Raw genomic sequence first — 276,512 nt, 5'->3', positions numbered from 1 at the left:
TTCTGCTTCAAGTGATATTTACATTTTCTTATATTTACTAAAACCGAGTTGCGTAAGGATACATATTTTGTTAATAACATTTCACATCCTTCTGTTCATTCTGTTCCTGATTTCCACTTTGCACCAGTAGAGAATAACTTGCCATTGCAAATACACAAATGACATCTAGCGGCCATTTAAACAAACTTCAGACCCTTAGTGGAGCCATGCACTGATGAGGCTTCAGGGGGTTTTCTTGTTCAACCCTATGGCATGCAGTTCCTTTCCAATATCCCTGATTGTAGTCAACAGGCATTTGTTTGGACACCTGCAATGACAAAGTATTCAATACTTCTGTATTCTAACTTTTTCATTCAGTCCTAGCAATTTCCTCCACAGTAAGCTTAATCATACTCTCCAGTAACTTGTACCATCACTCCTAATTAGATTCAGTGCTTCTACATGAGATGCATCCAATCTCTCTCCTTCTGGAATATGAAGATAGTTCTTCTGGCTCCTGAGACTAGAAAGGGAAAAAAAAAAGAAAGAGGAAGAAAATTCGGTTATTTGAGAACATGTCAGAGACATAAAAGGTAGACCAGGCATTCCATAATTTTATTCATGAGAAGAAAACAGAACAGATGAAAGACAGAAAATAATTAAGGAGGAGAAAAACATTTTGCTGAACAGAAATTTTACATATTTTATTCGTAAAAGGTTTATCAATCACCAGGTAAGATTTATGGCTAATGATTTACCTATGTACAGTCGATCCAAGGATAAGTTGTGATTTTCATATATGCCAAAATAATTCTATAGACTTTTCCACAGAAGAAAAGCATATTTCCCAAAAAAGAACAAGAATCTGGCTGCCATTGGCCTCCTGCTCTGCCACCCTAAATGTAGATGCCAGTGCAAAAAGAGTTTCAGAGTTCTGGGGAAAGGGGCCGTGAGTCTCAAATTCTGCATGCCCTGACCAGTAAACAAATATGAGAGTTAAAAAGACATTGTTGGCACATGCAAACACAGATAGCACATATCCCTATAATCTCTTTCTCAAAAAGAAATTTTATTTATAAAGTTCACACAAGAAACAGTTACAAATAAATAATAGAAGGAATGCCACAGATACGTAAGACACAGTGGAGAATGATCAAATGTAAGACAAATAAAGTTGAATAAACGATTGATACCAGATGTGCCAAGACAAATATATGAAGGAATGGTGAGGAAATGCATCGTGGTAAACAGTAACAATAAAGCAATGCTGTGACTCCAGTTACAATTCTAGAGGTCTTTATTATAGAAATGAAGAAAGATAAGTGTAGTTACAACCCATTGTAGGTCTCATCTTATGAATAACGTGGTGGGAAGGAGAATCTTATGGGTATAATTCGTTGCATTGATACCGAAATAACAAAAGTCTTAGTATACTCATTGAAATTTTGAGAGAAAATACCAGTAGACTAGTATAGGATAAAGACTTTTCATAAGAATTAGAGGATGATGAATGAACAAAGGGAGTTGATCAGGTGCACCTGGGTGACCCAGTGAATTAAGCATCCCACTCTTGATTTTACCCCAGGTTATGAACTTCAGATGGTGAGATCCAGCTCTGAATGGAGCTCTACAATCAGCAGGGAGTCTCCTTAAGATTCTCCCTCTCTCTGCTCCTCCATCCTCTCTCTCTTTCTCTCTCTCTTTCTCTCCCTCTCTCTCAAATAAATATATATATTTAAAAAACACAAGTTAATCAGATTAAAAATCATTACTGAACCTGAGTAGATTTAAATAATTGTGTATTAAATCCATGATACACATTATCCAGGTTCTTAAAGAGCTTCAAGTTTTCTAACTTCAGAAAAATTAGGAGATATATTGCAAACATTTTTGTAATAGATTCAAAAAGAAAAAGTGATACTACAAATATGGAGAAGTTACTTGATAAGTTAACATTGATTTCTGACATTTTTAAAGTAGCAGACTTGGAGGCAGGGCAAGATGGTGGAGGCCTACAGGTCCTCAACTCACCTGACCCCACCAACTTAGCTAGATAACTTTCAAACCATCCTGAACACCTACGAATTTGACTTGGGGTTTAAAGAGAGAAAAGATGAAACACTACAGAGAGAATGGTTTTCAGTTCTAACAAGAATCACCTAGGGTGAAATTTACTTAGGCTGTGATTGATATTCTTTACTCAGTCCACTCATAGAGCTACTCTGGACTGAACAAAATGACTAGAAGGAAGGAATTCACCACAATACCAAAAGAAAGAATTAGGGTAACCCGGGTGGCTCAGCGGTTTAGCACCTGCCTTCAGCCCAGGGCCTGATCCTGCAGACCTGGGATCGAGCCCATGTTGGGCTCCCTGCATAGAGCCTACTTCTCCCTCTGCCTGTGTCTCAGCCACTTTCTCTCTCTCTCTCTGTCTCTCATGAGTAAACAAAATCTTTTTTAAAAAAAGAAAGAAAGAATCAGAAACTGTACTCTTTGCCACAGAGTTACATAATTTGGATTACAATTCGAAGTCAGAAAGCCAATTCAGAAGCACAATTATAAAGCTACTGGTGGCTCTGGAAAAAAGCATAAGGATTCAAGACTTCATGACTGCAGAATTTAGATCTAATCAGGCCAAAATTAAAAATCAGTTAAATGAGATGCAATCCAAACTGGAGGTCCTAATGACAAAGGTTAATGAGGTGGAAGAAAGAGTGAGTGACATAGAAGACAAGTTGATGGCAAGGAAGGAAACTGGGGAAAAAAGAGAAAGACAATTAAAAGACCACGAGGAAAGGTTAAGGGAAATAAATCATAGCCTCAGAAGGAAAAATCTACATATAATTGGTGTTCCAGAGAGCGCTGAGAGGGACAGAGGGCCAGAAAGTATATTTGACCAAATCATAGCTGAGAACTTCCCTAATTTGGGGAGGGAAACAGGCATTCAGATCCAGGAGATAGAAATGTCCGCCCCAAAATCAATAAATACCATTCAACACCTGGACATTTAATAGTGAAACTTGCAAATTCCAAAGATAAAGAGAAAATCCTTAAAAGAGCGAGACAAGAGATCCCTAACTTATATGGGGAGAAATATTAGAGTAACAGCAGACCTCTCCACAGAGATTCAGGGTACTAAATGAGAAGAACATGCAGCCGAGAATACTATATCCAGCATGGCTCTCATTCAGAACAGGAGAGCTAAAGAGCTTCCAAGATAGGCAGACACTGAAAGAATATGTGACCACCAAACCAGCTCTGCAAGAAACATTAAGAGGGACCCTGTAAAAGAAGGAAGAAGCCCAAAGAAATAATGCACAAAACAGGGACTGAATAGGTATTATGATGACACTAAATTCATATCTTTCAATACTAAAGATGCAGGGTTTCGGACTGGATAAAAAAGCAAGACCCATCTATTTGCTATCTACAAGAGACTCATTTTAGACCTAAGGACACCTCCAGCCTGAAAATGAAAGGTTGGAGAACCATTGACCATTCAAATGGTCCTCAAAAGAAAACTGCGGTAGCAACCCTCATATCAGATAAATTAAAATTTATTCCAAAGACTGTAGTAAGAGATGAAGAGGGACACTATGTCATACTTAAAGGGTCTATCCAACAAGAAGACCTAGCAATCATGAATATTTATCCCCCTAATGTGGGAGCTACCAAGTACATCAATCAATTAATAACTAAAGACATACTTAGATAATAATACACTAATAGTAGGAGATTTCAACACGGCTCTTTCTGCAAATAACAGATCTTCTAAGCACAACATTATCAAAGAAACAAGAGCTTTAAATGGTACACTGGACCAGATGGATTTCACAGATATATACAGAACTTTGAATCTGAACGCAACTGAATACACATTCTTCTCAAGTTTACATGGAACTTTCTCCAGAAAGACCACATACTGGGTCAAAAATCAGGTCTCAACCAATACCAAAAGACTGGGATTGTCCCCTGCATATTTTCAGACCACAATTCTTTGAAACTAGAACTCAATTACAAGAAGAAATTTGGAAAAAACTCAAAACACGTGAATGTTAAAGAGCATCCTGCTCTAAGATGAATGGGTCAACCAGAAAATTAGAGAAGAATTAAAAAGATTCATGGAAAGTAATGAAAATGAAGATACAACCATTCAAAATCTTTGGGATACAGCAAAAGCAGTCCTAAGAGGGAAATATATCACAATACCAGCATCCCTCAAAAAATCGGAAAAAAATCAAATACACAAGCTCACCTCGCACCTAAAGGAACTGGAGAAAGAACAGGAAATAAAACCTACACCAGGCAGAAGAAGAGAGTTAATAAATCGAGCAGAACTCAATGAAATAAAGACCAGAAGAACTGTAGAACAGATCAACAAAACCAAGAGTTGGCTCTTTGAAAGAATTAATAAGATAGATAAACCATTAGCCAGCTTTGTTAAAAAGAAGAAAAAGATTCCAATTAATAAAATCATGAATACAAAAGGAGAGATCACAACCAATACTAAGGAAATACAAACTATATTAAAAACATATTATGAGCAGCTATACACCAATAAATTAGGCAATCTAGAAGAAATGGACGCATTTCTGGAAAACCACAAATTACCAAATTGGAACAGGAAGAAATAGAACACCTGAACAGGCCAATAACCAGGGAGGAAATTGAAGCAGTCATCAAAAACATCCCAAGACACAAAAGTCCAAGGCAGATGGTTTCCCAGGGGAATTCTATCAAACGTTTAAAGAAGAAACCATACCTATTCTACCAAAGCTGTTCGGAAAGATAGAAAGGGATGGAATACTTCCAAACTCATTTTATGAGGCCAGCATCACCTTAATTCCAAAACCAGTCAAAGACCCCACCAAAAAGGAGAATTATAGACCAATATCCCTGATGAACACAGATACAAAATTTTTCAGCAAGGTACTAGACAATAGGATCCAACAGTACAGTAAGAAGATTATTCACCATGACCAGGTGAGAATTATCCCCGGGATGCAAGGTTGGTTCAACACTCGTAAAACAATCAACATGATAGATCACATCAACAAGAGAAAGAACAAGAACCATATGATCATCTCAATAGACACAGAGAAAGCATGTGACAAAATACAGCATCCGTTCATGATCAAAATTCTTCAGAGTGTAGAGATAGAGGGAACATTCCTCAGCATCTTAGAAGCCATCTACGAAAAGCCCACAGCAAATATCATTCCTAATGGGGAAACCGAGAACCTTTGCCCTAAGATCGGGAACACGACAGGGATTCTCTAACTACTGCTATTCAACATAGTACAAGAAGTCGTAGCCTCAGCAATCAGACAACAAAAAGAAATAAAAGGCATTCAAATTGGCAAAGAAGAAGTCAAGCTCTCCCTCTTCACAGATGACATGATACTGTACATAGAAAATCCAAAAGACTCCACACCAAGATTGCGAGAACTCATACAGGAATTCGGCCATGTGGCAGGATACAAAATCAATGCCCAGAAATCAGTGGCATTTCTATACACTAACAATGAGACTGAAGAAAGTGAAATTAAGGAGTCAATCTCATTTACAACTGCACCCAAAAGCATAAGATAAGATACCTAGGAATAAACCTAACTAAAGAGGTAAGGGATCTATACCCTAAAAACTACAGAACACTTCTAAAGAAATTGAGGAAGACACAAAGAGATGGAAAAACATTCCATGATCATGAATTGGAAGAATTAATATTGTGAAAATGTCTATGCTACCCAGGGCAATTTACACATTCAGTGCTATCCCTATCAAAATACCATGGACTTTCATCTGAGAGTTGGAACAAATCATCTTAAGATTTGTGTGGAATCAGAAAAGACCCCAAAGAGCCAGGGGAATAATGAAAAAGAAAACCAGAGCCGGGGGCATCACAATGCCGGATCTCAAGTTGCACTGCAAAGCTGTGAACAAGCCAGTGTGGCACTGGCATAAAAACAGACATATAAATCAATGGTACAGAATAGAGAACCCAGAAATGGGCCCTCAACTGTATGGTCAAGTAATCTTCGACAAAGCAGGAAAGACTATCCACTGGAAAAAGGACAGTCTCTTCAATAAATGGTGCTGGGATAATAGGACAGCCACGTGCAGAAGAATGAAACTAGACCATTCTCTTACACCATACACAAAGATACACTCAAAATGGATGAAAGACCTAAATGTGAGACAAGAATCCATCAAAATCCTAGAGGAGAACACAGGCCACACCCTTTTTAAACTTGGCCACAGCAACTTCTTACAAGATACATCTATGAAGGCAAGAGACACAAAAGCAAAAATGAATTATTGGACGTAATCAAGATAAAAGGTTCTGCACAGCACAAGAAACAGTCAACAAAACCAAAGACAACCTACAGAATGGGAGAATTTGCAAATGACATATCAGATAAATGGCTAGTATCCAAGATCTATAAAGATTTATTAAACTCAACAGCAAAGAAACAAACAATCCAATCATGAAATGTTCAAATGACATGAACAGAAATTTCACCAAAGAAGACATACACATGGCCAACAAACACATGAGGAAATGCTCCACATCACTTGCCATCAGGAAAATACAAATCAAAACCACAATGAGATACCATCTCACACCAGTCAGAATGGTGAAAATTAACAAGACAGGAAACAACAAACATGGAGAGGATGTGGAAAAAGGGGAACCCTCTTGCTCTGTTGGTGGGAATGTGAACTTGGACAGCAACTCTGGAAAACTGTATGGAGGTACCTCAAAGAGTTAAAAATACAGCTGCCCTACGACCCAACAATTGCAATGCTGGGCATTTACCCCAAAGATACAGATGCAGTGAAAGGCCAAGACACCTGCGCTAAATGTTAATAGCAGCAATGTCCACAATAGCCAAACTGTGGAAGGAGAATCAGTGTCCACTGAAAGAAGAATGGATAAAGAAGATGTGGTCTATATGTACAATGGAATATTACTCAACCTTAGAAATGATGAATACCCACCATTTGCTTCAATGTGGATTGAACTGGAAGGTATTATGCAGAGTGAAGTAAGTCAATTGGAGAAGGACAAACATTATATGGTTTCATTAATTTGGGGAATATAAAAAAAGTGAAAGGGATGATAGGGAAAAGGAGAGAAAATACGTGGGAAATATCAAAGAGGGTGACAAAATATAAGAGACTACTAACTCTGGGAAATGAACAAGCGGTAGTGGAAGGGGAGGTGGGCAGGCGGATGGGGTGACTGGGTGATGTGGACTGAGGGGGGCACTTGACGGGATAAGGACTGCGTAAATATGTTGGAAAATCGAACTCCAATAAAAAATATACAAAAATAATAAAGAGGCAGACGTAAATAGAGGAAGCCATCATTGACTTGCAATAAACTATCAGAACATCAGCAAGCAGCTTGCCTACAACTTGGATTAGGACACCCGCTTACAATGTCTATGACATCTGCAGAGTCCAGATAATAATTGAGATCAGGAAGATAAAGAAAATAAATATTGAGATGAAGAAAAAGAAGAAAACTATTCACAAATGTTGTTTGACTAGAAAAAGTTTTAATCGAATGCCAAAACTACAAGAAGTAGTAAGAAAGTACACTAGAGTGATTTTATATAATTCACAGCAGTCACAAAACACTTTACACGGCCTGGGGAAAATATATAAAGAACTATAAGAGACCTATATGAATATTACCCACTTATAATGATCATACAGCAACAGGAGAAATAATAAGATATGTTCAATTTGAAGAAGGAAAAGCCCTGAAAGTAAGCCTCAGGACATTTAACTACCCTCCACCCAAGTACCCTCATTCAAAGCCTTTCTTCCCTCTTGCCAATAGGTTGGCATGAGCCATGCTCCATCCACTTTCCCATCCTTAGAGCAGGCCCATTCTGTTACTAGGGAAGGAAGGTCCAAGCTCAGAGCTTGGAGGCAAACATGAGAGCTCCCTGGCCTAAAGGTCTCAGAAGCAAAGAAAACCAGCCTTCAACTCAGCCCGTGTTTTTGCGGTATCCAAATTGTCTAGAACAGACCACTGTCCAAAGGAGGCTTTCAGGGCTCTGCGTATGTGTTGATCATTTTCCACCTCATTACAACTAGTGACCATTTACCTCAAGTTAGGATGATCCCTAAAATCTTCAAGATATTACAGTATCCATTGAAAGCTTTTACTAGCACGACCAAATCAACATCACAGATGATCACAACAAGTCAAGAATGTAATCACCCAAACATGTTGAATCAGAACATTTCAGATGCTGGACTGAGGGAAAGGACCAGGTGTGATGCAGGAGCTGACTGCCTCTTCCAACAGGTAATCTTCTTGGACCCCAGACAACTGCTGCCAGGAAGAAATGTAGGAGTGGGGAGGGGATGAAGAATAGCTGTCCCAGCTCCAGGTTTACTGCTTACCTCTGGTGCTTGTGGAGTTGAGCTGACTGTCCTCCCCAAATTCTTTAATCGTATCAAGATAAGTATTACGAGGGCCAAACAAAACTTGTTCCATAGATAGATGTGGCTAGAGATGGCCAGATTTCTAGAAAAGAACAAGGCCAGCAACCTTTTGACCTCAGTAGAGCTACTTCTTGCTAGACACGTCTCCAAAGGCAAGGGAAACAAAGGCAAAAATGAACTACTAGGACTTCATCAAGATAAAAAGCTTTTGCAGAGCAAAGGAAACAGTAAACAAAACCAAAAGACAACCTGCCACTGGGGGGAGATGATGTTTGTCAATGTCTTATCAGAAAATGGGCTAGTATCTAAGGTCTACAAAGAATTTACCAAACTCAACACCCAAAAAACAAACAATCCAGTCAAGAAACGAGTAGAAGACAGGAACAGATATTTCTCCAAAGCAGACATACAAATGGCCAATGGACACATGAGAAAATGCTCCACATCACTCGGCATCTGGCAAATAGAGATCAAAACCCTAATGAGATACCCCCTCACTGCAGTCAGAATGGCTAAATTAACAATTCAGGAAACAACAGAGGTTGGCGAGATGCAGAGCAAACGGAACTATCTCATTTTGGCCAGAAGACAAACTGGTGCTGCTACTTTGGAAAACAATATGGAGTTTCCTCAGAAAGTTAAAACTAGGGCTACTCTATGACCCAGCAAATGCACTACTAGGGATTTACCTCAAAGAATCAAGTGTAGCAATCCAAAGGAGCAACTATACCCGCTGTTCATAGCAACAATATCCACAATAGCCAAACTATGGAAACAGCACAGATGTCCAAAAACAAATAATAGATAAAGAGTGTGGTATGTATATACAGTGGAATACTACTTGGCCATCGAAAAATGAAATCTTACCATTTTCAGCAATGCGGATGGGACTAGAGGATATCATACTAATCAAAATAAGTTAATCAGAGAAAGACAAGTATCATATGATCTCACTTACAGGTGGAATTTAAGAAACAAGACAGAGGATCATAGGGGAAGAGAAGAAAAAATGAAACAGGACAAAATCAGAGAGGGAGACAAACCATAAGAGACTCTTAATCATAGAAAACAAACTGAGGGTCGGTGCAGGGGAGAGAGGTGTGGAGACGGGGTACCTGGGTGATGGACATTAAGGAGGGCATGTGATATAATGAACACAGGGTGTTATAAAAGACTGATGGATCACTGACCTCTACTTTTGAAACCAATAATACATTCATTATATGTTAGTTAATTGAATTTGAATAAACCAATCTGGAAAAGATAGTCTCTTCAATAAATGGTGTGGAGAAAGCTGGAGAGCTATATGCAAAAGAATGAAATTGGACTAATTTTTATATCATACACAAAAGTGAAATAAAAATGGATTAAAGATTGAAAGGAAAGACTCGACCATAAAACTCCTAAAAGAAAACATAGGCAACAAATTCTTGCACATTGGCCTCAACAACGTTTTTCTGGATATGACATTCTGCACCTCACAATGGTCAGAATGCCTACATTAAAAAAGACAAGAAACAACATATACTGGTGAGGAAGTAGAGAAAATGTTAAATTAATGGTTACAAAGTGTCCCAGTGACAGGCACATGGGAGGGCCTTAATGAACATAGTCAATTCTGCTGCTGCTGTAGTTAGATATTTCTCCTGTCTCCCCGTTCTGGATGTCTAGGACTCACACGGGACAATGTATTTTGTCTCTGAATGGAGCACTGGCTGGTCTGGGACCAAAGGGAAAGCTCAGAAGACAGTGGCATCTGCTGTATGCTCTTCTCCAGTTGACCTTCTCCCAGTTGACTGTGTCCCAGTTGTTACCTTTAATTGGAGGCCCCAGGTATGCTTAAGGCCTGTACCCTATGCACGTTTGACATTCCAAACTTTAGATTGCTTCTGGGACTAACAGAGTCCCTGTAAGAGATCACAGCTGCTGCTTGGGGAATCCTTTCGCTGCTGGGGAAAAGGTACCCTTGGGATCGCTGGGCTTCAGATCAGGATGACAGGTCCTGTCCAGGAAGAGTCTGTAGCTGAGGCACCTAGTCAGCCTGCACAGCTAGGAGGAAGGATGCGAAGGAAACAGCTGCAGAGGCTAAAGTTCCCACAAGGATGTCAGCAGAGAAGAAGAAAGAGGATCTCAGGGGCAAAGGAAGTCCAGCAGGGGAGTGTCCAGGGTCTTTCTGTGGCATCCGGGGCCTGGCCCAGGGCACAGTGAGAAGCTGAGAATTGTGTCCGGTATCAGAAGACCCAGAGAAGTGGCTGCAAGCAGGATTCAGGTAGGGAGCTCTGGGCTGTGGTGGGGACAGGGATGGTGGCCATGACTTCTGAAGAGCATTTTCCAAAGATAGACTTGCCTCCTCACCCTGCCTCTGCTCCAAGAACCTTCCAGCTGCAACTGACCGTGAGCAGCTTGCTGGAGCAGAGAGGAACAGCTAAGGTAAACCCAAGCAGTCCCTCATGCTCTACAGAGCTCACTAGTGACCAAGCCCCTGCCCTGACACTGCTGTTCCATCCTCCCTGGGAGGAGCCCAGACCCTTGGGAGGAAAGCAGCCTGATTTCTTGCTGAGATTTCCCAGAAGACTGAGCCTTGCTCAGGGTCAGAGGGTGAGCAGACAGCAAGTTGGGACCTATCATTGTCTGTGACTCCCAGTCTGTGGCTAGTTCTATTTCCCTCACTTTCTTCCTACCCCTCTTTCATGGGGGAAACAGTCCAAGACTCCCAATAGATGCCTGAAACCACAGAGAATCCTGAACTCTGTGTATCCTGTTTCTTCCTATACATACATACCTAGGATCAAGTTTAATTTCTAAATCTGACACAGTGAGAGATCAACAACCAATATATAGATGAGTTATGACAATATACTGTAATGACAGTTATGTGCATGTGACTCCCTAAGTATCTTATTGTACTGCACCCTCCCTTCTTCTTTGAAGAAACAAGATGAGAAAATGGCCACACGATGAGCTGAAGTGAGGTGAATGACCTAGGCATCGTGATATAGCTGAGCCTGCTATTGACCTTGTGACCATATGTCAGAAAGGCCATCTTCGGCTGCAAACCACAGTTGGAGGTGTTGGCAGGGCAGGAACCGAACCTTTGCCAAGCAAAATGCTTCTTTTTTTTTTAAGATTTTATTTATTTACTCATGAAAGACACAGAGAGGCAGAGACATAGACAGAGAGAGAAGCAGGCTCCTCCCCATCAGGGAGCCTGATGTGGGACTCGATCCTTGAACTGGGTACTCACCCTGAGCCAAAGGCATACACCCAACCGCTGAGCTACCCAGGCATCCCAAGCAAAATGCTTCTAATGAGAAATTACTATACTGAGAATCTCCCCCCTGAACACAAAGTAATTTTTGCCCATTGTATTAGATAATTTGATAATATTGGGGTGTCTGGGTGGCTCAGTCAAGACCATCTAATTTGAGTATAAGAGTGTGTACACAAGTATTCTTCCTCCTTTATTGTAGTGTAACGGTATACAATTATAAACATAACTTAAAGTCTAATATTTCATTATATGAAATGGCATCGTCAGCCATTTATTAGTAGGTATTTTGTTTCCCATATTCATTCATAAATATGGCTGTGATGAATGCCTTTATTGAGAGATACTGGCCTTCAGCTCTCATTGATCCTTTGGAATTTCTTCCCAAAGCTGGAGTTCCTGAGTTCCGTGGGCCTTTCATGTATTCTGTTTCCTATGCAAACTGCTCCAGAGAGGCTGTACATGTGCATGGGGCTCTGGACCACCTTGTGTTCCCACCCTCTTCTCAGCTGCCTGCTAGCTCCAGAGATCAGTAGTGACCAGCCCACAAGCAAGGCTCTGTCCCTGGGACAAGCTGAGGTGTCATACCTGTAGGATGCAGCCACAAAGGTAAAGACTTCCCTTCCTTTCCTGGCTCTCACAGGCTGACACATGGCCACCTGGGGCTGTAGGTGTCAGAGCTCTTTGTTCTCTTCCATCCTGAATCTCCTCCAAAGCCTGGCACAGCATAATTTCCTGCTGGGCATGTCTTGAGGGGAAACCAAGTACTCAGAGCTCTCCTTCACAGACACACACACACACACACACACACACGGGCGTGCCACACATCGAAAAGAGTGGGCTGTCTCCTTCATCAAAGTCTGCTCCCTGCCTGGTGAGGACAGTGCTGGACAGCTCACGACAGAGTTTGGAGGCCCTGGGAAGCACCTGTTCAGCCCATTCACGATGCACAGGGGCAAACTGAGGCCTAGGACTGGCTCAAGCTACACAGATATCCATGTCACAGACAGGGGCAGGCCCCACAGCCCTGGGCTCAGTGTGCAAGATCTTCCTAGCCATCCAGTTCATTCCAATTGAACCAGCTTTCATTCAGCATGGCAGGCATGAAGGACTTCCATGGCAGCAGCTCTCACATGGGTCAAATCTTGTGCATCGCTCATGTCCACAGCACATTGTCCATGGGAATCAGCTTCTGTGTACACAGTTCTGTCTGAAAGAGTGGACAGGATGGCCTCTCTCACAGAAGCCACCGTCCCTGGTCTCCAACCACAGCATATCCTAGTCACTCTTGAATCCTGCTTGTGGCATTGACTTTTCCTTTTCTGGGGCTGGGAGAGCCACTGGGAGGAATGGGAGACAGGCTGGGGCAGAATTTCATGGTGAAGCACCCAGAATGGGCCTGCACTGAGCACTCGGAGCACCCTCATGTGCTGAATGAGGAATGGGGCAAGGTCCTAGGCTTGCATGTAAAACACAATGAAACCCATGGTTGCATAATGGGGGCAACCCTTCCTCATTTAGATCGGTGCTCCTCTGCCGGGCACGATTGGTACCTCCTTCTCCTCCCAGAAACATTTGGCAATGTTTGGAGACATTTCTAGTTGTTACATCTCAAGGAGCAGGTGCTACTGGCAACAGGAGGGCAGAGGTCAGAGATGGTGCTAAACATCCTATGATGCACAGGACAGCCCACACGGCAAAGAATTCCCCAGCCCCAAATGTCACTAGTGCCGAGGCTGACAAAGTCTAGGTTCAGGGCATGAGCTACTCTGCCTGAGAATATATCTGACATAAAGTCCTACCATGACTGAAGCAAGAGCGTGTGGACAATGAGACAGATCAGAGAATACACAGGGCTGAATTGGAGAGACAGACTCTCTTAAATATCTGTGTAGCTATTTGGTGGAAAGAACCCAGGTTTGGCGCCTGGGATCCAGCCCCAGCTCTGTCACTCAAACTTAAGAACCGAATCCCTGGCTCCTCTGAGCTTTGGTTACTTTTACCCATAAAACTTGAATGATAACATCTTCTCTGTGGAGCTTTGCAAAGAAGTGGCGCAGATTAGATGGTCATTAATATTAACCACTTAACTTCTACTCTCCACCCACTCACACACACACACACACACGCACACGTGCACCCACACTCACAGCACGCAGGCACACACACCACCTCAATTAATTTTTTTTATTGGAGTTCAATTTTCCAACATATAGAATAACACCCAGTGCTCATCCCATCAAGTGCCCCCCTCAGTGCCTGTCACCCAGTCACCCCCACACCCCGCCCACCTCCCCTTCCACCACCCCTTGTTCGTTTCCCAGAGTTAGGAGTCTCTCATGTTCTGTCTCCCTCTCTGATATTTCCCACTCATTTTCCCTCCTTTCCCCTTTATTCCCTTTCACTATCTTTTATATTCATACACCACCCCCATTAAGAAAGAGCTATAGACATATTACAAGTGGGGTTTCTGAATACAGAGTCTGGGCAACTGTAGCTGAGAGACGGGAAATCCTCTACACAAAAGCATACAAGTCTTCCTGTAAGCTAGCTGCTTGCATGAAACACCACAATGGAGGCAGAGTCAGACATTACCCAAGAATAAAGTATAAACATGAGGGGACAAAGGAAAACATTCCTTAGTCACCGTTAGTTTAGAATTTCACCAATAGTCTAATGAGGTGGGATTAGAAGTGAATGCCATATATCCTGCTATGTGATAACTGTCGCCAGCGTGGTCATTAAGAATGGAGTTAACTGGTCAGTAAGCTCATGGCTCTCATCCCATAGTGTGGGTCACTCGCCCGGGTTACTGCTTCCGTGGACTTCATAAAGCTCTTCCCCATGAGGGCACATCCCCACATATTGCCATTAAGGTGTATTAAAACAGGCAGATCTCAGTACTGACAATGGTCACGTCTGTGTTGCGGAGGGTGGGCAGAGTCAAGAAGTCATCCTCATGTGGCTGAACGTTTACCTCGGCTTTATCCTGGCTGGATTTAGATGTACACTTTTAAACAAGTTCCTTCCAAATGGAATCGATGTTAAAAAGGCTCGAAACCTTGGTAGTTGTAAGAATTGGATCAGCTTGGGGATTCTCGTACCCGAGAATATAGGAAAGCTGAGATTACATGAAATATCTATGCATGTATATCAAAAAGAAGTAATTTATAGAATTTTCTAATGCTCACCATAAAGCAGAGGAAAAGTCCCTTCTGAATGGGGATTAGCTGGGATCAAATCCCATATCAGGCTCCCGATGCATGGAGCCTGCTTCTCCCTCTGCCTGTGTCTCTGTGCCTCTCTCTCTCTCTCTGTGACTATCATAAATAAATAAAAATTAAAAAAAAATTTAAAAAAAAAAAGGGATCCCTGGGTGGCGCAGCGGTTTGGCGCCTGCCTTTGGCCCAGGGCGCGATCCTGGAGACCTGGGATCAAATCCCATATCAGGCTCCCGATGCATGGAGCCTGCTTCTCCCTCTGCCTGTGTCTCTGTGCCTCTCTCTCTCTCTCTGTGACTATCATAAATAAATAAAAATTAAAAAAAAATTTGAATGGGGATTAGCTCTGCTGAACTCAGGTCCTCTGTATATTACCACTTTACTCAAACTTGGGCAGATCACTTCCCCCTCTGGGCCTCAGTTGCTTTTACAGGCAATGAGAGAAAAACTCCCTCGCAAACAGCTGCGTACAATATTGCTAAACTCTGTTCCAGCCTGGACCTTCTCTCATCTGAGGGGTAAGTACACCTACCTATTATCTCTTTTATCTCTTATACGCGTACGCTCTCCTACTACGTAGCTGGGACTTGACGGCTTACTAGATGCCTGAGACGCTTCACAAGAAAGCCTCAAATGCTGCTTTTGTGCTTTGGTGAAGACAGAAGGGGGAACACATGGAAAAAGCCAACTGGTCCTCCCCTGTGGCGGGGTTCATTCTCCTGGGACTCTCAGACCACCCAAGGTTGGAGAAAATGTTTTTTGTGCTCATCCTCCTGATGTACCTGGTGATCCTGCTGGGCAACGGGGTCCTCATCCTGGTGACCATCCTTGACTCCCGCCTGCACACACCCATGTACTTCTTCCTGGGGAACCTCTCCTTCCTGGACATCTGCTACACAACCTCCTCAGTCCCTCTAGTCCTGGATGGCTTCCTGACCCCCAGGAAAACCATCTCCTTCTCAGCCTGTGCTGTGCAGATGTTTCTCTCTTTTACCATGGGAGCCACAGAGTGTGTGCTTCTGGGCATGATGGCATTTGATCGCTATGTGGCCATCTGTAACCCGCTGAGGTACCCTGTGGTCATGAGCAAGGCTGCCTATGTGCCCATGGCTGTCAGCTCCTGGGCTATTGGTGGTACTGCTTCTGTGGTACACACATCCTTGACAATTCAGTTGCCTTTCTGTGGAAACAATGTCATCAATCACCTTGCCTGTGAGATCCTGGCTGTCCTGAGATTGGCCTGTGTTGACATCTCCATCAATGTCATCAGCATGCGGGTGGCCAATGTGATCTTGCTGGGGGTCCCAGTTCTGTTCATCTCTATCTCTTATGTGTTCATCATTGCTACCATCCTGAGGATCCCCTCAGCTGAGGGGAGGAGAAAGGCTTTCTCCACCTGCTCTGCCCACTTCACTGTGGTGGTCATCTTCTACGGGACCTTATTTTTCATGTATAGAAAGCCCAAATCTAAGGATTCCCTGGGACAAAACAAAGAGGACCTTTCAGATAAGCTCATTCCCCTTTTCTACGGAGTAGTGACGCCCATGCTCAACCCCATCATCTACAGCCTCAGGAACAAGGACGTGAAGTCTGCTGTGAGGAACCTGATGTCTCAGAAGTGCTTCACCAGGTGATGTAGAAGGGCTCCACTGTGGTTCTCACCCTATGGGACAGAGGACTTTTGAGCATTACAGCTGCCATTCAAAAGACAAGTCAAGTTACCCACTATGGTCGCTTGCCCTTCAGTCCATTTTCAGGGAATGATTAACTTCTCAGATGTATCTTCTGAGTTTTAGCCATTTTTCTGAGAGTTTCAACACATGCCAGACATTGAAGCTCTAATTGCATATACAAAGACACTCTGAACACATATTAAACCGAGCAGACTGGAACCATTAGAGTGAGTCGAATGACCTGTACTGTGTCTAAGCAACACAGTTGGAGGAGAGAGGGCTCTCCCAGCATGTTGCCATTCCTCTTGGATTCCCCAGGAGAGTCAGGGCAACAAGGAGGAAGTGAGAATTTTCATTTTGGACCTTTTTTTTTATGATACTCAAATTGCCTGAATTTCTAAGAAGAGACAAAGACAAGTTCTCCACATAGAGAGCTTTTGGGTGGGAACAATCTATTCTGATTTACTGAATTTCTTTTTAGGTATGAGAACATTGAAGCTATTTTTTCTCAAGGTACCTCATATCATGAAACACTGCTAATTAATCAAATGTAAGAAGGAGTATAGAGTTTGAATTTGCTATTCATCACATACAGCAATTCCCAGTAGAATGCTAGTATTCAGTTCGATTTTCACCCATATTCTGAATAAAAGAAAGATGGTATAGATACGACAGATGGAGAGACAGACAGCAGCTAAATATATTTGAAGACCTTGGGTTGGGGGAGCTAACATTTGACACCTTTCTTTGTTCCAGGACTTTGACACGTTTCTTTGTACCAGGACTTATCTAGTGTTCAGTATGCTACAGTACACTGTGAATGTCCAAGACACGTAAACTCTGTAGCATTTTCTGAGCATCCATAGCTCAGCAGGATAAAAGTTGGAAAGCATTTTCATACCTATGACCTTGGGAGGGTTGTTTAAACTCTCCCAGTCTATTTCTTCATACTTTAACACCTAACCCCTAGATTTCGCATGAATTCGATAGGAAATTATAGATAAGTGCCTTGTAAATGTTAAGCACAATGGAACTAGAAGATAGTAGTAGTTGTTGTATCTTGAATGCTGCACAGTCCTGTGTGCCGTGTGGATAAGAACAAGACATGGTCCCTAGCTAGACGATACACACCCAAGATGAATGAGGATTTCAAAGATGGTAGCAGTTAAAAAGCAACATTTTGACAGCAACTTCGAGGAAATTCTTTGAATATGGCAGACTTATTTAAAAAGAGAATTTAGAAAGTTGATCCAATTTTGAGACTAGACGTTGGCAGTGGGAAGTTTCTGCTTCAAATGATATTTACATTTTCTTATACTTACTAAAACCGAGTTGCGTAAGGATACATATTTTGTTAATAACATTTCATATCCTTCTGTTCATTCTGTTCCTGATTTCCACTTGCACCAGTAGAGAATAATCTTGCCATTGCAAATACACAAATGACATCTAGCGGCCATTTAAGCAAACTTCAGACCCTTAATGGAGCCATGCCCTGAAGAGGCTTCAGGGGGTTTTCTTGTTCAACCCTATGGCATGCAGTTCCTTTCCAATGTCCCTGATTGTAGTCAACAGGCATGTGTTTGGAACCTCCAATGACAAAGAATTCAGTACTTCTAGATTCTAACTTTTTCATTCAGCCCTAGCAATTTCCTCTTCAGTATGCTTAACTATACCCTCTTAGCTTCTACCTTCACTCTTAGTGAAGAGTGGGCTTAGTGTCTTTACATGAGATGCACCCAATCTCTTTCCTTCTAATATATGAAGATAGTTCTTCTGGTTCTTCTAGTCCCCTGAATCCCCTCAAGCACAAACAGCCCCACTCCTTCCTCCTGTGCCAAAAATCACCCAACTTTATCCAACTGTCAGGTGCAGAACTGTTTCTAGAGCATCATCAACAATGGCAAGAATTCATGATAATTCTGAAAACACTTGGGAACAATAATGATGCTGCTAACTCTATTTCCCCAGAATAACTGAGATCAGACTGGTATAGAGAATCACTCTTGAACAAGCTCAACTTTTTGATATGCTGTCCTCTGCTCCCTTGCTTTTCCTCCTAGTAAAGGCAGCCGTATCATTTTATATTATGGATGACATGATCCTAATATAATTGTTAAAATAAAAATCACATAAATGGCTAATTCTACTCTTGCTCTCCCATTTCACATTCTTTGTATTTGAAATTCAGCCACCTGTCCCCTTGCCCATGCTTTCAAAAAAAACAAGATGCATCAACAGGAACAAGACGACAGAATCTGAGGAACACTGTTCTTGGACTCAGGTCATCAGTCTTTCTAAAAAATTAATTGCTATCGTACCATATGATATAGGAATCCATTTTCCAAATGACAATAATCAGACTGCATAAAATTTGAAAGATTACTGGTCTCTACCACAATAACATTTATTTCATGGTGATAGCTGGACCCTAGCTAGTGGTTGACTAGAAGCCCAGGAATGATTAGGAGAGTGATTTGATCGCTTTGGGGGGGAATTGATTACTTTGAGGGGATGTATTAGTTTCTAGAGGCTTAATGAGGTTAAGGGCTGATGATGCTTGAGGAAAGGAAGGTCGTAGAAAATGTCTGGATCAATGGTGATTGTATTTTTGAGGTTGAATGATTTGATGAGATAAGAATTTTGATAAGATTTATAATTCCTGCTTCAAAATCAAAATAAAAGGAAAGGTTTCAACTATAAGTTTGATCATCTTGAGAAGTAACCTTTCTGGTTTGCTAAATATTAAAACTTTAAAGTCCAAATGAGCTATGCTTAGTTATTTAAATAAATGAAAATATTCAATTCTCTCTCCTGCCTTTCCTTGTGTATTGTACATCAGTGTCAGTACTCACTCCATTTGAGGCTCATCTGGCCTCTTAAAAAGCTAGCCGCAAATAGCTCTCAATAGCACCTCTGGGCAGACACCAAAAAAGTAAATCCAATCCTAAGTAAAATGTAGTGGCTCGCCAATGTTTTTAACGGTTAGGAATTATAGGAATTTAGCCATAGAATTTGAAAATAAATTGAAGTCTCTATTTAGCCATTTTTTGTTTTTAGTACAGACCAAGATCCCGTTCATTGCAAAATGTTTTCATAGGCATGAATGCTTGTGTTTGATCCAGGAATAATAAATGATTGACTGCTACCCAGCAGCAGGGTGGGGGGGGATTCCTGGCACTTTTATTTTTTTAAGCAAAGGAAAAAACAACTGAGCAGAAATGTGTTCTTTCAACAGCTTTTTGTGGAAACATAGATTAAAGAGACTTGTTTTTTAAAAATTCCTTATTGCAATAATTACAAATATGGCTACATGAAGCTAGTGGGAATACCACTTAAATCAATATAAGTTATCTGACCTAGATGTTGCCTTTAGGGGCATCAGCAAACAAGACATCTTCAGTTCATTAAATTTTTTATCTTAATGAGTTCTGAGTTCAAATATTTTCTTTTTAAATATAAATATTTGAAAAAAATAAATATAAATATTTGCTTTTGCTAAAGCTAATTTGAAACTCTTGAGCATTGACTTGCGTATGCACAGAAAAGCTCAGTTTTGTTGGAAAAAGCTAGGAAATCCACTGTTGGAATTTTAAAAGCAGCTAATGTGTTGTAAATCATTATATCTCATGGTGCAAATTTTTACAATATAGAATAATGTTTGACACTATTTTTTTTTTTGTTTGACACTATTTTAAACAAAACCTGATGCTAGGCATCAAAAAAGAAAAGTTTGTCTCGTTTAAGAAGTGTTCCAAACGGGCAATTCTCAAACTTTTTGTCCTGAAGATTAGCATTACTTAAAAGATGGATAATATCTCACATTGATGAGAATAGAGGGAAATACTCTTATATTCCATTGATGTGAATGTAAAGTAGGTCAATTTTTTTTAAATATAATGCTGCAAGTGGGCACCTGGCTGGCTCAGTTAATAGAGCATGCAACTCTTGATTTCTGGGTTGTGAGTTCAAGCCCCACACTAGGGTGTAGAGATTACTTAAAATATAATGCTATAATAATAGGTAGACATACAGAACAAGGACATTGAATAAAGAAAAGAAAATTCAACCATTTTACAAGAAAGAAAACTAAGCAGCCTAGAAGTCCAAAGCCCTGTTTCACAAGTGGTGTCCCCATGCATCTACTGTGGGGATGCCAGGTTTAGCAAATCAATATACAGAATGCCCAATTCAACTCAAATTTCAGATAAAGAATAAATACTTTCATAAATAAATACATAAAAATACATATATTTAAAATGTATATATTTTATAAGTATATATACTTATACTAGAAAAAGCTTTCATTGGTTATCTGAAATTGAAATTTTACTTAGTGTTTTATCTGGCAGGCCTAGTTTATTATAAAATAATAAGAACAAGAGAGGAAAGTTTTACCTTGCTGCTAAAAATCCTGTCCCAAGTCTCTTCTTTTATGATACCCCTTCCCTCAGGGAATGATTATTGCCAATATTCTGTCATAGGAATTGCTCAGCTAGTTTATTTTATCCTTATCCTTGGGTCTGTCTTACAGTGTCCTGCAATATTCTTCTTTCATTTTGCCTTTCTTTTCCATGCCTCAGTCTTTTCAATTTCATTTGCAGTTAACAGTTCCAAGTATATTCAAGAGTCCATTCTCTTACCTACCTCAAAACTAAAGACTGTTACATTTCCCTAGGGAAGGATGTGAGAGATCAAATCCCGAACAGAGAGCACAAGTGACAAGTTAAATCTTTGGGGTGCTCAGCTGCAAAAGAAGGATTGTTTCACTACCCTTGGTGTTTTTAGAAGTAAGCAAACAGCTCAGAATAGATGAGCAAAGACAAAATTCTTTCAAGAACATGGAGTTTACCTGGAGCCTGATTAGTTGAAATCCCATTTATCTTGATTTACAACCACTCCCACCCTGACCATTATCCAGAACTTTGGGGGCTTAAAATGGGCTGTTACAAATATAAGAAAATAGGATCAAATCAAATATTGAAAATTATATAGAAATTTGGACTATGACTTGATATTTGATGATACTATTTAGGGTATGGTTATGGTACTGTGGCTACAGTTTTAATGAGTCTTTATCTTTGAAGTACATTCCGGAATATTTTCAGGTTAAATGATATTTCTGGAATTAGCTGCTGAGGGTAGGAGGTGGAGTGTGTGGAAGTATAGATGAAACAAAATAAGTTTGTTGAAGGTGGATAATAGGTACCTGGGAGCACACTATTCTCTATGCTCTTGTGTATGTTTGAAATCTGCCATAATCAGAATTTTTAAGTAAAAATCATCATACCCATTCACTGTAATATTATTCAGCCTTAAAAGGGAAGAAAATGCTGGCAAATGCTACATGAATGAACCCTGAAGACATTATGCTAAATGAAACAAACTGGTCGCAACAAAACAAAACAAACAAGCAAAAAACCAAATACTATAAGATTCCACTTATATGAGGTACCTAGAGTATTAATATTCAGAGACAGAAACCAGAACAGTGGATGCCAGGGTCTGGGGGAAGGGGATAGGGAGTTCATGTTTAACTGGTATAGAGTTTTCATTTGGGAAGATGAAAAGAGTTCTGGGGTGGTGATGGTTGCACTATGTGAATGTACTTAATGCTATTGAACTATACACTTTAAAATGGCAAATGTTATGTATACTTTATGACAATTAAAATGATACCAGTTTAGTTTTATAAGTAAAAAGTGCTACTTTCATAATGCATAACACAAATAAAAATGGGAAATGGCAATAAAATCTGACCACAGGGGATTAGAAACTAACTTTTCGTTCTTGAAAAATAAACACACATCCTTTTTGAGATGAGGGGGGAAAAAATCTACCTCTTAGTCTCCCCAGATGGCAAAATTAAGCTTCCTTTTAAATATATTTTGTCTTTGAATTTATAAAATAAAGAGAAATAGTAATAAATAAATAAAAATTATCCTAGGAAAATAAGCAAGCATTGCCATGAGACAGTGTTTACCCAAATGATTAAGTATGACAATTTCTACAAGCCCATGTGTCCTCACGCTCCCTAAGAACCAGATCACAGAAGTCAGTTGAGAGCCATGACGTATTGCTGAGATCTCTATATTGGCCATCTTCCCCAGCATACCCCTGCTGCTTTTCCATATTCATCTTCCTTCCTAGGGGATACTACCTTTCATTCTAGTCTGTTTGGTCCAATTCTGGGAGCTTTTCCACACCAAACAAAAGCAGAAAGCAGATAAAGTGACAAAGCAGCAACTCTGACACAATTCTAAGAAAATCCCACCACATGGCTCAAGGTGGCAAGTTTGTTCTCAAAATTAAACATCTCATGCTTGCGTTCTCTGTTTTTAATTTTCTACTGCCCTGAAAGATAACTGACAATACTCAGTTACCTCTAAAATGTCATATTCCCTGGAAATAATTGAATTCTTGCAGTGTTCCCTATGCACCCATTCCACCACCCATATCTCTAACCCAAAGCATGTGCCATGGGCTTGGGCTGAAGACTTTATGGATCCTCTGATCTGGGGCCTCACAGGATACTGACCCTCTAGGGAATTCATTCTCATATAGTGACTTGGCCATGCAGTGAGTCAACCACTTCTACATCCATATACCTAAGGCAAACAGACTGAGCAACAAGCAACATGGCAGTGAATGCAGCAAGGAAGATCCTGTCTCCATACAGCTAAAGCCAATAAGAGAAGATGGACATTGAATGAACAATTATAAGAGTGATGAATGCCATGATGAAGCATAGAACACCTTAGCTACCTGACCTAACCTGCAATGGCAACAGTCAGGAAGACTTCTCTAGCAAGGACTGGATGAGGGGATTGAAGTTCCAGCTCATCTTGGAAAAGAACCTTCCAAAGGGATGCCATAACTCAGAAGGTATCCAAACAGAGGATGAAGCTGAGTGAGGATGCTGGGCAGAGCAGCCCCTGCCCTAGATGGGCTGGAAACAGGTAAATAAGCACAGTCATAAAAAGCACAGGCTTTGGAGACAAACAGCCCAGGGTTCCATTTTCAGCTTTAGCACTTAATAACCACAGAGATGTAGGTAAGTTGCTTGACTTCTAAATTATGGACAATTTAAAATATATACAAAGTAGAATCATTCAGTGAACCGCCATGTCCTACTCATCATGCAACTTTAACAATGGCCAACCTATGACCAGTCTTCTTTCATTTATATCCTTACCCAACTTCTCTGACTCCATTATTATTTTTGAGGCAAATCCCAGACACTGTTATCATTACGCCTATTTTAAAAAAATACAGTGTATCTCTCAAAGGTAATGATATTTTAAACATAATGGTGCAATACCATACTGTGTGTAAAATTTTATCAGTAATTTCTTAATAGAGTCAAATATCTACTCATTTCCAAAATTGGAATTTCCAATTGTCTCCTAATGTCCTAATCATTTCTTTTCTTTTTCTCTTACAGTTTCTTTGAATAGGGATCTAAATAATCTTCACACTGTGCTTTGCTCATTTAAGTCTCAATTTCCTCATCTAACTGTGATCCCCTTATTACAGCCTGAATTTCAGAAAGGCAAGGCAGCAAAGATCATAACTGAACCAAAGCAGCCATCTGAGGATTAGTCAAGTAGTTATTACTCAGGATCTACACAGGTCTTTTCCCTGGATTCAAGTTACCTGTTGCCATATCCACAGTGTCCACTATAGAGGAGGAATCAGGAATGGGTCCTCTGACCCATTCAGGCTGCCTCTCCTCTGTGCCACAAAGGTAATGATGACTTTTGTTCTCAAGCCTCGCTGCTGCCCAGGTAGATGCCCTAATCTCAGCTTGCCTGGAAGCCTCTTACCTCAAGACTTCGTCCCCCTTTACCAACCCTCAAGCTCTGTGGTCCTTTAACCTCCCTGCTCCCTCCCATTGGAGCCTTCCCTTGTCCCCTGCATCTGGCCCTGGTTATTGAACTGTGTGCCACCTTGTTTTCTCTTGGCTGGAGCCAGAGACTATTTGAAATGTATCAACGTGAAGGAGATGAAGGGGAAAAGCCCTGAAGTACAGCCTCAAGGTCAAGCACCCATGAGACATTCAGGCTTTTACTACGGCCCAGGTTGTCTCTTAGTATATCACGTATACATTATTATGCCACCAACGTCATGGTCTCTTCCTATGCTTCAATTTGCATTACAAAAGGTAGACTCCTATCACCCAGCTTAGTGTGAGTCTCACTCATGCCAAAAGGAGAGTTGGGTAGGTGATGGGCTCTACAAAAGGGGTAAGCCACATAAAAATTCTGGGAAATTTTTATGGGAAAAATTCTGCCACATAAAATTAGAGTTAGGTAGAATGTGCACAATAAATATTCATTGGGTACAACAGATGAACAAAATTCGTAAAAGGCACCAATCACAGTACCTGCCACATTGTGAATTTTCGATAAATATAATCATAAAATAAGTATTATTATTAGGTGATCAATGAGGTCTCTCTCATCTTGCCACCAAAGTCGTAAGGCATGAATAAGTCAGGATGGGCTCACACCCAGTGCACACTGGAAGACCCACTTCCTTGGGGCCAGGCCAGGGGGCTCAGAGGAGTTATTGCTAGGCCTATGGATTTTCCTTCTCCTTTGTTATCTTCTCCCACTAACTCTGCACTGGTGGGGAAAGTAGGACATTATCCCTAGAGCCGTGGTGTAGCCACTTCACATTTCAAACTTTGAATTACTTCTGGAATGGCATAATTGCTAAATCTTCACATCAACTCCAAAAGGGAGACAGGCTGGGTTCCTAGACACATTTTACAGGTAAGAAACTTAAAGCTCAAACTAAAAATAACTTTTTCCCTGATTAAAGGGTGAGCCAGGACTCTGGACCCAAATCCTTATCTTCTGATTCCCAGACTGATGTTAGTTCTTTCCATTTTCCCATTTCTTTTACATTGTTTTCAATCCCAATGATGTGGTTTTTTTTTTTTTTCAGAGTGCAAATTAACACATGTCCATTGTAGGAGGTTTGGACAAAATTAAAATAGTCTAAGAAGAAATTTCATCCCCTATGGCTAACCACTCTAAAAAGTTTGAAGTAATTTCCCTCTGTCAGTCATTTTTCTACAAAAATACTTTTATATTTGAGATTATATTGTATGTGCACATTTATACCTTATGATCCACCTAATTTTATATCATAACCATCCCCACCATGCTACTAAAAACCCTTTGTTGACATCCTTTAACGTGAACAATTTTCCATCTTATGAATATGCCACAGTTATTGACAATGCCATTTATTGATGGACAATTATTTTTCCAATATTTTTCTTGCAATTAGGGATGAGATTAACATCTTTGTTGAGAAAACTTGATCTCCTTCTTTGATTATTTCCTTAGGACTAAGTCCCTGAAGAGGATTGCTGGTTTGTCTGGACCATGAGGCTCTCACTAGCAGCTCAAGGAAAGCTCTCTCAAGTTGACACAGAAGCAAAGTAACTTCTAACTTATTTAAGTAAATTTAATAGAAAACTGTAATCTTTAATATTTCAAAATATGCTTTGTATGTTTTAAAACATATTGGTCTCATGTCTGACAGCTTTGGTAGATATAGAATTTACTAAATATTCCATTTGAAATGCAGCAAAGCTCTTATGAGATCATGCCAAATTTCTAAGTACCATTAGAGTAAGTTAAACAGACCCTGTTGTATCTAAGCTTCCCAGAGGTCCACAAGAATGGATATCATAACTTTGCCAGCCCCAGCCCATCATCCAAAGTCCAGACTTGAATAACTACCTGCTTATTTGACATCTGTACTTGGATGTATAATAAATCCTCAAACCAAATAAGTCAAAAATAGAACTCTCCGTTTCTCAGTGTCCTTCTTCCAATTTGTTCCTTCCCCATTTTTCCCATCTAAGTAAATGGGGGCACCACCACCTGTCTAGCTACTCAGGCCAAGAACCTAGGGATCATCCTCATTTAATCATTCCTTCACCCTCTACATCCAACGCCTCAGGGAGTTCTGTTTGCCATCTTCAAAATATATTGAAATCGAGCCCATTCAGCTGATGCACATACTTCCCTGCAAGCCTTTTTTTCATGTTTCAGAGCAGGTTTCTTCCCCACTCCAAACCCTCCAATGGTGGCCTGTTGCACTTGGGAATAAAATCCAATTTCCACACAATCTGTGTCCTGTCCACATTTTCAGCCTCCACTCCAGCCTCCCCTCACCCTTCCAAGCCCCTTTCTCACTATCAAACTTCCAGTTCCTTTTTGCTACGAGACTCATCCTGTGCTTCATCCACACCATCACACTGTACTGCCCTTCACATTACTCAAGTCTCTGCATAAAGGGCACTTTTCTACATGCCTAAGATGGATGCCCTCCCATCCCCCTACACCTTTATTCTTCCCCACAGCCCTCATTACCACCTGACAAGCAATCTCAAATTTTGTTTGTTTACTGACTACCTCCCCAATGGAATGTCTACTCCATGGGGGAAGGGACTTCATCTGTTGTGTGTATTGCTAACACATAGTATCCAGAACAGGGCACAGTATACTAATTAACATGCCCAAATAAATATTTTTTGGATAAATGAATGAGGTAGAATGTTTTCTCCATGAAGAATGAACATTAGACTCACTTAAGTTTATTACAAAGAAGGAAAAAGAAAAGGTCATTCCCTGCAACTTGAGCTACCATTGAGAGGGAGTAAACTGTAAGAGCACCATAAAGTGCAAACCACTAGACAAACAGATTATTATCATTATGTTAATGTGACATCATACTGTAAGCTCTGTGCTCTGTAAAAATGGACATGACATACTGTCACACGAGTAAGGACACCAGTTGGTTGAGATGCTCACAAAAAGCTCTTGGCTGAAAGAAAGTTTGTTGTAAGTACACTAAATTTCTGAGAATACCGGAGAATTAGAGCATTTAGGAAAGTAATCGTTTCAATTTTAAGAATAGAACCTGGAAAATTAGTTTTGTTTTCAAACCCTAATAAAAAAAATTAGTGTTTATCCCAAAGCATTTATGTGTGGAAAAAGTGAATACTTTATCAATGAAGGCTAATCTACTTTAAAGCAACTGGATCACATTTCTGATATCTCTATTTGCGCCATGAAATTATCCAGCCGCTGGAAGTAGACAAGAGCGTCATCTAGTGGCCATGCGTATGAACTACGGCTCCTTGAATGGTCAAGTCAGAGACAACCTTATTATCTATCCTAGGGTCCATCTTGCCAGCGGTTACCAGATTTCCCAGACATATAAATTTTTGTTTTGTCTTTTTATGGAGACTTATAAGGAGTTGTCAAGATTTGATTCTGTTGACGCAGGATGTTAAGCAATAACAAATACCATCTGCTATCTAACAATAAAAACCATTTTAACACCCCTCAAAATAGAAAAAACATAATCTCAGAATAAAGGAAATGTACTTCAAGTTGCAAATACTTGACCTTATTTTTAAAAAAATGCACCATGCAATCTTCTCTTTCCTCAGTAGGAAAATGAGACCTGGAAAGATTCATGGGCAGGTACCAATGTGAGACCGATATTTGGGAACTCTGCTCAGCTGATGAATCTGTCTGTAATAGCCTTGCTTAAATCCCCTCCATGGAGGGGAGGCCCTCCCCTTGGGGGACATGAATTTCCCTGTAACTTAGGGCAGAATTGGCAGCCTCCACCCAAGCATCCTGGTTTGGGCCTGGGAATCTCCAGGAAGACACCTAAACCCTTCTTTATTTTGATGTGTAAAAGCAGCTCTCAGATCCAATAATCTCTTTCCTGATCTGAGCTCCCTAGTTCTTCAGCCTGTACTTATACTACTAGCCAGAGACAATAAAGTACATTCTACGCCTTCCAGGGTTCTGATTGTTAAAAGTTAAGATCATAGACATTTGTGAGACAGATCCTGTGAAGAATCAGAAGACTGAAAACTTCTTTTCCCAGACTAACCAGCTCAGAAGAGTTATAGAAGTTTACTTAGGTATCAACCTTCTTGATAAACTCCAGCAAGCACCCAGGAAGCCATGGTCTCTTATATTACAAATTAAATCATCCATACCTTTAGGTAAAGGATGTCCTCCCAGACAGCCCCCTAGTCTCTGAATAATGCTGAGGTCTTTCATGGATCACCCGCCATTACTGACCTTTCTTAGTTTCATGCTAGTGGGTGGTGCTTTCAATAGGAAAAAAATGGGTGAGTGCTGTTTCATCTGTTTCAGCTGCGGGTGATAGAAAACTCATTTTCAAAAAAGAAAAAAGAAAGAAAAAGAAAACTCATTCTCGGCAGCAATTTAGATAAGATGGTTTATATCCCTTTGGTGTACGAGCCTAGAAGTAGGTGAGGCATGGTGCCCCCACAATATCGGAAACCTAGGCTCCTACTACCTTGCTGTTCCATTCCAAGGTCAGTTTATGGTCCAGCGTGACTCTTGTAGCTCCAGCCATGACAGCCACATTATGGCCAGATGGAAAGCAGAAAGGCAAAGTGGAGTACTCTCTACTTCAGGACATTCCCCAGAAGTTGCATACCACTTCCGTTGGTCATTCCTTGATCCAACGGAGGCTGTGTTGTTGTTGTCACTTTTCTAATAATAAGGAGGAAGGGAGAAATTGAAATTGGGGAGACAACTAGCTATGTTGACAACTAGCTTGTGCCACATGTATGCAAGATCAGACACAAGGCCAAATGATTACTGATGCAACCCTGGTGGTCACCCTACAAAGGGTCAGCCTAGATTTTCCAGAGGGAAAATCACTAAACTTGACACCAAATTGTATAGGAAGCCACAATTAAAATCCCCTAAAATAAGATCAATGACCAGTAGGCAAAATTGGAACCCACAAGAAGTGCATCCAGTGAAATCATGATCAAGCAAGTGGGTTTTTTAACTCATCTTCTCAATTAGTGTTCTCATGCAAGAATTCTTTCCTGGTATTTCTCAGAAATGTTATGTTTTTCCAAAGCTAATTAAACTAAGTTGAGAAATCTAGAAACTTGAGGAAAGTTTTCTCCCATAAGAATTGAAATTTAACAATCCAGTGGGGGGATAGGCAAACTAGGTGAAGGGGATTTTTTTTTTTTTTGGTATATTTTTTTACTGGAGTTTGATTTGCCAACATATAGTATAACACCCAGTGCTCATCCCATCAAGTGCCCTCCTCAGTGCCCATTGCCCAGTGGTGAAGGGGGTTAAGAGCACAAACTTCCAGTTATAAAACAAGTCATGGGGATGAAAAGTACAGCATAGGGAATATAGTCAATAATATTAAATAACTGTGTGGTAACAGATGGTGACTACATTTATCATGGTGAACATGTTGTAATGTAGATAATTGTGGAATCACTATGTTGTGTACCTAAAACTAATATAAAAATGTCAACTATACTTCAACTTTTAAAAAATGATTTACTTTATCAATTCAGGAACTGATTGTTGTATTATTTACTCTGAAAAAATAAAATTAAAAAAAATTTAGGATAGAAAAAAAAAAAACCAAACTAAAGCAGCCAAACAAAAACAATCTCAACGACCAACATAGAGATGTCTCTAGTTCAGAGGAATCCACTGATGTCAAATCCAAAGCAAACACAGAGAACGCTGAAGCAGGCAATGGAAAATTAAGGCAGATAATTCCTGGGTGGAATCCCATCAGGCTCGTCTGCAGCTGTTCCTCTATTAGAAGCAGTCGTGCGCTGGAGCTGGCTCACACAGGCTCCAGAGAGCCACTTGTGTGCATCTCTTTCCAACATAAGTGATGTTACGTTGGGAGCTTGAAATCAACCATGGTGGGAATATTTATACCTCCCCCCAGAAGCTGGGAAATGCTAGCTTTTCTTTTTTCCCCCAGAGAGTTTACCAGCACACACTGGTTTCAAGTGTGTGTTTGTGGATTGGCCTGCTTCTAACAGCAAGTCATTTTTACCAATAAAATAAATATTAGTAATTTTATACACATAGGATACTTATATAAGTCCTATGAATGGTTTTAGAAAAAATGACAAATTTTGAGGCAAAATAAGTCCTTCTATTGGCAATTTCAATAAGTGATTTTGTGTTGTGTTATTAACTTTCCTAGTGGGTCTGAATGTGAATATTATTTGAAAACTTCCCAATAATGATTGCCAGCATTTCTAGGTGTTCAAGTATTCACTACAGGCTACAGTTCTTTGTTAATATTCAACAAAAGAGATGCAAAAAGAGTACGATGTGATTGTTTTTGTAGAACACTCCAACATGAAATCAGAAACTGCTCGAAAATCTAAACTGGCAAGAGCAATATTGAATTCAACAGCAAAATCAAGACTAAGGCAAGCAGACAATATTGTTTGTCATTTAAAAAGGAAATGAGGGGCACCTGGGTGATGCAGTCAGTTAAGCGGCCGACTCTTGATTTCAGCTCAGGTCATGAACTCAGGGTCATGGGATGGAGCCCCAGCTCGGGGCAAAGAATCTGCTTTGGTTTCTCTCTCCCTCTGCCTCTGCCCCTCCCTCCTGTGTGTGCTTGAGCTTGCTCTCTCTCTCTCTCTTTCTCTCTCAAGTAAATAAATAAATCTTTAAAAAAAAAAAAAAAGGAAATAACTTCTCTAAAGCAACACGTACCCTAATGCCCAACTTGAAGTTGTTTGGGACACTGTCAATTCAACCAATGTTAGTACCAAATGAAGGAAAGTTTTCTACATCTGGAATGCTTGTTGCAAAGCAAATATGGAAACTATCAGATGGACTAAGTCATGCTTTGTGTTTTTAAAGTTCATTTTATAAATCACAACTTTTAAATACCAAATTCTTGCAGTGTTCTCTGTCCATTTTTAAGTGATTTTATTTGGCACCTATTTTGTGGTCTCTTCCTTTTATCATTTTCTTAATCCAGAGTCTGCCTCAGGTAGAGGCCAGTTTTACATGTTATTGAAATAATCTTGTCACAGTATGTTGGTTCATGAGGATAATAATAATATAAATATATTAATAATATAAATAATATAAAACAGTATTATTTTCTGAAAAATTCTGAAATTTTCAATATTATACTATCAGAAAATTATTCAGAGGTGCCTGGGTGGCTAAGCAGTTAAGTGTCTGCCTTTGGCTCAGGTCATGATCCCAGGGTCCTGGGATCCATTCCTGCATCAGGCTCCCTGCAGCAAGCCTGCTTCTCCCTCTGACTCTCTCTCTCTGTCTCTCTGTCTCTCTTTCATTAATAGATAAATAAAATCTTTTAAAAAAATTATTTACTGCTTATTACTATGGCCTCTCATTTAAGAGCATGTAGATAAATATTATGAAAAATGTGGAATGATTTGCAATATCAGGAATCTTGAGAACGGCTGGAAAGTCCAATTAGTCATTCCTGGCTATTGATATTACTATCAGTTGGAGATTTGGAAACATTACTCTGGATCACTGATTTTCAAACTTTTTAAAGCAGCCCACCTTTACTATCAAACAAAGTTCAGCTTGGAAACAGAAGATACAGAAGATGTAAAAGGAAGCTCTGACTGAAGGAGACAGGATTTGAAGATGGAATTCTGTCCCCAACACTGCAACCAAAGTGCTGAGTGAGTTGGGGCCCCTCACTCAAGTGTCTCCGCTTGGTTTCCTCACTTGCAAATTGCAACTGATGCTCTACTGGGCCGCGGGCTGTTGTGGGAGGCAGCAGAGATGACGCTCAGAAGACCTTTGCAAACCTGGGACACCTTTTTGAGAGTTAGGGGCCGGACAGATAATGGATGTCCACACACCTGATACAACCGCTGGAATGTGAGCCCTACAGGGAGAGCGAAGACTGGAACCCCAGACTCCACCCATCCTGGCCACTTTTCTAGACTTTCTGTGAGGGCCTGTCCCTTTTAAGAACTGGAGCTTCGAGATGTAAACAAGACCTTGGATTTAAAGTGGAATCCTTTTTTTTTTTTAAGATTTTATTTATTTATTCATGAGAGACACTGAGAGAGAGAGAGTGAGAGAGAGAGGCAGAGACACAGGCAGAGGGAGAAGCAGGCTTCACTCAGGGAGCCCAATGTGGGACTCGATCCCAAGACTCCAGGATCATGACCTGAGCTGAAGGCAGAGGCTCAGCCACTGAGCCACCCAAGCGTCTCTAACGTGGAATTCTTCTACACCTAGTTGGAATAAGGCAGCAAGACGCAGAAAATCGTATTTCTCACATGAAAGTGATAGATTACGAGAAGAGGAGTGTGAATTGTGTGGAAGTTGTGGGTTCACCGAAATAGAAGGCAGAAAGTTGGGTTTCAGTCTGGAACTGCAATAAAATGTAGAGGAACATGTCAGTTCCCCTCTCCGAACTACAAATCTTCAGAACTGCTACCTCTGTAAAAGGCCAGGAGGGCTCGGATGACCCCACATTTCCATGAGGATTCATGCTGCCCCACTCCCTGGCTGAACTCAGAAACAGAAACAGAAATCAATTTTGTTCATCTGTGTCCAGAATGTTCTTGCTAAGTGGAGCTCTGGCATTCCTCAGCCCAGAGAGCTCTTTTTTGCAAATAATAGCTATTTTCTGAACAGTAGCAATAAAGTTTGCTTTTCTTAACCTTTTCCACCATCTTTAAAAAAATATTATTACATGTACTAAAAAGCAACACATGCTTGTTAAAATAAATTCAAACAATGCAGAAGTACACAAAGTCAAAAGTAAGTTTCCTCCTCCCCGCAAGCCTTTCCCCCAGTGGTAATCATATCCTTCCAGACTTTCCAGTAATTTAGGAGTTTTTTGGTTTTGCTTTTGTTTTCTTAGGGAGTAGGGGTGTTTATTTGCTCCCCACCCCCACCCCCTTTCATGGGACCGTTCTGTAACTTGCTGTTTTTTCCCTATTAATAGTGAGCAGTTTCCAAGTCGTTACATTTTTGCAGTGGCTATTATTCCATTTTGTAGATGTGCCATAATAATTCCAACAGGGACACTTAAATATTTCCCTATTGATGGATACTTTGATCTTTACAATGTTTTCACCATCAAAAATAATCCTCTAAAAAACAGTAATACTGTAAGAACAGCTCTGGACATGCAAGTTTGCATACATACGTGGGTATTTCCATGTATTGAGATGGCTGGAAATGCACAGTGCCCAACACCTACACAGAGACTGACAACCCACATGGTTACTCTTACCCTATTCACAGCAGCATCTGAAAAGTGCGATTTCTATCTCCATGTCCTTATCTATAGGGTATTCCTAGCCCTGATCTTAACAGCCTCCTTTAGTTCTTCATATGCCACCTAACTCTGGTTCTTGGCAGCCGGACTAGGATTAACTAGAGGAGCAAATTCAAGCCTAAATCTTGGTGGCACCAATAATGGTTAAGCCAAGGATACTTTGCTGCTGTAATCACAAACTTAGTGGCTTAAAACAACGTGTGCATTATAACAAATTTGTTTTGCAGATAACAAATGCATTGTCTTACAGTTCTGGAGGTCAGAGTCCAAACTAGGACTCAGTGGGCTTGAGTTAAGGGATAGGCAGGGCTGGGTTCCTATCTCCAGGCTCTCGTGGAGAATCTATTTCCTTGCTTTTTCCTTTCCAGCTTCTAGAGGCTGCCAGCGTTCCTTGGCCGGTGGGCCCTTCTCTCTCCAAGTCTTTCTTAAATCACTCTGAGCTCTCTTGCTTCCCTCTTCCACACTTAAGGACCCTTTTGATTGTGTTGGGCCCACCTGGATGATCCAGGATAACCTTACTTGGGGGCCATTTGGTTTTCAACCATGATTCCACCTGCAAGAGTAATTCCCCTTTGGGTGTAATATGCTATATTCACAGGTTCTGGGGATTAGGATGAGGACATCTTTGGGACACCATTATTATGCCTAGCAGAGACCCCAAGAGCCTAAAGTCAAGAACACAGCCCACATAGGAGACTTCTAAGGACTTTTGATGTATGTCTGAGAAAGAACCCTCTGGGGGCAAGGCTGACAGTGGTGGGGTAAGGACAAGGAGGTCAGTCAGAGGATATCACAGCAGTAAAGCCAGGGCAAAGACAGTCCAGGGCCAGGACAGCAACAGTGGAGCTTTGATCACATACGGATTTCCCTAGATCTCTGACTTTGAAGAAAGAAGGGGTCTTTGCCACACACACTCCTCATGAGCAGCCCATGGAGCCTCACCCTGATAAACATCTGTCGAGAACTGAACATCTGTGTTAACACACCTCAGCCCTGAGCCAGCCCACCACAGCCTCCCTGAGGCTTCGCACCTGCAGAGGCACCGGATTCCATCTGTTTTGTCTAGAGGATGTCTGAGAGCAGGAAGATCCTCTAAACCCAGCTGTCAGGAGGAGCTCACGCCCCTGCCCTGCTCTTCCTCTGCATTCTTGGCCCTGCAACCAGGGAGGTGTTTCTCTCCAGGACAGGCTGGATTCTGGAGTCAGTAGGCCATAAAATAACATGTTTTCCGGAAAAGTACCTTCCTTAAAGGAAACCACTTGTTCCAAGGAGTAGAAAAGGGCCATTGTGCCTTGCCAGGTCCCCACTCTCCGTAGGACATGACACAAAGCTTCTGTCCAGGGAAACCCAGGGCAAATCAGATCCCCAGGTGCTCCAGCCTTCCCTCCATTCTGAAGATATGAAATGGGACTGCTGAGAGTTGGCTTCCAGCCTTAGGGACCTTGGGGGTTCCTGCCACCGCAGGCCTCGCTGTAAGGTGCAGGTGCCTCCCAGCAGGCAGCTCAGTTCCTCAGCTACGTGTAGAGGTGATGGGGGGGCTGCGAGCACCGATAGGAAGAAAGGGAGCACGGAGCTCCGTGCAGAGAAGTCCATTACACAGGACCTGGTAACAGCAGAAGGAACAGAGAGAACACTGGATTTGGAAACTCGGTTCAAGCGAGGCTCTGCCCCAGATTTCTTGGCTCCCTGCCGCCACCCGATAAACACTCCTGGCCTTGCTGGCTTTCTGGTGTCAGCATGTCCCTGTTCTGGAGCTGCCACTGCCTCCCCCCGGAGTCAGAGGCCCTTCCTGCTGGTGGGTCTTACACTGGGCAGAAGAGCAGGGGCACTCGGGCCACCCCACACCACACCGCACACGCTGCACACACCTCATGCATGTACACACTCATGCCACACACGTCACACACATACCCCACCATCACACCACACATCCCACTCTCACACCACATATCCCGCACATCCCCTTGCACCCACACACTCCACACACGTAAGAAAAGTAGGTTCACCCCTTCTCTGGGTCATCATTCCAGACTCTCCTTAATGCCAGCTACCCCATACTCATCTCTGAGCAGCTGCTCCTGCTCTGCTGAGGAAGCAGACCATCTGGCATGCCACGCTCCTCTCCCCACACCCCGTGAGTGGCAAACACGCAGCATTTATCTGCATCCCGAACATCCTTCCCAGCAGCATTGCTGTACCCACATGCCACCATCCAGGCCTGACCGCTCTGACCCTAATCTGGAGCTCCGATCCTCAGGCCCATCCTGGGAACCCCTCTGTGGGTCTCTTCCTTGCTGGGCTACTGTTAGTGTCTCCTTCTCTAGTCCTTGCTCAACCCGTGCTCAACCTCCCTCCCATTCCTAGAAACTATAATCAACTCTCCCTCGGTGGGCTGCCACTCCAGTCAAAATACAGTGCGCTTCTTCCCTTCAAATTATCTTCAACTGCAGCCTCCCCTTCCTCCATCCCCACTGATTCAACTGCCCCGGCACACACACACACTCCCTGCACACCACCGTAGGGCCACTGCCTTCACTCTGAAAGTGAAGTTTCAGTTTCACGCTGAAACTATTCTCACCAAGGCCATTGTCAACCCTCATGTTGCAAAATTCAAGGTCTGCTCCGTGCTCACTGTCAATAGCTCACCTGATGCTTCCAACCAGCTGACTCATTCCCCCTGAGAATTATTCTCATCCTTGCAGGGTTGCCAGATAAAATACAGGACACCAGGTAAAATAGATTCTCAGACAACAAGCAATGTTCTGGTGTAAATATATCCCAAATATTGCATGGGATATACTTATACTAAACGCTATTTTTTTTTTTTTGGTTTATGTGAAATTAAAATAACCAGATGGCCTGCATTTTTATGTGCTAAATCTGGCATCCCTCCTCCCTGCTTCTCTGCCGCATGTGCTCCCCACCCTCTTGTCCCTCCTTGAGCTGCTCCTCCTCAGCCCCCTCTTCCTGTCAGCCTGCTCCAGGGTTCTGGCCTTGCCTACCTTCCCTTCTCAAACTCCCTGATCTCTGGGGCAGCTTCTCCCACACCCTCGAGCCCTCTCCACTCAAGACTGGCCCTGTCCAGAGTCTCCCAAGACCTTCCCTCTAGCTCCTCTGTAATAATAGCAGATTGCAATGCTGGGGTGTGTGTGTATGTGTGTGTGTGTGTGTGTGTGGTGTGTGCTTAGAAAGACTATACCTGCCCAGCCCGACAAGCAAGGCTGCCCCCTTGTTGCCTTCATCATCTATGACCCAGAAACATGCAGACCAGATGTGGCAAGAAGTGCTTCCCTCCGGAGCTGGCTGTTGTCCAGCCTCATCTCCTCCCCCTGAACTGCCTACTCCCTGCCCCCACATGTCCTCTGAATCACCACTCATGCTACTCCCTCAGGAACACCCTCTCCCAAACTCCTCCTGTTGAAAGTGCCCTGTTTTCTTTATGTCTTGCTCAAGGGCCACCTCCTCCCAGGCTCCTTGGGTCTTTCAGCTCTCCCTCGCCTGAGCACCTGAGTGTGTTTTCTGCAGCCTTGTTCAGGTCACTAAATTGGGAGTTCACCAAGTGCTGGGACCATGTCTGATTGACTCCCACATTCCCTGGGCAGAGCCTGGTACACAGTCGGCGCTCAGCCAGTGTGTGTTGAGCAGTGGAGTGAATAAGTAAATAAGAGAACAAGTGACAGAATGAATGAACAAATGCATGAGTAGGGAAGGAAGGAAAACTTAGTGAGTAGAAGGAGTAGATGGATGGATGGATGAGTGGGTGAATGGGTGGGTGGATAGATGGATGGATGGATGGGTGGGTGGATGGATGGGTAGATAAGTGGATAGATTAGCAAGTGAATAAATGAGGAAACCTCAGGGCTTGCCAGACTGCCCAGAGCCTGCAGAGTGAGGTCAGGGTCCCCACCATCTCTTTGTTTTCAGAGTCATGTGATTCCAGTCTGCAGACCCTCCTTCCACTGACCCAAGGAGGTTGTGACCATGCAGCACAGGGACAGAGCTCTGGGCCTGGCATCCTGGTATTTGCGTCTGGCTGAAAGACACCTGACCTAGAACAGAACTGAGTTTTCTCCCGGTCCCAGTCCTTACACTGCTGTCTCTGCCCATCTGGAGCCTCCATGCCAAGTATTTCTTTGTGTTTAGACATGCTCACCCACCTCTGATGTCTGGGCACCTCTGAGAACAGGCCCCTACTGACTTCTGAGAAAAAAAGTGGTGTACCCAGGACCCCTTCAAGGAAGGACTTCAGGAGTAGCCTCAGCTGCAGAGCTGCTTTATATGAGGTCAAAACTTGAGGGACAGGGAATGGGGGTGGCCAGCACCGAGAGACTAAGCAAAGGTAGGAGGTATTAAGGGCCCAAATCATAATTTGAACGTTCTCTCCATCTAATCCTGCTTTCTCCTTCCCCTCACAGGTGTTGATCCTTATAAACATCTTGCATCCCAAACTTTGTCTCAGTGTTCGTTTGGAGAGAACACAACCTGCAGTTCCCTTTATTCAGTCCCCAGGTCCTCCCTGCAGCCAACTTCCCTTCCCCACACATCTCTGAAGGCCCTGTTTAGGGGGCTTTCAGGTCCAGAGTGACCAATGACATGCTCCCAGGAACTCCTCCCTGTTCCTGGGCGGTGCCTCTCCTCAGGCTCCCCTTCTCCACTCCTCGCCAGCCTGACACTCTCCCTACATCTTCCCGCTTTGCACCTCTGCAGCCCCAGGCCTCTCTCTGAGAGTCTTCCCTGTGGCCAAGACAGCCTGGGGGATCCCCTTAGAGCCCAGGCCCCCATGAGGGTCAGTTTTACCACCCTCGGTAGGCAGGTCCTAGGAGACCCATCCATTCAGGGCTGAAGGGAGACATGTGAGCCAGGAGACCCAGGAGTTCATACCCTTCAAACCAGATTCTAAATGCGGCACAGCATTTATTTCCTGGTACAGAGAAAACAGATTTTCTATTAATAAAAAATGAGCATCTCTTTATTTGTGATGAAAACAAGAGCTTTGCTACATGCTGTCAATGTAACATAACATTTTAACTTATTTGGAATTATCTTTCAGTTCATGGTATTTTCATCATTCCTAAGTGACGCAAGTTACTCACAGTCTCTAAGAACAGAAGTGACCTATAAGAATATAGTAATAAAGTCTCATTCCAAATGTGTTTCAAAGTCTTCTTTCTGGCTTTCCTGTTCATCAAATGGCTTGTACTTTCTGTGACTCTTTTTTTTTCTTCTCTTCTGTTTCCTTTTGCAGTTTTCAAGCCTGATTCTTGAGAGACCTATATAAGGATATGCATTTTCAATTATAAAATAAATCACTCGTTCCCAAGGAAGCAGCCCTTTGGTTTCAGAATTGTAGGGCTGATTTCAGGCAACTGGTGGGGTTCAGGTCTCAGGGTTGGGTTCTGTGCCACGTGAGCTTGCAAGTGACCAAACGACTCAATGAGAGGGGCAGATAAAAACGTAAAAATGTCCACTTGAGGGCGATGTTTCCTCTGGTGGCAACAGAACCAGCTTCACGGGCATGCTGGGGTGCGGGGGCGGGGGGGGGGGGGGACCTGATGAACTTAGCACCCTGTTCACAATAAGTTCCAGTGATATCTGTCTCCGTGTAAATCAGCAGAGAGGGCCCCGGTGCAATCCGTCACTGCCCAGTCACTCACTCTTCACACCTCTCCTAAGCCCCAGCCTGTGGATAGGATCCAGCTGAACTCTCAGGGGTGGGGGCTGCATTCCATCAGGTCCCACCACCGCGGATCTCCCAGGCTGGAGGGCCCAGCAAGCCGGGATGGGACGGGCAGGACAGGGAGTTTGCTGAATACAGGCAGGGAAGGCCAGGGACGCCAGACGGAGGTGCAGGACACCAGGGAAGGCTTGCTGGGGGGTGCGTGAGTCTGACCCACCAGCAGAACAAATCTGGGGGACCGTGAGGCCTCACATGAAGGTCCAGAAGTCCCGGGCACCCGTCGTCGGCTGGGCATGGTGACCCGGCCCTGTGAAGAGAGAAGCCTCCTGGCGAAAGGTGGCCACCGTGAAGCTGTGGCCAGGGCCCCCCTGAGGATCCTGGGCCCTCGAGTCACAGCTGAAGCAGCAGAGGAGGCAGGTGATGGCTACGGTGACCACAAGCAGCACTGCCACCACTCCAATCACGGCTGTTTCCATGGCCCCACGTGGCAGCTGACCTGCTGAGCAACCGGGGCGTGTCTTAGAGCTTTAGGCCCCCCATCCAAAACAGGGGGCTCTGGCCGGCACTCTGCTCTTCCAGCCGCTGTCCTCGTGGTCTCCTAGGCAGATGCTGGTCTGAGGCCCTGGGTCGAGGCCCCGGGGGCCCGTCGCGCACTCCGCATTGCACCAGTCAGGCCTCAGTGGGTCCTGTTACTGTTTTCTAGGCCTCCGGCCATGATCCCAAGAGCCGTGGTCAACTCCACCGGCAGCTTTTTGGAAGAAGAGCCGTCCTGAGAGATGGGAGCTCAAGATTCCCTGGACTCGGAGGGGCTGAGAAAGAGGGAGCAGAAGACTTGGCTCAGAGGGAACCTTGCCAACCCGGCCCTCCGGTGACGCCTACCGATTTCAAGGGTTTGTCTGCTCAGACAAAAGACAAAATACTCCCCCTCGTGGGGATCCAGGATGCGCCTGGGCTCCTCCCCTGGAAGAACCTTGGGCCAGTCCTTGAATCAGCGTAGCTGCTGCCACCGGGGCTCCAGCCGCGTGCAGGAGGCAGGAACGCAGGTGGGGAGGAGGCCACGCTGCTCTGGGCGAGGTCCGGGTGGGGGCACTGCGGGGTCACCTCTAGGGCCGTGGGGCCTCAGCAGGCGCTGTGGTCCCTTTCACTTGGCCTCCTTTTCTACGTGGGACGGAGGGTGCCGTTTAGATAGGACAGGGCACGCTCCCGCCAGGATCTGAGCCCCCTCAACCACTTACTCTGGGGCTCCTTTGCCCTGTGGCTCCTGTCTGAAGAAGCCCTCTTCTGCATGGCCTCCCCGCGGCCCCCCTGGCCGCCTGCATCCTCACACCTGCTGCCCACACTCAGGTGCTGTGAAAACTTACCCTGGGCTTCCCCGAGTGACAGCGCTGGCTGTACGCGGCACCGTGGCCTCCTAATGTGGGGGCCACGCCAGGGGCCAGGCCATGGACACTCATCCCTGGGTGCTGCAGCCTTTGTCCTGCTTGAGACAAGGCTCCGAGATGTCTGAGTAGCTGGGAGCACTTCCTGAATTCCTTCCACCAATTGTAGTGTGGGCCAGGACCCGCACAGCTGCCTGCCCCTTGGTGATTGCACGTACCCCACCCCCCACACACACACCCACGAGTCCCAGCACTGAGCAGTCGGGTTCGCCACTTACCCGTTCTGGGTGAGGGGTGAGCCAGGCCAGGCCGCCTGAGTAAGTCTGCCAGAAGGGCTGCATCCTCTCACTCCATCACAGCTCTCCCACAGCTAACCCCCCGAGACCACCCCACTTGCAGAAGGGAGGCTTTACCCAAACTGCGAGGAATGGAGTAGTGCAAAACAATGCTTCCAGATACCAGACACAGCCGGGCATTATCTCATAGAATGGCTCCAGCAACCCTGTGAAGTGATCTTGTCTCCATTTTACAGACAAAATGCATGTAGTCAAAAGCTCAATGACCTGCCTGTAGCCTACTGCTAGTAGTAGTGAAAGTAGTAGTAGTAGTAGTAGTAGTAGTAGTAGTAGTGAAAACAAGAGCACCAAAGGGCTGAAGGGGGGTACGGGGCTCCCCTCCTTTCCCTCCTAGCTCAATACTCTTCCCAGCGGCAACAGGGCCACGGAGCAATCACCTTCTCTGCACTTTTACTGATTAGAGTGCAAAGGCCCAGAGAGGGCAAAGGGCCAGCCCAAGGTCACACAGCCTGGGTCCTTCGCAAGTTCTCCAAGGCCCCAGTGAATTTTCTTTAGTACTAGTTTTAGGAAGCTGCCTAACCGCAGAATGAGAGAGCAACTACTTGAACTAAAATGAAGCCTGTCAAATTCTCCCTCTTCCTTTTTCCAGCATGAGCTCAGGGCTCTTCCTCTGTGTGAGCAGCCCTGGGCAAGCTGAGCCCATAGCAGGAAGCTGGACACCTCAAATTATTGGTATTAACGGGAGCAACCAGAGCAGAGAGAAGGAAACATGATGAGCCAGTCTGTGGTGTGTAGTTTCAGATTGAATTACCAAGATCAACTAGCCAATTCAGGAGGTAGAAGGCACCAGAGGAGTCAGGTTTCAAGCCGAGTTATTTGCTTTTTGACTTCTGGTTTGCCTGTTCTTTGTGGATGCATATAGTTGGAGGCCACCTATTGTAAATGTGTGTTTTTCAGCATCTTTAAACTGGAATAAAGGGCAATGGCTCGGCCTCTTATCTTCTGCCTTGTATAGGTTTCCTTACCTGATTCTGAGATTTGAGGGCCCTTCTTGACTCATCAGTAAAATAGGCCTCTGGTCCATTCTCACAATAGGCATTCAATATTTGAATGGAGGCTGTGTGGCACAATGAGAGAGACCTGGTGATAGCATGAGGATAGGCCCAGTCTGCTGTGAAGGCTCCTCCGGGTTTCAGGTCACACTGGCAGTCTGTACTGTGGGATGACCAGCAGGGCCTCTCAAGCCCAGAGCAAAAGGAGCCATCTTTGCTAAAGTGCATGAAGTGCAGGTCCCTTTAGTGCTCTGCTCGTTCAGGATCCTCGCCCTCAACCACCCCCACAACAGCTCTGTCCTGTGCTAAGTGGCAGTAGTATTATCAGGCAAGTTGAAAAGATCAAGACAGCCATAAATGCTTTCCCACAGCTCAGAGATGTCTGTACTAAGGGTTTTTTTTTTTTCTGGGTATCTTCTCTTCTTCTTGTGACTATTGTCATCCTATGATGTACAGCCCCTGCCCATGAACCTCAGATGCCATGGGACTCCCCAAGATAGTTATCACTTAGATACCTATGTGTCTTCCCACATCCACTGTCATCAACTGATCAGAAAAAGACTACATCCTATGCTTTCCCTTACCTTAGCAAGGGCAAAGATGATGGCAAACATCCTAGAGCAGAGAGCTAGAGCTCTCCCAGAGACTCCAGGCCATGCTTAGGAAAGACAGGCCATCTCAGTCTGACATGGAGCTCTGCAGAGATGAGGGAGAGGGGATGTTCCAAGCCGGCAGGCCACACACATCCATCTATTAAATATTTCCCACTTTTCAACCCCCCCCCCCCCCAATACCGGGGATGGATGGGAACCCAAGCCCCCTGAGCAAGGCCCCAGGAGCTCAGAGGCCTAATCCTCTTGAGGCCCTACTGCTATACTTGGCATCCCTCAAGCCCCAAACGTCTGGCAGCGGTTATTCCAATCATATTTGCTTTTCCAGAGAGCATGAGGTTGGACAATTTTTCCTGAGCATCTGTTGTGAGGGCTGGTTCTGTGCTGAGGGCAAGGAGCCCTCGAAGGTTCTCAGATCTATGAGGGCAGAGGCCATGAACCCTGCCAGAAATCTCTGGGGAAGGACACCATGTAATCGTGTTCCAACAGAAATGCAAAAATAAATACTAATAACACATTGGAAACCTATAGGAGGGAGCAACAAATTCTTCTTGAACAAAGACCCAGAGAGAGGAAGGTACAAGAGCAGTGTGGACAGGACAAAAGGAGCAGGGGGCAGGAACCAGATCAGGGGGGGACTTGAATTACCATCCAAGAGGCAGAGACTTCCCCCCAGGGTGATGGGGTGTGTGGGTAGATCCCTTAGGCCACAGGGCAGAGATGCTTCAAGAAGGGCAGGGCTGGAGGCGGGCAGGAATCCAGGCCGGGGCACGGGGCATGGGCTAGGGCAAACGTAGCAATGCAGGAGGTGCGGAGGATGTGAAGGGCACAGCAGAGATAAAATCAGCAATACATACTGACCCAGGGCCCAGCCCAGAAATCTAGTGTGGTTGTCAGGGTGAATTTGCCTCCCTCTCCCCCTCGCACCCCACAATAGTCTCAGAGAATCCACCGGGAAATAGAAAAGAAACAGGATGTTCTGTTCCAATGAGTCACCAGGCCCCTGACTTTCTGGCCTGCTCTCGAGCCCCTCCCCACCAGCTCTCCCGGCCCCAAGGCTCTCCTCCCTCCACTTCCCTCCCAAGCACCAGCTGAAAGCCTTAGAACAAGATTTCCTTCCTCCCTGTGGAATTCCGCCAACTATTCGTGGGCTATTTGGAACATGCCTCCAGGCTTTGGCAAGAAGGAGTCTCTGCTATCTATCCCATTTTAGGGAAGAGGAAACTGTGATCCCGGAGGAGGCAAGCACTCTCCCAAGGCCACCCCGCACCGCATCCTCCAGCCAGGCCTCTCCACCCTCTGCTATACACAGGTACCAGTGGACACAGGGAGCTGGAGACTCAAGGCTTCGCTAAGAACCCCCGGCCCAGTTACCAAGGAAATACTGAATTCAGCAGAGCCCACAGAGTGGGGCCTCTGCAGGTCCCAGAGCTCAGTCTGCCCTGGAGATGAGCTGGAAAGAACACTGGAGGTAGGGCCCTTGGGGACCAGCCTGAGGGGGTCTCACCCCTCTTCTCTCAGAGACCCTGGACTGTCCCACAGAAGCCCAGAGCCCCCTGCTACACAGAGAGCCCCCTCCAGGCAGGGCTGCGTGCAAACCCCAAATCCTCCCTCAGAGCTTAGGTCCTGAGCTCTCCTTCCCTAGTGCGCTGCTGGCGGCACCACAGGGCCCGCCCTGCCTCCCCTGCCTCCCCTGCCCGCCCCCCGCCCGCCGCAAGGCTGGCCCTCCAGCACCAGGCCAAAGGCACCAGGCGTCAGGCATTCACCTCTCAGAGAGGAAGGTCCCAGGGCAGTGCAGACACACACCTGGCTGCTCCCTCGCCCACCTGAGTTACAATCAAGAGCCTCTTCACAAAAGCTTCTTAGTGGTTTTTATTTTCTTGCATCAAGGCACAGGTGAACTGACCCTGCAGCCTCATACTGCCTTCTCCAAATTCGAGGGCACTGCTGGCCCCTTCTAGGTAGCCCCCTGGCCAGGGGCCTGCGTCAGTCAGGAGACAGCACTTCAGAGAGCACAGCCCATCTTCTGTGCATCGACGTGCACCGGGGTCCCCTGGGCGTTACAGGCCCAAGGCAGTGTCCGTCCCCGAAGGACCACCCCCACTCTCACCCCGTGACCCTCCAGTGTGCACAGGGCACCCCCCCGGATCCCCTCAGTTCTCTCCTCGTGGTACCCTGGGGCGTGGTCCGCAGAAGCCAAGCAGGACCAGGGCACAGTCCCCGGCGTTTACCACAGAGAGGCGCCCCTCTGCATGGGAGCATGGGGGTCCACATCCTGGTGATGGTAGGACAGGCGGTGGCTGCCATTCCCAGGTGTCAGCGGTGGCCTCGGTGGACGTGGAGGTGGGCGAGGTGGTGGGCATGGTGGTGGTGGAGGTGGCCTTGATGGTGGGCTTGGTGGTGGTGGAGGTGGTGGAGGTGGTGGTGGTGGAGGCCCGCATGGCGCATGCCAGACACGTGGCCAGGATGGTGGAAGTAGTGAAAGTGTCCCAGCTGGCCCCGGCGCGGGAAGAGCCAAGGCTGGGCCCACCGGACTCGGTTCCTCCTTGCAGCCGGTGGGTTCCTCTCCACGTCGGGGTCCTGCCGTCCGCGGCACAGGCAGGCGGCCAGCAGCAGCAGCAGCAGCACGGCCACAGCGGCGCCTATGACCAAGCCCACGAGGCCTAGCATCTGGGAGCTGGACGGTCCTTCCACTCGGCGGCTCCGTGCTGCTTCCTCCCCTCCGCAGCCTCTGCCCGGCCTCGCAGTCCCTGGACCTTGTCTCAGCTCCCGCGGGCTGGAGAGCAGCCAGGGAATGTGGGCGCAGCCTCTCTGGGCTGGAGCTGCCTGCCAAGCGCGAGGCCAGGCGACTGTTAACTCTGGGGAGGTCCACGGGGAGGCTGGGTGGGGACAGAGGAGCGGTCAGGCGGGCTGTGGAAGGAAGGGCCCCGAGTCTGGGGACAGAAGTCCAGCCGCCCCCATCTCTGCCACCTGGCCAGGTGACCAAGCCGGCCCCTTCCCCTCCCTGGCCTCAGCTCCCTCCACTCTTAGACATACCACATAGCGAGTAAGAATGTGGGTTCTAGAACAACACAATTTACTGGCCCTGTGGCTCGTGCACAGGTTACTTAACTGTGCTGTGCCTCCTTATGTCTAAAATGGCCAGTAAGAGTACCTTCCCTCAGACCTAGGGTTTTCTAAGGGTTCGAGAAGTTAAGATTTATCAAGGGCTTAAGCCAGCCCCTGACACATGGTTGCCGTCAATATTATTGCAGTGGAGTCTGGACGGGGGAGACCTCAGCATTTGAGAGTCTCTGGCTCCCTGTCCTGCCACCGGAATCCTCCGGGACAGGGACAGGCCCTGTAGAACGAATTGTCCTGGACCTCAGGAGCTCCGTGAGGGACCGCAGGCAGGTTTTCATGGTTAGGGAAGCCGCGCGCGGTCTCTAGGGCCGGTCCTGGCCGGTCTGGGTGTTAGCCTGTGCTGCTGGAGGCAGGAAGGAGGCTCTGAGCCCTGAGAGGCCAGACCCCGTCCCAGCCTCTCGGTTCCCGCTTCAACGGTCTGGACTGGCCATAAATGGCAGGCTTCTGGCCCCATCCCTGTGTTCTGCACAGCCGGAGTGACATGCCATTCCTTCCCGGTGAAGAACAGAGCGGGCAGGACTGAGCAGCCCCAGACTCCCTGCCCCTTGGTCCCGCATCCCCTCTGTTCACCCCAAACAAACCCTGTCCATCTGGCTCCCATGCCTCGGGCGCCCACCATCTCCCTGGGGAGCCCTTTCTGCCATGGGCTTGTCGAGCCATCCCCAAAACCCCTCTGCACATGCAGCTCTCCATCTCGCTCCACAAGACCACAGAGGCCCGGGGGCCCCCACAGTGAGGCCCTCACCCTTCCTACCCTTCCCTGGGGTGCGCTCATCATCCTGCTGTCCCCCGCCCCGCCCCGGGAGGAATGTTTTCAGCAGCCAGCCTCTGCGTGTCCTTAGGCAAGGCCGTCCCCTGACCCAGCCGGGTTCCTCCTCTGGAAAAGTGCCAGGGCAAGAGGTGACCTCTGGGGACTTCCTCTCTCAGACCTCAGTGAGACGAGCACTCTCAGGAGGCCTCAAACCCTTCGTGAAAACCTCCTCTGGATGAAAATGCCAAACATTCCCTTCAACCAAATTGCACTCAGGGGGCAGCAGCTCTAATGAATCCTGGGACTTACACCCTCCAAGGGAAAGCCACTTAAACTTTTAATGATGCTAGAGCGAGAACTCCCTCCTATGGCTTCTGGGGCCCTGAGAGCCCAGCTGCCTTCTCTCAGGGCCTGTTAAGGAGAGAAGTCTGCGGCAAAGAGGAGGAGGAAAGCAAACAGAACTTTCTCCTCCTTCTCTAAGGAGACTCCCACTCCACTGCAGCCCTGGGATGGGGGCAGGGACCTGCAAACTGCAGACATGCAGAGCTTCGGTCAGCGCAGAGGGCATCTTGGAATCACCCACACCCGGCCCTCACTGAGAGTTAGAGAAACTGAGGCCAGAGAAGAGAAAGAGCTTGCTTAGGGTTTCTCAGCTTTGTGGGCTACAGCGTGTAAGGAAGACAGCACTATTCCAGAGTGAGGGGGCATCCAGAGGGAGAGTCTGAGATCAGCTGGGGACCTTCCACAGAGATAACATGGAGAGGGATGGGCAGATGTGGCTGACTCTGAATCCTCCACCCCTCTCTCACACACACACACACACACACCTACACGAGACATTTGTTTTCTTGGGTGCAAGAGTCACTTCCCATCTGGACAGAAGACAGGATCCCAGAATGGGTATTTGATTTGATGCTTTAAGCACTTGGGGGAAGATATAATGGCCACAGTCCTCTGGGACTGCAGAAGTGTCTGAGACCTTCCTAGAGGCCTGACTGGACACCAGGGTTTGCAGGACTGATGCCTTTAGAGGAATGTGTCAGAAAAGCTGTTCCATAGCATTGTGATTATATTTCTCCCATAGGGTTTGGTCTTCTGCACACCCCACTGGCTGCCTTCCTAGCTGAAGGACTGGAGTTTCAGACCATGCAGCTAATAGGTCAGCCTTTTGGAGTTCCTATCATTTAGCTTCATGCTCGTATTTCCAGGGTGCACAGACTTATGCACACACTTACATACCTGTGCACCCCTGTAAATTGCCCTGTGGGTAAACTCACGCAACGAGAATTGCATGCACACATGCTCATCCACATATACATAAGTGCATACAAGTTCCATACAAGCTCACCAACTTGTGCTTGTACTAGATACAAGTGGTTCTTGGCTGTCCCAAGATGACAACCATTGTTTTCGGCAGTTGGTGGCACCACCTAGTGGTGAAACTGTAAAATTCAGTTTCGTATTCTGACCTGCCAAAAGTTAGTCTCCTGATCTTTGTTCGTGGATCATAATTTGAACCCACGCACTTAACTCCTCTCTGTTACAAATTCTGGTCCAGAAAATTTAGGGAATTTCTACGAGATATAGTACAAATTAAACCATACTGATAGATGCATTGACTAAGGAAGAGTGTCTCTGGGAGGTCGTGCAGGGTCCCCAGCAGAGATTCTCTAGGCCCTATGATAGACAACCAGGGCTAGGACTACGGGTGAGCTGGCCACAGGCAGGAAACAAGCTTAGCAGATTTAGGAACTGCACAAGTGTCAGCCCTTGGAGGAAAGGCCATGACTCAGCCCATCTTTTGTTTTGCACAGAAAAGGAAGGATAATGGCCGACAGGTTCCTAACCTGGGTTCTCATGCCAGTTAGAGAAGGGAGATAATCCTCTGCCTAACCTTGGGCTGCCTCAGTAAATACTGAAAATAAGTTGCCCAGAATAGCAGCAAACTTCTGTCCTCTTCTCAGGAGCTCTCCCTGCCCTAATTATGGCCAAGTAGACCACCTCCACCTCCCTCCCTCCTGCCGACTAAACCATAAACAACCAGATTTTCTTCTTCTTTCTCCATTGTCTGAAGCCAACATGCTTGAAAATAAGCTACATAATTTTTATAGAATCATTTCAGTTACAATTCCAAAATATAGATCTAGGTCCCCCCTTTAAAGTGAGCAAATAGAGAAAAGTTGCTAGACATATGAGAAAAGATATCGAGTATTGTACCTTATTACCAGGGTTACTAGAATCTAAAGAAAGGGATAAACAGTAAAATCCCCAAATTTATATATATTTTTTTAAAAAAAAAAATGTGCAGGGGAGCCCATGCATATTGCTCAGTTCAAGAGTAGGAGAAGATAACATGGGATGACCAGCTCAGGCATTGAGACAGAAATAAAAGGGATAACTTCTGCCTTCCTCTCCCTTGGTTGTATTCAGGCTCTCAATGAGTTGGAGGATGCTCCCCATGGTTGGGGAGGGAAATCTACTTTATAAGGGATCCAATGGTAATCTCACCTGGAAATACACTCACTTCTATGGAAATCCAAGGCTTCGGTGCAAAGCATGTAGACCTCAACTGTGTCTGTGGATGCACATGCCTCTCTGTACTTTGGGAGGATGGTTTCCTCTGTGAACTTAGCTTTCTTTTTTTTTTTTAAAGATTGTATTTATTTGTTCATGAGAAACACAGACAGAGGCAGAGACCTAGGCAGAGGGAGAAGCAGGTTCCCTGCGGACAGCCTGATGCGGGACTCAATCCAAGGACCCTGGAATCACACCCTGAGCCAAAGGCAGATGCTCAACCACTGAGTCACACAGGTGTCCCAAAATTTTATATCTATTTAAATAACACTCAAAAGTTAATTCATACATGAATTTGGGAAAATTATGCAAAACAGGAAATTTACTTTCAGATTAAAAATCATATCAGAAAAAGACCACTTTGAGAACCTATCTTATAAGTCTGGAGGGAAAAAAGAATAAAGAAAAGAGAGAGAGAGAGAGAGAGAATGCCCAGAAATTCAAATTGTTTGCATAATAAACATTTTAGAAGTAGAGAGCAGAGCCCATGGAGGAATAATCCTTAAAGAAATTAAGAAAATTTTCTGAGCTAGAGAATTGAGTCTTTTTTTTTTTTTTTTTTTTTTTTTTTTTTTTTAGAATTGAGTCTTTAGCTGAAAAGTCACACTGAGTACTGAGCAAACTATTTGGAGGACCAGGGCAGACCATCTTGGTACACCCAGGTGCAATTTTGACACTAAAAAGGCTACGTAAAAATATATAGAAAGGAACTCAAATGGTCCAGCTATATTGAAACAGTCTGGCAGTTTTTTACAAAACTAAACACATTCTATTACTTTACCCAGCAATCATACTTCTTGGTATTAACACAAAATAGTTTAAAAGTTATGTTCACACAAAACCTGCATGTAGACATTTACAGCAGCTTTATTCTTAATTGCCAAAACTTAGAAGCAACCAAGATGCCCTCCCATCGGTGAATGAATAAATAAACCAAAGCACATAAAGACGATGGAATATTACTCAGCACTAAGAAGAAATGAGCCAGCAAGCCACAAATAGACATGGAGGAATCTTAGATCCATTTTAGTAAGAGAAAAAATACAATGCAACCTGAAAAAGCTACATACTGTATGATTCCAAGTATATGACATTCTGGAAAAGGCAAGCTATGGAGACAAAAGGATCAGTGGTTGCCAGGGGCTACAATAAGACAAGCAAGAATAGGGGGACACAGAGGATTTTTAGGGCAGTGACACTATTTCCCAGGACACCATCATGTTGGATACATGTCATTATACATTTGTCAAAGCCCTTACAATGTACAACACCAAGAATTAACCCTAATGTAACTATGTACTTTGGTTGACTATTGATGTATTGATGGAGGTTCATTGATTATAACAAATGTACCAATGTGGTGCCAGATGTTGATAGTGGGGAAGGCTGCACATATCTGGGGACAGGAAGTATATGGGAGATCCCTGTCCATTCCACTCAATTTTGCTATGAACCTAAAACTGCTCTAAAAAAACAATAGTCTAGGGCAGCCCCAGTGGCGCAGCGGTTTAGTGCCACCTGCAGTCCAGGGTGTGATCCTGGAGACCCAGGATTGAGTCCCACATCAGGCTCCCTGCATGGAGCCTGCTTCTCCCTCTGCCTGTGTCTCTGCCCCCTCTCTCTGAATAAGTAAATAAAAATCTTTAAAAAAAAAAAAAAGATTAAAAAATAAATAAATAAAAATTTAAAAAAATAGTCTATTCTGGGGCACCTGGGTGGTTCAGTGGTTGAGCATCTGCCCTTGGCTCAGGTCGTGATCCTGCGGTCCGGATGAGTCCTGCATCAGTCTCCTCGCGGGGAGCCTCCTTCTCCCTCTGCCTATGTCTCTGCCTCTCCCTCTGTGTCTTTCATGAATAAGTAAATAAAATCTTTAAAAAAAAATAAAGAATAGTCTATTCTAAAAAAGCAAAAGGATTAGGAAATGATCCCATCAGCAACTGGAGCTGTTCAAATTGTCTCAAATAATAGAGAAAGATAGAAACTTTTCTTTATTTTTTAACTTATAATATTTACTTTCTAAAACTAACACAACCCTGACAACTATAGCATAAAAACACCACAGACAAATATCCAAGGGGACTGCTGCTTCTCCCCAGGAGGCTGGATGGTGTGCCACATGCAGGTAAACACAGTACATGTTCTTGAGCCTCCTTTCTCCTTATGCACAGTGAGGGAAAGACTGGTAACAGAAGGAATCTGTACAGTCTAAGTCACCTTCCTTTCTTGACTTTTCAAGTGTTTGTAACTTTCGGAAGCCACCATTAAGAGATAACTGTGACACTTAGAACTCCATTCATTGATTTAACTAATATCTATTTAACCAGGCCCCACATTTGGTGCTAAGGCTAGAGAGAAGAAAGACACACTCTTTGCCCTCCAGGAGCTTTTTTACCTTGGGTAGGAGACAGAAATAGAAATGATTACAATGTACCAGGTAAATTCTGGGACCTAAGTGTTCACCAGGCCCTAGCAAAGTGCAAAAGAGAAAGTCATTCGTTAGTAATAAATTTCTTTCCTTTTCTCGCCCAACCTACTATTTTAATAATTGCTAGAATAATGACCCTTTACAAATCAATCTCACTTACACTTCCTACAATCTATTATCCTCGTGTTGCACAGGAGACACACAGCTAGGAAGTGGCAGGGCCAGAATGGAGTCTGGGCCTGCCTGGCCCCAAAGCCTACCTCTCACAGTGCTAGACTGAGAGAGGGAAATGAATGAGACATGATGCCACCATCAGAAAGAGAAGCCATGTCTCTGAGAATCCACAGGTGAGGAAAAAGAGACTATGGAAGGAAATGGAAAGAAAGAGGGAAAAGTATTTCAAGACTTCTGCCCCAAAAATCTGATAAACTCCTGATTAGGCTTGTATAGAACAATGTTCAAAGAGATAACAGTTTCCTGAGTAGCTTTCCAACCTATCCTCCACCAAAATAAAAAGTCTTCTTAAAGTAGACAATAATCAAAAAATAAGATGGTCGGATAGATGAATTCATGTGTCATAATGAAAAAGAGCAAATGGTTAACAATGGTTGAAATTTGATTTTAAGTATATAGCTATTCACACTACAATTTTTCTAGGCTTTCACCATGTTTGAAAGATTTCACATACCAACCCCCCCTCCCCACACACACACGGTGTTGTAGGCAGGGGGAAGTAAGCAATAGTTGGGCAGGGGAGTAGGAGAACAGAGTTTTCTAGTGCTGTCCCACGAGGTAGCATTAGCCACATGGCAACTGAACACGTGCAGTATTGTTAATCTGAGTTGGGGGTTCTGTATATGTAATATAGACTCCAGATTTCAAAAACTTGTACACAATAGAATGGAAAATATCTCATTAATAATTTTTATCCTATTCACAGGTTGGAATGATAATTTTTTATATGTTGAATTAAATAAAATATATTATTTAAATTAATTTCACCTGCTTCATTTACTTTTTTTTTAAGATTTTATTTATTTATTCATGAGAGACACAGAGAGAGAGGCAGAGACACAGGCATTGAGAGAAATAGGGTCCATGCAGGGAGCCCGATGTGGGACTCAATCCTAGGACTCCAGGATCATGCCCTGGGAGTGAAGGCTGGTGCTCAACGGCTGAGCCACCCAGGCATCCCTTCTTTTACTTTTTTAAAGTGGCTACAGGGGTGCCTGGGTGGCTCAGTGGTTGAGCATCTGCCTTTGGTTCAGATCATGATCCTGGGGTCCTAGGATCGAGTCCCGCAGCAGGCTCCCCATAGGAAGCCTGCTTCTCCTTTTGCTTATGTCTCTCATGAATAAATAAATAAAATCTTTTTAAAAATAAATTAAATAAATAAAATGGCTACACATGTAACATACATGCACACCCTGTATAGCATTTCTACTGAACACTGTCACCTACTGCATCCAGTCAGCATGGATCCTATTACCTTGCTCATTCACACCTGCTCTGGACCAAGGCCTATGCCAGGGCAGGCAGAGATGAATCAAACACAGCCACAGCCTCAGAGAGCCAAAGGTCTAGGTCCTGAAGAGAAGCCAAGACAGACCTAAAAACACTATAGGATTTCAGTATCTGGGTAATCTCAGTGACTTCCTTGCTTGTAGGTGTTCATGTGGTGCCTTTTTGATTAGACTGAGGGCAGAACCTTTCTAGAGCAAATATAGAAATGTGGAGGTGGGGGCAGTGTTTTGGGGTCAGCACTTCACATGCAAAAACCAGGGAAGGTAAACATCCCAGATTGAGGACAGTCCCACATGAGGAAGAATTATCTTGTCCAAAACAGCAGTAATGTATCTGTTGAGAAACTCAGAAGAAGAAACACCTGTTTCTACCCTCTGGCTAAGGACTCAGGCCTATTCACCAACCCACACAGAGGAAGCACCATTATTACTATGCAGGCAAGGACAAGGATCTTCCTAGGGTCCTGAATCAACATAACCCAATTCCCCATCTCCTTAAAGGTAAGTGAACCCTGGGACAGTTAAGGACACCCAAGGGTTTGGCTCCCAGTGGGAAATCTGTCTGATTATGAAGACTGCCAAAGGCAGTGTTCAATTAGCCCAGGCTAATTAACCATGTGGGAGCCTGTACCCAGAGCTCAATAGCTCAGGGCACCACTCTCCAGCACCAGGTTCTAAAATGCCACAGGAACAGACCACTTCTGGAGGTGGTGCCAAGTGAAAATGAGTCATTCCTTTGGTCTGATCTCAGGGGCTGGAGCTATGGGAGATGAGGAGTGTCGATGGGTGTCCTACATAATCAGCTAAAGGACAAGTACCCACACTGCACGAATTTCCCAGAAGGCCTTAGTTGAACAACAGGTAAAGGTGTAAGGACCCTAGGAAAGGTGAGTATCACTGCTAGCTTGTGAAAGGATCAGAAACCCCTTCCTAGAACAAGATGCAGTGGTCCAGGCAAGAGGTGAGAAGTGTCTGCATCACAACAGGATCTGAGAGAAAAGCAGGTGGAACAGACTTAAAATATATTGTTGAGATGGAATTAGAGGATTTTCTGATGCATTCAATAAAGAGAATTATGGAGAAGTAGAAGCCAAGTATAGACCTAGGGATCTGGAATGAACAGCTGAATGATAGAATAGGCAGGAATACCTCTTGAGGAACTTGTCAGTGGAGGAGAGAAGAGAGATGAGGCAGCAGCTGCAAGAGAAAATTATGTCAAGGAAGGTTCTATTTTAAAGATGCGAGAAGACAGAGCCCTCTCTTCCCTGGGAATCCTCAAGGGAGATGGGTGACTCATGGAATGACATTCCTGTGGAGGATAGAGGGATTAGGGTCAGGAATAGGAGTGGAATGGGATACTTTGAGACTGACTCCCTGTCTCAGTGCCTGGTGTCATGAGCCTCCAGCCAACTAGATACTTGAAGTGACCCTCCTTGGGCCTCATTACTCTTCCTTCCCACTCACATTAAAACAAAACAAAACAAATTAAGCTATGTGCTATTTACTACAGAAGTCTAAAAAACAGATGATAGAAAAATTGAAAGCAAAAAGATAGAAAAGATACATCAAGCAAATACTAAGCAAAAGAAAGCTGGTATAATAATAGACAAAGTAAATTTTAGGGCAAAAAAATTTCTAGAGATAAAGAGGATCCATATATAAACATAAAAAATCATTGTTACCAATTATGACGTTTTATGTTCCTAATAGCATAGGAATATAAAACAAAATTTTCTAAAACCATAAGGAGAAATTGACAAATTCATAATCAAAAGATTCTAACACATATCTTTACATTATTTGTCAAGCAGACAAAACAATCAGTAAAAATTTAGATTTGAACAAAGTAACTGTGAAGCTTGATAAATGGATGTATATAAAAACACTGCCCCCAGCAGAGAAGATACATTCTTTTCAAGCACACAGATACTATTGATGAAAAATTGCCAGAGAGTAGGTCATAAAGCAAGTCTCAACAAATTTAAAGGATGGGTATCATACAGACCACATTCTCTGACTACAGTGAAGTTATATTAGAAATCAAGCTGAAATAAGCTTTAAAAATTTAAACATTTATCCAACAACCTCCATTTGTTTGGGAATTAAGAAATACACTTCTATGATAATTAAAAAGAATAATAGTAGAAATTACAAATTATTCAGAACAAGACAGAAATAGAAACAGTACATATCAAAATATGTGGAGTGAGGGGATCCCTGGGTGGCTCAGCAGTTTGGCGCCAGCCTTTGGCCCAGGGCCCAACCCTGGAGTCTGGAGATCGAGTCCCGCTTCGGGCTCCCGGCATGGAGTTGGCTTATCCCTCTGCCTGTGTCTCTGCCTCTCTCTCTCTCTCTCTCTCTCTGAATAAATAAATAAATAAATCTTTAAAAATAAAAATAAAATATGAGATTTAATGAGCTTAAAATTGAGAAAAAGAAAGCCAAGACTGGCAGAAGAAAGAAAATAATAAAGATTAGACTGGATATAAATCAAATAAGGGGGATCCCTGGGTGGCGCAGCGGTTTGGCGCCTGCCTTTGGCCCAGGGCGCGATCCTGGAGACCCGGGATCGAATCCCACGTCGGGCTCCCGGTGCATGGAGCCTGCTTCTCCCTCGGCCTATGTCTCTGCCTCTCTCACTCTCTCTCTATGACTATCATAAATAAATAAAAATTGAAAAAAAATAAAAAAATAAAAAAAAATCAAATAAGGAATCGAGAAACAATAGGAAAAAATTCAACAAAATCAAGAGTAGGTTTTTGAAAAAAATACAATTGACAAATGCTGAGCTAGACTAATAGAAAAAGGAGGACTCAAATAAATAGAATCAGAAATGAAAGAGGAGACACTACAACAAATGACAGAGAAATTAGAAAGAACATTAGAATTACTATGAACGATTACACACCAACAAACTGCATAATCCAGAAGAAATTGATAAATTCTTAGAAACCCACAATCTACCAAAACTGAATCAAGAAGAAATAAAACGAATCCCACGTCAGGCTCCCTGCATGGAGCCTGCTTCTCCCTCTGCCTGTGTCTGTGCCTCTCTCTCTCTCTGTGTCTCTCATGAATAAATAAATAAAAATCTTAAAAAAATAAAAATAAAAGAAGAAATAAAAAGCCTGAACAGACCGAAAACGAATAAAGAGATTGAATCAGTAACCAAAAATTTCCCACCAAAGAGAGTAGGACCAGATGGCTTCATGTGTGAATTCTACCAGAGAAGAATTTTTAAAAAACAGTCCTTCTTAAACTCTTCCAAAAAAAAAAAAAAAAAAAAAAAAAAAAACAGAACAAGAGGGAACACTCACAGACTCATTTTATGAGGCCTGCATCACTCTGATACCAAATCCAAATAAAGCCATCATGAGAAAACAAAACAAAACAAAACTGCAAGCCAATATCCTTGATGAACATGAATGCAAAAATCCTCAATAAAAAATCTAAAAAACTGAATTAAACAGCACATTAAAAAGGATTATATACTATAACAAGTCAGCTTTATTCCTGGAATGCAACGATGGTTCAACATACAAAAATCAATCAATGTAATATACCACATCAACAAAATGAAGGACAAAAAACACATGATCATCTCAACTGATACAGAAGAAGCATTTGACAAAATTCAAAACCCTTTCATTATAGAAACTCTCAACAAAATAGAAATTACTTCAACATAATAAAACTCATGTATGAAAACCCACAGCAAACATCATACTCAGAGGTGAAAGACTGAAAGCTTTTCCTCTAAGATCAGAAACAAGGTAAGGATCCCCCCCTTTCAGCATAGTACTGGAAATTCTAGCCAGAGCAACTAGGAAAGAAAAAGAAATAAAGACACCCTCATTGGGAAAAAAAAAAAAAAAAAAACAAAAACAAGGAAAACTATCCCTACTGGCAGATATAATCTTATATTTAGAAAATTCTAAAGACTCCACACACAAAAAAAGCTGTTAGCACTATAAATGAACTCAGCAACGTAGCAGGATACTACACACAAAAGTCAACACGCAAAAATCAGTTGCATTTCTATGCATTAACAATGAACATCTGAAAAACAAATCACAAAAACAAGTCCATTTACAATATCATCATAAAGAATTAAACACTTGGGAATTAAATTAACCAAGGAAGTGAAAGACTTGTACAATAAAAACTACAAAAATTGCTGAAAGAAATTCAAACAGACAAATAAATAGAAACACTTCCCATGTTCCTGGATTGGAAGACTTTATCAAAACTACACAAAGTGACCTACAGACTCAGTGCAATCCCCAAGAAAATCCCAATGACATGTTTCACAGAAATAGGAAAACTCACCCTAAAATCAATGGAATCTTAACGAATGGGAAGTAGCCAAAACAATCCTGAAAAAGAACAAAACTGGAAGATCACACCTCCTTTTTTTTTTAAAGATTTTATTTATTTATTCATGAGTGACACACACACACACACACACACACACACACACAGAGGCAGAGACACAGGCAGAGGGAGAAGCAGACTCCATGCAGGGAGCCTGCTGTGGGACTCAATCCCTGGTTTCCAGGATCACGCCCTGGGCGGAAGGCAGGCACTAAACCACTGAGCCACCCAGGGATCCTCAAGAACACACCTCCTGATTCCAAAAATCACTACAAAGTTACAGCAATCAAAACAGTGTGGCACTGGCAAAAGAGAGAGAGAGAGAGACCAATAGAATAAAATAGCCCAGAAATTAACCCCCACACATATGATCAGATGACTATTGACAAGGGTGCCAAGACCATTCAATGGGGAAAGGATAGTCTTTTCAACAAATGGCACTGGAAAAACTGGGGTATCTACATGAAAAGAATGAAGTTAAACCCTTACCTAAAACCATATACAAAAATTTAACTCAAAATGGATCAAAGACATAAATGTAAGACCTGAAACAATAAAACTCTTAGAAGAAAACATAGGACAAAAGTTTTATGGCACTGGATTGGGAATGATTTCTTAGACAGGACACCAAGGACACAGGTAACAAATAAACATTAGATAAACTGGACCCTACGAAAATTTTAAAACTTTGTGTGTCCAAAAAACACTATCTACAGAATATAAAGGCAGCCTACAAAATGGGAGGAAATATTTACAAATCATATATGTGATAAGGGAATAATATCCAGAATTTCTAAAGACCTTCTAAAACTCAACAACAAAAAAACAATTTAATTCAAAAATGGGCATAGGACTTGTACTGACATTTCTCCAAGATAATATATAATGGCCAATAAGCACATGAAAAGATGTTCAGTATCACAAATCATTAGGGAAATGTAAATTAGAACCACAATGAGATATCACCTCACGCTCATTACAATGGCTACTATTAAGGGGAAAAAAATGGAAATTAGCATGTGGAGAAATTGGAACCCTTGCATACTGTTAAACGAAATGTAAAACAATAGTACTGCCACTGTAGAAAATAGTGGAGACTGCTCAAAATTTTAGAGGTTCCTCAAAAAATTTTAAAAAAGAAATGCCATATCAGCTAGCAATTCCACTTTGGGTATATGCCCCAAAAAATTGAAAGCAGGGTTAACATAGCATAACAGCATTGTTCACAACTGCTAAAACATGGGCACAACCCAAGTTTCCATCAGCTGGTGAATGCATAAGCAAAATGTGGTATGTCCATACAATGGAATATTAATCAGTCTTTAAAAAGGAAGACATCTTGCAATGGCAACAACATGGATGAACCTTGCAGACATTATGCTAATTGAAATAAGCCAGTCACTAAAAGACAAATACCATAAATTCCACATAGTAGGCTCATCTTCTTATGATTTCCTATTACCTTGTCTGTGAATTCAGTTTCCATTTACTACCCCCAGGAATGATGACGGAGTGCCTGAAAGAGCTACTAAGAGGATGTCAGCTGGGCTTGGTGGCTCCCCATTCCTCCCGGGACTTCTCTGTGTGCCTCTGGTTCAAGCATCGATAATTACTGACTCAGAGGGCAAATATCTCCAATGCCCACTACCTGGACCTGCCTGCTTGCTGGCAAGTTACAAATTACAGTCCCTTACCAGTCATCCTGATGGTTGCCTCAGCCCCTTCCCCCTGCTCCTTGTAACTGTTGCCTGTGAGCTGAGAACCCCCAAACCACTGTCCTTATTGCAGTAATCCCTTCCTTACTTTGTTGGCTGCGGTTTCTTCTAACAATGCAATCTCATTTGGCTTATCGTTTTTTCAGCAATTCCTCAACATTTCTGGTCTGCCGGTGGCACTCTCTCTGATTTTTCAGTGCTGTTAAGAATTGATTTTCATTTAAACATGTACAAGTTCTATCTTCTACAACATTTTGGTAAGATATCCACACAAGGATTGGATCTCAAAACTTGGCTGGTGCCAAGGACTCAAGAGCCTACTTTCTGGACCAAAGATGAAACACAGTTTTCTGATTTATAAATTTATTGATATGAAAGGCCATCCAGATTCATAAAAGTAAAAGTATACTTGAGATTTTAGCCTCATTGAATATGACATAAAGATACTTATGAAGTTAGAGAAAGGACATATTAGTGAATATACTGCTGGATTCTGAGAATAGATCCTTTAACACAGATTTGGTCTCTTCCCTCAGGGTTTCCTAGCACTTAGAAGCTAGTAGAGGACACACAGGCACATAACTAGGGCACATAGATTTTATGTCCACCAGATTCCTTGCTCTGTCATCCTGCTGCCATAGTGATCTCCCAAGCTCATGCTTGGAATTCAGGGCTTCATAGTTGTTCCAACCACCTCCTCCCGCCTCCCCCAAAAGTCATCAAGAATGGCCTGATGTCCACCAGGTGGAGCCCAGGAGCTAGAGCCCATCAGCTCACAACAGCTCACCCCCAAATAAATCTTGCACCTATGACAAGAATAAAACATGAAGAGGAAGAAGGGTTTATCCCAGAAATACAAGGAGAATTTGACATTGGGGAAAATTATACGTCGATGGAAATCACTTCATGAATATATTAGAAGGAGAAGAGTTATACAATCAGGACACAGTAAAAGGTCTGGATTGATGGAGAGACAATGTACCTGAATGAGAAAACTTGATTTTACAATGATGTCAATTCTGCCCCCCAAATTAGTGGATGAATTAAAGGCATAATCCCATAAAAGGTTTCATGAAATTTGACAAGCTGACTGCAAAATTTTTCTGGAAAAAATATTGATAAATAAAAAAATATTGATATCTAGCAGATATCAATATACACTAGTAATCTACAGTAATTAAAGTAGTGTGGTATAAGGACCATAAGAGACAATAAAATTTATTTAAAACCTAACATCATGCCTAGAAAGAAATTCATAAATATATGAAAAATGAGTATTGATAAACAGTACTGCAACAAATATAATGCTAGAAAGTGAAAGTAATCTAGTTACAGAAAACACATTCCAGGTGGCCTGGTTGGGGGAGGGAGGAATGGACTACTCAGGGGGATGAGGAAATTTGGGGGATGACAGATAAATTCTCCACCTTGATTGCGCTGATGGTTTCGTGACTGTACACCTATGCTAAAATTCATCAAATGATATGATTTACATCTATGCAATTGTACATCACTTATGGTCAATAAGACTGCAAGAAGAAAACATGCTTAAAAGCCACACTTACCTATGATTACAAAATCAATCTTTCTGTGTGGATATGCACATGTAAATGACCAGAAAAGTATCTAGATAGAAATATATAAAACTAGAATACTAGCTACCTTCGGGGAGTCGGGGAAAGGGAGAATGAAAAGGGGGTGTGACTTTTATACCATATACTTCTGTATTCTTCATGTTTTTTTAAAAAAATGTTTTGATGTGTAATTTGTAAAAATACATAAAAAACTATTAAAATCACTTAAATTTTATTTTATTTTTTTTTAATCACTTAAATTTTAAAAGTTAAATAAAACTCCAACAACAATAACAATACCCAGTTCCAAGATAAAATGACCCTATTTGATAATGAAGTCCTCAAGCCCACAGAGGAATGGGCTCTGAGAACTGGAAGGAACTTCAAGGAGCAAGCATCAGGATGCCTGTTCTGAGAGTGAAGAAGAGGAGCCGGGTACAGTGAAAGGCACCCGGTCACAACCTGACCTGGGCAGACCTCCTTTGCACTGACTGGGGATGATGCTTTCAAGAACGGACACATCAGTGTCCCCAAGCAAACCCAGGACCCTGAGCCCGCCACTTCACCTCTCTAGAGAAGTTTTCCTGTCCATGCACTGAGGGTGTGCCAGAATGGTAGATACAGACTCAACTGCTCTGATATTCTGGAATTCTGTTTGTCTCTCTTCACCCAGTTTCCTCCCCATTACACTCTTTCCAGATTTTGCATTTTCTTGAGATCCCTATGAAAGTTGGCAGGACCTCTAACTCCTGGAAAACCTACCATTTGCATACTCACACGTTCATTAATTTTTAAGTTTATTCACCAAGAAGTGTTTATGCATTATTTAATTATTCACCCAGCCACTCATTTACTCATTCTGGAAATACACATGGGCTACGCTGACTGGGGACTGACCTATGAGTGTGGCTCCTGACCCTGAGTCACTTTCTCCAACTTTTTCATACTAATTAAGATTTCCAAATAGATGCTGTGTAATTGGGTCTTTGGGACATCATCCCTGAAGCACCCCAAAGTTTCTACGCTGGGCGCATTTCCCCTTCTCCCTCTAAATTGCCTCCGGGATTGCACAGTCCCTTGGCACATAGGGAGCTTTGAAAGGTGCCTACTCCTTTTGGCTTGTCTGCTCCCTGGGAAACCATTGGCCATGATGGAGCTGGGAGCTGCCCAGGTCAGGGAGACCCTGGCCACCCACAATAAGCTACTGAGGACCCTGTGCAGCCTTGAGCACATCAGCACTTCCTAATTCCACCAAACCTGACACCCTCTAGAGAACTCCCACTGAATTTTGAGTACTTTGCCTACATCCACCCAATTCTAAAAGCTCCACTTAATTCTATCAAGTTTCAAACACTTTCCTGAATTCTGCACAAATCAAGGCATGTCTTTTAGTTTGCAAAGCTGGGTCAGTGTGAAACCATGTGTCCTGCCCACCAAGGCTCCCGGTCTTTGAATTATCTTCCAGGAAAGAGGGGACATGGGTCTGAAGGAGCCTCAAGGTAAGTAAAAAAGTGGAGATGTCGGGCCAGGGGAAAGGGCCTTGGCTGGGAGTCAGGAGCGCGAAGGAATTACTGGAGCCTTGGCTTCCCCTCAAGTGTGTGATGATGCTGGGCAAGCCTCTTCTCCTCTCTGGTCTCAGTTTCCACATATAAAAAGGGGGTGGTCTCCATGAGAGGCAAGACTGCCTGCCTCTGCCAGGCTGTCCTCCAAGTTAGGAACAACTCATGTCTATCACCCAGCTGCTCACTCCCAATTTGCCTTAGCCTCCTGAAGTCACAGCAAGACAGGAAAAAGTTGGCTGTGGCCAGGCTAGGCGCTTCAACTTGGCCTTCCAAGGCTGGGTATGGTGGCACCCCGATGGGCTGGCAGGGTAGGCAATAGGCAAGGAGCAAGAGTGAGAAAGAGGTGAGAACCACCTCTCAGAAATACCAACACAGGGCCATGGTGCACTAAGGAGAAAGGGTTCAAGGCAGCCTGGGAGAAATGAGAAGGCTCCCTTGGGGAGGTGGCCTCTGGCCCGGTTTTTAGGTAGCATATGTCCAGGAGTGAGGCGAAGGCAGAAAGGACACTATGGGCTCTGCAGACAAAGCTTCCTAATCCTGCTTTGGAAACAAGAGTTCCACAGCCACTTCCATCCCATCATGGCCCCTCTTCCCACAGACCCCCCCCCCACCCTGCCAGCTGAAGGACAGACCACAGAAGAGTAGGGAGACCCAGCAACTCAGCACTCAAGCTAGAAAGCAGACAAGACATTGAGCTGGTTCTGTGACCATATCCCTACTCTGATGTTTCTTTCTCCTCCTGGTTCAGCCCAGACAAAGTCTGCTCCCCATCCCAAGGTCTGCTCCTTCTCCACTGACACCCTTAGGGTCCCTGCTTGGTCCTCTAAGCCCTGGCCACAAGTCTGGGGTGTGTGTGTGTGTGTGTGTGTGTGTGTGTGTGTGTGTGTACATGACTTTAGGGGATAGATTATAGTCTGTGGACCCACGCAAAGAGGAAGCCACAGCATGACTTAACTACCAGGGGTGCAGGAAAGCACAATGCCACCTCAAGGCCACACACAGCCCTGGGACAGTCTCACTATTGACACCCTGTTAAGCAGAGGTGCCCCTCCAGGAGCCCAGTCTCAGATTCCCCAGCTGAATCTTGGAGGGAGCTTGCAGATCACGCTTCCCTGACCCCACAATGTCTCTAGACACAGTCAAGCAGAGGCAAGACCTTCAATCTGAGGTCCCAAGGCTAGGACAGAGCTCTCCCTGCTGCAGGAGGGGCCCTTCATTCCTGTGTAGGGCCCTACTTGGTGTGAGAGGAAAGTCCACAGGGCCACTCAGCCTGCACCTTGCTAGATGATGTAGACCCAGCAACACCCAGATATTCTATATCAGGAAGGATTTTTGTGACCCTTAGCATGGCTTAACAGAAAGAGGGGGAAAGAAAAAGGAGGAAGAAAAATGCCCATGGGAAAAAGAGGCTTCTTATTTCTAGAGGTATGCAGACAGTAGCAGGATAAGGCTAGGCACAGAAATTGGAGAGGATTTCTGCCTAGGAATGGTTTGAATTTAGTGGCCTGGGAACACGTGTGTCCTCATTCATCCCCCTCATGCCTAGCATGGTGCCTGGTGTGTGGTTGGGACTCAATCTCTTCATTCTGGACTGGATAAACATGGGCCGAATAAGAGGGAACTATGTCATGCAAGGAAGGCACTCACAGGAACCAATGCTCATTCCTGACCCAGGCGTGGGCAGGGCAGCACATCCCATGGGTTTATTGACATCATGCCAGGTGCCTGAACACTAAGGAAAAGTTGACTTATGCTCATTATCTGGTGAGAAGATTGAGGGGAGAATGTCGGAAAAAGATGTTCACCCAGTGTGATAAAAGAACCACCAACATTCGGCACCTGATAAAAGCAAACTTCTGCTGTGAGCATGATGTAGGTTCACACAGCTGGGAGGACTGGATTCTAGACACACCTTGCCACAGACCCACAATGTGATCTCAGTTTCCTACCTGTATGGTGAGATCCAACAAGTTCATCTCTCAGGGAGCTGTCCATGCTGATGCCCTATGAACTCATGGGGTCCAAGCATCTCTGGCTCAGGCCCAAAGAAAATAGGAGTTGGGGGGCCAGGCCAACTAGCCCTTCGAATTTTAGCTTGAAAGCCCATGATGAAGGTCAATCCACACATAGTAGCTGATGAACAGGCCCTGTGGAGGGACAGGTAGATGAGCCTGCTGATAGGCTCAGAGTCCAGCAGTCCTTCCCATGAGAGGCACATGTCTGCTTCACACGTGGAGACCAGAGCTAAGCTGAAGGCACAACCAGACTTCTGCAGGCTGAGAAATAAAGAAGAGCATTCCCAACCATGGAAAGAGTGTAAAGCATCTCAGAGGCTTCCTAAAAGCCGGGAGGACCCCTAGGAACCATCTAGTCCAGGGATCCTCACAGTGGTACTGTGGCCAGCAGAAGCCACATCACCCAGACAAACATAGTCAGAAACTGAGGATAGAGCCCAGCAATCTGTGTTTTAACAAATTTTCCAGGTGATTCTGATACACATTAAGATTGGAAGACCTCCGGATTTTCCCCAAACTGTTAGTAGAACACTTATCTGCTGTAGGGGCACCTGGGTGACTCTTGGTTTCAGCTCAGGTCATGATCTCAGGGTCATGATCTCAAACCCTGAACTTTGCCAAGCGCTGCATCTGGCTACGCTCAACAGGGAGTCTGATAGAGATTCTCTCTCTCTCCACCGCCCCTTAGTCTCTCCTCCACTTGTGGACGCACACAACACACACACTCTCTCTCTCTCTCAAATAAATTTAAAAAAATTTTTTTTTGCTATAGATCAATGTAAAAAGACCATGGTTAAGTAACTTTGGGAATTACATGCCCTACACCACTTTGGAAAGTCACAAATCACACTGGCAGACAAGGCTCTGAGAAGTCTTGCAGTAAATGGCTTTATTTTCTATTAATTTAGTGTTGTCTCAAATTATTTTTTCAGATTGCCTACTAACATTTCTATTAACACTCTCTTAGGGAAATGTTGATCCAGATCAATGTTTACTTTTCACATGGATGAATTGCAGCCTAGAGGTGCACAGATTGCCCAAATTCAAGGGCAGAGTGTGTGTAACAGCTGAAAAAGGCCCCAGCAACATACCTCAACCCAAAAGAGGCTCTGTGGATTCTCCACCACCCCGCACTCTCTTCCCCTTTATCCCAGCTATATGTCTCCTGAGCACTGCAATATGGAGTTGGTCAATAGGACAGAGATCTTTGAGTTCTTTCTGAAAGGATTTTCTGGCTACCCAGCCCTGGAGCACCTGCTCTTCCCTCTGTGCTCAGCCATGTACCTGGTGACCCTGCTGGGGAACACAGCCATCGTGGCAGTGAGTGTCCTCGATGTCCACCTACACACGCCCATGTACTTCTTCCTGGGCAACCTCTCCATCCTGGACATCTGCTACACATCTACCTTTGTGCCTCTGATGCTGGTCCACCTCCTGTCAGCCCAGAAGACCATCTCTTTTGTTGGCTGTGCAATCCAGATGTGTCTGAGCCTAGCCACAGGCTCCACAGAGTGTCTACTTCTTGCCATCATGGCCTACGATCGCTACCTGGCCATTTGCCGGCCACTCAGGTATCCCGTGCTCATGAGCCACCGGCTCTGCTTGTTGCTGGCAGGAGCCGCCTGGGGACTCTGTCTTGTCAAGTCAGTGACTGAGACTGTCATTGCCATGAGGTTGCCTTTCTGTGGCCACCGCATGGTTAGTCACTTCACCTGTGAGATCCTGGCAGTGCTGAAGCTGGCATGCAGTGACACATCAGTCAGTGAAGTCTTCCTGCTGGTGGGTGCCATTCTGCTGCTGCCTATACCCCTGGCATTCATCTGCCTGTCCTACACACTTATCCTGGCCACCATCCTGAGAGTGCCCTCAGCAGCTGGGCGTCGCAAAGCCTTCTCCACCTGCTCAGCACACCTGGCTGTGGTGATGCTGTTCTACGGCACCGTCATATTCATGTACATGAAACCCAAGAGCAAGGAGGCCCACATCTCTGATGAGGTCTTCACAGTCCTCTATGCTGTGGTCACACCTATGCTGAACCCTGTCATCTACAGCTTGAGGAACAAGGAGGTAAAGGAGGCTGCCAGGAAAGTATGGTGTAGGAGTTGGACGTCCAAGTGAGGGAGGTCTGGACTCTTCAGGTTAGTAGGTGAGGGCTTCGTATGTCTATGGTGAGGACAGGTAGGGCACAGGGCTGAGTCTGGAATCTTCACCCCAGTGAGGTGGCACCAAGTCCCCCTGACGCTGCCACAGAATTGCTCACAAAGCACCGCTTGGCTCCTTCCCTGGCATCGCCCTGGTCAGCTCTCAGCCTCACTGCCTGAAACTTTACACCAGCTCTTGCCTGGCCTCAAGACTGCACTCTTAGTAGTCCTTCTGCTCTATCCTCCCTGGGGCATCCAGAGGGACCTTTTTTGAAAACCACTTCCTCTCCTGACTAAAGCCCCCAAATGGCTCCCCCTGCTCTCAGGACAAAGTATAAGCTCCTCAGTGGGGGCATTCGAGGCCCTCACAAGCTGGCCCTGCTGGTCCTGACTAACCCCCAGGCAGAGTTCTTCCTGCTTTATTTTCAGTGTTACTATAAGAGCAGGGAGGTTCAGAATCTACTCTGTCCCAAGGTCCAGACCTACCCAACCCTAGGCCCCCCATAGGTTTTGCAAATAAATACATGAACACATCAGTAGAGGGCGGATAGGAGCAGAGCCTGGGGTCTTCCCTGAATCTGAGCAGAGCTGAGACAGGGTTCAAAGATGACAGGTATGGCCTGGTGCCCCGGGAGGTGACAGGAGAGGCAGTGATGAAGCCCAGAGTCCATGATTTCCAGAGTAGTCCAGCCATCAAAGTACCAACCACCCTGAGCAGCCCGGGGCCTATGTTCCCAATGTCTGTCTTGAGCAGCAACAGCAGCTGTTGCCATACCTTCCAGCCCAGCATCCAGGCCTCACCTGGCTCTGGGGAGACTTGCTCTACCCTTCCTTACCTCATCACAGGGATCCTGCCAGAGCTGCCCCTGCCTCGTGCTCAGCCTCTTCCCAGCTTTCCTTTCTGACAACTCAGTGAGCACATGGTGGAAATGGATGCAGATTCAGATATCTCCATTCCTTGCCCACCCCCACCCCCACCTCAGTGGCACCAACTATATGATGCGGAAGCTGGCCTGGGCCTCCAAGAAGCAGTCCAGCTCTCCTGCCCCCTGCTAGAGGGAAGCACAGTCTTTGCTAGAACCCTAGTTCCCCTCTAGTCCCTCTTTCTGCTTCACATGTTGGTTGGAAGAGGCACAGAGGAGAGAAACACAGCCTTCTGCCTGAAGCCCCACATTCTCTGACCACGCCAGAATGAAGGCTGCCCGCCAACAGGTCCAGCTCTGATGCCATGGGAGGAGTTTGGATGTTATCTTGTGGGCACCGGGGTTTACAATCACATTTTAGACAGATCACTGATTAGATACCATTTTTCACCCATGAAATTGGTGAAGAATTTTTCTAATACCTTATCGGTAATGAAGGTGCAGTGAAGAAGTGATGTCATACGCTGCGGGTGGGGATGGGAATAAGTTAATACACATTTCCTGAAAAGTCAGTTGACAGTATGAATCAAAAGACTTAAAAATTGCTACACTCTATGACTTAACACATCTACTTCTAAGAATTAGTCTAATATGATCAGTAGAGGCACAAAGATTTACAAATAAGAATACATATAAGGACATTAATCATCATATTGTTTATAGTAACAAAAAGTTGTAAGAATCTTAACATCCAATCATAGAAGAATGTCCAAATAAATATTGGTGGTGTCCAATAATAGAATGTGATATAGCCTTCAAAAAAATCTTATTTTTTGAAGAATATTTATTTATTTTTTAAAATTTTTATTTTATTTTATTTTATCTTTTAATAATAAATTTATTTTTTATTGGTGTTCAATTTGCCAACATACAGAATAACACCCAGTACTCATCCCGTCAAGTGCCCCCCTCAGTGCCCGTCATCCATTCACCCCCACCCCTCGCCCTCCTCCCCTTCCACCACCCCTAGTTCGTTTCCCAGAGTCAGGAGAGTCTTTAGGTTCTGTCTCCCTTTCTGATATTTCCTACCCATTTCTTCTCCCTTACTTTCTATTATTTATTTTCCTTTATTTATATTATTATTATATTCCCCAAATGAATGAGAACATATTTTATTTATTTATTCATAGAGACACAGAAAGAGAGAGACAGAGACACAGACAGAGGGAGAAGCAGGCTCCATGCAGGGAGCCCAACATGGGACTCCATCCCGGGTCCCCAGGATCACACCCTGGGCTGCAGGCGGCGCTAAACTGCTGCGCCACCGGGGCTGCCCTGAAGAATATTTAATATGAGAAATGCTCGCAATGTAATTATAGTAGGAAAAAGCAGAATTCATAACTTTGCACTCAGATGATCCCAATGTTATTTTTTAAAGTATTTTCGTTATGGATTTGTGAATTAGCATAAATGCAAAAAATCCTGGGAAACTATGACAAAATATTAAGAGCTGTTTCCACCAGGTGGTGGGATTAAATAGGATTGCTAGTTAGAGCCGATCATTTTCTTATTTAACTAATTCCAATATTTATAACATGAATGTGACTTTGAACTTAAAAATAAAGTGATGCATTTTTAAGAAACAGAAGATCAGGGGATCCCTGGGTGGCTCAGTGGTTTAGTGCCTGCCTTTGGCCCAGGGCATGATCCTGGAGTCCCGGGATCGAGTCCCACATCAGGCTACCTGCAGAGCCTGCTTCTCCCTCCTCCTGTGTCTCTGCCCCTCTCTCTCTCTCTATGTCTATCATAAATAAATAAATAAATCTTTTTTTAAAAAAAGAAATAAACGGAAGATCACCTGGCTCCAGAATAGAGCACTAATGAGAAGGCCTCCAGCCTGGGGGGTGGTGGGGGGAGATTGGTAGCAGGAAGTAAGGGAGCTGTTGCTGTCACCCAGGCTCTCACAGTGGGGATAGGAGTAAGTCAGGGGCAGCCTGACCAGGTAGGGAACCACACAGGGTGAGGGCAGCTGAGAAATACTTGGGATATACAGATGACTGCAGAGCTGGGAGACAGAGACAGAGGCCTGTGGGTTGCAGGCTGGGTTTCTGGCTTATTTGGGTGGACAGGGCTGCAGCCCCCTAAGACAGAGATGGAGACGATGAGAGACGCAGGGGGATGGTGTTGAGTTCCAGGCATCCACGGGTGGTGGCAAGAGGGTACTGTTCTATGAGCATGGAGAAAACAAGTAGGAACAGTCTTTGGATGGGAAGGAAACCTGTAGAGACCTATGTACTGGACTGAACCCCTGATTTAATGTCCCTCACAAGTGCATGAGGCCTCTCCTTTGAGCAACGGACTCTCCGAAACTTTCATGAGTCCCAATCCTCACAACATTCCGGAATGAAGACACCCTATGGCAGGGGGCCACACACTCCAATCCTCGGATCCAAGGGGCAAGATGGCAATGAGACCCGATCAGATTCCATCCGGTGTCTGTCCTGTGCCCACTTCACCGCAGCCAGGCCCTCCTGGGGAAGCACAAGAGTCCTGGGGTCTCCAAGCCCCACAGCTGCCAAACCCACCAACTTGTGTAGTTTGAACTTTAAATTGGGCAGGGACTGCAAGGCTCCCCAGGGCATGGAGCAGAGAGCTATGTGGCAGGGGACCAGGAAGCTGGTCCTCGAAGCTTTGGCCCTGGCTCATCCCAGCACAGTATGTTTGCTGGTAATGAGCTCAGCACTTGTCTGCTCTGCTCTCCCAAGCCCTGGGTCAGCCCACCTGGCAGCCTGCTCCAGCTACCTGCATGTGCTAAAGCCATGGGGCTATAGGTATGATGAGGTAAGGACAATCCATATAGCATGAGGACCATTCTCATGAAATCTTTTTTAAACATATGAATAAACCAGAATATTTGCTTGTGAAAAAGGACATGATACTTGCAATAGTGGCTACCACTTACTGATTACTTACCATGTGCCAGCCTCTGTGCTAAGAGCTCTGCATACCTCATCTCACTGGATCTTCAAGATCATCCCACAAGGAAACACTATACTCATCTCCACTTTACAGGTAAGGGAGGCAAGGCTGAGAAAACTGCTAGCAAGTGGCAGGTCTGGGACCTGAGCCCTGGTGGGTCTGACTCCAAAGCCTGCACTCACCTGCTCTGCCATCCAGCGAGGAAGTGGTCAAGCAGGAATCCTAGATCCAGGCATGTCAGGGAAATTGTAACAGAAGCTTCGGTCCTTTTATGTCCATCACCTTTATTTTTAAATAATTTGTGAAGCCTAAAATAAAATATTAAATGGTTCAAACTAGATTTGCCAGCCAGTGAAATTGATATAATATTTACCTTGCAAAGTAACCCTGGGTCTGTCAGACCTCAGGGTTGGAAGTTGCTAGATAGAATGAGGAAATGTTTCAGAGGTTACAGGGTACTAGGGGTCACCTAACTGAGTAGTTCCATTCACAGGAGAAATTTAACCAAGTTCATACAGCAGAATCAGAACAGAGGCAACAGAATCAAAGCTGGATCCCTCACCCCTGTCCCAGGGCTCTCAGTCCTGGTTCATGGCACCACACTGCTTCTCAGGAAGTCTAAATTGGGGTGTGGAATTCGACAATTATTCTCAGAGACACCTGGTTTGCAATCTCTCCATGGATCTGATTTTCCAGGACATGACAAAGTGTGAGACCTTGACAGATAGATGCAAGAGTGGTTTTCTGAGTGTATTGTGAAACAATACCATACCTAAATATTCAGCAAATTTCAGGCTGTCCTCCTCGTGGCATGTGGTAGGATTATACAGAGCCAATGGAGTGTGGGCAGGTGTGACACATGTCCCTTCTGGGGCAGAGCATGTAACTGCTAATGTGAATGCCTACTGTGTTCTTCCCCAGCCAGAACAACTGGCAATGTCTGAATGGTGGAGCCTCCATCAGCCAGGGTCTCTGAGGAGGACAACATGGAACAGAGCCCCCTGGAAAGCTATAAAGGACATGGAGCATGAGAAAGAAATAAACCTTTGTCATGGTAAGCCATTTAGATTATGCGTGTTACCGCAGCAAAACCTAGCTCATCTTAACTGATACACCCAGGTAATGGCAGCTGCTCCCTGATGCCCCATCCTGTACCCATGGTGCAGAGTCAAAGCTGTCTGTGAGCTGGATGCATGGTATCTTCTAGACACAGACTTATTTCAGGACATAAACCTGTGGCTCCATGAGCTGGTTCTAATTTCCATAAATGTGTTATGACCAGACTCTTAAATTGTGAGAAGACCCACAATGGAGGCTCCACCATTCAGGCTACTCTCTGATGTAGCTCTTCAGAAACAGCAGCTGCCAAGGCAGGGAGAAGACTGGCACGCCCAACACTCTTAGCTGCATCCTCTGTTGCTGTATGTGTGCTGGTGGAGGAGATGATCTCAAGGTGAGACATCTGGGACCAGGATTTGGGGCAGCGGAATAGCACCAGATCTCAAATGGTGATCACCAGCAGCTCTCCTGGGTGCAGGCCCTGGAGGGCAGCAGTGGTGGATTGGATGTGACCCTTTGATTAAGATAGCTCACAGTCTATGGAGAGAGAGACCACACGCTACAATGCAAGGCAGAATGCAATTAGCCTGAGCTTAAAGCCGTGAGCATCACATCGTATTGTTGGCATAGTCAGCTCTCTGAAGGCATCTGAGCAGGCTGTGCAGAGGAGGGATGTGAGAGCCAAGCCTCGAAGGATGAGTGGAAGAGAAAAGCCACTCCAGGCTGAGGAAAGAGCATGAGAAGAGGGACGAGATAAGAGAGTGTGGACATTTGTTCATCAATGGGGAGTAGTCTAGTGAGGTTGGAGCAGGTGTGTATGAAGGGATGTAAGGGAGGTGAGGCAAGTGGGCAAGCCAGAGCCTGTTCTCAAAAGCCCTTAAATACCCCTGCCTTTCCCACTTGGTCTTTTTGTTAGAGATAAGGGCAAAGAAGAGAAATGTGAAGAAAGGTGGTTTCCCACCTTTTATCCACACAGACACATGCAACTATGTCAGGTGTCAGAATTTGAGGCTAACAAAGGTCATTTTGTAATAACACACTCAAAGAGACCAAACCCTTATACTTGCATCTGAAATGCTGTGGACAGAATCCAGACACGTGAAGTCATAACCTAGAAAAAGTTGCTTCCTTTTAACTTCTTCTTTACAGATTTCAAGTTCCACTTTGTCTTTACATCCCAGATTCTCTTTGAGGTTTCTAAAGCCCAGAGAGAGGAAGGGATGTTTCCAAGGGCACCTAGCATGAGGGAATGAGTGTAAACTCTGTTAGAGCAGAAGCCACATCTGCTTCTGCTGTATTCCCATCTCCTAGCACAGGACCTGGCACATAACTATTTGTGCTCCAAAACTATTTGTTTCATGAGTGAATGAATGAGCCATCATCACACTAAGGTGATTCTTTATCTTTTTGCCAAACCTCAGCAAGAGAAATCTTAACCTTAATTGTTCATGTGGATGAAATTTAAGGTCAAGTGCTGATCCAGATGAATCCGCTGCCCTATAGCTCCAGAAACCCCCTTAACAATCACCCTGATTTAGGCTGGAGGAGGGGAAAGTGGAACAGGCTCTGGCGATAAAAGGGGTCATGACAGAAGCTTGAACTCTTCTTGGGAGGTGGCAAGCACAGATCCAGCAGGAGCCCTGTGGCTGAAGAGAAAATCTTTGATCAGGATCCTCAGACAACATGTAGTGCTGGGCGGCTCACTAGAACCTTTGTGGGTATGTCTCATCAGAGCTACACACCACTTCCATTTTTCAAAAAGACACTGAGTCTCAGAGAAGCCCCATGGCTTAGTCAATGTCACTCAGCTAATTAGTGCTGACGCTGGGGTGCAAAGCTGGTTTTTTTTTTTTTAATCATGCATGTTGAATGACTGTTCTTGGCCGCACTCATGTGGGAGGCGTAGGAAGGAGACAGGGTCCTGCTCTCAGGTGTAGTGGAGGAGACAGGTGCACAATACACCGTAGAAGAACACAGAGGGTCAGCCAAGGGCTAAGGGAGTACAAGAAGGAAGCAAGTAACCCCTCACAGAGCAGGAGAGAGAGAAGAGACAGAGATGGAAGTATGCTCTGAGGGACAGGAGGAAGCCCCCACTGGGGGAGGGAGTGAGGACATGCCTCTTAAAAAAGGAAATTCTTGAGGCACTTGGGGGGCTCAGTCAGTTAGGCTGCTAACTTTTGATTTCAGCTCACATCATGATCTCAGGGTCCCAGGATCGAGCCCCATGTTGGGCTCTGCACTCAGCAGGGGAGTCTGCCTCAGGATTCCTTCACTCCTTCTGCCCCTCCCCTTGCTCTCTCTCTCTCTCTCTCTCTCTCAAATAATCTTTAAAAAAATAAAATGGAACTTCTTGGGCAAGATGTAGCCCTAGGAAAAGACAAGGTGTGTTCAGCAGAGGGGGAGCCTGCCAGCCCCTACAAATACTAGATGCATTGAGGACGAGTGAGGGGAAAAATCCGATCCTGAGGGACAGACAAGGGCTCCAGTGCTGTCACAGGACACTGGCCTCTCAGTCGGCCCAGGAAGGAGGAGGTGACTGTATCCTCTGTATGTTAAATTTCATACTCAGCTCCTGTTTCTGCTTTAGACCAGGGACTACATGGGCCATAAGATAGCCTGCCTGCCTAACAAGACAGCTGTGCCTTGGGGACATGAGGGGTCCCTCCTATGAATACCTGACACTGGCATTTCCCCAGGAGGCAGGGAGACCAGCTCAGAAGAGCAATGAAAGCCACCTGGGAGAAAAGTGTGCCTCCCCCTCCTTTAGAACTAGTCCCTGACTGACATGGCCCTGACAGATTAGAACCTGGTTTTCCCTCCTCCTGTAACATCATTGCCAGTATCATTTATCCCACAAGGCAATATGGAGACCAAGAATGGAGCCACTTGGCTGGCATGACCAGGGATAAATCATGTGACCAGTGGCTCTATTGGAATATATACATCCTTGTATGTTCTTTTAAAAATTAATAGATGAGGGGGGCACCTGGGTGGCTCGGTCGGTTAAGCATCTAACTCTTGATTTCAGCTCAGGTCATGAACTCAGAGTCCTGGGGTCCAGCTATACACACACACACACACACACACACACACACACACTGCCTGGTTGGGCTCCCCACTCAGCAGGAAATCTTGTCTACCTCTCCCTCTGCCCCTCCCCCTGCTTGTGCTGTCTCTCTAAAATAATTTTTTATTTCTTTTTTTTTTTTTTGAGAAGATGAATTGCTTTTATTTTTTTTATTTTTTTATTTTTATTTTTTATGAAAGAAAGAGAGAGAGAGAAAGAGAGAGAGAGAGGCAGAGACACAGGCAGAGGGAGAAGCAGGCTTCATGCAGGGAGCCTGACGTGGGACTGGATCCCGGAACTCCAGGATCACACCCTGGGCTGAAGGCAAGCGCTAAACCGCTGAGCCACCAGGGCTGCCCTAAAATAATTTTTTAATCCTAAAAAACAATCAACGGATGAGAGAAGGGGAAAAAAAATCAACGGATGGCCTATCATTCCTTAAAGAGAAATGACTGCACATCAGGCTTACACATCCTGCGGAGTGTGACTGTCTGATCCTTAATGCCCAAAGGAACCATCAAGTAAGTATCACCCATACTTACCCACGGGCCTTCAGACCTCACATCGCCTCATTCAGGGAAGAAGGGGCAGCCTTATGATAGGTGTGGTATGGTATGTTTCTGTCCATTTATTTTTCTTACTGCTGTACCCCTAGCACCTAAACAAGACCTAGCACAGAATAAGTATTCAAAGCATATTCAGCAAATGAATGAATCTAAAATACCAAGTGCAAAATTCAGCCATATGGAGTCATAACCTAGAAAAGATACTTCCTTTAACAGCCAAAAACTCTTTAGATTACAGAGGAGTATGCCAAACATGAATCCTACTCTCTTGTCTCCCCTGCCCCCACCATGGGGAGAACAATGAAGAGCCTAGGGGGCTAGAATGTGCCTTGAGTCCTTAAGTTACAGCAGAGCTGCAGAGCTGAGAGGGCCAGCTTGCAGGCCTGAAGTCCAACCCTCTCATTATACAGATGGTGAAACTAAACCACCGAGGCAGGGATGACATGCCCCCGGTCAGGCTGCTTGGCTTCCAAGCCAGTGAGAGCTTCCTCTGACACCTGTGTGGTCCGGACAGGACTGAGGGAGAATGAGATGGCAAACCAGACGGCTGTGACCGAATACATCTTGCTGGGGCTTCAGGAGCACCATAAGCTCGAGATGGTCCTGTTTGTGCTCTGCCTGGGCATCTACTCTGTGAATGTGCTGGGGAACTCCCTCCTCATAGTGCTGAACATGTTGGACCCCCGTTTGCACAGCCCCATGTACTTCTTCCTCAGCAACCTCTCCCTGATGGACATCTGTGGCACATCCTCCTTTGTGCCTCTCATGGTGGTCAACTTCCTGAAAACCCAGAGGACCATCTCCTTCCCTGGCTGTGCCCTGCAGATGTACCTGACCCTGGCTCTGGGCACCACGGAGTGCCTGCTTCTGGCAGTGATGGCATACGACCGTTATGTGGCCATCTGCCAGCCACTTAGGTACCCAGAGATCATGCGTAGGCAGACGTGTGTGCAGATGGTGGTGCTGAGCTGGGGGATGGGCTTTGCCAATTCACTGCTGCAGTCCTTTCTTACCTGGAATGTCTCCTTCTGTGGCCACAATATCATCAACCACTTCTTCTGCGAGATCTTGGCAGTGCTGAAACTGGCCTGCGGGGACATCTCTCTCAATGCACTGCTAATAATGGTGGCCACAGTTATCCTGACACTGGCCCCACTTCTGCTCATCTTCCTGTCCTACATTTTCATCCTCGCTACCATCCTTAGGGTGCCCTCAGCTGCAGGCCGGTGCAAAGCCTTCTCCACCTGCTCTGCCCACATCATAGTGGTGGTAGTTTTCTATGGGACCATCTCCTTCATGTACTTCAAGCCCAAGGCCAAGGACCCTGACCTGGATAAGATTATTGCATTGTTCTATGGGGTTGTGACACCCTCACTGAACCCCATCATCTACAGCCTGAGGAACGCAGAAGTGAAAGCTGCTGCTATAGCCCTGCTGTGGGGAGACCTGCTCTCCAGGAAGATGTCCCATCTTCCCTGTTGCTCTTCAACTCTATCATGCATGGCAGGCTAGGTCCATCATGGTAATGACTTTGAATTGCAGTAGCTAAAACCACAAGGGTTTATTTCTCACTCTTGATGCAGATCCATTTGCTGTTGACTGGGTGGTTGGGGTCTTTCTGAGACATTGTCTTCATCCCTCTGGGCCTCTGAACCATTGCTAGTCACCATGACAAAGCCTGAACTGGCTCTCTGAGCTTCACTTCCACCTCCACTTCATCAGCCAATGCAAGCATTTGCCACAGCTAACATCGAGGGGCAGGTGAAGCACACTCATCATGTGTCCAGAAGGAACAGGAAGACTGAGAAATGTGTGAATAGTCTAATGGCTGCCATGTTATCCTACAGTCAACCCAAGAGCCACTGGAGATTTGCCTTCCTGACCATCATTGCCCCACACGTCCAGTCAGTCATAAAGTCCTAGAGAATCCACCGCCTAAGAGCTCTTAAATGGGTCCTCTCCTTTCTACTAATATGCCTCCTCAAGAAGCCTTCACTATCTCTCTCCCTCAGATACTGCAACAGCTGTTTTCACCAAGCTTTCTTCCTGCAAACCCCCTTCAAAATCCACCCTCTCTGCTCACTGAAACACCAAGCTGAAAAAAACCCAAAAAACAAAACCCCAATCAGATCGTTCCACTCTCCTGCTTAACTCCCTCCAATGGCTCATTTCCCATGAGATAAAAAACAGACCCCACCTCTCCATCCAACCTCATCCTAGCTGCTTATCTCAGCCCCACTCCACTCCCACACATTGTTCGAACTCAGACTCCCCAAACTATTCCCAGTTCCCCAGCAAATAACCAGTCTTTCCTGCCTTTGTGTTTCCCCCTTGCTCTTCCCTCTCCTGTCCAGCCACTTCTTGACCTTTACCTAACAGGTACTGGACACTTATCACAGACCAGGCTAGGCATTATACTGTGTTCTAAGTGTGTTACTGACTGGGGACCACTTGGAATGACAGGAATCTCGGTGGAGGAATACAATATGGACACTGGTAACCAAAGAGAACCCTCTCCCAATACCTTGGCATTGTGGAAACTCATTCAATTCTTACTCAAATCTGCCCCCCTCTTCAAGAAAACCCCTTCTGAGTGGGGTCTGTCCTACTCTCCATCCCTCTTCAGTGCCTTCTGTACTCTGACTCTGTCCTGAATCCCAGCGATTTGGGTTAATGCATCCTAGTGACCTGATGTTCCACATCATAACATGGTTATGTTTCTGATACTGGAACAGACATGAAGCCCACTCCTCTTGGCTCACCATTCTGCTGGCCACATCACTCTGCTCAGTGCCCCAAGGAAGAGACAGAATTACAGAAAGCAGAGGACAAAGGGATTTTTTTCCCTGGCTTTTGACCTTCAAAAACCTAGGCTCTAAAGTCTTAACAGGAGAGGCTGAGGGCATAGACAAAAGATTTGGGAGAAAATCTAAGTAAAAAGGAGGTTTCCCCACCTCCAGATTAATAAAAGCTAGGGAAAAGGAAGAGAGAGGAGGGGATGTAGTGAGAGCACTGGCACAGAAGGGTCCCAAAAGAAAGAGGCCCAGAGCCCCATTCCCTTGTCCAAACCCCTGGACAGGTTTGCAGGATCTGAAAGATGCAGCAATTCATGCCTTATTGGTCAAGTAAAATCCCGAGTGGACCCTCAGAATTGAAATGGCTTCAAGGTATATGTGGGCAGCTCAGGCCTCACAGGTCTGTGTGTGGCACAGAAGTCGGGGAGAGCAGTAGCACTGCAAAGCATTATGCAGATGGGAACAAGAAAGCACTCGGGACTGGGCAGAATGACGGAACTCTCAGGGGATAGTGTAGTGTGGACCTCGGTAACCAGAAAACAGTCTCTCAACATCTTCCCATTATATAAGATCTCGAGACTCAGCTGTGACCCTTGTGGAAGAGAAGAAATCCCAAATTGACGAAGGATCTCTCTCAGGCAAAATGGGGGCTCAAAATAGAAGTTACGTTCTTGTGATATTTCTTGTACATTTGTGACTTGTACCTGCTAGTCCAATTTCCTGAGACCTCAGCTTCCTTTCCTGTTGGGTGTGGGCACAAGGGAGGTTGTCTTGCTAATTTAAATCATCTCAGCACACACACACACACACACAAACACACACACATTCCCTACTCCCAGCAGCTGCAGGCCTGCCATGATGGGGCAAAAGCCTCAGGCAGAAGTTCCAGCAGCTCATTCCAGCTGGGCTCCCACCACCCCTGCTGATTTCCTCAGACCCTCTTTCCCTCTCCTCCCCACATCCTTAGCCCCAGGAAAAAAGGCAGCAGAGATCCAGCAAATACTTCATTGGAGACACGCCAGACTCCACCTGCATCAACTGAGAATACCAGTCACTCCTGCCCCAGCCCCATCAGTCCTGTAATCCCCCTCCCAGCATAGCATGGCACAGCATGGCCAAGACGCTGCCTTGGGAAGGAGCCTGAGGCCAGAGTTGCTGAGCTGCTGGGAAGATCAACTGGAGACTCAGTTTCCCCAAGGTAGACTCCATTTCCTCGGGAATGATGCCATGTCCTGAGAGGGCTTTGTCTCCCTCAGAAGGAATCCAGGTCCTTATGAGGGCTCCATATCCCTAGGAAGGACTCCACACCCCTATGAGGGACTCCTTGGTCCTGAGGGGCTCTTGGGGCCTGCACGGGCTCCAGTCCTTAAGAAGGATCCATGGATGCAGGAAGACTCCAGGCCTTCAGGAAGCACGCCAAGTCCGTAGAAGAGCTCCTTGTCTTTAAGAAACACTCCATGTTCTCAAGAAATACAACCTGTCTCTTATCCCTGGGTAGGTTCCACATTCCCAGAAAGGGCTCTCTGCCCCTAAGAAGGGTTCATGTTCCCCAAGGGCCAGGCCCAAAGTCCCTCTCAGCTGGCACAGATGCTGCTGACAGTGGCCCCTCCTGGGCCCACAAGGCCCAGCTCCTCCTGCTCATTGATGCACAGCTGGTAACCACAGCCCCGGGCCCGGGCTCCAGATGGGACCCGGTGGTCAGTCTTAGCTCGTGGGGGCAGCAAGAAGCCCACACTGCCAGCAATGAGCATATGCCAAATGCTGTGAATGTAGAAGTAGTTGTCTCGAGTCTCCACAAATGCATAGAGTAGGACAGCACTGCCTGCAATAAGGCTGCCTGGACACAGGTAGAAAAGCCAGCGGCGCCACGTGGGTGGGTAGCAGTGCCGGCGGCGGACGCTGCGTACTGTCTGGGGGAAGAAGAGAAGTGGGACTCAGGAATACAAGGCCTTGGAACCCAAGCCAGAACTAGTCATTCTCAGGCTTCCCCAGAGCCCTGGCTCAGATCTAAAGGCACCTGCCAAGACTGGTGTGGGTACCACGAATAGCACAATGATGATGACAGAGTCCAAGCCCATCTTAAATTGGGGACCAGATACTCAGGACCCTGTACCCAAGTCTTGCTGGGCCACCCCCCTCCCCAAACCCTCCCAACCTTACCCAGGCTGTGGCCAAGATCCCCAGGGCGAAGAGACTGGGTCCAAGCAGGTTCCAGAGTCCATGCCGGTCAAGCTGTAGAGCCATAGACAGCAGCATAGCCCCCAGCAAATACAGCACCTGGAGAAAGAGGACTCCAGGGGCTGGGCCGGGTTGGCAAGAGGTACTTGGCAATGCCCCCAGGGAGAGATTGGGAGTGAATTTCTTTTTTTTTTTTTTTTTTTTGGTGGGAGTGAATTTCAAGTTGGCCCTACAGTTGACCCCCAGGGCCCACTCTGGACTGACCTGCTTAAACACAGGCTGTAAACGAGCCATGGCAATGACAGTGACCCACACGGACATTAAGGAGCCCAGGAAATCACAGAACTGCAGCACATCGTAGTCCATGATGCAGAAAACCACAATGCCTGGCTGGTCACAAGCATGGTAAAACTGGAAGAAGAAATGACAAGCGTTGAGAGAACTTAGGGCAATGGCCCAGGTCCATGAAACTGGAGACAGAGGCCACGAGGGTGGTGTGCTGCTGTCAGAAAAGCAGAGGTTAGAAGTCACAGACTGAGCAGAATCCAGAAATGCCTGACTCCCTGCTCCTGAGAAGAATGTGGTAGGGAGGCCTAGTCTGCCTCACAAACCATACGTAGCTGCCAGCCCTGACCCTGTCCTCACCCTCCTAATCTCCTCCCACACACATCATAGTGGCATGCTCATTCCCCCCATCACTTGACACTGCCCCCTCTTCATGTCTGGAAGAATAGATTGTTACAGTGATGGAAGAAAAAAATTAAAATGCTATAATGGGAAGGAAAAGGTCTTTGACCTATATAAACTTGACAAAAATCTACTAATTGGAGCTGATCTTGAGACATACTAGCAGATTTTATGGGATCAAAAAAGTTTCCTAAGATCCTGTCCCCTGCTAGGTTACCCTAGGTCCTCTGGGAGCCATGGCTCTGAGGGCATCTCTTGATAGCACAAACCAGCTGATGTAGTTGCCAGGGTTGGACTGGAGTCATCGGGCTGAACTGATGCTGGGGCAAGAAAGCTAAGTGTTGGACCACCCAAAGGTGGCTTGGGAAGTGGCTTGATCCCTGACAGAAAGGATCCTTTAGGTACTTTCAACCTAGATCAATTTCTTCATCATTCTATTGAAAGGCAACCCTAAGTCACAAGGGCTCAGGAGTCTAAAAGAGAGGTGGCCTTACAGACCTCAGTGAAACAGGCAACCCGGACCTCCTGGGGCATATCCTTGGCTGTGGGTGGAAAGCAGGGCGATCTAACCCACTGCTGAGGAAACAGGTCACTGAGCAATATCACAGGTCATTTACTTCTGGCAGCCGCATTCTCTGTAACTTTGGGGAAGAATAGAAATGGAAGTACCGGATCTGGTCTCCTGTTTGGCTGCATTAGAGTTGAGAATGAGACAGTGGAGGTGAGGTCAGGAAAGGAGTTCAGGAAAAAGAAGCATCCTATCCTGAACTCAAATCACAAACCATGACACCCCAACCTTAATCAAACAGCATCCCCCTTAGAAGCAAGCAGGTGGGAAACTGAACCAAGTCTGTTGTGAAATGTAGCAGAATCCAGGCCCAGAGCAGAGCTGCCAACCACACAGTGGGAAAACAGACTCAAACGTTCTCTAGAGACAAAGGATGAGAATGAAATTGCTACGTTTCTTTGGAACTTGTTGAAGTTTACATCCAGTCATTCAAATTACAAAATTTGTAACTTTGATAAAGGGGAAAAGGTGAACAATGTAAGAACAGGGAGAAGCTAGGAGTTTAGAAAAAGAAAAAAATTAAAAAGAAAACAGGGATATTAATTGGCATTGGGAAACCTTGGGTTTGATTGCGTCAAATTTTCAAGTCTTAGTCTGGGTACCTCCCTGTATCTTCTGTCTTTCCCTTTGCTTTGGAGGTAAAGAATGCTGTCCCTTCAGAAAAGGGCTGCTTTGGAATGATCATGCTTTAAGTACTGCAAGCTTTTGAAATGGTTTGTAAGTTTAGCAACATGGCTCTGTCTTACATATTATTTTTTTTTTTTGTCTTACATATTATTAAATTGAGAGCGTGAGCTCTTATTGGGAAATCTGAGAGACTTTTCATGGGAGTCTGCATCTGCATTAGAATTAGTATCTGAACACACCTAAAAGATTGATTTTTTTTTCAATTCCTTCTTTCTCTTGTATGTGCTGATTAATTGGGAGTTAATTTAGTTTCTAAGCAAATCGATATTTTGGTCTTTTGCTATTTTAGCTATTGGGTATTGATTATTCTCTACCTCTAAGACCAAATGTAAGTACCATGCTACTAAATTATTATTCAATACTATTTTCTGATTTGGATTTTATTCTAAAACATTAATTTTACATTTCAGTCTTCACCAAGCTTGCTCCATCTGCCTGAGTTTCAAGTATATAAAAGGAAATGCCCAAACATTTCTGGAAGAGGGACTTGTAATAAATTCTTCCATCTCAGATAAGACAAGATATATACCTGAAGAAAAGCAAAGCTAAATCACCTAATATTGAAGACACATATAAGGGAATAATTAATTGAAGGCTGATTTTTCTCCTAGGAATTTCTCTGCAATGAAAAAGGAGTAGTGGCTAATGGAGAGACTGTCTCCAGAGTAGAGTGGTTTGAGGAAAAATCATCACATGAGTATTCGATGACTGATTATTCTCCAAGCATACTAAAAAGTCAGAGAGACTTTTAAGGTAGTAGAAAACCTACAGGAGTTAAATTAAAATTGCAGTGTGAAGTGAACAAGATGATGCACCTTTCACCAATCCTGATCTATGATTACTGCTGAATGTCTAAAAACAACATTGGTAAAGTCCATCACTGACCCCTTGATGGGGCACAATTCACTAGGGAAGCCAACTCACAACCTGCGTCAGCTTACTTCACTGAAACTCCTCAACCTTGAGAAGACAGCATCTTGTCATCATATATTCTGGATATATATTTGTTCCCTCTACCTGCAGTGTTTCCACTTGCCTTATTATTCATGGAGCAGAATCCACAGTTCATTGCCATGGTGCCCCACTTATTACCATCTTTAACCAGGAGATACAATTTATAGTAAACAAAGTGAATCATTCATCACTATAGAATTCACTGGTATAAATGTATTATCTATCACCCAGGATCAACCAGCTGAACAAAACACTAGAATGGCCTACTAAAGGCTTAGTTATGGTATCGCCTGGGAGACTCTATTGTGTAAGTCTGGAATACTGTCCTAAATGTTTGGTGCAGTTTGTGCTCAGTAAGCTTTAGTCATCTTATACTTTATGCCATGTATGTTCATGAGAGAATATCCCTACACTAATAAACTTTCCTCAAGGAAGGAAGGAAGGAAGGAAGGAAGGAAGGAAGGAAGGAGACTTGCAGTATTGATCCACTTGCAGGATTCTTGATTCACTGAAATTACAGGCTAATTTTCACATTTTCATATATATATAATTTTCCTTTGTCAACGGCAATAAAAAAAAAGTCACGGAAATAACACGGAAAGATTGAGAAATTTAAGAAAAGAAATTTAGACTACAAACTGGCTTCTGTTAATATAATTCTCATCTAATTTGACACCCCCTTCAGCGTTGGACATTTGTGAGGAAATTTTTGAAAATTAACCTAAATTTTTTTCTGTGAGATTTTACATTTTTTATAACATAACTATATAGTTCATCTAATGCTTCAAAATGGAGTATCCAGGCACTACAGAACTGGAAATGCAAATACATTCACTCCATGCAGTGACTGGAATATTTGCACTTAGGATATAATGGAACTTACTGCTATTCTTTTATTTTCTGCCTCCTTTTCCTCTTGGAAAAAGTCATGGGATTTTGCCAAGGGCCACTAAGAATTACTTTCAAGGTATGAGGAACAGAAGAGGTATGATAAGGCAGGCTTGTAACCAAGATGTCCACAATCAGCAAGGAAGGCCCTAGGGGCCTCAGGTCAGCTCTTAGGGGAACAGATTAGAAGAATTCAACTAGCACTGGGAAAGATTCACAGCTTGAACTGCATGGGTTAGAGCTGTACAACTGCAATGTTTGCTGTATTTCCCTCGATGACTTCTTGTATTTGTTATACAATATAGCTCAATGATTGCATGTAGGAAATCTAGAGTCAGGCTGAGTGAGAATTCTGCTTCTACCACTCATGTTACACCTCAAGGTACTTAAATTGTCCTCATCTGCATAAAGGGATGATGATGATATAAGTACCTATCTATTACTCTAGTGGTACTGTGAGGACTTGATTAGCAGTGTTGACACACCAGATGTTATGCTGTTTCCATTATCTGAATTGGTCTGGCTATACACAAAATCAAGTGCTGGATCTGTGACCTGTTTTTCTGTTAACATACCTTACATATTATATAACATATGTTGCATTTTAAATATTTTACACATTTACACTTTATACTCTTGAAGAACAAACCTACCCCCATGCCCTGGATAGGAATCAATGTCCTACTCCCAGGTGTAGACTCTCCTGGCTTTGAAGACAGGGAAGAAGACAATCCTGTATGTCCTGGTACTGTTATCTGCAATATAACCAGTGGGTCCTTAAAAGTAGACTGTTGAGGAATGAAATAAGTCTAAACTAAATAAAGAATGGGTAAGGAAAAGTAATGGGGAACCTGCCCAGGAAAACTGGATGACCAGCAGCTGTACATTTTGGCCCATATGGGAAAAGAAGAGGAGTTAGAGCAAGACTTCAGGCAACACAGTAGAGTCAGTATCTTTTCCTTGATCTTTTGCATATTATCCTATTTTTTTCTTTTTTAAATAAGCCCCACACCCAACATGGGCTTGAACTCACAAGCCCGAGATTGGGGGTCACCTGCTATACTGACTGAGCCAGCCAGGCACTCTGCTCATTATCCTATTTAAGAAAGTGGAAGCTCTGTATGTGATGTCAGTCACTGCAGGCTCCCCTGGTGTTCCAATGGGGGGAAAAGGTCTTTTCTTTCAAGGACAATTTGCCATTGTATCCAGAATATAAGGAGTCATCTAGTTCTAAACACTCTGGAGCCAACACCGGGATGCTTGAGCAAAGTACAGGAGAATGAACACACTCTCCCCACACCTTCCAGGCTCCTGATACACTAGCTACTGTTACTGATTGTGAATCCAATTAGATCTGCATGCAGCCAAGAGTGGGCTGGTGGAACAGCTGTTGCTAGAGGATTTGGTGAGCAACAGTATAAAGGGCATCTGGCAGTTAAAAAGAGAGAGAGAGAGAATGAGAAACAGTGTCTACTATAAAAATAGAATGAGGCACTGTCAGAGAAGGTCTAAAAAGGGGGGCAGCCAAGCAAAATTGGGAGTGTGCTCTTCTCACCCAGCTGAAGAGGAGAAGGTCTCTCTACACAGCATAGTTATAGCCTCCTCTTCCTCACCTGTGCATGCTCATCCTTGAGGACCCTACAACATGCCCCTCAGTTTCAGAACATTCACCCCCTACCTTTCTGCTAAATGATAAGTAGGGCTTTTGTAATTTGGACATATGTCTGATCTATTAATGCTGAACAAAAGGGAAGCACATATTGGTTTCTGTGATATTCTTGTCACCAAGACATGAGGAAAGTCTGAATCCATCTGAGATTTTTGCAGTGCTCACAGAAAGGCACTGTATGTCACAAGATGCCAAGAGCCCAAAGATGAGCTGAAAAGATCCCTAGATAAAATATCTCAGGGGGAAAGTCTACATGGAGGCTAAATCTCATTAACAGACTCACTTCTCTACGTTTTCCTTATACTGTTTATGATGCTTTCTGGTAAGATGAACTTTTCTGATTATTGAGGAGTGCAAAAACACAGACAGGGGACTGTGGACATTCTGTAATGGGAGGGGAAGGATTTAAAACTATTAAATCTTCATCAAAACATGTTCCTTTGAACTGGAATTTTATATCACACTGCCACTTCCCATGACGTCTCAGGACATACCTGAGTCTACATAATTTCTTAGGATCCCAAGAGCCAGAATGTTCTATAAATTACCCAGTTATAGAGATCCTCTGTCTTCAAAAAGTTCCCATGAGAAATCAAGGAGGCCATGGTGACTGAATGGGGAGTACCTTTTCACACCATAAGAAAGAACAAGCTAAAGATATAGAAGTGTCCAGTGAAATGAAGACCATGAGCACAGTATAGCTAGCCCTCGTATCATGAGAGATGAAAGTGAAGACTCCATATAGAGACATGGGAGAAAGTGCAGATCTCTTGTCACCATACAGAAGAGAAAAGGTGAAGCTGCAGACACCATTCCATACTGTAGAACAGCCAAGTGTATTATGGTAAAGGTCCCCATGGACAGCTGGAGACCACACACTATTTCTAATGGCTGTTGGTTATTTCAAGTTACAAAAAGCCTTGTTCATTTATCCTGATGTGCCTTGCAAAAATTACCATATCCTAGTGCACCATGCCGCAACACTGCTGTGGAAGACACCATGAAGAGGAGACATCCTCATATAATGAAGGTGTAGACATCCCCAAACCCATGGAAAACACGGTGGAAATGCAGACCCTCACCCATCACCATGAATAAAGATTCAATGAAGACAGAGATGCACCACATACCGTGGAGAAGAACATGGTGAAGGTGTAGACAGCAGCTTCCAGCACATATCGGCTCCGAATGGCCAGGACCACGGGTGGTAAAAACATGAGATTGCTCAAGCAGAGCAGTAACGTGGACAGCAGCTGGAATCCGTAGGTGAGTGCATCTGCACTGTCGGTGCAGCCCCAGCCCCTCCACCCTGCGAGTGGGGAGGGCACAAGGTGGAAGAGGGCCCAAGGCAGCCACAGGTTCCCCACTCCTGCTGGTGGCCTCGTGCCAGGCCCTACACCACGGCCAGTGAAGGGTGGTCTCACCCTGGCTCCGCCCTCCCAGTCTCTCCAAACCCATCCTCAATTCAAAGAGCCACCGCCCATCCAGGCCGCCCCCTCCAACCCTTAAAGCCCACCTGGCTCCTCGCCTGCCCAGCCCGCTCACCGGCCTTGCACTCGCAGGCAGCGTACAGGTAGTTGTGCGTGCGCAGCAGCTTGCACTGGCCGTAGGGCCCGCAGTCGTCCACGCAAGGGGACAGGAAAGTGCGCAGCCGCACCTCTGCCGTGGCGTTCCGGCACCGCACGTACCTGCGCATACACCGGGCTGTCAGCTGGGCTCAGGCCCTATATGTGTGTCCCGGTCCGCCCTGCACCACCGCGCCCCACCCCCCATCCCGCTCACCGAGGCCCCACCCCACACAGGGAGCGCAGGGTCAGGAACCAGGTCCCAGTCTGTGGGAAAGGGATTCGCAGCCTGGCCACTCTGGAAGTGGCACTGACGGAGAGGAGGAAGCCAGCCAGGGACTCTTAGGGGAGAAGGGAGAAGAGGGGTTATCAGTGAGAGAGGGGAGGATCAGTGTGGGGTCAAGACCTAAAGAACCTTCACCCACCTGACCCCACTTCCCCAGCCCATCCTTCCTCCATATCATCCCCCAATACCCCCAGCCCCAGGCTGCTTCCCCCATTCCTCACCCCCACCTTTAGAACAGGTCACCGCTGCATCTCCCAGGCTCAAGGGCACCTCGTGAGTCAGGCATCCAAACACTGTCACATTTTCCTGGAGCAGGGAGCTCTGGGGAGGGCAGGTATGAAGATGAGGCTGTCACACCCTCCAGGCCCTGGCACCACCCCCACCAGGGGCCCCCCAGACTTCTACACCGGTTAACCCCTCTCCAGAAACCTGGGCTCCTCTGGGAGCTCACCGGATATCCCATTCCTGCAAATACTCTCTACTCCAAAGCACACTTTTCTCTCTCTCCCTCTTTCTCTTTCTCTCTTTCTCCCTCTCTCATCTCCATTCTTAGAAAAACTGGAGAACACCAGATCCTCCACAGCAGAGATATTTCAAAGACTGATGAGAAGGCAAGGCCCAGTTCTAAATGTTGTCTTTGAGCAGAATTGTTTAAACTCTGTCCAGACAAGAGAACACCTTGTTTCAGCCCAATCTAGCTTACTGGAAGGAGTGGCAGGGGGGCTGTTGCTGGATGTAGAAACTAGTTGTGAACAAAGAAAACTAAGGTTTTCAATCATTTTCACTTGGGTCTGAAGGCAGGAGGAGTGTAAAGACATGTACTCTTCCTCAGGTGAAATGATCCTAGGTATTAAAGGTAACAGAATGCCTGGGGGGTTAATGTAGCAACCTGTCTGGGATTTAAAGAAACCAGATATCCACAGAAGTAAATGTAAGGCGTGTCTACAAGAATAAAAGTAATGGAATGCTATAAGCTCACCTCATTCAAGGAGTTAAGGTAGCTTATTAAATGTGTATGATAGAATAAAATAAATGCATGAGGGAAATTTAAAAGTCAAAATAGAAAAATAAAGTCCTTCCCTAGATATATGTGAGGCATATATTTGATGCTGACTTCCAAGCAACCAAAGCAAAAAAGGAAACATAATGAGTTACCAGATTTTATCTTATGAGTCCATAAGATAAATTTAATTAGAGTCTCAGGAAAAGAACAGCATCTAAAGGGGTGGGTTCTCTGGAAAATTCTCATCAAAGCAGCTCTGTGTTCTGTCATGCATCCTGTCCTTAACCACAGAGTGAATTTCATACAACTTGCTTATAACTTCCCTCAATGCAAACCTGGGTAATATACCAAAGCATTATTCCATAAAAGTCATTCTAGTGGGAAGCCAAAGGAAAAAAATGTCCTCCAGGTATGCAGTTCTCTGATCCAAATGTTCAGACCTTGATTCCAAGAGAAAAAATCAAAATACAGACAACAAAAAGAAATAAGAGGTATTCAAATTGGTAAAGAAGAAGTCAAACTCTCCCTCTTCGCAGAAGACATGATACTGTACATAGAAAACCCAAAGACTCCACCCCAGATTACTAGAACTCATACAGCAATTCGGCCATGTGGCAGGATACAAAAAGCCCAGAAATCAGTGGCATTTCTATACACTAACAATGAGACTGAAGAAAGAGAAATTAAGGAGTCAATCTTATTTACAATTCCACCCAAAAGTATAAGATATGTAGGAATAAACCTAACCAAAGAGGTAAAGGATCTATGCCCTAAAAACTACAGAACACTTCTGAAAGAAATTGAGGAAGACACAAAGAGATGGAAAAACATTGCATGCTCATGGATTGGAAGAATTAATATTGTGAAAATGTCTATGCTACCCAGGGCAATTTACATGTTCAATGCAATCCCTATCAAAATACCATGGACTTTCTTCAGAGAGTTGGAACAAATCATCTTAAGATTTGTGTGGAATCAGAAAAGACCCCAAATAGCCAGGGGAATATTGAAAAAGAAAACCAGAGCCGGGGGCATCACAATGCTGGATTTCAAGTTGTACTACAAAGCTGTGATCATCAAGACAGTGTGGTACTGGCACAAAAACAGACACATAGATCAATGGAACAGAATAAAGAATCCAGAAATAGGCCTTCAACTCTATGGTCAACTAATCTTTGACAAAGCAGGAAAGACTATCCACTGGAAAAAGGACAGTCTCTTCAATAAATGGTGCTGGGAAAATTGGACAGCCACGTGCAGAAGAATGAAACTAGACCATTCTCTTACACCATACACAAAGATACACTCAAAAGGGATGAAAGATCTAAATGTCAGACAAGAATCCATCAAAATCCTAGAGGAGAACACAGGCAACACCCTTTTGAACTTGTCCACAGCAACTTCTTGCAAGATACATCTATGAAGGCAAGGGAAACAAAAGCAAAAATGAATTATTGGACGTAATCAAGATAAAAAGCTTCTGCACAGCACAAGAAACAGTCAACAAAACTAAAAGACAACCTACAGAATGTGAGAAGATATTTGCAAATGACATATCAGATAAAGGGCTAGTACCCAAGATCTATAAAGAACTTATTAAACTCAACAGCAAAGAAACAAATCAGCCAATCCAATCATGAAATGGGCAAAAGACATGAACAAAAATTTCACCAAAGAAGACATACACATAGCCAACAAGGACATGAGAAAATGCTCTGCATCACTGGCCATCAGGGAAATACAAATCAAAACCACAATGAGATACCACCTCACACCAGTGAGAATGGGGAAAATTAACAAGACAGGAAACAACAAATGTTGGAGAGGATGTGGAAAAAGGGGAACCCTCCTGCACTGTTGGTGGGAATGTGAACTGGGATAGCCCCTCTGGAAAACTGTGTGGAGGTTCCTCAAAGAGTTAAAAATAGAGCTACCCTACGACCCAGCAATTGCACTGGTGGGGATTTACCGCAAAGATACAGATGCAGTGAAAAGCCAAGACACCTGCACCCCAATGTTTATAGCAGCAATGTCCACAATAGCCAAACTGTGGAAGGAGCCTCGGTGTCTATTGAAAGATGAATGGATAAAAAAATAAAAAAAAAGAATGGATAAAGAAGATGTGGTCTATATATACAATGAAATATTACTCAGCCATTAGAAATGACGAATACCCACCATTTGCTTCAATGTGGATGGAATTGGAGGGTATTATGCTGAGCAAAGTAGGTCAATCGGAGAAGACAAACATTATATGGTCTCATTCATACAGGGAATATAAAAAATAGTGAAAGGGATTATAGGGGAAAGGAGAGAAAATGAGTGGGAAATATCAGAGAGGGAGACAGAACATGAGAGACTCCTAATTCGGGGATCCCTGGGTGGCTCAGCGGTTTGGCGCCTGCCTTTGGCCCGGGGTGCAATCCTGGAGTCCCGGGATCGAGTCCCACGTCGGGCTCCTGGCATGGAGCCTGCTTCTCCCTCTCCCTGTGTCTCTGCCTCTCTCTCTCTCTCTCTCTGTCTATCATAAATAAATAAATAAATCTAAAAAAAAAAAAAAAAAGAGAGAGAGAGACTCCTAACTCTGGGAAACGAACAAGGGATTGTGGAAGGGGAGGAGAGTGGGGGGATGGGGTGACTGGGTGATAGGCACTGAGGGGGGCACTTGACGGGATGAGCACCGGGTGTTATACTATATGTTGGCAAATCGAACTCCAATAAAAAAAAAAAAAAAAGTGTTTTCACTACTTTGTCCTGGGGGGAAAAAAATCAAAATACTCAGAGGGAAAAATCAGAGTAGATGAACCAATATGTTTTTCAGAATAAATATAGTGGGCTGTTTGGGGTATATAACAAATGTCATGGCATGCAAATGGGTATAATATAAGCAAATAAATTTAGAGAGGGACAAGGTGAAAGGTTACAGGGGGGTTGGGCCTCTACTCTTAAGATACTGAGGAAAAACAAGTATGGGTGGTACTGGTCTCTGAAACAGGCTCTTTAGTTACAATGTCAAATCAAGACCTCACTGACAGCCCAAAGGCAATAAGAGCCACAGAGAATTTAATTGTGAAAATAAGAAATGTTTTTGTGTTTAAGAATCTGCTCTGTCCTGACCAGCAGGAAGACTTGAAAAGTTCTGAGCCGTAAGTCCTCTAAAAGACCACATCTAACCACAAACCTGGTCTCAGGATGGCTGATAGGAAAATGGGCCTGCCCCCCAGAACTGGGGAATAGTAGAGTTAAAAGAATTGCTGGCTGGGGTAACAGTACATAAATTACTGGATCAATGCCAGCCCAAGACAGTCACTAATGGTTCTGCCCTAAGCCCACTGTTAATTAATGCTAAAAATAATTACTAAGAGTTACAGAAGGCTGGCTTTTCAAGTGTGTGAATTACATAAAGCAAGGAAGACTCAAAGCCCGAACTAGTATTAGGCAGTGGCTCAAAGATGGACTTAAATTCTTTCATTCAAATTAAACAGCTCACTGCAAAAATGTGAGGTGGGAATTGGCAGCATTTCACATGAACCAGGCTCAGGGCACAAAAACCTATGTGTCCCTTAGTTACAAGTAGATCAACACAGAGACTAATGCAAAAAGAAAAAAAAAAAAAAAAAAAACGAAAAGACACACAGTTTTAGGTCTTCGATTTTCCAAAGCTTTTACATGTGATCCTATTATTTTTATAATAAAAAAGTAAATGCATACCAACTGGTTTGAAGAAAAAGAAAAAAGGAAGACCCAGAAATCTTAGTTCACCACAGCCCCAGATGATCCCGTGGGGTGATGTGGCAGCTCAAAGGGGGAACTTGACCTCAGGCTGCAGAAACACTGACTGCCACCCTGATCAGACCCCCTTATATCACTTATCTCAGAGCCACTATGACCAGAGGAGAGGGCAGAGGATGGGGGGAGGTCTAATATGCTGAAGTTGTTCAGCTTGGGGGAGATGAGGGGCATCTGCAGGGCTGTCAAACAGGATAGGAATGTAACAACCGTACCACACCAATATGAGATGTAAAATAAGAGGGAGAACTGTGCAGCAGAAGAGGGAATATGGGAACTCCTTGTATTTTCTGTCCAATTTCTCTGTAAGCTTAAAATTGCTCTGAAAAATCAAGTCTATTAACTTAAAAAAAGAGAAGGACAGAGATAGATTTACTGGATGTAGCTTCTGGGGCAAAACAAAGATTGGTGGGTAGAAATTATGGAGGCAGATTTTCATGGACTGTCAGGACTGCCTTTAGCAATCAGAGCTGTCTAAATATGGACTCTATGACCTCAAGAGGGAGTGAACTCCCTATCACAGGAGATATGCAAGAACATGGACACTTGCCATAGAGGCCCTTAAGAGGTAGAAGGTTAGCCTATAAAATGGATAACTGAGCCCACTCTGAGTTGGATTGGCTAACCTAGTAGCATAGAGAGCAAAACTCAGGGGAATGTTTGTTGATCAGACTTGGGCTGAGACATTGTCCCTAATCACAAAGTGGGCCAAAAGCGACCCAGATGTGCTTCCAGAAGGAGGTAAGAACCCGCACACCCCTGACATCTTCTCCTTCAAGTTCCCCTCCAGAGCAACCTCCCCACTTTCCACCAAGAGTACCACATTGAGCTGGAGCTCCAAGCTGAGGACACCTCCGCTGTCCAGCACTGGTAGCAGCCTCAGGGCAAACACTGCAGGGCGTTCAGGCGGTAGGGCCACACTGGGGCCAAAGAAGATGTAGAAGTGGACGGAGAAGGTGTCCAGCTCATTGCGCAGTGTTGGGCGCACTGGCCAGCAGTGCTCTGGTGGGGATGTGGCCCCAGGCCCCTCCGCAGAGGCCCCCAGGGATGGCGGCTCTGGGGGCAGTGGCTGGTTGCCCAGGGACTGGGGCATGTTCATGGCAGCTCCAGGGACGAGGACACGGGACAGGCTGGGCTGTGGGCACTCTGTGGGCAGAGGAAATCAGTGCTGGGGCCTGCCACTCTCACAAATCCTGCAGCCTCACCACAAACCAGATCTGAGCCAGACAGGAATGAGCAAAGGGTAGGGAGTGATGAGAACTAGAATCCAATGTCCTTGGAAGTATGGGGCATCCAGGGTCACAGGATAGGGCCCAAGGGACTCCTAGAGGTCACAGCCAATAGGATGTCAGGGAGTCAAGGTCATCTCTCCCTCCCCAAAGGCAGTGAAGACACTGCTGAAACAGATGATGGGCCCTCCCACTGATCTGCATGGGCTTTGGCAAGGATAGCGTCCTGGCACCTGGGAAACTGAAAGAGAAATTAAATCAAGGATAGTAAGGTGGTCCCTTAGTTAGCCCCAGTCAGGTGCAAAAAATTATCTAAAGGCCTTCCAATGAATCAAAACTTCAGGTGGAAGGGCTTTAGGGTGTGTGAAGGAGCCTGGATGGGGTTGGGGAGATTATAGGGACGTGGCAAAGGGTCAATGAACACAACCACCATGACTGCCTCTTCTCAGCCACAGAAGTTGACCCAGGCTGAGTGGCCAAGGTGGATGTGGGCCTTCTGACCTTGCAACCGCACACACAGCTGGAAGCGGATGGTCCTGCCAGGACCCCGGGATGGTATCTCCACACGCACGTAGACCCAGTGCCCCCAGGGGGGCAGTGCCAGCTCCAGCTGGCATACTGAGGCACCTCCACAGGACACAGAGCTTGAGTTGTGCAGAGGTGGGGCCTTGGGACGTAGGCGCAATGTCAGTGGGCAGGCCAACACCCCACGGCTCCCCACACATACCAGCTGTGCTGAAACCCTGTAAGTAAAGCTGGGCACAAAGACCCTGGGCAGAGGGAAGGTGGGGGTAAAAAAAAGACAGGTGAGAGGGTGAGAAGGACCCCAGAATAAGGAAAATACATTTGTGTCCCCCAGAAGGACAGGGGAGACAGGCAATCAGGATGCCTTTCTGCTTCCTTCCCTCTGTGCTAGGAGGGAGGTAGGCTGGGGTCCAAACCACCCTGGAGGCTCTGGGGGCTCCAGCAGCCCAAGTTGGCCAGCAGGAAAGTAGGAACAGGTAGATAGGCAGAGAAGCCAAAAGAACCCTGTTCCCTGTTTGAGGCCAGGGAAGGAAGAGGGCAAGAGTCAGATTTGGGGAAGTATTCAACTTACTTGTACAGCGCTGAGCGATTGTGAGCGGAGAGAGTTTGCTCTGAGGGACGGCCAGGCACCAGCACAGCAACATCCAGCAAACGGCGGACAATCAGCTGCGGCTGAAGAAGGTACTGACACTCATCCTGGAGACCCTAAGACAAAAGCAGGAGTGGTGGGAGGGGAGAGACAGCAAGGGTGCTACTGAAGCAAGGAAAACAGAATCTGCTGAAGGATGGGGGACAAAGCTCCTCTGGCCTCTTGCTTCCAGGGCTAGAACTGAGGTCTTTCTAAGCTCTGGGTCCCTCCTGCCTATTCTCCACCTCTGTCTTTCCTAGGTGCGTGGAATCTGCTATGATCCACAGCACTGGCTAAGGTCTGGGGACTCACACCCAGGCCTTCCTAACTATCAGGCCTATGCCTCCTCTATGCTAATCCCTAGTCCTGAGCACTTCCTAACAACCCCTCAAGGTCATTTCAAACCACCCCATTTCCACTCTGGCTCTCTTTTGGGGTTAGAAAGTTCCTTGAGGCCGCTAGTCCAAACCCACCCAGCCCACTAATCTGAATCTCTAAATTCCTTTATTCCCTACTGAGCCCTCCCAAGGGACTCTGCTTGTCCAGCCTCTGCTTTAACACCACGGGGAAAGGCCACTCTACCTCCTAGGCAATCTCCAGAGCGTAAGCAACTTGAAAATGGAAACCTTGTCTTATGCTATTTTTGCTCCCCCCGACATGGAGCCTAATGTAAAGTGCATAGATGAATATCTGCTGAATAAATGGGTGAACAAATGAATCAACACAGGTACGGGTAGCTCTGATGTTTATGAAGCCAAAGCCTGTTCTCTGTCTCCCCTCCCATTGCTCTGCCACAGGGGACCCACAAATACATCTGCTCCTTCTGAATCAGGCTGGGTTTCTTCCATTACTGGACACAACAGCCACATCTAAGCTGCTCTTCTGGATGAGGTCCCTGACCCTTGTTGACTCAGTTCACACCACCCCAGCACGTACGGCCTCCCTACTCTTCGGCAGGCAGAAGAGTCCCTTCGTTCTGGTCCCTCCTCTGCAGCATCTGCAGCTACCTAAGCCTTCCGGACCCAGCAGGTCAGAGGAGGACAGGGCTCCTGGTGAGGCTTCTCTGTTCTTCTGGACAAATGGCCTTATGCCGGCCCAAGAAACTGGAGGCCACTTGTTTACATATGTGGTTATTCTGACCGAGACAAACCTCTAAACTTCATCCTGACAAAAGTTCCGGGCTCTGACATCCCACTGAGCTCCATACCATGGAACAAGCCAGCCAAGGCACTGACTTCCAGTAAAGCTTCCTGAGGCTGGAAGGAGGCCTTGATGATGCCAGGCCAGAAGACCTCACTACCCCCTGCCTGGAATCCTTCTGTGCCCTTTTGCATCACTGCATCCCAATGCCTAGCACACCAACTGGCAAATACCAGGTGCTAAAAAATGTCTGTTGAGTTAAAGAAGGGTGTCAAAAAGAGGATCCTTTCAGAGAGCTCAACATACCTAGTTGCTCAGAGACCTCCATCTCTGATACCCAAAGCAGATGTCCTTCTTTGGTGTCAAACCCTAAGGACCAGAAATACTAACACAAGTCATCTCATCAATCCCACTTCCTGAGGCAAGAATCACCACTACAATAACCTTGCAGCGAGCAAGCCCCTAAGGTGGGAGCTCACATGCAGGAAGTGGCCCATTTCCTTGCTGGATGGACAATCCAGGGGAAAGAAACACTTTACTTCACATCTTTTGTGCTGTTAGCTGAACTGAAGAAGGATCAGTGGACATGACCTCAATGGTTAAAATGTGCTCCTTCCTCAAACTATAATGTTCATATCTAATGCTTCTCCCTTTTGCAGGTTCAATCAGTAGATAGCAGGGAAAGTGCAGAGATGCAGCAGCCTTCACCCTGTGATAGGATCAGAGAAAGGGCGCTGGAGGCCAGGTCTGCAGGAGCTGCCAAGGCATAAGCCAAGTGAGAGAGTCCAAATTGAGCCAACATCAGCAGTCATGTAAGGAACAGGGCCAAAGCAAGGACACTTGAGAAACCAGGACGGTCAATATAAGAAGTAGAATGGGAACCAGTCTGAAAGGAGCTGGGGACAATGGCCTTTGACTGGACCCTAGACTGTCCTAGTATGCCTGGGCTGAGTTTCCTAAGGAAGGCCTTAGCAGCGTGGCCAGTGCCAGACTCTGGATAGGGCTTTTGGACTAAGATGCCCAAAGACACTTGCCTTTCCCTGTAGGAATATCCCAGTACCCAGCACAGCCCCTGGCCCGCAGTCAGTCAGCACCAATCAACACAGAAGAGTGCTGGACAGACTGTAGGGGGCAAGAGTGGGAGCAGAGAGATGACTGGGAGGTTACTGTGGCAGTCCAGGAGAAAGCTCATGGAAGGTGTGCTCAGAATGGGAAGAGAGAAGCAGATACATTCAGAGCACACTTTAGTTTAGAAGTAGAGATAACAAGACTTTATGGACTAGTTCTAGAGAAATAAAGGGAAAAGAAGAATTAAGTATGACACCTAAATTTGGTGCTTGAGCAAATGGTGAATGACAGTGCCATCGACTGAGAAGACTAGAGAGAAGAGGCTTGGGCTGGGAGAAGTAAGTGGGAATCAAAGAGATTTTCACTTTTGGCTTTGCTTTGATTTATACACACTAAGTTTGAGACATTTCTTGGACATCCAATCAGAGACACCAAGTAAACAGTTAAATATAAAGTGTGAGATTCAAAGAAATTAGGACTCACAGAATACACTTGGAAGGCATAATCTAGAGGTGGTATTCAAAACTAGAGACACCTAGCAAGAGAATGGAGAAGTAAAAAAGGAACTGTCTCAGGACCAAGCACTGGGGTCCCACAATATGCATCAAGCAGAGACACTAAGAAAGGAGACAGAGGAGTAAGTGGGGGGCAGAAGGAATATCAGGACAGTTCCATAAAGTCACAAAGGCCATGAGGAGAAAGTGTTTCAAGAAGGAAAGAATAATAGAAGGAACTAGTTAACAGCTAGTTACTACTTAACTCTGGAGAGGGGAAATGGGGACTGGAAGGAGTGAGGGGAAGAAGACTTACTTTTCACTGTATGCCTTTTGTACCTTTCGAATGTTGTGCCAGGTGCATATATTACCTATTCGAAACACAAATATAGTAATTTAGAAGGAGAAGGAAGAGCAGAATGAGCACTGTTAGTAGAGTTTAATATCTTCAAGTTGAGATACAGAGCAACCCTTGGTCTAGTTTGTGGATTCAGTCAAATCCTTTCTTCTCTACAATCTGCTTCGTTGCTTTCCTTATTCTTGTTTTCATTATTTTACCTGCTTTTGTTTACTTTCAGATTTTGGAGCTGGCAAGAGGAAGCATATGCTCCAGACATTTGGAAAACTTTCCCCTAATGAGCCATGTGGTGCCAGATGTTACCTATAATCCAAAGGCCAGTCCCTCAGGGCAGACTGGGCACCACAGAATGAATACATGCTCCAAGACAGAGAAGCCAAGATGATGGAGGGCAGTGGGCAGGAAAGAAGAGGTTGACAGGAAAAGGGGAGAAATGAAAGGAGAAGTGAGATCAGTTTGGGACACTATGAATTTGAGAAGATGGCAGAACAATAAAAATTGACAATGCCCCCCCACTATGGCTCTGTGCTGGGTGCTAGGAATACAGTAGTGAATGGCAGACATAGAAGTTCACAGACATATGGGGCCAGAGCTCAGGAGAGTGGCCTGGACCAGATAAGTCACTTTCCTTTTACAGCTTTTTAAGGGTCCCAATCACTCTCAGGATAAATTTCAAACTTCTAGGTCTTTCATAATCTGGCCTCTGCTCACTCCTTCCACTCCTTTACCCAGTCCAACAAACATTCCACACTGAACAGCTTCAGTTCTCCCTTCTACACATTAGCCCATGCTACTCCCACCACCTGGAATGCATTTCCTTGCTTTTTTTTTAAGATTTTATTTATTTATTCATGAGAGACACACACAGAGACAGAGAGAGAAAGAGAGAGAGAGAGAGAGAGGCAGAGACATAGGCAGAGGGAGAAGCAGGCTCCATGCAGGGAGCCCAACGTGGGACTCAATCCTGGGACTCTAGGATCACACCCTGGGCTGAAGGTAGGCACTAAACCACTGAGCCACCCAGGGATCCCCCTTTTCCTTGCTTTTTCAACATCAGGCCTCACTTCCTGTTTCTTAAAACCACCTCTACCATACTACCACGCTGAGTTAGCCATCTCTCCTCTGTTCTCTTAAAACATCTCCTGTATCTCACTAATATATATCTTATTTATCTGTATCCCTCACACCCAATCCAAGGTCTGGGACAAAGCAGGTGCCCAAGGACTAAGGTCTAAAGAGAAGTCTGAGCTCATCCCCAAAGCTGAGAGGGCCCTAGAAACAGTGCTGCCTTCTATGGTTGGGACTGTTCAATACCCACTTAAGGCCAAGCCTCACAGGAAGTCATACCAATACAATGGTATGAGGAGAAAGCAAGTCAATATGGAAGCCTAGAGGAATGCTCTGGACATCACCCATAGGCTGGAGTCTAGGGAATTAACCAGAGAACTTAAGAATCCTTAAAGGCCCATTTAAGATTCCAAAAGATAATCAAACTCTTAGAGGAACCATAAGGATGATCCTTGCCCATTCCTCACCGCCCAGCCTCTAGAAGAGGCCTTAACTAAACACCTACATGTCTCATGGTATCCAGGTCTGCTGTCATTCGCAGGCAAGGTATAACTGTGTCCCCTGGTTTCTAATATTGCCATACCTCAGGAGTTCTGCCAGCTAGCCCTTCAACTTGCAGTTCCAAGTCCCCAGACTCCACTTGCTACATCTAGATGTAAATGGCTATGTCAAAGCTTGTTCTGATCTCTCCTAACCAGGCTTTGCCTCCTATAATCTCAATCCAGGCCTAGGGCCCCCAGTTCCTCCTGCTCATCCAGAAAGGTTTTTGGATAACTAGAGCAGGGCTTCAGAAGGATGTTCTCTGTCAGTTCTCACAAAAAGAATCAAGGATCAATGTTACAAAGAGGAATGGGCTCTTTGGGATTTGATCAAAGACCTAAGGCATTCCTTGGAATAGAATAATCCTTAGTTCTGTAAGAGTCAAGATCTACCTAGAACCCAGAGCATTTCTGGGTGAGTTCCCAACATGCTGTCATCCACAGAGCTCCCAGACCTTGACAGGAAGTCCTCTGGTACAGCCCTCTCAGGAAAAACAGGCCTATTACTGAGGCCTCAAGATGCAACCTCAGCCATAGTTCCCATTTCTGACAATAGCAGTGTCAGTGCACTTGTGCCTGTACAATTTTCAACTCATTCCAAAGCATCATAATACCTCCTCTGAACACTGAGCTATATAGTAGGAGGAAGAGAGGCAAGTCTGGTACCAGTTACAGAGCTGCTGTCCTCAAGGAATTCAGCTTAGAGAGAGAAATCTGAGTCAAATTTTCACTTGACTAGAAATTTCTGTCCCTTTCAATTCTCAGTGGTCAAGTCCCACCAGCTTTCATGTTCTTCAGCATCCTGTTCTTTAAATCCTTGCCCTGTGTATGCTCAATCCTTCACCCTTACCATTGGCCCCACACACATGGCCATCCCACTCTGCCAACAGTCAGCTCATCATACCCTCCCTTCCTGCCAGTGGACAAGAGTGAGACAACTATAGATCCTCTCACTACAATGAAGAAATCTGGCCTGTATCTGGAAGGGCAGGAAAACTTTGTGGAATTTCTTACCCTTCCAAACCAGAATGGAGAAGCATCCTTTGAACTTCAGACTTTAAAAACTTCTATTCTATTAACTCAGTGCCGACATTTGGAGAAAAAGGAAGCAAGAGTTGGGATGGACACCAGCTGCCCAAGGCATCCTTTTGGAGGAAATAGAAAGGGCTTCTCTGCCCCCAAGTGTTCTCCTATGGTCTTCCAGAGGGAGTTAGGGAGCTGAAATCATGGTGGAAAAGGAATATTTTCTCCCATATGGATCAACAACTGGGCTGGAGGCTATGAGAGCCTATACGGCTATTATCGATCAAGATGTAGAATAAGACCAGTTCTGGGTTTGTGCAGCAGCATATGACCAGTCCCTAGATGGCTTCTGATCACCTTGAATAACCCTTGCACTTTCTAATAGGGACACTACTCCACAGAGCCAGGGCCTGTGACCGATTCCAGACCTGGCACTTTCCCTTCAGCTTACCTGGACCCACTATGTCCATCTAGGGCTCTACAGATCATGACCTTGGGCCCAAGGTGAACTGCTGGCCTCTAGCTACGCCCCACCCTAGCCACCCTTATGCTGTTGCCCGCCCTGGCACAAAGCTGGTCTTCTAGGTAGCCTGTGGGGGAATTCAGCAGACACAGAGAAGCAGTTTGGCCCCTCCTACCCTGGGCAGCATCAACCCACCTTGACAGAGATGTGGCCATGGGCTTGGGGAAGGTGAGCAGCCAAGAACCAGTCCCCAGGTAAGGGGCTGCTGACGTTAAAGATGCCTGAGGTGCGGTTGGGCAGTGTCCAGCTGAGGGTCAGTGAGAAAACCCCAGGCACAGCCGTGTCCCCTGGGAAGTGTGTGTGCAGGGGATTGATGACAGGGGGTGCCCCGGACCGGAAATACCTGGGGGACCAGAATGAGGAGAGGAAGGCAACAGGCAATGGGATGGGAGATGGGAAATGGGGAAAAGAAAGAACTGTCACTCATCGCCAATAACACAGTCCATTCCCTATATCGATACATACAGCAAAGTGGTTCCACGTCAAGGAGTCAGGACATAGAGTAAAAGGTCAGCTCAGGCTCTCACACAGTCAAACAGTAGTCAGGAGACAAAGGTCTTGTTACTCACTCAGTCACACACTTCAGTCTGGACACAGGAGAGAGGTCAAGGCCAGGAGGTCAGTTTAGATACTCATAGAGTCATACTCTCTGCAAAGTGCTCTGGGGTCGGAGGGGGTGGTCAGGATGTTAACATGGACACTCACACAGTCACACTCTGGTCTGGGCAGTGGTCCCCAAAGGTGCCCCCCTGCTCCTTGAAGATGATGAGGTTCCAAACAGCCAGGAATGTGTCCTCGGGAACATGGAAGTGGAAGAGCTCAGTGCTGGCAAAGGAGCGGAAGGGACTCAGCTTGCGGGGTGAGCACGTGGAGTAGTCAGTCAGGAAGAGGCCTCCTGGGGAGCAGGCAAGAGAGAAAGGAGCAGGGTAGGACACAGGGCATTTCCGTTAAGCAGCAGGAACACCAGTCTTCCTCACCAATAGTAGCAACTCAACAAATATTCTCCTCTGAGCCAGGAGCTAACTCTCATGCTGCCCTAGCCATCATCTGCTTCACTCCTTATAATGACCTTGGGAAAAATGACCTGTTTTTACAGATATGGAAACTGAGGCTCAAACCTAGACCAAGCTGAGGATTCAAACCTAGCTCTATCTACATCCCAAAGAAGGACACTTTATATGACCTCACTGTCCCTCACTGGGGAGCCATTGTTCTCTTAGCAAGCTTCACAAAACAGAGGTGTGAATGGTGTGTGTTGTGAGAGGAAGAGGGGGAACATGGGCTCCTTGGCAACTGAGCAGGCTAGAACTCCACCTGTGGAGCTTGGGAGTCAGTAATGAACTGTGTAGCTTCCTTGTTTATTTTCTTCCCCTTTCTGTTCCCCTGTGGTCCCAGGAGCAGTAAAAACCTCAGAAGCTTCACAAAAGCTGTCTGTGTACTGGCTCAGGGCAGGGGGGAGGAGGGGGAAAGTGTGGTAAGGATGCAAGGGGCCTGCTTGGGTGGCAGAGGCAAGAACAGGAGCTGGTAGGCCACCATGAGAACTCCCAGGAGAGGAGGGGAGTCATCAGTCCCTCTAGGATTCAGAATGAACACCAGAGGGCGTTTCCCCAGAAGAAAGCCCAGCGAGGCACTCAATTGGTGACCCAGTGGAATCTCAAACCACTTGGAAGTATTTACACTTGGGGTTAGGGGGACTGGTCATCTCTAACTGAAGTGCCAAGATACAAGATACCCGATCATTGTTGTTTGGGGCAGAGCCAAGGTAAACAAAAAAGTCGGGTGTCAGCAGTTCTCAGGCAAATGCATGGGCACTCGGACTGCTGTGACAGGGGAAATTACCCAGTAGTTCAGCTGCATAGAAGAGTGTCCCTGATGAAAGCAAAGTTCCAGAGAATCTGGCTGCTCTGGAGACTTAAAATCAGCCCTAGAGAAGCACAGAAGGATGCTCCCAGGACAGATGAGGAGGTTAGGAACTCCAGCAGCTTCGGGACAGAGCAGGGAATAGAGGGGAGACCCTAGAGGGGAGCTTACAGCAAAATAGGAAATACCCACAGGGCTTACCTAGTCTGACCATCTCCCTTCCAGAAATGGGAGCTATAACTCCAAGATGAGGTATTTGAAATTACAGAGAAAGAGGCATCTGGGAAAGGGAGGCTGCTGAAGGAAGAAACAGAGGTAAGGAAGGCGTCACGGAAATTCAAGGTCACCCTGCAAGGAGCTGCCCTAAATATGTAGAGACCACTGGCCCTAGACTGGCCTCTGCACATCTTCAAAGGCCATGGTTACACCCAAGGACTAGTCAATCCAGTTCAGACCACATGATCAGTCTCAACTGTCAGCAAGGAAGACCTGCCACCTTGCAAGCTGAGCAATGATAACAGGAAGGCAGCAAGCCAAGAGCTGAATAGCCTGGCTACTATTGTTTACACAAAAGTGGAGCTCTCCAGCACCATCTGCTGGGGTTAGGGGAGGGCTTCTCTCCAAAGCTGGTACCAGGGATGGGTCATCAGATGGGCCACTGCTATCATTAGGAAGAAATGTTGGCCAGGCCCCCTAACCTGGCCAGTTAACCAGTGCAGACCCTCAGAAAACTGGTGGTGAAAAGCAGCTAATAACTTTTGGGAAACAATGGATAAGTATAAAGTAAAAAGTACAAGTACAAAATACCTTGTGACTCAAAGGAACGTGGCATGGCCTGGAGCATTGGGAAAATGGTTAAGGCACACGAAAAGTGGCCAGGACTACAAAGATAACAGAAGGGGCTGGTGGGAAGAGGGAGTGAGCAGCAACTGGACATGGTGGGAGGAACCTAGAAGTTCTGAGGGCAGATGCTTGAGAAAAGTGTCCATAGCCCCATTCTCTCCAAGCTTTGCTCTGGCATTTCACCATGGCCTGCAGAGCTGTGTCCCAGAGGAAGCATGAGTAAAGCTCTACTCAAGCTCAGAGGTACCTGTCCTGGATGCTCCATACTTCCAAATGAAGCTAGGGCAATTCTCTATCACCATCTGAAACACACACACACACACACACACACATACACACACGGACACATGCAAATACACATATAAGCAAAGGCTGGCCCTGCTAGGGATAGCATTAGGTAGAACAAAAGGTCACTTCCTGGAATGGCAAGGCACACCTAGACTATGCAACTATAGTCAGTTGAGCCCAAGGAAAAGAACCAAGGATTGGAGTAGGACCAGAAGACCCAGGAGGTACCTTCCATTCCTGAAATGAGATGGAAGCCAACAATAAGCATGTATTAAGACTATGCTATGTACTATGATGGGCTATGATGGTCCTGTGACACTGCCAGCCTCTCCTCAGGTGACACCTGTCACCACCACTAGGTCAAAGAGCACCCCTACAGGCCAGGCCACAGTTGCCAAGGCAGTAATTATTAACAAAACAATAGCCTTTTGGAGGGCCTATTCAGAGCTCTTTTCCAACTTCATTACAATTCTTGCCAAAGCACCTGAACCTGCTTCTGGACAATCACCGTTTAATCTACATCTTTCTACAATTCTGTGGCTGTCACCCTCTTCTCCTAGGCACCCCATGCTTGCTTAATGAGCTAAAGCACAAAGAAGCCAAGGTGGCAGGGATAGAAGCTATGAATTGGGCTCAACAGTATGGATTCTCCTTCACCTAAACTGAAAACCTGGCCTGGCTACTACCTCCACTGAGTGCCTAATTTGCCAGCAGCAGTAGGCAACATTGAGCCCCTCTATAGTTCCTTCCTTCAAAGAGTCAGGCTAGGGGCACATGGATTACTTCTATATGTTGTGGAGAGCACCAAACACTGCCTTCAACAAAGAAATCCATTTGGAAGGTGATACTTCAGTGACCTGTCTATAGGAGGAGCAAGGAGAGCTAAAGAGGAACATGTGTGGGCCACAACATGTACTCTCCCCCTCACAATAACATCGGCACTCAGAGGACACAAAGGCTCACATGAACACCACAGAAGATACTAACACACAAGCATGTATGCACAGTACACATGACCAGCTTTCGCAGACCCCTCTGGTACACAAACACATTAAGTGCCCAGATGCCAGGGAACATACACATAGAGCTTGAATATTTCTGCAGGGGCATGACCTTTGGCAGGTATTGATCTCCTCAAGCCTGTACACTGAACTACACCCCCAAAGCTCACTGAAACCCAACTCCCACCCCAGCTGCTCTGCCACTAATGCCAAAGACTCTCTTAGGCACATCTCCATCCTATCTAGAGTGCCACCCACCAGAGGGGGCTGGGGCTGACGCTGTGAAGACCACAGTCATCTCCTTAAAATGGGGCCAACTTTATGGCATATCTCCTACAGTGAGCCCCCCGCCTGCTGCTCCCACATTCCACCCATTAAGAAGTTGGACTCACCCCCCTCTACGAATCACTTCCTCCCTGGCTGGTGGTCCTAGGCTGACAACTGGCAAATGAGGAAGAGTTTGTGGATTAAGCCCCCTTGTGGGCAGACAGGGGAGACGACAGGTTGTGCTTAAGTCTCTCAACTGGCTCTATTTTCCTGCTAGGTATTATGTTGCAGTGAAGAAAAAAACAAAAAAACACTAATATGAGATAGGAATTAGGAAACTTTTTCTGGCCCCAGTACCACCATTTACAAGCTGTATGACCTTGGGAAAACTGCCCTCCAACTGAGCCTCAGTTTCCCCATCTATAAAGTGGCCTCTGTATTTCAAGACTGCTCTAAAAGTGACAGGAATTATTCCTAAGCAAATCAAACTTATCTAGATTCATTAGAAGAAGAAAACTCATTATAATGGCAACTAACCCATGTTCATATGTTTACTACATGTGGTTCTCAAAACTGTTTCCTTAACCCTGTTTTAATGCATGCTCAATATCTCAAAGTTTAGGCCAGATCTTCCCACACTGGACTAGAGGCTCTTTGGTGTAGGGTCACATCTCCCCCATCAAACTTCCCGTGCAGAAGAAGTTTCCAAGTTTTCTTCCTTGGAAAAGCAATAGTCAAAGCAGAGTCAGATTGACACCAGGAAAGAAAACCTTGGCATCCTGGGGACTATCAGGCACGTGCTGAGCCTCAAGCCCAAAACTTCCTCTCTCCTGACCCTCCCAACTTCTCTCAGTTGTGTGAGATGAGACCTCTCTCCTCCCTTTTTCTCCCCACTTCTTCCCCAGTGATGCAGTTGCCCAGGTCCCACCTCTCCTGAATCCCTCCAGTCCATCCCTCCCTGCCAGAACCCCATATCCCTGCTTCAGTGCTTCCTGCTTCTGCACTCACCAGCCCCCGGACCAAGGACAGAGAACAGCAACAGCAGCAATAAGGCTGGAGGCAGCTGGAGCCCAGACCTGAGTCGAGGCTGGGAGAGGGGCAGGGTATGAGAGAGAGGGGTAGGTAGTGGGAGAGACTTGGGTAAACACAGAGATGAGGGCAAAGGATGAGATAATGGGCACCGGGGCTTAAACAAGGGCAGGGAATGGGATGGAAGGAGGGGCTGTAACGGGGACTGGGGCAAGGGCAGGGTTTGGGCCCCGGGTTTAAGCAAACACTGGGCATGGGGCTGGGACAGGGGTTGGACTGGGATTTGTGAAAGGAGGTGGAACAAGGGCAGAGGAGGGGTCCGGGGCCAGGGCAGGCACGGGGACTGGGACAGGAGGGGGGGCCTGGGTTGGGACCTGGATCTGGGCATTCGCTGGGACCCAGGTCCGGGCTGGGGCCGATTTGGGAAGCGGGGCGAGGGCGGGGCTGGGGTCCAAGGGCTGGATGAGGATAGGACGAGAGGCCGGGACAAGGGCTGGGCCATGGCCCGGGGCGGGGGCGGGGCCGGACAGGCCAGCGCGGGGCGCGCGCAGAGCTGACCCACGGCTCCGCTCCCCACCCCCAGGGGGTGGCTTTCGGTGTCCTCGTGGGCCCGGGGCCGGGGTCAGGCCGGCTGAGGCCGGGCCGGGGACCTGGGTAGGAGTTCAGGCCTGGGCGACTCCGGGCTGCGCTGGACCGGCGATAACCAGGCCCCGCGGCGGCGGCCTCTGTCTGACGTTAGTATGACGCTCCGCCCCTCTATCAGTTCGATTGGTTCTTGTCGGTAAAGCCCACCCCCTGCCCCATCCTATTGGTCTTCAACCTGATTCTGCGGGCCTCCGAGGACAGACTCCGCCCCAGCCCCAGCTCCTCGACCCCCTGCCTTTCTCACCCCGACCTCGGAGCCGCGATGCCAACCTCCGGTCCTCACTGCTCCCCCACTGATCGAGCCACACACATCTCATAGGAACCCTACAGGGACCCTCACAAACCCAGACACCTACGGTTGTCCCCACAGATGTCAACAGACTACCCAAACACTCTCACAGAGGTCCCGCAAACCCCTTTAGAAGAAGTGAGCCCTCTAGGCTCGTCCCCTCTGGATCCAATGCAGCCTCCTCTGCAGACCAGTGCTGTTGCCACGGAGATTTCTGGGCGTTCCGGTTGCCCTGGTGACGGATCCCTCCTCTCCCGGCCTGGGTTCCAGAGGTTTCGGTCAAGATCCTCCCTCATCTGCCGGGCCTGGAACCCCTCATCCCTCTCCCTCCCACCCTTCGCCAGATCTGGCCAGAGTTCCTTTGCGAATTCCTACAGGTGTCCAACTTCCCTGCCCAAGTGGTAGACTGAAAGGCAAGACCTCTCACTACATGCAAGGCGGGCCTCATCCAAGAGCCTTCCATCCCTCACTTAACATTTCTTCTTCCCACCTTCAGACGAGATCCTGACCTAAGGACTTGTAACAGCCAAGCCAAAGCCCAGAGGTATGTGGTTTCTCCAATTGCTGCTCCTCCAAACTCTCATCCCATTCCCCTCCCAACACTTTCTGTCCCTTCCCACCTCAGTCCAACCCTCTGCATTCTCTAATTTTCACCCTTACACTCCCCCTCCTCCACTTTTCTCTGCCCAGTTCCTTCTGCCTCTTTTCCTCCTTCCTCTCCTCCCATCCTCTGGTTCTCCACCCTCAAGTACCTTTTTCCTCTTGCTGAATGTCTGGTCAGATTCCTATCATCCTACCTATTTCTCTACTTCTTGTCCCAAACTTCCCCCTTTGGAAAGACTCTAATGAATGTTAAGTGATGTGTTTTGTATCTCTGGAGCATGGGGGGAAAGTAGGGAGCATGGAAAGTTAAGGCTGGAATCCTTAGGCAGTGTTGCAAAGAATGATAGGCCTTGAATGTCAAGGCCAAGAAATTCAGACTTAATCCTTAGGTGAAGACAACAGAGTGTTTTTAAGCAAAGGAATGCCATTGTTAGGTTTGCATTTTTAGAAAGATCTCCATTGGGTCATTAAGGAGGACTGACTTCTTTTGGACATCCTTATAAGACAAATTGGTCACACCCCACTCCACAGCATCCTGAGCTTACCCCAGTACAACACCAACTCATCTGTATTATATCATTTTGGTTAATCTGGTCTTCTCCCCAGATTCTTTCAGCTGAATCCAATGCTTAGCACAGTGCCTGGGTAAAAGTATAAGATTGGGTTCTTTATAAAAGTGTAAGTTACCAAAAAAAAAAAAAGTATAAGTTACATAAATCAATGAAAGTGGCTGAGTGGATTAATATGCTGAAGGAGGCAAAGGGGCGAAGTCACTACATAATCCAGGTAGAAAATGATGAGAACTTGAACAAAATTGGAGGGAAAAGAAAGGAGAGAATTGATTTCAGGAATATTTAGAAATAGAAAACACAGTCCTTGGTGCCTATTTGAAGATGAGGTTTGAAGAAAAAGGGTAAGACTAAAATAATTCCCAGAGTTCAGCTTTGATGCCCTGTTGGGACATCAAGTTAGCAATGTCCAGCAAGTAGTTGGGTATGAGTGTGAGTTACGGGGATTCAAAGAGGTCTGAGCTGGAAATACGGATTTAGGAATCATCCACATACCAGCTGGAAATAACTGAAGGCTTGAACATGAGTGACTCATCAAGGGAGGGTGTATGTTGCTCCTAGACAAAACCAGACTGCAGTCAGGGCCCTGCCTAATGCATTGTGGCATTATCCTACACTCTTAGGAGCAAACCTTCACTTTGGCTTGGCATCCTAGTCTCTAGAACTCTACTGCCTGACCTCCATGGTCCTAAGGCCCAGGACCCTGCTCTTAGACTAGCCAAGTTGCTATGTTCAGCTCCCTCCTGGGTCATGGTCCTCTGCTACCATCTACTGATGGGATTCTGACTGCTTCAGCCTTTTGATTTTTAAGCTCCAGCTCCACAATACATAGCCACATGTCACATGGGGTCTAGGCACACAGATGAACCTCCTGGCACCATACCTTGACCCAAAGTTCATCTTGCTTTCCCTTACATCTCAGGTGCACTGAAAACCTTATCCTAATTCCATAACCCCCAGTGAACTCTAACTTGCAGACCCTCCACTTCCAACCTAATGAAGCCTATACCCTGTTCTACCACTAGATGGAAGCAGACAAGGTCACAGAAGAGCCTCATACCACCATGGATGCAGAAGAGCACCCCTCTTCAAAGGACCCCTCTGCTGAGGACTTACAGGATCTCCCCAACCCTGAAACACCTTTGGAGCTTTCCATCTCTGAGACCGCTTTAGAGCCCCTTACCTCTGAAACCCCTTTGGAGACTTCCATCCCTGAGACTCCCTTAGAGACCCACACCTCTGAATCTCATATGGCACCATCCACTTCCCAGGCCCCTTTAGAGACCCACACCTCTGAAACTCCTTTGGAACCTTCCATCTCTGAGACCCCCTTAGAGCCTGACAACTCTGACTCTCATATGGCACCATCCACTTCTCTGGCCCATTTAGAGACCCATACCTCTGAAACCCCTTTGAAGACTTCCATCTCTGAGACCCCCTTAGAGCCTGACAGCTCTGAATCTCATGTGGTACCATCTACTTCACAAGCCCCTTTAGAGACCCACACCTCTAAACCCCTTTTGGAGCCTTTCATCCCTGAGACCTCTGTAGGATACTCTGAGATCCCTTTGGAAACCCCCATCCCCGAGGCCCTGTTGGACACACACATCTTTAAGGTCCCAAAGAAACACCTTTCTTTGCATACCTCATCACAAGACCATGTCCCTTTATCTTCCCCTGATACTCTGAAGGAAGACCTCTCTGAGTATTCTTCCAGTGAGGCCTCGTGGACAAGGAGGGCCATCCAAATCTCTGAGATCCTTCAAAAGCACTCCCTTTCAAGCCCTTCAGATCCAGTCCACCTGGATACATCTGCAAAGGAAAAGGAAGAGGAAGGAGAGGACATGGAGCAGGTGGATGCCACTGACAGCACCGCACACACCGCTCAGCCTGGATACCAGCTGGGCAAGAAGAAGGGGAAGAAAGGAGTTAGCCGTAATTGCACCTGCACTTTTCCCCATTCTCATCACTGTTTTATACCTGCCCCCAGGAGGAGGGGATTGGGTTACTCTTTAACCTGGCCCCTTCTCTTAGTTTTAGGGCCTCTCACTTCCTCTTGGTTACTCAGCTTCTCCCTTCCCAGATTATACAGTCCACCCAGTGGTCCCTGCTAAGCAGGTAGAGCTGGTAGAAGTGGCTAAGGCAATGCACAGAGACAAGTTTTGTGCTCAGGTGAATCATCTTTTCCAATGGGACAAGAATGCAGCCCTGAATGCCATCCAGACAGGTGAGCCCAGAAAGCCCTTCAGAGGCCAGTAACAGGCCCCTGGTCATCCTCCAATCCAACTGATCAGAGAACCTGCCCCGATCAATGGATAGCTGCCCCTTGTGGAAATGGCAATGCTAACTGCCTGAAATCTAGGAGGGGAGCAGCCAAGTGGGCCAAGGGGGATGGCATTGGTGCAGAAAAAAAGTGAGGATGTTCATATAAAGCCCAGGTAGGGACAGGCAGCTAAGCTAAAGTTGTTTAAAAAAAAAAAGAAGGGCCATAGGCCAGCCCCACATCTAAGGCTCTGAGAGCCTGTACCAAACCAACCTCAGGCAGAGATGGCCCAGAACCCTGGATGGTCCAGGAAGCTTGTGGCTCTAACATGGCAAAAAAGTTCCAGCTTAGTCCTTTTGGTGGAATGCCATTAAAAGGCTGTCACCCTGCGTGCCAGACCCATTATCACCTGAGTACGCAAAAGCTGTGAGTCTCTTCACCAAAGAAGAGTCAGACCTTCAAGCCCTATTCATTCCAAGTATCTGCCCAAAATCAGTAGTCTTGACAGCCCCATTAGTGGCATGCTATGCTTATCTATGCCTGCATATAAAGTACGTGCAGACGTTCTATGTAAACACATGCCCTCCAGTGTGTGAGCATGTACCTGTGTTGCCGAACTTCATGTCTGTAGAGAATACCTTCAGAGAGAAGGCCACCCTGACCTGCTCTGTAGATTCTGTGGCTTCTAGACTGAATTCAACAGACATCACTGCATTTATTTTTGTCTTTCATACTTCCTTTCCCTTTATAATAGGAAGAGAGCTATATTGAAACTAGATGGGCCTAAGATATAAAGACAACCAGGCAATCCTATGTCTCTCTTTCTCCTCCATGCAATTTACTTTCCTCTTCTCATTCTCACCCAGGACCCTTCCCCCTCTATCCCTGGCCAAGAGAATCACAATGATCTCATTTCTTTCTCAGTCTCAATTCAAGCATTGAAATGGTTTTGTTTGCTTATTTTAACATCTACTGTCACTCTTATTCTTCTTGCAAATGTGGGGTCATTCAGTCTCTTATTCTCCTTCTCAGAACCTCCTGCCTACTCCCCATTCTTCAAAGCCACTGCATTTTTTCACATGGAACTTTTTCATTTTCCTGTTTAAACAGGCAGTTTTGTGTAGTAATTTAAGTGTTATTCAATCCTGAAAAAAAGCATCTAGGGTTCCCTCCTAATATTGGGGATCTTAAGTCTTTAGTGAATCAGTAGGTGTGCTGTGTAGAGAAAGATCAAGTGTAAGTTTTTCTTTTATTTATTCAGCATTTATTGAGCACCAATTTTGTGCCAGTCATTTAGCTAGATGTGGAGCCAGTGGCTGGTGGCATGTCAAAAATAAAATCCCTCAAATAATTTGTACACTAATGAAAGAGACCAATAAGTAAAAGGATAATTATAATTCATTCTAATAATTGGTATAATTGAGGTGAGCCTAGAGTACTGCATGGCCAGAAAAAAAGGGGCATCCAATCTTGGGAGCTCAGGGAAGAAGCCTTAGAAGGGATGATTTACCAAAGGTGGCCAGGTAAAAAGTGGGATAAGGTGGGACATGACAGGGCAAGGCATCAGTAGGAAACTACAAGAAATGCTGGAAAGAGCTCAGCTTTGGAAGGGCAGAATTGTACAGCTATTTCTGTGCAAAGTTAAAGAGTTGGGATTATAGGGATGCCTAGGTGGCTCAGTCCATTAAGCATCTACCCTTGGCTCAGGTCATGATCCCAGGGTGCTGGGATTAAGTCCTGTATAGAATTCCTTGCTCAATGGGGAGCCTGCTTCTCCCTCTGCCTGCTGCTCCCCCTTGCTTGTGCTCTCTCTTGCTCTGACAAATAAAATCTTTTTTTAAAAAAATTAAAATAAAATAAAAATTTAAAAATTTTATAAGAGTTGAGATTATATCCTAAGGGCAGCTGAGAGCTACTAAAAAATTTTAAATGGGATAATAACATGAACAAATTTGTGTTTTTGAAAGACTACTTTGGCAGTAGCATAGACTGGAGAAAGACAAGACCGGACACAGGAAGACTACATTGGGCACTGGTAATAATAATGCAGATAAGAAAGAAAAAAAAATTTTTTTTAAATAATGCAGATGAGAAGTAGATGGGTAGAGGTGAAGAGAAATAGAACATTCAAGAACATTAAGAAAGTAAAACTGACCTTTGAATCTTTGGATGTATAGGATATGAAAGAAGGACATGTTTGAAATGACATCTATGTCATTAGAGACTGATTGGATGATGATGCCATTAATGAATGCCTAAAATAGAGTAGATGCATAATAAGTATGTGTTGGGTGAACAGAGTACAAAGGATGAGGGCCAGGTTTGGAAGGAATAATTAATTGGCTATACCACATTTGAAGTGCTTGTGGAACATACAAGTGAAAGAGTCTGGAGACAGCTGGTTGTAGAGGTCCGAAGCTCAGGAGAGAGGTCTGGACTGGAGACATCTTTCATGTAAAGATAGCTGTATGTTTGTTGTATGGAGATGTTCTAAGCAAAAAGAGATGTTATCATGCAAGTGTGATTTATGTGACCATGGAATTGAGTGTGTTGTACCCTGTCTGGTATTTTCAGAGTAAGCATCTGTGCCATAGACACCTTTGTCACAAGTAGTACACTGCAAAATTAACTGACCATAAGACAATTAGCCATAAAAGATAAATAACTAGTTGACAGTTTGGTTGGTTTGACAGTTTGTTAGTTTCATCAACTGGTTGACAGTTTAGTTTCAGTTCTCCGTTGACACAGTACTCCTATTTTTATATTATATAAATCTTAGTCTTTCTAAGTGTCTATACAGTGACACAAAGCTTTGAACCCACACAACTTCCTAGACAACTTTGGAAGGTCTATCAATGGACATGTGACAATATGCCAAGAACAAACAGCAGTGTAGAAGGCTTTCACAACACAATACAAAGCTCAGTTGCAAATATGTATCCTAGTATTTGGAAACTGATACCTCTTTTATTGAAGGAAGAAATTTTAGCAAAAAAAGAAAGTATCATGCCAAACAAGGGGATGAATCAACAAGCAAAAAACAAACCTACACACACATAAAAACATATAATACTATGAATGAAAGACTTTGAAGACAAGTGCTTAGGTATAATCCACAAAATAAAATCAGTTATCTGCACAGTATTGCCATGAATCTATTCTATGCATTTTAAACTCATTTTAAATAAAAATATTTTGCATTTTGCAATAAAAATAAAGCCATTTTTAATTTTGATTTCACTTTTCCATGTTTAATTATGTCCTTTTTAATGAATGACCCTTTTATTTTTCATAATTTTATCTTTTGTGGCAAAATTGCTGATGGCCAATTCATCATGCAGTTAAAATGTTTGCAGTGAAAATGCTTGGCGCAAAGATTCTTAAGGTGAAACTACCTAGAAGTACCTTGTACAGAGTCCAAATGGTATCCCAGATAATGTTTCCTCCCCCTGCCAGTCCTTGTCCACTTATAATAGGAAGAGTGTTTGGAATCAGAGCAGAGAGGAGGGTCTCACTCTGGATTACATGGCCTGATGTCAACTGTCCCACTTTAAGAGCACTGACACATCTAATGAAGTCTGAGGTGTAGTTGCCAGTCTCTGTTTAAACTCTAGTCTTCTTCTGAGAACTGGGCACTGTCTCCTATACCAGACCAGTGCTTGGACTTGACCCTTCCAGGCCCTCAGGCAGGACCTTGATCTATGGGCACTGACCCTTGTTCACCTCCACACCTCATCTGCTCATTCTGTCCTGCTGCTCTGGGCAGAGTTCGGAATTCCTCTAGTGGAATCCTGGCCCCTAGTCACCTCCATTGTGACTCTGCCTGTACCCTGCCCTTTAAACCAAGCCTTACTGGTGTAATGGGGCTCTGGCAGAACAGGCTGTCGGTATCCAGACAGAAGTAGCAAAGCCAAAAGCCACATCTGGACAGACTTTAGGCCCTGAAAGACCATGGGTAAGGCAAGAAAACCTAGACTGACAATTAGGCACAGAATTGTGAATTGTGGCCCTGGCCAGAGTCAAAGAGCAGAGGACGCTAACTCTTTCCCATCCTCCTTATGGAACTTCAGGGCTATGCCGAATACTGGGTCTCTCTTCCCTCCTGAAGGAATCTGCTCATTCATTTAGTCAATCAAGGAGTCTGTGCTTTCTGAGCACCTATTTTTGAGCCAGGCCTATGCTAGGACTAGAGATGGTGAAAAAACAGACCTTTCCTTGGAGGAACTTACAGTCTAAGAGGAATACAGGAGAAAAGTCCATTATAATGCATTGTACTGTGATAGAAATAGCATGAAGAGTCAGAGAAAAAAGAGAAGGGGCCCCCAGACAGACAGAGGAAGTCAGGGACAACTTTTTGGTGGAGGTGACACTTCATTATGGCCTTTAAATGGGAACGGGTCCTGGGCAGCCTGGGTGGCTCAGCGGTTTAGCGCTGCCTTTGGCCCAGGGTGTGATCCTGGAGACCTGGGATTGAGTCCCATGTCAGGCTCCCTGCACGGAGCCTGCTTCTCCCTCTGCCTGTGTCTCTGCCTCTCTCTGTGTGTGTCTCTCATGAATAAATAAATAAAATCTTTAAAAAAAACAAAAACAAACATAGTTATGAAATAAATGTAAAAAAAAAAATCTTTAAAAAAAAAAAAGTAAATGGGAACAGGTCCTACAGCTGAAGGTTCTAACTCATGAGGACTCATCCAGGATTCTTGCCTAGAAGTTGGAGTACTCTCAGGTCTCAAGAAGGGTGAGAAAATCTGAGTGGGATGTGCTCTCTGGTTCTCCTCCCATATTTGCATGCCTCCACCCTTGCCTTGTAGTGAAGCCAGTTTCAGATCCCACTGCTGAAACCAGACTCTCAAGGATTGTGGCATTTTGCGGGTGCCTGCTCTGAGGGATACTTCTTTGCCTCACAAGCTTCTATTTGTCTTTACCATTCATGACTTCTCGCCTACTTCTTTCTCCTTATTCTTAGAGAACCATAGGCAGCTCTTCTCAAGTTCATAGATAGCATTAATTCAGTAACACCAGGAACACAGAAAGGAAATATGAAGGTGGTCCCAGAGCTGCCCAACTCCTCCTCCTCTTCTGGTTCCTTCAACAACCATGCTTCTTAGGTGCTAGTCCTCACCATCTTTTCTGCACCTGGCCAATCATCTTTCCTTCTCTCACTTTAGACACTTCAAAGAAACAAAGTTGGGCTCTAATGAGGGAAGGGGAGATGAGAATCTTCAGTTACAGACAACTTGGAAAGATTCTCATTCATCTTCAAACAAAATTTCTTTTTTTTCTTAAAGATTTTATTTATTCATGAAAGACAGAGAGAGAGAGAGAGAGAGAGAGGCAGAGACACAGGCAGAGGGAGAAGCAGGCTCCATGCAAGGACCCTGAGGTGGGTGGGACTCGATCCCGGTCTCCAGGATCAGGCCCTGGGCTGCAGGCGGCGCTAAACCGCTGAGCTACCCGGGCTGCCCTTCAAACAAAATTTCATTTATAATCTTGAAGACTGTCTTTAGTTATTCATGACAGGCTAACAGAAATGGAGTGGATCCTGGGGTGGGAAAGAAACTACAACACTTGTGGAACACTGACAAAACCTGGCAGGAAAAAGTCTAATGGGGTGGGGATAAAGACTCATGGTGGAGGTGAATACACCTAGGGAGAGAGGTGGGAGTACCTTGGGAGGGAGGCTTAGGCTATTTTTCCTTGTCACTTTTCTTTATAACTCAATCCCTCTTCACTCAGGTCTCTACATCGGCTGGCGCTGTCCCCATTATATATGGGACTGTTTCCGGATTGGAGATGAGTCCAAATGCTTTTGTGGACACTTGTTGAGAGAACACCAGATCATCTCAGGTAGGGAGAACTGACCAGCTCCTGTCAATGGGGAGTAATAACTAACTCTGGTCATGTGTTGAGATTATGAGAGAGGATGTGTGTGTTGGTATGGGGGAGGGGGTTGGCACAGGAAGGCCAGGCCTTTTAGGTAGCCAGTCTAATCCTACCATCCATCCACATTCCCATAGACATATCCGTGCCCTGCAATGTAGGCCAGTGCCGCTGCCTCATGTTCTGCTTTATCCCTTCTCGCCCAGAGGAGGTGGGTGAGTTCTGGCTCAAAAGACGAGCTACCTTTGACCCCAAGGCCTGGAGGGCCCAATGTCGTTGCAAACACAGTCATGAAGACCACGCAGCTACGGGGTCCCATCCCTGCAGGATAAAAGGTAATTTCTAGGGTGAGGGAACTAGAGTGGTGGGCATGAGTAGGACACAAATAGTTTGGGGATAAGGATAGGGGGACTGGTAGAAGGAACTTCTCAGGTTTGAGGCTGGTAAAGAAGAGGTGAGAATGGAGTCAGCCCATGGGGAAGCCCCAATTCCCTGTATTTGTCTTGGCTTCACCCCTTGCCCTAGGTTGTTGCTGTAACTGCTTTGAGTCTAATTTCCTCTGTGCGGCCTGTGACCGGCGCTGGGAGGAACATGAGACTTTCTTTGAGACTGAGGAGACCCGGCGACGAGGAGGAAGGCCTCATGGTGAGTGGGCAACCTGGAACAGGGGACCATTCCAGGGTCATATCCATAAGACAGGGCAGGAAGGTGCTTCCACCTTCAACCATCCCATCCAGCACTACCTCACCCTCTCACCCACTGCATCCCATACTTGCACTGGTTTCTACCCCCAGGAGCAGATTACGTGCCTTTTGCAGAGATGCCTACCCTCCAAGAAGCCATCGTCAGCAACTCTGACTCTGAGGCTCTACAAAATCAGGGGCCCTCTGGCCGTCCTGGCTCCCACCCCAGACCCCCTGGGTTTCCTGGCCCACATAGCCTCTGGCCTGGCCCTATGTCTGGCCCCCATACCTGACTCTTTTACCTCTGCTTTTCCCTCCTCCAGGGACAGACACTGTCAACACTTGGCGCAGGCCTCTATGAGCCTGGCTCAAATCAGCAATAAAAGGGAAGGAACTGGAATCTGGCCTGGTTCTCTATACGGCAGATAGAGCCCTGCCCAGGGATAGACACTCTAGGAATTTAGAATTGGCACCTGATGGGGACAAGAGAGAGCACTACACAGGAGAGAGGTTAGATCAAGCCACCTGCCTCCACCAAACCCACTTTCAAGCTGCTAGCTCTGGCATCAGAAGGACAGAATGACTTCGAGGAAGCCAAGGAGGGAGGGGGTTTCCAGAAGGATAGAGTGAACACTGGTGTTAGATGCAGTTGGGGACTCCAGTAATAAAGACTGAAAAGTACCCATTGGATTTTATAATTAGAAGGCCTTTGGGCACTTTAGATAATGCAGTTTCAGTGGTGCAATGGGGGCAGAAATCAAACAGCAATAAGTTTCAAAGTTTCTTTAGGAAGTGTGGATGAAAAGAGCAAGAGAGAAGTCAGACAACAACCAGAGGGAGATGTGACGTCAAGGAAGCATTTTTTAGGAGGGGAGAAAGGGGGAGGGGCCAGTAGAGAAAAAGATCTCAAAGGATGCAGGAAAGAGAGAGAAAGAGATGCCTAGTGACACAAGTCCCAGAGATGGAGGGAGAGAATGAGGTCAGGGCAGAGGTGAAGGGATTTGCTCTGGACAGGAGAAACACCACTTCCTAAGACTAAGAGAAAGGAAGGAAGAAAGAAAATGATGGGTCTTCACTGAGCTGCAGGAAGCAGGATCTTGTGAAAGTTTCCCTGTGAAGTAGGAGACAAGGTCAGTTCCTGGTCGGGAAGGAGAGGGGTAAGAGTGGGGAGTAGGAGACAGGAAGAGAGAGGTGAAGGTTTGGGAAGGCTAATGTGGGGAATCACAGAAAAATCTGATCAGTGGGTAGTTGAGGACGGCTGGAAGCAGGAACCTAGTTAAAGAGGAAGATAAACACATAGTTAGATTGATAGTTGGTGAGGAGGGGCATCAGGGAGGATGATCAGGAAAATAAAGCAAAAAGAAGGCTTGAGGATGTGGAGAGAGCTGACCATATAAATGGAAAGAAAGGAAAGCCAGGAAGCAACTGACAGATTGAAAAAAGGAACAAAGGAATAGAAGTCTTAATGAGGTCCAGTAGCCCATATCGTAGTGGGGATCAAAGTACAGGAGACAGTGGTCAGAACCTACAGGGAGCTGCGGCTCTAAGATGAGAGCAGCTGCCAGGGATCACAAGGACTTGGGAGTAAAGAACTGTGGGCAAGGGGCCAAAATCACTGAATGTGGTCAAAATCAGTGGATCACAGATTATTTTTTCTGAGTAGGAGATTCCAGCACTAGTGTGCCTGTGATCCTAGGAAAGTCATTTTGCCTCTCTGGGTCTGTTTCTGGCTCTATAAAAGAAGAATCTCTGTGCTACCTGCCCTCCCTGAGAACCCCAAAAATAACCAGTTTCAAAGTGTTTTGTAGTTGCCTACCCTGCCTGGTTGGTTTTCTACTTCTTCACAGATCCCAGCTCCTCTTACCTCTTGAGCTTCTCCAGAGCAGCTCTAGGGGCTCCTGCTGTCTCAGAGGCACCATGAGAACTGCATACAATTCTAGAGCACATAGAAAAGGCCAATCTGGGAATCCCTGGGTGGCTCAGCAGTTTGGCGCCTGCCTTGGCACCTGCCTTTGTCCCAGGGCATGATCCTGGAGTCCTAGGATCGAGTCCCACCTCGGGCTCCCTGCATGGAGCCTGCTTCTCCCTCTGCCTGTGTCTCTGCCTCTCTCTCTCTCTCTCTCTCTCTCTCTCTGGGTTTCTCATGAATAAATAAGTAAAATCTTTAAAAAAAAAAAAAAAAAGGCCAATCTACATTCTCCTCATTTGGGACGCTATCTATACTTTCACAGGAAGGGATACAATCTGGATGGCTAGAACTCCTAGGGCAAATCACAGGAGTCTGCCCTGTGAGGAAATATCTGCCCTTTGGAGGAAAAAGGCACTTTCTAATAATAATATGGCTGTACCAAAGATCGTTACTATCTCTGGAAGTAAAGAGTTCTTTCTGACTAGTGATATGCAATCAGCGCCATAATGACTATTCACTAAAAATAATTCTAGTTAACAATAAAGGAATGGTTACTGTGATAAACTCATTCAAATCAATAATATGCAAACACTATAAAGTCTACATAGACTATGTAATAATACAGAAAATTGTAAGGGGCAGAATAGGAATATATATGCAATACGTATGTCCTATTATGAAAGGAAATGAGACACGAAACGTTATTCATTCCACAATCTTTGAGCACATATATGTCAAGGCAGTGTGCTGAAACAACAAACCCTAATGATAGATACAATGGGGGCATTTGCCCTAAGTTTTAAATGTCAGTCTAAAACTGTGTGAGTACATTAGTATTTTGTGACCCCTGCTCTTTCTGTCAAAAATATATAATCCGATGGAATACCTGGGTGGCTCAGTGGTTGGGCATCTGCCTCAGCTCAGGGCGTGATCCTGGGGTCCTGGGATCGAGTCCCGCATGGGGCTCCCTGCAGGGAGCCTGCTTCTCTCTGCTTGTCTCTCTGCCTCTGTGTGTGCCTCTCATGAATAAATAAATAAAATCTTAAATACATGTATCAATTTATTAAGTATAAATATATACTTATATATAAATTATATATTATGTATTAAGTATATCATCATCATATATGTATATATATATGTACATAATTAAAATCCGGCAAAACAAAATATACTCCAGACCTAACCATGACGCATTTCCCTTGTCCTTCAAACCCGACTAACTGAAAATGCCAGGCACAAGGCTAACCTGCACACATCAATTCTGATTAGGAAAGAACACTGGATCCTATTCCTTGGTTTATTAGTCGTGGGGCAAAGACAAGACACTCCCGCCACCCCCCCCCCGCCCCTCGTTAAAAAAAAGGGGGGGTGGGAACGCCCTGAAAACAAACTGCAGATCTTCCATCTTGGAGTAGGTACGCGAGAACGTAAAGGAATGGGTGCCGTTCGATGAGTAAATTAAAAATCTCTGAACTGCTCAAAGAGCTGAAATGCCCTTGTAGGGAAGAAGCTGGGTGGGCACCTTCCCCACCCGTGAGGGGCAGGACCCCGTCCCGGCCACCCGCCTGGCGTCGCCCCGCCGCTTCTGCCGGGCCTCCCGGGCCTCGGCGCCCAGGGGCGGCGGCGGCTCCCGGGGCCAGCGGAGCGCCCGCAGCACTCGCCCTCCTCCCGGCCAGTGCGGGGAGAGGGTCTGCGACCTTCGGTCTCCTAGTCCTACCAATGGAGAGAGCCACTCTCCGGGCGAGACGACCTGGGGGGGGGGGGGGCAATGGCGGAGGAACTTTCACTCTGACGAAAAGTCGAAGCTAACGGCGTGGAAAACTCGCCCTCCGGCCGGCAGAAGCCAATGGGACGAAAAGATTCGGCCTCCAGGTGGTGGCGGCGGAGCCCGCGGAGCGAACGGCGCCACCCTCTGGGCCGAAGGGCGGCAAGCGGGGAGCGCGGCCAATGGGACGACGGGGCTCGCTCGCGGCCGCCCGCGGAGCCAATGTCTGCCGCTCGCCGCCTCGGCGGCGGCGCCCCACGTCGGTCCGGCGTGCGGGCCCGGGTAGAGGTTCGGCGGCTGAGGGCAAGATGGCGGCGGCCCTGGCGGTGGCCGCCGGGCTGCGCGTGGCGCGCAGGGTGGTGGCGGTGGCGGGGCCGCGGGGGGCACAGGTGAGAAGCGGCCGTGGACGCGCCGAGGGCGTCCCGCGGGCTCGGTCGGCGTCCCCGGAGGGGGGGTCGGCGTTCCTCCCCCAGACGCCGGCGCGCGCCCTCGCGAGGACGGGGCCCGAGCGCGGGGCCGCGAGCGCCGCGCCTCCAGCCGCGCAAGCTGCGGGGCTGTGGCGTGAGGTCGGGCTGGTGGGCGGCGGCGGCCACGGCCTGTGCGGGCTCGGCGCCGAGGTCGCCACAGGGCCAGGCCTTGGCTGCAGCCTTCTAAGCCTACCTGAAGCTCACCCAGCCTCCTCAGCGCCCCCTGCAGGAAGTGAGGGTTGTGAGGTTTGTCTTCTCCGAGCCAGAGACTGGCCCCCGGCAGGCTCCCAGCCTTCTGAGCGTTTTGTTTTTTTAAAGATTTTGTTTCTTTATTCATGAGAGACACAGAGAGAGAGAGAGAGCGAGGCAGAGACTCAGGCAGAGGGAGAAGCAGGCTCCATGCAGGGAGCCCGATGTGGGACTCCATCCTGGGCCGAAGGCAGGCGCCAAACCGCTGAGCCATCCAGGGATCCCCATTGAGTGTTAACCTCTCATCTTCCCCCACTTGCCAGAGAGAGGACTCAAGTTCATCCCAACTCTCTCTCCCACAGCGCGACAGTACGTCAGCCTTCTCTGAGCCCCTGGAAAACTAGCGCTGGGGTTACGGAGTTCACTTAATTCTTCCCTTCACTGACTAAAGGGACTGGAGTTAAAATCCACAGTAAGAGGTCAGATGTGACACCTAGATGTGCTTGTGTCCAACAGGGCAATTGTATGAAAACCTGAATAAAACGGCTAACATAGGGACAGGTGGGTGGCACAGTGGTTGAGTGTCTGCCTTCTGCTCAGGTCGTGATCCTGGGGTCCTGGGATCCAGTCCTGCATTGGACTCCCTGCAGGGAGCCTGCTTCTCCCTCTGCCTGTGTCTCTGCCTCTCTCTCCATGTGTCTCTTATGAATAAATAGATGAACTCTTAAAAAAAAAAAAAAGGCTAACATAGCTTAAAGATCAGACAAGGAATGAGTGGATAGTAAGGTGTGAGTAAATGGAAAGAGCTCCAGTCATCTTAAAAGATGATGCAAACCACTCCCTTTTATATTTGAAGCAAAGAGGAGGGATTTATCTAAGGTAATTCGGTGGTAAAAGAATTGGGACCTAAGTTTGCAGTTCTCATCCTATGGCCTTTACCTTGAACAGTCACTAAGTTTACTAGACACATTAGGAGCAGGAATCAATGGCGCTGTCAAACCCTGCATTGTAATACAGCCTTTAACTGACCCGACTCTTTGCTGCTGAGACTCTGAAATGGAAATTTTCCTTTGTATGGGAACCACTAAGCAGTTCTTAGAAGGATGAAGTTAATGACTAACAGAGCCCAGCCTCTGCCAGCCGCAACTTACTATTATATGGAAGACATATTCTTGGCTTCCTCCCTTGAGTATGTCTGACCCACCTTCAGGTCCGAGCAGCTGGGTCTGTGACTGACGGAAGCGAAGTGACCAAGGCCCAGCAGGCAGCTCCTAGGGGAGCAGCCCCAACTATCTTCTCCCGGATCCTGGATCGAAGCCTCCCAGCTGACATTCTCTATGAGGACCAGCAGGTGGGGTGCCCTGAGGCCCTGTCCCCTTAGGAATGTCTCAACTGCCATCAGCCTGTTGAAGTAACATAGTGGCCTCTGGCCTGTCACTGCTTCCAGTGTCTCGTATTCCGTGATGTGGCCCCTCAGGCTCCTGTGCACTTCCTGGTCATTCCTAAGAAGCCCATTCCTCGGATTAGCCAGGCTGAAGAAGAAGACCAGCAGGTGGGAAGAGCAGGGCCAAGGTTTGGCTTGTGGGGGTGGGGAGCCCTGGACACAGAGGTTTTGCTCCCTGTGAAGGAAGCCACCTGTCTACCTCCCCTTTCCCTGTAGCTTCTAGGACACCTTCTCCTTGTGGCCAAAAAGACAGCAAAGGCTGAAGGCCTAGGAGATGGATACCGACTTGGTGAGTGACTTTTGGCCTTGAGCTATAAATTCTCATACCTGTCCCTCAATGTAATCTTTAATCTTTGACCTTTTCCATGATCCTGACCCTCTAACCTGAAGCTCTTATTTCAGTGATCAACGATGGAAAGATGGGCGCACAGTCTGTGTATCATCTGCATATTCACGTACTTGGGGGCCGACAGCTCCAGTGGCCTCCAGGTTGAACCGACCAACTGACCTCGATCCCCAGAACTTGATGCTTGGAATGTGGGGGGAAAGGGACCCTATGATGCTAATAAACTTGCTCTCCCTTGATTTTGGATCACTGTCTTAAATATATAATAATTATATATAATATGCATGTTATAGATAATTAAATATATAAAGATTTATACCACAAATAGGAAAGAAAACTGATTAAAGATCATGATCTGAGGGCACCTGGGTGGCTCAGTTGGTTAAGTGTCTGGCTTCAGCTCAGATCCTGGGATCAAGCCTCAGCAGGGACCCTGTTTCTCCCCCTCCCTCTGCCTGCCACTCTGCCTACCTGTATGCCCACAGGCTCTCTTTCTGTCAAATAAATCTTTTTTAAAAAATTAAAAAGTTAATGACCCCTCTTGACTATGGTCTGAATGAGAGACATTAATGAGGCCCATCCTATAGTTAAAGAAGCATTTGCCTATAGATCTGTGAGTCTTCATGACTAATGGTCTACCTGGGTCAAGCTAGAAAAGTAACACAAGCAATAAGCCTGTGTGAGTTGAAAGAGACTGAAACCTAGGAGTGAGGCTTGCTCAATCCTGACTCTCATTTAGATGCCAAGCCAAGTTCTAAGGAGGGCCTGGGAGGAGGATGGTTAATGTGTAGGCCCTTTACTGAAGGAGAAGTAATCACACCAAAAAACTGCTACCCTTTGACTGATCCCTGTGTCTCACCATTTTGTTTTTGAGTTGTTTGATGTGTTTTCAGTCTTAAACATTTTAAAAAGAATCCTTCAACTTTTGAGAATGAACTAAGAGTAGGTTACTGTTGCCCCTACACCAGCACACCAAGTATGCTTTTGTCTGATATCACAGCCCTGGCCTTGTGTCCAACACTAAGAACCACCGTAGAAAGTCTCAAAAGAATCATGCTTCAATGTAGAGGTCCCAGGAGAGCGGAACTTTAACAGCTGGGCTGAGGCGGAACAGAGTCTGGACGGAAAGCAAACTTCCAGAAAGCGGCAGGTTGAAGACTTCCGCCCCGCAGAGAATTTGCCTCCACCCCCACCCAGCCCCTTACGCCCAACTCGCGTTCTGCGCAGGCTCCTGGAATTGTTTGTCGTCTCTATGGCAACACGGTGGCTAGTGCCGGGAGATGGAGGTCCTGGAGTCTACCCGGCGGCAATCGCGGTCTCGGTGAGAGCTGCAGCTTTGGCTGCAGGTATAAGGGGACAAGAAAGGTCAGGGGACTTACCGTGCTGCGCTTTTGACAACTGTGATGCATTCGCTTTCTTTTAGATCTTTAGCCGTACAGCCTGGCGCTGAAGGGCTCGGGTCCACTTCAGAACTGTTGCCTTCAGATGGCAATCCTAGGTCGGCCCTGGCAGCCGCAACTGCTGCAGCTACCGCCGCAACCACCGCCAAAACTGCTGCGTTCTCCACGAAGACCCCACAGTGCCGCTCTGAGCCGAGCGTTCTCCGTCCTCCTGGGGAGCCCTGCACTGGAGCCAGCTTTACTCACAAGATAGGCTGGAGGAGACTTGGCTTTGAGCCTGTCTGTGTTTCCCGTTTCAGCCAGGATCCCTGTACTACAAATGACCTTAGCTCTAGTCCCATCCCTGTTCCTGGCTCCAGTGCTGGTCCTAGCCATGGCTCTGGCCCTGGCTGTGACTCTGGTCAAGGCACTGGTCCTGATTCTGGCCCTGGTTCTGCCACTGACACTGGGCCTAGTCCAGACTGTGGCCATGACCCTGAGCTCAGCCCCTACAGTCTCCCAAGCTTCAGAAACCCTGGGGAAGAGCTGGTCCCTGACTATACCTCCTGGAATCACTACAGCCACCACTGGGAACCTCAGAAACAACCCTGGAAATTTTTGCAAGTTTCAGGACCTGGTGCCCAAGGGCAACAGAAGACCCCCCAGGTTGAAGGGAAGTGTAAGGTTCTCAATGAAATATTGCCACGGGGCCACTGCCTTCTCTACAACTGGGAGGAGGAGGTATTAAGGTTTTGACCTGCTCCCTTTTCCCGAAGACTACCCCCAGTTTCCTGGGGGAGGCAGTAGTTTATGATGAGGGTGGGTACCATAAAGGATATCATGGTCACTCAACTTGGGGCCCACAGAGAGCCACCAACCACCTGGATCAAGTCCCAAGCATGCAAGATGGCTCTGAGAGTTTCTTCTTTCGACATGGACACCAGGGACTGCTGACCATGCAGCTACCGTCACCCATGTCCTTCAGCACCACCCAGAAAGACTCCTACCAGCCCCCACGAAACTACTATCCGCCAATTCGAGGTGTGAAGCATGAGAGAGTGGGCCAGCATGAGCCCATTAGAGAAAAAAAGAGAGGAAGGAATTCCCAGTAGTACTATGGCCAGTCCAATGGGTAGAAGGGTAAAACCCCATGATTTTCCTTCCTTTTCTCACATTTGTTTCCTCTGGGACTGCTGCTTAACCAGATTCCCCCATTCTCTATTCCCTGCCCTCCCACAGGAAAGCGTGAAGCCATGCTAGAGATGCTCCTGCACCATCAGATCTGGTGAGAGGCTGGGTGAAGGGTAAAGGGGAGGGGGAAGACAAAAATCAGGGAAGAATGGCTCTGATGCCCTCCAGGACTGTATAGTAAAGAGGTGCAGGCAGAACAGGAACCCACAGGGAAGCACCCTGAGGTCGAGTCTGTGACACACCACGACTACCGAAAGGAGCTGGTACAAGTCAGGCCTCCTGCCCCAACCAAGGTGAGAACTTATTCCATACCACTTATACAGCTGGGCTCTAGCGGGCTGTGGGAAAGCAGCAGAGGATATGAAAGGGAGCACAAACCATGAGTTTTTCGGGTTCTCCTTTTACAGCCTCATGACTACCGATGGGAACAGCCTGAAACCTTCTGGATACAGAGGGCACCACAGCTACCGGTGTGTGAGGGTGTTGGGAGTGGGGGAGAAGAAAGAGGGGAAGAGGCTGCTGTGTTCTGGCTTGGCACAGAGCAGGATCTGTCCTCATCCTGGCCCTCCTCCAGGGTGTCAGCAACATCAAGACCCTGGACACGCCATTCCGGAAGAACTGCAGCTTCTCAACACCAGTACCTTTATCGCTGGGGCAGCCTTTGCCCTATGAACCTGAGAATTATTCCCACCAACTGGGAGAAATATCTTCCCTTGCCTGTCAGGGAGGAGGACAAGGTGGTGAAATGGGTAGAACTACTATCTAAGGCTTGAGGAGGGAAGAGGGATGTGGAATATAGAGTCTATCTCCGTCTGTACTGGAGAGGTGGGAAAGAAGTAAATTCTGTCTGTACTTGGTGAAGGGGCTTTCCATAAAGGGTCCTCACTCATCCTGAGACTGCCAATTCAGTGATTCCATATGTTACCATGTTCACACTCCAAAATCTTTCCTTGGACTTGCCCCTAACCCAGACTCTGACACCATGACATTTTCTGTTGTTTTATATTTGGCCAAAATATTCTGGTTTAGATACAGATATTTACAGAAGGTAGGGAAGAAGGGAATCAGGCCAGAGTGAGGCAGGTATATGTACAAGGCTGAGCTGCAAAGGGCAACAACTTCCATATAAGGTAGGGTTTTTGTGCATGTTCATTTCCATCCTACACAACAATGTCCATTTCTGGTGTGTGGAGAGACGGTGACCACTGCCCACCCAGGTACCAGCAGCAGGAGACTGTGTGACTTGGGAAGAAGTAGGGTTTACAGGAGTCCAGCAGGTCCTTTCCGCTCTCCTAGGAGCCAGTAAGTTCGCATCTTTCCTTTTCCCTGGAAGTGGGGGAGTGAAGATAATTCAGATTCTTCTATGTTACCCCCTTTATCTCCCTCTTTTCCCCATTGTCCCCATAATTGCTTTCATCCTCCCTTCCCATGACCCCTCCCCATGGCCCGCCATCACCTTCATCTCCACATCCCCCCGAAGCTCTAGCTGGAAGCATCCTAGCTCATCCAGGGCATCCTTGGTGGTGGAGGAGACATGGATCTTCAGGGCTGGGGTGGGATGGGGGCGAGGATGGTGGGAAGATGAATCAAAGAAAAGACAACAGAAGAATTGGTGGTATCGGTGGTATCGGGTATAGCTTTACCCAACCACCACCCATCAGAAGGTTCTCAGTCTTCCCAGGGCATGCACTAGAACTAAAATATGTCCAAGGATGGGGCAGTCAGGAGCTGTAGTCTCTGAGACTGAGAGATTTGGAGGAGCTCTGAAAAGAAGAAAAGGACAACACATACAGGCTGAGGCTAGGGTTGAGGGCTAATGTTTTACCTTGACCATTAGACTCCATTCGGGAAGCAGTGTTCACTGTGTCACCAAAAAGACAATAGCGGGGCATCTTCAGGCCAACAACCCCAGCACAAACGGGCCCTAGGAGAAGAAACAGGTTGGGAGAGCCTGAGAAAAGCAGATACAAGGGCTGGAGTGAGAATCAGCCTTACCCGTGTGGACCCCTATGCGTAGCCTCAGCTGGTCATGAGGTCGGTGGCGGATGCGGAAGGAAGAAACGGCATCCAGTAATGCTAGGGCCATCCGAGCAATCTCCGGGGCGTGGCGTTGACCATTTCGGCCTGGGAGACCAGACACCACCATGTAGGCATCTCCAATCGTTTCTACCTGATTGAGATGGGGAATAAAAGGTCACCTCTATGCGTAGCAGTGGGAATAGGGAAGTGTGGAAGGAGATAAGCTGGACACCACTATGAGTCATCCTAGCAGCCTGGCAGGCCAGAACATTAACTATATAGTAAATGCTATGGTCCTGAGAATTGGCAGGGGGCGGGGGGTGCCTTTTAAGGGTATCCTTAAGTCTTCCTACCCCACCCCTGTACCTGGCGAACACTCAGTAAATGTTTACTGAATGAATGGATACCCTGTCTGCAACAAGACATGGACAAGTAGGTTCTGCGGTCAGGAAATGGGAAGCAAGAGAACAGGGCTGACCTGAAGAGCAGAGGCTGGTGCGGAGTCAGGCAGGCCCATTGAAATAGGCCTCAGACACCCTGAACTGCCCAAGGTAAGATAGCAGCCACTTGGCTTTGTTAATTGTACTGAAGCTATACAAAAGAATGTCCTGTTTTTAGGGACTAGACACTGAACTGTTCAGGGATAAAGGGGCGCTGTGCCTGCAACTTACTCTCAAGTGGTCCAGAAAATAATTCTATAGATACACAGATTTTTTTTAAAAAAAATAAAAAATAAAACAAAGCAAATGGGGTAAAATAAAAGTAACTGGTGAATCTGCGTTAAAGGTTTATAGGAGTTCTTTGTTACAGTAATAACAGACTTGGTAGAGTAAATCCAAAGGGAAGGGACAGAAATAGTATTATCTGTGCAATGTAAAACACTTTCCACAATAAATCTATTAGTCTCATCTTATAGGTAAGATATGTGAGGCTTAAGGAGCTTTCCAGTTACTTGCTCAAGGCCAACAATTAGTCACAAAATCACACCTAAACTGCATTGGTTTTTACTCTGCAGCACAATAAAGCCCACCCTGTGCCAATTCAATGACTTCAATAATTTTTTTTACAAGGTAGCTTGTCCCTCACCCTAATAAATCATCCCCTAGAGGGGATGGAGAGATGAGAAAAGATGGATAGGCTGTATTTATATGTCAAGGCAAAAGTGGCAAATAGAGGCTAACTCCTGTGATGGTTCCGATTAGGGCAGCCTAAGGATTCACAAGACTTTAGACTGAAATGTACAATTAGAGTACCAAAGCCTCATGTGTCTACAAAGGGCACCCAGTACTAGGGTGCTAGAGACCCAAGAGGACAAAATGACCATAAAGCAAGGTAAGGTGTGTAGAGTTCAGGGAGATTGGGTTTTCAAGGTGGTGTCAGGAGGAGGGTAGCCCCAGCTCTCACCTTGTAGACGTCAAAGTTGTCAATTATGGCATCAAAGCAGGTATACAGGTCATTAAGAAGTGTCACCACCTAACAAAGATGGGAAAGTAGAGCCCCTGAGACTTGAGCCTAACTTTCTAAGAATTCTTAACCCGTAAGTCCTAACAAAATATGGGAACTCCAGAACAAAATGAATCTCCCCTCCTATCAAGGATCCCTATGCCCCAGTGAAGCTCCCCCAGATCCCTATCCCACCCTTACTTCTCACTCATGGTTCTCACCTGCATGGGGGTGCTCTCTGCTGACAAAGCTGTGAAGCCAACAATGTCACTGAAGTAGATGGTAACACTGTCAAAGGCCTCAGCCTGTACAGTCTCTCCCCGTTTTAACTGCTCTGCCACTGAACTAGGAAGCAAGGGCCAAACTCAGAATATGAGGATGGGATGGTGGGAGCAGAAATGCATAACATGAAAGCTAAGCTGGGTAGAAGAGAAGGAAGGTGGGTGGGAAGACATTACAGACTAGCTCAAGGCAAAGTATTTCAGTGGTGGAGGGGATGGAAGGGGCCCCTTGGGGATGAGGGTGAAATGTCTCAAGTTGGGATTGTTCTGCATCCACTTGCTAAAGCAAGGTATCATAGAGCAGTGTCCTAAGAAGAAGGAATGGGAAGCCAGGAAGAAGGCAGCATAGCTATTTGGAGACAGAATTAAAACATGTGGTCTACAGCCAGAAAGGCTCACTGTGCCAAGATATAACAAAGGATTCTAAGAGCTGGGAAGTGAGTTCTCTGGAGCTTGCTCAGGGAAAACCCAACAGAGTAGAATACCAAAGGAAAATTTGAGAAAGGTGACCAAGTCTCACTGGGGTAGAATTTGGTAGAGCAGAGCCTCAGCCTTGCGTTTCTCCTCCAGATAGGCCTGTGTGCGCTCCTCCACCAGCTTTTCCAGGTTATTGGCATACTGTTCCATGCGCAACAGCAAGTTGTCCAATATGCTCGTGCCACCCTCCCTGTGGGGGAGGCCAGGATAATGGTAGCTGCTCCTGGATTCTGAAGACTCCAAGGACTTCCTACCCAACCCATTCTCTTGGCCTCCCAGCCCCACCTCATCTACCAAGACTGATGAGGTTTCTATCCCTGGAGAGCCCCTGCCCCTTAGTGCCCTCTCACTTGTTAAAGCGGCGAATGAAGCCCTTAATTTGTCCAAAGTCAGGCCGCTCAGCTGGTTCCTGGGCCCAACATCGCTCCATCAGCAAAACTAGCTCTTCATTCAGTTGGGTCCGGTCAATGCTAGGCCGGAAATATGGCCGCTGACTATTTCGGACCTTCTGAACAATCTCTGAGGGTGATAAAGGGTTTGAATGAAGAACAGAGTTCCGCAGGTAGAAGAGTCTATGGGTAGTAGATTGACTCTCACCTTTGGGGCTGAGGTCCAGGCCCTCCAAGTAGAAAGGACCACTTCGAAGTGCTATCTCCTGTAAGATGATCCCAAAACTATAGACATCAGCCTTCTGCATGCCTGTGGTTGGCAATGGGTTCCCACTGAGCAGTTCTGGTGCAGTCCACAGCTTCTCTGAAAAGAGGAAACAGACTGGCCAGGTCCTCAAAAAGAGTATTCCCCAAGCCCATAATGCTCCCCATTTTACTGTCATTCCATCTCCCTCTCCCACCCCCCACCCCAGGTGGAAATGATCAAGGCCAGAGGAGCAATATAAAAGTGGGTTGTGGGGAAAGTCTCACTGGCATAGAGGGCGTGGCTGTCATCAGGTTCAGCAGTTGATCGGAAGCTGGCCAGACCATAGTCTGTGATTTTGAGCACAAAACGACTATCCACCACACAGTTGGAGGACTTGAGACTCCCATGAGATGCAATAATGCTGTTATGGAGAAAGGCCATGCCCTGCAGGATACAGATCAAGTCATGGGTTTGGATGGTATCTGGCTCATGATACCCGCTCCCTTCTCCATTAGTTAGCTGTCTAAAGATCTCAGGACCATAAAAGCAATGAGTTACTTTTGAAAGGCATCCTTTACAGTAAGTTCCTACCCGAAGAAGCAGGCCAAATGGAGAGTCATCCGTTCTTGGTATCATAAACAGTATATGGGCACTAGGCACCAGGGACAGGAGAAATGTTTAAGGGGAGGGACAAGGGGACATCTGGTGGCTCAGTGGTTGATCATCTCCTTCAGCTCACTGTGTGATCCTGGGATCCGGGATCAAGTCCCACATCGGGCTCTCCACAGAGAGCTACTTCTCCCTCTGCTGTGTCTCTGCCTCTCTCTGTCTCTCATGAATAAATAAATAAATCTTTAAAAAAGGGGGGGAGACAAGGGGAGCTATCAGTCATTACCCTGGAAAGGGTAGTCAGTCTTCTGATATTGAACAGAACTATGAGAGTGAATCCAAGAATGACATGACTGACACCCATGATGGCCTCAAATGTATCGCCACTACTTAGGAAGCCATGGCTAGAGACCCAGGTATCAAGAATACCTAGATGCACCAAGGAAGACTACCCAGTTGTAAACTTTAACATATAACCACGTGTAGGCAGGCAAGTCAGAATGGAAGGGAAAGCAATCTACTGGGCCAGAGAGAAAGTAGAGAAAATAGTAAATTAGTAAAACCCTGGAAAATGAACAGAAAGTAGAGGATAGCTGCCAAGCCAATGCAGAAGCCAGAAGAGTAAAACCTGCCTCCACAGGCATGGAGCCAGAGAGAAAAACCTTAGCCTATGAGGGACTTTAAGGCAGCTCCTAAGAAGACCGAGTGGTGCTTCCCAAAATGAAACCCTGGGCACCCACCCAAGTCAGCTCAGGTGGAACAGAAAAAAGATGCAGTGATCTGTATGCTAACCAAAACATCTCTGTCTGTCTAAATATTTAGCTCCAGACCTAAACAATTCATAACTCTAGTCTCTGTGAACTCCTCCTTTTTATTTTTTGATAGCAACAAAACCTTTGGGAATCACCAAATTTGTGAATACAGAAAGGATTAGGCTTCTGGCTTTGTTCTAAATCACTTTTCCATCAAATCATAATTATCTCAAGAGTCATGTTTTTCTTGTATTTATCATCAGTCAGCCACCACATCAACTTTACCTAATATTTTCTCTCATTTGATGGCAAATTTTCACACACATACACCACACACACATGCATACACACACACACACACACACACACACACACACACACTTTTAAATAACTTCATGAGAATTAAACAGAAAAACCAAAGCCAGCTTCAGGTGTGATACAAGTGACCCACTAGGCTAGTTCACTGGCTGTAGGAATCACAGCCCATGCAAGATTCAAATTCATATGTCTGCAAATCTATGGACCACTGGGTCACTTGAAAATAGCTTAAAACTAATATATGGGAAGATACCAAAGGTTTAGTATAATCTTTGGTTTCTCTTAGTTTTGCTAGTAAATGTTCTTTTTTAAATTTGTTTTTCTGGAAAAAAAAAAGAGCAGCTATGCCAAATATTGGTCAGAGAATAAATGATGGAAAAAAACAAAAGAGAAATATGATTGGAGACCCCATTCATCTTTTTCCTGCTAAGAAATCTTAACATCAACTCTTTGAGGTTTAAAAAAAAAAAAAAAGATGATGGCGAGGGATCTGAGATATCTAAGGTAGGAAAACAAAAATTCTTTACAGGTGCAGGATTCTCTGCAGCAGATAAAGCTCCCCCAATTAAAAACCCCAGACCCGGGATCCCTGGGTGGCGCAGCGGTTTGGCGCCTGCCTTTGGCCCAGGGTGCAATCCTGGAGACCCGGGATCAAATCCCACATCGGGCTCCCGGTGCATGGAGCCTGCTTCTCCCTCTGCCTGTGTCTCTGCCTCTCTCTCTCTCTCTCTCTCTGTGACTATCATAAATAAATAAAAATTAAAAAAAAAAAAACCCAGACCCTTTATTTACCCATTATTACCCAACCATAGGAATAAGGGGAACTGGAAAGAATGGGACTTTCAAAGTACTAGGAGAAATTGAAAGCAAAGATCAAGAAACAAAGGCATTTTAGGGGTGCCTGGGTGGCTCAGTCATTAAGCGTCTGCCTTCAGCTCAGGTCATAATCCTGGGGTCCTGGGATCAAGTCCCGCATCAGGCTCCCTGCTCAGCAGAGTCTGCTTCTCTCTCTGCCCCTTCCTCCTTACCCCCCCTCCTCTAATAAATAAAATCTTAAAAAAAAGAAGAAGAAAGAAAGGCATTTATAGCAGATGAACTCTTAAGGAAAAGCAAGGAAGACTTACCTTAACCAGGTCATTAATGAGCGAATAACGAAACATCCAGTCCAGGTTGATGCTGTCATTTTCCAGAATATCCTGGTAGTGACATGAAATAGATTATGTACCCATCCTAGTCCCACTAGCTATCAGGTACTTATCTCCCCCATCCCTAGAATCTCTACCTTTCCCTTACCTGTAAACTCCCACGAGGACAATACTCAGTGACAATGCAAATGTTGGGAGGGTCGATGCAGGCACCAATGAAGCGCGTGAGGTGGTTGAACTGAACATCTCTCATCTAACAACAACAACCAAAGATGGGAGAGGAGAAAAAGAATTGAAGGAGATGAAAAAGTAGATACAGAAATATACCACTACATGACAGGACCTTACTCTTAATTGTACCTGCAACTTACAATCCTTTATAAATAAGCCCCTTTCCTTCCTAGCCAAGGTTACTATTCCCCTCTCCTCTTCCCCCTTTCCTCTCCTCCATCCCTATCTACCCCTCAGCCTTAACTCATACACCGTTACATACATGTTTGAGTTCAAACAGAACCTGCCGGGTCAGCTCAATGCGCTTCTTATTCACGTGTTTGATGGCGACAACATTTCCCTGGTGGTGGGAGTGAAAGGGGGAAAGGGAAATTAGTATCAGGGGTTCCTGGGTGCTAGCAAATCCTGGAGAAGTGTGGGGACATCCAGGAGCTCAGCTAGACACAGAAAGGAAGGTTATGAGGGGCAGAGGTTGATGGCAAGAGGTGACAGATGGGGATGAGACAGGATGAAATGGTGGGGACCAGAACAAGCGGATGACTGTTCACCTTGAAGTGACCGGTGTTGGCAAAGATCTGGTATTTCCCATGGGCTGTCATGAGCGAGCCGTAACTGGATCCCCGCTGGGGCCAAGGGCAACATGGAGGCGGAAGGATGAAAGGAACATTAGATGATGGTGGCAGAGCAGGGGCTATCGTTACAAGCCAATGTGCTGGGAAAGGTCCAGGGTACGAAAGGACAGGCACTCAGAGGGAAGCAGAGGGACAGCTGAGACCAGAACTCACCAGCGACAGCGTGAGGCGACTGCCTGCACCTTTATGATATCGTTCTGAATTGCCAAACTGCAGCTCTTCCCAGCGAATGCGCCACAACATGCTAGCCAGCTCCTTCTCCAGCATCAGCTTTCTGTAAGGACTGCACACCTCAGTTGACTGGCAAGCCCAATCCTACCACCCCGTGAGCCGATGGTGGGGGCACGGGGGCTTCCCTGCAGTTCCTGAAGCTGCAACTATCACACCCAAGTTGGGACTTGGTGCAGGACTATCAGGGAAGGGTACATTCTCTACGTATGGCATATGTGCCCTGTACTCATTTGAAAACGCAGAGGTGGAAGGTAAAAAGGTCCTTCTTACAATGGTGGCATTTGTGCAAAGTTCACCCTTACCCTTGTAAGACCCCACTCAAAACACCTGGTTAGGACACCCAGTCTAGGACCAAAAGTGGAAAAACAACACGTAGGCTAAAAGACAGCTTCACAAGAAAGGCTAGAGAGGAAGGGGTTAGGCCTAAGAGATAACCATCAAACCGAGAGGCCCACTAACCCCCAGAAACCCTGAGCGGTGGGATGGAGAGGGCAGGTCAGTGGGAAGCCCAGAACTCACCGGAAAATGAGGAAGCTGGAAACACCAAACATGATGAAGGTGATTCCTGTGCCCAGGGCCACAATCGCCAGAGTGGAAAGTGGGGCTGAAAGAAGGAAAGAAGGTCCAGAGGGGACCCTGAGAAAGACTGTGTGGAGTTGTGGACAGGGAAGGGGTGGTGCTCGGGGTGCAGGGAGCAGACAGATGACTTGAGGGAAAATAGGCAGAGGTGGGGTACAAGTAGAGGGAAAAACAGAGCTAAGGATGGGGGTGGGAAGTCAGGGAGAGGAGATGAAAGAATGTAAGGGGAGGAAGGATTACTCCCAGCCCCCCGCACACACCCACTTTTATCACAGGATGGGTCGTCCAAGTCAAAGGCACAGGGGGGATTGTCCAAGGGGGGGGTCCCCTTCACCCAGGGAATAGGCCGTCCCGTCCACCAAATCTGCTTCTCAGCTCCTGAGTAGTGGGCTGCAGGCTGTGAGGAAGGAGAAAACTGGGCCCACAGGCCTGCTCCCACCAGCCTCTCCCCCAGACTCCAGGGTTTGGCTGCTTTCTCCCCCACCTCCCACCCACCCAGGATAGTGCTCCCACAAAAAAAAAACAAAACACAAGTCCCTGCCTTAGTACCCCTGATTCTGCCTCCACTGGACCCTGGAAAGCTGGATATTCAGGGCCCACCGTCTCCTCCCTGCCTCTGCCCCCATCACCTGGAAGTCCCCAGAGTCCAGGTCTCCCATGGCCCACAGGACAAAGTCAGTCTCTCGGTCATTGTTCTTGTCCATAACAACCAGGCCAGTTACACCTAAGATAGAAAAGAGGAGCCCTTCCTTTTTTTTTTTTCAATTTTTTTTTTTTTTTTTTTTTATTTATGATAGTCACAGAGAGAGAGAGAGAGGCAGAGACACAGGCAGAGGGAGAAGCAGGCTCCATGCACCGGGAGCCCGACGTGGGATTCGATCCCGGGTCGAGGAGCCCTTCCTTTGAGATCCACCCTAGGCCCCTCTCCTGCGCTCCCATTCCTCTAATTACCTCAGATCCCTCCCGGCCCTCGTTCTTAATACACGTCCGCCTCCACCATGTTCTCTGACCCCTCCTGACTCTTCCTCCGCCCCTAGCACCAGTGTTTTCTTCTGCCCACTCCACTCCCAGGCCTGACAGTGGTGCTCTGGCCTCCACCTGACCCGCTTCGTTACCGTGGTATCTCCGTCCCTGCATCTTCTCCACAATTCGGAGTCCGTCTTCCCGGGTGCCTCCCTCTTGTATCGTCTCGTTCAGGACTTCAGCATATAGCAGGATCCCATCATAGAAGCAGCCAGCAATGAGGTTCATCTAGGGGAGGCAACATCATTAGTGCTCTCCAAATGTCCTGCCAGGACCCTCCCCAGCCCCCATCTCCCATCTCTGGGGTCTCTTTCTACTCCTTCTCTCTTCTGGTTTGCTTTCTTCCCTCCCCTTCTTTCTTTTTTTTTTTAAGATTTTATTTATTTATTTATGAGAGACACAGAGAGCGGGGCAGAGACACAGGCAGAGGGAGAAGCAAGCTCCTTGCAAGGAGCACAATGCAGGACTTGATCCCGGATCCCGGGATCACGCCCAGAGCCTAAGGCAGATGCCCAACTGCTGAGCCACCCAGGCATCCCTCCTCCTCTCATTCCTAAGATGCCACCCCTACCTCACTGGACAGAAGAGCAGAAGGAAAAATACTGGATGAAAGCAGATAGTCCCCAGATAGGGCTGGCTCCATGGCCAAGGCTTGATGCTGAGTTAGGGAGAAGAGGATTTCATCCAAGCTGGCCTGACTTTCAGGAAGAAGAGATCTACTTACCAGGGAGGGGGCCAGCTCCACACCAAAATCTTCCCGGGCTCTTATCAGCAGACGATTCTGGAATTCCTGATACTCAGGATTTGGGGGTTCTCGGTAAGTGATCACCAATACTGTCTGTACCAATAGCACATGGGGAAGAGTGAACAGGATTCAAGATAGGCATGGGGAAGAGAGGAAGTAGGACAGAGAAGCCTGGTGAAATATTCATGGTACAAATACACACAGGTGAATCTGGAAGGGTTCTTAGAATCTGAAAGGATACTAAGCGCTGTGTTGTGTATGCACCTGTGTGTGTGATACACGTGCAGTGTATGTTTAATACATCTGGGAAGAGGAGAGTGGCACTCCTCCATGAAAGGTGCATGGTTCTGGAGCCTGGGAAACAGATGAAATCAATTCCATCCCCCAAACCTGTCCCCTCATCTTCATGAATCCCCTTGCCACCAGCTAGCCTCCCTGCCTGGCTGCCACAGCACTCACAGCTGCTCCATCCCATCCTTTCTGGATACCTAATCCACTATCAAGGACAACACTGATCAACAGCTCCTCTCTAAGGTGTTAATTACGGTTAATGTTATCAGTAAAGTACTTATATTTTCATTTGGGCCACTTGGACACAGCACCTCCACCCAGTGAATTAAACAGATTTCAGGTTCTATGACATGTGAGGGAAATCCTCAGAGAAAATGATTCCAACTGTGAAAAGTTGTGGGCTCATTCACTTAACGTGTGTAGAACAGCCACCATAAGCAGCACTGTCCTCCATACTGGCATGGTCCTATATGTCACTAAGTAAGAGACATGTGTCACAGAGAAAACACATAGTCATATGCCTACACACATTTCATAGATAAGCAAATGACACATGTGATCTCAGCCATGCTCACATCTCAGTGGCCTTGAGTCAGTGCATCTCTTTTTTTTTTTTTAAGATTTTATTTATTTATTCATGAGGGACACAGAGAGAGAGAAAGAGGCAGAGACAGGTAGAGGGAGAAGCAGGCTCCATGTAGGGAGCCTGATGTGGGACTCGATCCCCAATCCCAGGATCAGGCCCTGAGCCAAAGGCAGATGCTCAACCGCTGAGCCACCCAGGCAATCCAAGTCAGTGCCTCACTAGGGTGCCTGCCTGGTACCCACCGACCTCACACATTTCCCTTCCTTGGCTGCTGGACATATTGGCCTGTGCCTACACCTCAGACTGTGCAATCACTGAGATCAGCCTCTGCCTTGGATGGGAAATTGGCATTGCAACTTCAGGGGAAGACTTCATTCCAATCAATGCATTTTGCGGAATGATAGATTAAAATCTACTCACTTCTACCAGTTTTGTTCATTCTTGTCACTGAAAACACGTGTGGACACAGAGACATTAGATAAATCATATATATATATATGACTTATTTTATATCAATTCATTCTAGGTGGGAAATAATAAAGTTGATTTCCAATATGTACTCATTACATTAGACTATAGTTTTCTTCAAAAGGTAATTATTTTTATTGGAGCATTTGGATCCTTGATCATACACTTGTAATACTCACACCCTCAGGTAAAATTTAAAAGGAGAAGGAGAGGGGCAGCCCTAGTGGCGCAGCGGTTTAGCACCGCCTGCAGACCAGGGCGTGATCCTGGAGACCCTGGATTGAGTCCCACGTCAGGCTCTCTGTATGATGCCTGCTTCTTCCTCTGCCTGTGTCTCTGCCTCTCCCTCTCTCTGTCTCTATGAATAAATAAATAACATCTTTAAAAAAAAATAAAAAAAATAAATAAAAAAATAAAAGGAGAAGGAGGCTGAGGATGGGGTTTGTTCAGTAACACCTGTATTAAGAATATAAGTACAATAGAAGACTAGGATATTGTTGACAATGTATAAAAATCAGTAAAAGAGCTCAAAAAGATTGGGCTTAACACAATTTTCATTTCAATATAAAGGCTGATAATAGGTTTTTAATGTTTTTTAAATACTTCATAATTCTCTAGGTTTATCTGTTTGCTAGACTAGCAGTTCCCAAACATTTTGATTCCACGACCCCTTTACACTACTAAAAATTACTGAGGACCACGGACCACAAAGAGCTTTTGATTACATAGATTATATCTATCAATATTTCCACTTTAGAAATTAAAACTGACAAATTTTTAAAACACAAGAGTACACAAGTACACCTACAGCTGCCAGGGTGATAAGAGCATCACATGTCATATAGCCTCTGGAAAACTGCACTGTACAATCACAGAGGGAGAAGAGTGAGGAGGCAAATAAACATCTTAGGACCATGTTTAAATAGTTTTGACCTGATGGTCCTTCTGAAAGGATTTCAGAAGCCCCCAGGATTCCAAGACCACATTTTGAAAACTGCTATGCTAGACTGTTTTACTGTGGTTACTAGCTACTTAAAAAAAAAAAGAAAGAAAGAAAGAAAGAAAGAAAGAAAGAAAGAAAGAAAGAAAGAAAGAAAGAAAGAAAGAAAGAAGGAAGGAAAGAAAAAAAGAAAAGAAAAGAAAAGAGAAAAGGAAAGAAAAGAAAAGAAAAGAAAAGAAAAGAAAAGAAAAGAAAAGAAAAGAAAAGAAAAGAAACCCCCAAAGAACTTCTATGCTTGCTCAGGGCTGCACAGAGAGAAAAAGGTAAAGGTAGGTGATGGTGTCCCTTTTCACAGTGGACCCCAGGTGAGAGAAAAACAAGCAAAGGCTGCCAGAAATGGGTGTAGCTGTAGGTGAAGCCAGAAGTGCACCTAGGTGCCAGCCTGGCTTTGAGGCCTACACTTAAGGCCCTCTCCTGCCACAGCAGGAGGAGCTGTGAACAGTGGCTTAAACCCACGGAGAATAGTCTCCAGAAGAGATACTGCATTAGAGTCCTTGGTTCAGCACTTACTCCATCCTAGCCACTGGTGTTCCCCTCTGTAATGCTATCTGCTGGTCACCTAGGTTGTGACCTCTGCCTAGGTCTCTGACCCCAAAGTCCTCGAACGTACAACCTGGGCCTCTGGATCCTTAGAGTCTGGTCATTTGTTTATTTAGTTCTATTGTATCTACTTATTCTTTCCTACCCTGGTTGTTCATCTTGGTGTATAGTACCTGACAGTACTACTCTTCTGTAGACGAATTCCTAGTCCTATCCTCGCTTCTCCCCAACACACACCCTAATTCAATTCAGTAGGCATGTGCTAGGAATGGAATACAAAGTTGAGCATGATCAATCAGCTATGGCTTACAGAGACAGAAAAATCATATCAATATACTTATTTTCAGAGACCTCTCCCCCAGTAGGCCAGGTATCTCTGGGGTAAGAGCTCTCTGCTCTTTAATCCTTGGGTGGAGCTGACCATCCAACTTTCCTCATGCCCTGCCCTGCTTCAGCATTGGAACAGAATAAGCAGCTTCTCCTGAAAAATACCTCATTACCCTCTTACCCTCACCCCACCCCAAAGCCTTGATTTTCCCCTTAGCATATTCTTAACTGCCTATTCCCCCTTTCCTCCTCTTGTGTCATAGCAAAATCCCCCTTTGTTTTTCTAACCGAGTAACACCTGCAGCAAGTGGGAGGACTGAGAATTAATTTATCTGATTATTAGCTGACTAAATCTCATTTCCCCCAACCCTAAGTACTGGGACCCCTTGACTGGTAGCAATTTCCAGATGAAAAAGAGGGGTATTCCTTCCACAAAAAGAATACAGCCCAAAACAGTACAGATTCCATAGCCTTTTAGAGTCTCTCTATGACTCTCCTATTCTTCCTCGACTATACTAGCTAAAGTACAATTCCCTCATTATTCCTTTTTCATGAGAGGCTTTTTTAAAATTTTGGTTTTTGTTTTTTGTGGGTTTTTTTGTTTTTTTAGTAACATTCATTGCAAGTTGTCCCATGTTTGTATTTATTTGTTTATTTAGTGTCTGTCTATCCTACTAAATGTAAGCTCCAGGCAAGGACTACATCTATTATGTTCTCCACTGTATACCAGTATCTAGCACAGTGACTGGGACATAATAGGTGCTCAGTAGATGCTAACAGAATGAGTCAATCTTCTGATGAATCAAACGTAGACTGTATAATGTGGTAAATTCTACAGGATACAGAGTTAAGAATAGGAAATTCACTCCAACCTTGGAGATTCAAGGATTGTTTCCCTGAAGGGGAAATAATTCATCTGAGTCTTAAAGAAAACATACACATTATCGAGACAAAGGTGAGAAGGTTGTTTTTGGCAAAAATTACACCATAAACACAACCTGTCTTGCCACTGCCCACAGTCAAGTGTGACAGTCACAGACTTGTACCCTGACATGCCATTCACAGGTACAGCCAAATATATAATAACCACCATGTAAAACTTTACTTGTTGGAGAAGATGATCCAACCCTTGTACACATCTACTGAATTTCAGATTCAAAGATTCCCAGGGGAAAAGACCTTAGAGTTATCCCATATGTAACCTCAAATCCTTTTCAGGAAAAGGAGGGATTTGGATAAATAAGAAACACATATACATAAATTAGTGAAAAATTGGTAGGAAAATCAGGGAACAGTGCATGGGTATGAAGAGGCAAAGATTTGGAATGAGAGAAGGAAGAGCATTCCAGAAATAAGGCACAGAAAGCACAAAGGCAAGAGGACAGGGAGGCCCAGGGGTCGGGGGACTGAGAGAGGTCACTTGGCTGGAATACTGGGTGTGAAGGATGCTAGGAGGCAAGATTGAAAAACCAGGCTAATATATACTGTAGAAGGTCTGAAGTGTCATGATAAGGAGTCAAGGCTTTATTCTGTACCAAGTAAGTCCTTGAAAGTTTTGAGCAGAGGAGTGAAATGAACAGAGTCCTATCAATTTCCCCTACAAATTATTTCATAAATTCATTTCTTTCTTTTTTCCTTTTCTTTTAAGGTTTTATTTATTTGAGAGAGAGACAGCATGAGCAGGGTTAGGGGCAGATGGAGAGGGAGCAGACTCCCTGCTGAGTAGGGAGCCCAACGCGGTGCTTGATCCTAGGACCCTGGGACCACGACCTGAGCCAAAGATAGACGCCTAACCCACTTAGCTCCCCAAGTGCCCCAATTCATTTCTTTCCATTCCTACTACTGCCACTGTTGTTCGAACCCATATCACTTCATGCCATTTGAGACCCACATACAGGCAGTCTTAATGCCTCTGGTCTCTTCCTCTTCAGGTAGGATTACTACCTGAATTGTCTCTATATTTCTCTTTACAAAAAAAAAAAAAAAAAAGAAAGAAAGAAAGAAAGAAAGATAAAGAAAAAAAAAATCTCAAGGACCCTACATTCAAGTCCAAGTGCTTTGATCTTAGGTTCAGAGCTCTCCTTAACCTGATTATATCTCTGCAACATTATTTCCTGTATCTGCTTCAAGCCAACCCTTCTTTCTGGGCAGGTCAGTACCTTCCCGGTACCCCAAACAGGCCCATTTCTATCTTTGTCTCTTTCCTCAGGCTGCCTGGATCCTCTTCCCCACTCAGACTAGGAAATATGACATCTATCCTTCAAGTCACCACAGATTCTCACTCCTTTATAAGAAGGCCTCCCTAAACCCAGCTCACACTGACTCTCCCTCCCCTGAACTCCTTAAACTCCTTAGTGTTCTGTTTCAAGACACATAATCATATTCTTTCTCATTCTTGTAACTAATTGTACCACCATCATGCCTCGTTTGTCCAGAAAGAATGGAAGTCCTCTCAGGGCCTGGGGACAGGTCTCTTCTGGGAACTTTTCTCCCTCACAGTATAGTCTACTAAAGGGACTTAAGAGAGTGCTCCAGGATCTTGGGAGGTAGTGCTGGAGGGAATCACAAAAGTGGACAAGTAAGAAAGCATGATATGAAACTCAACAAGCCTCTGTTCATTTCACTCCTAGAAGCTCATAATTCCTGCCCTGTTCTGGAGTTTCTGTGGGTCTTATAAGAGATAGAGAATCTCCAAAGAAGCTCCTCTTCCCCCTCATGCATGTTTGGCTCAAATGATACCTGAAAGGCCTCTCTGAGGGCCTGGGCCTGTTCCCTGGTACGATTGTCCTGCCAGGGCCGGCCTGTAGATCGTGTGGGCCCTGCACGAAGACTCTCCCCGAAGACGTCCAGGTAAAAGAAGACATAATCCCCATTGGTCAGGTTCTCCCTCTGGGCCTGAAGTAGGATTTCATGCAGCATCTCCAGAGGGCCACAGATATACACAACTAGGAACGGGTACAAGACAGAGGGACATTCTGAGAAAGTCCCCAAACAGCCTCTTCTCTGAACCATCTGCACTTCCATCTTTAGCAAGGAAGAAAGTGCCCTAACCTATCAACCACCCAACATATGCTCCCCATCCCTTCCCCCGGGAGTCTATGTCATAAGGACCCTCAGGCCTTATGGACCATCTGGCAGAGGTCAGAGTCTGACTCCAGACCCCAGAGGAAGGGAGCTATCAGCTGTAAGCCCCTCCTCTTCACAGAGCTCTTGATTGTTGCACCCCACCCAGCCCTCCTCACTGCCCTGCTCTGCCCTGCCTTCCCCTAGCCTCAAAGGCACTGACATCTCAAAATTTCTCTCAGTGTCAGCTTTTCCCTGTCTTTCCCAAACAAATCTGCTAAACCCAAAGGTTCATTTATGGAGTCCTCACTCCTTTTCTGCCACCAAGGGGTCTTGGTGTCCCAATCTCATAAGTCTCTGCTCACAGATGGACACACATTCACTACTCGAGCACTAATTTCATACTGCTCCCCAAATTCAATTCCCCCGCAATCCCACATTCTTCCCTGATGCAGGATTCACTTCTCATTCAATCTTAAATCTTATCCCTTGTTTACATCTCCCTGTGCCGTCCATGGGCCCCCCTAATATAATGCCTCAACCTTCTCACAGGTGCTCTGTCCACAAGTGCTTCTCGACCCCAACCACCATGTACAGTTCCTCCATGCCCACCTCCATCTACAATTCCCCAGCGCTGAGCTCCAGGGATCCAGCGACCCTCCTCCCCTGACCCTCAGATAGCCTGGGCCACACTCACTGCGCCCGTTGGCCCGGATGAAGTGGGTGGCCTGCTCAGGACCCCCTGGCTCACGGGCATACACCTGGTGCTGCACACTGAGGTTGCTGCCCTGCAGGGCCTCAAAGACGCCCTCGATGGTGAAGTAGTGAGGCCGGTCATCTGTGCGAGCATCCAGATACAGCAAGGCAGCACGGGCAGTCCAATTGAAGTGCCCGTGTAATGTCACTACAAACTCACCCAGCTTGGGAGCAGAGGGGCCAGTGCGCACCAGGGTACGATAATGCTCATTCTTAGCTGCAAAACCAGAGGCCACAGCACCGGCAGTCAGCAGGGGGAGACGCCAATGTGAGGCAAAGCGGGCCACAGAGGCAGCAGGGTACACGCAACCGGGGCCCAACAGAAGATCGGGGTCATGGTACAGCTTGAGGTCCACAGCGCGCAGCGGTGCCAGGTACTCAGAGCAGGCGCCATCTAGTTCAGAGCTGACAAACCTCAGGTCCACGGGCAGTGCCCGACCCAGCGCCTCCACAGCTAGTGCCACAGCAGGACCCACGCGTGGCCAGGCCCAGGCATAGCTCAGGTTGTGTTCTGGTAGCACTACCGCCAGCGTCAGGTTCCGCGCCCCGGGAGGACGCACCCCACCTGCCAGGGCTGCCACCAACAGCAGGAGTGATGGCAGTGCCATGGGGAGAAAGCAGCAGCCCCCCCGCCCCCAGAACCTGGCGCCACTCTGGCCTACCAGGGAGGCACAAGCACCACCCAGCCTGGGACCTGGGGAAGATGGCCAGGAAGAGAAGTGAGGAGAAGCTAGGTAGGCTGGGATACAGAAAGTGGTGGGGATGGGAGAGGAGCAGATGGCAGGAAGCCCCCCGGGGATGGGTGAGGAAGGAGTGGGTCTACCAGCCTGGGGCAAGGACTGAGGGCTGAGTTGGGTGGCAGGAAAAGGGAGGGACCCAGGGGGCCTGCGACGGGGATGGGGACAGTGAGAGGTGGAGAAGCCTGATAAAGCTGAGAAGGAAAAGTGGGACGGGGTGGGGGTGGGGGGGAGGCTGGTACAAAGGAAAGGCCTGGGGGTACCTCACCGCTGAAGGGGCTAGGAGGAGGGCTGAGGGCTGCGGAAAGGAGGACCAAGGGGGCAAGGTGGGAGGGGGCCCGCGCCGCCCAAGGACTGGGACCATGGGCGGGCGGGGAGCGAAGCGAGGCCTGGGCCGGAGGAGAGGGAAAGGCAGGGGTAAATCTCCCTGTGAAGGCTTCTCCTGAAGCTCCTGCTTGGACTAACGGGCCCAGGGCGCCGGTCCCATCCGGAGCTGCGGCGGCCCCGCCCGTGTCCCAGCTCCTCTGTGCTCCGCTCCTCCTGGGCCCGGGCGGCCGCCGCTGCCGGCGCTTCCTCCCGCCCCCCGCCTGGGCCCCCAGGCGCGCCGCTAGTCCAGGTCAGGTCGCCGCGGCCCGGCCCGTCTCCGCTCGCTGCGCCGGCGGCGGCGGCCGAGTGTGACTCCCCGGGCAGGCCGCCCGCGCCCGCGCCCGCCCCCGCCCCCGCCCCCGCCCCGCGCCTACCCCGCCCCCGCCCCCGCGGCCCCTCCTCCTCCCCCTCCCGCCCCACCCTCTGGCGCCTGCTGTCTCCCCCCCCACCCCCTACCCCGGCGCCCGGGGACGTCCCAGGTCTCCAACCCATCCAGGGACAGCTCAGGGGCTCCGCGCTAGGGCCTGGCAGGCAGGCGAGGTTCCCGGGCGCCCGCTCACTTCAAGGGCCTACTTCTGTCTCCCCCAAGCCCCGGCCCGCTCCGCCACTCTCTCCCCATCTTGCACAGGGCCGCGAGCCCAGAACTTCTCTTCTCCCCACTCGCACATCCCGCTGTTCTTAGAGTCCCCTCTCCACTCCCCTGAGTCCCTCCAACGCTCCCGTCTCCAGGAAGCAGTCAGGAATCCCCAAATGTTTGGTATCCTCACTTGTTCTCCACCTAGTAAACCAGAGCACCCTTCTCATTGCCAGGAACCTCTCACTCCTTCACCAGGAACACATGCCTGCTACCTGGAAGACTGACGCCTCCAGGACCAAGGGACTCCGATGACTGATTTTGCCTGAGCCCTTACAAAGCCCATGGGTTGGTCTCCTTCTTCCTTAGACCTCAGCCCTCCAACCTCCCTCTTCCTTCCCCATGCTCCCTTCTGGGCCCTCCCATGCCCTCAGAGGCCCACCATAGCCTGCTGGGCCTCTACCACACCATCTGCTCCAGGGACCCAGCCCAGGAACAGCCTCCCCTCTTTGTCTCCCTGCACAGCCCAGGCTTGCACCTGATAACAGCTCATGGGCTGACTAAGCAGAACATTTCCCCGCCAATGGAAGCCCACTGTATCCCCCTTGGGTTCCATCCTGCTCCCAAGCCTACAACCTAGAAGGCTCTCCCCAGATACCCCCATCTGGCATGCCAATCTGATCCTGAGAACAGCTTATGAGGGATGATATCATGGTTGCTGGGAGGGGCTGCTATAGGACCTTGGGGAGTTTCTCTCAAATTGTCATAAAGGAGATGTACATAAATCTATTCTCCTCCCCCTTCAGAGAGCCACAGTTTGTCTCCCCCTCCAACCCTCTTCTCCGGAAACCACAGTGCCAAGAAACTGAGAGCTCCAAGAGTAGAGGGAGGGGTGTAGGTGTGCAGAGAGGAGGGGCCTAGTTTCTTTGAGATGAAGGCGACACCTAGTGGTTTTGGGGGGAAATTAAGGACAATGACATTTTATTCTTAGGTGTTTATATATCTTTATTGAACACTAGCTGACTTGCACACGCTGTAGGGGTGAAAATAAGAGAAGCTGAATAATTCAGCCCTTACCTTGGAGGAGCATGTAGTTGGCATCCATGGGGCACAGAGGCCAAAGGCAAGCTCCCCAACATCTCTTGCCCCAAGTGCAGTAGAAATGGAAGCCTTAGGACTTCTTTAACACAGAGGGATGATAACTCCAATTTCAGCTCCTGATACTGTTAGTAAAAAGGAATTTTGTCCTATCCGAGCAAAGAAGAGAAGGACAACACAGTCAAAAGGGTGTTGGGATAACCTGATAAAGACATGGTTCAAACTTCAGATCACATCAATCAAATGATATGTTTAAGCAACTACACACTGCTTAGTAAGTGAATCCATCACACAATCTCTGCCAAAATCACCAAATTTCAGGGCTAGGATGAATCTTATAAATATATTGTTCAACCCCTTTATTTAAAGATAACTGAAAACCAGGGTCCCAGGCTGGCTCAGTTGATAGAGCATGCAACTCTTGATCTAGGGGTTGTGAGTTCAAGCCCCGGGTTGGCCACAAAGCCTACTGAGAAAAAAAAGATAACAGAAAACAAAATCCCAGAGAAGGAAGCCATTCCTCCCCAAGATGGCTTTTTAATATCAGAGACTGAATCCAGGTAAGACTCTGTATAGATACTCTCTAAGGTAGGGCTCTGTATAAATACCTTACTAACTCACAAACATACTGTATGAAGCCATGCTTTTAGGATAATGACCACCAAAGACCCAGACAAGTCTTTCTGGAATACCTGTAGCTGCTGTGCCGACAAATACAACTGTTGCCCAAACTCCCAGACAAGTTCAGTTACATGATATGTCATTATTCTGAATATTAAGGGCAACTCTAAATTATGTTAGGGATTAAACTCTCAATCATCTTGCCCTCTTCCTTCCGACTGGCCACTAATACTAGAAAGCAGAAAAGGGCAGGGAAATAAAAGTTAATTACTTAATGCAGTTTCTTATTAACATCCAGTAAACGGTTTTTGTTTTTTTCCTTTTTGAGGGGAGACTGAAAATACTATATAAATGAGAACTTTGGTTATCTATGTATGCCCATTATCCAAGTGATCACTGCTTTCATTGATGGGGATGATAAGATTTTGGCTATATTTGGCAACCACACTGTACTTCAAAGAAAACCTGAGAAATCTGAAGGCCCTGCTAGCCTGAGCAACACCCAGCCAGGCTCCACCTTTCTTTCTCTCTGCCAGGTTAGTATGGCCTCCTACTACTTCACAGACATCACCTATAATTTCTTCTAGATAGGGCCAGCCCAAACACCGCATTTTTAATCCAGAACTAAACTGCCAAGCATCAGATCAGCTAGCTGCTAGAAGCTGCTGTGGTTTTCAAACTGCCTTCTTCCTTAGTGGGAAAAAAACTCCTACCTCCAGTCATACTCAGGCCAAAGGAGGCTCAAGACCCTTGCTGAGTTCTGGGGCCACCATGGGATTTGGACTCACGCTAATCCTCTCCATGGCAGGCCCTGATGCCCCAAACTGACTCCCAGTTCAGCACTGAGCAGCTTTACAACTTACCTGATTTCACAGTTAACTCTGGACCTTCAGGTTTGCTCCACACCAGACCACACCTCCAGACCCGAGGGATTCCAACTAAACAAAAACAAAAACAAAGCAAGACAAAACAAAAACTACACACCTGCCAGTCTTCTTTCTGCTTGACTGACCTGATCTGCAGAAAAGGGCTTTAACTAAAGGTGAAACTTTCTCCTGCACACCAGACAGACAGGTCCAAAGTAATCTGCCAACAGAGGGCAGAGAACAGCCATGGAAAGTAGGATAAAATAAGGCAGAAAAGATACATTTCAAATGCAGCATTTCAATAAAGGGAGAGGAAGAAGCCGTGTAAAAAGAGAAACACAGTGAAACATATTGAAGGCAAACAGCGTTTACAAAAATTCTGCATTTTTCTTTTAGCCCCAGTGAGGAAGAGATAGAAGCCTGAAAATAGGTGAAACCCCACTGTTGCTCCTCTCTGCCTCCCTATTTCCCTCATGCTCTGGACAGCGGTGCACAATATGGTTCTAGAACCTCAGGTCCAGTTCACCTTCTCATAATATTCTATATCCTTGAAGAGTGGCTATATATTGTTTAAAGGATCAAGGGTTTGGGGGCAGCCCGGGTGGCTCAGCAGTTTAGCTCCATCTTCGGCCCAGGGCCTGATCCTGGAGTCCTGGGATCGAGTCCCACGTGGGGCTCCCTGCAATGGTGCCTGCTTCTCCCTCTGCCTGTGTCTCTGCCTCTCTCTCTGTGTCTCTCATGAATAAATAAATAAAATATTTTCAAAAAAAAAGGATCAAGGGTTTTTACTTTTAATTTACACATCATTTTCTTTTATACGTTAAAAAGGTTTTGAATTTAAAATATTTTCTTTTGGGGCGCCTGGGTGGCTCCGCAGTTGAGCGTCTGCCTTGGGCTCAGGTCATGATCCTGGGGTCCTGGGATCGAGTCGTACATTGGGCTTCCCACAAGGAGCCTGCTTTTCCCTCTTCCTATGTCTCTGCCGTCTCTGTGTTTCTCATGAATAAATAAGTAAGTAGAGAGAGAGGGAGAGAGAGAGAGAGCATACAAGCAGGGGGAGCAGCAGACAAAGGGAGAGGGAGAAGCAGACTCCCTTCTGAGCAAGGAGCCCGATACGGGGCTCAATCCCAGGACCCTGAGATCATGACCTGAGCTGAAGGCAAATGCTTGACTGACTGGGCCACCCGAGTGCCCCTGAGTTTAAAATATTTTCAAATCAGATCTCAGCTTCTAACTTAGCTGTCTAAATATGTATTCTGAAAGTTGATCTGGTACCATACTCTGAGGCCCAGAAACACCAATTTTGTGAAAAGACAGTCCACATGGGTGGTTTTCCTGTGGATTCCTGAGAAGTTTAAGAATGGTCAGGAGAAGCAACTGTATATGTTTATGATGATTTAAGCTTCAGGTGAACCTATTTTCTCACTCACCTACTCCATCAAAGCCTGGTCCAACACCCCTGTGCATTCCCAGTGGTTTCCGTTGCTCTTCCACACATGGCCTGTTTTCACAGGTATGTATACTGCTTTCCCTATGTTCCTAATACTACCCTTAACTATTTTTTTAAAGATTTTTTAAAATTTATTTATTCATGAGAAACACACAGAGAGAGAGAGAGAGAGAGGCAGAGACACAGGCAGAGGGAGAAGCAGGCTCCATTCAGGGAGCCAACGTGGGACTCGATCCCGGGACTCCAAGATCGCGCCCTGGGCCGAAGGCAGTGCTAAACCGCTGAGCCACCCAGACTGCCCACCACCCTTCACTATTATTACTAACCCCGGTAATTACTTACCTACCACTCGTTTAGGAGCACCTGATAACATAAAGTTTCAGATTTAATATTCTCTATTATATTTATCTCTCCATTCCACTTAAAAATCTACTTTCTTCTCAAATTCTTTCACTGAGAAAAAGAGGCACACATTCCCTCCCCCACTAATATGTCACATAAAAAGAAGTAAAGGAAGGGTGCTTGGAGAGCTCAGTCGGTTAAGCATCCAACTCCTGGTTTCAGCTCAGGTCATGATCTCAAAGTCCTGGGATGGAGCCTTGTATCAGGCTCCATGCTCTGCAGGGAGTCTGCTTTAAATTTTCTTTCTCCCTCTCCTTCTGCCCCTCCCCGCCATCACTCTTTCTCTCTCTCTCTCTCTCTCTCTCTCTCTCTCTCTCTTTCTCTCTCTTTCTCACATGAAAAATAAATCTTAAAAAAAAAAGAAGAAGCAGCAGCAAAGGAAACATGACCACAACAGTTTCTAAAGAATGGAAATGTATTAATCAATTTTAAATCTTTTGGTCTACTTAGAATTTCTTAGAGAAGCCAAAGACTGGGAAGAGGAGGAGGAGAAATCTGAAACAGGATCTGACAAAACTGTACTCTTCTTGAATGGCTGCAGTATGTCATGAAAAATAAAAAGAGTAGCTGGCTGTGGCAATCGTAGAATTGAGTGGCAGACAGACTACAAACAGGAAGACCATTCAGAGGCTCCTGGAGAAGTGCCTGACCTAGGATAATGGAGAGAAACAACAGGACTTGGTGGCAGACTAGTCCCACAGAATGAAGAGGAAGGAGTCAAAGATTACTCTAAGGCTGTGGATGGAGGGGAAGTTGTGGGGAGAGCAGGGGTGGGGGGCAAGAGGGCCACACAGGCAAAGGCCAGCAGAAAATGTAAATGTGAGAAGCAGCTGGATGGGAATTTGCCAACTATGAAGCCCCTGCTCATCTAACATGGATGCTCCCGCTCTGGGATGGAGCCTAGAGTTGTCAGCTGTCACAATTTTTTCCTCAGACTGTTGCAACAGCCTCTGTGACAACTCTCTAGGCCTCCAGTCTCACCTCTCTCCAAGCCATCTTCCACAATGTGCTCAGATTCCAAAGCAACCTTTTGAAACAAAAATCTAATTATGTCACTTCTCTGCTTAAAATCCTTAAATGGTTCCCCATGGAAGATGTGTTTTTTGGACTGTTATATTTAGCATCAAAACTCGTCCTTCAAACACAGATTTAAATGTAAAACAAATGAAGCCCAGCTGCTCCAGATGCAATAGCAGAGGCAGACCCAGACCCCCATGCTCCCTGCTCTTAGTGCCTTCTCAGACAGAGCCTCCAAGCCTCTGGACCTCTACCCTTCAAACAATGGTGGGGGGAGCACAGATTTTCCTAAATATATGTATATGAGATGGTTTCAAGGAATCCACTTCCAGATCCTCATCTTCCATATGTACTCTTTCCTAAAACTGATCTGGCAAGGAATGACCTTGTGCTCATACAGACCTCCCACTTTATAAAATAGAGCCATGTCCCTTGCTCATGCAAACGCTAATTATGATGAATTGTTCTAGGGGGTGAAAACGGATGGGACACCAAGCAAAGGGATATATAAATGAAAACATTGATCTAGGAAAACTTTTATTTTTTTTTTAAAGATTTTATTTATTTATTCATGAGAGACTCAGAGAGAGAGAGAGAGAGAGAGAGAGAGGCAGAGACACAGGCAGAGGGAGAAGCAGGCTCCATGCAAGGAGCCCGATGTGGGACTTGATCCCGGGACTCCAGGATAACGCCCTGGGCCAAAGGCAGGCGCCAAACCGCTGAGCCACTCAGGGATCCCTAGGAAAACTTTTAAAGATGAATCAAGGTGCCTTAAATTAATAGGGCTTCCTGCCTTTTCCCATCGTATAACTATTAAGGGTAAAACACCATTGGTAATGGGATGTTTAGGGGTACCCTGGGTGACGCAGTTGATTAAGTGTCTGACTCAGTTTTAGCTCAGTTCGTAATCAAGCCCCAAGCCCCACATTGTGCTTGGCACTCAGTGCAGAGTTTGCTAAAGACTCTCTCTCCATCTTCCTCTGCCCCTCCCCTCCATTAAATAAATAAATCTTTAAAGAAAGAAAAAGAAAAAGGAAGTGGCATGTTTAGCCCAGGCTGGGATTCATTAGCCAAAGGAAGATACATTAGTGACATTTTGCAAAAGTAAATGAAATACACTAAAATAATTGGATTTTACTGTATATAAATTATACCCCAGTACCTTGGCCTAAAACAAATAAACCAGGGCGCCTGGGTAGCTCAGTGAGTTAAGTGTCTGCCTTCCACTCAGGTCATGATGTCAGGGTCCTGGGATGGAGCCCCATGTCAGGATTCTTGCTCAGAGAGGAGCCTGCTTCTCCCTCTGCCTCTGCCTGCCGCCCTCTCTCTCTCTCTCACTCTCTGTCAAATAAATAAAATATTTTAAAAACTAAACAAAACAACACATAAGCCAAAAAAATGTAACTGGAAAGTTCTGCAGACTACAAAAAAAAAAAATCAAATACACTAAACAAAAGCCATGGGTAAACAGTTAAGTAACTCAGTATTTCATGTGCTTTGTTTATAAGATAGCTAAAAGTCTACTTTATCGAATTGCCATGAGATATCTGTTACAATTACAGTCAATTCTCAGTTCATTCCAACTTGTAAAATAATCACTATTTTACATCTCCTATTAACAATATATAAAGGTAAGCTTGGATTATCAATGTGAGATTTCAACTTAAAATTGTGCAAAGGGGTTACTATTATTTTAGGGAGCTCATGAGCAAAAAATTAGAGGTCTGTGGCTCAAAATAACACTCTGAGGGGCACCTGGCTGGCTCACTCAGAAGAGCATGTGACTCTTGACCTCAGGGTCATGAGTTCAGGCCCCATGCTGGGCATGGAGTCTACTTTTAAAAATAAAGTAAAATAAAATAAATAACACTTTGAAAATCATTTGCTACATAGTGACTCTTGATCCTATCAGATGTCAGTCTCCCTTCTGGCTAATAAATATTTTAAATAACAGCACCTTTACTAATCTAAAATGAAATTCATAGATAATATAAGCTATCTACACACATAATTTCAAAACACTAATAAAACATCCTGTGATATAAAACAGAAATAAAAGACAAGAGCTGGTAGTAAAATAATAGGTATTTTAATACATAAGTGATTGGACAAGACAAGACTTATGATAGAAGACTCAAGGAAGCACTCAGATGTTTGCACCTAATTATAAGGAATAAGTAAATAAGGATTTAAGAGAAGATCAGAAGCCATTCCATTAAAAACAACAACACTAGATTAAAAACCAGTGTTAGGATAAGTAATAATAGACCAAATTTATTTATATATGATACCCTACACAAATGTTTGGTGGAACGTTTGAGAATCATGCAGAACTCAGGAGATCTAAATCATGCAGAATTCAGGGCTTTTGACAACCAATATGTATTGCCAGCCATTGAAGCGCAAAGACTGACAAGATAAAATTCCTTCTCTTGTGGAATACATGACCCACTGCATAGGTAGAAAAGTAAATACCTGCTTTAAAACGATATTCTTAATTATGTGGATCTGTTCTCACACTGAAGTCTAGCATCTGTGGCTTCAACTACTAAAAGGCCAGTAGCACCCACCTCCCATCACTACAGCAGTGAAAAATGTCCTACGAATGATGAAAATGCCCCTCCAAGAGCAGTACCACTGCTGTTAAGAACTGCTGGCTTACAGGATAGAGAATAAGCTCATTAGTCCATCAGATCTGGTGCCAGCTTTTCTTCCCAGCTTTCTCAGCAGCCACAGTGCCTTCTAAACATACAGAACTATTTGTAGTTCCCATGGGCCACATTAGTCCATGCCCATGGTTCTTCCAACAGCCTGAAATGTCCTCTCTTTCCTTGCCTTCTGACTAACCACTCATCTTTGAGGCCTTTTAGGTCACATTTCATAACCTTTACATTGCCTTTAAAGCAGGTAGTTACTTTCTACCTACCCCACTAGACTGAATTCTATGAGGGGAACAATTCTATCATGTTTAATCTTTGTACCTTAACACCAGCAATACATTTTAATGTCATATAAATGAGGGCATCTGGGTGGCTCAGTCGGTTAAGCATTTTACTTTGGCTCAGGTCATGGTCTGGAGATCCTGGGATCAAGCCCTAAGTCAGGGAGTCTGCTTATCTCTCTGCCTCTCCCCCTGCTCATGCCCTCCCTCTCTCCCTCTCCTTCTCTCTCTCTCAAAGAAATAAAATCTTTTTTTAAAAGATTTTATTTATTCATGATAGACACAGAGAAAGGCAGAGACACAGGCAGAGGGAGAAGCAGGCTCCCCTCCAAGGAGCCGGACGTGGGACTCGATCCCAGGTCTCCAGGATCACACCCCAGGCCAAAGGTGGTGCTAAACCGCTGAGCCACTGGGGCTGCCCCAGAAATAAAATCTCTTTAAAAAAATAGATGTCATACAAATGTTTTATCAATCAATAAACAAGGGATGCCTGAGTGGCTCCGCGGTTGAGCGTCTGCCTTCTGGCTCAGAGTGTGATCCTGGAGTCCCCGAATCGAGTCCTGCATCGGGCTCCCTGCATGGGAGAACCCTCTGCCTATGTCTCTGCCTCTCTCTCTGTGTCTCTCATGAATAAATAAATGAAATCTTTTAAGTAAATAAATAAACAAACAAACAAGAGTATAGGGACACCTGGGTGGCTGAGTGATTGAGCATCTGCCTTCAGCTCAGGGCGTGATCCCAGGATCCAGGAGTGAGTCCCACATCAGGCTCTCTACAAGGAGCCTACTTCTCCCTCTGCCTATGTCTCTGTCTCTCTCTCTCTCTCTCTGTCTCATGAATAAATAAATAAATCTTAAAAAAATAAAATAAAATAAAATAAAATAAAATAAAATAAAAGAGTATAGATGAAGGGTTTCACTTTACAAGAAAAGGAATCATTTCCTCTGAGACTGCAGGGAGAGATGGAGTAATGGATTCAAAGACGTAATTAGTGATAGATATATTTAACTTCCTTGTCCAGCATTGAACTCAGTAGGCCATAAACATAACCTCCCACGCTATCACAGTCTTGATCTGTGCCATGACAAATGTTTCCTTTTCACTCACCAGCATGGACAGATTCTATAACTCTCTGTTCCCTTTTGATTTTGTAAAAATTCAATCCAGGGATGCCTGGGTGGCTCAGTGGTTGAGCGTCTGCCTTTGGCTCAGGGAGTGATCCCAAAGTTCCGGGATCGAGTCCCACATTGGCATCCCTGCATGGAACCTACTTCTCCCTCTGCCTAGGTCTCTGCCTTCTCTCTGTGTCTCTCATGAATAAATAAGGAAAGAAAGAAAGAAAGAAAGAAAGAAAGAAAGAAAGAAAGAAAGAAAGAAAGAAAGAAAGAAAGAAAGCCAAGCCAATCTGACTGGTTTAAAAGCCCATCTCAGGTCCGGTGAGAACTCATCTCCTCCTCTTTTCCAGCCCACACTTGAGCTGTGGCTTAAGGAACCTGAAGTTGAAAGGGGAGTATGGTCCTTTCTATGGAAGGATTCAACTCAATATCTTTTACAATATGCTGAAATGAATGAAAGATAATAAGAAATAAACAGCTCTGTTGCATTCCTAAATGAGGAGGCAGGGTCACCTTCTGAGTGAGACAAAGAACCAGGAGTTAAAAGTTCAGCAGAGTAAAGAAGACAGACACAGACTATGGATAGAACATCAGATACAAGCCATGGATAATTTCTCCCCAATTAAAAAAAAAGGCACATATACATATTACACACAAAATTTTGCACATCATTTTAGGGGTACATGGATCCAGAATCTCCTAAAACATCTGAGGGGGCCAAAGGACCCCCGATTAACAAGTTTTAGACTAAGAGAAAGCAAACAGGAAGGTAACAGCTCATTGTTTGTAGGAAGGAGTGGTATTCATGCAAGTAAAGCAAATGCTGGAAGTTCAGGCATTTAAGGACATGCATACACTCAGAAGTAGTCCATGCCAGACGCCAGTCTTCTAAACGCAATGTTTAATCCAAATCATTCTGATTGCTTAACACTATTCAACTTAGTTTTCAGTATCATGCCATGATGCATCCTTCTATATAGTAAATATAACAAATAATTGGGGAACTTCAAGAAAAAGGACCAGCTATTCGATCATACCTTAAAATATAGTTGTTAGACTAGGCATCAGTAATACCGATTGCCTCCCCAAGGGGAATGAGGTATCTAAAGGACAAGATGGATGGATTTTTTTCATTATATGTCATTTTCTATTTCTTTAATTTTGTCCCATGTGCAAGTATCACTCATTCAAAAACTTTAGTTGATAACTAGTCATAAACAAATAAATATAAAAAATAGGGACACCTGGATGGCTCAGCGGTTGGGCACCTGCCTTCGGCTTGGGTCGTGATCCCGGGATCTGGGATCGGATCCCACATCGGGCTCCTGCAGGGAACCTGCTTCTCCCTCTGCCTGTCTCTGCCTCTCTCTCTCTGTGTGTCTCTCATGAATCAATCAATAAATCTTTTTAAAAAGTATAAAAAGTATTGATATACGGTGTTTGATACTTTAAATGTTTTAAAGGAAGGTAATGGAATATCAAAGAGAAAGATGGCATTTCCTTAAATAGATAAATCCAAATAATATGAGTCCCTCATAACTTCACTAGGAATATTTAAAATATTAGAGGGTGAAAAAAATAAATAAAAATAAAATAAAATAAAATATTAGAGGGTGAAATGGGGACATCAGAGCTGCTGTAGATTAAATGTTTGTGTCCTCCCAAATTTGTATGTTGAAATCCTAACCTCCAAAGTATTAACAAGTGTGGTCTCTGGCAGGTGATTAGGTCATGAGAGTGAGCCCTTATGAGTGAGATTAGTGCCTTCACTAAATAAACTCCGAAGAGCTCCTTCACCCATGTGAGGACACAACAAAAAGATTACTCTCTATGAGGAAGCAGGCCCTCACCAGACACACAATCTGCTGGCACATTTATCTTGGACTTCCCAGCTTCCAAAACAGTGAGAAACACATTTTTGTTGTTTATAAGCCACCCAGTCTATGGTGGTTTGTTACAGCAGGCTGAATGAATTAAGAAAAGAGCTAAGAGGTTTTTTCTGAAAAACAGTAACTTGGGGCAAAAAGATAATGAAGTATTATTGAAAAGTGTAATCCAATATTAGCAGATCTTAGAGTTAGGACTAGAAAAGTTTCAAGAAATGGGTACTTAAAAAAAAAAAAAAACTCGCCAAACATGATTTAGATAAATTTAAAAGCAAAGTTTAGATTGGTTGGGGTATCTCTGGCCCAAGAATAAAGTCATGAAAGCAATATGATTTTTCATAAAGCAAATCTTGACCAAACACAGGACAAGATGAACCGTAAGGCTGATTTGGACTCTTTCTCAAGGACTGAGCCCGATTATTAAAACACATAAGTACATACATACACAGTCGGATGAGAATAGGGCTCTAAAAACAAGTGTGATGTGTACGACTACAAGACTTCCATGTGAGTAGATGAGCCTGTCATTGTTCTCAAGCACCTGCTAGGTCCCTGAAAGAGAAAAATGGAGTGGTAATGTGATGCCAGCTTCTCCAGCCAAATGACAGCTGAGAACATCTCTCATCAACTATTGAGAGTAACTAACTAAACCACCTAACAAAAAGGTCACAGAAGGTTGCCCATCATCTGAGTTTCAGAAGAAAAGAACCCTAATGTTTTTCTTTCAAAACTAAGCTTTCCACTAGCCTGACAGGGGTCAAATAAACAGATTCCAGGATCCTCAGACTAAAACTTACTTATAAGGAAAATAAATGTAAATGTACTTATTAATAAATTGTAAAGCATTGTATAAGTGTTATTATGGCAATTATTAGGGATGTTTCCTACCCAAACATGAACTAGACCCCACCATCAGCAGTTTGAGACAGGTGAAATGTTTTAAAAGAATGAATTTGGTTTTATAATATTGTACAGAGGTTTTCAGCTTTTCATCCCTTCATTGCAAAGTCTGAGAATAGGAGCCGGTCAGTGGCACATGACCAAAAGAGTTTAGAAACTATTAGGTTTAGTTCATGTATAACAAATATTTGTTGAGGGGCCTTCAGAAGATACAAAGTTAAGTCAGAATATATTTCCCTGCCTCATCTACCCTTAAGGAGGAAGAGACAAAAGCCCATTTATGCAGCAAAGTGATTCCGCGATTCTGTGAGGTAGTGATGGATATACATCTTCCCACTCGCACTGGCTGGCTGACCCACCCCAGTCGGTCTTTGCTCTGTTTCTTATCCAGTCCCCTCGTCTCCCTCTCCAGTGAGGCTGACACAGGCTGAGTCCCTGTGGAATTCAGTTCATGAGAGGCACTGGCAGAAAACGAGAATCGGAAGGAAGCCAGAAACCAAAATGCTCTTCCCCTTCTCCCTCCGTCTTGGCTCGCATCTCTGACAGAAGTTGTGTTGACACCGATGGATCCAGCTGCCCTAGGCTGGCCCTCCAAAGTTCCAGCTTCTCACTTACCCTGGCCTCTGGGCCTCCTCCCCTTGTTCCTTCTGCTTAAGGACAACAGAAGATTCCTGCTGTTGTGAACCTCTGGATTGCCTCACCTTCCTTTGAATGGCTTCTCAACTCTTCCTTCACTTTTATGGCTAATTCTCTGGAAGTAATTCCCTCTGGTATAAACACTAAAGTGATTTCTCTTTTCCTAGCTGGACCTTAAATGTGGCAACTAAATAAAAAATGAATTTACTTGTATGGAGAGCAAAGACCCTGATTCCAAAATCTGCTAAATTCAAAGCTGACTCCTATTGGTATAAGTCCAAGTGAGTTATGCAGAGAAACACAGAGAAAGAACTGATTTTCCTCTTTTCCCAAGAGAACACAGGAGAAGAAAAGAGTTTTGGGAAATGAGAGATATGGGAGCATTATGGGTTTCCACTTTCCTGTCCTCAGGATAATATGGGGAAGGAGCTGCTGACAAGGACAAAGACATAATTGAATCCCTCCTTAAAATCTGAGATGAGTCAAAGAATAGACCTGCATAGAGCCAGTTTAAGACCTTCAGAAACCTAAAACATTGAAAGATTATGGTACTCTATCCCCTCTCCCAAAAAAATGAAAATCAATCCCTTACATTTACAATGCAAGTATAAATAAGTATAACAAATTCTGATTTTTTCCCCAAAGTAATTACTTTTGCATTTTAAAAAATACATTAAAATCTTATCTGAATCTGTTCGACAGCCCTGCTTTGCTGGCACTCTAAGCACACCCTTCGTCTGCCCATTGGGTCATCCAGTAGTTAGTCTGTGCAGCCTGCCTGTCCAAAGCTCCCGGGGCCAGCCTCTCCAGGATAGCACATCATATGTTTCTATGGGGGTGCAGAGTGCTGGAGGCTGTCACCTGAGGACCCAGGAGTGGAGTAAAGGGACTCTTCAGTTCACATGGGCCCAGGGGGAGCTATGGGCTTTAGAAGGGAAAGTGAGCTGGTATGCCAACCCTAAGAGTCTCTGAAAGAGCAAGAGGGACGCGCAGGGGTCACTGGCTGGTGGTAAGGTTTACAGTGGATGTATTTCCAAGGGGTTATCCATGTACGGGAAAAGCTAATGCACCATCCATCAAAGTCATCATCCATCAAAACGACCCCTGGCCATCATCTTCTTAGAGCCAACTGTAGGGGAGGGGAGAGCATGACAAGCTGTGGCAGAGAGAGGAAACAACTGAAACCAATAACGAGGGTACAAGCCTTCCCTATAAGGACCTGGCTGTGTACAAGTTCTGACAGATAGAACCAAATAGGCAGGGAAAAGGCAGAAAGCCCAGAGATGGAGCTTTGAGCTAGACTGGGAGTTATAAATCATCTTAGCTTCCACATGAGCGCATGTGCGCACACACACACACACCACTGAACTGAACCAAATATACTGGAAAGAGCACCAAATTCTCCTCTGTCAGTGGGGGGAAACATCAGTTTTAAAAGTAAAAGTTAAAATCTCTGCGTTTCCAAGTCTGTGACTACGCAATTATGTATTTATCCACTTCATGATTTTAGCTTGTGTCAGAGGTCGATAATGCCTACATTTCTATCTCCAGCTTTACTTGCCTTCATGCTTAGGAGATTCCTTCCGCCAAGGATGCCCTCCCCATTCCCATCCCATATTTCACATATTCGAATCGTAATACTTCAAGGTCTGATTCAAGTGCTGCCTTCTGCAGATAATTATCTTTTACTTGAACCCTCACAGTGTTTTATCTGCCTCTCTTCCAAGGAGGCTTTCACATTTTGCCTCATATAGGAGCAATATGGGTATATCTCCTTCTTCCTGCTAGCAGTAAGCTACTTAAAAACAAAAGACATGTTTTATTCATCTTTGGATTTCCTTAGCACTTACAGTATTTGTTGATAGGAAAAACACTATACTTCAGAGTCTAGATGATTACTCCTACGATGATGTCTTTAAAAACTGTTCCTGAGGGGCAGCCTGCGTGGCTCAGTTGGTTGAATGGCCAGCTCTTGGTTTCAGTTCAGGTCATGATCTCAGAGCCCTGGGATCAAACCCTGCATCAAGCTCTGTGCTTGGCGTGGAGTCTGCTGAAGATTAGGCTCCTCTCCTTCCACTCCTCCTGTTTGTGCTCTCTCTCTTTAAAATAAAAATAAACAAAATCTTTTTAAAAAATAAAATAAGAACTGTTCCTGCAACTTCACTTTTGATGCTCCCTCCCATCAGTTTAACAGTCACACAAGAAAATCAACCTCGCCAATAATTATTGCTAATATTTATTGTGTGCCATATGCCAACTACTGGGCCATGAACTTTGCATCTAGTATCTCATTTAATCTTCCTAACAATCCTCAAAGACAGGTACTATTATAGTGTCCATTTGGTAAAGACACTGAGGCCTAGAGATGTTAACCCATTGCCCAAGACTACCCAGTAAGTGACGGAAGTGGAATACAACTACTTCAGAGTCACATCCACATTCAATCAAAAACAATATTATGCAGACTGTTCATTTACTTCATTAAATCAGTTCAGAATAATTTTTAGCTTTTTAAATAAAATTTATCTTCAAAGAATAAGTATTTACCACAAGTATATTTACCACATGCATATATTTTTATAGTGTCTATAATATTGAAACAATGAAGGATTATTTTTTCTAAAAAAAGAATTTTTAGAAATAATGCCTAATTTTAGCAAGTGCAAGTATACAGGAAAATGATACTCTCATACACAGCCAGTGGGAGTACAATGTGGTACAACTTCAATAATGAATATAATTTTTAATTCTTATTTTATTTTTTTGAAAATTTTGTTTATTTATTCATGAGAGACACAGAGACAGAGGCAGAGACAGAGGCAGAAAGAGAACCAGGCTCCCTGCAGGGAGCCTGATGTGGAACTCAATCCTAGGATCCCAGGATCATGATCTGAGCCAAAGGCAGATGCTTATAACCACTGAGCCACCCAGGTGCCCCTGTTTTACTTTATTTTCAAAGATTTGTTTGTTTGTTTATTTATTTATTTATTTATTTATTTATTTATTTATGAGAGAGAGTGAGACAGAGGGACAGGGAGGGAGAATCTGAAGCAGACTCCACACTGAGCACAGCCCAATGTGGGGCTTGATCCCCAACCACAAGATCATGACCAAGCCAAAACCAAAAGTCTGATGCCCAGCTGACTGAGCCACCTAGGTGCTCCCCACCATTTTTAAAAATAGGCGCTACACCCAATGTGGACCTTGAACTCATTACCCTGAGATCAAGAGTTACATGCTCTACTAACTGAGCCAGCCAGGTGCCCCTAAATCTGATGATACAACTTCAGAGAGCAACCTGGAAATCTCCATCAAATGCCTTTAAAATATTTTTTTACCAAAGTGAATACATACATACATACACACATACATAAATAATAAATAAATAAAATATTTTTACCATTAACCTATCAAATCCACTTCAAGAATTTAGCTAAAGAAAACTATTATAGATTTAGCCTCAAAGATATCCAACACAGCACTATTCATAATAATAAAACATCAGGAAAGATCTAAATTTCTAATAATGGGGCACTGTATAATTAAACTGTGTTACATTCATACATTAAAATCTGAGCAGCCCATTGCATATTATTTCAGATATATGATATCAATGGTTGTTCACCAGATATCACTAAGTGAAGACAGAATGTTGAACCATGTATGGAATGAGCCCAGTTTCATTAAAAATACACACACAGAGGCGCCTGGGTGGCTCAGTGGTTTAGCGCCTGCCTTTGGCCCCAGGGCATGATCCTGGAGTCCCAGGATCGGGTCCCAAATCAGGCTCCCTGCATGGAGCCTGATTCTCCCTCTGCCTATGTCTCTACCTCTCTGTGTCTCTCATGGATAAATAAATAAAATCTTAAACACACACACACAGAGTAGAAACCTGGAATAGTATAAATCAAAGTGTTGAGAAATGCTATCTTTTGGGGATAGTATGGTTTAGAATTTTATATTTAACCGTGTTTTCTTTTTAAAATATTTTTAAAAGATTTTATTGATTTATTTATTTGAGAGACAGAGTGTGTGCAAGAGAGCAAGCATGAACAGGGGGAAGGGCAGAGGGAGAGGGAGAAGCAGATTCCCCACTGAGCTGGGAGCCCAACATGGGGCTTGATCCCAGGACTCTGAAATCGTGACGTGAGCTGAAGGCAGACACTTAACTGACTAAGCCACGTAGGCACCCCTATATAACTGTATTTTCAATTATATGTATTACTTTTGTGATAAAAAACTATGAGATTTTTTTTTAAAGGTATCAGAGATGAAACGATACCAAAAGATTTTAAGAAGAGTACTTTTTTTGAGAGAAACAGAGAGAGAGAATCTTAAACAGACTCTATGCTCAGCATGGAGCCCAACAAGGGGCTCGATCTCACAACCTTGAGATCATGATCTGAGCTGAAATCGAGTTGGTTGCTCAACCAACTGACCCACCCAGGCGCCCCCAAGAGATTTTTTTAAATCTCACTGAAATAAGTCTGTAGTTACCATTTAACAAATATACCAGTCAAAGCTAATGAGAGTTTTTATGTATAAATTACCAGTTTATTTAAAACATCTTATGCTTCTTTTATACAACCACACGCAGTTAATGTGCAGCTCAATAAATACTTGTTGAATTGAATAATCTTTTGTTATTATTATTTATTCATGAGAGACATAGAGAGAGAGGCAGAGACACAGGCAGAAGGAGAAGCAGGCTCCACGCAGGGAGCCTGATGTGGGACTCGATCCCAGGACTCCAGGATCACACACTGAGCCAAAGGCAAGCGCTAAACCACTGAGCCACCTGGGCTGCCCATGAATTGAATAATCTAATGTACAATTTTTATAAATGATTTATATGAGGAGGAACACAGAGAAGTTCCTGGTTTACACAGGACAGTAAGTTCCTCTGTTTATAGTTCAATTACATTTGACAGTGTTAACCATCACCTTGTTCTTGAAATTCTCATGACTTCTACCAAAGCTCATTTGCCTAGTCACCCTCCCATCTCAGTGTCCACTAATCTCTCACTTTAGTGGCCTCTTCCTCCTCTGGATTGTGAGCTCCTCCCCCACCACCACCCTGGTCCTCAGCTTTCTGCATTCTTCTTTTCATGCTCATTTCCTCAATGAGTTCACCTGCAGTCATGGCATCATCACCTCCACATAGATAATTTCTGGCAGAACATGACCTTGTTTCACTGGGTGTGGGCATGTGTGCTATCACTGCTACATCTATGTGGTATTTTAGTGTTGTGCAACAGTAATGATTAGAATTTTACATAACTCACCAAGGAAAAGATTGCTTGGAGGATACGAGGGAGAGTTGTTGGCATCGATGGTGGTGAACTCCTTCCCCCTCTTCATAAAGTAAACTAAATAAAAATATATAAATAGAAGAAAAGTTAGCAAAGCATGTGTTTGAAATTCTCAGGTTAATAGTATACCTTGTTTGGGAAAGGAATACACTAAGTAAATGAATTAACTGGTCAACAGACGATTTTTTTTTTCAGACGATTTTTTTTTTAAAGGCCCTAGATTCTACATTTATAAAACTCACTTAAATGAATTTATATATGGCATATAAATATGCCAGCACATATTTTTATTAATCGCATCTTTGTTTTATTATTTTGCTGGTAGTCCTCGTCAGCCGATCACATTACTCTTGTGGACTCAGCTTCAAAACAAACTGCCTCCCTCCACTTCCAATCAGATTTCTGCCTGTAAGCTTCTCCTATATGAAACTACAAGCTATAGGGGGCGTGCAGATTTATTATTCAGAGCAGGGTATATTAATCATAGATCTTGAAATAAGCTAAAGTATTCCTCAGACCCATTACATAGAACAAAGAGGTCAGGAATAGGAAAATAGAACTTTTTATTAATTTTTGACTAATCCCAGCAGAAAAGAAAGCATGTAGTAGAGAGCTCTACAGAATATTACTCCATAGAAAAGGTCATCAAAACCCTTAAGGCCATGAGCGAGACTAAGCCCAGATATTAGCTCAGAATAATAGCAATAAAAGCCAAGATTCATTGAAGGATAGAACCAGCCTTTAACATCTAGCTGATAAATATGCTTCAGACAAGCAAAATAGGAGAAAAGGAGATGGTTGAGGAAAACAAAACTTCTAAAGGTCAGAGCCACTAACACCTCTAAAGATCTAGGCCTATAATCCTGGGCCATACTCCGTGGTGACTGCTTATTAGAGTGGTACATAAAGAGGCAGCCTCTGGGGCTTGCCAGCCATGCATAGGGGTTATTAGAAGTATGTATATATGGAAGTTACTCCTCAGAAAGGGAAGGCTGGCCAAACTAAACCAAAGATCAAGAGCCAAGGAAAATGAATTAGGCATCATAATCAGAGTGGCAAAGACAGGAAAAAGGATGAACATCAGCTTCAGGGAAGCAGTAAGAATGTAACACACAGTTTGTGGGATGGTTCAGGTCCATAGACTGGGATTTCTCTGGATCCTGATGAACCTTACCAGGTTAAAGGCAGAGCTCTTAAGGTAACACAGCTGTGTGGGAGCCTTCTCCTTCCTTTGAGCCCCTGCTACCTCCTGGAGTCCAGGTTTCTCCAGATTTGACGGGCAGAGGATTGCCATGTTATTAGGGACACACTTAAGCTGCCTGGGAACTCCAGATCTACTCCTCTGATGCTCTATAGCCCATCCACCCTATCCAATATTAAAGGTAACTTCAGCACCACCAGGAGTCCAGCCAATTACTCTGAAATTTCTCTGCAACAGACCGTAGTGATACACCTTCCATGACACCATACCATAGGTTTCCTCCAACCATCTGGCAGCTCTCTCTCAATCTCTTATTGGCTCTTCCTTCTCTACCTGTCCCTTGGGTTCATTGGTATTCCTGGAGGAAATTTATTCTAAATTTTCTTTGTTTCTCCACTCAACTCTCTTTATCTATACCCAACCATAACTCCAATAACTGTTTCTATGTGCCAAGCATAGATTGACACATTTCTATCAGCTCTACATTAATATAACAAGTTACCTACTGGATCTCTTTACTTGGCGGATTTGCAAGCACTTCAAACTCAATGTCCAAAATCAGACACATGATTTTCCCCCCAAAATAACTTCCCACCCAAGTTCTCTTATTGGTAACTGGCACCATCATCCACCTACATGCTCAAGCCAAAGACCTCCAAGCCATCCTTGAATTCTCATTTCCCTCACTGTCCACATATAAGCCTTGCTGGATACCTCCAAAATATGCCCTCAAATCCATCCACTTCTCCACTGTTCTAACCTACACATGGTTAGAACCACACATCTTTCATCTGAACCAGTGTAACTCCCCTTTAACTTGTCTCCCAGAGTCTAGAGTTGATCCTCTCCAATCTGTCTATTAAACTGCCAAAGTACAGTGCTGGCCAACTCATTCCTCTATGTAAAAACCTAGACTGGCCTCCCCTTTATAGGATTAACTACAAACACCTTATCATGGATTTCAAGGTGCTCCGTTATCTGTTCCCTCTGCCTAAAACATACACCCCATCTTCCACATGATCACCTCAAGACTACTGAGGTCACCACATAAACCTCATTACTTCCTTTAAAGATTTATTGGGGGGGGGGTTGGAAGAATCTCAAGCAGACTCTCAGCTGAGTGCAGGGCTGGACATAGGGCTCAATCTCACAATCTATGAGATCATGACCTGAACCAAAACCAAGAGTCAAATGCCTATTAGTGACTGAGCCACCCAGGTGCCCCATCACTACTTACTTTATAGACAAGGTCCCCCTAAATACATATATTCCAATAATACTCTGTACTTTCTCTGTAATATATTTTAAACTTAATATTGTTCAAACTTACCCATATTTATTTGTATTTTTTAAAAATATTTAATTTATTTATTCATGAGAGGCACACACAGAGAGGCAGAGACACAGGCAGAGGGAGAAGCAGGCTCCATTGCAGGGAGCCCAACGTGGGACTCCATCCCAGGCCCTCCAGGATCACACCCTGGGCTGAAGGTGGCGCTAAACCGCTGAGCCACCGGGGCCGCCCTATTTATTTGTATTTATTTCCTTACCTCTACAAAATGCTGTATCCTCAGTGCCTAGGACACTCAATAACAGATTCTTAATTATTAGAAGAATGGAAAAAATGAGTAAATGACAAAATCTAAATAATGTGGATGGCTCCTCAAAAAATGGTTCCTTAGGATGAGAGATAAAAGGTGGATGGGTTCCCTGGGTGGCGCAGCGGTTTAGCGCCTGCCTTTGGCCCAGGGCGCGATCCTGGAGATCCGGGATCGAATCCCACGTCGGGCTCCCGGTGCATGGAGCCTGCTTCTCACTCTGCCTGCGTCTCTGCCTCTCTCTCTCTCTGTAACTATCATAAATAAATAGAAATTTAAAAAAAATAAAAATAATTAAAAAAAAAAAAAAGGTGGATGCTAGGGGTAATAGCAGACCACAAGAATCTGTCCTCACAGGTTTGACAACGGCAGGGTTAGCAGATGTGTTTTAACCATATGCTTTTTCTTTGGCAATGTGTGCAGCCAGGGACATTGGTAAAGCTGAAGCAAGCAGACATGGGTAAACAGTACCCTGCAGCTGAGTGAGCTGCTCAGGTATGCCACATGCCTCTAGCGTTTACCCTAACCTACCCAGATGGGCCCAATCAATCGCTCTTGGCAACAGGTACACAGGCCTGCATAATTCCACATTCAGTCCTGCCTCACCTCATCAAAGCTGGTAGATAAGCTGACTTGTACCTTCTACTCACATGAAGGTCTTATATATCTTCGTAGTTGCTGATAACACATCCTTCAGTAGTTCCCAACCAGTTTAACATAGTCAGATCTGATTATGTAAACAATCTTTTTTTTTTTTTTTTTAAGATTTCACTCATTTATCCATGAGAGACACAGAGAGAGAGAGAGAGGCAGAGACACAGGCAGAGAGAGAAGCAGGCCCCGCGCAGGGAGCCCGATGTGGGACTCGATCCTGGAACCCCGGGATCACACCCTGAGCCAAAGACAGATGCTCAACCGCTGAGCCACGTAAACAATCTTTAAGGTACTACTCCGATACTCTTGAATAAAAATTCTTCAGTCCCTAAGAGAGCCACTTCTCTCCTGCTTTTCTATTTGAGATAGATCTGGATATATATATATATATATATATATATATATATATATATATATATCTGCGAAGGGGACTTCGCAGCTGTAAGAAAAAGTTGGACTCCTTGAGCAAGATCTCCAGAGTAGTATTCTTTTGCCTGTGCTGCTTACTCTGCAATTGTGGCCTAACCCTGTGGCTGGTACAATTCTATGGTCTCTCCCAGCCTCAAATAGCCTGAGCAGTGCCTTCTGACAGAAAAAATTGCACTGTCTTCCCCTGGCACTATTTTTCTGAGTGGTTATGATGCCTATTACAGCCATCAGATGCTTGTACATTCAGTACAGATACCAAGAAACCCTTCATAGCCTCTGCACCAAGGGCTTCCCTACTCCCCCCAGGAAATGCCCCACATCTTGACCCCTTAGGTCAGACATTTTCAGTCTCACTGATGTCTCTTTCAAAATCTCTCTCCATTTAATGTCTGCATTTCTTTTTCTATTATCTAGTTCCAGTCTTACTAGCAAGAATGAGTACTATATTAATGATGTCTGCTATAGATATATGATACGGGAGTCACACCATGAATGCTATATGTAATGATCTTTAATCTCTTCTTCCTCACATCCATTAATTCAAATTAATCTGCCCTCTTTGCATCCATCAAAATCTTACTCATTTTTCAGAAGTGGTTCAATCTTTATTTCTTCCACAAAGGTCAACCTCAACCATAGTGATCTCAGCCTGCTCTGAATTAACACCACTTATTATCTGGTTATTAATATTTGTATTAGTTTATAAATGCTAATAGTAAATAACACTTATCACTGATATCTGAGATGGCTTGAAGAATGGTGGTATCATTAACACAAAGTATGACTGGCTTTCGGGGGCATATAATTGGTTTGTTACAGAAGATAATTGGTTCTCTATCAGGAAGGAGATTTAGGAGTTCTGTGAAGATACCAACAGTGAACTCTTTGGGCAAAAAGATATTATAAAAAATAGGATTGGAAAAAAAATAGGATTGGAGACAAAAACAAACTGTTTTGTTTAAGCCAAAGTCTGGTCATTTTATCTCAATAGTAACAGAAGCATGAAAAGTCACTTACTATGTTTTTCTATCCTGCACAGTTATAGCACTTCCCATATTGCACAATAGCTGGCCCTTTGCAGCTGATTCTCTTCTCTCTATAGATCAGTGGCCCTTTGTGGAGAGTGGTTACTGCTCTATCATACAGTGAGATTAAACAGATTGTCAAGGATCTGAAATATTCCTTTCAATTGAGGAATCGCAGATGGGGCAATAATATTTTCTTGACTTTGCCAAGCATACATGGATGCTAAAACACAACCTCTTCCACTAAAATGTAAACTCCATGGCACAAGGACACTGTCTAGGGTGATCATTACTGTATCTTAGTGCCTGACATGCAGATGGTACACATTTTACTAATGAATAGTTAATAAATATTAGATGAAGACAACAATACACAGAACAAAAGTTTAATATTTCTATTCTACGATATATCTTTTTTTAAGAGGATCACCTTTATTTCAGAATCTTCCTTTCTTACTGACTCTGTTATACAGTGAGGAAAGGCTAAGGAAGTGATCAAAATGGATAAAAAACATAAAAAGACCTAACATAAAAGTTAAAACTATAAAATTTCTAAATATAAAAGAAAACACAGGAGAAAATCTGTTATTTTGGTGTTAGCAAAGACTTCTTATGCAGGACAAAAAAAGCATTAACTGTACAAGAAAAAAAGCAAGAAATTAAACTTCACCAAAATTTAAAACTTCTGCTTTTCTTTTTTTTTTTTTAAGATTTTATTTATTTATTCATGAGAGACACAGACTGAGAGAGAGGCAGAGGTGCAGGCAGAGGGAGAAGCAGGCTCCATGCAGGGAGCCCGATGTGGGACTCGATCCCAGGACTCCAGGATCATGCCCTGGGCCGAAGGCAGGTGCTAAACTGCTGAGCTACCCAGGGATCCCAAACTTCTGCTTTTCAAATGACACTATAAGAAAAAAGGCAAGCTGACTAGGGGAAATATTTTCAATTCATGTACTCACACATATTCACAATTCATATACTCATTTGTATCCAGAATATATAAAGAACCCTTACAGCAACAAGACCACATTCCAATTTTTAAATAGGCAAAATATTTAAATAGACCTCACCAAATATGAGATATTGGTGGCAAATAAGCACATGAAATAAGCACATGCTCAGTATCATTAATCACTGGGGAAATGCAAATTAAAGCCACAATGAGACATCACTACACATCTACTAGCATGATTTTAAAAACTGGTACTGAGTGCTGATGGAGATCCAGAGCAACTGGAACTCTCACACAATGACGAGTGCACAGGCATTTTGGAAAACAGTTTGGCACTTTTTTTCTTTATCAGGTTAAACATTTACTTACCACAAGATCTAAGATTTCTCTCCTAAGTATTTATCCAAGAAAAATGCAAACATGTCTACAAAAATACTTGTGTGTGAATGTTCACAGCAGCTTCCAAAAAGTGGAAAACAACCTAAATGTCCAGCAGCAGATGAACGGATAAACTCAGTATCATTAATCGCTGAGGAAGTAATGAAATATGGCTTAGCAATAAAAAGGGATGGACTACTGATATACACAAAAGCATGAATGGATATTAAAAACATAATGGGGGATCCCTGGGTGGCGCAGCGGTTTGGCGCCTGCCTTTGGCCCAGGGCGCGATCCTGGAGACCCGGGATCGAATCCCACATCGGGCTCCCGGTGCATGGAGCCTGCTTCTCCCTCTGCCTGTGTCTCTGCCTCTCTCTCTCTCTCTCTCTCTCTCTCTGTGTGACTATCATAAATAAATAAAAAATTAAACATAAATAAATAAAATAGAATATGCTAGCTCTTTAAAAAAATAATAATAAAAAAAATAAATAAATAAAAACATAATGGTGGGGATCCCTGGGTGGCGCAGCGGTTTGGCGCCTGCCTTTGGCCCAGGGCGCGATCCTGGAGACCTGGGATCGAATCCCACGTCGGGCTCCCGGTGCATGGAGCCTGCTTCTCCCTCTGCCTGTGTCTCTGCGCCTCTCTCTCTCTCTCTGTGGCTATCATAAATAAATAAAAATTAAAAAAAAAAACATAATGGTGAATTAAAGAAGCCAAGAACAGGACCCATACTGTATGATTCCATTTATATGAAGCTCTACAATAGGCAAAACTGATCTATGATGATATAAATCTGATCAGTGGATGTCTGGGGGAGTGGAGTGAGGGGAGACGGATTGCAAAGGAGAACAAGGGAATTGGTTGGGGAGGGGTTTAACACATTTCTACAGTCTGGGAGCATGAGTATATAGGTGCAAACATCTGCCAAAACTCACTACATTGTACACTTAAAACACATACATCATCTTATTCATAAATTATATTTCCATAAAGTTGAAAAAACAATTATTTTGCAGTAGTTAAGGAGTTACTTAGGTATTTTTTGTTACCAATAGTTAAGAGTGAATTTGCACACCCTCTCATGATTAACCCAATCAAGTCCATTTTTTAAAAGGATTTTATTTATTTATGTGAGAGAGAGAGAGAGTGAGTGGGTGAGAGAAGGAAAGAGAATCTGAAGCAGACTCTACAGTGAATGAAGAGCCCAATGCGGGGCTCAATCCCACAACCTCGAGATCATGACTTGAGCCAAAACCAAGAGTCAGATGTTTAACCAACTGAACTACCCAGGTGCCCCAACCCAAGTCAATTTTTAAAAAATCAGGCCTAAGCAATGATAACAGTTGGAAAAAAGCTTTTTCTTTTCTTTTTTTTTAAGATTTTATTTATTTGAGAGCGAGAGAGGGAACATAAGCAGGAGGAGGGATACAGGGAAAGAGAAAAACAGACTCCCCACTGAGCAGGGAGCTCAATGCAGGGCTCCATCCCAGGACCTCGGGATCATGACCTGAGCTGAAGGCAGACACTTAACCAACTGAACCACCCAGGGACCCCATGAAAGCTATTTTTTTTATCAGAAGGTTAATGCTTCAAAAGTGAAGAATCCCCTCTGTAGGAAAATAAAACACTTCTAATACATACTCTAACTGGGGCTTGGACCTTCCAAAGAGGGTGGAGAATCATCTGGTATGTGTGTTGGCAGGGACACATACACACCCACAGGAGATGGGCAGAAATGACTCCCTGGCCACTCTCTATATGGCATAGGGGAAGAATGGCTCCACCATCAGAGAAGCAGGTGGTTAGAACCGCCAGATGGATAGTTTTTATTTGTAACTTGACTTATGTTTATTATGATCATTTTTCAAGTGGTCAGACACTGAAAAGGATCTCATGTAAACACAGGAAGGGCAAAAAGCAAAGTAAAACCTGCCTACTGCCCTCTTTGCCTGACTCATCTCGTACTTCTCTCCTTCATCCCCTGAACTGTCTGCACCTCAATCTCTATCTAGTAAATGCTAATACCACACCAGAGGACTTGGGTTAAGTCAAAAGTAAAGAAAGCTCTAGGATGGAGGTGTAGGTAAGAAGTGAGGGGAGGGGTAATGAATTCAAAGGAACATTTGTGCTTTCTCGTTGCCAGCATCCATGCCCCCTTCCTAAGAGTATTCTGATATCATTTCAGGCAATTACCTCTTCTGTTCTGTGTATGCCTTTCTTGGAAGAAGAAAATCAGGTTTTCCCTCCCTCCAAGGGAGAGAAACCAGGGACTTTCTCGGGGAGGGATGGGGTCTTTCTCCCAGACCCTTTCTCTATATATCCTGATAGGGCCATAGATGGCCCTTGATTTAAACTTAGCCAATCAAATGATCTCCTGGCACTTCACTTCTTTAGCAGAGTGATGCAAGAAGCAAAGAAATGATTGGCGATGGATTCAAGCAAGACAGTTGAGCAGCTCCTGCCCTGTCAGCACCAAGCCTGCTTCCTCAGGTTACCCTTCTACCCAGTGAGGCTCTCCGCAGTGGAAAAATATTTTAAATCCCCCTTCCTCTACTACCCCCATTGTTTTTCAACCCCCACACCCCCTTAGAGTTAATGTCTGTTATCAGTTTGGTAGATTTTCTTCCAGAAAAGTTCTATACATCTCATTCTTGTTTTTAAACAAATGCATGTATGTGTCATATAAATTGGACATGACCCATATTGTTATGCAACTTGCTGTTTATGAGCTTCAATCTTCTATTTCTTTTGCATCTTCTCATCATGCCTGATTAAAACTGTCCACACAAAAATTCTGCCAAAATTGGTGTTTAGTAGAAGTAGGGTGGGACTCAGTCAATCTCATTGTTTTACATGCCGCCTTAATTATCCATAATATGATGGATTTGGGCAAAAGTTCAGCTAGTTGCACAATGGGGATACTGAAGAATACTAACAATGTGTCAAGCTGAAAGTTCTTCTAGGCAATACAAAGAAGGTTAAGCAGGGAAATCCCATGGTAAAGACAAGGTTTCAAGGATAACATGGCAACCATGTATATAACATAGACCAGGAGTAGGAGAGATTAGAGAGTAGGGAGACTAGCTCAGGGGCTAACAGAAGATAGATCTGAGGAAATAAAATTCCTGATTATAGTGGGGCCAGATAAATGGAGAGAAACTTTTACCAAATTATAAAAAATTAGACTAGTAGAGTGGGAGACTAGGATTAGAAGGGCTAAATTTGAATTCTGACTCTGAAATGTATTAGCTGTGTGACCTCTGCTCCCTATCTGTTTCTCTGTCCATAAAATGTAGAATTTAGAATATTGGGGCTTTTACAATTTTTTTCCCAGTGGAACCCCCCCCCCCCTTTTTTTTTCTGAGAGAAAAACAAGGCAAGATTGTTCTGGCTGAAGCATAGGTAAAGGGCTTGGAGCCTCAGCTAGCCTCCATTTCACTTCTCTCAGCCACCTCTGAGGCATTCTTGAGGAATCTCCAGAGGGCTAGGGAACAACATTTGAGAAATTCCTAAAGACTCTACTACTGACTCTAATATTCAATGACTCAAGGGGGTAAACTTGGCAGAGGTGCCTAGGGAAACAGTAATGACTTTAAGAGTTGCCACAGAATCATATGATAGAAAGGATAAACTGACCTCCAATAAATTTGCCTGCTTTTCCTTCCAGGCCAAACTCAATTTAATGTCCCAAATCTCATCCAAACCTTGTGCAAGCGGTAATCTAACCTCCACATAAACAATACAGTCACAAATAGTTCACTGCCTAACAATTCAGTTTGTTCCAATTTGAGATCCACCAAATAATCAAATAGTCTTCCTTACTAAACCAAAGTCTCTCTATCACTGTCATCTGAAATAAAGGTCCTGGGGCACCTGAGTGGATCAGTGGTTAAACGTCTGCCTTTGGCTCAGGGTGTGATCTCGGGGTCCTGGGATTGAGTCCCACTCAGGCTCCCCTCAGGGACCCTGCTTCTCCCTTTGCCTATGTCTCTGCCTCTCTCTGTGTGTCTCTCATGAGTCAATGAAAAAATCTTTTAAAAAATGAAATAGGGGATCCCTGGGTGGCTCGGCAATTTAGCGCCTGCCTTTGGCGCAGGGTGTGATCCTGGAGATCTGGGATCGAGTCCCGCTTTGGGCTCCCAGCATGGAGCCTGCTTCTCCCTCTGCCTGTGTCTCTGCGTGTGTGTCTCTCTCTCTATGTCTACCATGAATGAATCAATAAATAAATCTTTTTAAAAAATGAAATAAATGTCCTTATTCTACCTTCTGGACCTAAAGCAACTAAATCTAGCACCTCCTCCACAGGAGAATCCTTTAACTGTTTGAAAAGAGCTATCAAGTTTCCTTTATTATTCTTTATTCTCTCTTGCTCTGACCTGCCAAGATGCTCCATGGAGGTGGCCTATTCTGGTTCTGGGTCAATTCAACATTTTCTAAGCATCTAAGAGCTTAGATGTGCAAGTAGATTTTCATTTATTTGTGACTTTAAAGACTTAATCAGAGGGGCACCTGGGTGGCTCAGTCAGTCACTGGGCATCTGCCTTCGGCTCAGGTCATGGTCCCAGGGTCCTGGGATCGAAGCCTGAATCAAGCTCCCTGCTCAGTGGGGAGTCTGCTTCTCCCTTTCTCTCCGCTCCTCCCTGCTGCTTGTGCTTGTTCTCTCTCTCTCTCTCTCTGTCAAATAAATAAACAAACAAATAAATAAATAAAATCTTAAAAAGAAAAGATGTCATCAAACCAGATGATCTTTCTTAAAACAAATGACTAGCTTTATAGTGAAATGTAAATAGAGCTCAAATTCATTATCTGGTAACTATTCTTTTCTTGCTAAACATTAGCTGCTCCAATTTATCAGGAATAGATTGCTTAGTCTTTTGACCCACAGCTAATTGTGAAAAAATCTATCCAGGGATCCAAAAGGACCTAAGACTCAAGGTCCACTGAGGGGACTATAAATAATAGAAATAAGTTTAGCATCCTTACTTCAAAACCTATAATCCCTTGGGATCCCTGGGTGGCGCAGCAGTTTGGCGCCTGCCTTTGGTCCAGGGCGTGATCCTGGAGACCTGGGATCGAATCCCACATCGGGCTCCCGGTGCATGGAACCTGCTTCTCCCTCTGCCTGTGTCTCTGCCTATCTCTCTCTCTCTCTCTCTCTCTCTCTCTCTCTCTCTGTGACTATCATAAATAAATAAGAAAATTAAAAAGAAATTTTTTTAAAAACCTATAATCCCATTAACTCTCAGGGGAATATAATTCTCACCAGTATAAAATTCAATTATCACCAAGGTGACGTGGAATATTATCAATGTTAGTAAGAAAGCTTCATCACCATTCTCCATGCCACGCACTGCATATTCTACCACCAGGTCTATAAAATCAGGATCTGTGACTTGGGCCTGGGTATCAGCCAGTCTGGGTAGTTTGGGGATGGGACGGGAAGTAGAAAGTATGACTGAGTCCCTAGGGAGAAATCAAGCTGGTAGAGCCATAGTCCATGATGCCTGTGGGAGTGCAGAGCCTTTATGGTTTCCTGTGCCCCAGTTGTCCTGGTAACCTGAGGCCTCCTTATTTGTGTTGGCATCATGGGGCCAGGAGCGGAAGCAAAGCTGGAGCATTAGCAAGATTTGCAGGAAAAAAATGTGGGTAATGCAGCAGTTATGCCACAGGAAGGTCAAGGCTAGGGCATAAGAATTACCTGGTTAGGCGTGAAGTGGGGATAGTGTCTTATAAAAATCAGATCTCCAGATTCTACTTCTTCCAATGTTTCTGATTCAATAGGTCTAGGATGAGCTCAAAAACCTGCAATTTTAAGAAGTTATCTCCTACAAAGTAAGACAAAGACCTACTTTGGAAACCCAGGCTAAGCAAACAAATTAGCAGTCAGAGAGAAGAAGTATAACCACCTATCAATTTCAGAAAGCCCATATTCTAGCACAGTTGTTCTCAATGTGAGCAGGATGGGAGGGTAGATTTTGCCTTCCAGGGAGACAGTTGGCAATATCTGGAGACATTTTTGGTTGTCACAGTGGAGGTCAGGGATGGTGCTAAACATCCTACAGTTCACAGGACTGGCCCCCAACAAAGGATTATCCAACCCAAAATGTCAGTGCCATGGTTGAGGATATTCTATCCTTCAACCCCATCACCCCAAACCACTTAAATCAGTGCTACATAAATAGTTTTAGACCACAGTACAGAGAATTACATGAGGACTCCTGGAACAAATGAGACCCCAAAAATAACTTTTTTAAAAAAAGAAGTGAATGTTCTTAAAGATATGAATAAGGAAGAGACTAGAACAACAGACAACAGGGGTGCCTGGCTGGCTCAGTCAGCAGAGCATGTGACTCTTGATCTCAGGGTCATGAGTTCAAGCCCCACATTGGGCACAGAGCCCACTTAAAAACAAAAAACAAACAAAAGGGATCCCTGGGTGGCGCAGCGGTTTGGCGCCTGCATTTGGCCCAGGGCGTGATCCTGGAGACCCGGGATCGAGTCCCACATCAGGCTCCCGGTGGGTGCATGGAGCCTGCTTCTCCCTCTGCCTGTGTCTCTGCCTCTCTCTCTCTCTGTGACTATCATAGATAAATAAATAAATAAATAAATAAATAAATAAATAAATAAATAAATAAATATAAAAAAAACAAACAAACAAAAATTAGAACAAAAAACAATAAAGGGAGGGAGGTATGAACAATGATGATGAGCCAAGAAGTTAATCAAGGGAGGATGAGGCACTAGGTGGCAAGAGTGGGCAGTGAATGCACTCCCTCAATGGATGCAGCCTCTCTTCACATGCAAAAAATTGGCAAAGATAAATCTATTAAAAATAACATATGCAAAATGAAAAATGAAAGGAAAATGGATAAAGGAACTGTGAAGAGAGGAGCTTTAGGACACATCAAGCATAGATCTGGAGTAAAAGAAGGGAATAAAGATTCTTCTGTAAAAGCATACTAAATAAAGACTAGCAATGATAAGAAAATGAGAGGACTCCTAGAAGCAGGTCAGGAATTGTGTGAGAAAGGAAAAAAAAAAAATTAATATGACCTTTGGCCCTAATTTGCCCCCCACCCCAACCCCACCCCAAGAAAGATGGGTCTGGAAAAAGTTCATTGATTTTACCATGCAGACATAATGAAAGGAAAGGGAAGTTGGAGAAAGAGGAGCACACCTAAGAACTCTTCTCAAAGAGAAGAGAGAACAGGGTGGTGCTCAAAGAGAATGGAGGAGTAAAGCTCAAAGAGAAGGAGAAAAGATGTTTTGGGGAAAGAAGGGAAAAGATGAAGGAGAAATTTGGTAGCCACTTAATGGAGAGGAACTTTAGGGACTCCTCCTCTTTGGGAAAAAGAAATTAAATGAGGGATTTTTTAAAGCATTGTTTTGAGGATATGAAAAATGAGATATACCTGCTACCCCTTCTAAGGAACCTTCAGTAAAAAGTGACATTACTCATCAGGGCTTTGGGGATTGGGTCTGCATTTTTTCTCAGTTGTGACAACATATAAGACTGGCCTATAGGCAGATCAAGAACCCATTTACACACATTTTTACCATGTTTGAAGTGACCATAAGCTTTCTGCAGCAGTCAAAAGACAGTCATATGACAATATACTAACTCCCAAAGTTTAGAGCTGTACTAACACAAGTCACTCACCTCATGGGGCTATTTAAATTTAAATTAAAATTTCATTTCATTTCTAGTCACAGTAGCTCTATTTCAAGTGCTCAAAAGCCACATGTGACTAGTAGCTACTGATTAGATAGGACTGGTCAAGAACATTTCCATCATCACAGAAAGTTCTATTGGACAGTGCTGGAATGAAGAAAAAAGCTTAAAATAAATAACAAAAACAAACCCTTTTCAAATCTTTAAGGAGCGACCACATTGAAAAACAAGTACATTTTTTCCATATTGTTTCAAAAGGCAGAATTAAGAGGAAAAATGAAATGCCATTACATGATAGATTTCAGCTTACCAATCCTCTAGTACCTAAAGCCAGATAACAAACAGTAGAAGGGTAGCCTCCAACCGCAGGAGGAAGTAACTCATTTCATTCAGTACACATAGTCAAGCAAAAACCAGATCATCCTTCAGAAATAACAAAGAACTAGCTGCCTTCTAAGTATCTAGCTTTGAGTCTATAATTTAAAAAAAAGAATAATTTACAAATAAGATAAAAGAGAGAAATAGAGAGTCATAATTAGAATTTTAAAAGTCACTACTGTCACCAGTAGATTATAGAGCAGGCAGGAACAACGAAAACACATAAGTGGACATGGAGTTTAGTCAAAATTAATGGTGGTTAGTTCAGGGTTAATTATTGGTGATGCGGGCTATCATGAATGTAATGATTTGTAAGGAGAAAAAAATTACACGAACATGTTAAGAATGGTTCCAATGGGGCAGAGACAAGTAGGAAAACTTCAACATGGATGGATTATCAACGGAAACTTAACCATTCTTGATATCAGTACTAGAACCAGAGAATCTTCTAAATTCTCTGACAGAGAGAATACCAGGCAATCTGAGTATAGCAATCAAATGTTCTTGGGACTCTGGCCCACTCATCCCATTCTCCTGCCATTCACCACAGTCTCATTTGTCATCTCACTCAACTCCTGAAACTCAGTCTCCTTCACATAATCTCCTCACCTGCACAGGAACAGCTCCTCTCATCTTCATCTCAATACAGAATGGCAAACGATGAGGTCTCTTAATCTTTTATCCTAGCTATGAACTTACCCATCCTCATCTTCTAACCCAAAATGTACTTGATTATAATGCAATATACCAAATATATATTCATATACATATACTGACTTGTTATATTACCTATGCATTTTAGCATATACGCGTATAAGAGAGAATTCAAGCACCCACATGTGATAACATCCATTGTTGGTTAAAGCACTGAGGAATCTGGTGCCAGAATTGTGAAATTCACTATTCAGTGCCTAGCATAACACCAAACTTAAGTGGGGTCATTCAATGGACTCCATAATTGACCATGTCATGCTTCTGGATGCAAAATATCAGAAGAGACTGAAGTAGATGTAAATTTGAAAACTTTTATTGTAGCAGGAAATACAGTGAAACATCAGTGTCTTAGAGGAAGAAGAGCTTAATCATAAGGGAAAGGTTGAAGCCTTGGTGAAAGCAAGCATAAGAGTTTACAAACAGTCCAAAATCAGAAAAAAGGTTAAGAGAAGAGGAAGGAAGACAGAAGTACATCATGCAGAATAAATAAAATCCAATCTTTAAAACAACAAAAAAAAAAACAACAAAAAACAAAACAAACAAACAAACAAAAAAACATAAGGTCTTACCAAAGAGAAAGGAGGAAAAGAAAAGATTTCAACAAGAGAGTTTTAAAGATGGAAAAGAGCCAGAAAGGGCTGTAGGCTTAAAAAAAAAAAAAAAAAAAAAAAATCAATGAAGAAGTAGTGGTGTATGTTGGCAAAGAAAAGTGTAGAGTTGAGGGGAAGGAGAGAATTTATGGTAGAGGAAGTTAGTGTGAAGTTTTCCTCTAAATATGCCCAGCAGAGCTAAGAAGGAATGAAGGTAAAAGCCACTGGGAATAAGGTAGGGCTGAGGCTGAGACAGCACAGGAGAAAGCATCAGGGCCCAAAGTAGGAAATTCCTTTTTTTTTTTTTTTTTTTTTTCAAAATTAACTGACCCAGATTTTCTTGTTTGGGGCCAAAAGCAACTGCAAGATTTAAAGATCTTTAAAATAAATTATAAAGATCCTAATCCTTTGGCCCAAGATAAATAAACTATAAAGACCATGACAGAATTAGTGTCAGTTTCTGAGACAAGTACCAAATACCATTGTAGAGTTGATTTTAGAACCCAGACTAATAAGTGCTGTTACAGAAATGCTACATGTAAATAAAACACCTTTAGCTTTCTCTTTTTATCAGCCACAGGGTAAATATAGAAACTTCATAGTTACATAGATGTCCACAGAAGATAATAAGTAACCTAATATACATGGTAAAACCAGTAATTTGTCTTTGTATACTGTAGCCCAATGCCCCATCCCAAGAAATGTTTTACTTGGTTCAGGATTCACAGGACAGGCTACAGGGCTGCACAGAAGAAAGTTAAGGTTAAAAATAAAGACCATAAGATAAATGAGATGTGTTGTGCTGATACAGAACTTAGGCATTAGAAACACAGAATTCACTCGTCAGTGAGGGGTAAATGGCACAAAAGTATGACAATGCCATATAACTCATCTTGATAGCTCCGTTGTGAGTTCTAAATCAAATATTGATTCAGATTTTTCAACTTTTCTATTTTTAAAATGTCAACATTTAATTGTTTGATAAATGGAGTTATGCGACTTTAAATGACTATTAAAAATAGCATATCAATGCCTGATTCTTTGGCAAAGACGGGAGAGCAGGCAGTAAGTACTGTTTAGACACAGATAACCTCACCTTTAAGTCATTCACTTCTTTTCTTGCTCAGAGCCCATTGATTCTACCTGCGAGGCCATATCCAAATTCCTGATGCCAGCATTCAAAGCCTTTAAGGACCTGGCCACAACAGTACCTCTATGACCCTAAGTCCCACTACTCCCAAAACCTACCCTCCACTGCCCCAGAGCGCACAGATCTCTGGACGACCTTATCTCTGGTCATTTCCACCTTCCTACCTGATGTGGAAGTCTCCTTCCATCTACAGGGTCTTGCTCGCCAGGGCCTACACCGGCGCTGCGGTGCTCCAGCACTCCAGTCGACCGCGCCCGCTCCACAGCCCCGCACTCTGCCCCTCCCCAGGCCACACCACCTTGCCCACTGGCCATTTGGCCCCGGGCTCCTCTCCTTCCCCAAGACCAGCTCTCTGGGGCCTTCTCTCTGCCCCCACAAGATTCTCCCAGGGGACAGTCCCCGCCTGCCTCCATTCAATCACGGGCTCTGTATTCGGTGTCTTATTAGGATTCTCGCGCTGGGGGGTGAAAGCAGGACCTGGACCCGCGGGGCCCCTCCCCCCTTGGTTCTCTCTCCGGGACTTCGGTGACCCTCCTGAGTCTCTCCCCCCGCCCAGCCACCCTCGGGGGCTCCCGCCACCCAAATCTCCCCACCGTGGCCGCTCCCTCCTATCCGGCGGGCAGCGGGGGTCGGCGGTGACTCACCGGAGGGCTGGCGGCCGGGGGGCCGGAATGCGCTCACTTCCTCACCGCGCGCACCTGCCCGGCGCCGCTGGAGCGCCGCCCGGCCGGGCCTCCGGCGGATGTTTTTTCTGTCCCCGGGCGCGGGCAGCGCGCGCCAACCGCCCCCTCCTGGCCGTGCCCCCCATAGCTGGCATCCCGACGGCCAGTGCCCCAGGAATCCCAGAGTTGGGCCCTAACCACTGACATCCCTTACACACAAGCATACACACAGTAACCACAGCGTGGCCTCCGGCCCCAAGCAGCTACGGGGATGAACACTTGAGCGCACACACCAGCAGGAATGCAAGTGGGTTCAAGCAACACCTTCCTGGAACCCACCGGAACTTATGAGAGGGGTCCTGGTTCAGCCCCAGCCTTTCTTTCCAGAAGCCCTCTACTCCTGCCCATATGCCTACCTCCTCATTTACAGATGGCTCTTACTTCTGTCCCCATTACTTCATGTACACCAATCCCCGCTGGGGCCCCGTTTCCTTCCAGCATCACCACCACCTTCAAGCTTCCTAGCTTCCCAGTCATGTCTGCCCCCTACTGGGTTGGCTCCAGGTTGCAGGAGCAAAAGACTGGTCCAGACTTCCAGATTGTCAGCAGGGCCCCCTTCCCCAGAAGGGTAGCAGCAGAGCCACTGACCACTGACAAGACTTCTGGGCCCTTGTGCTAAAAAGGCCTTCTCATCCAACTTCTCCAGCCAAGAGAGCAGTCCAGGGCCATGCTTCCCACATGACAACCTACATCGGGGTACCCTGTTTCATCAGTTTTTTTTCTCTTGGTACTCCTCTGAAATAGAAAGGGTATCAGATCTGACTAGGGTGAATGCGTGGTACAGTCGGCATCTCCATCCACTTAAGTAAGCTATCTACTTGGTAGAGGACACATAGGGAGCCTGAGGTGAATGAATGAAGTCGTTTCTGAGTGGTGAAGAGGTGAGAGGCAAAAAGGTCAGCCCAAAGTAGCTGAATCTGATCCACTGGGTGACAGGGAATGGGAGTCTTGCAGTAAAAGGGACTAGAGACTTAGAAGGAAAAATAGAATGTCAAAGTGATTGGTCTTCTGAGTTGGATAGGGTCTTTGGAGTGTGGCAAATTGGAAGAAAGGGGCCATTAGTAGCAAAAAGATGGCCAGCACTAGAGTGGTCAGAAAGAACTTGAGAGTTCACATGAATGGGGATGGGAAGCAATGGATCAGAATCCTAATGTGAAAAGCAGGAGTCCCAAAGTTAACTGGAAGGATGAGAAATGACACCTCTTTCCACGGCAGAAGTGAGGGTACCAACCTAAGAAAAGTGGGTTTATCAGCAACTCAGTTTCTCAAACTGGAGGCGGTAAGGATGACATGCAACATGAATGTGAGGAGGGCAGAAGTCTGTGGTAGGAGACAGCAGCCCCCAACAGAAGCCTTCAGCTATGCAGAGCTGCTCGCTGTCATTCAAACCAGGAAGCCTACCCATTTTGTCTCTGAGCTCTAGTACCAATCACAATAGCTTATATTTTCTGAGGGCCACGTGCCAGGGACAGTGCTAAGAGCATTAGATGCTTTACCCCACTGAAAGCCTCTTAACAACCGAGTTACTATGCTACCGATGTAAAGATAAGGAAACAGTTTTAGGGATGTGAAGTAGATTGGCCAACATCACAGTCTTAAGTAAAATCGGGATCTGAATCCAACTAGTCTTGACTATAACCTATGCTCTTAATCACCTATCTTGGGGCTCTCTACAATCTGCAGGAAACCCAAAAGAGGATGTCAGAGGATTCCTCAATTTTCATTCCATAGAGTACAAGTGGAAATAGAGGTACCTCTGTGAAACTGGAGTGACATACCATTAGGGCATTTAAAGATGTTCCTCTTTGAAAGAACCATCCCCAGATATGGGAAAATCTTGTACCTGTTGCATGTTTGGAGGTACTAAACAATGGATAGAGCATTCTTGGTATGCCTGTGGAAAAAAGACACCCTCCTCCCCATCTCTGAGGGGCAGCCATGTCCCTAGGATCCTTCAGGGAGACTCTACCCTAGGGTCTGAGAGAAACATTCTGCACTCCAGGTGCCTGTTCGCTCTCCTGGAGCCTCTGGCCGTCGCACCCTACTGCAGCTCCTTGGTTTGGCTGGGGCACAGGATTAGCCATCCCCAGGAAATGCCTCCCTCCGGTCCAGGCAAGGATCCCAGCACACACACACCCCTGGAGTGTGTGTGTGTGTGTGTGTGTTGGGGGCAGGGTGGAATGCTTCCTTCTCTCCAGGTCAGGGAAGAGATGTGGGGACCACCTGGGGGCCCTCACCCCTCCCACCTCCTTGCTGGGGAAGTGCCCAGTCCAGTGCCCCTTCCATGGCCACCTCCCTCCCGCTAGCTGTGCCGGGGCATGAATCAGCTCTCACAGCTTGTTAAAGCTAGACCTCTTGTTTTCATGCCCTCACCTCAGGAAACAGAGTTACAGCTTTTCCAGCTCTACTCAGCAGGGGGCCAGGGTCCTCACTTTATAAACATCCCCAAGCCTGTGAGAGCAGAGGGCACGGAGATGGTGTGAGACAGGAGCCCAAGGGAGAAAGACAGAAACTAAGACCCAAGGAGAAAAACAAAGAAAAGCCAAAGAGACAAGACCAGAGTAGCCTGAACAGAGGCCAAGAAGGGACCGTGAGGCCTGTGCTGCAGGAATGACCCTAAGGATGCTCTGGGCTGGACAGGCGAAGGGGGTCCTGGGAAGCTGGGGGATGATCTGCTTGGTGATCTCTCTGCTCCTCCAGCAGCCAGGAGTCCACAGCAAGTGCTACTTCCAAGCTCAAGGTAAAGCTGGGGGAGGCATCAGGAAAGAACAAGGACAGAGGGAGCTGGGATGAGGGGGGCTTAGAGGTGATCCTCTACTGGAATACCCAGACTCCCTCCAGCTCGGAAATGGGAGAGACTAAATAAGGGAGTGAGAGGCACTTATTTTCTCTCACTCTAGACCACAAGCGTTTCTGTCTGCCACCACCACTCCCCAACACACTAACATCTCCTGTTCTTCCCTAGCCCCCTGCCACTATGAAGGGAAATATTTTAGCCTGGGTGAGTCTTGGCTCCGCAAGGACTGCTTCCATTGTACCTGTCTGCATCCCGTTGGTGTGGGCTGCTGTGACACGTGAGTGACCAAAGATGGCCAGAGAGAATGGCTCTGACATGAGTGACTGAGGGACAGCCAAGGTGTAACCAGATGGCTGTGATGTGGGAATGAACAGAATAGAGGTATAAGGCTGGCCCCGCCTGAAGGTACCACCAAGAGCTGAGAGATCAGGCTGCAGGCTACAAAGTGAGGGACATAGGGGTGGGTCCAGAGGAAAAATATTTCTGCTATGAAATGAAAAAATCCGAGTATGGTAGGCAAGAGCTTAGTTAGGGGGACTAAGAGGGCACTAAAGATATGGGAGGAATGCCGATGGAGAGGAGTGTGGGGCAGGGGTAAAGGTGGCCCTTCACTGTGCTGACTCCTGTCCCATTTTTGGTTCCCCAGATCCCAGCATCCCATCGACTTCCCTGCAGGGTGTGAGGTGCGTCAGGAGGCAGGAACCTGCCAGTTCTCCCTGGTGCAAAAATCTGATCCTCGGCTACCCTGCAAAGGGGGAGGGCCCGACCCAGAATGGGGCTCAGCTAACACCCCTGCTCCTGGGGCTCCGGCTCCCCACTCCAGCTAAACTCAACTGATCACCCTCCTGCTAACTGCCCACTGCTGCTGCCACTTCCAGGGAAACCACTAGCAGCTGCCAATTTATTCTGAATAAATAAATTAATGCCACAGCTGAAAGCCTGCCTCTCACTGTCCATGTCATTGGACCTCGCGTGGGAAAAACGGGCCCTACTAGAGTCCAGGTGCTGGGTTCTCAGGATCCTGAAGAAAGGCAATATCACGGTGCCAGTTTCAGATGGTTATGGTGCTGGTGCTGGGACCTGGGGCTGCATATGAGGCCAGGGTAGGGCTTGTGGGCAGCACCTTGATGGGGAGGTCCCAGCTGAAGGTGTCTACGGGCACTTGCTCAGGGCCTGTCCAGGTCACAGGCTCGGGCTGCTCCAAAGGAGGGAGGAGCACCAAATCGGGTTCTCGAGATGTTACAAATTCAAAATGCAGTCGCCACTTCAGGGACACTGTGGGAGAAGAAAAGATAAAGGTAGAGGCATTAGACGCCAGGAGTAAAAACCAATGCAGGATGTGGTTAGTGAATGAGAAAAAAAACATACACACACACAAAACACAGTAATCAGGAAGAGAGGGAGAAGTCACCGGGTTAGGATCAGCGGTTTCCCTAAAGAAATCTGTTAACTAGAAATGTGACAATCAGGATAGCAGGATAGCAACTAATAACCATAGTGTAGGATAGTCAAAAGTTGATTGCTTGAAGCAAACATGCTGGGGAGTCAGAGATTGATGTACATAAGATTTCAGTGAGTAGGGGTAAGGAAGGACACCTGCAAAGCTCTTAAGAGTTTAAGAGTCGGTGCATCTAGGAAGCAGGTTGACAGTCTGAGAAGGTATTAAGGGTCAGAGGCTGGGTGCAGGTATGTCCAGGAGTTCGCTAGGAATCAGGACCCAGGCCCCATGACATTCTATGGAAATGGGGCATTTTGCTCTCTTCCCTCCTCCAATTAGGGTTAGGGTCTCACCAATGGCTGTGCAGAAGCCCGGGGTGGAGCTGAGAGGAATGGGAAGGGAGAAGCTGGTTCTGGTTGTATGCAGGCAGGACTCCTGGTGCCGGGCATGAGTCACATGAGACACAGAGGGGACACCCCCCGTCCTGCGGCGCCTCTGATACTCAGGCTGTACACGCTCCTCGGTCTGTAAGCTTACTGAAAACTGGGAACAAGAAGTGGGTGCTAGCAGGCACTGGGAAGCGCAGACTCTAGATGCAAAGCTTGAGCCCAACCTCAAGCTATTTTACCAAAAGGGCTCTAGGTGACCACACGATTCACTTCTACATACCACCCTTCTTCATGCAGGTCCTTTTCCTTCTTCCCTAGCCCCCCAGGCCCAACACCCCAAAAGCCCCTTGCCTCCTCACCTGCAAACAAGCTACAGTTCCTTCCCCTAGGTTTAAGGTCCCCACCACATCCTCGCCGAGTCTGTATACAGATTTGAAGATGCCAAATGTCCCAACTTTTCCTCGGCCATCACTGATATTGTATAGATCTGGGGAGAATGGGACACTATAAGCTGGGAGTCCACACTGGGGAGTACCAGGGCTGTGGGATACCAGTGAATCCTCAGAAGTATGTGGCAATTAGGAAAATCTGTAATACTATGGGGAGGTGGGAGGGTGGCAATTGTGAAAGGATTCTCACGGAGGCTGCGGCAGGATGTGGCAGCCATGAGGCGCTCCCCAGCCAGCTCAGCTAGCCATGAATCCTTCTTTCCACCTTCATCCTCCTCCAAGAATGGACTAGATGGGGCTACAGCCTCATCCTGGGGAAACCGGACATCTTGAAGGCCTACAGAGAGAATGAGTGGAAAGGTGGTGCTAGGAGGGAAGAGACAGCAGAGGTTAGGGTTTTAGACTCCAATCTGTGAAGGCTAAAGATAATGAGAGCCATGACCCAGGTACACATCTTAACCGATTCTCCAGAACCCTCCCCTCCCCAAACCCCTCACACCTTTACTAAAACATAGAAGCTGCCCTCCAGTCCCCCTCACAAGAACCTCTACAGATCATTTCTGCTTTGGTGAGGCTCTTCCCCAGCCTTTCCCCCCAGAAATCCTTACTTACCGGTCAGCACAAGGACCCTCAGAGGAACCCTGAGTAAAGTGATGGGTGAGTTGACACGCTGGCAGCCAATGGTCAGTTTGTAGACATACTTGACTGACTGACCCCGAAAGGAGGGTGGTCCCTCTATGGGCAGCACTTCACTGTAGGAGTCTGGTTGGGAAGTAGTAGTCAGGACAGCCAGAGGCAGCCAGAGAAGTCCTCCCTCCAGGAGCCTTACAAGGCAATCCAGGGGTGGGGAGGAGGCAATCACTCACATGATTTGGACTCTCCAGGATCTAGCCTCAGATCACAGAAAAGGATTTTTGGTGGAGTGGAAAGGATACACTGACCTCTCTCACCTGAAAGAAGAAAGACTGTAATTTAATGACCCCCTTGTACAGTACTGGATAAGCTAGCACAGCAAGTGGGGGCAGTAAGCATTGCCAACAAAGCTTAGCCCAAATTAAGCTACCCCTCTTTTCTTATTGTAAGATAGGAACAGTCTTATGCCCCCAAAGCCACAATTACATTCCCCCACATCCCCAATATGACAAAGACTATAAGGACCCACTAGAACAATTTAACAAATTCATTCACTCTCAGGTGACAATGACTCCACCCCCTTCCAAAAGCAAGGGCCCATCTCTAACCTCGGTGTGGCAGAAAGACAGTCTGGCTCTCAGGCTGGACATCTGGCTGACTGGAGTCAGGGGGAGGTAATGCTACTCGACTCTCACTGGCATGGAACTGACAGTGGATTTGGGCACTGGCCCAGGCTAGAGCCTCACTATGGGAGGAGGAAAAGAAGGCATCAGAGGGAGTTCCTGACCTCACAAATGCTTTCCCCAGCTCCCTAACCCCCTGTCTGGGAAGACCGACACGGTGAGGCGGCTGTCCTAGGAATCAGAGACTCTAGACCCCCAAAGAGAAACCATTAAACAGAGATGTATACTGTGGGTCAGAGTGGGAATGGGGAGGACGGGGGAAGGGAGGCGGAGGGCTCTGTCAACCACATCTGTTAAACAGCCCTTTCCTACAATGACAACACAATGAGCAAGAAGGTGGTGGTGTAGCTACAGGACAGCCTGCGCTCAGGCTTAGCTCTATGGGTACCAGGCTTCCTCCCAGAAGAACCACCTTCTTCAGTATCTGCCTCCCCACCTGGATGCAGAAGTGGCGGTGGGGGGCAGAGGGTTGGTGACCGTCACTACACACTCCAGCGCCTCCCCTGCCAGAAACACGGGGCCTCGGCTCAGCTCTGCCACCACTTCAATCATGGCAGCTCCGGAATCAGATCTAGAAGGAAACCGGGGGGGTCAGAGGTCAGTACCATGGCAAGGAGGGGGCGCATGCGGCGAGTCTGGGGGCGAGGACGGAGACCAGCGGTCACCGCCACGGCGTCCGAGGGAGGCACCAGGATGCGGATGCGGGGGGCGGGTGGGAAGGACGGGTGGCAGCTATCTCCTAGGGGGCGGACGTCGCTCGGGGTCCCGGACCCCCACCCCTCTCGGCGCCAAGTTAGTCCCTTCACCCTCCGGAACCTCCAAACCGGCCTCCGCCCCCCTCCCTCCAGGTCCCAGGTCCCCGCCCAAGGCCACGGCCGCCCGTCACCTCGTGCCCCTCGCCCCGGCACCTCGCACGGCCCAAAACCGGGTCTCGGCACCGCGAGGCCGCACCTGCCCGCCCCTCCGGGACCGGCCAAGTGCGTGGCAGCGTCCGCGGCGGAGGCGGGACTTCCCTGCGGCCTCCCCCTTCCCGACCCAGCGCCTTCCGGCCGGAAGCGCCCGCCCGGCCGGACCGGAAGGGGCTCGGGTAGTCCCGCCGCCTGGGTCACCTTCCCACGGGCCGGCACCCGGGCGCAGGCGCTGTCCCAGACGCCGACCGGCAGGACCCGGCGCCCTCCCCGGGGGGGGGGCTGGCGCCACGGCCCGGGAGCCGGGCTGAGGCGGCCGCGAGCTCCCAGGCCGGTGCCGGGGGCGGTTCCTCGCGGGCTGGCCCCCGGGGCTCCTCCCCTTTCCGCGGGCTCAGTCGCTCTTTGGCCGGGCAAACTAATCACCGCGGCCCAATGACGACGAGGCCCGACCCTTCCCTCCCAGGACCCAGAGAGACAACCGAGGGGGAGCCCGAGGCGGCTTCATTGCTGTCGCCGCCGACGCCGCTGCAGCAGCAGCTCCCCGGCTCCACAGAGACACTAGCTCACCTCGGCTTTCCCCAGCGCCCGGTCCTCCGAGACGACACCTAACAACCACAGTCACCCGCATCTGGACTTGGCTGGCGAGGTATTTTGTACCAGAAGACTTGGGACCCGGGATCACCGAGGCCGTGGGGACTCAGGATCCAGGGATCATGGGAACTGGAGTCCCAGCCTCGGAGCAGACGAGGTGTGCCAAAGGGGATCCACAGGTTGATTGCCCTGAAGATGCTGGAGACACTGAGGCTGGGCAGGTTACAGACTTCGAGAGCCCTGAGGACAAGCGACCCCAAAGTGAACCGGGCTACAGCAATCCAGAGGACTCTGGGCAACTGATGGCTTCTTATGAAGGTAAAGCGAAGGGCTACCAGGTGCCTCCCTTTGGCTGGCGCATCTGCCTGGCTCATGAGTTTGCAGAGAAGAGGAAACCCTTTAATGCCAACAACGTTTCCCTAAGCAACCTGATAAAGCATCTGGGCATGGGCTTGCGGTGAGTAGATCCCATTGCCTAGGGTACCTTAGGTTTCACTTTGTTCCAGCACAAGACTTTCAGCAGAGTCAACAAGACTTTCAGAAAGGGTGAGAAAGCAGTTGAGTCAAGTGGCCTCCCACCCCCAACATATTCTAAGCCTGTGGTTTTGGGGGTTGAGACCAGGTCACACCTCTGCAGCCCCCTTTCTCCCAGTACCTTATCTTCCTAGTAGGAAAGAACAGGAACATCTGGCCCTGTGGTCAGCCCTGCCCATTTAGGCTATACCTCTCACATACTCCCTCTTTTCCAAAGACACCCTTTGGCATTTGCTATACTTTGTGGCAAGGTGGGAAAGGATAGTCTGGCTGCTTTGGTACTGACACAATGTTGTTTTATTCAGGAGTGGGAAGTTCTCAACCCTGATTCCCCTGAGCAGTTGGGGTACTCCTTCTGTCTCATTTAGGCACACTACATTGTTTCTTTCCTCCCAAGCTTTAGCTCCAGCAAATGAGTGACAGCCTGCCTGCTTTCACCCTAAGGAGAGGGTGTGAGAGGTGCTATTCACTCTATTCTGGGATAAACAATCCCCGATATAAAAAGCAAAGACCTCTGGTCAGAGAGGCACTGCCATAAGTGTCCCCAGAGCTCTCAGTAATATAGTCTTTTAGAGCCTGTGCTGATGCCCTTTCCCCCAAGGGTTACAGACACCCCCAAGTGCTTACCCTGAGCTTTAGAAGTCCTTTAGATCCCTACAGATCTCCTCTGAATTCAAAAGCTGATGATGAGGAACCAAGATCTATTAACAGGAACAGGTGGATATGAGGACAGAAAGCATCACCCTGAGGTCATCCTTAGTCAATCCATACTGTAAACACAGCTGGAGATGGAAGTATAAAGGTTGGAAAACCCAGCCTAACAGCCTCTGAAGCAGGAGATCCTTCCCTTTCAGTCAGTGCTATAGGGTTGGGTTGGGTAGCCCATTAACCCCAGCCCTAAGTAGTGGGAAGGGCTTGGTACTGCCTGGGTATCTGGCTCCTTTGCTAGTTCCTGTGGGTGGCCTGTACCAGAGAACAATCATCCCTCCAGGCTACTTCAGCAACTGACTCAGCCTAACTTTGACCCCCTAAGCTTATGGGTCAAAATAAGATCGAGGGCTAGAGTGCTGAGAGAAGCACACTGGGTGCATGTGGTAGGGACACTAAGATCAAGAACAAGTGGGCATTCTAACTCCTCAGCCCCTAAGTATGAACTGAGTCAGAGGCCTGAAGCTGTGCTCAGCCCCCTGGACCTTGGGTCCACATACCAGGACAAGGTTATCACGGACACAGGGCTTTTAGAATGGGATGCAGTCCTGCATTGAGGAGAAGGCTGGGGTGAGACAAGGAACAATTCTGAATGATAATTCTCCAATTGGGACTGGCATTATGGAGAAGGCCATATAGATCAGGAATGGCCAGCTGCTAAATTAAGGGAATGAGAGGTGACCCTAAGAGGATGCCAGACTGGGGGTACTCTAACCAGGAGTTGCAGCAAGCCAGAGTTCTCTTGGCCTCACTGTGGGAAGAACTCAATTTTGATTGCTCTCCCTTCCAGCTAGAGTCTATTCAATAAGTATTTACTGAGTGCTTGTTCTGTGCTTTGTTCTGCCTATCTCCATATCTTGCATTTCTCCCTCACTGCCCTAATCCCCGCTATACCCTCCCTCCTATCCTCAATTCTTTCTGGCCTCTAGTTTCAAAGTCCAGTTTCCTCTAAGCTGGCAGAGTGGACCTTCTGCCTTTTCATCATCTCATCCTTTGCCTTCCCTCCTCCTCCCCCTGCTCCTAGAATGTACCCTTCCTATTCTATAATCACATTTCCCCTCCCCTTGCTCCCCTTCATGTTCATCTGTCTAGTGCTTCATTGTTTGTGCACTCCCTGGTAAATTCAGCAAATATTTACTAAATACACACCATGTGCCCTGCCCTGTGCTTGAAGCTATGGGTAACCAACTAGTCTTTGTCAATATCCCTTTCCCCAAGGAATTTGAAAGTATGTCAGATTCCTGTGAGGAACACTGAAATAACAAGACAGTGTCTGATTGGGAGTTCAGATAGTGTATGTACAAGGAACGATCATACCCAAGACAGATACTCCACCTTATGGCTTTCCTATCTATTATGTTATTTACTCTTTCAACCATTCCATGAAGTAGGTAGGACAGGAGGTACCTCATTTTGTAGACAAGGAAACTGAGGCTCAGAGGAGTTACCCCAAATACATGGTTACAAGTGGTATGCTTGAACAATGGGTATACAATGGCTGGGCAGGGAGGACAGTGAAATTGGGAGTCTGGTGGGGCAAGGGTTGCTTATCGAGGATCCATTCTGAATGGGGATTTGTAGGACTTAAGATTAGAAGTTAGGCTGAAACAGATGTGTCAGAGCCTTGAATTCCAACCAGAATCATTTGTCTATTAGACACAAAGCTGTGACAAGACCAGGAAAATTTAGGGATTTTTTAGATTTTTACTAGACTATTATGAGAGAGTAGACTCAGAAAGCTTAGTTTAAATGCTGAACTTTTAAAAAAGATTTAAAAGGATATGCCCCTGGGACACCTGCGTGGCTCAGCGGTTTCGGGCCGGGGTGTGATCTTGGAGTCCGGGGATCAAGTCCCACATCCTCCCTGCATGGAGCCTGCTTCTTCCTCTGCCTGTCTCTCTCTCTCTCTCTCTTTCTCTCTCTCTCTCATGAATAAATAAATTAAAAAAAAAAAAAAAAAGGATATGCCCCAAAATATAAACACTGGTTGTCTATGGGTGGGATTTTTTTCCTTCCATCTGGTACATTCTATAGATTTTCACCTTCCACAGTTAGGAAGAAAAATAATCATTTAAAAAAAAAATTATTCCAGAGGACTGTGCCTATGGGGGGGGGGGGGGTAGTCGGGAAACCAAAACTGGCTCTTTCAGCACATCAGACAAAAACTCCTAGGCTAACCTTAAGTAGTGGCAGTGCAGTTAGGGGTGAGGCAAGGTCAGAAAGCTCCTGAGGGAAAAAAAAAAAAAAAAAGAAAGCTCCTGAGAATAGAGAGGAGAAACAAAGATGGTCTCATGCTGTGAGCTGGGAAGAGGAGGGGACCCTGAACCCTAGAGAAGTAGAGAGGAGGAGAGATTTGAAGGGGAAGGGAATGGGTCCACTGCAGACATTTAATGGGAAGTTACAACTAGGTACCTGGAGAAAGGCAGGTGATGGCAGCCTGGGAGGTATGGCCCACTGCCCCTTCCACTCACACTGCCTCTTGCTCCTCAGGTACTTGCAGTGGTGGTACCGGAAAACCCAGGTAGAGAAGAAGACACCTTTCATCGACCTCATCAATTGTGTACCTCTGAGACAGATCTATGGTGAGCCTCACCCCAGCTCTGCTCTGCACAGAAAGGGCCCAGACTCTGGGTCTGCTGCAGAGCTAAGCAAAGAGGCTTCTAGCTTACCCACAGTGAACTGCCCTATCCCCTAGGGTTTTCTTTCCCTAGCTTTACTGAGCTATAATTGATACCAAACATTGTGTAAGTTTAAAGTGTATAATGTGTTGAACTGCTATCCCTGCTTTTTTTGAGAAACTCATCTTTATAGTCTAGAAAGTGAATAATGGGCTTCTTTTCCTCTCCCGATGCCCCACTAACCATCCTGATTCTACCTCTAGGTTGTCCTTTGGGTGGCATCGGGGGAGGCACTATCACCCGAGGCTGGAGAGGCCAATTCTGTCGTTGGCAGCTTAATCCTGGAATGTACCAGCACCGGACAGTCATCGCTGACCAGGTGAGAACCAGTAGGTGGGGGACAGGTCCAGAACAGTACCCCAGCCCAGGAAGAGCCTCTTGGCCCATGTAGGATGTAGAAGTTAGATATGCTCCTGTGCACATGATTCATTCCTATAAGTATATTTAAGATGCTTTCCAGGTGCCCACCCTTGTGCCAGGATGTACTAGGAATGAGATACTCCAAGAGCACACGTTTCTCAAAAGCATAAACAGCCCCAACACCCCTGTGCCCTCCATTTCTCTACTAAATGCCTCCTATGTCCTTCACTCCCCAGCTCCACTAGCTTTGCCAGTACCCAGCCACAGAGGATGCAGGAAATTTCTAGATCATATAACCTGGTTAAAAGAACATGTAGTAAGACAGAAGGGAAAAAAAGCCCAAAGTCTCTAAATACATGGGGGGGGAAGGTGTGTAGAGTACCCACTGTTCACCCTGATTTGCCACCCTTAGCTAGAGATCAGCTCCTCTGCTGGTGACCACTCCTCTGGAGGTATCCCTGGCTGAGGGCCTGGGAAGCCCTTCCTCTCCCCAGCATAGATCTCTAGCCTTTTTCCCTTTTCTGAAGCTTTACTTCTTTTCCCTTGTCCCTTCATCACACATGGGCCCTCGATTGCCAGAGTCACATGGTCTACCTTTCATCATCTCTCTAGCGACCTCACAGGTGGAGGTGTCAGCCACGTTTCCATTTCCTGTCTGAGAGATGCCTCCAGCTTTCAGCTCATCTTCAAAGAAAAAATGACTAGCAGACCTTGAGTCCAATTAATGACAATGCCCTTCCTAGTTCAGGTTTACCAGCCCTGCCCAGTGCCCCAAGCTTCCTCTCTGGCTCATCCATTAGGTATCCTGAGGGGAAGTGCCTTCCAGAATTGTGACTCTAGAGTTAAAGTAATTATTGCATGCTTAACATGTGCTAGAGATTGTGCTATGCATTTTTGTGTGATATTTAAGATTTAAAGACAGTTCCTACAAGGTAAGTACCATTATTATGCCCATTTTATAGATGAGGAAACTGAGATCCAACGAGATCTAGTAACATACTCAAGGTCATGTGGTTGGCAAATGGAAGCATTGGGATTCAGAACCAGCTCTCAATGTGGTTAAAAAGCCCATGGTCTTAACCATTATCTACCATTCCAACAATGTAAAAAATTATTCTATTCATACATAAAAAAAACATCAGGCATACACTGAAGCAAGGGAAGAGATATTAAGCTTTCATAGCCCCTATCCTCCAAAAGCTTAAGTTTGTATTAGAGGAATAGGACTTTGAGAAAATGGAGACTGTGAGACCACATAAGAGACAAAATGAGAGGGATAGATAGTACACTGAGAAAAAAGGGCCACTGCTCTAGACTTCGCCCATTCTCTCCCTACACATGCCAACTGTGCCCAATTCTAGTGGTAGAGTCGTGGTAGAGGGCAGGCCTCATTAAATTGGGGAGGACCTTGCCCTCAAAGAACCCATAGAGCAGCCAGGGAGTCCGAATATAAACAAAAACATTATAACATGCTAGACTAGAGAGGTAGGGGGACAGACAGGAGAATGACTCACTGCTCCAGGAGAGGAGATGCCATTTGACCTAGGCTTTGAAGGATGAGAGGTTTCACCAGATGGAGAGTGAGCAGGAGTAAAGGCATGGAGGAGAAAACAGTGTGTGTTCAAGGAACAGCAAGTATATGACATGACCAGAATATAAGTATTCAAACAAGTAATGAGTCTGATGGGCAGGGAGAGGCCAGATCCAGAAGGGCCTTGAAAGCCAGGTAGAAGACTTGAGACTTTAGCCTGAGGGCCATGGGGAGTCACTGAAACATAAACACAGACTAGCATATCTTGATTTGTCTGTAAGAAAGATCACTCTGCTACCAGATGGGAAGAGGCAGAGCATAAAAGCAGAAACAGTGAGGGCACGAAGACCACCACAGTAAGAAGAGAGGGGAAGCCAGAGAGAGGAGGAGGAAGAGGAGGCAGGACCTGATGGTGACTCACAGTGTGGGAGAGGGGCCTGGCGGACGAGCGAGGCTGTGGCGCAATGATAACCCCTGTAGGCTCTGAAAAGGGACGGGAGACTGGTTTGAAGTGCCTGTGGTCACCCCATTCCAGCCCATCTGCCTTCTTGGTTTAGTTCACAGTGTGCTTGCGTCGGGAGGGAAAGACTGTGTACCAGCAAGTCCTGTCCGTGGAGCGCCCAAGTGTCCTACGCAGCTGGAACTGGGGCCTGTGTGGGTACTTTGCATTCTACCACGCCCTCTATCCCCGAGCCTGGACTGTCTATCAGCTTCCTGGCCAGAATGTCACCCTCACCTGTCGCCAGATCACACCCATCTTACCCCATGACTACCAGGTGAGGCTCCCACTGTTGTTTCCTCCATTGCCCTCCCTTCCCTAAGACCTGTCTCTGTTGGAAACTCCACAATCTGTGAAACAATGGGGACAGGAACATGACATCATGCTGGTTTTCTGGGACCTCCACTCAGTGGTAAGACAGCCTGCCTGGGAAAAGGGGGAGATACGAGGGGAAACCAAAGAGTCTACTGGGGCAGGGGTTAGTATTTGAGCCAGGTCCTCAGTGTGGAGGAGTGGGGCCAAGAGGGGCTACACAGGACCATCTGAGTCTGATCTTTTGATCCCAGGACAGCAGCCTGCCTGTAGGAGTCTTTGTGTGGGATGTGGAAAATGAAGGGGATGAAGCCCTGGATGTGTCCATCATGTTCTCCATGCGGAATGGACTAGGGGGTGGGGATGACGCCATAGGGGGATTGTGGAATGAGCCCTTCTGTCTGGAGCGTGATGGAGAGACGGTACAGGGGCTGCTGCTCCATCATCCAGCCCTTCCGAATCCCTACACGATGGCCGTGGCTGCACGACTCACGGTACGTCAGAGCCTGCCCTAGGCCTTAACCCCCAAACCCCGACCCTCAGCCAGCCCCTGAGCCCACCCCATCCTGCTGCAGTCTCTTCGTTTCCTCAATTCCTGAGTCCCATCCTCACTGTAGCCCTTAAGCCTCTGGCACTTGGAGGTAGGAATTATAATGGGAACTGGAGAGTCAGCCCAAAGCCAGCATATTTGTGGAGCTTCTCCTCAGTCTTTGGCCCCTTGACAGGCGGATACCACGGTAACCCATATCACAGCCTTTGACCCTGACAGCACTGGGCAGCAGGTGTGGCAAGATCTGCTTCAAGATGGACAGCTGGACTCCCCTGCTGGTAATGATGGGATTTGATAGGGAGGTGGTGGGAATAGAGGCTATCCCTGTCTTGGGAGGAAGGGTGACACACCTGGCAATGAATTTCCCATATTAGGGATCCCTGGGGCAGAAGGGGATGCCTGTGCCAATTTCTCTTGTACTTCTCTCAGGTCGAAGCACCCCCTCACAGAAAGGAGCAGGCATCGCTGGGGCTGTGTGTGTTACAGGAAAGCTGCCACCTCGAGGCCAGTGCCGCCTGGAGTTCTCACTGGCTTGGGATATGCCCAGAATCATGTTTGGAGCTAAGGGCCAGGTCTACTACAGGTGAACGGGCCAAGAGACTACAGGGATCCCAGATGCTAGAGCTCTGATCTGGAACCTAGGTACTCATTCCTCTTTCTTTCCATCCCAGGCGGTACACGAGGTTCTTTGGCCGCGATGGTAATGCAGCACCTGCTCTTAGCCACTATGCTCTATGCCAGTACGTAGACTGGGAAGAGAAGATCTCAGCTTGGCAGAGCCCAGTATTGGACGACAGGTGCCAGTGGGGCCAGTCTCTTGCCTTTCTCCCGGGCACTCACACTCCAGTTGGGACTCCTTGGTTCAGTTTCCACCCACCACAATCAACAGAGTTGGGGTGGGATTCACTTGATGCCCTCATTCTGCAGAACTCCAGAATCCTTTCTTTCCTGGGAAGTCTACACTCATTAGACCATTCCAACCTCCTGACTCCCCAGATCCTTGCCTGCCTGGTACAAATCTGCACTGTTCAATGAACTATACTTCCTGGCTGATGGAGGCACAGTATGGCTGGAAGTTCCCGAGGACTCCCTACCAGAGGAGCTGGTGGAGAGCATGTGTCAGCTCCGCCCCATCCTCCGGGAATATGGTCGATTTGGCTACCTTGAAGGTACGGGCTGCTGGTGGGCTACAACACAGCAGGCCATATCCATGAGTCCAGTAGGTGCCCTACCACAAGGCAGGATAGTGGGTTTTGCCTACCCCAGGGGATTGTTGGGATAAGAGGGTAAGTGGCAGGTGTGGAGTATGCCAGTGCCCCATCCCCAACTCAAGGACAAGCTAGAGACATTGAAAGGGAAGCGGGAATTTTGGCAAGTGTGTCTCTCTCCTGCCTCCAGGCCAGGAATATCGCATGTACAACACATATGATGTCCACTTTTACGCTTCCTTTGCCCTCGTCATGCTCTGGCCCAAACTCGAGCTCAGCCTGCAGTATGATATGGGTGAGGGTCCCTTTGTGCCCCTTCTGCCCTCTTAGCCCCCCCACACCCCTGAATCCTTGTGCTCCCTTGGATTTTCTCCTTCCTCTCCACCCAACATACCTGCATCCTGCCTACAGTTCCCCTCTAGGGTTATAAACACCATTCTGTGCTCCACCTGAAGTCTGCCCATTCCCTGCCCCCTCCCACTTATGTGTCTGCTCCCCTAGCTGTGGCCACACTCAGGGAGGACCTGACACGGCGACAATACCTGATGAGTGGGGTAATGGCACCTGTGAAAAGGAGGAACGTCATCCCCCATGATATTGGGGACCCAGGTAAAAGTCCTTCTACCCCAGAGTTCACTTCCCTCCCTCAACTTTTGCACCCTCTCCTCTACCCACCAATGCAGATCAGTCAGGTTTCCTCGCCTCCCACAGATGACGAGCCATGGCTCCGAGTCAATGCGTACGTGGTCCATGATACAGCTGACTGGAAGGACCTAAATCTGAAGTTTGTGCTGCAGGTTTATCGAGACTATTACCTGACGGGTGACCAGGGCTTCCTGAGAGACATGTGGCCTGTGTGTCTGGTAAGACATGCATGTGCAGGGGCCAGTGTGCCAAGGGCCTGGCTGGTGTTTGGGGGAAGGCCAGCTGGCTCTTGTTGCTCTTTAGTATCTATCTAGGTCTTCAGTGTCTTGGTCCCTCTCTAGGCTGTGATGGAGTCTGAAATGAAGTTTGACAAGGACCAAGATGGACTCATTGAGAACGGAGGCTATGCAGACCAGACCTATGATGGATGGGTCACTACAGGCCCCAGGTTGGGGAGTAGGGATTTACAGGGTGCCTGAGGTGGGGAACCAGGCACCCAGGAATTGTGGGCTCAAGGAAGAATGACTCATTTCTTGTTATATTGCATGGGAGTGGCTGGAGCTGCCAGTCTGACCCCCAACCCATGTCCCTGATCAGTGCTTACTGTGGAGGACTGTGGCTGGCAGCTGTGGCTGTGATGGTCCAGATGGCTATTCTGTGTGGGGCACACGATGTCCAAGATAAGTTTTCTTCCATCCTTAGACGGGGCCAAGAAGCCTATGAGAGACTGTTGTGGAATGGTGAGTTGGAGGATCCTCAGGAGTCTTAAGGCAGCTACGGGGGCACAGGGAGGCTTATTTTGTCTTCCTCTACCCTAGGCCGCTACTACAACTATGATTGCAGCCCTCAGCCCCAGTCCTGTAGCATCATGTCTGACCAGTGTGCGGGCCAATGGTTCCTGAGGGCCAGTGGTCTAGGAGAAGGAGACACTGAGGTGAGTAGGACTAGGAGGAGGAGCCAAAGAGAAAGGTGGGTTTTTCCTGGAGTTAAGAAGCAAATTTTGGAAACCATGATTCTGCCTTTACCCCCCGCCTAGGTATTTCCTACCCGACATGTGGTCTGTGCTCTCCAAACTATCTTTGAGTTCAACGTCCGGGCCTTTGCAGGAGGAGCAATGGGGGCTGTGAATGGGATGCAGCCCCATGGTGTCCCCGACAGATCCAGCGTCCAGTCTGATGAAGTCTGGGTGGGTGTGGTCTATGGACTGGCAGCTACCATGATCCAGGAGGTAAGGCACTCCCTTTCCATCTTTCTACCATCAGGCTGGCAAACTTCCTCAGCCATCAAACTTCTGTAGAGCCTTAGCCATCTGGAAAGCCTCTCTTTTTTTCCCAGCCTGCCTTCCATTTCCTATCTTCTGCCTATGGGTCAAGTTTCTTTCTACCACTAGCTGGAAACTGTCAGAGGGCAGAGGCCCTACTGTCTCTATCTGTCCGGCTGAAGTAGCTATTCATAGATCGCCAAGTAATGTGGCTGACATCTCTTCCTCCAGGGCCTGACTTGGGAAGGCTTCCAGACAGCTGAAGGCTGCTACCGAACTGTGTGGGAGCGCCTGGGGCTGGCCTTCCAGACCCCTGAAGCATACTGCCAGCAGCGGGTGTTCCGCTCATTGGCCTACATGCGGCCACTGAGCATCTGGGCCATGCAGCTGGCCCTGCAACAGCAGCAGCAGAAAAAGGCCTCCAGGCCAGTAGCCGCACATGGCACAGAACTAAGCACAGGGCCTAAACTTGGACCAAAGGAAGCTATGGCAAACCCAAAGTGAGCCCTCAGCAGTCTTGGAGGGAGGCTCTAACAGCCCAGCCTCCAGCCTGGCTTTTCCTCTTCCTCTTCACTGCCCACCCCCAAGCCCCCAGTCTCCTGCAATCCTGAGCCACCAAGACAATCAGGCCCCTTCCTTTCCCACCCAAATCGCGCCAGTAAAGAGGGGTTGAGGGTGACCCAAGCGTCAGAATCACTTATTTATTTCTCTATTTCCCATTGCATGAAATGTTCAAGGAGGTCAGTTGATTACCCCAGGCCCATTCATGGGGTGGTAGACTTACATGGGTACAAATAAAAGACCCAGAAAGCCAGTTAAGTGTGGTGTGTTTGAACTCTCAGGCTTCCTGACACAGGACACAGGAGCTCACAGGTTAGCCCCCTCCCACTCCTTTCACTTGGACACAGACTAGGAACCCCAGGCTCTGGCTTCGCATCCCCCACCTGGACATCTAGCCTGAATATCTGCCCTGTAAGATAACAGATGTGGGGCTGTGTGTAGGGAGCCATCCCCCATCTCTTGTGAAATTTGCATGCAGGGGAAGGAGGGGACAGGAACAGGGGGACTTTGAGGAAGGGACAGGAAGTGGCAATTTCAAGGGAGACTCAGCACCAGGAGCCTGAGGCAGGTGGTAGAGCGGGCAGCAAGAGTTGCCAGGGGCCTGGAGCTCCTGGTCTGAGCTGTCCTTTGGTACCTCTGACTGCAGGGCAGGCAGCTCCAGCTGGTGGGGGTCTTCACTGGGGAGGGCACGAAGCTGGCGGGACAACACTAAGGAAACAAAGACCCCTCAAGGACTAGCCGGGCTTCGGCCTATCCCTTCACTAATGGTATTCTCAAGCCTCTCACCTCCATGCTCAGCTGGCAGGCTCCCCCTTGTGTCAGAGGAGTACATAGCAGGTACAATGAGCAGACAGAAGGAGAACAGTAGGACCTGGAGAAGGAAAAAGAAAATGAAGAAGGGCTCTAGGTTGCAACCCTATCCCTGCCACCTGAAAAAAAGGACCTCTCCTTCCATCACCATCCTCACCAAGACACAGGTGCTGCTGCTGCTCGTTTTGTTTGATATCTGAATCAACATGGCCTGGAGTCTCCTCAGCTGGTCCAGAAGGGACCTAGAAGAAGAGAGGGGACAGGGAGCAGTCCCTGGTCTGGCACCCAGAGATACAATGAAACCCCCCTGTTAAGGCCACCCCTCCATCTGTGCACTGAGTTCTCTTTGGCTTTTTGTCCTATTTTTGCAAATGGATTCTTCCTCTCTGTGGACAGAATGCTTGAAGTTCCTCATTAAAACAAACACCTTTCTGTCCTGCCCTGAAAACTCCTTTGCAAATACCTTCAAGAGTTCTACAATGCCTGATCAGCCACGCACATAATCCACCAGGAATTCAACATTCACTTTCTAGCTCAACACACCTGTGTTCCTTCTGCCCAGAGCGCTCCCTACCCTGATCCCCACCCCAGAATCTGATCTATTATCAAATGTTATCTGCCCCACTGAGTCTTTCTTACTCCTTCCTTTCTCTTTCTTGTTACTTATTAGTTACTTGTGATTTTGTTCCCCATTACTGTGAGCTTTTTGGCATCAGACCCACTAAAGGCTAAGCACCAGACCTTGCAAGTGGGAGCTGCTAAGTGAGAAATCCAGTGTGGTGCAAGGGAAAGAGTGAGACAGCATAAAACGGGAGAGACAAGAGACTAATGTTAGAGAGTTGCTTACAAATTCTGTTCTTCCAGGAGCTGTACTTTGTTCTGTAGCTCCAGGTTCTGGGCTGTATATTTCAAGACTCTGTGGGAATAATAGGATGTGGGGATATGGCCTGTATCCCCCTCCTTCAAAACCCCAACACTTCCAACTACCTCTGTCCCCACATCCCCACCCCCAGGTCCCTCTCCCTTCTGTACCTGTTCTCTAAACCTCCCAAATACACCTTCTTCTTCCTGCGGCTCTCCTGGGCAGATTTTTTGTTTCGGATCTTCCTCCGCACTCGTGTCAGAACTTGTTCCTCCATCTAAGAGAAGACGAGAAAAAGCGGTCTCATCAGAGGAATGTTGGACCAAAGAGTTGGAAGGCAACTAAGTTCAATCTTCTCACTGTAGGAATCCCTTATACAGCTTCCTGATCAATAGGCACTTGGCTTCTGTCTGAAGGCCAGGAGTTAATACCCCCACAAACCAGACCATTTTTAACAATTTTATTAATTAAAAAAAACAAAACTGGGGCACCTGGGTGGCTCAGTGGTTGAGTGTCTGCCTTCAGTTCAGGTCGTGATCCCAGGTCCTGGGATCAAATCCCACATCAGGCCTACCTCAAGGAGCCTGCTTCTCCTTCTGCCTATGTCTCTGTCTCTCTCTGTGTCTCTCATGAATAAATAAATAAAATCTTTAAAAATAAAAACAAAACAAAAAATCTTGGGGCACCTGGGTGGCTCAGTTGGTTAGGAGTCTGACTCCTGATTTGACTTCAGCTCAGGTCATGATCTCAGGATCATGGGATGGAGTGCCGCGTTGGGCTTTGTGATTAACAGGGAGTCCACTTGAGATTTTCATTCTCTCTCCCTTGCTTTCTGCCCCACCCCGCTGCTTGCATGCACAAGCACAATCTCTCTTTAAAATAAGGAAACCGGGATCCCTAGGTGGCGCAGCGGTTTGGCGCCTGCCTTTGGCCCAGGGCGCAATCCTGGAGACCTGGGATTGAATCCCACATCGGGCTCCCGGTGCATGGAGCCTGATTCTTCCTCTGCCTCTGTCTTTGCCTCTCTCTCTCTCTCTCTCTCTCTCTGTGACTATCATAAATAAATAAAAATAAAAAAAAAAAAGATTTAAAATAAATAAACCTTTAAAAAAAATCTTTAAGTTTTCCTTATCCTAAGCTAACCGACATCTGCCTCTATGATTTCTATCAATTGAACTTACCTGGTACCTATCTCTGAGACCATATAGAATGAAGGGTTTTTTTTTGTTTTTTTTTTAAGATCTTATTATTTATTCATGAGAGACACACACACACAGAGAGAGAGGCAGAGACACAGGCAGTGAGAGAAGCAGGCTCCACGCAGGGAGCCTGCTGTGGGTCTCGATCCCGGGTCTGCAGGATCACACTCTGGGCTGAAGGCAGGTGCTAAACTGCTGAGCCACCCAGGGATCCCAGAATGAACAGTCTTTAATTTAAGCCATTTAACATTTCTTCAGAGTTAAAAGATCTGGGCAAAAATTTTAACTTCTCGGGATGCCTGGGTGGCTCAGCAGGTTAGTACCTCCCTTCAGCCCAGGGCACGATCCTGGAGTCCCAGGATCAAGTCCCATATCGGGCTCCCTGCATAGAGCCTGCTTCTCCCGCTGCCTATGTCTCTGCCTCTCTCTGTGTGTCTCTCATGAATAAATAAGTAAAATCTTAAAAAAAAAAATTAACTTCTCACCTCTCTTCGGGATAGACTGCATCCTCTTAATATCTGTCAAAGATCTGGGTTCAAAACTAGACACTAAGATGTGCTCTGGCCAGTATAATGGAGAAGAAGATGGTCACTGCCCTTCTAGAGGCAACACCTCTACTGATACAGCCTTCAAACCCCACTCTCTTTGTCATCTCAAACTAACCCATCTTGTACTTTTAAGAAAATTCTCTCAACCTTCCTGTAGTGTTGGTTTCACAACAGTACCACGATACTGTGCTTGTGAAGCTGCTATTCATTGCCTGAAACTTAAAACTTGGGATTTTACAATTATTCTTGCTATATTACTTAGTCCAGCCTTGATGAACTCTAACCATTTAGCTACAGGTGGATTACCATGAGTTTGCTTGCACAGTCCCTTCCAAGACCCTACACTAATGTTGCATCGATGACTTTGAATTCTTCTCAAAGAAAACACCAAAACTTGTATGAGCCCCACAAAACCAGGATCTGCCTCTGCATCCACCATATTAACATCATGCTCCAGCTTCCTATTACCAACAAATTTACCAAGTTTTCTAACCTCAGTCCTTCCTGACATAAAGTTAACAGAAGTGCACACTTGGGATCCACAACACATCCCTCCAGCCTTCACTCCCACCAATGGGAGGCTTACCTTAGTAAGAGGAAGCGTCCCATGCAGAGTAAGCCCCTCCTTCTCCAACAGCCTCTTCTCTTCATCTGTCAGTATCAGCCTAGCAATCTCCTGGGATTAGTTACCAGGAGGTGGGCAGCAGAGTTGCAAGGGGATGACAGAAAGGAATGGGGAATCCGCCCCCACCCGCGCAATGTGGGAATGATCCCGCCATAAATCAAGTACCTGCTCTGCGGGCTCCTCCACTTGCAGTGGGGTCGTCTGGGCCTCTTCTTTTCCATAGCTCCCACCATCTGCAAAACGAAAAGTATAAATAGCCAGACCCACGAAGCCTCTCCTCCCCTCAAACCTCACTTTCTTCCTCATCATATTTCAGACTCACCTAGATCTATGGAAACATGCTGTTGTGAGAGAGAGTAGGTGTGATCATGGTGCACGAGACAGGAATCAGAGGAGCTAAGGACGTTCAACGATGCTGGGGGACTCAGCATGGAACTCAGGAAATCCTCTGCCTCCCATTCACTCAACGCCTGCACAGGGTTCAAATAAACAAGCCTTGACCTATCAACTACCCACCACCCCATGAACGCTCTCCCGGGATCCCCGCGCCTCCCCGGCTCGCAGCCCTCACCCACCTCGGAAAGCGGCGGCCCGGCCCCCAAATCGCCGCTTTCCTCTAGCAGGAAATCCAGCAGGTCCTGGTCACCCAAGTCCAACGCCAGCTCCATACCGGATAACAACCGGAAAGATGTACAGAGAGACCTATCCGCAAGCCCGGACCTGTCGCTCTGAAATTGCACCAGCCCCCAAGACCCGATTCTCCGCAACTTCCAACACCACGGAAGTGACGCGCACACCCCCGAGGCACCACGGGATTTGGAGTTCCCTCCGACGCGGAAGTGGCCTAGCCGCGGCGCGCCACGTCCCGGGAGCTATGCAAATAGAGGGGACGTCCCTGCGGCCTCCTCACACCCTGAGGGCGGGCAATCTGGGAGGCCGCCTCCGCCTCGGCCCCAGGCTGAAAAAAAGGAAGGGTTAGAGACCAAAAGGGAACTCGCGCGCAGTTCGGGCGTCTTCCCGGATTGCGCCGCACCCTTGTTTCCTGCCGGGGGAGCCGGCCGGGGGGCGGGGGGGGCGCCTTTTTAAGGCCGGCTCCCGAGCATCGAGAGCTGGGGCCAGAGCAGCTTCCTGTTGCCCCCACAACCATAGAGCGCGGGCCCAGGGCGCCGCCCGCGGGTGGGGGACGTTCCGGGGACGGAAGTGGCCGAGAGAGTGTCGAAGGGAGGGCGAGGCCGAAGCCCGATTACCACCGGGAGAGCGAGCGGGTTATCGGGCCGGCGGGCGGGGCACGAGCCGGGCAGCGCAGGTAGGCCGGACCGGGCCGAGCCGGAGCCTCAGGGTGGGGCCGCACGGCCAGGACCGGGAAGCGAGCGCGAGGGCGGGTGGCAGCGCGGGTGGCAGGGCGGGCGGGGCCCTTGCGTCCGCTGTTTCGGGTCCTGTTGGAGAGGTCAGCGTCCAGTGTATCTCGGCTTGGGATCGGAAGTTAAGTAGGTCGTTTTAAGGGAGCCAAGCCTTTCCTGGGATCAAGTCCTCTCTGTCTGGAATAAGTTTTGGGGAGGGTGAGGAGTTGGGTGACAGTGAGGCGCAGGGCGGGGATCGGCTTTGAGGTTAGCTGATAGTGAGTATGCGGGTAGGAAAGCTGGGGGTGAGTTTGGGAATTAGGTAGAGTTGGGTTTAGGAATTAAAGGTTAGCTTACGGAGTTAAAAACCGGAGTTGACATTTAGAGTTACCAGTGTGAGTCGGGTCCGTTTTATGTAGGTAGAGTTTGGATTAGGTCATTATTCTGTTTCTGGCCAACGTAAGTCAAAGTTAGGGTTCAGGGCCGGTTTAAGGGTCAACACAGGATTTAAATTAGAAGTCCAGTTTTTTAGGGATTAGAGAACATTAGCATGGAACTAGGGATAAATCGCGAAGGGATGGATCAGAAGTCAAGTGAGACAACAGTTTTAGGCTTAGAGATCAACATTTAGAGTTAAGGTCAGGAAATTCATTCCTAGAGGTAAAAAGTAGATCAATATTAGGGATCAAGGATTGGGGACGGGTGTCTGCCAGGAAAGGGATGAATGTCAAAGCCAGTGTTGGGAAACAGGAACCAAATTAGGGTCAGGGTTAATATTAGGGATTAGGGTTAGTTTTATGGGGGTTATGGCTGAGGTTAGGGTAGCTGACCTTGGATATATTGAATTTAAGAGATTGGCAGTAGGTAGGTGCTCTCGTTTTGCAGGGAGGTCTCATTCCTACGTAGTTTCAGGGGTTCTCTAGCCCAGAGATAGGATAAACTCATTTCAGGTTAGGGATCTGGGCTTCAACTAGAATTGCAGGTATCTGGGATTCTAGCTTCTTTATTTCTGTTCTCTAAATCCAGTGTTCTTGCTGTGGTCACCATGGTTGAGGGGCAAGGGTTTATGGACTATGTTGTTTACAAGAGAGGTGTATAAGGCCTAGTCATAAGTGGGGGGACTACTTAGAGGGGACTGTGATTAAGGGGAGGCTGACCACAGATACGCTGTTGCCATGGGAGAAAGAAATGACTGAATCCTCTGAAGGTTCAGCCCCATGCCTCCCAGTCCCTTCCTTCTCTAGTTATTAAGTCCTCTTTCCAGCTCTGCTCCCTGGCCCTGCAGTTCATGCCCTCCCCACACATCCCGTTCCTGCAAGCAAGGTCCTGCATACAGAATTCTCCCCTCACCTCTAACTCTCCCATATTGTTATCTTACCACCAGTTCCCAGCTACAGTTCTGCCTCCCTTCCTACCCCTGAATCTGCACACCCTACCATAGTTTGCCCTCTCCCAAATCTGAGCTTTCCCATCATCTTAAAGCACTTTCCCACATTTTCCCCCACTCACCCACCTGCATACCTCCCGGTCATCTGCTGAATACCCCGTGCCAGCCCAACATAACGGTCAAGTACCCCCAGGCCCTGCTATATGCCAGCCCCTGGCTCTAAGCCTCCTTAATTTCTTGGTCCAGTTGTAGATCCCCTTCCCCCACCCCCCAAACAGAAAAGAGGAAATGAGACCCAAAGAGGAAACTGGGTCTTGCTGATCCCACGCCCAGCCAGGCCACTGACCACACCTCCCATTTCACTCCCAGCCTGACCCTGCCGCTGACCACAGCACTATCCCCTCCCCAGTAAGACCCAGCCACCCCCACCAACTCCGGCTTTGCTTATACACTGCCAGTGTCCCTTCACTCTCCCCACTACCCCATCCCAGCCTTATTTAGTCACTGACCACTGCCCCATCTCATCTCAGCCTCCTGAAACCTAATCTAACCTCTGACCTCACTCTGTCATTCTGACTTATAATTATTTCCCTATCCTGATCCAGTGGCTGATCATATACGTATTTTTCCTACCACCATCTTCTCCAGCCTTTCTCTACACCTTGGCAGACTAGATACAGTCACTAACCTCATCACTTTTGCCCCTACCTGGTGTTAACCAATCACATCCCCATCTTCTGTGCCCCGGAGCCTCATCTTCATATACCCAGCTCAACCCAATCCTTTCCTTCCCCCCTTCCCAATTCCTTACCTAAACTCAAGCCACCCTGGCCACCAAGTGGCTACTGATGACAGGCTGTGGGACTCCACTCTGACTTTGGCCCTGGTCCCTGAAGGTTGACAGGACAGTCATCAGGTCCTGAGAGTTTGACCTCTTGAAACTACAAATAAGTGACATCCTCCTCTCTGTCATCACTTCTCACTTGGGCTAATGCAGTGTCTTTCTGACCAACCTCCAAGGTAACTGCCAGCATGATTTTCCAAAATCCAGTTCTGGTCATGCCCCTTTTCTGCTTAAAGCTTCCGTTGGCCTGCTGTTGCCCTCCAGTAGGTAAAATACTCCTTCCTCTCTACTCCTCCCCTGCCTTTCCACCCTAACCCTGACTTCGCCATCACTGCTCCCTTGCAGGTACCATGCGCTTCAACCAGCCTGCCTACTCATTTCCCCCAATGCTCCTCCATGATTTCCTGCTCTTCCACCTTTGCTTATGCTCTTCTCTCTGCCTGGAATGCTACCCCTGACTCACCTCCTACTGGGATAGTGGAGACAACTTGGGCTTTGGAATCAGAGAGACATGGGTTCCAATCCTGGCTTCACAACTTATTAGCTGTATGACTTTGGAGAAGATCCTTGAATGAGTATTTAACATCTTTGCACCTCAGTTTCTTAATCTGTAAAAATGGAAATAATCATACTTATCTTGCCAGGTTGTTGTAAAGTTTAAATGAAATTACGTATACAAAGAAATTGACATAATCATCAATTAAAGGTAGTTCCTTATGATTTTTTTTTTATTATCTTTATTTTAAGCCCTAACTTCAAATGACACTTTTCACAGACATTTTTTTGGTACCTCTTCCCTAACCTAAAGGGATCTCTCCCCTAAACACGCGCCTCTTGACTCTTACCACATCCTGCCCTGTGTTAAAATTCTGTATTTAGCTTATCCACTCAACTAACTGGGAAACACCCCCTCACCCCCCCCACCCCCAACGAAAGCGAAGGCTAGGGCTTGCTCTTCTTGCTTCCCAGTCACTGGGAGTTTGGCTCAGGGCTTTTTTCACAACAGACCCTCAGAAATGCCTGTTGGGTAAATGGAGGGAGAATGTCTATGTAAAGGGAAGAGAGATGTTGGAGCAAGTTGCTCTCTTACCAATAGAGGTGTGTGTGTTTGTGGGGAAGCTGTGTGCGTGGGATGGGGTCTTTACAGGAAGATAATGTGGTTGTGATGGGGTCTGTGTAGGGACTGCATGTTTGAGATAATGTATATGTAGAGACAGTTTAAGTAGCTTTGTGGGAAAGAGCTCTGTGCATAAACCAGGGTGCAGATGGGGAAAATGAATATGCATAGATCGGTGTAGGTGGTGAGGGGCTGTGTTGAGAGAGATCAAGTCCAGCCCTTCAGCTGCCCAGTCCAGCCTTAAATGAGCCTCCAGCAGCCCAAGGCCGGATATGTCATTCTCACCCACAACCCCCCCCACCCCTCCTCCCCGTGGTTGCCGACTCAGAGGCCAAATTTGGTAACAGACTGAGTGTTACTCCCCCAACCCTCATACATTCTGACTTTGTCTTCAGCTTTCTCTCTCCCTTGTCCCTTTCCATAGCTCCCTGTCTTTCTGCAGCTCCCTTTGTGGGGCTCTGCTCTGACTCTATTCTCCATGTACCCCAAATTCTTTACCCCCAATACTTACATTCCATTCCTTGCTGGGATTTGACCTCTTGTCCTCCACCCCCACCCCACCCCCAATTGCCCAACTCCTCTGGAATGCATCTCAGGAATGTCTTGAGGGAGGAGGAGTTCCCTGGGAGGGGGATATGGTGGGGGGGGTGGGGGACATTGTTGCTGTTTCATAAAACGTGATAGAAAAGGGAGCAAAGTTTTCAGGCCAGAGCAGGAACTGGATAGCTTCTCCCCATACTTCCAAGGGCCTCGTTCTTTGCCCTCATCACCCTCAGTTAACACCTCCATTCCCTTTCCTCCCTCACCATCTTGTCACTCTGTGGGTATCCACTCAGAACCAGCCTGGGAGGGTAGGCATGACTCATCTCTCTTATCGGGGTCTCACCAGAGGTTTCCGTGCTTGAAGAAGGGGGTGTCCATATGTCCGGAGGAAATGGGGGAGGCTTTCAGCTTAGAGTGGAGGATCCTTTCAGTGCTGCCCTCAACATCTCTGACTCCTCCACTTCGCTGACCTTCCAGCCCTCCAGCAGCCTCACAGCCAGGTCTGTCAAGCTACTGGGAGAGGTGACCGAGAAATGGGGAGGTGGGCAGAGAGCTGGGGAGACTGGAAGAGTCCTCATTTGTTTGGAAATAAGAGAGTGAGCCATGGTTTCTTGGGAGACTCTGGACTGTTTCTAAGGTCAGAAGCGGTCTAGCGCATCCCTGACCCGTACCTCTCCCACACAGGCCCGCCTCCTGTCTCTGGATTTTCAGTCTCCTCCACCTCACCCTTCCTAACCTCTTCACCCTCCAAAAACCTATCCCTTCCCAACTTCCCTGGCTCTCAGCCAGCCCCTGTACCCCAGCACCCCCACCTGTTCCAGCCTACCCCTGGTCCTGCGTTCCCCCCTTGGGGCTGGCAGCCTACTGGGAGGGGGTGGGTGGCCCAGGTTTGTTCATTCTCTTAGTTGAAAGGAACCAATCTCTGTACCAAACCGGGTCACATCATCAGCTGCCAGGCAGACTTGTCCTCTCATGCCCTGGGTGCCATCTGCCACCTGCCAGGAAGGGCGCCTCCAGCCTACTGAGAGGTGGTGCCAAGGAGGGACAGGGAGGTCAGGGCGTGGTGGGTATCTTGAGCTGCACTGAAAACACCAGCAAGTGAGACAGCGGGACGGACTTGAGAAGGACTTACTGAAGATGGGAGAACTTGTAAGGAGTTGTTGTGAGGGCAGGCTGGGTATTCGCTTGGTGACTTGGAGCAAGGACCAAGTTAGAGGGACTGGGCTCTTCATCTGACCTGCCTGGAAACTCCCCCACCTACCCCACCATGGTCTCTGATATCCATTCTGCAAAACTGAAGAGCTGAGATCCCTCTGGATTAGAGAATCATCATTCTAGCTTGACTGCCAGGGAAGCCAAATATGGGGCCAGGCTTCTTGGGAAGGCCCTTCCCTCTCTAGTTAGAGGAAAGCAGGGGGTGAGAGTAGGCTGTTTGGTCTCCCTGCTAGGCTAGCTAGAGTCGGTGTTTGCAGGCTTCGTTTGCAGGCTTCAGGATCTCTTGGGAATTACCTAATATAACGTCTTCATTTTGCAGAGAAGGAGGCTAAAGCTGTCAGAGGGAAGGTCACATGATGAGTCAGGGCAGAGCTCTGAAAATCCCAGACAGGAAAAAGCAAGACCTAGTTAGAGACAAAAAGAGAAAAAGACTGAACCAAGAAAAAATAAAAACAAGGCTGAGACAGGGCTAGAAAAGGAGCAGGGTAAGGAGCAAGAGAGAGAGAGACACTTGGCAGAAAGAAGGGAGGCACACATTCTAGTGGTAGGGACAAAATGGTGTCCTCAGGGAACACCACTTTGCAGACCAGACTCCTTCACATATCTTAGGTGGTTAGGATTGGTTCTTTAGGTGTACATAATCTTTCACTCTTTAAAATTCTGAAATAAAACAACTACGTTACTATTTGCTCTGGTAAGTCCCTCTCAAAAACACCTCTCCCTGGGGCTCCATCTTGGGGACCTCCTCTCCTCTACTGAGGATATGTTTTAATGCCCTGACCCCACGGGCCAGGTATAGCCAGGCTGGAGAAGAGAAGCTGCCACCATGGTTGCACTTTCGCTGAAGATCAGCATTGGGAATGTGGTGAAGACCATGCAGTTTGAGCCATCCACCATGGTGTATGATGCCTGTCGCATCATTCGTGAGCGCATCCCAGAGGCCCTGGCTGGCCCTCGTAAGTCTGAGTACCCCGGTGGCAGGTGGGGGAAAGTCCCTTGTTCCCAGGCTCTTGGCTTTAAGGGATGACCCCGTTGTCCCTCAAGGCTACACATCCCTCAGGCCTGTGCTCCATGGTTCCCTCTCTCCCCTTTAGGCCCTCAGGCCCTGGGGAAATAGTAAGGGGCAACAGAGCAGCTGTTCAGCCACACTGGGGTCCTCGTGAGTCTGAGGGAATCCAACCTCTCTTTCAGCCAGCGACTTTGGGCTATTCCTGTCAGATGATGACCCCAAAAAAGGTATATGGCTGGAGGCCGGGAAAGCTTTGGATTACTACATGCTCCGCAATGGGGTGAGTATCACTTCAGCAAGGGCCGCCAACATTCTCTTCCATCAGCATCCCTGACTTCACCTCCTGTTTTCAGTACCTATACCTGTTGTCTCTGACCCTCTCCAGGCTTTTTATCACAGGCAATCAAATTACCCTGCTTTTGAGTGAGCCACCACAGTCTTGCTTTTAGTCACCTACCTTCCCACCCCGCCCCCGTCTGGCTGTGGAAAAAGGAAGTAGTACCTCCAGCTTCAAGTGGGCCCCTCCTCCTATTCCTGCCCCAACAGGACACCATGGAGTACAGGAAGAAACAGAGGCCCCTGAAAATCCGTATGCTCGATGGAACTGTGAAGACTATCATGGTGGATGACTCTAAGACTGTCACCGACATGCTCATGACCATCTGTGCCCGCATTGGTAAGGGGTCTCGGTGGGGCAGAGGGCTCAGGAATGGAGGCTTCAGCTCTACCAAAAAACAAGTATGCCATGCCCAGGATGCAACCAATCCCTCGCCCTCCCCCAGGCATCACCAACCATGATGAATATTCCCTGGTTCGAGAGCTGATGGAAGAGAAAAAGGAGGAGGTAACAGGAACCTTACGAAAAGATAAGACACTGCTGCGAGATGAAAAGAAGATGGAGAAACTAAAGCAGAAGTTGCACACAGATGATGAGTGTAAGCAGAAGGAGAAAAAAGAGGGCCCTGGAAATGGTTGGGGGAAAGGGGTGGGGGTGGGGGCAACTGTTGATTGGTTAGTTATTGAATACCTGCTTTTGCAAGACACTGTTTTAGACACAGGATGCATCAGTAATAAAGTCCTACACTCAGAACTTATTGGTAAGAGAAGGTAGGAGATAAAGAACAGACAAACAAAAAGCCAGAGACCAGACACCACAGGCACCCTAGGGGCTTGGCACTGAGGGGACTCTGTGTGTCCCAGTGAACTGGCTGGACCATGGCCGCACGCTGAGGGAACAGGGGGTGGAGGAGCATGAGACACTTCTGCTGCGGAGGAAGTTCTTCTACTCAGACCAGAATGTGGACTCCCGGGACCCTGTACAGCTGAACCTCCTTTATGTGCAGGTGTGGAGAGGATTTGCCTGGGCTAAGGGAGGTAGGGAGGGGGGCAGAGGCACTGCGAGGGCATCCCACACCCACACACAACACTTGCTGCCATGTGTCCTCCAGGCACGAGATGACATCCTCAATGGCTCCCACCCTGTCTCCTTCGACAAGGCCTGTGAGTTTGCTGGCTTCCAATGCCAGATCCAGTTTGGGCCCCACAATGAGCAGAAGCACAAGGCTGGCTTCCTTGAGTGAGTGACCCGCATCCCACACCCTGTTAGGGCCCAGGACTTACTGCCGTTGCAACCTCAACAGTCCTGCCCACCCCCACCCCCACCAGGCCTTCTCTCTCTGTTTCCTCTTCCGATGCACCCAGGGTTTGACCCACATGGGTACCGTTTTTGCTGCCATCAGCTATATACCTCCTCACTGGTCCCATGTGGAGTATGAATGTAGTCCAGAATCTCTGCCTCTACCCCGTACCTCTCAAGCAAGCATGGAACTTTTTTGAGCTTCTCTGAAGAATTTCACTGCAGTAGCCACAGGAAAACAGTACATTTCTCCTCCCAGGGAACACAGACTTAGAAAGCCTCACAAGTCTCATCCACTGATACTCCTCAGAATGTGTAGAGTTCAGCGTGGCTTGCTTAGCTTTCTATGTGCATGGTCATTCTCCTACTGAGCTCCTTCTCCTCCTGGTTTCCTGTGGTAGTGCTCTAGACCCTCTTTCCCTCAGGGACAGCCTACAACTCAGGTTCCCTCAGTCCCTTCCCCTGTAGGGAGAGACACAGGCTGCAGTCAAGAGCTAATGCTAGATCATCTTGATTTCACGGATAATCCAGACTCTGTTCCCTCGAGCCTTCCTTCTCCCCAAAGATAACACTGTCCTAGACATTTCCTCATGCCCCCAGGCCCACAGTCCATGGCCTACATATCCCTGATGCTGTCCACTCCGTGCTGACCCTCCCTTTTCTGGTGTAGCCTGAAGGACTTCCTGCCCAAGGAGTATGTGAAGCAGAAGGGAGAGCGTAAGATCTTCCAGGTGAATGGGGGTAGGGGAAAGTGTTTGGGATGCCTTGGGAGCTTTGCTACTTAATCCTACTGACTGAATGGACCCCTGCCCCTTCCTTATCTCCTTCCACCCCGCTTCCACCCATCAAACTCTTCTCCCACCTCTCCTGTGCCAAGAAAGCAGAAGACCTGGGCTTTTCGTTTCAGCTCCATCACTGCATTTGCTGTGGAATTCAATTCAGTGTTCTTGTTTTCTTTTCTTTGCCTCTAACTCGGGATGACAGTGCCTGCCCTGGGTGGGATTGATAGGAGAATCAAATGAGACAGTATGCCTGAAGTTACTGTGAAAAGTATATCTTTGTACAAATGTAAAGTGTTATCCCCACTTCTTGAGTACTCAGCCCAAAAAGCCTTCTATTTGACCTTCTACTTATCTGTTCGTGTCTCCAGAACATCTGCAAGTTGTTTAACTATATTCCTTGAAGTGTCGCTTCTGTGTATCCTCTGTCCACCCCCATCCTGTCACCCTCTCATTTCTCATACCCTGCACCCTCTAACCTTTCCTGTGTCTCCCACAGTACGTTCCCATTGTGGTTAACGTCGCAACTTGTCTGTGACACCATCCCCCCATGTTTTGCTAAACGTTTTTCCCCATTTCCCACTCTAAGGCACACAAGAACTGTGGGCAGATGAGTGAGATCGAGGCCAAGGTTCGCTACGTGAAGCTAGCCCGTTCCCTCAAGACCTATGGTGTCTCCTTCTTTCTGGTGAAGGTGGGTGACAGACCCTTCTCAGTCTGTCCACCTTATTCCCATTCTTCCCCTTTCCCCTCAAAGTCTGGCCCTGCCCTTGGTCACATTTTCCATCATCCCTATGAGTCCCATTCTCCGTGGAAACGTGTGGGGTTGTCAGCCCTCTCTACTGCTCACTTGGCTGCTGCCCCTGTGCCCTTGCTTCTCCCTAGAGGAGTTTGTGGCTCCCTGCAGACACCACCCCCACCTCAGCGCCCCCACCCCCCCAACCCCTGTTTGGCTCTCCCACAATCCTTAGCACCCCCTGGTGGTCTAGATAGGATCTGCTCATTCACTCCTTGTCTGATATCTCTGGCCACCATACCAAAGACAGCCTCTGCCTCACAGGAAAAGATGAAAGGAAAGAACAAGCTGGTGCCTAGGCTTCTGGGCATCACTAAGGAGTGTGTGATGCGGGTGGACGAGAAGACCAAAGAGGTGATCCAGGAATGGAGCCTCACCAACATCAAACGCTGGGCTGCCTCTCCCAAGAGCTTCACCCTGGTGAGTCTGGGGGCCACAGGGAAAGGGCTTTGGAATTTCCAGTCCAGGGGCAGCTGCACAGGTCTTTCCTGTCTCTCAGGATAATGTACTGAGCCCCAGGATAATCATTGAGTGACTCCAGAAAAAAGGAGAACTCTGCAACAGTTGCAAGACCACAGAGGTCAGAGTAGAGGAGAAGCTTTCCTAGAGAGTAGGTGATGTTTAAATGAAGCAGTCTTTAAAATCATCAGGACTGGGCAGTCTGGGTGGCTCAGCGGTTTAGTGCCGCCTTCAGCCCAGGACCTGATCCTGGAGACCTGGGATCGAGTCCCACGTTGCGCTCCCTGCATGGAGCCTGCTTCTCCCTCTGCCTGTGTCTCTGCCTCTCTATCTCTCTCTCTCCCTCTGTCTCTCTCATGAAAAAATAAATAAAATATTTTTTTAAATAAATAAATAAAATCATCAGGACAGGGACACCTGGGTGGCTCAGTGGTTGAGCATCTGCCTTCGCATCAGGGCGTGATCCCAGGGTCCTGGGATCAAGTTCCACATCAGACTCTCGACAGAGAGCCTGCTTCTCCCTCTGCCTGTGTCTCTGCCTCTCTCTGTCTCTCATGAATAAATAAATAAAATCTTTAGAAAAAAAAAATCATCAGGACAGAACCATCACCAGTGAACTGGGCTTGTAGGAAACTTGAGAGAGAAAAAAAGGTGATAGAAAAATAATCCTCAGCAGCAGCTATGTAGTAGTTTTCCTCCTGGCTTTGTATTTTGGTGTGCTGGATGGTTAACTGATACCACCTTGATGAAGTACCCCCATGAAGGGATGAGAGTTTAGTAAAGGCTATTTTTCCATTCTAGGTACTAGGACTAACCGTCAGTTACAAGTCATTCAATGATAAATACTTGTGTCTTCCCAACTTTATTATCAGGAGGAAAGAAAAGAGATTTTCTGGATGGCATGTGTTTGATACTATGTAGCACAAAGACTGCTCCTCATAAACAAAATGTTGCCCTCCAGGGAGGCAAAGAAAGAAAGCGGAAATCAGGGAACCCTGGGTGGCGCAGCGGTTTAGCGCCTGCCTTTGGCCCAGGACGTGATCCTGGAGACCCGGGATTGAATCCCACGTCGGGCTCCCGGTGCATGGAGCCTGCTTCTCCCTCTGCCTATGTCTCTGCCTCTCTCTCTCTCTCTGTGTGACTATCATAAATAAATAAAAAAATTAAAAAAAAAAAAAAAAAGAAAGCGGAAATCAAAGAAGGGCAGGATTCCCCCCCAGAGCTGCCCACATTCCACCCTCTTCTATCCTGGGTAGATGCCGGCTGTCTCACCAAGCCCCCACCTTGTCACCCTAGGACTTCGGGGACTACCAAGATGGCTACTACTCAGTACAGACGACAGAAGGGGAGCAGATCGCACAGCTCATCGCCGGCTACATCGATATCATCCTTAAGAAGGTGCCACCCCAGCCTTCTGCTCAGTCTTCCCTTATCTTCTGTCCAAGCCAGTCCTTTCAAAGTGAGGGGGACCCAGATTCTGGAAGAAGGCGGACCAGGGGAAGATGAGGCTGCCTTTTCCCTCCCTTTCTCTTTTTTAATTGTTGTTCCTTTTCCCTTCCTACAGAAAAAAAGCAAGGATCATTTTGGGCTGGAGGGAGACGAGGAGTCTACTATGCTGGAGGACTCAGTTTCCCCCAAAAAGTATGAAGGGAACTGGGCTGATCCCATCTATCAGGGGCAGGGAAGGCAGGGAGACTCTAGTGACTTCTGACGGGGTGGGGGGCAGGGGTGGGGGGAATCCCTAGGATGGTTCTTTAACCAGTTGCAGGCCATATCATGACACCTCATGCACCCCCTAGACCACAGGACCTGCAAAGGTGGTAGAGCTGGGTGGGAGGGGGGTGAGAGCACAGACTTCTGAGTGCTGCCCAGCATATACCCTCTCTAGGTCGACAGTCCTCCAGCAGCAGTATAACCGGGTGGGGAAGGTGGAGCACGGCTCTGTGGCCCTGCCTGCTATCATGCGCTCTGGAGCCTCCGGTCCTGAAAATTTCCAGATGGGCAGCATGCCACCAGCCCAGCAGCAGATTACCAGTGGCCAGATGCACCGAGGACACATGCCCCCTTTGGTAAGAGTGCATCCGCTGCCACCATAGTACCAGCTGGACCCAGCCAGGAGCTAGGCAGTCTTTTCCTATGTCCCTATTTTTTTTTAAGATTTATTTATTTATTTATGAGAGAGAGAGAGAGAGAGAGAGAGAGGCAGAGACACAGGCAGAGGGAGAAGCAGGCTCCATGCCGGGAGCCCGATGCAGGATTCGATCCCGGGACTCCAGGATCACGTCCTGGGCCAAAGGCAGGAGCCAAACTGCTGAGCCACCCAGGGATCCCCTTACGTCCCTATTTGTATTCCTATCTCCAGCCTAAAGTTCTCCTGTACCTTTTCTTGCCTCTAAACGCTCCCTGTTTCTCCTCCCCTCGTCATATAGACGTCAGCCCAGCAGGCACTCACTGGGACCATTAACTCCAGCATGCAGGCTGTGCAGGCTGCCCAGGCCACTCTGGATGACTTTGACACTCTGCCCCCTCTGGGCCAGGATGCTGTGAGTATGGGAAGGAGGAGAGGCCAGCGGTGCTGGGACTCTCTGGAGGGATTGGAGTTAACCAAACCAGAGCAGATCCTGAGCTTTGCCTCTCTCCCTCTCTCACTGTCTCTCTCTCTCTCAGGCCTCTAAGGCCTGGCGTAAGAACAAGATGGATGAATCAAAGCATGAGATCCACTCCCAGGTAGATGCCATCACAGCTGGTACTGCCTCTGTGGTGAACCTGACGGCGGGTAAGCCGGATGCCAAGTTCTCTGTATGGTGGGACGGGGGAGGAGGAGCGCGTGCAAGCACAAGTGTGACTGGCTCTGGGTGGGACTGCACCTTGACTCAGAAGAGACTGCCTATACGTCTCTCTCAGGATGTGCATGTGACTAACACCTATGACTGGGCGCCTTCCCCGCCCATCGGCTGGCCTGCCCACCTCTGACACATGCTCCTCTTCCTCCTCTGCCCCCAGGAGACCCTGCAGAGACAGACTATACAGCCGTGGGCTGTGCGGTCACTACCATCTCCTCCAACCTCACGGAGATGTCCCGAGGCGTGAAGCTGCTGGCCGCCCTGCTGGAGGACGAAGGGGGCAGTGGCCGGCCCCTGCTACAGGCCGCCAAGGGCCTTGCCGGGGCGGTGTCAGAGCTGCTGCGCAGCGCCCAGCCAGCCAGCGCTGAGGTCGGGGGTCGCGGGCTGGCACCAGGGAGGAGAGCCCAAAGAAGGGGGCAGGCTGGGCTATAGGGTGGAAGTATGGGACCTATGGGCCAGGAGGACCCATGGGCATGTGGGCAGGAATTAGGCAGCTTCTGACTGGCGTCCACTCTCCACAGCCCCGTCAGAACCTGCTGCAAGCAGCTGGGAACGTGGGCCAGGCCAGTGGGGAGTTGTTGCAGCAAATTGGGGAAAGTGATACTGACCCCCACTTCCAGGTTAGTGATCTACCCATCCCCTGGAACATAAGCTTCTTGGAGCTAACCTCTGACCCTGAGTCTAGCTCCTGATCCTGTTACTACAAATTGACTCATCAGAGCCAATCTGAACTTCTATTTGCAGGGGATAACACTGGGAACCTCCAGTCCCTTTTTGGGGGATGAGAATTCAGAATCCCTGAGTCCAAACCAAATCTACTAGTTCACCCTTGGCTGATTGATATATTGTAGCCTCCTGTCATCTTTTCCTTATCTTCCCTATATATAGCCCTTGTCACAACTTGACATCTTGAAGCCCCCTCCCTGCCACCCCAAGGACACTGTTCCTCTAGCTCCCCCTTCCCCACCCCATGCCAGTTTCCTCACCTGACTTGTCATCCTGGATTTCCCATGCAGATATGTGCACCCAGAGGGGCTGGGGTTCGATCTGCCCCCGATTCCCCCACGGTAACGGCCTCTGGCCTGGGCCTTCCTAGCTTTGTCCTCTCTGAGCCGCATACACTCGCTCTGCACCTCTCCCCCAGCCCCCTAGGGGGAACAGAATGTGATGGGAGACTGGAGGCATATCACAGGCAGGGCTGGGGAAAATGGGATCAGGGAGGGTTGTACGGGGTCTTGTACTCCAGGGTGACTCCAAACCACAATTGAGAAGAAATGGAGGAGGGAAGCTAGGAGTGGGAGGGACCCCAAGAGGCGCCTCTCTCCATCCTACTGTAACAGTGCTGCCTGTCCCTCCCCATCGCCGTCCGAGTGTATCCGCCTCATGCATTTCTACCTTTGGTGTAGGCTCTGTTTCTCTTGGTGTGGGTTTGTTCCTTGGTGGGGGTCTGTCTCACTGGGCGCTCGAGGAAGGGGCTTGGGTTGGCTTCTGGTGGCTTCTGCATACACTGTCCTATGATTGGAGTCGGGGAAAAATGAAACAGCTTATGCCTCTGAGAAGGGTCCATAGACCCCAAGCCCATCCTTGGGCCCTGCTGACAGCTGTTCCCTCACAGGATGTACTAATGCAGCTGGCTAAGGCTGTGGCAAGTGCCGCAGCTGCCTTGGTCCTCAAGGCCAAGAGCGTGGCCCAGCGGACAGAGGACTCGGGGCTTCAGAGCCAGGTCATTGCCGCAGCAACACAGTGCGCCTTGTCCACCTCCCAGCTGGTGGCCTGCACCAAGGTGAGCCCCAGGGCTTGTGCTGGCTCACACCAAGGGGTGATGGTGCAATGCCCAAGAACCTCTCATTTCACCTCTTTGGCTCATCCTTAACCTATCCCAGGGACTGTTGCAAAAGCCACAGACACCTTCCACTGCCCAACTCCTTTCCATGGCCTTCATCTCTGACACTGTTTGCCTACAGGTGGTGGCACCTACAATCAGCTCACCTGTCTGCCAGGAGCAGCTGGTGGAGGCCGGACGCCTGGTGGCCAAAGCCGTGGAAGGCTGTGTATCTGCCTCCCAGGCAGCCACAGAAGATGGGCAGCTGCTGCGGGGGGTAGGAGCAGCGGCCACAGCTGTCACCCAGGCCCTGAATGAGCTGCTGCAGCATGTTAAGGCCCACGCCACAGGGGCCGGGCCTGCTGGCCGTTACGACCAGGCCACTGACACCATCCTCACAGTCACCGAGAACATCTTCAGTTCTATGGGCGATGCTGGTAAGAATACCACTCCTGGGAAGACAGAGAACCCCAGTGAGGCTCCCAGAGCCCAGTGGACATTCCCTTGCAGACCTGCCACCTCCTGCTAAGGACTCAGCACAGGAGACTAGGTGTTGTCTCTGAAAGCTCAGTTTCCCATCCATAAAGCAGGAATATGACCATCCCTGTTCTGACTTCTTTGGTGCATTTAGAGAATATACAGAAGCGTACACCAGAGCTGGAGTTGGAAGGTGGCGTTATGAAGAGCTAGCCTTCTCCACTCCACCTTACCCCCTCACCCCCAAAGCCTTCAAAAGGAGTATCTCATCCTCTCAAGACTGCTAAAAACACCCATTAGAGACTGTCTTCCCTCCCATAGAAGCCTACCAGGAAATCTCACTCTCCAAGAGCCTAAGCTCAAAAGACAACTGCAGGGGAATCCCTTCCAGAACTTTTGTGTCTCTAATTGCCCTCGAGAGCACTTAGGTCTACCTTGTCGGCACCACTTTTCCCCACCCCTGGTACCCCCGTAGTGTCTCTGGTTTCATTACCTGATTATATCCTGTCCTCTCAGGTGAGATGGTACGACAGGCCCGCATCCTAGCCCAAGCCACATCTGACCTGGTCAATGCCATCAAGGCTGATGCCGAGGGGGAGAGTGATCTGGAGAATTCTCGCAAGCTATTAAGCGCTGCTAAGATCCTGGCTGATGCCACAGCCAAGATGGTGGAGGCTGCCAAGGTATAAAGCCTTCTGTGCAAACTCTCAGACTGAGACCTGAAGGGAAGTAGAAAGGTCCAGATGGTCACCTTTTTTGATGGGAGAGACCCAAGAAAAGCAGGAGATACACAAGAACAGATAGGGGTGCTCAGGAAGTCAGTGTACCCTAGGCTTCAGGTGGATGGCGGCCCAGGCCCCCAGCTGGTGTGACTGCTATAGTGCTTGCTAACTGACAGGCCACCACGCCCCTTTTTCTTCCTCTCAGTTGAAGGTCTGCTGTCCTTACTTGCCCCTACTCTGCTGCCACCACCTGCCTGCTCTCTGGATCTCTCCCAAGAATGCACATAAGCATTCAGTCTACAGGGTCCCACTGGCAGCAGTACAGACAAAGACAAGACACTGAGACATGGGGACACAGGGTGCAGAAGACCCGTCAGGAAGAAGCAAGGAGGCCCTCACACTCTCAGGGCTCTGGGGCTCTCCAGTTGGCAGGAATACCCAGGCCCCCTGATGTGGTTTTTGAGATCCTTGCTCTAAACTGTGTCCTCCTTGGCCCAGAGAGCTCTTCCTCACCCCCATTTACTAGTGGCATTTTGTGGGGAGTAGGGAAGGAAACCTGACTCCTCACCCCAAGAGGGAAAGAAGAAACAGTTCCACCTGAAGAGAGCCCAGAGGAAATCCAGGGCCTCATGACACTTCCCCTTTGCCTGCCCTGAGGCAGCTCATCTCTGCTGAGATTACCTTTCAGTGGGGAGAGTTAGAAATGACTTTAGGAAAATGTTTGAGTCTGAAGGGTCAGAGCAGAGCGTATTCGGGGGCCACAGGGATGCTGAATGATGACTATCTTTCTACTTCTCTCAGGGAGCAGCTGCCCACCCTGACAGTGAAGAACAACAGCAGCGGCTGCGGGAGGCAGCCGAGGGCCTGCGCATGGCGACCAATGCAGCTGCACAGAATGCCATCAAGAAGAAGCTGGTGCAGCGCCTGGAGGTGAGGCTGGGAAGCAAACCAGGAGCAAGAGAGTGGGTGCTGTGGGAGGAACAACACCAGGAGGGACATGCAAAAAGAGACTCAATCAGCATTTCCTCATGGATAGCATGGCCAGGGTGGGCTGGGAACTGGGCAGGGGACCTCCTGGGGCTTGTCCTGACTACTCTGTCCTCACAGCATGCAGCCAAACAGGCTGCGGCCTCAGCTACACAGACCATTGCTGCAGCCCAGCACGCAGCCTCCACCCCCAAGGCCTCTGCCGGCCCCCAGCCCCTGCTGGTGCAGAGCTGCAAGGTGAGACTCAGTGGAAGGAGGTGTGGGAGGAGGGAGACTTTCCCCCAGTCTGTGGGGAGGTGACTCTTATGACATTTTCACCCACAGGCTGTGGCAGAACAGATTCCACTGCTGGTGCAGGGCGTCCGAGGGAGCCAGGCTCAGCCTGACAGTCCCAGTGCTCAGCTGGCCCTCATTGCTGCAAGCCAGAGCTTTCTACAGGCAAGGCATCCTTCCCCACCTCTCAGACAAGACCCTTCCCACCCTCTGAGTCCCTGAGATGGCTCACAATTTTAAGCTTCGCCAGTAGCCCCCAATAGCCTCCTTCCCAGACTGAGCTGCAGCACTCACCGTGTCCTAACCATCATCAGTCCCTGTACCTAAGCAGATGGCATATTGATCTGCCTGCCTGTTCCCCAACAGCCAGGTGGGAAGATGGTGGCTGCTGCAAAAGCGTCAGTGCCAACAATTCAGGACCAGGCTTCGGCCATGCAGCTGAGTCAGTGTGCCAAAAACCTTGGTACTGCATTGGCTGAACTTCGTACTGCTGCCCAGAAGGTACGGGAGCTGACTGGCTTTGGAAAATGAGGGTAGGAGCACCTGGGTAGTGCACTTGGCTGAGCATCCAACTCTCGGTCTAAGCTCAAGGCCATGATACCAGGCTTATGAGACTAAGCCCCACGTCAGGCTCCACACTCAGCACAGAATCTGCTTAAGTTTTTCTCTCTCTCCCACCATGCATGTGTCACTCTTTCTCTCTCTCTCCTTCTCAAATCTTTGAAGAAAGAGAAAACGAGGGTAGAGTTCTGGGATGATGGGTAGTCTGCAGAATAACCTACAACAGGGGTAATTGTATAACCTGGGGCATCCATGGACATGGCAATACATCCTGTGCCTGAACCCCCTTATCGTTCGTTGTAGGCTCAGGAAGCGTGTGGGCCTTTGGAAATGGATTCTGCACTGAGCGTGGTACAGAACCTCGAGAGAGACCTGCAGGAAGTGAAGGCAGCAGCTCGAGATGGCAAGCTTAAGCCCTTACCTGGGGAGACCGTAAGTATTCTTAAGACCTCGTTCTTCATCGGGCCCTGGGGTTTACCTTCCCACCTACACTCTGTAGCTGCCCCTAACCAGCAACTGGGGCAGCCCTGGTGGCTCAGCGGTTTAGCGCCGCCTTCGGCCCAGGGTGTAATCCTGGGGACCCGGGATCGAGTCCCACGTCAGGCTCCCTGCATGGAGCCTGCTTCTCCCTCTGCCTATGTCTCTGCCTCTCTCCCTCTCTCTCTTTCTCTCTCTCTCTCTCTGTCTCTCATAAATAAATAAATAAATAAATAAATGATTTTAAATAAAATAAAATATAAACCACCAGCCCACTTCTCAAGTTCCTGATCCCCCGTTCATTCTGCACCTGAATCTCCCCCTTCATCCCTAGATGGAGAAATGTGCCCAGGACCTGGGTAACAGCACCAAAGCAGTGAGCTCTGCCATTGCCCAGCTGCTGGGGGAGGTTGCCCAGGGCAATGAGAATTACGCAGGTATGTGGCCAGAGCCAGGAAGGGGAGCTGACAGAGGAAACCATGGGAATTGGGCCTGGCAGTTAAGGTGCCTTTTCCCTTCTGTCCCCCCAGGGATCGCCGCTCGGGATGTGGCAGGTGGGCTGCGGTCACTGGCCCAGGCTGCTCGGGGTGTAGCTGCCCTGACGTCAGATCCTGCAGTGCAGGCCATTGTGCTTGACACAGCCAGCGATGTTCTGGACAAGGCCAGCAGCCTCATCGAGGAAGCAAAAAAGGCAGCTGGCCATCCAGGGGACCCCGAGAGCCAGCAACGGCTTGCCCAGGTCAGGTTTGGGGAAGAGGCCCAGCTAGACTAGAGCAAAGTCTCATCTACATCATCGGGCCTGCCCTTGACCACTCTTGTCTGGACTCCACCCTTCCCCTAAGTTTTAGAAGGAGGGTCTCAGGCTGAGGGGGTGCGTCACTGAACACCAGTTTGGGGCAGTGTTGTTACTATCAGTTGATATCCTGACTTCAGCCCTTCAGGCACACATCCCCTTTCCTCTTCACTTCCGGGGGTAGTAGAACAGTTCTTTCCTACGTGCCATAAATTGGGGGCGGGGGGCGCTCTCCCAAACGGTGTCCATTTTGGCAACGCTTATCTCCTTTTCCACCTCAGGTGGCTAAAGCTGTGACTCAGGCCCTGAACCGCTGTGTCAGCTGCCTTCCTGGCCAGCGAGATGTGGACAATGCCCTGCGAGCAGTGGGAGATGCCAGCAAGCGGCTCCTGAGTGACTCGGTAGGAGGCCTAGGGTGTGGGGGAGCATGTAGGAGCGGAAGAACTCCAAGCTTTTCTTTCTGCCTCTAGACCTCTCCTTGACCTTGACTTCCCAGATGTACCCCCCTTTCATTACTCCCAGGGTCTGTGCCCACCTCCCAGCGCTCTATGACCAACTCTCCCTTGCAGTGCTCCCCATGCTTGCTTCTGACTTTCTCTCTGACCCTGCAGCTTCCACCCAGCACCGGGACATTTCAAGAAGCTCAGAGCCGGTTGAATGAGGCTGCCGCTGGGCTGAACCAGGCAGCCACAGAACTGGTACAAGCTTCTCGGGGAACCCCTCAGGACCTGGCTCGAGCCTCAGGTCGATTTGGACAGGACTTCAGCACCTTCCTGGAAGCTGGTGTGGAGATGGCAGGACAGGCCCCGGTACGAAAAGGCACAGGGCCCAGCTCAGGTGTTAGATGGGAGGTGCCCATGTGCCTGCACAGCCCTGACCTCCGACTGGCTCCCTCCCCTCCTCTTCCCAGTCTCTAGCAATGTTTGAGTGTCTGGGACGGAAGAGCCCTTTTAGAGACAGATAAGAAAGGACTGACTGGACGATGTGTTGACCTTTTCGCCTTCAACAGAGCCAGGAGGACCGGGCCCAAGTCGTGTCCAACTTGAAGGGCATCTCTATGTCTTCGAGCAAACTTCTTCTGGCTGCCAAGGCCCTGTCCACAGACCCTGCCGCCCCCAACCTCAAGAGTCAGCTGGCTGCAGCTGCCCGGTAAGTAGGAGCTGAGAAACCCAGCCCTGGAATGTTGAAGAGCCTGGGGAGGGGACATCTCATGAGACGTTCCAGCTTAGGAGTGGTTACACGCAAAAGAGAAATCGTTCGAGACTTCCATGCAAATAGGACCCCAAGAGTGATGACATGGGCATGGGCATGCATGTACTCAGCTTCCTGTTCCTCCCAGGGCGGTAACTGACAGCATCAACCAGCTCATCACCATGTGCACCCAGCAGGCACCAGGCCAAAAGGAGTGTGACAATGCCCTGCGGGAATTGGAGGTGGGCACTTGGCAGGCTAAGTGGTATAGAGGTTGAAGAAGGTATTGTGGGTTTTGGGGTGAAGGAGGTGTCTGAATCTCAACTCTGTCCTCCCCCTGTACAGACAGTCCGGGAACTCCTAGAGAACCCAGTTCAGCCCATCAATGATATGTCCTACTTTGGCTGCCTAGACAGTGTGATGGAGAACTCAAAGGTAAGTGCTGCAAGTGCAGCCCAGGAATGAGGGGGCAGGAAGATGGAATAAACCAGGGGCTCCTCCGGCCCTCTGAGGATAGGGACGGACCCTCCTGATACACTCTGTTTCTCAGGTACTAGGTGAGGCCATGACTGGCATCTCCCAGAATGCCAAGAACGGGAACCTGCCAGAATTTGGGGAGGCCATTGCCACAGCCTCCAAGGCCCTCTGTGGCTTCACCGAGGCAGCTGCACAGGTATTCCCCTGCGATGATCCCTGGACGGCCCCATGCCCCCCTTCCCTGCCTCCTCAGCAGCCTGACACTGATGTAGATAACCAAGAAGTCATGTTTGCAAAACCAACTCTAAGGAAACTGCATTTACCCTCAGTGGAGATGTTTGTCAGCAGTCATGGAATACCAACAGTTCTGGTTGCTCCCCTCCCTCCCCCCCACCGAGCCCCTGCTACCTTGGGTTATGGTGACACTGTCCATTCATGGGCTATGCTAATAAGCATATGCAAGTCCTTTTTCACGTAACTACCACTTTATTAGAATAGTACCAGTGACTAAATATCCAATTAATTGAGTTACCACTTAGCTTTGCCTTTTTATGCAACTGTAAAGTATAAAACAACCTGTTAGCTGTGAGAACGTTTTACTTTAGGGTATGAATCCTTAAGTCAGACTGGCTTTGAGGGTTCATCTCAGACTGTTTCCCTAAAGCCCACCAGCCTGCTTCCTCAGTCTCCCCTACCTCCCTTTGCCCTGTCCTGTTGGGTAGCCTATTCTATATGGTGTGACTTATTTCTGGAAAAGCATAAAGAGGGAAAAGGAGAGCCACCATGTGTTAAAGTATAAATCAAACCTTCTGATGGTCTTCTAATCATAAAAAATTTTTGGCAACCATCATACCCATCCCTTCCCTCTCTCCAAATCTCTGAAGAGTGGGAGTGTTGTAAATATCCATGGTTCCAGTAGTCTTCACAGTTTTGAAACTCTTCCAAAGAGGTTTTGTATGTGTGCATGTGTGTGTGCGTGGCAGGGTGGCTTTCAAACCTTTTTTGACTTCTACTTAGAGTAAGCAATACTTTTTACCTTACAATCCAGCAGATACACATCTAAACAGAAATTTGATGAAACCCTTATACCGTGTGTTCTTGTTTTTTTTTTTTTATTTTACCTATTTAATCTTCTGAGATGTTCAGACACATATAACAAAACAGGAGAGGTTTTTTTTCTTTTTTATAGTGTAATTATCATTTGTTACTGTATATCTCCACTCACATAGTACCCTGCCTACTAACCTTAGCCTTATGCCCCTTTGTCCTCACTGTCCCTGTTGGATCCCACTGGAGAGAGATTCTTTAGTCTCACCCACCCACATCTTTGTCCCTCCCCAGGCTGCATATCTGGTAGGTGTCTCCGATCCCAACAGCCAAGCTGGGCAACAAGGATTGGTAGAGCCCACACAGTTCGCCCGTGCAAACCAGGCAATCCAGATGGCCTGTCAGAGTTTGGGGGAGCCTGGCTGTACACAGGCCCAGGTAACTTAAGGGAACGGGTACTATGGGCAAGTCTGGGAACCGGTGCTGGGCCAGGATGGACTGACCAAGTGGAGAGGGAGGGAGGGAGATGCAGAAGACGTGGAGATGCGTCTGGACCTTCTACACACAGCTTCTCCACTGGTGTCTTCTCCTGCCCTGTTTCTTGTCACTCTTGGCTACTGCTAAGTTCATAACTTTCCCATGATGTTTGAGTTCACTCTTCTACTTACTCCATTACAATTTCCCCATCAGTGTGTCTGTCTTCCATTTGCCCCTTCCTGCACCCTGTTCATCATTGGGGATCTCTGTCTCCCAGATCTTCACTTTTCAGTGAAGATCTTTCCTAAGTAAACTCAGTCTTTCCTAATTAGACTTCCAGAGATACTGCTCGCCATTCCCCAACCCACAGGGCTCCTGCCCAAGTGTGTCCATTTCCCTCCTGCCCTCATCATGGCTCTTCCACGTGTCTGTCTCCGCAGGTGCTCTCTGCAGCCACCATCGTGGCCAAGCACACCTCTGCGCTGTGTAACAGCTGCCGTCTAGCTTCTGCTCGGACTGCCAACCCTACCGCCAAGCGCCAGTTTGTACAATCTGCCAAGGAGGTGGCCAACAGCACAGCCAATCTTGTCAAGACTATCAAGGTTGTCAGTGTTTGAAATTCCCAGCCCCCCTCTGACCTGTCCCATCTTCTCTCCTCTAGTCCCTGCATCAGTCCCTAAGACCCTTACCACGTCCTGTCTACCTGAGTCCAAGCCCTTTCCTAGTCATACTGGTCATCACCAGCCTCTCCCCACCGCTTTAGCCCAGGGGAAGAGACCTGGGCTTCACCTCCTTTGCCAACAGTCAGTCCTGAGAGCCTGTCACTCCCACTCCCAGGCACTTGACGGAGCTTTCACAGAAGAGAACCGTGCTCAGTGCCGAGCAGCAACAGCCCCTCTGCTGGAGGCTGTGGACAATCTGAGTGCCTTTGCATCCAACCCTGAGTTCTCCAGCATTCCTGCCCAGATCAGCCCTGAGGTGAGGCAATGTGAAGAGAGAACCAGTGGGTCAGCTGCCTCCTCATCTTTGCAGGAGTCTCGAGATTCAGCCTCCCTGCTTCCTCTCTCCCTAGGGCCGGGCTGCCATGGAGCCCATTGTGATCTCTGCCAAGACAATGTTGGAGAGTGCCGGAGGACTAATCCAGACCGCTCGAGCCCTAGCAGTCAATCCCCGGGACCCCCCGCGCTGGTCAGTGCTGGCTGGCCACTCCCGTACTGTCTCAGACTCCATCAAGAAGCTCATTACAAGCATGAGGTATGGAGGGGGTAGAGAACCTGTGTGACTAGGGAACATACACTGTAGCAGAACAGGGGCAGGGGTAGTGCAATCAGATGGGATAGTGTTGGAGGAGACGTGTTGTCCAAGATTTGGAGGATATGGGGAAAGACAGACTAGCCTTGTTTTAAAGGGATGTTCTTGATGTTGGAGCCTATGATGTATTTACAGGGACAAGGCTCCAGGGCAGCTGGAGTGCGAGACAGCCATTGCAGCTCTAAACAGCTGTCTACGGGACCTAGACCAGGCTTCCCTTGCTGCAGTCAGCCAACAACTTGCTCCCCGTGAAGGCATCTCTCAAGAGGTAACAGGGAACAGGGTTCTACGAAAAGTGGCATCTGGGAAGAGGGGTGGCAGACTTGAGGAAGATGGGGTATCCAGGAGTGTGCTCCATAGAGACGTCAAGGGTACGGGAAGAACAGGCCCAGGGGAGAGTGATTTCAATATGGAAGGAAGTAGCAGACCCAGTTCCAGGTCACAGTCAGGGCTCAAGTTTGCTTCCTTCCCAGGCCTTGCACACTCAGATGCTCACTGCAGTGCAGGAGATCTCCCACCTTATTGAGCCACTGGCCAGTGCTGCGCGGGCTGAAGCCTCCCAGCTGGGACACAAGGTACCTAGAGTGACAAGTGGGGACTCCCACGGCAGGGCAGGCAAAGATTCCTGGCCTAGCTGACCTCCATTCAAACCCCTGGCCTCAGGTGTCCCAGATGGCCCAATACTTTGAGCCACTCACACTGGCTGCAGTGGGTGCTGCCTCCAAGACCCTGAGCCACCCGCAGCAGATGGCGCTCCTGGACCAGACTAGAACCTTGGCAGAGTCTGCCTTGCAGTTGCTGTACACGGCCAAGGAGGCTGGCGGGAACCCCAAGGTACTGAGAGTGGGAGGGAGGGGCTACTGCTAGTAAGAGGTCGGAGAAACAGGAACACCAGAGCCCACCTCCACTCACTCACTCTGCCCCACAGCAAGCAGCTCACACCCAGGAAGCCCTGGAGGAGGCTGTACAGATGATGACAGAGGCCGTAGAGGACCTAACAACAACCCTCAATGAAGCAGCCAGTGCTGCTGGGGTTGTTGGCGGCATGGTGGACTCCATCACCCAGGCCATCAACCAGGTTAGAGTCTTGGGTGTACCTGTGGTCAGAGGCTTCCCTGGGCCAGGGTCCCTAAGCTCAGTGTCAGAGACCCTGATAATCTTTCTCCTTACTCCATCCGCCCCCCTCAGCTAGATGAAGGACCAATGGGTGAACCAGAAGGTTCCTTTGTGGATTACCAAACAACTATGGTGCGGACAGCCAAGGCCATTGCTGTCACTGTTCAAGAGATGGTGAGTTTGGGAGAGTATAAGACTAACCCCAGAGAGCTTAGTTTGGGCATAACTTTACTTCTTCTGTTGTCACCAGGTAACCAAGTCAAACACCAGCCCTGAGGAGCTAGGCCCTCTTGCTAATCAGCTGACCAGTGACTATGGCCGCCTGGCCTCACAGGCCAAGCCTGCAGCTGTGGCTGCTGAGAACGAAGAGGTAAGCATGGGGGCAATTGCTGTGAAAGCCTTCCCCTGCCCCTCACAGAAAATCGAGGTGGCATGGCCCTTGTCCCCATCATGTCAGCCTGTGGGGCCATCCCACCTTTCCTCTAGTCTTCTATAGAAAGGAGAACACACCCCCAGGGCTACTCCACTAAAGAGTGATCAGGGCTCGTATAGGGACAGGACCGAAGTCAGGGGTAGAGGAGACAGCCAACAATCTAGAGATTTCCTGGTCTGCCAACCCTCCTCTGGGCCTATGGCTGCTTCTGTGCTCTTTTGCAGGCCTGTAATCTCTTCTTAGTTTTTCCTTCCCCAAGCTCTTGGCTTTCCAAGAAAGCAAGTAATTGGATCTTACCACGACACACCTAATCCCCAACCCTAAACCCCTCCTTAACCACATCCAGTCCAAATTGTAAGCCATGGCCCGCTGATTCAAATATCCCAGCATAAAGTGCTTCTCCCCACCTCCTCACTGTGCTTAACATAATCCTCACCAGTTGGTGCCTACATGCTATTATTTTCCATGTGTAGGAGGTGACCTCCTGCCTGAGGGATATGAAACAGGAAATCTGCATGCTGGGCATTTCTTACCAACCCTTTAGTCTACGATGCATGTTCTGTTAGGTTCTTGGTGACTCCTCCAAGCACAAGCCCCGAGTACTTTTCGTAAAGCCCATCTCCCTCTTCCATCCCCTCCCAGATAGGTGCCCACATCAAGCACCGGGTGCAAGAGCTGGGGCATGGCTGTGCTGCTCTGGTCACCAAGGCAGGCGCCCTGCAGTGCAGCCCCAGCGACGCCTATACCAAGAAGGAGCTCATAGAGTGTGCCCGGAGAGTCTCTGAGAAGGTAACTGTGCTCATCCCCGTGGCCCCCCAACCCTGCAGCCCTGCCCAGTCTCCTCCGGCCTTCCCTGCTATCTCCCCCATCCCTTCTCCTGAGCACCAGTGACCTTTCCCTTCCTCGAGGCATTGACCAGTCACCACATGACTCTCCTCCCCCAGGTCTCCCACGTGCTGGCTGCGCTCCAGGCTGGGAACCGTGGCACGCAGGCCTGCATCACTGCAGCCAGCGCCGTATCTGGCATCATTGCCGACCTTGACACCACCATCATGTTCGCTACAGCTGGTACCCTCAATCGCGAGGGTGCTGAAACTTTCGCCGACCACCGGTGAGGAGGGAACCAGGCCTCCCGGAGGCTGGGTGGGGAGTGAGCTCAGGAGAGACTGCAGGGCTTGGGGGAAGGCCTGGGAGGGGCTGACTAAGCTGGGCCTCCCTCAGGGAGGGCATCCTGAAGACCGCAAAGGTGCTGGTGGAAGACACCAAGGTCCTGGTGCAGAACGCAGCCGGGAGCCAGGAGAAGTTAGCACAGGCTGCCCAGTCCTCCGTGGCCACCATCACACGGCTTGCTGACGTGGTCAAGCTGGGTGCAGCCAGCCTGGGAGCCGAGGACCCCGAGACACAGGTATCCACCTGACACCCCAACTTCTGGCCAGAACCACTCACTGCCTGTTCCCCCTTTTCCCTCTCACGGACCAGAGCCTCTGCTCCCTGATGCAGGTAGTGCTGATCAATGCAGTGAAAGATGTGGCCAAAGCCCTGGGAGACCTCATCAGCGCCACAAAGGCTGCAGCTGGCAAAGTTGGGGACGACCCTGCTGTGTGGCAGCTCAAGAACTCTGCCAAGGTCAGAGGGAATGAGAGCAACATCAGGAGAGGGGAAGATTGGTGCGCTTCCCCCTGTTCCTCAACATGACCCTCTCTCCAACTCCTCTGATGCCCCCAGGTGATGGTGACCAATGTGACATCACTGCTTAAGACTGTGAAAGCCGTGGAAGATGAGGCTACCAAAGGCACACGGGCCCTGGAGGCAACCACAGAACACATACGGCAGGAGCTGGCGGTGAGCAAGAGTCTGGGGCACCAGGGACTTGGGTCGGAGAGGGATAGTGACAGATTGTGAACCTGACTTTCACAAATATTCACAGAAGTGTTAACAGTCACACACATTGTCCTTGCTCACTGCCAGACTTTGTAAGTGAACTGTGCTGGTGTCTTTCCCCTCCTCCTTCTTAGCACTTGACAACTGCCTCCTCCCACCCTCCTGCTCTCTCCCCGCCAACAGTGATCTCCCAGCCACCACGTTCAGTGGGCTCTTCTTGGTCTTCATCTTTCTCAGACATTTCTAAAGCATTCTATTTTGCTAACAAGTTTTTCTGGAATTTTTTCCTCTTTGGCCCTCCTGACTCTTGTCTTGCTTCTTCAGCACCTCTTCTATAGTGTCATGGAGCCACCTCCAGCCTGGTAAATGTGGAGGCTAGCCCAAACTGGTACAGATCACCTGCTTTCTCTATCCTTTTCTCTGACAAGCTTAACCGGTTCCATGGTCATTCTCTAGCAAGTTGACTTCAGTTCTAAGTTTAGTCATTCACAACCGCCTGTTTGACAGACCACCAAGATGCCAGGTCCTCCAGCTTCTGGCCATCAGACACTTCCTCTTACACCAGTAGCCACTTCCAGTCATGCAGGTTTCCCCTAAATCACCTGTGACTTCCTAGGGGCTACTGCTTGCCCTCTGATCTCCCCTCCCCTTCCCTCCTCCTCTCCTCTCCTTCAGTTGCTGTCATTCTCATCTCCTTCTTATCCTGCTCATTTCTGAATTCACCTTTCTATTACTGTCTTTGGCGATGCCCAAACTGAAACTCTTAACCTTCTGCCTCCTAAACCTGACCATTCCCTCCTCTTTCCCATCCCTTTCAGTGGTACCTTTTAATAACTCAGATCCTAAAGCCAAGAATGCAGCTATAATGTCCATTTTTCTCTCATTCCCACATCTAAGTGCATCACTAAGACTTGTCAGCACTTCCTTTGAGTGTATCTCATTTTCTCTTTGCCCCTCTCTCCCACCTCCACCTGGTCCAAACCATCACCAGTCCTGCGGTATATGTATGCCATACTATGCTCCATCTGCACTGCCTCTTCACTCATCACCCCAATGCACTCTCTGTATGCAGGGGCCAGAGAATGTAAATGAGGTTATGTCACTTTGCTGCTTGAAACCTTTAGTACCCTGGTGTCTGTGGTAAAATCCACACTTATTACCATCACCTTCCAGCCCCACGGCCTCCCCCCGTCCCCTCTTGTCCTGCTCTCCCCCCTCCCGCAGTCCCAGCCCCAATATATGCTGGCCCCTCCTGCTGCTGCTCCTTGCACTTGCTCTATTTCAGCTTCCTGAATATCTGGCTCCTTCTAGTCCTTCAGGTTGCAGCTTAAACGTCCTCTCCTCAGGGGTGCCTGACTGGCTCAGTCGGTGGAGCATGCAACACTTGATCTCAGGTCTGTGAGGTCGAGCCCTACTTTGGGTGAAGAGATTACTTTAAAAAAGTTTTTTTTGAATCTTTAAAAAAAAAAGGCTCCCTCCTTCAAGAGGCTTCCCTGGCCACCTACCGGAGAAAGGACCTCATTTTTATTTCTCAGCACAGCACCTACTTTATTTCCTGGACAGCCCAGTCAGTATTTTATTTTTCTATTTGTTTACCTACTTATTGTCTGTGTCCAAAATGATAGTGTAAGGACAGCTGGGTGGCTTAGCGCACGTTGCCTTTGGCCCAGGGCATGATCCTGGAGTCTCGAGATCGAGTCCCACATTGGGCTCCCTGCATGGAGCCTGCTTCTCCCTCTATGTCTCTGCCTCTCTTTTTGTGGCTTTCATGAATAAATAAATAAAATATTTTTTTAAAAAATGATAGTGTAAACTCCACAAGAACATGGGCCTTGTCTCCTTCGTGCCCCATTGCATCCCTAGCACCTCACACAGAATCTACCACCTGCTGATTTTTAATTTGCTGGATGAACACATACGTCAAAATATTTTTATGACTTACATATTATATAAAATTCTAAGTTTCGGGCAGCCCCAGTGGCGCAGCGGTTTGGCACCGCCTGAAGCCCAGGGTATGATCCTGGAGACCCGGGATCGAGTCCCACGTCGGGCTCCCTGCATGGAGCCTGCTTCTCCCTCTGCCTGTGTCTCTGCCTCTGTGTGTGTGTGTCTCTCATGAATAAATAAATCTTAAAAATTCTTTAAAAAAAAAATTCTAAGTTTCTTGGTCTGATCCTCAAGGAAGGCCCCATCAACCTTTTGCTCCACTATCTCTATAATTCTAGAACGTTTCTTGGTACTGTCTCCCTTGGCATCCCAGCTATCCATGGCCTCCTGTTTACCTAAAATGCCTTCCTGTTATCTAGATCTCTTAGACCCAGCCCCTCACCTCCACTACTCACTCCTTCAAGGCTTCTCTATAGTTTAGGAATAAAAGCCCAGCTCAGAGGTTCTTCTTAAATTTGAAACAAATAAACTCTCCCCCGTCGCTTCGGTCAGAAGTGGCCAGCAGCCTTATGTTAGCTGTGATCTGTGAACTCCTTCAGGGTCCTGACCCACAATGAATACTTGATGAATGCCCCTTATAGAGCATGTGGGTGAATGGATCAGATTACATCAGCAGAGTGCTACACTGTCTTGAGTCTCACTCACTGTACAATTTTTCTTCTTGTTCAACCCCCAACAGGTCTTCTGTTCCCCAGAGCCACCTGCTAAGACCTCTACCCCAGAAGATTTTATTCGCATGACCAAGGGTATCACCATGGCAACAGCCAAGGCTGTTGCTGCTGGCAACTCCTGTCGCCAAGAGGATGTCATCGCCACAGCCAATCTCAGTCGTCGTGCTATCGCAGATATGCTTCGCGCTTGCAAGGTAAGAACTCTGATAGTAAAGCGGAATCCTAGGTGGTATGGCTGCTTTGGGACAGGCCACGGGAGGGGAGAAAGGCAGGGTCTTGGGAGTCCTGGAGCTCTTTGGGATCCTAATGCTAACTCTCTGGGACAGGAAGCAGCTTACCACCCAGAAGTGGCCCCTGATGTGCGGCTTCGAGCCTTGCACTATGGCCGGGAGTGTGCCAATGGCTACCTGGAGCTGCTGGACCATGTGCTGCTGGTAAGGAAGGCGGGCGTTGTCTGCTCCCTGTACCAGCCCTCCTGAATGAGGTCTCCTCCCTGTGTGCTTCACACCCAACTGTCAATTTGTTTGTTCAGAATGCCTCCCCACCCCACCTTCTATTTCTCAAATCTGTTCTCATTCCCAAGCCTCCCTTCCACTGGGGCCCCATCATTCTTAGCATCTTTGATTTTCCCGCTCACGTCTTCCTCTTCATTTCTCTTTTCTCCTCTCTTCCCACCTGACCACTCCCTTCTTTACCTTCGATGTCTCTTCTTTCTTCTCATTTCATCACTCTCCTTGCTCCTTGCCAGCCGGTGAGTGACACACGACACGGCCCCACTGTCTCCACCACATGTGTGGTATGGTGCCCAGAGCGCACCTGCACAGAGGGCATGGGGTTTGAGGGCTGTGGTGTGGAGCGGTCTCTGAAGGGGGCAGGGGTCATGGTCGGCCCTGTGTCTGAGCTCTGGCAGAAGCTGAAATCTGATGCTTTTGCTCCCTGCCCTCTTTCTTCCCCAGACCCTGCAGAAGCCAAGCCCAGAGCTGAAGCAGCAATTGACAGGACACTCCAAGCGTGTGGCTGGTTCGGTCACTGAGCTCATCCAGGCTGCTGAGGCCATGAAGGGTGAGGGATGACCGGGGGCAGGAAGGAAGGGCAGCCTTTTTCATGGGGAGAGCTCTGCCTCCTGGTTGGCTGCTTTGAGCCGCCCTCTGCTCATAGTCCCCACAGGTGCCAGGTGCTGGGGACACTAACCATGCTGCCCAGTGCTCCTGACCTCTCTGCTCTGCCTTAGTCCTTTTCTTCCTCCCTTTGCCCCACCAGGAACAGAATGGGTGGACCCAGAGGACCCCACGGTCATCGCTGAGAATGAACTCCTGGGAGCTGCAGCCGCCATAGAGGCCGCAGCCAAAAAGCTAGAGCAGCTGAAGCCTCGGGCCAAACCCAAGGTCAGGCCTCTGAGTCCCTCTTCCCGCCCGCCTACTGGCAGATTATCCCCACCTTCACTTTGCTTATCTTTCTGGAACCTTTGTCTGTTGTAGGAGGCAGATGAGTCCTTAAACTTTGAGGAGCAGATACTGGAGGCTGCCAAGTCCATCGCGGCAGCCACCAGCGCCCTGGTAAAGGCAGCGTCAGCTGCCCAGAGGGAACTAGTGGCCCAAGGGAAGGTACGCACTCAGATACGAGGAATGGGAACAGCAGCAGCTTTGCTGTCCACACTCAAAATGATGGGGGGCGGGCGGCTTTTACCCACCCATAGAGAGTGCAGGTCTTGAGTAGGCTCCCCCCTTCATCCACAGGTGGGTGCCATTCCAGCCAATGCACTGGATGATGGGCAGTGGTCCCAAGGCCTCATTTCTGCTGTGAGTACACAATCCCCACTAGGTCTCTCACAGGGAGGTCTGCAAAGGCAGGAGAGGGGAAAGACCAGGGCAAGAGGCATATTCTAATCTAAGCCTCCTCACTTTAGGCCCGGATGGTGGCTGCAGCCACCAACAATTTGTGTGAAGCCGCCAATGCAGCTGTACAAGGCCATGCCAGCCAGGAGAAGCTTATCTCATCAGCCAAGCAGGTGGCTGCCTCCACAGCCCAGCTCCTTGTCGCCTGCAAGGTCAAGGCTGACCAGGACTCTGAGGCAATGAAACGACTTCAGGTGAGGAACCCTAATGGTCCGACTGTATCTTGGGCTGTGCTGCTTTTTTAAACCTTTACCCCCGGGGCACCTGGGTGGCTCAGTGGTGAGCATCTGCCTTTGGCTTAGGTGTTGATTCCAGGGTCCTGGGATCGAATCCCACATCAGGCTCCCCATAGGGAGCATGCCTCTCCCTCTGCCTATGTCTCTCCTTCTCTGTGTTTGTCATGAATGAGTAAATAAAATATTTTTAAATAATAAACCGTTACCACCAAGACATGTTTTTCTGTGAGGCGGTAGAGAGACTCTCTCAGCTGAGTTCCCTGCCTCCCACTGCCTTCTCTCTACCCAGGCTGCTGGCAATGCAGTGAAGCGAGCCTCGGATAACCTGGTGAAGGCAGCACAGAAGGCTGCAGCCTTTGAAGACCAAGAGAACGAGACAGTGGTAGTGAAGGAGAAAATGGTTGGGGGCATTGCCCAGGTGAGCTTTGCCCCAGACACTCTAAAGGACATTGTCAGCAGGACAGTCACACTGCCTGCACTGGCCCCATGACCCTGTAGCCCAGGCATGTACTCGCTAAACTGAGTCCCGGATCTCCATCCCTCAGATCATTGCTGCACAGGAAGAGATGCTTCGGAAGGAACGAGAGCTGGAAGAGGCGCGGAAGAAGCTGGCACAGATTCGGCAACAGCAGTACAAGTTCCTGCCTTCAGAGCTTCGGGATGAGCACTAGGGCAGCCACTTCTATTTAATGCAGACCCAGCCCAGAGACTGTGCCTGCCACTACCAAAGCCTTCTGGGCTGTCGGGCCCAAGCCGCCCAACCCCAGCACTCCCCAAAGTGCCTGCCAAACCCTGGGCCTGGTCCTCCCCAGTCCCGCTGCACATCCCCTGTCCCCTCCCTGACTCCAAGTGCCTTCATGCCCTAGGGCCCCCTAAGTGCCTGCCCCTCCCTAGAGTATTAACGCTCCAAGAGTATTATTAATGCTGCTGTACCTCAGTCTGAACCTGCCAGGGCTCCTGCCCGCTCCACCCTGCCAGCAGCTTCCAGCCAGTCCCCACAGCCTTGGCTCTACTCCTCTTTTTTTTTGATACTGTCTACCCCAACCCCCAACTACCTGTGGGGGCCACGGGGTTGTAAGCCCCAAACAGGTCATGCTCCAATAAAAATGATTCCGCCTGCGACCTCTGCCTGGCTTTGTGAGGAGATGGGAGAGTCCTCTTGGGGAAAGGGAATGCGGAGGAGAGACTGGGATTCGGTTCTGTCACCAAGGTCATCTGGCTCAGAAATGGAGTGGGGGCTCATGATGGCAATCTGCCCCCTGCAGCCCCTTCCTCCTCCTTGCACCCAGATCCCCAAAGTCACCAGAGCTGGGAAGCCGAGAAGTCCTATTCCTGTTGTCCCCTAGCTCACTGGCCAGCGCCTACACCTCACCAAGTGTCATCCTTCTACTGCTAGGACAGCAGCTCCCACTACTCTTTGTGGCTACCAGGGACACTCCGTTCTTCATAACTGCTCATGGTATTTGAACAAATCCAGTTCCTGGCCAAACTCAAATTTCCAAAAGCACTTTTGATGAAAAGAATAAGCCTATAAGATACAAGTGTCTGAGCCTCAGAGAACTATGGCCACAGATTTGGTCAAGGCTGTTAACAAGCAAAGAATCCAAGCTGAGGCTGCATCAGGTAGATTCTACTGCTGACCCGGCTGGGACATGTATAGGCCCTTCCAGGCCTTGTTGTTACTCCTGCCTAGAATAGCACTAGAAGAAAATGGAAAAAGCTTGACCTAAGTGTAAGGCTTCATTAGGGGGCACAGCTCCCCTCATGGCCAGGCAGGTACCAGTAGCCCTGTTCCAGGAGCCCTGCTGATCTGGAGGTTTAGTGGAAGGATGAAGTCAGGGAGGTAGATCTTGTTTCCATTTCCTTCCACATTCCCCCCCTCTGCCCACACAGCACGGGCCCAGTGGCCATCCTCTTAGGTCTGCCACAATTCTCATGCATGATTCTTTAACCAGCCCTGTTGCCCAGTATATATCCTTGCCTCTCCCTCCAAGTAAAATTCAACACCACCCACTACTTCTCTTGGGCACTTTTCACCTTGAAGCCACATCTTCTATTCCTATTCCATTAGAGTAAGTTTAAAGTAAGTGGAATTACTTTGTCTTCCCCAGGGCAGCCCATTAGGGAAGGTGCCAACTTCCTACCAACACTCCTGTCACCTGTGATTAATTCATTCAATATTTACTAAGCCATGCCCACACTAAGCACTGGAAAATAGAGATGCATTATCACCTCTCTGACGCAGAGGCCTGGCAACTCCAGTGCATACCACTGTGGCCCCCTCAACCCAGATTCAATGTCCTAGCATCGTGAGTTGAGAACCAGAGAGATCAAATCCCTTCTACAACCTCCCAACAAGCAGTAGTCCAGACTGTCTGAACTCCAGCTATCAGCCCAGGACAGCTGCTTATTCCTGCCGCCACTTCGCTGCCATGTCCTTAGGAACTGTGACCAATACACACCTCTTACTAGTGATGCCTCAGGGAGACCTCTGGGGAGGGGCTCGAATACCCATTAAACCAGCAATTCTGGGCAGCCCCGGTGGCACAGTGGTTTAGCGCCGCCTGTAGCCCAGGGCATGATCCTGGAGACCCTGGATGAGTCCCACGTCAGGCTCTCTGCATGGAGCCTGCTTCTCCCTCTGCCTGTGTCTCAGCCTCTCTCTCTCTCTGTCTCTATGAATAAATAAATAAAATCTTAATAAACCAGCAATTCTTAAAACCAGCACTTAGGGGTGCCCGAGATGAGACCCTTTCAGGAGTCCATAAGTTCAAGATCATTTTTTTAAAAGATGTTATTTATTTGAGAGAGGAAAGAGAGAGCATGAACAGGGAGGAGAGGGAAAAGCAGGCTCCCGCTGAGCAGGGAGCCTGTTGTGGGGCTCAATCCCAGGACCCTTTGAGTGTGAGCTGAGCCAAAATTGAGGCAGACGCCTAACAGACTGAGCCACTCAGGTGCCCCCAAACCCAAAAGTATTTGTTGCCAATGATATAATTTGAGCTTTCAAGTAAAAATTAGAATTCTAGAAAACTTAGGTCGGCTACCATGAGCTTCATAGCTTCTCAAAACTTAAAACTTAGACTTTTCCATTGAAACCAAACATGAGGGATCCCTGGGTGGCGCAGCAGTTTGGCGCCTGCCTTTGGCCCAGGGCGCGATCCTGGAGACCCGGGATCGAATCCCACGTCAGGCTCCCGGTGCATGGAGCCTGCTTCTCCCTCCTCCTGTGTCTCTGCCTCTTTCTCTCTCTCTATGTCTATCATGAATAAATAAATAAATCTTTAAAAAAAAAAAAAAAGAAAAGAAACCAAACATGATATTAAGGAATTTGGTTTCTTTTTATAATGCATAATGAAATGTGTCAATATTTGGAACATTTGCATAGCTCAGTGAGTGGATCAATATTTTCTAAATGATAAATGCATGATGTTACATAATTATCCCTGGGTAAAAAATCCAACCAAAGTGCAACACAGACCAACGTAACATAGTACAAAAAAGTTATTGATGTGGTTTCAGACTCCACATTGCAAGTAACCCTTAAGAAACCACCAATTGTCAAGTATTGAGGTAGTAGCAAAGAATATACACAATTACCTGAAAAGACTATAAATATACTACTCTTTTTCCAGCTATATATCTGTGTGAGACTAAATTTTCTTCTGAATATACAGCACTTTAAACAAACCACCCTATAACAATAAAAACACAAGTAGATTTTGAGAATCCATGTCCTCCACTAAGCCAGATATTAAAGAGATTTGTAAAAATGTGATACAACTGCCATCCTCACACTAATTTAGGGAGGTGAATATAGTTTTTATTAAAAACATTTATGTTCAGGACAGCCCAGGTGGCTCAGCAGTTTAGCGCCGCTGTCAGCCCAGGGCGTGATCCTGGAGACCGGGGATCGAGTCCCACGTCACACTCCCTGCATGGAGCCTGCTTCTCCGTCTGCCTCTCTCTCTCTGTGTCTCTCATGAATAAATAAATAAATAATCTTTAAAAAATAAATTTAAAAAAACATTTATGTTCAAAATAGAAAACTTTTGCACAGTAAAGGAAACCATCAACAAAAACAGAAAATGAACAGAAGATATTTGCAAATGATATATCTGATAGAGGTTAATATCCAATATATGTAAAGAACTTATACAATTCAACACCAAAAAAACAATCTGATTAAAAATTGGGCAGAGGACCTGAATAAACATTTTTTCCAAAGAAGACACAGAGATGGCCACAAACACATAAAAAGATGCCAACAGTATTGATCATTAGGGAAATGCAAATCAAAATCACAATGAAATACCACTCCACACCAGTCAGAATGGCTAGTATCAAAAAGACAAAAAATAACAACTGTTGGTGAGAATGTGAAGAAAAGGGGACCCTGTGCACTGTCAGTCGGAATGTAAATTGGTGCAAATATTGTGGAAACCAGTATATTCTTCAACAAATTAAAGATGGAAATACTATATGATCCAGTATGTTCACTATTGGGTATCTACTCAAAGAAAATGAAGACTCTAATTCAAAAATATATATGCACCCCTATGTTTATTGCAACATTATTTACAATAGCCAAGATATGGAAGCAGCCTAAGTGTCCATGGATGGTGTGGTATACAGATATACACAATAGAATATTACTCAACCATAAAAAATAATGAGATCTTGCCATTTGCAACAACATGGATGGTGGACCTAGAGGGATGGTATTAGGCTAAGTAAAATAAGTCAAAGAAAGACAAATACCATTTGATTTCATGTATATGCAGATTCTAAAAAACAAATGAACAAACAACAAGGGGTGCCTGGGAGGCTCAGTCAGTTGAGCATTCACCTTCAGCTCAGGTCATGATCTTGAGGTCCTGGGATCAAGCCCCATGTTAGGCTCCCTGCTCAGCAGGGATTCTGCTTCTGTTTCTCCCTCTGCCCCTACCACCACCACCCCTTGCATACTCTCTCTCTCTCAGATCAATAAAATCTTAAACAACAACAACAAAAACAGACTCTTAAATAGAGACCAAACTGGTGGTTACCAGAGGGGAGGTGGGAGAATGAATGAAAAAGATAAAGGGCATTAAGAAGTATAAACTTCCAGTTATAAAATAAATGTCATAGAGGAAAAAGTACAGCATAGGGAATATAGTCAATAATATTGTAATAACATATGGTGATTACAGTTATCATGGTGAGCACTGAGTAATATATAGAATTGTTGAATCAATATGTCATACAATGGAAAGGGATCCCTGGGTGGCGCAGCGGTTTAGCGCCTGCCTTTGGCCCAGGGCGTGATCCTGGAGACCCGGGATCGAATCCCATGTCGGGCTCCCGGTACATGGAGCCTGCTTCTCCCTCTGCCTGTGTCTCTGCCTCTCTCTCTCTCTCTCACTGTGTGCCTATCATAAATAAAAAATAAAAAATAAAAAAATTTTAAAAAAATATGTCATACAATGGAAACTAATATAACATTGGATGTTAATTATACATCAATTAAAAATCCTGTATGTTAAAAAAATCCTTTATGTTAACAGGGTCAATGTATAATGGGTTTATTTCTGTCATTTTTAATGAATTAATAAATATTTTAAATTTCTCAGTTTCCATTTTATTTTTTTAATATTTTATTTATTATTTATTCATAGAGACACAGCTAGAGAGAGAGACAGAGACACAGGCAGAGGGAGAAGCAGGCACCATGCAGGGAGCCTGATGTGGGACTCGATCCCGATCCCGGGTCTCCAGGATCATGCCCTGGGCTGCAGGCAGCACTAAACCTCTGCGCAACCGAGGCTGCCCTCAGTTTCCATTTTAATATGTTAATTATTGATAGATATAATCCACTTCAACAAAAGGTTTTTGGATCTTCAAACCATTCTTAATTTGTAATAATGTAAGAGGTTCTAAGACCAGTAAGTTTGGGGGTGGGGGGAGTTTGAGAACTGCTGCACTAGACCATGAGTTCCTTTAGATCCAGATAATATTAATATTTTTGTGTGCGTAAAAAGTTTACCCAGCAAAAGTTTATGGAGTGTCACCTCATGCCTGATGCTTTGCTAGGCTTTGGGGATTCGGATTTGAGTAAGATAGTCCCTGTTCCAGAGAACTCACCTGCCAATGAAGAAGCCCATAGGGTAGGCACAAGAACAATTGTAACAGGAATTCTGAGAATTATAGGAGCCTACACCAAGAACACACATCCATTAGGTGAAGGAAATGAGATAGGCAGTGGTCAGGGAAGGCTTCCCAGAAGGGCTATGATTTGATCTGAGTTTTTTTTTTTTTAATTTAAAGATTTTTTTATTTATTCATGATAGACACAGAGAGAGAGAGAGGCAGAGACACAGGCAGAGGGAGAAGCAGGCTCCATGCACCGGGAGCCCGACGTGGGATTCAATCCCGGGTCTCCAGGATCACGCCCTGGGCCAAAGGCAGGCGCCAAACCGCTGAGCCACCCAGGGATCCCCTGATCTGAGTTTTTAAGGCCACCAGAATCAGCCCACAGAAGAGCTTTTTTTTTTTAAGATTTTTATTTATTTATTCATGAGAGAGAGAGAGAGAGAGAGAGAGGCAGAGACACAGGCAGAGGGGAAAGCAGGCTCCCCACACGGAACCCGATGCAGGACTCGATTCCAGGTCTCCAGGATCACTCCCTGGGCTGAAGGCGGCGCTAAACCGCTGAGCCACCCGGGCTGCCCCAGAAGTGCATTTTAGACAGAGGGAACAAAATGCAGAAAAAGTGGAAGCTTTAAGAAAAGTATGGCTATTCCCAGGTCCTGCATATAATTCAGTATGAACGCAGCATGAGGTATAAGTCTGTGTTTTGGGGATGAGGATGGGGATGAAAGGAAATGAGGCAGAGAGATAGGCAGGGGCAAAACGATGGACTTCAGATACCATATTAAGAAATGTGGATTTTTATCCTCAAAGGAGGGAGGGAGGAGGGAGGAGTTTTGGACGATTTTAGGATCACATTGGCACCGATTTTTTAAAAGACTTTGCTAACAATGTCAAGGTTCAGTTGAATGAATATATGAAATGGAGAAGGAGGAGTAAGACCGCATCGGACACAGGCAGGAGGGACCGTGAGGAGCTGCCCAAGGCAACCCCAGAGACCTGGCGGAGGGACCTGTGGAGGCGATGTAACCGCAGCATTAAGTGGCTGTGGAAACTGAGGGACGGGGGTGCGCTTGGAAGCCCCCAGGGGTTTAGCACTGGGTGCTGGGAGGGTGGACGGGTCTCCCACGAGTTTGGGGGAGCAGGGAAATGGCTGGAACGAACACTGCGAGGTCAAATTGTTCCACGTGTAGCAAGCAGGCAGCTAAGCGGGTCTGAACACAGTTCCGCACCCCGTCCCCCGCGGCCCGGGCCCAGCGCCCACGCTTCCCACGCTTCCCACCCCCACCCGCCAAAGCCAGCCCGCCTCGGCCTCAGCGGAGCCAGGCGAACCGCGGCCGCCGCGTTTCCTCCGCCCGGGCTCCCCTTCCCCCTCCTCCGAGCCGGCCCTCCCCTTCCTCCCCCCACCCGAGGGAAAACCGAAACGGGCAGCCCCGCGCCTCCCGCGCGCGACCCGGGCCCGGCCGCCGCCTCCGCCCCCGACTCCCGACGCCGGGGCTCCCTAACTCTTCCCCTCGCCCCCCGCCTTCCCCGCCCCAGCCCGGCCCCGCCTCCCCACGGGGAAACGGCCCAAAAAAGGGCAGAAAAGAAATTTTGGCGTAAAGTTGGCCCGCAGGAGGAGACGGGAGAGTCCGCAGGGAGAAGGGGGGGAGGCGGGGCGGCCGGGGCCCCGGGAAAGCGGGGCGGGGGGAGGGGCGGGGCAGGGGGAGGGGAGGGGAGGGGAGGGGAGGGGGCGGGAGCGCGCCGCGCCGGCCCGAGCCACCCGGAAAACACGCGGGGCACGTGTGGGGGCAGGGCGGGCGGGGTGCGGAGCTGGGTACCTAGGCGCCCCGCCACCGTAGAGGAGGGGCCCTGGCTCCTGGGGCAGGGGCTGGGAGGGGAAGCGAGGGGAAGGGAGGGCAGGCCCGCCCTCCGGGGGCAGCAGGCCGGACCCCGCTCCGCACTGGGCCGGGGCTCTGGGGGGAAAAAAAAAAAAAAAAAAAAAAATCCCCTCCTGCCTCAGTTTCCCCAAGTCCCCGGTGAGACTCACCGCTGTCACTACCACGTCGGTAACGCAGACCCAGAGTCTGGGACTCAGGGTAAACTGAGGTACTCGAACCACGGAGGAGCCCCGCCTCCCAAGAGACATTTAATCCAGGGGGATTTACAGGAAACTTCTAAATTAAGGGCAGCGGCTGCTGCAGCTGAGGGGGGCACGCGGGTCCCTGCGCCCGCGCAGCTGCCGTGAGCTCACGCCCCGAAATAGCCCCAGGGGCCCCAGCCGCAGCTGCCACTGCGCCGGGCTGTCACTCAGAGGAAACGCAGAGCCCCCAGCCCGACGGTCCCCTCCCCTCCGCAGGGCCAGGGTTTCTCCAGCGGACCGTACCGGCTCCTTTTACCTTCCGACGGCTGGGGGTGGGGGAGGGGAGGAGCCCCGAGGGGGGCGGTCCCGAGGGGGTGGGCACAGGGGGCGGCCGCCGCCCCCCCACCAGGCTGCGCTTCTGCCCCTACAAGGTTTGCGCCGCGATGGGGGAGGGTCCCGGCCCCCGGCTCCGCCCGGTCCCTCCCAGCCTTTTAGGCGCCCGCGCGGCTGGGACATCCCAGTCCGGCTTGGTCCTCCTCGCCCGCCACCCGTGCGCCCAGTCCGCGCAGCCAGCCCAGCTCGTCCCGTCCGCACTGCCCGCCGGCCGGCCCGCCCCCCACCGCAGCCATGGACGCGATCAAGAAGAAGATGCAGATGCTAAAGCTGGACAAGGAGAATGCCATCGACCGTGCGGAGCAGGCCGAGGCCGACAAGAAGCAGGCTGAGGACCGCTGCAAGCAGGTGGGGGCCCCGGACCCAGCGCAGCCCCCTCCTCCCCAACAAGGGAGGGGTAGGCCCTGCCCTGTGCCCCCTAGCCTGAGGCCTGCAGTCCCAGGCTCACCCATCCAGTACCATCAGGGACCTGACCAAAGCCACACTTAATCTCACCCACCATAGCCTAGGGAGCTGCAATCCCCCAATTTCCACACCTGCCCCTGCAAAGCAGGGGCAGCCCCAGCTTTGGGAGGCTGGAAGCTTTCTGTCCTACCAGGTCCCCTTCAACACCCCTGGCTGCACTGTCTTTCCCCTACTATCCTGCTTCCTTCCTGACAGCCCCTAAATATCTTTTAATATCTCCCTCACACAACCTTGCCTCCTTCCTGACCTCAGGGCCCAACTAACCAAGGCCTCTCTCCCCCAGCTGGAGGAGGAGCAGCAGGCCCTCCAGAAGAAGCTGAAAGGAACAGAGGATGAGGTGGAAAAGTATTCTGAGTCGGTGAAGGACGCCCAGGAAAAACTGGAGCAGGCTGAGAAGAAGGCCACCGACGTGAGTGCGGACCCAGGGTAGGGTGGGAGAGTGCACTGGGAGGGGGTCCCAGACACGGGGAAGTAGGGGAAAGAGGACCTGGACATCCCCAGCACCAGCACAGAAATGGTTTCCTCTCAGAAACCCAGGCTAGGGCAAGCTTGCACAATTAATCTAAGGCAGTGGGTAAATCAAAACCACCCACCACTTCCCCCAGAAGACAGCCCTGTAACTCCATTTGGTTCCAGCTCTTAGAATGTACAGTGATCAAGCAGTGAGTCATCGTAGGGGGTGGGTGGTACAAGAATTTACCATCTACCTCAATTAATCCTCTAGCTGGAAGTGGAGAAGAGGCTGCAGCTCCATTTGTGGGGTATGGGTGTAGGTACTATTGGGTAGGAGGGGGGAGAGGAATCCAGAGATGGGATCTGACTTGAGTTACACCCCTGGGGGGCCATTAGAAATTCCCGGGCCTTGACCTCTGGCTCCAGCAGCCCTGCTGTGCACTGGGACCCAGCTCAGGTTCTAATGGCCCCTCATTTACCCTCATTAAGCTGTCAGCCTTGAGACCAGGCCAGGCCACAGGGCAGAGGGACAGGACCACAAATGCCAAGGCAGCCACCTTAGCAGGTCCTGTTTGCTCAGATTTCTCTGCCCACCTCACATCCCCTAGCCAGACTTCTCTGTCTTCTGCCGTTCCCAACCCCCACCTTGAGGTTGGGGAATAGCCATATGACTTTGCATATGATACTTGTACTGTTCTCTGCCTCAGTTTCCCCACTTGCCTTCCATCCAGGATTAAAACGAGCCTATAATTGGAGATATGGGAGGATTAGCAAAAGTATGTCTGAACATCTGAGATCTGAGATGACATTACTGTTTATGTTGACCATTACCCATATTCCCCAACCCCCACCCCAGGTTGGTTTCTCTGACCTCCAGGCTTGGTTTTGGTTCTCCCCCAGCCCTGGCACTTGGGAGGGAACTGACCTACAGCTGCTAGCAAAGACAGCCCTGGGCATCTGACGCTCTATAAATAACTAAGGCCCAGTGCAGCTGGAGGCAGGACTGGAAACCCAAGGAGCTGGGTGGGGGCTGGAGGGGAGGAGGGGAGGCCGAGGACAGAGCTGGGGACTCAGGGCAGCAGTGCCAGGAGTCAATAGCAAACACTGCCCGGACTTATTGTATGACCTTGAACACCGCACTTCACTCACACCGTGCCTCAGTTTCCCCCTTCTCTCTTCATGTTTATCCAGTAGGGACAGTAGTGCCTATCCTATAGTTGGAGAGCAGCATCCATAACCAGGAAGAGCTTGAGAAGCAGAAAATGGCAAATATCAGTCCTGTGATGAGGACCCCAGGACTTCTCAGACTCTTCAGAGCCATTTGTCCTCCTACTATCACAAAGAGGGCTTTCCTTTTATAGAGTCTCATCATTCTCTAGAGTGGACCCCTAAGGTTCTCCCAGGGTCATTCTTCCCAACCCCCAGCGCTGTCCCTAGAATCCTTCCACACTGAGTCATCTGGCCCTCTGCCCACGATGGCCTTTGCCACTCTAGGTGGCCTAAAGCACCTGGAGGACAAGCTACTACTTTCTATATATGGTGCTGTGTTTCTCCTGCTGTAGCGTACCACCCAGGACCTGCTTCCTACACCCTCTGCCCCCAGGGCTGCCACCCATCCCTTCCTGCTTTCACTTCTTCCCTACACTGGCCCTTTCTCCTTTCCAACTTAAATCTCGAGGTCGTTGTCTCTGAGGGAGAGACAGGGATAACCTAACATTTATGGAGTGCAGATTCTGCAGGCAATGTGCTCAGGTGCTTTCTGCATATTATTTTATTGTTTCCCAAACTTGGCTTATCATCAGAATCACCTGGAAGCTTAAAAAAAAAAAAAAATTTAAAAGATTTCCAAGCTCTTGCCCTGGAGATCTCATTTCAGTGGACCTAGCATGGAGCTAGAGAGCCTGTTTAGTTTTATAAGCCTCCCACCGGTCCTGTTGATTATTAGAAGTGCTGTGTTATCTTAGAACAGCCTACAGAGGAGGAACTGCTTGTGTCAACTCAGATTTAAAATTTACAAAGGAAGAATCCGAGGCCTCGAGAGATGAAATAAGTTGTCCAAGGTCACACAAGTGTCGAGTGAGTGAGCTCACAGATGGCAGTCTGACTCAGAGCCGATGCTCTTAACACCAAACTGCATTGCTTCCCTCACTTTCCTTCATGGGAGGCCCATCTTGGCTCTGCCCTCTCATTTTCGGAAGGTATCATTTTCCATGGACCATCCCCCAAACCTCCAAGTTTTGCCTCCATATTGCAGGTCAGGGGCTGAATATGTATCACTCACACTGCCCTGCACCACCTCCAGCTGCCTCCCACTGGGCAAGAAGCCCCTTGTTACAGCCTCCAGTATCTCCTCTGGGCCAGAGAGCCTCCTGAGGCCCTCGCTGGGAGTCTGCCTGGCAGCCAGTGACATCACAGAGCTTAACTCTGTGATTGGCTATTTTTAGCAGTGGTGCGATCTGGTTGGCCTGATTTTCCTCACCCCTTAGCTGAGCCAGGCTTTGCCCTGGAGGAGTCAGGGCTCCTCAAACCTGGTCTGAGCACTGGAGTGCTTTCAGCGACGCAGGACTTGCAGATAACTATCAGGAAAATAACCATGCACCGTGCTAGAAGAGTCCCTGAAGCAGGGGAGTGGAGCTCGTTAAGGAATGCATGTTTTGGGCTGGGAGTACAGAGTCTGAATAGAAGATGGCTGGTTAGGGGGAAAAATAGACAAAGTCTGGAAGCTAGGAAACAGATTCTTTCTGACAAGAATCTTACCAGCCTCTGGAACCTCTCTGATCCTCATCCAAGGCAGACAAAGCCCCTCTGACTTCTGGCCTTTGACCCACAGGCCGAGGCAGATGTGGCCTCCCTGAACCGCCGCATTCAGCTGGTAGAGGAGGAGCTGGACCGGGCGCAAGAGCGCCTGGCTACAGCCCTACAGAAGCTGGAGGAGGCTGAGAAGGCAGCTGACGAGAGTGAGAGGTGGGCTGGGGGCCTCCCAGGGATGGGTCGGGGAGGGGCAGGCAGCCTGTCTCTGCTGGTCCTGACCCCACTTCCGCCCCCTCTCCCTGCCTCTCAGAGGAATGAAGGTCATCGAAAACCGAGCCATGAAGGATGAGGAAAAGATGGAGCTGCAGGAGATGCAACTGAAGGAGGCCAAGCACATCGCTGAGGATTCAGACCGCAAATATGAGGAGGTGACAGCCCTACCCCACTTCCTTCTCCCTCTCAATCCCCAGATACTCCCAGCCATTCACCAGGGCTCTTCTTCTGTCCCTTTCTCCCCAGGTGGCCAGGAAGCTGGTGATCCTAGAAGGAGAGCTGGAGCGCTCAGAAGAGAGAGCAGAGGTGGCTGAGAGGTAAGGCTACCCGGGGATGGCAAATGAAACTCAGCCTGGTCCCGTGGCTCTGGGGCAAGTGGGAGGCAGTTTCCCAGGCTTGGGGCCATAGGGACAGGTCCTGTCCTCTGACCCCTAACTGCTGCCCCCAGCCGAGCCAGGCAGCTGGAGGAGGAACTCCGAACCATGGACCAGGCCCTCAAGTCCCTGATGGCCTCAGAGGAGGAGGTAGTGACCTCACTGGGCAATGGTGCCTTCTTTTAGCTCACCTGCTTCCCAGTCTCAGGCTGCTCTCTCACCTGTTGGGGGTTGGGAAGGGCCTTGGGCTTACAAACTCTGCCTGCTGTCACTCTCACAACTCTGCTCTTCTCTTCTCTCCTCCACCCCTTCCTCACTGTGCCATCTCCGCTGTCTCCCACACTGTGCCCTCACATCCCCCCTCCCCTGCCACACACCCCCTACAGTAAATGTGGGGACCTAGAGGAGGAGCTGAAAATTGTTACCAACAACTTGAAATCTCTGGAAGCCCAAGCGGACAAGGTAGAAGGGGGTAGAGGGCCAGTGAGGATGGGGTCCTGCAGGGGAGGGAGGTGATGGGCCCAGGCAGGGAGGGGCTTGGTGTTCCCTGGAGACAAGATCAGGAGTAGCCTGTGGGCTCAGTGGAGTGAAAGATTTATGGGGGCAATCTACTGATGGTATGTGTATGTCCCTAAAAGTATTCCACCAAAGAAGATAAATATGAAGAGGAGATCAAATTGCTGGAGGAGAAGCTAAAAGAGGTGAGAGTCCTTCCAGTCCCCACTCTCCCCTCGAGCCCCCCTGTCCCTGCCAGAGAGACTGCCTATGGCAAGAACTTTGGGGATAGGGATGGAAGAGGAGAGGTTGACTGGAAGGGCCGAATTTTTTGTCATTCCTCCCTCTTACCTTTACGCCAAGGCTGAAACCCGAGCAGAGTTTGCCGAGAGGTCTGTGGCAAAGTTGGAGAAGACCATCGATGACCTGGAAGGTAAAGGGATACTCCCCTGTACCCCCAAACCTCTTTAAGTGGGTCCATGCTGCCCATGACTGTACATCTGTCCCTTATTTTCCCATTGCATTTGTCCTGGATAAATTAGTGTTGGACCACCTAGGACTCCAGCAGCTCCAGGAGCTGTGCCCACCATTCAAGTACTCGCATCTGGTTGCAGCATGCCAACTCCAGTGCTTCTCAAACTTGAGTGCATATGAGAACACCTCAGGGAATTTTTAGTTATTTTTTAAACTTTATTTTTTTAAGCTTTTATTTATTTATTCATTAGAGACACAGGCAGAGGGAGAAGCAGGCTCCATGCAGTGAGCCTGACGTGGGACTCCAGGATCACACCCTGGGCTGAAGGTGGCACTAAACCAGTGCTGAGCCATCTGGGCTGCCTGAGAATTTTTATAACACAGATTCCTGAATCCTACTTCAAAGTGATTGCTGACTCTGGGCTTGAAGAATCTGTATGTCTGACAAGCTGCCTGATGATGGCAATGCTGCTGGTCCTCAGACCACTGCCCTAGACAATTCTGTCTTCAGGTGCAACACAATACACACTATATCACAAAGATCTTTTTATTAAGTATAGAGGGATTTGATTTAATATCTATGTTTTCATGACATTAATGGAAAATACTATTTTAAGCTAGATTTGATGAAAACAAACACCCAGGTATATTTGCCAATCTGTGGCTGTTTCTCATTAGTAGCAAAAATGTCCTTCCTATCTAAACTGTATTTTCTTATTTTATGATAACCCTTTCACTTTCGAAATTCCCACTTCTTGTGCTTCCAGCCTTCTCAGGCAAGCCATAATTTTATCTCCAAACTTTAGGACCTTAGACCTTTCCGGCTCTAGCACCCTCCCCTTGAAGCAAGCACTCCCACTTATTCAAAGCACTGTGCCCCCATGTCCCTGGGGAAGGTAGGAGCTCCAGAGGGGGAAGAACCGATTTGGGCTACAGAGAAAAACAAAAAAAGACAGGGGTACAGAGAGGGGAAGAAGGAGCCCTCATGGCTGTCCAGCCTGTTCTCTGGTCTATTTCTCTCACTCCATCTTTGTCCACCTCTGACTCTTATTCTCTTTCCATTACCCTCTCTCCTTCCTTTCCTCTTTCCCTCCATTCCCTCTCCCCACACTCCTACCTGGCCCCCCTCCCTTGAACCCCCCCCAGATGAAGTCTATGCACAGAAGATGAAGTACAAGGCTATCAGCGAGGAGCTGGACAACGCACTCAACGACATCACCTCCCTCTGAGCCCCACGCCAATGTGGCCCCCTCAGCCCATTCTCTCCTCCCTTTCCATTCTCTCTGTGGGCAGGGGGCAGAGAGGAGGCACAGAATGGCCAGCATCGTGCAGCCAGGCTGGGTGCAGCCTTGGAGAGCTCCAACCGCACTTGCCGCCCACCTTGGCACTTGCTTCAACCTCCTATCCACCCACTCCACCCTCCAGCCTCTACCTCTTTCTGCTGCTTAATAAACTCACCTTGGTCTCGGTGCTGTTTTCCTGCCCTGCAGAGAGCACTTCCATCACCCCCACAGAGATCCTGGCTTTTTTGCAGACAACCCCAATCTTGTGACAACCCCCCATACTGAGCTCACCCACAGAACACTGTAATGCACACAGAACCCCCCACCCCGTCTATCACTGTCTTGCTGCTGCACGTGGGCACACACTACCCGTCAATCCCCGTGGGCCCTCTACCACCTCTGAGAGCCTCGCTCTTGTGTTCACCCAGGCACCCAGGCCTGTCGCTGACCTCACAGCACCCTGCTGCAGTTCCAGGAGAAAGAGGGGGCTGGCAGGGAGCCAGGTGGGGAGGTGCTGAGGAAGGGCCAGGTGGTGGTGGGAGGTCTGGGGTGAGGTTTGGGAAGACACTGGATGCCGACATGGGGCTTTCGCTGCAGGTCTGTTTTCTGCCTGGGTCTTGTCTGTCTGTCTGGCCCACCCTTTTCTGGCTCAGTCTTTGTCTTTCCTCTTGTTTCCAACTCTCTTAAACCTTCCAAAGAAGGAGGTGAATTAGTTAATGACTCAGCCTCCCCATCCCACCCTTAGGCCCCTGAAGCCCTCAGGGAGGTCTCTGTGTATGTCTCAGTTAGTCTGTCCATTTGCCCCTGGTTCGGGCTTCTCAGATCCCTTCATGCTCAGGTCTCCCTGTGCCTCCACCCCCCTCCCAGCCTGTCTCCTCCTCCTTCTCCCCTCCTCACGTGCTGCTTCTCCTCACAGAGACCTTGGCCAGTGCCAAGGAGGAGAACGTGGAGATTCACCAGACTCTTGACCAGACCCTGCTGGAGCTCAACAACCTGTGAGGGTGGCTCAGCTCCAAGCCGGGCTGTCGGCGCCACCCCAACGCAATAAAGTGGATGTTACTGGCATCACAGGGCCCTTTCAGCCTCTCTCTGGTGTTGGCGATGGTGGTGGTAGTCTTACAAAGTGGAAAAGCGGAGAGGATGCCCGAGGAGAACAAAGGAGTGAGCAGAGCCTGGTCCATGCTCCACTGTAGGACTTCCTTTTCTAAGGGAGCCGAGGGGTGGGGGCCCTGAGTTCACTGAGGGTTGTGAACGGGCTGTGTGAAACAGAGAGGGCCCCTCGGGGCTGGGGGAACATCCGGGCCCTTACTACCCTCAGGGCAAAGGAGCTGCCAAACAACACAATCTGAAGGCAAAACTGCAAAGCTACACAGATTTTACTGGAGCAGGGTCAAAGCCCCAAAGCCGCACTATGATTTTAAGCCTAGAGGCTAAGCCTGCCTTACCCAGACACAGACTGCTGTGTGGATGCCCCCAGCCATTCGACCTCAGTCACTTCTTTTTTTTTTTTTTTTTTTTTTTTTAAGATTTTTATTTATTTACTTGAGAGAGAACGAGAGGGAGAGGGAGAAGCAGATCCCTGCTGAGCTGGGCTCTGTCCCAGGACCCTGGGATCATGACCTGAGCTGAAGGCAGATGCTTAACCTACTGAGCCACCCCAGGGGCCCCAAGTCACTTATGCCCCCTTCCCATCTGTGCTAGGCAGTAATGCCCCCCATCAAAGATGTCCACACCCTAATCCTGTGAAATGTTACCTTCCGTGGGACAAGGAATTTCATGATTGACCTAAGGATTTTGAAATTGGGAGAGTATACTAAATTATCTAGACAGGTCTAATTGTAATCACAAAGGTTCTTACAAGAGGGAGGTAAGACCCAAGGCAGTTGTAAGACATGACAATGGAAGCAGGAGACTGGAGTGATCTGAGGAAGGGGCCACAAGCCAAGGTATGCTTGGCTTCTAGAACCTGGAAAAGGAAACCCCCTCCCTTCAAAGTGTCCAGAAGGAACCAGCCCTTATGACACTTTAACTTCAGCCCAGAAGATTCATTTTGGACTTCTGACCTCCAGAACTCTAAGAGGATAAATTTGCATTATCATTCAGTTTGTGGTAATTTGTTAAAGGCAGCAGCAATAGGAAATAAATACACCATCCTCCTGATTTAGGGAACAAAGCTGCCTTCCATATATTTTATTAGAAACATTTATTTAAAAAAATTTGAACCTTAAAAAGGAAGTGGTATAAAGGGTAGGAAAGGACAAAGTCTCCAGCTCCCCCTCAGATTCTTCTGGTTGGCTTCTCTCTGCATATTCTCCAAGTTCCAAGGCCTCTAGGCAACAGTCTCTGTGACCTCTGCTGGGTGATAGCTAACATTCCCTTTGGTCCCATTCCGGAGTCTGTACAACACAAAAGCCCAATCAGAAAGATGAGCTCATTTGCATCCAGCTAGGTGGGGCAGTGCCTGAGGAAGAGGATAAGTATACCTTCCCTGCTTTCTCATTTGCACAATGAAGGCGATGCTGGTGACAGCAAAGAGGAGGCCAAAAACCACGGCCAGGATGTCACCTGGAGGAAGAGGAGAGGCTGCCTCAAAGTGAAGAGGAGTCTGTAGGATTCCCTCAGCCTGCTTCAGTGTATCCCCCACCTCTGACCCCCAGATTCTCCAGCTGCCCTCAGTGTTAGAATCCAAAAGAGGTCAGCAAAGGGATGGGGGTGGATACACAAGGAGTAAGATAAGCACCTTTTTTTCTTACCTAAAAACAAAATAAAAGAGGCTGTTTGGGAAGGAAGAAGCTAAGAGAGTCCCGGAGCTTCATTCTAACCAACTTGCTCTGGGGACAACAGGAGTATCCCCTCCCCCTTGATCTGACACTGTCTTATTGGGGTTGGAGGTCTGTTCTTCAGAAAAGGAGAGTGGGTAGAGGTGGTCCTACCCCTGGGGCTAAATGATACCAAGGCGTCAGGAGCCAGAGAAGGGGCACAGACTCACCAGCACCAAGGCAGGAATTCAGGTGGACTGAAGAGAAAAAAGACACATTAGAACCAAGGGCTGTGACTACCAGTGACATGGGAGGATGAGGGACCTCGGGTGGGGCGGGGGGGGGAGGGAACATGGCAATATGGGTCACCACAAAGCTGCACCTGGCTCAAAAGACCTGGGGCTGCTCTCCACTTGAGCAGGGAAGGAGGCCTCGATTATTCGCCCATTCAAAGGCTGTGTGGCTCGGAAGTTCAGCTGTAGCCGAGAGTCATCAGGTCCCCACAGGGAGCCAGAGAGGGTGTGGAGCTAGGGAGGTCAGTAGATAGTGGGAGTGGGCTCATGACAAGAAAATGAAAGAGTCACAGGCCTATTCACAGCCAGCACCCAGGGCTTCACCCGCTATGTCCCCCACTTCCCCCATATGGCCGCTTCCTCTGTTTATGCACCTTGATCTCATCCTTATACCCCTTTCCCCCACATCCCGTGTCGACACCATGCCCCAGCCCCACCTGCTTAGCACTCAGCCTCACTGTCTGGTTGAACACAGTCCAGATGACCCCCTGGGCACAGGGGGGTGTGGTTAGAGACCCCTCATAGCGGAAGTAGCGGCTGAGGTCAGAGGGCAGCAGCGCGGATACATCCAGTCCTGGGACCCAAGTCTCTGAGTCTGTGGAGAGGACCTATGCTGGAATCCCACCTAGATTGCTTCTCTCCAAAGCTTTGGGGTATAGGGGTACAACTTCATCTCCCAGAAGCCATGCTGATGCAACTTCCTGAGACCACCTCTTTCTTCACTGTGTCCCTTCCCATAACTCAGCACAAGACATGACTCATAAGAAAGTGCCATGAGTCTTCACAGAGTGAAAGAAGTTCTCCCTAGGTCCTCCCTGAGTCTTCATTCTTACTTTGCATACTATGATAACAAGCTACACTATGGATTTAAGCCCAAATGAATCAAAAGGGAAAATGAGCTGAATAGCTTGTAAACAAATATAGACATTTGAAACCATAAAAAACACACAAAAACTCAAAAGCACAGTTCCTCTAGTTCAGTAAAATGTAAGTAGAGTAGTGAGATTTAAAATAACTCAGAATGGCTGAGAAGGGAAATATTCCCAACAAAAGTACAAATTTAAAATATTTGATGCTTATTAAGGAGAAATCGTTTTCAGAAATATTTTTGCTCCCCAGACTCAACCTCTGAAATTTCAAACACTTTTTTTTTTTTTGGTCTTGTTTTGTGTCTCATTGGTTTTTGTTTGATTTTGGGTTTTGTGGGGTTTGGGGTTTTTTTGGGGGGGGTTAGGTGGGGTTTTTGTCTGTCTTGGTTTTGAGCCATAAAGCTTGTGGGCCTCTGCTCAGCTTTATAGTTATTGTCAAGGTCATAGTCAGTCATTTCACACATTGTTTCCCTTCCTGTGGGAGGGAGCTGATCATCCATTCTCACTCCTGAGACTTCCCAAGGACAGTTCTTTATGAACAAGGGTATTGAGGACAGTGGCCAGACCAACAAACTCACCTTCTTCAGTGATTTCTTCCAAATGTGACAGCAACTGCTCATAGGCACTGTTTTCTTCTGGACCCTCCTGGGAAATGACAGTACAAGACAGGTTCTTATAGGCATCTAGGGCTATGGCTGGAGGCCTGAAGGTGAGGTGGGCTTTGCATACTCCTCCCGTTTCTCAGCTCTGAGGATGCTGAGAGAACATAAAATCTTGTGTATTACTACTTGGTCGATTTACTCTAGCAGGTTACTGACCTAACCTGTTTGGTGGGCTGGTTTCAATGGCAAATTGGAGAAGCAGGAAGATGGGCCACTTGACTGTGACCTGGGTCCTGCTATCTTTTCCAGTCTCACTGATCCTACCTCCACATACACACTCATGGTCTCCCCACAGAAAACCATAATAACTTTGTATTCTCATTTCCTCTACATTCACCTTAAGAGTTCATGTGTTTGAGTTTTGGAGCAAGGACATCCTATCTCAGATGCCTTCTCTGAACTTTGTACTGTGAGGCTGGCGCTAAAGAGTCAGTTAGGCAGTGACTGAGCCTAGAAGGTATCTCCCCATCATCCCTGCATTTTACTAGTCTCTTCTAATCACTATGTAGGTAGCCCTGATTGTTACAGGTCCCAAAGAGGTCACTAAATATTTCTCTAGGCTTTACTGCATTTCACAGAGTGGAAATTATGAGTTATAGGAGTATTTAAGAAACTCCTCTTCCTGGTGTCCCTTCTGTTCCACCTGCCATTCCCTGAGTGTATCATAGTCCACATATAATGTTGGCTCTACATGGAATATCTCCCTTTCCTTCCCACTACTGCAGGCTTCAAGTCTGACCTCCGGGAACTTTCCTCTGACCACCTCTGCTCTGTATGTGCCCTCCGTATGTGCCTTTCATTGTCAGCTGCCTCCACCGGCTGTGGGCTCCTTAAGTCAAGGAGCCAGGGTTTCTGAGTCCTTTGTGTGGCTCAGTGCCTGGCTCACAGTGCGTGTTGGATGAATTAATGAGTGAATGAGGCCTGCCAGGTGCCAGGGTGAGTGTGTTAGGATGGGGTCTCCGGGGTCAAGCTACACTGAGCCCTGGGGCGTGGCGTGGGGAAGCAGGGAATAGGGGCGTCCAGCGCTGGTACCTGCAGAAAGGCGGCCAACACGGCCAGCCCCCCCGGGCGTCCCAAGGCCTCCTCAACTTTGGCAAATGCAGTGCTGATGTGAACCACGTGGATCTGGAGAGAAACGGAGGGTAGAAGAGGGCAAGACCCCCGGCCCAGCGTCCCCCTTGGCCTCGCCGCCGCACGCTCACCTCGGCTGGGAAACGGTGGCCGTCGACCGTGTGCTCCGAGCCCGGGCGGCCCGCGGCCCCCCAGTGCAGGTGCAACTGCAGGGCCCGGTACTCCCGCCCGGGGCCCAGGGCCATCTCCAGCCCCGGAGGCAGGGTCAGCTGCACTGCGAGGGAAGAGCCAGGTGAGCCGGCGGTGGCGGGGTGGGGGTGGGGTCGGGGGTGTCTAACCGCCAGGCGCGGGCGTGGCGGGCGGGCCCCCGGCTCTCGGCCCCGGCGCGTCCCCCGACAGGCTCCGCCCCCCCGGGCGGCTCCGCGGCGAGACCCCCCTCACCGGTGTGGCCATTGTTGCGCAGGCGCAGTTCTGGGAGTGGCGGGAGCTCGAAGCCCAGGAGCTCCAGCGGGGGCAGCGCCGGGCTCAAGGCGGCGAGCTGGGGCCGGATATCTACGGGCGACTGGAAGCGGCCCGCGCAGGCTGGGGCCACCTGGGGCCAGGGCGGGTCTCCTGGAGCGAGAGAGTGTGGACGGGAAGTCTGGTGACAAGATCAGGGCCGGTTAGGGAAGCGGGGTAGAAAAAGTGAGAGGGTGGAGTGAGAAGGCATCGGGCGGGAAATAGAGATCGGGGCTGGGGACCGAGAGGGCAGCGGGCCGTGCTGCGGACTGGCAGGCGGGTGCAGTGGGTGGGACGCCCGGGAACCAAAGTTCTGGGGGGTCAGGTCGGCAGAGCAGGGTGCCCAGGTTGGGTGTGCAGGGGGTGGGTGTCTCACCTCCATAGCGCCAATGACTGTGGTCATCCCCTGCATAAGTGAGAAGGACGGAAAGCCGATATTTAAGCCCAGTCCCTCCCCAGCGGCCAGAAGGAAGTGCGTTCCCCTCCTTGACAGGGGCATAGGGGGTAACGGGAATGCCTTACGTGGCCAGGTATAAAGCACAACAGACTGCAACCAAACATAACACCATAGCTTGGTAGATCAAAGATCCTACAGGCCCCAGAGATACCAGTTTGCAGCCTTGTCTTAGTCTGTAAAGTGGGGGGTGGGGTGGGGAAAGGGGTTTGGTCCCCAGGCCCAAAACAATAGACCCTCTTCCCTTTCTCCCTGTCTCCAACTCCCTTCCCAAGGTTCTTCATTTCTGAGTCTCCTGGTTTCTCAGTCAAAAAACCAGGTTCCCCTACTTACTATTCCTTCTTCCTAAGTCTCGCTTTCCTCATCTGTAGAATGGGGATGCGGTGATCTCTACAAGCCCTCCTGGCTCTTCCATTGCTACCCACCCTGCTACCGTCTTTCTTCTCTCCCCTCATATTCTTTCTTCTCTCCTCATATCTCTTTCCATTTCCTTCATCTCTCTCTCCTCTCCAACCTCCGCCTTTCTTTTTCATCTCTTCCTGCTCACCTCTCTCCATCTGTGCTTTTTGGTCTCCTCACAGATCCCCTTCTAGCTCTGAAAGGGGGGAGGGGAGTGTTTAGTGGCATGAGATCTCAAGGGGATGGGAAAGGCTACTGTCAGCGTACAGGCTCCTTTCCTTCGCTGAATAATCCCTGCCTGGGCTAGGGTTGAGCACCTGGAGGACAAGCCTCCTGGAGCCTAGACTTGGAGGGCTGATGACCACTTACCTTTGTTGTGCCTGTGGGCATTATTCTGGGAGCCTGGGGTGTCCCTGGGCACCTCAACAGTAGGTAGATCCTCTAACTTCAGAGAGTCCTCTTTTCCTGGTTCAGTCTTCATTCCAGATGGGTCCTCCTCTCCAGGTGGGTCTTCCTCTCCAGGTGGATCCTCCTCTCCAGGCGGGTCCTCCTCTCCATGTGGATCCTCTTCACTGGGTAGGTTTTCCTCATCCAATTGATCATCCTCTCCAGATGAATCTCCTCCCAACCCGGGTGTCCCCTGTATCCGGGACAGGCTCTGGGGATGGACAGGTACCAGGAGTGGCAGGATCAGCAGCAGTTGCACACCAGGGCCCAGAGAAGGGGCTGGGATCAACAGAGGGAGCCAGGGACTGGGGCACAGGGGAGCCATGCGGCTGACTGTGGGGTGTCCCAGACACGGTGTGTACGGGCTGTACGTGCATTGGAAACAGGAGCTGGGTGGGGGAGGAGCAAGCCTGGAGGGGAGCAGGCTGACTCACAGAGGGCCCTTTTGTAGAGTTGGAGCCAAAGTCCCGTGGGTCTGCCTGGCCCTGTGCCCCTTCCCCGATACCAAAGCCTGGATGGGGGTGGGTGTGAGAGGCAGGTATATGCACAGGCAGGAGGTTATCGGGGTCATAGGCTCAGCCTGGAACCCAAGGCACCACCTGGCACTACACAGGCTCTCCCTGGCACCACCCAGCTGCTCAGCAGCCAGCCTCAGCTAACCCTGGCCTGCTTCCCAGCCCCAGGCAGAGAAGGGGAAAGACAGGGAGCTGGGGCCCGCACAGCCTCTGGCTGAGAGGGAAGCAGCCCATGAATATATCCCTGGCCGAGCCACAGACCAGATAAAGGGGTAGGACAAGCTGCTGGGGAAGCCTGGGAGTGGGTGGACAGATAGGTAGATGGGAGGCAAATCTGAGTATAAATGAAAAACTGAGTGTATATAGGAGAGGAACGGTGATGTTTTAAAGTAAATTTATTTTTCATCATGTTACACCTCTTCTCAAAAACCTTCATTGGCTTCCACCTGCCCATCTTCTTCCTGTAGTTGACTAGAGCTTGTTGGGGGAGCTGCTTCCTACTGTTCTCCCTCATATTCCAGCCAAATTAAAGTATTAATTTTTCCCCCAGACCTTTAACCCCCTTTGTTCATCTAGTTCTCACTGCTGGGAATACCATTCAGTCTTATATTTAACAAATATTTATTTAGCATCTACTATGTCCAGCATTAGACTATGGACTAAAGGTATAGAAATTAATAAGACACAGTCCCTGTCCTAAGGATCTCACTGTCTAGTGAGTGAGGGCAAACACTATCACAATATTCAGGGGAAAGAGATTAATTCTGCCTAAGAAAGTAATACAGAAGTAGGCAAAATATGATCAGGGCTTTGAAAAAGAAGCAGTTCAATTGCTAAAAACAAGGTGGAGAATGGGATTTTGTGCAAAGGAAAGGCATCAGATATCTTGTGCAGGAGAATGATGGAATCCAATTCTCATATTAGGTTGTGCTGAGGGCTGGGGGAGAGCAGGGGCAAGGAGAAGAGTGAAAGGACCCCAAGAATGGACTTGGGGTTCCCAGTATGCCTGTTCATTTGAGAAACATTTATTGAGCCTCCTCCAACCCTCCAAGAACTGTTCTAAGCCATAGGGATGCAGCATTGAACTAGAGGACAGCCTCTACTGTTCTGTAGCTCACATTATAGTAAGGTCCCTATGGTTTCAACAAACCAGAAGAAAGTAAGACCATCTCAGGAAGTTCCTAGCTGGGGCTAACATTCAGTAGATATGCACCCATATGGTTGTATGGATTGGAGAAATATATTGAAGTATTTCTAATTTTGTTGAGAACTAGCCCCTAGCTTCAGGGTGGCTCCTGCTACCTCACTCCTCCCCAGGAACTCTACTGATCTCTTATCTAAAGAGATAAATGCTTGGCAGAGCTGAGGCCCAAGGACCCCACTTGAATGCCCCAGCCAGCCTCCACTGTCATGAATGGGTACTTGTGTACCCACTACCCTGTTAATGATTTTTACTCTCTCTTCTGTCTAAATCCCTTGTATGGTTCAAGACTCAGCTCAAATGCCACCTCCTCCACTCTCTACCATGGAAGAGATTTCTGGTGCCGCTGAACCACCACAATTCTTTGCCTGCACTTGCTAATAACCTTGCCCACCATCCAACTTATATTATAGTGATTTATGACATTTTATCTGCTCTAATAGTCTTGAGCTCCATTAAGGGCAGGGTCCAGTATTTGATTAAGTCTTTTATTCACCAACCATTATTGAGCATTTATCTCTCTGCAGATCACCTTGCCAGGACTTGAGAAAAACCAAATTGACTGAATAACCAAACCTGCCCTCAGGGAGCTCATTGTCAATGACTTGTGTTTGTCAAACCACATCTGTTCCAAAAGCATGACGTCATGTATTTACGGCACCCCAAATTATCTGCCTTGTCAGGTTAACTGTCATACTTCATACCAAAACTTGCACAGAGCTGAATAAATGCTATCCTCCAGGGAGGCAGTCAGCCTAACAATCTAGGTTGCTATTTCTGGAGTCAAATTAAGAGCCATCCATGGAAATCTGATCCAGTGTGCAATGTGGAAGATCAGCTCATTGTCTGGGTCAGTGGTGATGTCAGCACCTTGGTTAGACACTGACATATGGAAGGTACATGGTAATATCTGAATCGGACAGACCTGGACAAGACAGAATATGGTAATGACTAATCTAGTTGAGGTGGAAGAGGTCATGGAAAGCACAGAAGACAGAAGCCCCACGCTAAGTGGAGTCTGGAGTCTGTATGTGCAGAGATCTTTCTCCAAGATCCATCCTAGCTTTACTTCATTTTCCCTCTTTCCAAGTATTCTTCCTATTTCCATCGTTTTCCTTTTTAGGTCTCTGTCAGGATCCCCTGGTACACTTCTCTGCAGTGCTCTATTATGTCCACACATCTGCCTGCCATCTCACTTGCTTTTAGTATTTCAGAGCCCAGATCTGTGTCTATGTGCAGGTGTCTCTGTTTCAGTCTTTTAATTTTCCAAACGCCATTCTCCATGGTGCTCTTTCATAAGTGCTCTGTTTCTGTGTGTGTGTGTTTCTGGTCTGGGTGGGGAATAGAGACTCTGACCCTGGATCTTGCCTTTGCAGCTGGGAGCCTGCCAAACTCTAAAACAGGTTTGAGTTCCCAGAGTCTTGTTCCCTGACCTTCCCCAGGTTGGGACATGGTGTCCTCAGGACCAACTGACTGGGGCACACCCTGCCTGATGCATCACCTCTGCGGCGTTTATAGCCAACTCTTTGGTCATTAGAGTCTGTGTCTTCAGGCATTTAGGGCCATGTTTCTTCTGCTCATCCCAGGGCTGCAGAAGAGACTCATGGTGATACTGACTACTATGGGATTATGTGCCCCCTTCCACCCTTGAACCCTTAGTGTGGACTGCCCCACATTCACTTGAGACAGTATAACCAGTTGGCCTACAAGGTTATCACCAGTTTCCTTGTAACCTGAGTCCAAGGTACAGTCTCACCCAAACTTTCTCTTTCCACCTCCAACTCTCCATATTGTTTTTCCCTGATCTAAGTCCAGCATTTCTCCTTAGAATTCTTAGAATGTCAGAGAGCTAGAGGGGCTTCAGAACCCTATCAGTACTCTGGTTCTTGTCTTGGGGTCCAAATTCTTAGGAGTTCACTGTGGTAGGAATGCAAGGCCTGAAGGTTTCTTAACATTTTGGTGTTTAATAGTATTTTTTTCCTAATTAAACAGTAATGCATTCATGCTTAAGCACAAAACTTGAGAAAAGCAGAAAAACATAAGGAAAATTTAAAAAGCACTGTATTTGTCCTAATCACCCTTTTAACCTCAGTGATCTTGTGCCTGGCCTGGATTAGGTGCTTAAAAAAAATATTTGTAGAGTGCATTAACTTCAATCCCATCACCCAGAGATAACAACCACAACCTCTTGATTGTTTATCCTTGCAGTCCTATGTATGCTATACATAAATGGGATCATATTGTACAAACATCTTTGTTAGCCTTGCTTTTTTTGGTCTTGGCAATATATTTTGTGTGTTTTTCCATATTGATAGGGTTTTTTTTTTTTTTACATCATTTTTAATGCTTTCATATTATTCCTTCAAATAGCTGTACTTTCCTAGCCCATTCTCTACCACTGGACATTTAGATGGTTTCCAGTTTCCTATTGTTACAAACATCACGTACAATCCATCCTGATATATATATTTTTGTCCACATATCTATTTCTTTGGATGCATCCCTAAAAATGGAATTGCTAGGATAAGAGTAAGCACATTTTAAGACTTCTCATACATACTGACAAAATGGCACTGCCAATTTACCCTCCAGGACTACTACCAATTTTTCGAAAGACCTAAGGAGGATCAGGTCCGTTTATCTTTGGGTAGCACAGACTAATCGACTCCAAGCTTTAGCCTTTGACCAGAATTACAGCAATTCCACCCCCCCCCCCCCCTCACGTTAGTTATTGACGTTTGCTGACCAGATGCTAATTGGCTGTCAGGTTTGGGATCAGTATGAAAAGAGAAAACGGCTTAGTAACGTAAAACCTATTGACTTCTGTCTGAGGGCCAAAATATTTCAAACCTTGTGACTTGTGAGGTTTCCTAGTAGTGAAAGCAGTGGGGACAATTGTGCCCCAGAGTTTGGCGCTGGCCCAGGACAAAATACATACCATAATGATTGCCCCCTTCCTAATTTTACACCTGGGACACTGAGGCCCCCTGGTGTCTGCACTCCCAAATCTCCTGACTCGAGGTCCAGACGGCTGCCCCAACTTCGCTCCACGCCACAGGGGGACTTAACCCCTCCTGCCCCGCTCGACGTTGCCTGAGCCGGCCTCGCGCCCCGACAGCGCCGCCCTGGCGGCGGGGCGAGGCCTTAACGGCGGAGACTCGGTGCGGGTCGGCGGGCCCCCGCGCACGCTCCGGCCTGCGTTCAGCCTCCCGGCGCCAGGGGGCGCACTCCTCCCGCCGGCCCCGCCCCCGGAGCGGTTGGGATTTGAATCTCCGGCGGGCCGCGGCCGGAAGCCTGGTCAGCTGGGCATGGAGACGTCGGGCGCCGGCGGACGGTGCCCGGTGCAAGAGCAGCGTGCCCGCTGGGAGCGGAAGCGCACCTGCACTGCCCGGGAGCTGCTGCAGACCGAGCGGCGCTACCAGGAACAGCTGGGGCTGGTGGCCACGGTGCGGCGGCGCTCGCCCTCCCGTATGGGGCGGGGACCCCAGGGGACGGGAGGGTCTCTGCGAGGTCGGGGACCGCGCCGCGCGGGCCTGGGGCTGTCCGCCAGCACGGAGAGCGCGCAGGCGTTCCGCAGTTCCTGGCGGCGCGGCGTCCGCGCTCTCCCTGCAGCCTGGGTAGCGGCGTTCTCCTCCTGCAGTACTTCGTGGGGATTCTGAGAGCCAAGGGCACCCTGCGAGCGGCCGAGCGCCACGCCCTGTTTGGGCCCTGGGAGCTCATTTACGGCGCCAGCCAGTGAGTAGAAGGGGCGCGGGGTCAGGGGAGGCAGGGCCCTGCTCTCTGGCGGTGCTCGAGCTTGGAGTGGGGGGACCCAGACTCCTGTGCGGAGCCTGCCAGTTACCTCACCTGTGGTCTTGGCCCAGTGCCTTCACCTGCCTCAGTTTTCATCTGTAAAATGGGGTAATAGCACTACCTTCAGGGCAAGGTTATGAGAATTAAATGAGCTGGTGCTTGGGTAGTTGTTGGACCGGTCTTTGTCCTCACCCACGCAGAGACCTGCTTCCCTACCTTGAAGGAGGGCACTGGGGACAGGGGCTGGAAAGCTTCTGCCCTCACCTTGAGCTCTACACCCAGTTCGCTGCCAACGCAGAGAAGTCGCGGACCACCCTGCAGGTAACCTGGAGATAATCTCGAGTGCTTCCCCTCTTGCCCTGCGCATTGCCCCTTCCTCTAGTGATCCACACTTCATACTGTTGCCACATGCATAGCACCCTGTGGGTCCCCCCCTCATCTGTGCTGAGTTCACTGTCGGGGTTCTCTCAAGAGCACACAGCTTACAGAGGGCTGAGCATGTGTACACAGAGAGCGGCTTCTCTCTCTGTGGCTGCCAACCCTTTCCCCGTCACTCCAGGAGCAACTAAAGAAGAACAAACGTTTCCGGAGGTTTGTGCGACTTCAGGAAGGCCGCCCTGAGTTTGGGAGCCTTCGTCTTCAGGACCTGCTCCCTCTGCCTCTGCAGAGACTCCAGCAGTGAGTAAACTCACCTGGCCTCAGCCAGCTTCTCTTTTCTGAGTCTATAGGATTGCCACTCTCAGCTTTGTGGGGTTTATGGCTTCTGTCCCATTGCCTCTCTCCTGGGACAAACTGCTCCTAAAAAGCCTCTTGCAAGGTTAAGTGTGAACCCACTGGAGTAGCTGGGGTCTGTAGCCTCAGGCCCTTAGCTAGGAATGTCGAACTCTGCATTGCAGTGGGGGGGGGGGGCAGTAATAGAGCTAGTGACAAGCACGGTGCGTGGAAGAGTTTGTTGAGATGAGAGATCCGGGATCCCTGGGTGGCGCAGCGGTTTGGCGCCTGCCTTTGGCCCAGGGCGCGATCCTGGAGACCCGGGATCGAATCCCACATCAGGCTCCCGGTGCATGGAGCCTGCTTCTCCCTCTGCCTGTGTCTCTGCCTCTCTCTCTCTCTCTCTCTGTGACTATCATAAATAAATAAAAAAAAAAAAAAAAAAAGAGAGATGAGAGATCCGCCTAGCTTAGGTTTCTGTTGGGGGGGGGGGGGGGGAGGGATGTTAAGGAGCCTGCAGTCAGGTTGCTGACTCTGCAGTGTGGGGTGGAAGAGGGCCATGTGGTGTGAGCCCAAGTTCTGAGTCTCAGATGAAAGAGGAGGGGGACACAATCAGAAGCAGAGCCTTCCTGGCTTTGCAACTGAAGTATGTGTGGGGAGCGTTCTGTATGTCAGGCGGAGGGAATGCTGCCCAGCTCTGCTTTCCGCTTGTGGACTTCCAGCGGTCTAATTCCAGGTATGAGAATCTTGTCATGGCTTTGGCTGAAAATACAGTTCCCAGCAGCCCTGACCACCAGCAGCTCACACGTACGTTCTCGCTCCCTGAAACACTGAGGAGAGGCTGCCTCCCCTGCGTCCCTTTTTGAATCTGACCTCCAGCAAGGTCTGGTGTGTCTCTGTCTTCCACCCTCACCCTGGTCCCCTCCAGAATAGCCTGTCACCACCCTCAGTCAGCCAAAGTCCAAGCTGTGCTGGGAGGGAGGCGGGGGATGTTGTTCCAGGGGCTGCCCGGCTGATAAGTGAGACTGCCCAGAGAGTCCACAGCATTGGTCAGAGACAGAGGAATGACCAGCACCTCCGGCGCATTCAGGCTTTGCTCAGCGGCCGCCAGGCAAAAGGGCTCACCTCAGGTAGTCTGCACACTCTCCTCCTCTCCCCCTGCCCCCTCACCCCCACCCCGTCCTCAAACTGCTCTTTTCGGGCCCTCCTTTTTCTCTATTGCCAGCACATGCGCCCCATTTCCTCAGCCTCCCCTTCCTTCTGTTCCCGTGGCTCCTGGTCCTGGAGCTGCCCCAGAATAACAGCTCTCCCACCCCCCCCAGGTCGCTGGTTCCTGCGCCAGGGCTGGCTGTTGGTAGTGCCTCCCCGTGGGGAGCCTCGGCCCCGAATGTTCTTCCTCTTCTCTGATGTGCTCCTCATGGCCAAACCTCGACCCTCACTGCACCTGCTGCAGAGTGGCACCTTTGCCTGCCGTGCCCTCTATCCCATGGCCCAGTGTCAACTCCACAGGGTCTTTGGCCACTCAGGAGGCCCCTGTGGTGGACTGCTCAGTGTGAGTCATAGGTGGGAGCTCTAGGTAAGGTAGGAGAGGCTCAAAATAGATCTCAAATGCCTGTGTACCCATGTATCTCCTTGGCCTCCTTCAGAGGAACTAAGCCACCTGCACTGAGATAGCAGGGGGCCTGGGGTTTGTTCCTGCCTAATTCTCACCTCAGCCCTGAATTCCCTCCATGGAAACAGCAAGGGCTTCAGCTTTAGCCTGGACCTTTCTGAGCCATGCACTAAGAGGTGATTTCTTCCTAGCTGTCCTTTCCCCACGAGAAGCTACTGCTTATGTGCACTGACCAGGAGGAGCTGTTGCACTGGCACCACAGTTTGACTTTGGCCATCAGGTGAGTTCCCTCAGGAAGAATGCTGTGAAGAGGCCCGTGGGTGAGAAGGGAGCAGTTTAATCCTGTCTCAGGTGTTACATCTGCTGGGCCACTCCACCCCCAATACCAGAGGTGATTTTGTCTGAGTAGAGTGCTCTTGCCAGTGCCTAAACGGACTGTCTTCTCTCCACAGCAGTCAGAAGAACTAGAAGAATCTTAAAATTCCAGAACCCAGGATACTTGAGGGGTAGGTCAAAGTCAAGAGTACAGAGAAATCTCCACCACTAACTAAATGAAACAGATCCTTCATGGTGTTGAGAAGGGTCATTTCATGTTTGCCTGGGACCAAGCCATGGCAGCCCATGTGACCAGCCCCTGAGAATCAGGAAACCGAGTCTGACCCCGCGGAAGCTCTGCTGAACCAGCCCCTCCAACACAGATGAGGGGATTCAGGACTGGTCACCTCGGTGCTGGCTCTATGGCTGATTGTTTATCAAGACTGCACCTTTGTAAACGTGGATGTTTTTATGTTATATGCATTTTCTATAATTTATTTTTCCATTGGATTTTAGTAAAATGTTTTTTTTTTCTTCCCCTTTTTGGAAAGGCTTTTCTGTCTCAGCTCTACGATATGAGGAGAGGTTTTTGTGCCCTGAAGGCTGGCATGATGGTGGCCTCAGGAGTACAAGGAAAAGAGCTGGAGCTCCCTCTATCTCTCAGCTCTCACACTGGAAGGTGGCCTCTTTTTATCCTAATAAGGGAAGCTTTTCAAGAAGGCCCAGTTGTTCTTGGGCACCTAGTATGGGTGTGTGTATGACCAGTTGGAATGAAAAAGCACACAGGACTATCCAGTCACAAGAACAGACTCTGTTTTACTAAACCTCCAGCTGTCATTTCTCCTTGGCGGGGGCTGTGCCTGCAGTCCTTCCCACAGCCTTGCTGCATCTTCTCCTTAGCCCCTGCTCCACTTCCCAGGGAGTAGCTAGATTTCTTGTCTCTGTGCTCCAGTTTAAGGGCTCCTCCCAGGCCTGACTGTCACCAGCCTCCTCCTCCTCCTCCTCCTCTATACATGAGTCCTCAGGAAAGGGCATGCTGGCCTCTGTGACGGGAAAGATCAGGGATATTCCTATCTCAGAGACAGTCTCTACCCCCACCCGACTCTCTCCTCCCAACCCTTTACCTGGTTCTGGAACGTCCACACCCTTGTTTGGCTTGCTCTCTTGTAACAGCTGGTGGATGGTCTGAAGCTTCATGTTCAGAAGCTCTTGCTGGGCTCCAGCCAAGGTAGTCACACTGTAGAAATACCTACTCAGCAGCTACCTAATCTCTGTCCCCCACTCTTCCACCTATCACAAGTTCCCCTGGCCACAGGGTCATTGCTCTTACCGCTCAAAAAGGGGGTCCAGCTGGGCCATCAGATTGTTAAGGTGCTGCTCTGTCTGGGCCAGCTGTTGTGTCAGCTGGGCCAGCTGTTGCTCTGGGGGTGAAGGAGAAAAGGAGAGCAATGGTTATTTATACCTTCTGCAGCCCCCCTGACCCCCTACCAAACACAGACTTGTGCAAAACCTACCTGACTGCAATGATTCCTTCTTGCCTGCCTCCTCTTGGAGAACTGCAGCCTCATCTTTCCCCTGCTGTAGAAAGAGAGGGCTAGACTGCAACAAGCTTCCCCATCACCTCAGTCTCCAAGCCAGTGAGAAGGGGAGGAGGAGAATTTCAATTAGAGAAAGCTATGGAGTTTTTACTTCAGAGAATCAAAATTACATCTAGTCTAGCTCCTCACCTGGGACCTGAAGCAACATGTCACTATGCCCCACATATATGGTCATTCAGTCTAATGAAATACTCCCAGGAATGAGCAGCTCTCCAGTTTGATAAAGCTCTGGCTGTTGGTTTGTATACAAAGCCAAAATTTTTCCTTTGTACACCTTCCATGTTGCCTTCCAAAGATCTTTTCAACGTGATAGCCACTCAGGAATTTGAAGATGATAGTCCTTGCTCACTCCCCTTCTCCATGTCTCCTCTGGTTTAATATTACCAATTTTATTCAGTGAGTGCTCATTTGACATGGTTTTCTCTGGTCAAAACAATGACTGTTCCTTGCATTGACTGGGGAAGTGGGTTGTCACCATACACAAGTGAACTTTATTATTCAACTACTAAACCGCTAAATTAAGTTTCTTCCAGATAGTATGGGGGTCCACAAATAGAGTTTATTATCGATTCTCTTTAAACTTCACCATCAAATCCAGTCCCTCATCCTAACTTGTCAAGTCTATTTGGAATCATGATTAGCTCTCCCTTTTAATTTCATATCTCCAAATTGGTTCAGCCTTGTGTTTCCCAATGCAAATAAGTAGTCGGGCCAGGGTTGAAGACAGCCGTGGAAGGTATCACTTTCCATTTCAATCATTTCGATACACTAAAATGTACTGTCAGTTTGTATCTCAAGGCCTCCTTTCTAAGAACATAAGACAGGTGCCTTGAATACTGTGGCCATAGCAATCAACAGTGTATCAAGACTGGAATCTTACCAGGAGCCACACTTATGTAACACGGACACTTACTTGCCGGGTTTAAGTCCCAGCCCTACCAGTTACTACTAGGTCTGCGTGAGTCATTTGAGCAAATGACTTAACTTCTTCATTGGACTGTTGGGAGCATTAAATGTGGTGGTCATTATTTGTTGACAGTTTACCAACGGCTCTTCACAGCTGCTACCTCGCTGGATGCTCAAAATAACCCCCTAGTGTTGGAGAGTCAAGAACTACTACGGTCTTCGTTTTTACAGACCGACGGAAGAGATGTGTCTTGTTCACGGTACCATAGCGCCCCCATGGGAGATTGAGGCCCGGGGCATCCCCACCCCTGGTCGTCCCGCACCTGCAAACACTTGTACAGCACAAAAGCCACGACAGCTGCGGTGTACAGCGCCCCCAAAGGCAGAGCTCCCGCCCTGGCCCGTTCGCGCTGGTCCTTGGGCGGCGACGGCCGCCGCGGTTCCTTGGCCTCCGGGCCGACCTGGGCGGGGTCCCCTGCGGAGGACGGCAGAGGCGGGTCAGCAGAGCTGGGGCCTGGGACCCTGGGGCAGTCCTAGCCTCCCTCCAGCAGCCCTCGCTGATACCTGGCTGTGCCCGGAGGTCGGGGCTGGGGCGGTCTCCGAGGACCCCGGGCAGTGCCGACACAAGTAGCAGCCCCAGCAAACCCGCGAGCCAGAACGAGCCCGCCATGGCGGACCACAGAATGAAGGCCCCGGCGGCGCCAAGGTTGGCCGGGAGCCCCAGTGCGCATGCGCACGCGGGGCGGCGCGTGGGTCCCGCTCCGGGACGCGCTGGGAGGTCACGCCCATTTGGTGTGTGGGCGGGGCAGCTTATTAGCATAGGACTTGGGCCCAACTTTCTTAAATGAAATCATTTCTTATCTATTTAGGGTTCCTATTAGCCAGAATGCTTCTAGAAGCCTATAACCTTATAAAATTGTGCTGGAACACGGATTTGATTTTTCATGTCACTAACCTATTCACCCTAATCAAAAAATGGGTACTCTCTTGGACCTTAAAAGTGCAGCACGTGCACCAGCTCCCGCAGCGCGTGCTGAAGGCCTGTTTCCTAGGCTACAGACGGAGGACTTGTTCCTTATTTGCGCCTAGGGGAAAGTCCCCGGACCCTTGGCAGAGAGTGCCGCGTGCGCGTGCACGCTGACTTTCCCTGCTTTGCACTGCAACGTCCGCCAAGAAGCGATCCGTTTGCCGCGGGGAGCCGAGCGGCGTGTGGCGGGGCGTCGTCCGTCAACTCTATCTAGTTACGCAGGCAGCGCGCCTGGTGCGCGCCAACCACACGGGGCTCATTCTCAGCGCGGCTGACTTTTAGCGAAGGCCGTCGGGCCCGTGTGCGGCTCCTGCGTAGCCGTTCGGAACATGAAGTGCAGTCAGTCCTTCCCATGCTCGTAGGCGGACTAATTCACCGCTGAACTCTTCTCTCTCGTGGCTTAACACACTTTATCCTTTTTTTTCAGTTCCCTCTTCCAACAATGGCTTCCTCTTCCCCACCCTCTCCAATCCGCAAATGCCTGTAGTAGCCACCATTCATTGCGTAGCATGGCACACAGTAGAATACGGACTGGTATCTGAATCTAGAATACTGGACTGGCCTAGAATCTTGCTCCAGTACTCGAAAGCTAAATGACTTTGGGCAACTTACTTAATTTTTCTGTTTGCCTCAGTTTCCACTTTGAGAAATGGAGGTAATGATAATATGAATGTCCCTCAGAGCTGTTATGATTAAGTGGGATAATACAAATAAGGTGCTTAGAATCATGCCTACCTACTAGTGATTTTTACCTTGGGGCACTTGAATTTTTAACTCTCTTAAGCACCTTCCACTTTTTTTTTTTTTTTTTTTTTTAGCACCTTCCACTTCTATTTCCTTTCTGTACAGTTAACGTCTACACACCCTTCAGATCTCAGGGGTTTCCTTTTTCAGAGCCCTTAACTTCTAATTTATTCATTGGTGCAGCTTTGTACTTTCTTTAAACCACCATCATATGTCAATTTTATATCAATAAAACTGGGGGAAAATCCACTTCAGTCCATTCCAGTTAATTAAAAATCAATCAATCCATTAAGATTCATTATAAAAAGAAAATATCACTAAACTGTAAATTGCAGGGGAGCAGGGGCCATATTTCTTTTATCATTTTATTGCTACAGCTTAGCACAGCACCTGGCGCTTGTTGAATGAACTACAACCCCACGGGTAAATGTGATTAAGCTTTTTTTTTTTTTTTAACAAAAAAGATTTTATTTATTTATTTGAAAGAGAGAGAGCACAAGTGGTGGGGAGGACAGAGAGAAGCAGACTGCCCACTGAGGGACCTAGAAGATCATGAGCTGAGCTGAAGGCACTTAACTGATTGAACCACCCAGGTGCCTCCCCTAATTAAGCTCTTTTAAGGAATAAGGAAACAAAGGTTCAGGAAGGTTAAGTAAGTTCATCCAGTAAAAGGCAAGCCAGAGATTCCAAGGTTTTTCTGTCTCCCTATCAGGTGCTTCATTAGCACCCTACTCCCCAGCTCTACCTTTCATCACCAGGACTTCTCCAGGCAAACCGGGAGCGTTTCCCTGTGTTCCATGCTGCCTTTTAATTCTGGGACACACAGGGTCATCTTTCTAATTAGATCAAGGAAAGAAGCCATTTCCCACTCACATCTATCTCCAGAGCTTTGCACATTAGCAAGCAATCAGCAAATGTGACTTAAATGAACGAGGTACATGTGCACTAAATAAATGAATGAAATGGGAGTGTATCTTCTTGTTCTTCCAGAAATGGAGGGGGCAGGGCAGGGAGGAGAGACCCACACTCAGGGGAGTTGTCATAGTCTAGCCGACTCTCTAGAGGCAGCCTGGTTGCAGAGCAGTGTAGTCCAAACTTTGACCCTAAGCCAGTTGGCACAGTCAACATAAAGGAGAGGGTTCGGGCCAGGTATAATATGATAAATGACTCTCAACTGACTGCTGCCTTTAGGGAATTTGGGTCCACTATTGTCAGATAGTGGTCTAAGGAACTTGAAATCCTTCTTCCACATCCATAGCAGCCCATGTGATTGGGCTGTATCTGGGCAGGGCTCACTCCACTCCCTGAAGTGAACAAATGGCTCAGCTTCCCAGGATATACTGGGGTAGAGTTTTCTTTAATTCAACTAACTTTTGAGATCGGCATTGCTTAGGGACAGTTTGGATGAAGTGGGTTGGGAGGGGGAAATCTAAACTCCTCTATCCTCTAAATTCTTTTTTTTTTTTTAAGATTTATTTATTTTTATTTATGATAGACACAGAGAGAGAGAGAAAGAGGCAGAGACACAGGAGGAGGGAGAAGCAGGCTCCATGCAGAGCCTGACGCAGGACTTGATCCTGGGACTCCAGGATCGCGCCCTGGGCCAAAGGCAGGCGCCAAACCGCTGAGCCACCCAGGGATCCCCTCCCCTAAATTCTTATACAAGTAATAATAAAAATGATAATGGTCATCTTATCCCCTACAGTCAACCTTAGAGCATGGAGGGATCCCCGTTCCATTCCCCTTTGTAGCATGCTAAGTGAGGAATACATTCTCTCATGGTCTCAGAGTCCTAAGGCCTGGCTTCCTTGTCTCGTTGGTCCTGCCTCATGCTATTTTATCTTCTGGGAGTCTTCATGGGCTCACCTGCACAGTAGCACCATAATCTCAGGCCAGCCTGTCTCTTCTCTGGCCAAAGAAGGTGTAGGGCCAACGAGGGGTGGGCGGAAACTCAGGAGATGCTGGGTGGCGCAGGTGCAGGCACAGGGCGGTGTCTTTGTTCTTTCACTCATCCCTCCCCTCCCCCTTCCTCCCCGGAAACCAGTGACTCTGCCACCACCAGTATTGGGGATGCTGAGCTGTGGGGGCCAAGCCCAAGGAGGGGTGAGAATAAAGGGGCCTGCAGCGGCTATCAGGCCATAAACCAGGCTGACGTCTCAGCACAGGGCTTGAAGACTCACCTCCCATGTCAGCAGTCATGAGCAGAAGTGACAACTACACTTCAGATCTGCTAGTGCCTGGTGAGCTGGGCGGGGCAGGGGGAGGAGGAGGGGTCATATGTTCCCATGTCCCACCTGCTAGGACCTGGAGGGTTGGGCTGGGCAGTAACACCCTCCATCCTCTGGTGTCCACAGGAATCCCCTCCGTGGCCCAGGCCTGGGGACTGTGGGCCCTCTTAGCAGTTGTGTCGCTGCTGCTTCTCATCTCGCTGGCTGCGCACTTGTTCCGATGGACTAGTGGCCAGGGCAGAAGCCATCCAAAGCAGGAACGGTGAGTAGGGGACAACGGAGAGAGGTGATCGAAGAGTTCCCCCTTATGAAGACGTCCCCACCCATCCCGTCATCTCTCTCTTGCAGCTCTGGAGGATCTGTGGAAGAGGTCCCCCTATATGGGAACCTGCCTTATCTTCAGACTGGTAGGAAGCTGGCAGAGGGGAGGGGCACAGAGGCCACGCACGTCCTGGGTGGGTGGGATGAGGGATTGCAAGAGGAGGAACCAGAAGTGACCAGATTAGTACTGTTCCCTATCCCAGGTCGGCTGTCTCAAGAACCAGGGCCAGACCAACAGGATCCAACTCCTAGAGGCCCCGCCATGGTGAGTCAGTTGCAGCTGAGAAGAGGGGAGGGAAGGAAGTGGGGGCTTTTCCAAAGGTCCAGGGAACTTCTAACAGCCTTCAATCTCCAGGCTGCGGAGGAAGTGATGTGCTATACCAGCCTGCAGTTGCGGCCGTCTCAGGGCCACATCCCCAGCCCTGGAACCCCTATCAAGTACTCAGAGGTGGTACTGGATTCTGAGCCAAAGCCCCAGGCCTCAGGCCCAGAGCCGGAGCTCTACGCGTCAGTGTGTGCCCAGACCCGCAGAGCACGGGCTTCCTTCCCAGACCAGGCCTATGCCAACAGCCAGCCTGCACCCAGCTGACATGAAGGGCCTAGCAGAATGAGATGAGCCTCGCCCAGCCTCCGGTGTGGCAGGGGTTACTGCTACCCTGTCCCCAGCGTAACTGTCTCCCAACCACCCCCCCAAAGACAGGTAACCGTTGCCCAGTCACAGGAGGTAATGTTCCCCAACCTCCCCTTCTGAACTGTGAGGGAGACATCTCAGGGGAATAAGTAGATCCCCAGTTTCTTGGGAATGGAGGAAACAAAGGCAGTGGCTCCCTCTCCATCTCTCTCTCTCTTTTTTCCTATCTATTCCTCTAAGGTCTCAAGCTCCCAGGTTTTTCACTTCCTCCTCCTTGTGGCTTTTAACTAGATCCTTTCTGCTCTCGCTCCCTTAAAGTACCCCTAACAATTCAGTGCCCCTTCAGATATAGGAAGTGGGCAGTGATGGAGGAGGTAACAACAGCCCCAGAGCACAAGGTGGGGTGGGGAGGAGGGGGTGCTCCATGAGAGCCCACAGTCTGGAGGGATCCTGAAACCTAGCGACCTGAGGAACCCAAGCCTGGCTTATTTGAGAACTCTGGCTGGCGAATACCAATCCATGCCCTGCTGCCTCCGTTGTGTCCCCATGTTTTCAAATAAAACTTCTCAGAAAGTGTTTAGATTTTTATCTAGAGGGCTCCAGATCTGCAACAGACTCTACAGACTCTCTCTGGAAGGGGTGTGAGCTTTGCTCTCTGCACAGAGCACTTCTGGGGGCGTCTAGCTGGGGAAGATGGACCAAGAAGTCTGTGCCATGAAAACTGCCAGGCTGGGTGCTAGGGGTGGAGGCTGGAGCCCGGCTCAAGCTGTACTTGCTGCTGCTGGAATATCGTTAGCATTTGCACTCAGAGCCACCCGCTCCCATCACCTGGAGCCTGCAAGCTCACCAGCCCGACCTACTACTCTCCCCATGGCCTCTATGCCTGTGCTGCCACCAGCCGGAACCTCAAGCTTGCACCACCTCCCCCTAGGGCTTCTGTAGAGGCAAGTCTGGCTTAGCAGACCTTTCTGAGGTTTCAGGGGCAGAAGACAGCGGAAGCCAGGCTTCTACTGCCGAATTTCTCTCCTTCCTACTCACCGTCCCAGAGAAAACCAGAGTCGGACACAATGCTCTCGAGCCCGGCCTGGTGTTCGCAGGGAGAAAGCGGACCCTTTGCACACAGAGAATAACCTGAATGCCCCGGGGTTTCCGGACCTCTGTGGACCCCAACCTGGGCCTCCCCCAGAAGAGGCCCCGGTCGCGGTAAAGAACAGGCAGCTGAGGCTGTGTGGGAGGGAAGGTGGCTTTGGGGGCGGCACCGGATGCGGGGAACCACTGGCAGCGGGATGTGGGGTTCTGAGGATTGCCAGTTGGAAGACCACTCATGTGTCCGCGGCCTGGGGGATGTGAGAGGGCCAGACTCCGAAAGAGAAGGGGTCTGGGGTCCCGCCAACCCAGTGGGACGGGCCGGAAATTGCAGCCGAGGCCTCAAACGTCACGAACGCAGGCCTTCCACTCCGCCTTCACACCCGCTCTCCCAGGCTGCGAGGATCTCGGCTGGTTCAGGATCAACACCCCCCCCCCCCCCGCCCCCGCCCCCGCCCCCGCCCCAGCCCC

General features: G+C 47.6%; 20 protein-coding genes and 2 long non-coding RNA genes across 60 annotated transcripts; 12 read left to right on the top strand and 10 right to left on the bottom strand.

The window, feature by feature from the left end:
• The first annotated feature begins 15,608 nt into the window (after positions 1–15,608).
• Positions 15,609–16,568, top strand: LOC144321744 (olfactory receptor 2S2). Its single transcript, XM_077911004.1, has one exon. The coding sequence runs from the start codon at positions 15,609–15,611 to the stop codon at positions 16,566–16,568; it is 960 nt and encodes a 319-aa protein (XP_077767130.1).
• Positions 16,569–38,707: 22,139 nt separating this feature from the next.
• SPAAR (small regulatory polypeptide of amino acid response) lies at positions 38,708–41,021 on the bottom strand. Its single transcript, XM_077912516.1, has 2 exons — positions 40,806–41,021; positions 38,708–40,253 (listed from the first exon to the last, which is right to left on the bottom strand). Exon 2 carries the CDS (start codon positions 39,918–39,920, stop codon positions 39,693–39,695), a length of 228 nt encoding a protein of 75 aa, XP_077768642.1. The 5' UTR covers positions 39,921–40,253; positions 40,806–41,021; the 3' UTR covers positions 38,708–39,692.
• A 3,615-nt stretch (positions 41,022–44,636) lies between these two features.
• Positions 44,637–46,270, bottom strand: HRCT1 (histidine rich carboxyl terminus 1). The gene has a single exon (XM_077912515.1). The coding sequence runs from the start codon at positions 45,450–45,452 to the stop codon at positions 45,099–45,101; it is 354 nt and encodes a 117-aa protein (XP_077768641.1). The 5' UTR covers positions 45,453–46,270; the 3' UTR covers positions 44,637–45,098.
• Positions 46,271–65,576: 19,306 nt separating this feature from the next.
• Positions 65,577–66,536, top strand: LOC144321743 (olfactory receptor 13J1-like). The gene has a single exon (XM_077911002.1). The coding sequence runs from the start codon at positions 65,577–65,579 to the stop codon at positions 66,534–66,536; it is 960 nt and encodes a 319-aa protein (XP_077767128.1).
• Positions 66,537–75,615: 9,079 nt separating this feature from the next.
• LOC144321537 (olfactory receptor 13C7-like) lies at positions 75,616–76,605 on the top strand. The gene has a single exon (XM_077910920.1). The coding sequence runs from the start codon at positions 75,625–75,627 to the stop codon at positions 76,603–76,605; it is 981 nt and encodes a 326-aa protein (XP_077767046.1). The 5' UTR covers positions 75,616–75,624.
• Positions 76,606–78,879: 2,274 nt separating this feature from the next.
• TMEM8B (transmembrane protein 8B) lies at positions 78,880–106,584 on the bottom strand. Of its 5 annotated transcripts, none has more exons than XM_077912474.1 (14): positions 106,025–106,584; positions 101,463–101,652; positions 100,893–101,100; positions 94,488–94,621; positions 93,893–94,161; positions 92,983–93,308; positions 87,598–87,691; positions 87,302–87,425; positions 87,065–87,207; positions 86,650–86,828; positions 84,504–84,605; positions 80,331–80,477; positions 80,049–80,165; positions 78,880–79,794 (listed from the first exon to the last, which is right to left on the bottom strand). In XM_077912474.1, the coding sequence occupies exons 1-14, from the start codon at positions 106,545–106,547 to the stop codon at positions 79,429–79,431; spliced, it is 2,922 nt and encodes a 973-aa protein (XP_077768600.1). In that variant the 5' UTR covers positions 106,548–106,584; the 3' UTR covers positions 78,880–79,428. The 5 variants fall into 5 exon arrangements, with proteins under 5 accessions (XP_077768600.1, XP_077768601.1, XP_077768602.1 ...); XM_077912475.1 differs by having other exon boundaries at positions 94,488–94,612; XM_077912476.1 differs by having other exon boundaries at positions 78,880–79,798; positions 106,025–106,582.
• A 281-nt stretch (positions 106,585–106,865) lies between these two features.
• FAM221B (family with sequence similarity 221 member B) lies at positions 106,866–117,377 on the top strand. 7 transcript variants are annotated; one of them, XM_077912484.1, is made up of 8 exons: positions 106,866–106,965; positions 107,476–107,523; positions 109,177–110,086; positions 110,235–110,378; positions 116,151–116,261; positions 116,432–116,629; positions 116,820–116,939; positions 117,089–117,377. In XM_077912484.1, the coding sequence occupies exons 3-8, from the start codon at positions 109,177–109,179 to the stop codon at positions 117,268–117,270; spliced, it is 1,665 nt and encodes a 554-aa protein (XP_077768610.1). In that variant the 5' UTR covers positions 106,866–106,965; positions 107,476–107,523; the 3' UTR covers positions 117,271–117,377. The 7 variants fall into 7 exon arrangements, with proteins under 7 accessions (XP_077768610.1, XP_077768611.1, XP_077768609.1 ...); XM_077912485.1 differs by having other exon boundaries at positions 106,867–107,392; positions 116,501–116,629; XM_077912483.1 differs by having other exon boundaries at positions 106,870–107,214.
• Positions 117,378–120,891: 3,514 nt separating this feature from the next.
• HINT2 (histidine triad nucleotide binding protein 2) lies at positions 120,892–123,339 on the top strand. Its single transcript, XM_077912512.1, has 5 exons — positions 120,892–121,043; positions 122,521–122,661; positions 122,758–122,862; positions 122,971–123,043; positions 123,157–123,339. The coding sequence occupies exons 1-5, from the start codon at positions 120,963–120,965 to the stop codon at positions 123,246–123,248; spliced, it is 492 nt and encodes a 163-aa protein (XP_077768638.1). The 5' UTR covers positions 120,892–120,962; the 3' UTR covers positions 123,249–123,339.
• A 922-nt stretch (positions 123,340–124,261) lies between these two features.
• Positions 124,262–126,559, top strand: SPAG8 (sperm associated antigen 8). The gene is made up of 7 exons (XM_077912488.1): positions 124,262–124,421; positions 124,524–125,220; positions 125,346–125,520; positions 125,719–125,764; positions 125,849–125,963; positions 126,078–126,140; positions 126,245–126,559. Exons 1-7 carry the CDS (start codon positions 124,381–124,383, stop codon positions 126,434–126,436), a joined length of 1,329 nt encoding a protein of 442 aa, XP_077768614.1. The 5' UTR covers positions 124,262–124,380; the 3' UTR covers positions 126,437–126,559.
• Positions 126,560–126,655: 96 nt separating this feature from the next.
• On the bottom strand, positions 126,656–184,741 carry NPR2 (natriuretic peptide receptor 2). 10 transcript variants are annotated; one of them, XM_077912467.1, is made up of 27 exons: positions 181,135–184,741; positions 163,717–163,800; positions 160,282–160,530; positions 148,082–148,156; positions 146,577–146,746; positions 143,764–144,039; positions 142,743–142,948; positions 136,771–136,884; positions 136,139–136,274; positions 135,653–135,747; positions 135,288–135,420; positions 134,964–135,048; positions 134,367–134,496; positions 134,130–134,204; positions 133,844–133,921; positions 133,499–133,603; positions 133,330–133,401; positions 130,811–130,970; positions 130,488–130,643; positions 130,241–130,409; positions 129,934–130,080; positions 129,354–129,477; positions 129,094–129,162; positions 127,666–127,840; positions 127,496–127,594; positions 127,127–127,218; positions 126,656–126,996 (listed from the first exon to the last, which is right to left on the bottom strand). In XM_077912467.1, the coding sequence occupies exons 5-27, from the start codon at positions 146,602–146,604 to the stop codon at positions 126,931–126,933; spliced, it is 2,790 nt and encodes a 929-aa protein (XP_077768593.1). In that variant the 5' UTR covers positions 146,605–146,746; positions 148,082–148,156; positions 160,282–160,530; positions 163,717–163,800; positions 181,135–184,741; the 3' UTR covers positions 126,656–126,930. The 10 variants fall into 10 exon arrangements, with proteins under 10 accessions (XP_077768593.1, XP_077768595.1, XP_077768594.1 ...); XM_077912469.1 differs by having other exon boundaries at positions 181,569–184,741; XM_077912468.1 differs by lacking the exon at positions 160,282–160,530.
• MSMP (microseminoprotein, prostate associated) lies at positions 183,584–184,975 on the top strand. Its single transcript, XM_077912514.1, has 3 exons — positions 183,584–183,952; positions 184,178–184,286; positions 184,656–184,975. The coding sequence occupies exons 1-3, from the start codon at positions 183,823–183,825 to the stop codon at positions 184,834–184,836; spliced, it is 420 nt and encodes a 139-aa protein (XP_077768640.1). The 5' UTR covers positions 183,584–183,822; the 3' UTR covers positions 184,837–184,975.
• On the bottom strand, positions 184,882–189,295 carry RGP1 (RGP1 partner of RAB6A GEF complex). Of its 5 annotated transcripts, none has more exons than XM_077912492.1 (9): positions 189,077–189,295; positions 188,038–188,172; positions 187,527–187,663; positions 187,152–187,235; positions 186,898–187,047; positions 186,476–186,622; positions 186,196–186,323; positions 185,801–185,990; positions 184,882–185,284 (listed from the first exon to the last, which is right to left on the bottom strand). In XM_077912492.1, exons 2-9 carry the CDS (start codon positions 188,151–188,153, stop codon positions 185,061–185,063), a joined length of 1,176 nt encoding a protein of 391 aa, XP_077768618.1. In that variant the 5' UTR covers positions 188,154–188,172; positions 189,077–189,295; the 3' UTR covers positions 184,882–185,060. The 5 variants fall into 5 exon arrangements, with proteins under 5 accessions (XP_077768618.1, XP_077768619.1, XP_077768617.1 ...); XM_077912493.1 differs by lacking the exon at positions 189,077–189,295 and adding an exon at positions 188,711–188,830; XM_077912491.1 differs by lacking the exon at positions 189,077–189,295 and adding an exon at positions 188,510–188,661.
• GBA2 (glucosylceramidase beta 2) lies at positions 187,932–200,200 on the top strand. 2 transcript variants are annotated; one of them, XM_077912472.1, is made up of 18 exons: positions 187,935–188,198; positions 188,973–189,557; positions 192,833–192,924; positions 193,224–193,339; positions 195,469–195,687; positions 195,977–196,216; positions 196,448–196,550; positions 196,702–196,855; positions 196,944–197,069; positions 197,269–197,441; positions 197,671–197,775; positions 197,982–198,089; positions 198,192–198,343; positions 198,467–198,573; positions 198,723–198,865; positions 198,944–199,059; positions 199,162–199,353; positions 199,618–200,200. In XM_077912472.1, exons 1-18 carry the CDS (start codon positions 188,152–188,154, stop codon positions 199,888–199,890), a joined length of 3,051 nt encoding a protein of 1,016 aa, XP_077768598.1. In that variant the 5' UTR covers positions 187,935–188,151; the 3' UTR covers positions 199,891–200,200. The 2 variants fall into 2 exon arrangements, with proteins under 2 accessions (XP_077768599.1, XP_077768598.1); XM_077912473.1 differs by lacking the exon at positions 197,671–197,775 and having other exon boundaries at positions 187,932–188,198.
• Positions 200,074–205,052, bottom strand: CREB3 (cAMP responsive element binding protein 3). 3 transcript variants are annotated; one of them, XM_077912495.1, is made up of 9 exons: positions 204,567–205,051; positions 204,314–204,461; positions 204,157–204,224; positions 203,953–204,042; positions 201,790–201,896; positions 201,605–201,673; positions 200,915–200,999; positions 200,734–200,818; positions 200,074–200,655 (listed from the first exon to the last, which is right to left on the bottom strand). In XM_077912495.1, the coding sequence occupies exons 1-9, from the start codon at positions 204,657–204,659 to the stop codon at positions 200,339–200,341; spliced, it is 1,062 nt and encodes a 353-aa protein (XP_077768621.1). In that variant the 5' UTR covers positions 204,660–205,051; the 3' UTR covers positions 200,074–200,338. The 3 variants fall into 3 exon arrangements, with proteins under 3 accessions (XP_077768621.1, XP_077768623.1, XP_077768622.1); XM_077912497.1 differs by having other exon boundaries at positions 204,662–205,051; XM_077912496.1 differs by lacking the exon at positions 203,953–204,042 and having other exon boundaries at positions 204,567–205,052.
• TLN1 (talin 1) lies at positions 204,893–237,875 on the top strand. Of its 3 annotated transcripts, none has more exons than XM_077912457.1 (58): positions 204,893–205,297; positions 211,231–211,393; positions 211,629–211,726; positions 211,993–212,122; positions 212,229–212,381; positions 212,647–212,789; positions 212,895–213,022; positions 213,753–213,813; positions 214,451–214,555; positions 214,922–215,077; positions 216,413–216,514; positions 216,681–216,757; positions 217,005–217,185; positions 217,546–217,659; positions 217,784–217,892; positions 218,120–218,328; positions 218,481–218,579; positions 218,976–219,026; positions 219,575–219,742; positions 219,924–220,218; positions 220,775–220,941; positions 221,782–221,910; positions 222,088–222,204; positions 222,292–222,405; positions 222,607–222,741; positions 223,105–223,233; positions 223,613–223,715; positions 223,809–224,017; positions 224,353–224,472; positions 224,683–224,880; positions 225,081–225,220; positions 225,411–225,504; positions 225,608–225,697; positions 225,813–225,935; positions 227,081–227,224; positions 227,704–227,865; positions 228,101–228,241; positions 228,336–228,517; positions 228,710–228,842; positions 229,048–229,149; positions 229,238–229,408; positions 229,503–229,652; positions 229,763–229,864; positions 229,941–230,060; positions 230,766–230,912; positions 231,068–231,234; positions 231,345–231,528; positions 231,624–231,749; positions 231,849–231,965; positions 234,631–234,816; positions 234,949–235,056; positions 235,579–235,684; positions 235,883–236,007; positions 236,101–236,226; positions 236,359–236,421; positions 236,529–236,711; positions 237,043–237,171; positions 237,299–237,875. In XM_077912457.1, exons 2-58 carry the CDS (start codon positions 211,264–211,266, stop codon positions 237,422–237,424), a joined length of 7,677 nt encoding a protein of 2,558 aa, XP_077768583.1. In that variant the 5' UTR covers positions 204,893–205,297; positions 211,231–211,263; the 3' UTR covers positions 237,425–237,875. The 3 variants fall into 3 exon arrangements, with proteins under 3 accessions (XP_077768583.1, XP_077768585.1, XP_077768584.1); XM_077912458.1 differs by lacking the exon at positions 204,893–205,297 and adding an exon at positions 209,574–209,722; XM_077912459.1 differs by lacking the exon at positions 218,976–219,026 and having other exon boundaries at positions 204,894–205,297.
• Positions 207,160–211,889, bottom strand: LOC144322442 (uncharacterized). Its single transcript, XR_013388097.1, has 3 exons — positions 209,566–211,889; positions 208,026–208,170; positions 207,160–207,608 (listed from the first exon to the last, which is right to left on the bottom strand). It is a non-coding gene; the product is annotated as an uncharacterized LOC144322442 (long non-coding RNA).
• LOC144322443 (uncharacterized) lies at positions 234,630–244,301 on the bottom strand. Its single transcript, XR_013388098.1, has 2 exons — positions 242,874–244,301; positions 234,630–235,438 (listed from the first exon to the last, which is right to left on the bottom strand). It is a non-coding gene; the product is annotated as an uncharacterized LOC144322443 (long non-coding RNA).
• Positions 244,302–245,445: 1,144 nt separating this feature from the next.
• On the top strand, positions 245,446–252,967 carry TPM2 (tropomyosin 2). Of its 4 annotated transcripts, none has more exons than XM_077912508.1 (9): positions 245,446–245,682; positions 246,083–246,208; positions 249,083–249,216; positions 249,314–249,431; positions 249,523–249,593; positions 250,037–250,112; positions 250,289–250,351; positions 250,509–250,578; positions 252,819–252,967. In XM_077912508.1, the coding sequence occupies exons 1-9, from the start codon at positions 245,569–245,571 to the stop codon at positions 252,899–252,901; spliced, it is 855 nt and encodes a 284-aa protein (XP_077768634.1). In that variant the 5' UTR covers positions 245,446–245,568; the 3' UTR covers positions 252,902–252,967. The 4 variants fall into 4 exon arrangements, with proteins under 4 accessions (XP_077768634.1, XP_077768636.1, XP_077768633.1 ...); XM_077912510.1 differs by lacking the exon at positions 252,819–252,967 and adding an exon at positions 251,766–252,088; XM_077912507.1 differs by lacking the exons at positions 250,037–250,112; positions 252,819–252,967 and adding exons at positions 249,725–249,800; positions 251,766–252,088 and having other exon boundaries at positions 245,447–245,682.
• A 1,095-nt stretch (positions 252,968–254,062) lies between these two features.
• Positions 254,063–259,764, bottom strand: CA9 (carbonic anhydrase 9). The gene is made up of 11 exons (XM_077912487.1): positions 259,277–259,764; positions 258,431–258,460; positions 257,998–258,168; positions 257,688–257,830; positions 257,518–257,610; positions 256,402–256,468; positions 255,392–255,549; positions 255,044–255,188; positions 254,892–254,918; positions 254,386–254,467; positions 254,063–254,298 (listed from the first exon to the last, which is right to left on the bottom strand). Exons 1-11 carry the CDS (start codon positions 259,677–259,679, stop codon positions 254,232–254,234), a joined length of 1,386 nt encoding a protein of 461 aa, XP_077768613.1. The 5' UTR covers positions 259,680–259,764; the 3' UTR covers positions 254,063–254,231.
• Positions 259,765–264,337: 4,573 nt separating this feature from the next.
• On the top strand, positions 264,338–273,958 carry ARHGEF39 (Rho guanine nucleotide exchange factor 39). 5 transcript variants are annotated; one of them, XR_013388096.1, is made up of 11 exons: positions 264,338–264,516; positions 264,711–264,805; positions 265,063–265,183; positions 265,422–265,540; positions 266,310–266,380; positions 266,575–266,703; positions 266,896–267,125; positions 267,377–267,465; positions 267,638–267,691; positions 270,138–270,264; positions 273,820–273,958. XR_013388096.1 is itself a non-coding variant. In XM_077912502.1 (10 exons), the coding sequence occupies exons 1-9, from the start codon at positions 264,379–264,381 to the stop codon at positions 267,651–267,653; spliced, it is 1,005 nt and encodes a 334-aa protein (XP_077768628.1). In that variant the 5' UTR covers positions 264,338–264,378; the 3' UTR covers positions 267,654–267,691; positions 270,138–271,312. The 5 variants fall into 5 exon arrangements, 4 of the variants coding, with proteins under 4 accessions (XP_077768628.1, XP_077768624.1, XP_077768626.1 ...); XM_077912502.1 differs by lacking the exon at positions 273,820–273,958 and having other exon boundaries at positions 267,641–267,691; positions 270,138–271,312; XM_077912498.1 differs by lacking the exon at positions 273,820–273,958 and having other exon boundaries at positions 270,138–271,312.
• On the bottom strand, positions 268,297–270,737 carry CCDC107 (coiled-coil domain containing 107). Of its 4 annotated transcripts, none has more exons than XM_077912503.1 (6): positions 270,569–270,737; positions 270,328–270,479; positions 269,015–269,078; positions 268,831–268,921; positions 268,625–268,749; positions 268,297–268,543 (listed from the first exon to the last, which is right to left on the bottom strand). In XM_077912503.1, exons 1-6 carry the CDS (start codon positions 270,672–270,674, stop codon positions 268,335–268,337), a joined length of 747 nt encoding a protein of 248 aa, XP_077768629.1. In that variant the 5' UTR covers positions 270,675–270,737; the 3' UTR covers positions 268,297–268,334. The 4 variants fall into 4 exon arrangements, with proteins under 4 accessions (XP_077768629.1, XP_077768630.1, XP_077768632.1 ...); XM_077912504.1 differs by having other exon boundaries at positions 269,015–269,075; XM_077912506.1 differs by having other exon boundaries at positions 268,625–268,737; positions 269,015–269,075.
• Positions 273,876–275,535, top strand: SIT1 (signaling threshold regulating transmembrane adaptor 1). The gene is made up of 5 exons (XM_077912513.1): positions 273,876–274,015; positions 274,130–274,265; positions 274,352–274,410; positions 274,528–274,589; positions 274,680–275,535. Exons 1-5 carry the CDS (start codon positions 273,961–273,963, stop codon positions 274,911–274,913), a joined length of 546 nt encoding a protein of 181 aa, XP_077768639.1. The 5' UTR covers positions 273,876–273,960; the 3' UTR covers positions 274,914–275,535.
• The last annotated feature ends 977 nt before the right edge of the window (positions 275,536–276,512 follow it).

The sequence above is a fragment of the Canis aureus genome, chromosome 10 (assembly GCF_053574225.1).
Source record: "Canis aureus isolate CA01 chromosome 10, VMU_Caureus_v.1.0, whole genome shotgun sequence".
NCBI lineage: Eukaryota > Metazoa > Chordata > Mammalia > Carnivora > Canidae > Canis > Canis aureus.
Note: the sequence above shows the minus strand (reverse complement) of the source record. Positions and strands in the feature narration are given on the sequence as shown.

What these genes read in the sequence shown, in the direction of transcription:
- LOC144321744 (XM_077911004.1), top strand. Translation starts at nt 15,609, where the DNA reads ATGGAAAAAGCCAACTGGTCCTCCCCTGTGGCGGGGTTCATTCTCCTG.
- SPAAR (XM_077912516.1), bottom strand. Translation starts at nt 39,920, where the DNA reads ATGGAAACAGCCGTGATTGGAGTGGTGGCAGTGCTGCTTGTGGTCACC.
- HRCT1 (XM_077912515.1), bottom strand. Translation starts at nt 45,452, where the DNA reads ATGCTAGGCCTCGTGGGCTTGGTCATAGGCGCCGCTGTGGCCGTGCTG.
- LOC144321743 (XM_077911002.1), top strand. Translation starts at nt 65,577, where the DNA reads ATGTCTCCTGAGCACTGCAATATGGAGTTGGTCAATAGGACAGAGATC.
- LOC144321537 (XM_077910920.1), top strand. Translation starts at nt 75,625, where the DNA reads ATGGCAAACCAGACGGCTGTGACCGAATACATCTTGCTGGGGCTTCAG.
- TMEM8B (XM_077912474.1), bottom strand. Translation starts at nt 106,547, where the DNA reads ATGGCCCAGCCCTTGTCCCGGCCTCTCGTCCTATCCTCATCCAGCCCT. An exon ending in TGTCCTTGGTCCGGGGGCTG is followed by an intron (nt 101,653 to 106,024) that starts GTGAGTGCAGAA and finishes CCTGCTCCCCAG; the next exon opens with GAGGCCTCTTCCTGACTGAC. An exon ending in AGCGGTGACCTGTTCTAAAG is followed by an intron (nt 87,426 to 87,597) that starts GTGGGGGTGAGG and finishes TTCTCCCCTAAG; the next exon opens with AGTCCCTGGCTGGCTTCCTC.
- FAM221B (XM_077912484.1), top strand. Translation starts at nt 109,177, where the DNA reads ATGGAAGCAGACAAGGTCACAGAAGAGCCTCATACCACCATGGATGCA. An exon ending in CCTGAATGCCATCCAGACAG is followed by an intron (nt 110,379 to 116,150) that starts GTGAGCCCAGAA and finishes CTCTTCACTCAG; the next exon opens with GTCTCTACATCGGCTGGCGC. An exon ending in AGAACACCAGATCATCTCAG is followed by an intron (nt 116,262 to 116,431) that starts GTAGGGAGAACT and finishes ACATTCCCATAG; the next exon opens with ACATATCCGTGCCCTGCAAT.
- HINT2 (XM_077912512.1), top strand. Translation starts at nt 120,963, where the DNA reads ATGGCGGCGGCCCTGGCGGTGGCCGCCGGGCTGCGCGTGGCGCGCAGG. An exon ending in TTCTCTATGAGGACCAGCAG is followed by an intron (nt 122,662 to 122,757) that starts GTGGGGTGCCCT and finishes CACTGCTTCCAG; the next exon opens with TGTCTCGTATTCCGTGATGT. An exon ending in CTGAAGAAGAAGACCAGCAG is followed by an intron (nt 122,863 to 122,970) that starts GTGGGAAGAGCA and finishes CTTTCCCTGTAG; the next exon opens with CTTCTAGGACACCTTCTCCT.
- SPAG8 (XM_077912488.1), top strand. Translation starts at nt 124,381, where the DNA reads ATGGAGGTCCTGGAGTCTACCCGGCGGCAATCGCGGTCTCG. An exon ending in TCTACAACTGGGAGGAGGAG is followed by an intron (nt 125,221 to 125,345) that starts GTATTAAGGTTT and finishes TGGGGCCCACAG; the next exon opens with AGAGCCACCAACCACCTGGA. An exon ending in GGCCTCCTGCCCCAACCAAG is followed by an intron (nt 125,964 to 126,077) that starts GTGAGAACTTAT and finishes CTCCTTTTACAG; the next exon opens with CCTCATGACTACCGATGGGA.
- NPR2 (XM_077912461.1), bottom strand. Translation starts at nt 144,430, where the DNA reads ATGGCACTGCCATCACTCCTGCTGTTGGTGGCAGCCCTGGCAGGTGGG. An exon ending in TGGACTCTGGGGACTTCCAG is followed by an intron (nt 135,421 to 135,652) that starts GTGATGGGGGCA and finishes CCTTCCTCACAG; the next exon opens with CCTGCAGCCCACTACTCAGG. An exon ending in GGGGGGATGTGGAGATGAAG is followed by an intron (nt 126,997 to 127,126) that starts GTGATGGCGGGC and finishes CCCCACTTCCAG; the next exon opens with GGAAAAGGAAAGATGCGAAC.
- MSMP (XM_077912514.1), top strand. Translation starts at nt 183,823, where the DNA reads ATGACCCTAAGGATGCTCTGGGCTGGACAGGCGAAGGGGGTCCTGGGA. An exon ending in GTGCTACTTCCAAGCTCAAG is followed by an intron (nt 183,953 to 184,177) that starts GTAAAGCTGGGG and finishes GTTCTTCCCTAG; the next exon opens with CCCCCTGCCACTATGAAGGG. An exon ending in GGTGTGGGCTGCTGTGACAC is followed by an intron (nt 184,287 to 184,655) that starts GTGAGTGACCAA and finishes TTGGTTCCCCAG; the next exon opens with ATCCCAGCATCCCATCGACT.
- GBA2 (XM_077912472.1), top strand. Translation starts at nt 188,152, where the DNA reads ATGGCAGCTCCGGAATCAGATCTAGAAGGAAACCGGGGGGGTCAGAG. An exon ending in CATCTGGGCATGGGCTTGCG is followed by an intron (nt 189,558 to 192,832) that starts GTGAGTAGATCC and finishes CTTGCTCCTCAG; the next exon opens with GTACTTGCAGTGGTGGTACC. An exon ending in CAGCCTGCAGTATGATATGG is followed by an intron (nt 197,776 to 197,981) that starts GTGAGGGTCCCT and finishes CTGCTCCCCTAG; the next exon opens with CTGTGGCCACACTCAGGGAG.
- RGP1 (XM_077912492.1), bottom strand. Translation starts at nt 188,153, where the DNA reads ATGATTGAAGTGGTGGCAGAGCTGAGCCGAGGCCCCGTGTTTCTGGCA. An exon ending in GAGGGTCCTTGTGCTGACCG is followed by an intron (nt 186,623 to 186,897) that starts GTAAGTAAGGAT and finishes TTCTCTCTGTAG; the next exon opens with GCCTTCAAGATGTCCGGTTT. An exon ending in CACATCCTGCCGCAGCCTCC is followed by an intron (nt 186,324 to 186,475) that starts GTGAGAATCCTT and finishes CATTCTCCCCAG; the next exon opens with ATCTATACAATATCAGTGAT.
- CREB3 (XM_077912495.1), bottom strand. Translation starts at nt 204,659, where the DNA reads ATGGAGCTGGCGTTGGACTTGGGTGACCAGGACCTGCTGGATTTCCTG. An exon ending in CCGGGCCGCCGCTTTCCGAG is followed by an intron (nt 204,462 to 204,566) that starts GTGGGTGAGGGC and finishes AACCCTGTGCAG; the next exon opens with GCGTTGAGTGAATGGGAGGC. An exon ending in TGGAGGAGCCCGCAGAGCAG is followed by an intron (nt 204,043 to 204,156) that starts GTACTTGATTTA and finishes AACTAATCCCAG; the next exon opens with GAGATTGCTAGGCTGATACT.
- TLN1 (XM_077912457.1), top strand. Translation starts at nt 211,264, where the DNA reads ATGGTTGCACTTTCGCTGAAGATCAGCATTGGGAATGTGGTGAAGACC. An exon ending in CTGCCCCCGATTCCCCCACG is followed by an intron (nt 219,027 to 219,574) that starts GTAACGGCCTCT and finishes GTTCCCTCACAG; the next exon opens with GATGTACTAATGCAGCTGGC. An exon ending in GGCTGCTGAGGCCATGAAGG is followed by an intron (nt 235,685 to 235,882) that starts GTGAGGGATGAC and finishes TTGCCCCACCAG; the next exon opens with GAACAGAATGGGTGGACCCA.
- TPM2 (XM_077912508.1), top strand. Translation starts at nt 245,569, where the DNA reads ATGGACGCGATCAAGAAGAAGATGCAGATGCTAAAGCTGGACAAGGAG. An exon ending in AGAGCAGAGGTGGCTGAGAG is followed by an intron (nt 249,594 to 250,036) that starts GTAAGGCTACCC and finishes CACCCCCTACAG; the next exon opens with TAAATGTGGGGACCTAGAGG. An exon ending in TGGAGGAGAAGCTAAAAGAG is followed by an intron (nt 250,352 to 250,508) that starts GTGAGAGTCCTT and finishes CTTTACGCCAAG; the next exon opens with GCTGAAACCCGAGCAGAGTT.
- CA9 (XM_077912487.1), bottom strand. Translation starts at nt 259,679, where the DNA reads ATGGCTCCCCTGTGCCCCAGTCCCTGGCTCCCTCTGTTGATCCCAGCC. An exon ending in GCCACCGTTTCCCAGCCGAG is followed by an intron (nt 257,611 to 257,687) that starts GTGAGCGTGCGG and finishes GTTTCTCTCCAG; the next exon opens with ATCCACGTGGTTCACATCAG. An exon ending in TGTTGGCCGCCTTTCTGCAG is followed by an intron (nt 256,469 to 257,517) that starts GTACCAGCGCTG and finishes GTCATTTCCCAG; the next exon opens with GAGGGTCCAGAAGAAAACAG.
- ARHGEF39 (XM_077912498.1), top strand. Translation starts at nt 264,379, where the DNA reads ATGGAGACGTCGGGCGCCGGCGGACGGTGCCCGGTGCAAGAGCAGCGT. An exon ending in CTCATTTACGGCGCCAGCCA is followed by an intron (nt 264,806 to 265,062) that starts GTGAGTAGAAGG and finishes TCACCCACGCAG; the next exon opens with AGACCTGCTTCCCTACCTTG. An exon ending in AGTCGCGGACCACCCTGCAG is followed by an intron (nt 265,184 to 265,421) that starts GTAACCTGGAGA and finishes CCGTCACTCCAG; the next exon opens with GAGCAACTAAAGAAGAACAA.
- CCDC107 (XM_077912503.1), bottom strand. Translation starts at nt 270,674, where the DNA reads ATGGCGGGCTCGTTCTGGCTCGCGGGTTTGCTGGGGCTGCTACTTGTG. An exon ending in CTGGACCCCCTTTTTGAGCG is followed by an intron (nt 268,750 to 268,830) that starts GTAAGAGCAATG and finishes GCTGCTGAGTAG; the next exon opens with GTATTTCTACAGTGTGACTA. An exon ending in TGTGGACGTTCCAGAACCAG is followed by an intron (nt 268,544 to 268,624) that starts GTAAAGGGTTGG and finishes TTCCCGTCACAG; the next exon opens with AGGCCAGCATGCCCTTTCCT.
- SIT1 (XM_077912513.1), top strand. Translation starts at nt 273,961, where the DNA reads ATGTCAGCAGTCATGAGCAGAAGTGACAACTACACTTCAGATCTGCTA. An exon ending in TTCAGATCTGCTAGTGCCTG is followed by an intron (nt 274,016 to 274,129) that starts GTGAGCTGGGCG and finishes TGGTGTCCACAG; the next exon opens with GAATCCCCTCCGTGGCCCAG. An exon ending in AGCCATCCAAAGCAGGAACG is followed by an intron (nt 274,266 to 274,351) that starts GTGAGTAGGGGA and finishes TCTCTCTTGCAG; the next exon opens with CTCTGGAGGATCTGTGGAAG.